Source organism: Pelodiscus sinensis, chromosome 22 (genome assembly GCF_052426305.1).
Source record: "Pelodiscus sinensis isolate ZL-2025 chromosome 22, ASM5242630v1, whole genome shotgun sequence".
Taxonomy (NCBI): domain Eukaryota; kingdom Metazoa; phylum Chordata; order Testudines; family Trionychidae; genus Pelodiscus; species Pelodiscus sinensis.
In genome coordinates this window covers 5,347,386-5,622,500 of record NC_143073.1, presented here as the reverse complement: position 1 = coordinate 5,622,500, position 275,115 = coordinate 5,347,386, and the positions used below count along the sequence as shown (strand labels likewise).

The 275,115-nt window shown below is 55.3% G+C and overlaps 5 protein-coding genes and 1 long non-coding RNA gene across 12 annotated transcripts in view; 2 read left to right on the top strand and 4 right to left on the bottom strand.

Moving 5' to 3' along the window:
* LOC149521805 (uncharacterized) overlaps nucleotides 1-23,961 on the top strand; it is a 25,997-nt gene extending 2,036 nt beyond the window's left edge. The window contains exons 2-3 of the long non-coding RNA XR_016347720.1: nucleotides 22,094-22,234; nucleotides 23,804-23,961. This is a non-coding gene — a long non-coding RNA (uncharacterized LOC149521805). The remainder of the gene's footprint in view (nucleotides 1-22,093; nucleotides 22,235-23,803) is intronic.
* A 13,531-nt stretch (nucleotides 23,962-37,492) lies between these two features.
* Nucleotides 37,493-81,756, bottom strand: LOC102455595 (nuclear receptor subfamily 2 group F member 5). 3 transcript variants are annotated; one of them, XM_075907032.2, is made up of 4 exons: nucleotides 81,412-81,755; nucleotides 79,557-80,557; nucleotides 50,546-51,070; nucleotides 37,493-37,913 (listed from the first exon to the last, which is right to left on the bottom strand). In XM_075907032.2, the coding sequence occupies exons 2-4, from the start codon at nucleotides 79,927-79,929 to the stop codon at nucleotides 37,639-37,641; spliced, it is 1,173 nt and encodes a 390-aa protein (XP_075763147.1). In that variant the 5' UTR covers nucleotides 79,930-80,557; nucleotides 81,412-81,755; the 3' UTR covers nucleotides 37,493-37,638. The 3 variants fall into 3 exon arrangements, with proteins under 3 accessions (XP_075763147.1, XP_075763149.1, XP_075763148.1); XM_075907034.2 differs by lacking the exon at nucleotides 79,557-80,557 and having other exon boundaries at nucleotides 81,407-81,756; XM_075907033.2 differs by lacking the exon at nucleotides 79,557-80,557 and having other exon boundaries at nucleotides 81,412-81,756.
* A 39,476-nt stretch (nucleotides 81,757-121,232) lies between these two features.
* Nucleotides 121,233-123,477, top strand: BOLA1 (bolA family member 1). The gene is made up of 2 exons (XM_075907035.2): nucleotides 121,233-121,362; nucleotides 122,259-123,477. Exons 1-2 carry the CDS (start codon nucleotides 121,294-121,296, stop codon nucleotides 122,715-122,717), a joined length of 528 nt encoding a protein of 175 aa, XP_075763150.1. The 5' UTR covers nucleotides 121,233-121,293; the 3' UTR covers nucleotides 122,718-123,477.
* Nucleotides 123,478-129,209: 5,732 nt separating this feature from the next.
* Nucleotides 129,210-190,234, bottom strand: SV2A (synaptic vesicle glycoprotein 2A). The gene is made up of 13 exons (XM_075907579.2): nucleotides 189,813-190,234; nucleotides 171,591-172,520; nucleotides 158,791-158,971; nucleotides 156,363-156,514; nucleotides 151,591-151,724; nucleotides 150,655-150,744; nucleotides 148,361-148,471; nucleotides 147,933-148,021; nucleotides 142,911-143,075; nucleotides 141,869-142,002; nucleotides 138,826-139,029; nucleotides 137,685-137,844; nucleotides 129,210-134,262 (listed from the first exon to the last, which is right to left on the bottom strand). Exons 2-13 carry the CDS (start codon nucleotides 172,177-172,179, stop codon nucleotides 134,079-134,081), a joined length of 2,193 nt encoding a protein of 730 aa, XP_075763694.2. The 5' UTR covers nucleotides 172,180-172,520; nucleotides 189,813-190,234; the 3' UTR covers nucleotides 129,210-134,078.
* A 15,503-nt stretch (nucleotides 190,235-205,737) lies between these two features.
* On the bottom strand, nucleotides 205,738-214,850 carry SF3B4 (splicing factor 3b subunit 4). Its single transcript, XM_075907129.2, has 6 exons — nucleotides 214,697-214,850; nucleotides 213,300-213,428; nucleotides 211,104-211,646; nucleotides 208,830-209,024; nucleotides 207,164-207,337; nucleotides 205,738-206,219 (listed from the first exon to the last, which is right to left on the bottom strand). Exons 1-6 carry the CDS (start codon nucleotides 214,728-214,730, stop codon nucleotides 206,038-206,040), a joined length of 1,257 nt encoding a protein of 418 aa, XP_075763244.1. The 5' UTR covers nucleotides 214,731-214,850; the 3' UTR covers nucleotides 205,738-206,037.
* Nucleotides 214,851-217,827: 2,977 nt separating this feature from the next.
* On the bottom strand, nucleotides 217,828-254,005 carry MTMR11 (myotubularin related protein 11). Of its 5 annotated transcripts, XM_075906986.2 has the most exons (18): nucleotides 248,338-248,677; nucleotides 246,383-246,470; nucleotides 242,097-242,169; nucleotides 237,163-237,305; nucleotides 236,465-236,537; nucleotides 235,830-235,972; nucleotides 234,687-234,759; nucleotides 234,425-234,560; nucleotides 232,712-232,799; nucleotides 232,132-232,220; nucleotides 231,158-231,282; nucleotides 228,964-229,036; nucleotides 228,737-228,807; nucleotides 227,081-227,253; nucleotides 224,675-224,845; nucleotides 223,884-224,123; nucleotides 223,177-223,455; nucleotides 217,828-220,879 (listed from the first exon to the last, which is right to left on the bottom strand). In XM_075906986.2, exons 2-18 carry the CDS (start codon nucleotides 246,386-246,388, stop codon nucleotides 220,805-220,807), a joined length of 2,031 nt encoding a protein of 676 aa, XP_075763101.2. In that variant the 5' UTR covers nucleotides 246,389-246,470; nucleotides 248,338-248,677; the 3' UTR covers nucleotides 217,828-220,804. The 5 variants fall into 5 exon arrangements, with proteins under 5 accessions (XP_075763101.2, XP_075763099.2, XP_075763103.2 ...); XM_075906984.2 differs by lacking the exons at nucleotides 246,383-246,470; nucleotides 248,338-248,677 and adding an exon at nucleotides 253,862-254,005; XM_075906988.2 differs by lacking the exon at nucleotides 236,465-236,537 and having other exon boundaries at nucleotides 248,338-248,676.
* Nucleotides 254,006-275,115: the final 21,110 nt, after the last annotated feature.

Below are 275,115 nucleotides of genomic sequence, written 5' to 3'. Positions count from 1 at the left end.
CAGTAGGGAAAAATGGGCGTGGATGAAAACCAGCACGTGGCAGCAGAGAATCAAAATGTCTCATGGGCCACATGTAGGACCCTGATGGGCTGCATTTGCCCCACTGATTACCCACCACGGCTCTCGGGCATGCACGGAGCCACTGGCGGATCCAGAGCCCCTGAGACGTTTCAATGTCTCCGAGCTATTTTTAAAGCAGCCCCTAACGTTCAGTCCCAGCTGGAGGGTCCTTGCTGCTGACTTAGGTAGCCCCCTCTTCCTTGTATGTAAGCATTACCAACCTTTTAATGTCAACCCACCCCCAGCCTCCTGCGAGTCCCACCCTTGCTCCCGGACTTTGCCAATTTCAGCAGGGCCTTTGATGCTCCGTTCCGTGGTGCACCTGCAAGCCGACCTCGGGGCCTTCCCCCTGCTGGGGGCCGGGCGAGGGTGTTGGAGGTGCAGGAGAGGAGGGGATTTCCTCGTGGGAAACATCAACAAAAGGGACAGGGCTTTGCTGTCCCATGGGGCCTTTGACAGACTCCAGGCCCCAGCCGGGAGCTCTCCAAGTCGGAAGGGAAGGGCCGAGGCACTGAGGCATGCTGTTGACTCAACAGGGAATTAAGCTTATTATAAATCCAAAGGGGAATCGGAGCGCCTGGCTGCTGGGGGTGGGAGGCGATTTTTCTTTTCTAACCCAGTGGTTCTTCCATAGCGGCTCCTTTCCTCCGGATTCCTCTCTGTAGTCACTTCGGGAGCCTGGGCAAGAGCTACCGTGAAATCCCGGGGGGTACAAGCCACTATGGTTGGGCTGGGGAGATTTCCGAACCTCTCCGCCCTTTCAGGCATGAGGCTGGCTGGTGTAGACCGGCGTGGCTTCGCCGAAGCTAGAGTTGCCAGGTGTCCGGTATTTGAGCCTTCTGTCCAGAAAAAATTTCATAAAATACCGGACACGTGAAATGTCCAGTATTTTCTGTTTTTCCTGGCTCAGGCGTCTGCCAGAACACGCGCAGCTCGGGCTGGCTGGGGCGGGGCGAGGATGGCGCATCCCACGCAGCGCTTAATGTAAAAGAATGCAACGTACTGCGACCTCCGAGAACAGACTTCAAATTGGCTGCCTTAAAAGGGCAATGCCTGCTCTGCTCTTAAAAGGGCAAACAGGGGTTGTTGGGTTTTTTTGGTTAGCTACTGTAAACTTTTTCAACTTTTCCTTTTTTTTTTTTTTTTTTTGGTCTTTTTCCCCCTCTGGAGTACACTAGTCCTGGAAATTTCAGTGAGTTCCTTTTTTTTCTTGTTCAACAGAATTTTCCCCCGATTTTTTGGGGGGAGGGAGTGTTCGGTAAGTTTTGTTAAACCATCTGGCAACCCTAACTGAAACCTGCAGAGTTGCCCCTGATTTATGCCAGTTGAGGCTCTGGCCCAGGGAGCACATGGGGCATAGTTGCTCCTGTGATACAACTAGTAAATAACAAGCTGCCTGAGCAATAGGGCCTAGTGGTGAAAGCACATCCGGTGACCCAGGAAAGCTGATTTTCCTGCAAGCCCATCTCCATGCCAGTGGAAGATTGCTGTTTACACTCCAGCTCATCAGTGTCATTTTAAATACCCCAGGCAAGGCGGTGGTGGCTCATTCCCCACTAGCCTGATCATGCCCCGCCTTACGGTTTCTCCAGCGCGTAGCTTTACGTTTTCATCCTCCACCACAGTTTGGCTGAGGGGGCGGAACACAGATTCTGAACTCAGGCCAGTTCCCGCGCAAGGGAAACTCCGGGTCTCTCCCAGGTCTGCTCCTGAGTCTCTGATGGGCATTCGAAACGGCTTTCACTTTCCTTCCAGTCCTCCTTTCCCTGTCATGTGCTTCCTCTCTCCCAGGCCCTACCTTCCTCGCTCTCTGATTCTCTTCCGCTTGATTTTCCCCTTCGCCATCTCTCTATCCTCGCGCGCTCTTATTCAGTCTCGCCCTCTCGCTCGTCCTTTTCTGTATTCAACTTAAGTTCAGCCTTATTGTACTTTACGTGGGTAAAATGTTGGAGGGTGATTGTTTCCTTCTTTTGTACCTCAGTCTCCCCCACCGAAGAATCCTGGAGTCTAATTCTCCCCTCTCGAATAGCTTGGCATTGAACCCTTATTATTCTCCTTGTCAATTAGATTTTACAAAGTCTTCATATTTTCAGGAGGCGTGCTCGCTGCTTGAATGGAAATACCTACTATACAATTATGCCAGACAGAATGGCATTTTAAAGAACTCCGCCAATGGCGCAGCGGATCACAAAAAATTTGCTGCTAATTTGTAGTCTTCGCATTAGCTCTTCAAGTGTTTTTTATGCTGGCGATAATTTATAGCTGCAAGACAACGGCTAGTCATATGTGAATAAATAATGCTGCATTGCTGCTCCTTGGATAATGAACAACTTCACCTTTCCTGGGGAGTTCAGGAGAGAAGATCTGCCTACAGTCTGCTCCCCTCTCCTCTACCCTGTTTTTCCTCCCCACCCCATTTTGTTCTGGCCTTCAGCCATTCTACACCCTAAAGCCCCTTCCAAAGTTTCTTCCAAGGGCCCAAATTGCAGGATCGGGAAATAGATCGGTGCCCAGCGTGCTTTGGTAAGGGAGCATGCGCTGCACAGTCAGGAAATCTGTTCTCGGCCACTGTTCCCTCTAGTTTTTTCCATCGATGTGCAGAATAAATGTATTATGTGCCGAGAGGCCTGTGTGCATGTGCACCACCCGTAAAAATAAAACCTAGCGGTGGGCGCTCTGTTACTCAGCGGGGTGGCATCTAAATCTCGCGGCACAAGCTGTTCTCATCCCAGCTCTGTGTGACACAGCAGAAGTGCCTTGTATTGGTACCAAAAAAAAAAAGAAAAAGAAAAAGAAAAACCTGCTATGTGTGCCTCAGTTTCCCGCTGCACTTTGCATTGTAAAAAAAACCCCAAAAAATGCAGTCTGGGAGTATCCCCTGAGTGGAATGAATAGGGCCATTAAACAGCTGCCTGAAACCAACCCCAAATCAACAGCCAGCACAGTGGAGAGATGATGAAGCACATGGACCTCCCAGTAGAAAACCCCAGGAAGACAGACAAGAGGGAGAGAGAGAGAGAGAGCGAGGGGTTAGGACATCACAGCTGGGTTGGCTCATCACAGCCAGGCTGGACTGTCCTTCACTGCAGTGCTAACCTGGGGACTAACGAACAGCTTCCTCGGTTTGCATTGCCAAGATACCTGTGTCTCTGAAAATATCCCCCACTGCATCTCGCCCAGGGCGATTGCCAGATTGGATTGCCAGAAGGATCTCAGTACAAGCCTCCTGCAGGTGTAAGAAAGAAAGAAAAATAAGAAGAGCCAGGCTGGGTCAGACCAAAGCTCCATCTAGGCCTGTCTTCTGTCTTCTGACAGTGGCCAATGCCAGGTGCCCTGGGGGAATGAACACAACAGGGAATCATCCAGTGATCTGTCACCCGTTCCCAGCCTTTGATGAACAGAGGGTAAGACACCATCTCTACCCATCCTGGCTAATAGCCAGTGCTGGATGTATCCTCCATGAATTTACCTAGCTCTTTTTTGAACCCTGTTAAAGTCCTGGTGATCACAACATCCTCTGGCAAGGAGTTCCACAGGTTGGCTGTGTGCTGTGTGAAGAAATGCTTCCTTTTGTTTCATTTAAACCTGCTACTTATTCATTTCATTTGGTGCCCCCTAGTTCTTGTGTTATGGGAACAAGTCAATATTTTTCCCTTACTCACTTCCTCCATACCTGTCATGATTTTATAGACCTCTCTCATATCCTCCCTTAGTTTCCTCTTTTCTAAGCTGAAAAGTCCCAGACTTTTTAATCTCTCTTCACATGGCAACCATCCAAACCCCCTAATCATTTTTGTTGTCCTTTTTTGAACTTTTGCCAATGCCAAGATATCCTTTTTGAGCTGAGGTGACCACATCTGTAAGACTGTATTCAAGATGTGGGTGGGGCATGGATTTATAGAGATGCGATATGATATTCTCTGTCTTATTCTCTTTCTCTTTTTAAATGATTTTAATGGCTCAGTGGGATCTGTTGCAGAGAGCAACGGAGAGAGACAGGGACCCAGGTTTGGAAACTACACGCCCAGCCCATTAAGAGATTACTCACGGGAAACTGGTCAGAGGTTGGGGCCTAGACCAGACCCCGTCCCTCCCTGACACTCTGCCACTGGCTGGCCATGTGACTACTGGCAAGTCCCTTTGCCTCTGTGTCCCTTCCTCTCCTTTCTCTGTTCAGATCATGAGCTCTTGGCACAGAGACCTTCTCTGGCTCTGAGTTTGTACAGTGCCTGGCACTCTGAGACTTTAAGCTCAGTTGAGGCCTGCGGTGAACAGCTGTAATACAAACAAGAGCCTGCCAGAGGGAGGATGGTCTTGAGGTGTGAGTCCCAGCTTGGCCCTAGATTCTTTAGCTGACGCTTTCCACTGGGGCGTGGATGAATGTGCGACATGGAGCGACGGGGAAAGAAGCTAGCTGCTCCGAGTGCACCTAAGGAGCCCAGCCGTGTAGACAGAATCATGCCCAAATGCCTGGTTTTGTCTCCAGAGCAGGGTGAGCGAAGGGGGCGGCACGCCGGACACAGGCTCACAAGAGCTGGATTTTACTCCCTGCTCTGCTGCTGGCTGGGCAAGTCACAGCCCCTCCCTGCCTCAGTTTCCCCAAGTGGGGCTCTTGGGCCTGACCTCCTTTGCACGGTGCGGGGGAAAAGTGATTTGCACCAGCGCCAACCCGTGGCGTGAGCCATGCGTGTGTGGACACACACAGGGACACACTCACCGCTCCAGCGAGGCTGCCGCACAGCCGTGCACCCCGCATTGAAGAAGCCCCGGCGCTGATGGCTGCTGTCAGCCTGTGGGGGACTGGAGGAGCCAGCCCCTGCTTTCTGAAACAGGAGTGTCTCCAATTCCCTCCAGCGAGGCCCTGCCCTCTCCGCCTCTCCCCCTCCCCTCAGATCCAGCACAAAGTGAAGGTCAAGGCAGGGTCATTGATCCATAGATCACCATGTCTCTCTGCTAGGGACAGTGATGGGAGCACGGCAGCCCCATTAACTCCTTCCCTGCCGAGGCTTGGCCAAGCTGCAGTTGCTGCCCACGGCGCCCAGCCAGGCTGATGGACGAAGGAGTCAGATGCAGAAGGGAGCATCCCTCCAGGGAGTGGCCCGGCCCGCCTGACCCTGAAAGGCGCCCGCCCCATGCTGGAGGTTCTGTCAGCTCACATACTTGCCTCGCCCTTAAAAGAGCCAGGTCTTCGGCTTAGCCACAGACTGGTCACGCCCTTGTGCGGTGCCTCGGTTTCCCCATGTGTAAAATGGAGCTGGCCACCCTTTGTCTGTCTTGTCCATGCAGCCTGTCGACGCGTCAGGGCGGGGACTGTCCGTTCCTCTGGGTCTGCGCAGCACAGTGGGCCCCTGATCTCGGCTGGACCAGGACACTAACGCATGTACATGGCAAGCCTTTTGGGGCAGGAGACTGCTTTTTGGTTCTGGGTTTGAACCGCACCGAGGGCGGGCTGCAGCATGAGTGGGGCCTCGATTGCGGCCAAAATACAAATAACAGATGATAAGACTCATTTCTTCCCGGCCCTCCTCTCCCAAAGCCCCCAGCTCTCGCCCTGAAGCCTGAGGGTAGGTCACCCTCGCCTCCGTATTTGCGATGATGGGGGCTGATAATTCCCAGCCGGGGTGTAAAACCCGGTGGCAGTGCCGCCTGTGGGTGTGTGTTCGATATTCCTTTGGCCTCCCCTCGTGCATTAAAGCCAGCCTTGAGCTTTAATCGGAGCGAGCGCACGAGTTCCTAAGTGCCACCGTGCAGGCCTGAGCGGGGCCGTGCCCACAATCGTGTCAGTGTGTGTGCGGGGGGGAGGGAGGAGAGCACCCAAGTGTGTGGGGGGATGGGGACGGCGGAGTGTGTGGGGGGCGTATGTGTCCGTGCACTGGTGGCAAGGAACAGCGGAGTGAGGAGCACGGCTTGGTGATACAATGCCACACGACAGGCCTGCAGCCTGCTGGGATGGTGCTGGCTTGGCTGGTTACCATGACAGCGACGCAATATGTCACCAACCACCTGGCACCTGCCAGGTACAGGCCACTTCTGGGGAAAACGCTTGTGACGTGAGCAGTGCCGGTGGCAGCAGGGGCGTGTGTCTGTGTGTGCATGTGTATATGTGTGTTTGCGTGCGTGCGTGTGCGTGTGCATGTCTGTGTGTGTGTGTGTGTGCGTGTGTATGTGTGTACGTGTGTGTGAATGTGTGTACCTGTGTGCGCGTGCGTGTGTGTTTGTGTGTATATGGGCCCACAGGAAACTTGGCCACACCCATGATCGATTACTAAAATCATGCTGCACCATGGATGTTGCCGGACCAGAGAGTGCCAGACTAGAGAGGTTCTACATGTACAATGTAGAGGTTCCCATCGTGCTTAGGAAAAGCAGCTTTCTGCTCAAACAAGGGGCAAAGGAATCAGGACTTCTGGGTTATAATTTCAGCCCTCCCACAGAGTCGCACGACTCTATTTTCCCATCCATAAAATGGGAACACAAATATGGCCCTATCCCTTTGGGGGAGGGGTGATGAATTCATACAATCAGCTGAGCTGGAATTGGACCGGACCACCCTGACTTGGGCAAAAAGTGCTGTGGGGGGCTTGAATGACCTTCAAGCACATCAGTGGCTTGGGCTTGTGTCTCCTCCAAAAGACAGCGCTGCTGGCTGACTCCCCCTGTTGAACCACCCTCGCTGCTCCCCGCAGCCACCGGGGAGTTGCAAACCATATGGCCTCCATCCTCTCCCGCTCTTGTTTTTCACTCCCCCGCCCTGCCACCACACAACAGCCCACCGCGCACCACCGGGAGCCCGTCGCCGTTCTGCGTCAGCCGTTCTCATGGCAATGCTCCCAGGGCCACCACCTCGGGGTGATGAATTCTGTGCCTGAAAGAGAAACATAGCAGATGGACTTTGAAGGGGTTCCAGTGAGCCCTACGTATGCTCAGCAATTAGTCCCAATGGCAGGGGAAATTCAAAAGCCCCACAGTGACAGATGGATTTATTGGGGGGGGGGGTTGATCATGGGCGGTGGGTGAAAGTGGGTGCCCTCCCCTTCTGCCCAGCCCCCGTCCCCCTGGGAGCCAAGCTATCCTCCCTCCCACCCCGCACCCAACACCATGGGGAGGAAAGTCGGCTTGCGGCCCCAGCACCATGGGGAAGGCAGAGGGCGCATGACCCCAGACACCCCGTCCCCGGAGCACAAGGAGGGGTGGGCAGTAGGGATGGAAGAGTGTAATCGATTAACTGATTAACCAATGAGCAAAAGCGTATAGCTTAAGACTGCATGCATCCCCCACCTACCCATACGTGTTTTAGCAGGCTGGCCAACAGCCCGGCTCAGTCCTGGCTTGCACTGAGTCCGGAACCTACCCCCTGCTGTGGCTCTGCATTTAAAGTGTAATTAGGAGCCAGGTGGGCAGGCAGCCAGGCTCAGTTCCAGCTCGTGCCAGACAGGAGCTGCTCCACCCCGTGCTGCTAGCTCTGTAGCAGAGGCAGCAGCGCAGGGCGACAGGTAGCCGGGCTGTGAGGGGAGCTAGTTTTTAAACTGGCTTCCCTCGCGGACCAGCTCCCACCTGGCACCCCATGCTGCTGCCTCTGATACAGAGGCAGCAGCACGGAGCAGCAGGGGGCTCCACTAGCTGCTGGCCTCACTCCCGGGGACTATAGAATAGTCGAGAAACCAATAAGAATTCATGAGGTTAATTGACTATCCAATTAGCCGATAGTTAACATCCCTAGTGGCGGCAGCAACTCTCTGTCCCCAGTATGCAGGAGACCTTCTGGGGGCGGGGGGAGTCTGGGCGGGACCAGGCTGGTGGTTTGGGAAGGCAACGCCTCCCCCTGCCTTTGATACCCACCACCCCTGGTTTTGATCCCATTTGGGGGCTGGTTTCCTGGATGCCGTGCCCGTGAGCTGCATTCTCCCAGAGCTGAAGGGTCAGTGTCTGTATTGCTCTTTGGAGGGGGGGCGGGGCCGTGATCTTAGCTCCGGACCTTAGCTGGGGGAGACCAGGTGAGCTGTCCCAGCAGGACTGGGTGGTGAGACGCCCCAGAGAGCAAGGAGGCGAGTGTCACTGGCTTTATCAGCACCCCGGGGGGGGGGGGTTCTGTGACCGCCCCCCGTCACACCCCTAAGCTCGACACAGAACCCAAGTGTCCTCACGCTCTGTCTCTTCTTCTAACCACAACACAGCTCCCATGCCAGGCCTACCCGGTGGATTTTAACCCAGCCCAGTTATTGGGGGGCTTTCCAGTTGGTCGGTGGGATTTGGCAAACAATCCCTGTGCTAGACGATCTTATGTCAGAAATAGTTGGACAACAAAGTTAATGGGGAGGTCGGAGAAGTCACCCTCTCTCCGCACAGCCCCTCCTCCGCTCCCCCCGCCTTAATGTAGGACATGACATGGTGTAATTTATAAACTGCATTATGGAGTCACTAATCTGCTAATGGAGAAGAGCCTCCCCCCAGCTAATCTTTTGCTCACACATTAAGAGAGCTAATACCATCACAGGTCATAAATATGAGACCCTCCTATCCCATCGCTCTTTGCTTTCCTTAGAAAGCTGGACCCAAAACTGAGCTGGTTGCAACATTTCCATCCAAACCTCCCCCTCCCGCACCATTGGAAAATGCCATTTTGACAAAAAACTCCAATGTTTTCGGGGAGCGGATGGCAGCTGAAATGGTATGGATTGAACATAACGTCCTAGTGGAAAAGAAGAGGTTTGGCCACATCCCATTTCAGTGCTCTTGGAAGGGGAATTGCGGGTTTTTCACTTGCAGATGGCTTTCACCATGGACTTCATCAAGAGAGGGATCAACATCAAAAAGAAAGAGCGGGAGTGGATCGAAAAGGCGATGTTTTGACTGACCTGCAACAAATTATTTGGCAAAAGATGGCCAATGTTTGGCTTCTGGCAAGGGTGGCCAGATGGTTTAGCAAAAAATACTGAACACCCCCCTCCTCCCTCCAAAAAGAAAACTGGGAAAAAATTCTGTTGAGAAAAAAAAAGGGAGGGATACTAAAGTTGTTGAGCAAAAAAAAAAAAAAAAAAAAAGCACGGCAGGGGAAAATTGTCCCTGTTTCCCTCAGCTTCTGTCCAAGGAAAACAGGAAATACCAGACATTTCATATGTCCGGTATTTTCTGTTATTTTTACCGGACGGGGGACCCAAATAACAGACAGTCCGGGCGAAAACCAGACACCTGGCAACCCTACTTCTTGCCTTAACGAGGGATTAAAAAAAAACAGCCTTTGAAAACTCAATATTTTGGAGGGAATGGAAGAGCCATTTTCCAGCCAGCTCGAAGCCAGACCTTAAAAGGGCCCACTCCTGTTGGAGTGCAGCCTACGGCGAGTTGCAGATACTGAGTAGCAAACAGCCTCCAGTGTAAAGTTACAGCAGCCCCGTGGCTGCTCTAGCTTGCTCCAGCCTCCCTTTGGCTGTGTATGGGCCCAGAACAAACCCAACCCAGCGTGCTGCACCTGCTACAGGTACGTCTACACGGCAGCGAAATAACAGAGTCACTCCGAAATAACAGAGTGCGGGTCTACACTACAAGCCGTGATTTCGAAATAATGGCGAGCAGGAGGACGTCTTACTCCGAGTCCGGTACCCCTCATTTCACGAGGAGTAAGGGAAGAGTGCGTTTTCTCGGACTTCCTGCCGTGTGGACAGCGCCAAAAGCTGCATTAAGCTATTTTGACTCCAGCTACGCAATTGACGTAGCTGGACTTGCATCGCTTAATTTGAATTCAGCCCTGCTATGTAGACATGCCCTGCATCAGCCCTACACTGCAAATTCTCCTACACAGGGCCGGCCTGAGCCGTTTTAGCGCCCCGGGCCCTGGTGTGCGGCATCACCCCCGGGCGCACGTCACATGCGCGGGCCCACACCTGGGGTGTGAGCCCATCCCCCAGGGTGCATGGGCCTGCCCTGGGGTGCAAGGGGCATGTGTGGGCCTGCCCCCGGGACGCACAGCACATGCACTGCCCAGCCACAGCCGCTGGCGTGCAACCTGGGGCCCGCCCCCGGGGCACACGGCGCATGCGCTGCCCAGCCCGGCCTGGCCACCGCTGCTGGCGCACAGCCCATGGTGGGCTGCACCTGGCCCTGCAGGGCTCCGTGGCCATGGGGGGAAGGGCACTGCTGGCTGGTGCCCCAGGGATGGGGAGGGCGGCGCTGCGGGAGCCGGGTGCGCAGTGCCTGATGGCAGCTATAAGGGACGCAGCGTCCCCCTTACAGCTGCCATCAGGCGCCCCCCATCGGTTGGCGCCCCGGGCAGCTGCCTGGCTCACCCCCCCTTAGTCTGGCCCTGCTGCTGCAGCCCCTTGCAACTTTATAAGCTTTAGGTAACATAGGTCAAGAGGGGCCAGAAATCCCCCTCCCCGCCATGGGATGTCCTTATAGAGCCAAGATCTTCGACTCAGTTTGCATCAGCACTTACGGCTCAGCTGCCTCTTTGAACCCCTGCTCTTGGATCTACCAGAACCAGCTGAGAATCCTGCAGGCTTCTTTCCAGATTTTCTCCCTTGTGGGTCCCAGCAGCTGCAAGGAAGAAGAAAAAAACGAGGCCAGAAAACAAACGTTTCCGAGTCATTTTCAGACTTTTTTAAACCTCACGAGAACTTTCGGGGGCTTTTTGTTGCAGGGTGAAGATTTGCCGGCCAGATCTTGATGGATTTGGCCAGGTCGACTCAGTCTGACGGTACAGTCTGTGCTGTGGCAATGGGGAGACTCCAGCTTTTTCTTCCCCTTCCCCCCTCCCCGAACCCTCAGCCAGAGTGAAACTGATGTGGCTGGCTTCCTCATGGATGGGACGATAAATTCTAGTGTAATCTATGAGCCGCCTGGCACACAATTGCCAGAGTTTGTCGGTTCTTTAATGTCAGGAGTGTAAATTAGCGCCTAGCACCGAGGCGACCTTGGAGAATTCTCAGCGGGCCGGGTTTTAGTTTAGACTGAAGAGCTGGCTGCTGTTCCCTCTCCGGTGACAACTACAGAGGAGCACAAGTACTTAATATAAGGCAGTGTGGCCTGCTAGACTGGGCTCCAGGAGGGGTGGATTCTTGCTACAGCTCTGCCAGCCTCCTCCTGTGCCTCAGTTTCCCCAGCTGTAGGGCAGGGCAGGTGATGCTTGGGTAGCATGCAACAGATACAAAACAAACAAACAACAAAAACCCCATCTACTGCTAACCTACATTCACAAAAGAGGAGGTGGTCACAGCATCTCCATGAAGTTATATTGGAATTGAAAAAGGTTCAGAAAAGCACATCAGAAATGAGGAGAGGCTTGGAACGGCTGCCATATGAGGAGCAGTGAATAAGACTGGGGCCTCTAAAACACCTTGGAAACAAGACGACGGAGGAGGGAGATGGTAGTGTCTATAAAGTCACGGCTGGTGTGAAGAAAGCAAACAAAGACGACGTATTTACTCCTTCCATGGGCGTGAATGGTAAAAGAAGGTGGGCACATAACAGCGCTTAGCCCATCCATGGATTATGCTTTCCAGGGTTGAGGGGTGTGAGGAAGTGGGGAGTTTTGGAGGGTCAAAGGGGGTTACATACCATGGGGCACTCAGTGCCTGGAGGTTACTGGTTTAATGCGACAGTGGTGGGGAGTTTGTTGTTTCAGAGAACAGCTCAGAACTGGAGCCTCGGTGTCTGGTACCCTGGTGTCCCCAGCTCTGCTCAGAGGACACACATATGTCCACTATTCTCTGATTTTTTTTACCGGACAAAGAGCGCAAATACCGGACTGTCCGGTAGAATACCGGACATCTGGCAACCCTGTTCTCTAGACCAGAGCTACTATCAGCCAGCACAAAATAGGAGGGTTTAGTGAGCTTTGAAGACAGCAAAGGATCTCTCAGGCCAGTCGGCCTGGGCCCTGAGCCCCGCAAGTCAGTCTCTCTTACAGCCACTGAGTCCTGCCTGCTCTGCTCTCAGTCCCCAAAAGCAGCCCCCTCTCCCAGCGGAGCCTCCAATAACCCCAGGAACAGCCCCTCCCCTGTCCATTGTCTTCTCTCCAGGTAAGAGGGTCCCCTGGCCCCTCTTCACCTCCCTCCTCCGTCCAATGTTCTCCCCGCACTGGGACCAGCTGGGCCGGTCGCTGTGGTCTCCCCTCTGCAGCCCTGAGAGGCGCCGTCTTGGAGGTGGAGGGGCGGATCCCCCAGGTGAGAGCGGGCCCCCCAAGAGTGGGCCGCTGCACGGGAGTGGACTCCCTGAGAAAGGGCGGTCTTACTGTCGCTGGAGTGGAGTGGGCTCCCCGAGAAGGGGCTGCCGCACTGGAGGGGGAGGGAAGTCTCACCAAGGGAGCCGAGGGGCCAAGCGTGGCCACAGCCTGTGAGCCGTGACAAGGGGTAAACATCCTCTCTGTAAAAAGACAAAAAGCTGGGGGGGGATGTAGGAGAAAGAAACAGCTTGATACGCGGGGTTGGTGTCAGGCCTGAGGCCTGAACCAAAGTCAGCAAGCGTTAAAAACTCGGAGGGACAGGCAGGCCCTGTCAAAAGCAAAGGTCTTTCTGCAAGCCGGCGTCTGGGACACGAACTCGGCACTAGTTCTGCTAAGGCACATGGAACATGGAAATCCATCCCGCCAGGACAGCACGAGGACACCCCAACCCAGCACGCGCTCACATAGTGTGACGAAAGCGAGGATTAGTGATAGGCACCGATCCTAGGCAACATGGTCATCAATGATCTGGAGAAAGGAATAAACAGAGAGGTGGCAACATCTGCAGATGGTACCAAACTGCTCAGGAGAGTTAAGTCCAAAGCAGACTGTGAAGAGCTTCAAAAGGATCTCAGCAAACTAGGTGACAGGGCAACAAAATGGCCAATGAAAGCTAATGCCAAGAATTGCAAAGTAACACACATGGGTAAAAGTAATCCCAATTATACATGCGGAATGATGGGGACTCAGTTAGTGTTACACTCAAGAGAGAGCTCTTGGAGTCGTAGGATCATAGAACCATAGAGCTGGAAGAGACCTCAGGAGGTCAAGTTCAGCCCCCTGCTCTAGGCAGGACCAATCCCAACTAAATCAACCCAGCCAGGGCTTTGTCAAGCTTGAAAAGACTTAAAAATTGCTAGGGATGGAGACTCCACTACTTCCCCTAGGAAACCCATCCCAGTGCTTCACCACCCTCCTAGGGAAACAGTTTTTCCTCATATCCAACCTGGACCTCTCCCACCACAACTTGAGACCATTGCTCCTTGTTCTGCCATCATCCACCACTGAGAACAGCCTCTCTCCATCCTCTTTGGAACCTCCCTTCAGGAAGTTGAAGGCTGCTCTCAAATCCCCCCTCACTCTTCTCTTCTGCAGACTGAACAGACCCAAATCCCTCAGTCACTCCTCATAGGTCATATGCTCCAGCCCCCTAATCATTTTGGTTGCCCCCTTCTGGACCCTCTCCAATGCGTCCACATCCTTTTTGTCGTGGGGGGCCCAGAACTGGACACAATACTACAGATGTGGCCTCACAAGAGTCGAATAAAGGGGGATCATGACATCTCTGGATCTGCTGGCAACACTCCTCCTAATGCAACCTAATATGCCATTCGCCTTCTTGGCTACAAGGGCACACTGTTGACTCATCTCCAGCTTCTCATCCACTGGAATCCCCAGGTCCTTTTCTGCAGAACTACTACTTAGCTCAGTGGTCCCCAACTGTTTGGGGTTGCCAGGCGCCAGGGGGCGTGACCGTTCGCCCGCCGGGTGCCCGGGGGGCGGGGCCCCCCATAGCCACATTCCGGGGCTGGCGCTCTCCCCTCAAGTGCCGCGCGCCCGAGGCCGGCGCTCTCCCCCCCCTCCCCCAAGCGCCGCGCGCCCGGGGCCGGCGCTCTCTCCCCCCCTCTCCCAAGCGCCGCGCGCCCGGGGTCGGCGTTCTCTCCCCCCCCCCAAGCGCCGCGCGCCCGGGGTCGGCGCTTTCTCCCCCCCCCCATGCACCGCGGGGGATGAATCCGCGGCACCCCCGGGGCCGGCGCTCACCGTGCGCCACGCGCCCAGGGCCGGCTCCATCACCGCGCATGCGCCACGTGCCTGGGGCCAGGCCAGCCCTGAGCACTTGGCGGGCGCCAGGAAATGCCCCGTGTTGGGCACCATGTTGGGGACCACGGACTTAGCTGGTTGGTCCCCAGCCTGTAACAATGTAACATTGTAGATAGTTCTCTGAAAACATCCACATAGTGTGCAGCCGCAGTCAAAAAAGCAAACAGAATGTTGGGAATCATTTAAAAATGGATAGAGAATAAGACAGAGAATATCTAATTGCCTCTAAATCCATGGTATGCCCACATTTTGAATAGTATGTACAGATGTGGTTGCCCCATCTCAAAAAAGCTATCTTGGCATTGGAAAAAGTTCAGAAAAGGGCCACAAAATGATGCGGGGTTTGGAACAGCTGCCATATGAGGAGAGATTAATAAGAGTGGGACTTTTCAGCTTGGAAAAGAGACAACTAAGAGGTGGTCATGATAGAGGTTGATAAAATCATGACTATTGTGGAGAAAGTCAGTAAGGAGCAGTTATTTACTTGTTCCCATAACACAAAAATTACAGGTCACCAAATGAAATGAATAGGGAGCAGGTTTAAAACAAACAAAAGGAAGTTTTTCTTCACACACCACACAGTCAACCTGTGGAACTCCCTGGAGAGAGACCTGTTAGGACACTATACTGGTGACTTCTGATCCCCACGCATGGTAACTGAGCACCTCAATATCTTTAATACAGTTGTTCTCACAACTGCTCCCTCCCCTAGTAGGGGCAGGGTTATCATGGGAAAATTGAGGTTAAGTGAGTTGACCAAGGTCACACGGAGATCGTCTGACTTCAGGCTGGTATGTCCTAGATTGGTACCTAACCAGTAGGCCATTCTTCCTCACCAGAACACCCTCATTTTGCTCCCAAAGCATGTGCTCTAGTGGTTAGCTCAGTCAAAACTCCTGGTCCCTCATTCCTTCTTGGGAAGTCACTTAGGGTGAACTTTTGAGAATCAGCAGGCAAGCCAGAGGGCATCTGAAACCCCAGTGTAAGCCCCAAAAGCCCTGATGTTCCAGCCTCTATGGACTTCAGGAGATGGCTGCGTGGAGCATCTCCAAGGTCAGCCTGCTTTTCCATGCCTTGCTTTAGGCAGATTTTCCACAGCATAGAAGTAGGACCCCCCCCCCCCCCCGAGCAGGCAGTGGGTCAGATTTTGCATGGGCTTTTGGAGATCTCCCCGGAGGGACGGACATGGCAGCCTCAGCCTGTAAGGTGGGGGAGTAAATAGCGACCCCTTCACTGGGGCAGGGCTCTGGGATCAATGCATAAAGAGTGCTAGAGGTCTTGGCAGCAGGCCTGGAGCCTGGAGGCTCCATCAGACTCTTCCTGCAGGGAGCCAAGCGTTAGAGGAATTGACAGGGGTTCCATGGCTGGCTCCATTAGTTACAGCAGATTTAGCTGAGCTGGAACGCACCAGACTGCACCTCTGACGCCTCTGGCCTCCGGGGATAGATTTCCTCACTCCTCACGGCGGCAGGTAAACACAGCGGCTGGCACAGGCTCTGGAGTGTAGCAGGGCAACAATTGCCTGGCTCGCAGCATCCTCCAGATTAACCGGTGAACAGCATGGTCTCCAATTAAAGTCTCTCGGGTACACAGCTGCTGCACAGGCCGGCAATGGAGGGCTGCAGTTATTGCGGGATGGCTGGGATTTTGGGGGAATAGGAAATGGAGAGTGAGAGGGGGCCTGGCTGGGAAGTTCACATCAAGGTTAGGATCCAGGTTTTGATCCAGATCAAAGTTTGTAAATAAAGCCAGATCCAGATTTATACCTGGATTCAGGTAGAGATCAAGGCTTGGATCCAGGTTAAGATCCAGATCGAGGCTTGGATCCAGATAAAGATCCAGATTGAAGCTTGGCCCCAGATCCAGATCAAGGCTTGGATCCAGATAAAAATCCAGATAGATTGATTGATCCAGATAAAGGCTTGGATCCAGATAAAAATCCAGATAGATTGATTGATCCAGATAAAGGCTTGGATCCAGATAAAAATCCAGATAGATTGATTGATCCAGATAAAGATCCAAATCAAGGCTTGGCTCTGGATCAAGATCAAGGCATGGATCCAGGTCCAAATCCAGATCAAGCGTAGGATCCTCATATAGTCTGAGATTTGGATCTACCTTGAGGTCCACAGTTCACAGATTCTGGTTCTGTCCATCTCTCAGCAGGTAAAACCGGAGGACGGTTAGTTTTGTGGAGTCAGAGCATGGTGCTGCAGTTAGCTGTAAAACACTAATACCTTTTGGCTGAGACTGTCAAAGCCGTCTGCGAGATGTGAAAACCTGGCCGCTTATTTAGGGCCCTAATGGGATCCGAGGCCTTTTGAAAACCTGGCTCTAAAAGAAAAGATCTAGCAAGTGCCTGAGAATAACCTTAAGCTGGTATCCAAGATGATGACTCAGGATAAAGATGTGGTCCAAGAGAAATTACCTACTTTCTTAGGCTGGGTCTACACTGGTCCTTGATTGACAAAACTTTTGTCGTTGGCGGGTGCTTAACACTCTTCTCCCCCAAACAATAATGTTTTGCGGCAGCCAATGAAAGTGTGGACACTGCTTTGTCAGCAGCAGTGCTCTGCTGCTCACCAAGCAAACCCCGCTTGTTTCGAAAGAGGATATGCAAATTCCGCATCTCGCTTTCGAAAGAGGATCTTTCAAAAGTGAATGTAGTCTGGACGTGGGGTTTTTTTTGGAAAAAAACCCTTTTATGGAGGGTTTTTCTTTTTGGTGAAAAAGGGCTTCCCCCCCCCAAAAAAGTGTCCAGACTACTTTCACTTTTGAAAGATCCTCTTTAGAAAGTGAGATCATAAGATATGCAAATTCCCACTGAATTTGCATATCCTTTCAGGAAAAAAATGTAGTTTAGCCGTATCCAGAATGATCACACGCGCCGACTTATAGCGACAGGACTGTGTCGACAGAGCCTGGTCGCTAAAAGCTGCGTAATCTCAGCTGGTGCCAGAGGATTGCAGGTAATCAAAAATGGTTTTTGCTGCAAATTTGTTAAAATCCATGGGTGAGAAAAATCCGCGTTTGACAAATTTTCCAACTTGGAAAATTATGTTGGAAAAAAAAGTGTTTTGGAATCATCCAAAGGTCCCGGTTTGACATTTTCAACAGGAAACATTTTGCTCTTTGGGGTCAAACCGACTTTTGGTTTGGAAATGTAACAAAGTTTGTACAAAGAAAAAGAGGAAGAAAAGAATCCAAAGTCAAAAGTGGAACAAAAGGTTTCACCTGACCCAAACTAGACTTTTTTTTTTTTTTAAGGATTTTATCATCTGTCCTGATTTAGGATGGGATTTAAAAAAAAAAATCTCAAAAATTCTCACCATATGGGAAAAACATTCCCCACCCATCCCTTCTAAGGCAAGCTGTCCCGACTGTGAATGGAACATGTTTCCCTCTGTTGCTTCTCTCGGCCCTGGCTCAGAAAGAGTTAAGGATCTTAGCTTTGGCTCCCTGGTGGTAGAACAACCTTTCACATAGCATCTAGCTACTGACCGCAAACTTACCCCCAAATTATCGATTGACCTTCAACACCCCGTGAAGCAACACCCCCACTCACATTGCAACTGGCTCATTAAGACACAGAATGCTGTTACCCAGTCTTTGCCGACACACAGGAACCTTTGCATGGAGCTTATTTGACTTGTGTGTGTTCTGTTTGGTGGGGCCGTTGTGTGTTGTGCCTGTGTGTGGTGTCAGTGGCAGTGTTGTGTGAATGAGTGTGGAGGGCTGTTGCAGGTGGGAGAGTTGTGTGTGTCTGTGTGTGAAGAATGGGTGTGTTGCGTTCACAAGGGTGGAGGTGTGTTGTGTTTGCGTTGTGTGTGGATGTGATGCGTGCACAAGTATGGGGGGGTTGTTGTAGGTGGAGGTGTCTTGTGTCCCCGAGGGTAGAGGGGTGTTTTGTGTGCATGTGTTGTGTGCATGGGTACTGCTGTGGTGGCAGGGGGTTGTGTGTCTGTGTGTATTAAGAACGGCTATTTTATATGCCTGAGTGTGGAGAAGGTATGGGGACTATGTTGTGCGTTTGTGTCCTGTCCGTGAATATGTTCTGCAGAGGAGTGAGATGTTTTGTGTGGGCACGTGAGGAATACTAGGCGCCCCCGCAAGTCTGTGTTGTGCAGAGGTGTGGGGGGTCTCTGACACTTTATCCAGTCAACACGAGGTCTGTCTTCTCCTCCCTCTACCCCCCGGCGCACCCTCCTCTAAAATGCCACCATCTCGTCTTCCTGGGGGCTGCTTTCCACTTGCCATCTGACAGATGGCACTGCTAATTATCCGCCCAAGCACTCCAGGACTCCCAAAATAAACCAAGAGGCCAGCATTTAAAGGGCTGCGTGGACCAGCAAGAGAGCGACTCAAGCGGTGAGGAAATCCACCGACCGTGGGCCACAGCCAATTCGCTTTGGCTCACGAAACAAGCGAAAGAGAACATCCCTTTGCTGGGTTGCCACACATGGAACCCACCAAGTGGCAAGGTGTTCTCTTCCACAGCTCGGGGGACGTGGCACTTTGCTGCGGATATCATTGTCTTTATGTATTCCCTTTCGCACATCTAGAGGAAGGGGCCGGGAGCCAGGAGAAGATAACAATCTCATTATGGAATCTTGCCATTTTCTTTTCTTTCTTTCTTTTTTTTTTTTTTACTGACATATACATTTATTTTTAACAGATTTTACTGACAGGCAATTTTCACTCCCCCCCCCCCCACCCCACTTAATTCCACTGACAGTAAACTTGCTGACAGATGGAGACGACTCGTCATGCCCAAATCAGGGATGGGAAAAAATCAATGAGGGCTGGCACTGGGCAGAGCTCTCTCATGTAATCTCATGATCTAGCTAATCGACCGATCTAGATACTTTTCTGTCCTCCGCCCCATCAGCACATGTTCAGAGCGATTCTAAAGTATCTAAAATTAGAAGGATCAAGAATATGCTTCCTGCATCTCTTGCTTCCTTGTCTGTTGGAGAAAACGCTCTATGAGTTTAGGAGCTGTTTGTTTATGTTGGCATTGGTGAGTGGGTGTTTTATATGTCTGGGGTTGTTTTGTGCGTGGGATTCTTATGGGTGGGTGTGGATGTCTGGGTGTGGGTGTTTGGGGAGTGGGATTGTGGAGGGTGGGTGTCTGGGTGAGAGGGCGTGGTGTGGGGGAGTGCGGTGTGACTATGCTGAACGGGTTTTGCGAAGAGGAAGTTGGCGCGGGCTTGTGAGTGTGTTTTGTGAGTGGGCAAGTCTCTGTGTGAGTGTCTGGGGTGTGTCTGTGGGTCCGTCTACACCAGGGCTAATTTGGAAGCCCCGGGGGCCACAATGATACTCACAGCACATACCGAGGGCCGCAACTTAAGTGTGGTTGCATATACATGCAAATATATACACAAATAATTTCTTTCACACAATGCACCCGTGCTCCCGGCACTTCCTCCCTAGGGGCTAAGAACGCCGAAACCCTGCACCCGTCTCTTCCAGCCAGCCCGTCTGCTTGCGTCTTTCAGTGCTCACCCTGCCTGGGAGATGCCTCGCCGTTGTGGAGCGTATTCCCAGTGGAGGCCGTGTTCACAGGATCCCACCCATGGGCTGTGTGTTGAGCCCTGCGTAAACCCAAACCGCACCATGAGCCACGTGTGAAGTAGCCCTGATCTATCCTGTGGAGCTGTTTCAGAATACTGGAAGTATCCCAAAATAGTTATTCCGTGTCTATTGAAGCAGCCCATCATTTTGTAATAGATTTCGAAATAGGGTTGCCAGATGGTTTAACAAAAAATACTGAACCCTCACCCCCCAAAAATGGAAAACAATTCTGTTGAGCAAAAAAATTAATTCCCGGCCCGCTCCATCCTCCTCCCCACCCTAGTCAACCCGAGCTATGCTGCGTATCCCAAATGCCCTTCCCTTGGATGCCCGAGCTGGGAAAAACAAAAAATACTGGACATTTTACATGTCTGGTATTTTCTGCATTTTTTTTTCCGGACGGAAGGCGCAAATACCTGGCTGTCCGGTTCAATACCGGACACCTGGCAACCCTATTTCGAAATAACGGGCGGCTTATTCTGACATCCCTGTCATCCTCGTTCCACAAGGGTTAGGGGGAATTCCGGAGTAGCGCGTTATTTTGAAATGATGAAATAAGCTATTTCGAAATAGCATTGAAAGAAGCTTCGCCACCCTGACAGTCAGGAAGTTTTTCCTAATGTCCAACCTAAACCTCCCTTGCTGCAATTTAAACCTATTGCTTCTCGTGCTATCATCAGAGGTTAAGGGGAAGAATTTTTCTCCCTCCGCCTTAGACACCCTTTTAAGTATTTGAAAGCTGCTCTCATGTTCCCAGTTAGTCTCCTCTTTTCCAAATTAAACAAACCCAATTCTTTCAATCTTCCCTCACAGATCCTGTTTTCTAGACCTCTAGTCACTTTTGTTGCTCTTTTCTGGACTCCAGTTGAGGCCTAATTCATGCAGAGTAGAGCGGAAGAATAATTTTTCATGTCTTGCTTATGACACTGCTGCTAATACATTTTAGGATGATGCTTCTCCCCCCCCCCCTTTTTCTGTTGACTCCTATTTAGCTTGTGGGCCACTATGACCCCTAGATCTCTTTCCTCAGCACTCCTTCCTAGACAGTCATTTCTCATGTAGTATTTGTGCAATTGTGGGTTTTTTTCCTTCTTGGAGTACCTTGCATTTGTCCTTATTGAATTGTAGCCTATTTACTTCAGCACAGGCCTCCAGTTTGTTGGGATCACATACTAGGCAGGATACTAACCACAGGTGTTAAGTCAAGACTATGGGCTTGGACTATGTATGCCTTTATGCAGGATGGTCTGCCTTCTTGCACATGGGAGGTGGTGCCACCTGGACAGTGTTGGTCACAGTGCATTGTGGGAGATGTAGTTTGCCCCCCCTGCCAGACATGAGGCAACTGAACTACTATTCCCATGGGGCAGTGCAGCTGTATTTCCAAACTAAATTGTGTGGCTTTTAAGGCATTCAGTAGCTGAAGAAAAATCAGAGTGTTCCATGGAAGCTGACACTGTTCCATGCACAGTTTTGTTTGATCCAAACCCCAATGCTCCAGCAAAAAGCATTTTCTGTGGAAAATGTCCAGTCCACTTTCATTTTAAAAAACAGAGGAGCCCAGTTCTAGCCCTTGTGTTTGCAGGGAAAAGCTTGATAATGCAGCCCTAAAGCAGGGGTGGGGACTCTAAGGCCCAGGGGCTGGATTCGGCCCCTGGCTTGCCCGGATCTGGCCCCCAAGGCTCCGGACACCCCTCTCTCCCAGCATTAGGGAGCCGGCGCTGGCACTCCAGCCAGAATCACAGTCAATGGAAGCAGTGGGGGGCAGTGCCTGGGAGTGGCAGGAGGCACAGAGCCAGGTAAGCACTCCCCCATTCCCTCATGCACCCTCTGTCCCACCAAGACCCCAGAGATCCTCACCCTGCTCCTGCGCCCAGCCTCCCACCCTGAGCTTGCTTCTGCACCCAACCAGACCCCCCCACCCTCAGCCCGCTCCTGCACCCAACCCCCCAACCAGACCTCCCACCGTCAGCCTGCTCCTGCAACCAGCCCCCCAACCAGACCTCCCACCCTCAGCCCGCTCCTGCACCCAAGCTCCTGGCCAGACGCCCCACCCTCAGCCTGCTCCTGCACCCAACCTCCTGGCCAGACGCCCCACCCTCAGCCTGCTCCTGCACCCAACCTCCTGGCCAGACGCCCCACCCTCAGCCTGCTCCTGCACCCAACCTCCTGGCCAGATGCCCCACCCTCAGCCCATTACCTGGAAAGGTCTGCGTTGAGCGGGGTGGGCCGCAGGGCAAAACGTTTGAGAAACGCTGGTCTATAGAGAGGGGGCTGCAAAGTTCTGGCAGCCCTGAATCTTGGGGGTGGGGGGGTGTTATGGGATGCTTGTGTGCTGCCCCTGTGCCAGTGCCCAGTAGGGGGCAGTCAGTGCCTACCCCCAGGAAACCCCACCTGTGTCCTTTCTCATTGTTGCAGAGCTAGGTCTAGACTGCACCTTCTTCTGCAAATACAGAGGGGCTAAGTGCAGCTGGATTTGCAACACCCATGGCCAGGAACGTGGCAGACCGGTGGCTTGGAGCATCCGTAGGAACAGTGTGACTGACCATGCCACAGCCAGTAAGTGAAAGCCTCATGGCTGGGGGCCACTGTAAGAGGGGTGGGAACGGCCGTACAGGAGCGGTTCTGCATTTCCCTCTCGCTCTGGGCTCTGTGAAACGTGACTGGCCCATGTGGGCTGCACCAAAGAGGTGGGGGTTGTGAGTTTGCGGGTGCCGCCCCACGCTGGTTTGTTATTGTCGGGTTGCTCGTGTGCACTGGGCTGCTGCGCTCTGGATTGCTGTGGACAGGCTGCGTGTGCGGGTTTCGTGTGGCAGAGCTGCCCAGATGGGTGTGGGGTTGTGCAGCTCATGTGGAGGCTAAGTTCTCTGACTTGGTTTGTGATGGCATGGTACAGGGTTCCAGGCCTTGGTTTGTTCTAGTAGGTTTGCTCGCAGATGCTGGGGCTGCTCATTCCTTTTTCTTGTTTTACTTTTGCCTCAGGGTGTTGAGTTTGTTGACCTAGTTTGTTGTTGTGGGTTTGCCTGTAGGTGCTACGGCTCCATGCACTGGTTTGTTGTACTGCCCCATGAGCATTGGGGGCAGCTCGTGGTTTCTAACCTTTTTTGTGGCCCACTGCAAATCTTTTCTCTGCCCCGTGCCTCAGTTTCCCCTTTCCCTTTTGTTTATCTTACCTGTTTGGCTGTTCAGCTCTTTGGGGATAGTCTCCCTGCGCAACAGCTGGCTGCGTGGACTTCTTGACCTTCTGGTGAGAAATTGGAGCAGGTTCAAAGAAGAGTCAGGAGAACGATGACAGGGTTAAAATGAGAAAATCCAGACCTCAGTCTATTCAGCTTATCAAAGCGGAGGTTGAAAGGTGGCTTGATCACAGTCTATAAGTACATCCATGGGGAAGAGAAGGATGATGAGAGGGCCTAGCAGACAAAGGTCTAACAATACCGTATGAAAGGTTAGCTAGACAGGCTCAGACTTAGAAATAAGATGCAATTTTTTAACAGTGATAGTAGTTAACCATTGGAACAGCTTACCCAGGGCTGTGGCAGAGTGTGGAGTTTTTAAATCAAGACTGGATGTTTTTCTAAGAACTCGGCTGTAGCGCAGTCCTAGCTATTGGCCACGGAGCAGGAATTGATACAGAGAAATGCAAAAGCTGTGTTCTGCAAAAGATCCAATGTGTGACCAGAATGATCCCTCCTGATTTTAGCACCTATGAATAACTGATGTTACTCTTAACTAACAGTGTGCGTGTCAACACTACAAGCCTTTATTTCGAAGCAAGGGTGAGCTGGAGGGATTCTTACTCCATCTCATGGTAACCCTGATGTCACGAGGCGTGAAGGAAGTCGAAGGAAGAGTGCTCTTCCTTCGCCTTCCTGCTGTGTAGACGGCACCAAAAGCCAAAGGAAGCTATTTCGACTTCAGCTACGCAATTGACGTAGCTGAAGTTGCAGCGCTTAATTCAACGTTCACCCTGCTGTGTAGACGTGCCCTGTGACAATAAAAATCCCAGCTCTTATCTTAGGGTGCATCTACACTGAACGTAGCCTAATTGAGTAACTCAGGAAACTTTGATTTCTCTTTGATTTCTCCCCCAATCTGATTGCCTTTTTCCTCTTGCCGGCATCCCAGGTGTGCAAGCGATCCGGATCCAGGAAGAAATTGATGGCAAAATGTACGGTGTTAAATAACATGTGGCAACATTATGAGAATAAAATGGTTGCTCCTGATTACGATTCAGTTAAAATAAAAGATGCGCTAATGGATTTAAAGCTGCCGCAAATAGATGTTGGAAATATTGTCACGTCTGTATTTACTGGATAAAGCGTTGCTTTAAAACCCGCTGCATTCCCGACTTAATGACTCGAATAAAACCTTAAGTAACTTGGGAGGTTCGAGGGCTTTTACGGAATTGCATGCTCCCCTCGCTGTAAACAGCCCACGGGCGGAACAAGCGACAAAAGGCAGCGAGATGATCGAATCGCTCCCAGAGTGAGGTTGATATGTTTGTAAGGCCTCAACTACACTTGAAAATTAATTTGGATTAGTTCGTCTGTGAATTTAAAGCGCTTTAGCTATACTGGAACAACACAGTGTATGTGCTGCCTAATTGTGCGGTACACGGTTAGCTTAATCCGCTGTCCAGTAGTAACCTACCGTGAGTGTGTGAGAGAGAGTCCTCCATGATAATCTAAAGAGGGCATGAATTATACACCTTAGCTACAGAGGTTTGGCTCTTTGACTCAAGCTACAACAACTCAGGCTTTTGGGTCTTCAATACTAGTCCTCCAAGGTTCACAGATTTTCCTATTTGTTCTAGTTCTTTGTCTCCGTGTTTCTCTTGGCCTCCAATTGCTGTAATTTTTTTGTCTTCTCCGTGCTAATCTCCATGCTGATTTTCCGCTTTCCTGGTCTACCCAGTCAGTTATTCTCTGTACAACCTTCTTGCTCAGTGCAGTGAGCCCAATATGGTGTGCAAATCTAAAGTCAGACTCTGTCCTACCACGTCACGCGACTCCTCCCATTTAATCTCTCATGGCTATATCCATGAGAGAAGGTCCAGGGAAGAGCCACAGACATGATGAAAGATCTAGAAGACATGACCAATGTGGGAAAACTGAAAGAACTGAGTTTGTTTAGTTTGGAAAAGACAAGACTGAGAGGGGACATGAGAGCGGTTTTCAAGTACCTAAAAAGGTGTTGCAAGAAGGAGGGAGAAAAATGATTCCCCTTGACCTTTGATGATCGAACAAGAAGCACTGGGCTTAAATAACAGCAAGGGAGGTTGAGGTTGGACATTAGGAAAAGCTTCCTAACTGTCAGGATGGTTACACATGGGAATAAATTGCCTAGGGAGGTTGTGGAGCTTTTGAAGAGCAGGATAGACATAAGGATGTTAAGGGGCGGGTATTTTGCTAATCGTGTCATTGATACAAATTGTATCAACAACACGACTGGTAGATAAAGGGAGGCTCATTCTGGGACTGCTGTGTCTCTGCATTTAACCCCACCGGGCTCTTCCTACATTTAAAATCCAGAGGTGCAGCAGTCCTGGACCCGCATAAACCAGGACTGCTCGGTCCTGGCTTGCACCGGGTCCAGCAGCCCCTGTCCACGGTGGCCCGGCTGCCCACGGCCAGCTCAGGCTGCCATGCACAGGGGCCGCTTTGCAGCAGCCTCCCCGACCAATACTGATAGAGGCAGTGGGGGAGGTGGCACTGCGGAGACGGTGCTGAGGGAACCGACTTTTAAGCCGGCTCCCCCCCACACTTGCAGGGAGGGGAAGCGAGTAGTCGAGTACTCCTTTCAACTACTCACTTCCATCCCTAGTTAGACAGACTTCTATCAAGGACGGTCTAGATCAGCGTTTCTCAGTTGGTGCGCCGTGGAACCTTGGGGTTTCGCCAAGCGAAAGTAAGGGTTCCGCGAGAACCCAGCACGCCCCCGCTCCCTCTTAAAGAGACAGAGACAAATTGCGGCGGGTTTTTTGTATTTGTTTTGCTCGGAACCTAGGGGTTCCTTGAAATTCTTTCAAGCCAAAAAGGGTTCCATGCCCAAATCAAATTGGGAAACAATGGTCTAGAAGATGGTGCTTCTGAATGCAGACAGGTGGAACCCAACCTGGTACCTGTGGAACTCAGTGCATGAGCCTCTACAACTTGAGCTAAAAGCCAGCTGGCTCTCAGCTAAGGCTGTAGCATGACCTCTTTCTCTCTCTCTGTAAGTGGTCTGAGTGCCACTCCATGGGACAGTGCCCCCCATGCAGTAGGTGTGTGGGTTACACTTGGCCCTGCTGGGAGGTCAGTAGACTGGACTTGATGACCTCTTGAATTCCCTTCCAGTTCTGCTATTCTACGATTCTTGCTCCCAGGACCGAGTTGTGATAGCGCACAGCTTGTCTCGCTCCCGCCATCATCCTGAATCATCTTGTCAGCTTATTCACTTTGACGGCACTCATGAAGATACTTTCTACGAGCTTGATCCGTTTTTCGGGCCTGCCACACTGCCCTGTAGCTTGCCACAGTCCTTCCTGCCAAATGCTATCAAAAGCCTGTTTGACGTCCATAAAGTTGTTGTGACAGGGTCAGGTATGTTCTGTGTACGTCTCCGACATCTGTCATATCGCAAATAGCAAGATTTAGCGTCCTTTGTCCTCATCTAGATCTGGCCTGTTCCTCTGCGGATCCTGCTTCCCCGGCTCGCTTCATTTTCCTCTTCGACGTCTTGGCAAATGCTTTCCCCAGCACGCTCAATCAGCCGCAGCCTCTGGAGTCCTTTTCTTATCACTTTTTCCCTAGCGCGGCACGATTATGGCTTCCCCGCATTTGCTCGGCACTTGCTCTTGTTCGTACATGTGGCCGAAGAGCTTGTGTGTCACCTTGGCCGTGTGTGCGTCACTGTTTCGCAGCAGCTCCGCAGTTACGTTGTTCCTCCCCAGGGCCTTATCCCTTTTGAAATGTTCTATTGGGACGCTGACTTCTTCTGCTCCGAATGCAGGCATCGCGTCTCGCTCATGTGTGCCGGCAAGCTTCTCTGGAAGCGTTTCGTCTGCCCGTCGTACAGCCCTTCCAAATAGTCTCTCCTCTGGGTGTTCTTTCTTCTTCCCCTCCAATCATCGGTACATGCTTGTCTTCCACCACTGACATCTGCAGCTCACCTGTGCTGCTCCGTTTTATTGTCTGGTGCTGCAACCCCCGTGTCGCATTGTGCGGCTTCTTTTCATTATTCACTTATTCAGCTCTTGCTGTCTCGCTTCTCTGTGGGTTTTCTCTGTCTGGTCAGCCTCTCCCCCTGCTTGTAGACTTACGCCTTCCTTTTTTTCCCCCTTTCTCCTTCAGCGTCCACGCTTGTCATTCAGCGACAATTAGCCACCTTGACTTCTTCGTTTTTGGCCTTGTAGCCCGCCACGTGTTCCACCACTTGCATAATCCCCTTTTTTTTAAATCTGCGTCTCCTCCACGTTCATTTCTTCTTGCACCAGAGACGTGATACTTTCCCCGCATGGCTTCTTTGTATTCTTTGCCGATAGTTGGCTCTTTCGGTTTGTCCATGTCATAGATCTTAGGTCTCGCTCCCCTCCCCCTCTTTTTTTAATTGCTCTCTGGCTCAACTTCATTGATGGCCGCACTAATTTATGATCTGCATGACAACATGCTTGATTCCCACCTGTGATTCACAAGCACAGAGTCCGTCATAATTTCTCTCCCTTTGTCTATTAAGTTATTTCTACGCCCACTTCTCTTTAGGGTGTTTCTGATCACCAAGTTGTTGCTTAGGCTGCTACATTTCTGCCTTTCCCCTATTTGGTCTAGATAAAGAAAACAAAATCTACTTATTATTCCAGCCCAGGAATTCCAGTCTTAATCCTGCTTTTGCATTACAATCACCCACGTCTTGTGAAACATCTCATAGGATATGTCTGCACAGCAAAGTTATTTCGAAATAACTTTCCTAGCATCTATACAAGCCAATTGCTATTTCGAAATTAATTCGACATAGCAGAGGGCTTATTTCGAAATTGGCAAACCTCATTCCACAAGGAATTGCGCCAATTTCAAAATTGCTATTTCGAGATAAGCGCTGTGTAGATGCTTATTTCGAAATAGGGGGCCTCCAGCCCTTCCCAGGGTGCCCTGCTGGCTGCCCTGGCCACAAGGTAACTTTTGACCTGATGCCCTGCCGGCAGGGGCGGATATAGGGCTGGGCGAGCGGGGCGGCCGTCCAGAGCCCCACGCTTCAAGAAGCCCCGCGCATGCGCATGGCGCCACCGCATGTGCATGTGCCGTGGCAAAGGAGGACCCTGCGAAATTGGGCTGCCTTGGGCCCCGCAAAATGGTCATTTGCCCCTGCCTGCCGGAACAAGTTCCAGCTGGCCTTAAATGCGATTCAGCGTCCAATCAGCGTGAACGTGATATTTCAAATTAGCAAAAAGCTATTTCAAAATGCGTTTTGTGTGTAAAAGCGTTATTTCGAAATAACTATTTCGAAATTAGATATGTCAAAATACTGCTGTAGTGTAGACTTACCCATATTGTTCTCTGTAGAGAGTTATACAATTCATCCATTTCTTCCTTGGGCATCACTGAGGTGGGTGCATATGCTGTTGTAACGTCACTGGATTTGGGTTAAGCTCGGACCCACCCTCCAGGTGGATTTTAAGATCTGGGTCCTAAGTACTTGCAGACCAGCGTTGGACAAATTTCCGTGAACCTGGGGTGGGATTCAGTGTTCCTGCTAATCTTATCCATCCATGTGCAGATTTTTTTTCCATCCATGTGTGGAACAAATTTTGTTATGTGCACCGAGGTGTGTTTGAAGGTGCGCTACTGAAAAAAACACAAACCTCGCAGTGAGCACTCTTCTCTTCAGCTGGATGGCATTAGAATCTCTCTTGAGTGGCCACACAAACACCCAGCTTACAGGGAACCCTGATGGGGGTGTGTGAAGCAGGTTGAATACAAACCTGAGTCTGAGCCTGGGTTGACAATGCAGTAAATATACCCTTGCTGGCCTGCTGGGGGACTTTGTCACGTCACGCCCCACTCTGTGCCTCAGTTTTCCCATCTGTAAAATGGGGGTGCTGATACCGACTTTCATGGGAAAGCACTTTCAGGTTGACTGGTAAAAGGGCTCTGTGAGAGCTAGGGATTATTACTAGTATTGCAGTAGCACTTAGAAACTGCCACGGACCCTATTGCATGGAGCACACACTATAGGGCGGCTGAATATTCTGATTGTTTTCAGGGTCATCATAATTTTCGGAGCTTTGCCTTAAATATGCAACTGCAAACTTTGCCCCCCATCCCCAAGAAAAATGTCCTGATCTTTCACACTTGCTATTCGGGCACCCTAACTAGATAGGCTCTTATTTTAAGGCTTGGTCTTATATTCCAAGTTGCATTGGTTTAACTTTATTATTATGAGTTATTATTCATTTGCACTGTGGTACCATCTAGGAACCCTAGTTGTGGCCTTGCACTCCATTATCTTAGGGGCAAACCATAATACCATGGCTCCTGCTTGGGAAAAACATGCACACGCCAAGCATGTGCCTCTAGACTGACACTGCTAAATGAGGCAAAACTCCGTATGGGCCCCTTGAATTCAGTGTAAAAGCCGCATCTGTCAATTTCACTGAACTGGATAGCGATGCATGTTAAGTGGCTCCTTTGGATCTGAAAGCGGAGTGCTCTTCAGGGCCTGGTCCCACTCCCTAATTCCCAACAGGACGAGGCCACTACTGAAAAGATCCCCTCCCCGTAAATTACACAACTTTGCGGCTGAGGGAGAGGGATAATGCAGCTTTAACACACACGTATTTGTCACCTAAGCGACTGGGGAAATCAAATCAAGGCTTTTTAAGCTCCTTCAAATTGCACACATTTATTAGTGTGTGTGTGTCTCTCTCTCTCCCTCCCCCCTCCCCCCCCCCCGCTTCCTTTCTGATGTCCTGAAGATGTGCTAATTATGAGCTCAGGTTAGTCTATTATCATTTGGCGCTGTGAGCCGGCTGAGTAAAAGCATGACAGCGAACATTAGAACTAAGGGATGCAAAGTTTTGCTTGAGCTGACAACACCACGGGGAGAGTTTCGTTGCTTTTAGACAAGGCACCAGGGACCTGACAATTCTAACTAGCCCCAGGTGGATAGCGAAAGACGGCAATTTCATATTTCTCTGGACATATTATCAACTATTAAGAAAAAAAGTGTATTTTTATGCGCACTAAATGGGGGTGGGGAGGGATCGGTTCTTTACTAATCGGTGCGTGAATATTTAAAAGGGGCTTTCTTTTTATTTATTTTTATTAATTTCTTTTCTGCTCCATTCCCCATTTTGTTTTGAAGACCATCTCTCTGTTCCACTGACATTGATTGATTGACAGCCTTACTGATCATTTTAAATGATGCATTCGTTGCAGTAACTTTTTTATATTTTATACTATATATATATAAAATTATTATAAAGACTCTTTATGCACAGCCTTTGATGGGAAGAAAATTCTGATTTTAAACAGATAAATTCCAGGAACAGGTAAGTACGCAAATGGAAAACTCAGGAATAAAGGGGGTTTTCAACTATCCCCATATTGACTGGGAACATGGCCCCTCTGGATGGGATGCAGAGATAACATTTTTAAACACCATTAATGACTTCTTGGGGCAGGCAGTCGTGGAAACCTCATGGGGAGAGACAGTTCTTGATTCAGCTCGAAGCGGTGCACAGGATCTAATCCAAGAGGTGAACAGAGAGGAACCGCTTGGTAACGGTGACCATAACGTAATTAAATTTAACATACTTGTAGGGGACGAAAATACCAAATAAACCCACCGCTGTAGCATTTAATTTAGAAATGGGAGTGCCTTTAGAAATGAAAATGAGGAGGCTAGTTAAATGGAAATGAAAAGGAACAGTATCAAGAATGAAATGCCTGCAAACTGCAGGGAAACTAAAAAAAAAACCAGTATTCGAGGCTGAAGCTATATGTGTATCCCAAATTAAAAACAAAACAGTAAAAAGACCAAAAAATGCCACCGTGGCTCCACAGCAGAGTAAAAGAGGCAGCTGAAGGTCAAAAGACATCTTTTAAAAATTGGAAGTCAGATCCTGCTGAGGTAAATAGAGCAGAACAGAAGCTCTGGCAAGTCGAGTGCAAAAGTATAATGAGGCTGGACAAAAAGGAATTTGAAAAGCAACTAACAAAAGGCAGAAAACCTAATGGCAAATTTTTTTAGAAGCCCTAGGAGCAGGAAACCTGCCCGTCAGGGGAGCCATGGGAGGATGGAGATGCTAAAGGAGCATGAGGCTGTTGCGGAGACGCGAAATGGATTCTTTGCGTTTGTCTGCAGTGCAGGAGGGGGGAGGTAGATTTCCAGACCTGAGCCCTTGGGGGGTTTTTTTGTGACCAGGCTGAGGAACTGCCCTAGACTGAGGTCCATAGAGAAGGTTGAGGAACAAACTGGTAAATTAAACCGTGATAAGACACCAGGGCCAGAGGGAATTCACCCCCGAATTCTGAAGGCATTCAGATACGAGATGGCGGGACGACTAGCTGCAGCATGTTTTATCTCCTCTTGAAGTCGGCCTCAGTCGCAGGATGGCTGGTATAGGGCTGACGTCTTAAGGCTCCAGCTGTGATCCCGGCAGTTACCGGCCAGTAAGTCTAACCAGGCAAACTGGTTAAAACCAGAGGTGATGTGTGTGTGAGGGGGGCATGAAGACTTATTCCCCCCCCCCCCCATGCCACGGGAGGGAGGAGCAAGGGGCTGCATCGGGCGAGCAGAGCTGTTCCACCCTATGGAGAAATCACCAGCTGCCCTGCCCCCCCCCCCCCCCAGGGGATTAGCAGAGGCCTGGTGCCAGCAGTAGGGGCTCCCCCATCTCACACTCACTAGCAGTGGGGGGAAGTGGAGTGACCCGGCTCCAGCCTGCTCCACCACCCCCTGCCTCCCAGATGCATCACTTCAATACCTGCTGACAGTGTGGGGGGGGGGAGAATTTCACCCCTTCCTCCAATCCCCCCACCCCCAGAAACAGCCTGGGGGATTAGCGGGGAGGCTGGTGCCATCTGCCAGGGTTGGGGACCCCCACTCACTGGCAGTGGGAAGCAAAGCGACCCCCCCCAGTCCCCTCTGCTCCCCCCCCAGCTCCCAGTCACATCCCTCACGGGGGTGGAATTGGGATGAAGCAGGGACGGGAAGAGGTGGGGAGGGAGTGGAGCGGGGACGGGGCATAGGGGCAAGAAAAAGTGGCGTCCTCCCCCAGGCTATGGGTGGCACGTGGAGGAGTCGCATGGGTGGGCACTCCCGTGACTAGTGGCCCTGTCTGGCAGTCGCCACTGGTTAAAACTACAGGAAAGACCAGAATGATCAGACACCCAGACGAGCATGATACGCCGGGGAGGAGTCAACATGGCTTTTGTGAAGGGGACTCATGCCGCCCCAGTGGCTTAGATTTCTTTGGGGGTGTCCGCACAGGTGAGAGAGGGCACATGGACGTCCAGAAAGCCTTTCCCAAGGCCCCTGGCTGAAGGCTCGTAAGCAAAGTAAAACAGTCCCGGGATGAGAGAGAAGGTCCTCTCATGGATCAGTAACTGGTGAAAAGACAGGAAGTAAAGATAGGCTGAAAGAGTCCGTTTTCACAGTGGAGGGAGATAACTAGGGTGCCCCCCAGGGAACTATACCGGGACGAGTGCTGTTCCACATATCCCTAAACGATCTGGGAAAAGTGGCAAACAGTGAAGGGGTAACGTCTGCAAATGACCGAAAAATGGCTCACGGCCGAGGCAGACTGCACAGAGTTACAGCGGCGCCTTCCAAAACCGGGCGACTAGGCCACAAAATGGCAGATGAAATTCAGTGCCGGCAAATGCAAAGTAAGGCACGTTGTGTGTATTGTCCAACAGGCTGGCGTCTAATTATCGCTCAGGAGAGAGGTCGTCGAGTCCTCGCTGGTCGTTCTCTGCAATCATCTGCGCAGCGGCAGTCAGAAAAGCGAACAGGGTGTCCGGAACCGTTAAGAAAGGGGCCGATAACAAGCCAGAAAATACCTTACTGCCTCCATATGAAGCCCAGGTACACCCACGCCTGGAACACTGCAGGGAGCCCTGGCAAAAATATACTGATAAGAATTTGAAAAAAACCACGGAGAAGGGCACCACAAATTAATTAGGGATGTGGAACGGCTTTCATCTGAGGAGAGAGCCGAGGGACAGGGACTGGTTAGCAGAGAAAAGGGACAATGCAGGGGGGATACGATCGAGACTCTAATACCTTGGCGGGTGTGGAGAAAGTGAATCGGGAAGCATTGCTTACGTCTTCCCCGCACACACAAACCAGGGTCGCCCAACGGAATGACTAGGCAGCCTGCTGAAAACAAAAAACAGGACAATATATCACTTTAAAGACTAACAAGATGGTTTATTAGATGATGAGCTTTCGTGGGCCAGACCCACTTCCTCAGATCAAATAGTGGAAGAAAATAGTCACAACCATATGTACCAAAGGATACAGTTAAAAAAATGAACACATATGTTCACTTTCAGTCCTTTGGGTACGATGTCCATCTTCTTGCACTTGGATAGAAAGATGATGTCTGTCTGTATCTGTGCAAGTTTCTTCGTATGGTTGATGGATTTCCATTCCAAACGGCTAAATGTAGTGCCTTGCATGTAGAATACAGGCAGTCCCCGGGTTACGTACAAGATAGGGACTGTAGGTTTGTTCTTAAGTTGAATTTGTATGTAAGTCGGAACTGGTACATATTGTAGGGGAAACATTTCTCCAGAGCTCAGTTTTATTCTCCCACACCTCACTTCCCTCAGTCCTTTATTCTCAAGCTGAGGTGTCTGCTGAGAAAAGCTGCTCCCTGGTCTGCTGGGGGGGGTGCTAGCTTCGCGTCTCCCTGGTCTGCTGGGGGGGGGGGCGCTAGCTTCGCATCACCCTGGTCTGCTGGGGGGGGGGGCGCTAGCTTCGCATCACCCTGGTCTGCTGGGGGGGGGGGCGCTAGCTTCGCGTCTCCCTGGTCTGCTGGGGGGGGGGGCGCTAGCTTCGCGTCTCCCTGGTCTGCTGGGGGGGGGGCGCTAGCTTCGCGTCTCCCTGGTCTGCTGGGGGGGGGGCGCTAGCTTCGCATCTCCCTGGTCTGCTGGGGGGGGGCGCTAGCTTCGCGTCTCCCTGGTTTGCTGGGGGGGGGGCGCTAGCTTCGTGTCTCCCTGGTCTGCTGGGGGGGGCGCTAGCTTCGTGTCTCCCTGGTCTGCTGGGGGGAAGCAGCTAGTGCAGGGTTGCCTCACCCCGTTTGTAAGTAGGGATCCGATGTAAGTCGGATCCATGTAACCCGGGGACTGCCTGTAGTGATAGTGATTTCTATCACTATTCTACATGCAAGGCTGAAAACAAGTAGAAGGAAGTACTCTTTCGCACCACACACAGTCACCTCTTGATCAGAGGCTGGTTAAACTTTTGTACAGCCCTGGGCCAGAGCAAGTGGGGGTCCCTCTCTATCTTCTCTGCCCTCAGTCCCCCCACCTTGACCCGGCCCCGAGTGCCCATTTTTCCACGGTGCCCCAAATGGCCGTTGGCTGCTGCTTGTGAAATTCTTTGCCAGGGATGCTGGGCGAGCCAAATCTAAAACTGGGTTCAAAACAGCATTAGGGACGTTTGCGGAGAACAGATCCCGCCGGGGTGATTAGCCAAGATGGCCAAGGACACAACCCCATGGGCCGGGTGTTTCTAAGCCTCTGATTGCCAGAAGCCGGGCATGGGGCAGCAGGGGATAACTTGCCCTGCTCTTATTATTCCTTTCGAAGCTGCTGGGCTTGACGGACCATTGGTTTCGCCCCACAAAGCCATTTTTGTGTCTTACAGTCTTAGGTGATTACTGGAACGAGGTAAAAGCTTTCTAGCCCTCGATTCTTTGGGTCTGATCTCGTGCACGAAAGGCTCTTCTGTGCTGCTCTGGTATCATAAAGGGCCTATAGCCGGAGAGGCGTCCGATCTCGAACGTGCCACCTTTTTTCTTTCTTCTACCATGCAGACAGGCTTGATCATTGAACAGCATCTCCCCCCGGAGGGATAACTTCTCCAGGGGCCTGTCCTTGGATGAATTCCAGAGGACACACTCCCGGTGATTCATGTAACGTCCGCAATCCAACCTCTCGCGTGTTTGCTTCAAATATTTCCCCCCGCCATTATTTAGTGAGGGGTCAGATGAAGCCGCGCGGCTGTCCTTTGGTTTGAAAAGGCCATTTTTGACTTTTCTCTAATGGGCTTTTCAAAATGCCTCATAATAAAACACCTCCGCCTTCAGTGTGGCGAGTCCTCTCCCCCCCACTTCTGATTTCTAAGGCGGCTGTTACGCTATACAGGGCTACGCTCGGGACAGAGAGGAGTGTTTGCAATCCCCCACATTGTTCCCGTATTAAGAACCCAGAATGTGGGCCCTGCGCTGTCAATTTTGCAGCCCCAAGAGGCAATGGAGCCATCCTGAGCATCCATGCCAGCTTGAGGACTCAGCTGTGCCTCTCTTGTCGCAGGGGTAGTGTGACCTTGTGGTTACAGCACTTGACTGGGATTGTGGGGACTTGGGTTCCCGGCTGGGCGATGGTGTCTGAAACCGTATGGCTCTTCAAAGCAGGCTTGGGAAGGTATGAATGTGATCTGTCTTAATTGTTCTTGATTTTGTTCAGTGGCGTTAAATGTGCACGGAAGACAGCATGGGCTAATGAGTCAGTGACCCAGGACAGCTGGGGTCTATTCGTGACCTGTCTGGTGATCTTGGGCAAAGCCCAGGGCTATTCCGTGCCTCAGTTTCCCCTCCCACCCTTTGTCTACTTAGCTTGGGAGCTTTTCTGGGCAGGATCTGGCTCTCCCTTTCTGCCTAGGCCAGTGGTGGTTGGCCACCGCCACTATATTTACCTGCAACTCTGCAGGTACCAGCAATTGCCGTTCCCATTGGCCGTGGATCGCCATTCCCAGCCAATGGGAGCTGCGGGGAGTGGCACAGACTGGGACATCGCTTCCTGCAGCTCCCATTGGCTGGCTACAGGGATCTGCGGCCCATGGGAGCTGCGATCGCCCGTAGCTGCGGAGCTGCAGGTAAAGAGCGCAGCGGGGGGCTAACCTTGGTGGACTGGATCTGGCCTGCGGGCCGGTATTTGCCCACCGTTGGCCTATGCCGTGACTAGCACAGTGGGGCCTTGATCTCAGATGGGCTTTCTAGATGCTATGATAATATTTATTGGCTTAGTCTTTATATCACGGTCCCACTCCGTGGGGCTGGCTAACAGAGATCTGTCATCTGCGAAATGAGACACCTGGCCCAGGTATTGACAACAGCTCTGCACGGAAACCTGCAACTGGCCCATTGAGCCCAATCGAATTCCTTGGTCCCCGAATCAGAGATGGGCGCGAGCCACAGCCCAGCCAGACCTAGGGTCCTAATTCGGGCGGCTCTCAAGAAACGATCCAGCAACGAAGTTGAAGCTCAAATCTCGAGGGTCGGGGGCATTCGGAGCCAGGAGTTTAGGGAAAGCCCATCTCGGCCATCGCTACGGTCCAGATTCAGCACAACAGCCGCATGCGAGAAGGGCACTTCGGTGCCTGCTGAAAGTGAAGTGCGGGCGTCAGAACCGGGGGCGCTTAAAGTGACGTGGTTGCTTATGTGCTTGCCAACAGCGAGTCTCCCGCCCCGAGTGCTCACCACCAGCCCCGCGTCCTTTATATTCTTTCCACCAAGGTACCACCGAACAGCTGCGGTTGGGCTCGACTTCCCGAGACATCTGCCCCATCCCACTAGGCAGGACCATCTGTCTCCGCCGCCGATGGCTGGCGAACAGACAGCTCGGCTTCCCAAATGCAGAGAGCCCCAGGGCACTCCAGCAAGAAGAAGAAAACCTGGAACAAATTCAGCGAGCATCAGTTTTAATTATAATGCCAGCGCCACCAAAAAAAAAAGGTTGGTTTTTTTTGTTTCCAAAGAGAAATCCACAATCCACAGCAAAATATCGTTACAAACAAGAAGGGGGGAATGAAAAACGAAAGGAGACGGGATGGGGGAATATACACTTTCATTTTCAAGGGGAGAACAGAAGAATTTAGGATATAATATAGGTTTATTTTATTTATAAATAGTCCGTGCCTCCTTTTAGTCCAAAGGGAATGATACATTTTAACCACCCCCCATCCCATCCCATCCCATCCCACCACACACATACCCACACACACACACACAGGCAATGAAATTGCAACTCGACGTTGTGTGTGTGTTACCAAGCAGGAACCACCCCCCCCCCCCCCCGCTTTGACAACTCTGTCCACCCAGAAAAGGAAGAAAGCAATCTGTCACATGATCAAGGCCACTCCGGTAATGAGTCCTCCGTTCTCAGCGGCCAGGTACCAAATGCTGATAGAGTCAAAAGCCAGAGGTGGGCTCCATCTGCCCGGCCCTTGAGTTCAGTCCATACAGGGGCTGCCGGGAAGCGGCAGCTTGCTGGGCACTTGGAAGCCGAGCTCAACCCCCCCCCGAGTAGGGTGCGTACGTGTGGTCCCTGTGTGGCAGAGTCCACGCACAGGCCGGGGCAGGTACAGAGTTTTCCGTGCATACAGGTCAAACAGAAGCAAACGGGTACAGGTGGCTTGCAAGGTTACAGGTGGTTTTGTCTGTCAGGCTGGTGGAAGGACGGGCAGCTCGGGGCCGGGAGGGGGGAATTCCTGCCCCCATGGAAGCGGAACAAGAAGGGCCCGTGGAGAATTGAACCCCTCCAGAGTCAGCTCCGTGCCCCTTTGTTCTCCAGAGTCCAGGCGCTAGGCCTGGCACCCCCGTGCCATGGAACCGTCAACGCCCGCCCTCCGGCGGGAAGCCCTGCCCATTCCTCCAAAGCAGGGAGGAGTCGCCGTGACCCTGCCTGCTCCGGACAGAATCCAGGGGTGCGTCTCTGCCACCCCACAAACCCCAGCTCCTCCTGCCTCCCTCCTCACTGCATGGGGATGTAGGGCCAGTTGAAGCTGGAGCCCGACAGCAGCATATCCCGGATTAAGGTCTCGATGGGCGTCTTGCCCACCAGGCGGACAAAGAAGAGCTGCTCGATGACGGGCGCGGAGACGATGCGCAGGGAGGGCATGCGGAGCAGCAGCCGGCCAAAGCGGCTGGGCTGGTTGGGGTACTGATTCCGGACGTACTCCTCCAGGGCACACTGCGATTTCTCCTGGACGCTCTCCACGTGGCCCAGGTCCGAGAGGCCCACTGCGTCTGCAAGGAGAGTGAGGGAGGGAATATTAGTAATGACCTGAACAGGGGAGTTCTGCAGGGCACAATCAAGGTTAACCTATGGGAGTCTCTGGCACAAGCCATGTTTGGAGTTAATCTGTGGCACTCCCTGGTGCAGGTCACAGTGGGGGATTCATCTGTGGAACTCCTGGGTGCAGGTCAGAATTGGGGCTAACTCGTAGGACTTTTTGGCACAGGAAAGTTTAACCTGTGGGCCTCCTTGGCATAGTCATGGTTAACCTGTGGGACTCCCTGGTAGTGGGGATCAAAGTGATGACCATACGCTTGTTAGGCCCATTACAGTGCCTGTCTCCAAGCAGTTCCCAACCCTGTTATGAATGTGATAGAGCAGTGTTTCTTAAACTGTGTTCCCTGGCACACCAGTGTGCCGCAAGGCAGTCGTGGAGAACAACAGAGTTCAAAATAGCCACCCTTTTCCCGCCCCCCTCTCCTCAATAACTTCCCTCCTATTTTTCTTTTTGCTCAATAACTTTTCCTCATCCTCTTTTTTTGTTTGTTTTTTTGGTGTTTCTCTGTCTTAAAACGTTTACGAAACACTGTAACAGAACACGGGCATAGCAAACAAGAGAGAGGTACTAGCTGTGAAAAGATGGGAGCGCCTAGGGAAACGGAGGTACCAATAAGTCAATTGATTCATCCAAGATGGGACTAGAACCCAGACTCTCACTTGCTCTAACCACTTGGCAGGCCTCCCTCCCAGAGCCAAGCACAGAAACTAAGAGTCCTTCCTGGACTCCCCAATTTTAGCTGCATGCTTGCTTAGGTAAATGAGTAGGCTTTACATGATGCATAATTTGTATAATTCCTGAACCAAACCGCTAATCACCGGGGCTCGTTAGAGTCCCGTGACCTTTGGCTGAGAAGGCAGTTCACTTTGGAGTCCTGCTTAAATTGCAATATGCACCACTGCACTCTGCCACCAGTCTCACCCTCCAGCATCGGCTGGGTGCCAGCACTAAATTCTTGGTGAATACTCTTTTGGGCGTAACAGTGGCCATTTTTGCAAGAAGGAAATCCGGGGCCAGAGAGTCTTAGCTTTTCTTTTTCCATGGCACAGTTTTACCAAACTCATTCTCAAAAGCCGGATTTTTTCCCCCATCATCAAAAATCTTCAGTCCCCATTTCAACTGTTAAACTGTCGTGGGAAAAAATCGCTTTCCAGGAGAGGCACAGGTCCGCTTCGAAACGGGCCGAAAGGAAAACAGGGAACTTCGCCCAGAAGTTTTCAACAAGCTACCTATGCTCCTTTTCCCTTCCTGCCCTAAATTTGCGCAGTGGTTTTGGGCGCTGTTACAAGGCTGGCGTGTCCCACCCCAGCAGCGGTCGCACTGCAGGCACAAGAACGGCAATTTCCCAGGGCCTTCTAGAGATCCTTTGGGATGGACGGTGCCGATTAACATCTCCGTGATCAAAGAGAACGGAGAGCTCCGTTCCTCGCCCTTCCGAGCCCCTTTCGCCTAGTGCGGCCTCACCTCCCACTCCCCAAGAGGCTCGACCCTACCTTGCCCTCTCTGTCTCCCAGCGGCCTATTCTCAGAGCAACGCTCACCCCCGGGCTCCTTCCAAACACATCTCCCAAGCCCCAGCCATTCATCCGAGGAGGGGTTCTCTTCGGGCCCCGGGTTTCCCAGCGTGCAATAAAGGACGCCCCCCGGCCTGGCCAAGTTTGCTCAATTCACGGCCTGAATTGAGGCAAAGGAGAAGGGGTTCCTTTCACAGCCCTGAATGAGCTCTGGCCATTCAGACAGAGCAGTCATCACCACTGACAGCTCTGAAAGGGGGCTCGGCGCTAATACATTCACCCCTGCAGCCTTTCAAAGGCGGCCCGGCTATTCCACAGACATTTCGCCCCGGCGGAAAGAATGCCTCCCCCGCGGCCGACAATAGCTGGCTCCGAACAGCTCTCCTCCTGCCCACCTTCCTCCACAGGCCATCGAGCGGCTGGGAGGGCGGGGTGCCTGGGAGGCCCTGTTTGTGCCTCGGGCCTTAGGCTGCCCGAGGGGCGTCTTGCCAAAACCTCCCCGGCGTTGTGGCTTTGTTATTATTCCAGCCGCTCCTAGAAAGCCCAGCTGAGACCGGGGCCCTGTGGTGCCAGGCGCTGCTCATGCAGCCTCTGCTCTGCAGAGCTTCCTCCCAGGAGACAAGACTGACTCACGGTGGGAATGGGGCCGAGGCCCAGAGCGCAGCCCTGCCCCCCTCTCCGGCTGAGCTCAGGGCCCCATTTCGTCAGGTGCTGTATAGACACACAATAGGAGACAGATCCTGCCTCCAAGCACTTGGAATCAAAAGAGACCGGACAAAGAACGGGTGGGGAAACTGAGGCAGAGAGCGGATGAAGGGATTTGCCCAAGATCACACTGCAAGTCAGTGGCAGAGCCAGGAATGAAACCAGGTGTGCAAGTGCCCCACCAGACCTTAGCCACTAGTCCAGCATTTCTTTGAGGCAGTCGGAGGTGTGCCGCAGAGAGAACAGAATGCTGCCCTTAAAGGGACAAGCCTCCTTTTTCTTTCTTTTTTTTTTTTGCTCAACAATTTTTCTCTGGGGGCTTTTTTTTCCCGCAACAAAAAAAATCCTTGGTGTTCCCCATAAAAAAAAATTGTTTGGTGTTCCTCTGTCTTAAAAAGTTTAAGAAGCCCTGCACTAGTCTGACCTGCTGCCCTCTTAGGTGTAGGACCTAGCCTAGAGGAGCCACCCTCTCAGAGCCGGTTTGAGGCAGGGGTCAGCAACCTTTTCCCACCGAAGAGCCAAATGACATCAGCATTCAGAACAAGGGGTCAACAAAGCGCTGCAGCAGAATGCCCATTTGCATGGCTGAAAACGCACCGCTTAATAGTCGTGATAATCGACACGCTGCTTAATAACAGCACAAATGAGCCATTCAGTGTGGCCTGTGGCGCTTCACTCCCTTTGTGAACCTTGTTCTGTCTCCACCTGTGTCTGTCGGGTACCTCCAACCCGGGAAGGCATTCAGAATCACAATAGATGTTGAAGCAAAATACGAGGACATCCCACCAAGAAGCCCGAGCATTCACCAGCCAGGGGCTCCCTGCAGTCCGGGGTGAGGGGGGGTGGGAAGCGACTCCCCGCGGTACCCCGAGGAGGCAGGAGCTGAGAGGTCGGAGCCATCCGGCCTCTCCCCAGGGCTGGAGCTGGGACCAGGGCTGCGTGATAGCTGCCCAGCTCCTCCTGGGGCGGGCCCCGCCTCCCCGCCAGCAGCAGCAGCATCTTACCTTCCACATCCAAGGGTTACAATTCTTTGGGCGCGCCCGCGCAGGCGCACACCCTGGAGGGAGCGCCCAGCGGCTGCCGGCAGAGCCGGACGTGCTCCCCTCGCAAGCCATATTTGGCTCGTGAGCCTTAGGTTGCTGAGCCCTAGTTTAAGGTGTGGGGGGTACCATGTCGACACTAAAGTTTAAGGTGTGGAGGGTACCAAGTCTACACTAGCGTGGGGGGGGTACCACATCTATACTAGAGTTTAAGGAGTGGGGGGTACCATGTTGACACTACAGTTGTGGGGGATACCACGTCTATACTAGAGTTTAAGGTGTGGAGGGTGCCAAGTCTACACTAGCGTGGGGGGGTGTACCACGTCTATACTAGAGTTTAAGGTGTGGGGGATACCAGGTCTACACTAGCGTGGGGGGGTGTACCATGTCTATACTAGAGTTTAAGGTGTGGGGGGTACCAGGTCTACACTAGCATGGGGGGGTACCACGTCTATACTAGAATTTAAGGTGGGGGGGTACCAGGTCTACACTAGAGTTGTGGGAGGTACCATGTCTACACTAGAGTTTAAGGTGTTGGGGTTACCATGTCGACACTAGAGTTGTGGGAGGTACCACGTCTATACTAGAATTTAAGGTGTGGGGGGTACCATGTCGACACTAGAGTTGTGGGAGGTACCACGTCTATACTAGAATTTAAGGTGTGGGGGGTACCATGTCGACACTAGAGTTGGGGGGTACAACGTCTATACTAGAGTTTAAGGAGTGGGGGGTACCATGTTGACGCTACTGTTGTGGGGGGTACCATGTCTATATTAGAATTTAAGGTGTGGGGGGTGCCATGTTGACACTAGAGTTCCCAGTGACTGGCTGGAGCTGATGTTAGCCGGGGTGGGAAATGCCTGTTCCGTTTCCCTTCTGGTGGGGGCTGTTGGGATCGGAGTTAACGGGAAGAGGAATTGTTTTGACAGTCCAGACTAGCAACCTGATATTCCAGCCCTCCCCCCCCCCCAGTTCCGCCCATGCGTCTCCCTCCTAATCCACACCCCATTTTGCTGTAGCAGCCCCCCTGCTATTCCAGCCCTGGTGTCAAAGGATGGCAGATCACCCCCTCACTCCCCCGCCTCTGTCCCTGCCAGTTCTGTCAATGTCCCTCAATCCTGATCTGCTTGCACTGCTATTCCAGACCAGTGTTTCTCCATCTTTTTTTATAAAGTATCCCTTAAAAAGAACGATAAGTACCCCCTTTTAAAAAAATGTTTAAGTCCCCCCAATACCTACAGTTTTCAGACACACACAATGTTTTTCTACCATCGCAACACGTTTGTTTAAACAACTTAATCGTAGCCGGGCGGGTGATGAAATTCTTGGGTGTAAAAAGTACACAAATAATAAAGCGCTGAAAAACTTCAAACAAAAATTCAGTTTTCTCCAAAGTTTAGTTGTGTGGACGTACCCCCCCGACTTCTCTCCAGTCCCCCTGAGGGTACTCGTACCGCTGGTTGAGAAACGCTGTTCTAGACTGGGCCTGTCCAGCACAGACACTGCTAGCCTGGCAGGGCCGCAGCAGCAGGGATTTTATAAAGGGGAGGGGAGCAAGAACTCAGCTGTGATCGTTGTCTTCCGAGGTGACAAGATGTGTTCAAACCACTTCCCTAATCATTCCTTCCCGGGCTCCTGCCACCTTCCAGAATCGCTGACGGCCACAGCATCAGCCTTCCTGCTCTCCGCTCCAGCCGACTTTCCACCTGGCTTCTCTCTGACGCTGTGTCACTAAAGCATTGAACCAAAGTCTCGCGCTTGCCTTGCCCATCAGGATGTGTAAAACAAAGTAAATCGGAGGGGTTGTTTTTTTTAATTTCCCTTCTGCTTTCCCTCCTGGGGCAGAAGGAGGCAGAGATCCTGTTTTCAAGTTTTTTCTGGGCTCCCACCAGGGCCGGTCCTAAGCAATTGGTGGCTCCAGTCAAGGCAAAAAAAAAAAAAAAAAAAAAAGGAGGGGGTGGGGGGGAATTTGTCAAGCAAAAAAAAAAAAACAAAACAAAACCCGAGGAGATCTGGGGGGAGGATTCGGGAGGCTGAGCTGAAAAGCAGTCGCAGCCCACCCCTGAGACTGGCTCGGTCAGCGGCCCCTTGAAAATGGCCCCCACAAAGGCTGGACAATTTTGGATTTGGGGAACCAAAAGCCAAGAGTCACACCTGGTCCCGTGACTGCGGGAGCTGGGGCTTTCACCCCCCGATGAAATAGAGGAGATGCGCAGTAAGGCGATGTCTACGGAATAACATAGCGTGTGTCTACACTGCAAGCCCGCTGTTCCGAAACAAACTCGAAACTAACGGGCTCCTTACTCCGAATCCTGCAACCCCTCGCTGTACGAGGAGGAAAGGAGGTCGTGCTCTGCCTTGAAATAACTGCTGCGTGGACAGCGCCAAAAGCTGAGTTAAGCTATTTCGATGTCAGCTGCACACAGGGCCGGACGGAGGCATAGGTGAGCCAGGCAGCTGCCCAGGGCGCCAACCGATGGAGGGTGCCTGATGGCAGCTGTCAGGGGCGCACGGCGTCCCTTATAGCTGCCATCAGGCACCGCGCGCCCGGCGCCCGCAGCGCCGGCCTCCCACCCATCCCTACGGCGCCGGCCAGCAACGCCCTTCCCCCCACGGCTGCGGGGCCCTACACGGCCCGGTGCGCGTGCCAGCAGCGACAGCCGGGCTGGATTGGGCCGCGCTTGCACCGTACGCCCTAGGGGCGGGCCCCAGGCTGCGCGCCAGCGGCTGTAGCCAGGCCGCGCATGCGCCGTGCTCCCCGGGGGCGGGCCTGTCCACCGTAGGGGGGCGGGCCTGCTCATGTTCCATGCACCCAGGGGCGGCACCACACGCCCGTGCCCGGGGTGCCAGAATACCTTGGGCCGGCCCTGGCTGCACAGTTAGCGTCGCTCACGTTGCACAGCTTATTTCGAGGTTAGCCCTGCTGTGTAGACGGGCCCTAAAAGACCAAAACCTGGCAGCACCGGCAAGGCCTCACTGTGTGGGGGCGAAGGGTAGCGTGCCACAAGAAGAATCCCACGCTTGGAATTGCTTGGCAGTGACGTTTCTTGGAGGGGAACGTGGGGAGGAAGGAACGCTGGGGAATTCCAATTCTAATCGGGCCCTGCCACGGCCGGGTCGAGACAGAATGTCCCTGGCCAATGGCCTGGAAACGGATCTGTTTCCTCGGCGCGCCTGCCGGTCAGAGAGCAGCGCACGGGTGCTGCGGCAGCTTGCCCTGAAAATGGGTTGATTCTCCGTGCACCCTGGGAGGCCCTGGTGTGATTGACTGTGCCTGGCGCAGGACAAATGGCGAATCGGACCGGGTTCTGTGTCCCCGGGCTGGGTTCTGGGGCTGCCTCGGGAGGGGCTACAGCAGCAAAACAGCCACTCAGGCTGGCAGGCAGAGAGTAGTAAGGGCAGCGTGGGCTAGTGGGAAGGGAGGTGCTCTTGCAGACCTAGGTTCTATAGCTGGGTGACCTTGAGCAAATCATTTCTCCATCCTGCCCTGGGCCTACTGGGGTTGTAAGCTCTTTGGGGCAGGACCTGTTCCGAGGGGCAGGACGACACGTAGCCTAGGCCAGAGGTTTTCAAATGATGGATCACTACCCAGTTCTGGGGGGGGGCGTGTCAGGTACTGGGGCTCGTGGCTGCAGGGGGATCAGGTGAGCAGTGAGGGGGCTAAGGCAGCTTCCTGCCTGTCCTGGCACTGCAGACTGCGCTGTGCCCCAGAAGTGGCTGCAACAGGCCCGGCTCCTAGGTGTGGGGGGGAGCGCACAGGGCTCTGCGCACTGCCCCTGCCCCCAGCACTAGCTCCGCACTTCCATTCGCTGGGAACCTGCTGCTGGGGGCAGCCTGGTCTGCGATGCCAGGAGAGGCAGGAAGTTGGGTCACAGCATCAACTGAGTCGTGAGAAGTTTGCAACCCGCTGGCCTATGAGAGCCCCTCGGGCCCCTCCTGTGCCCCTGGGAAGTTGGCATCAAAGGATGGCAGGGCCCCTACTGATTGAACCTGCCCCTACTTCACACTGAGCTCAGCCTGATCTAGGACATTGGAGGCAGGTGCCCCTCCCCAGCTGGCTTCCCGGGCGCTCCGCCTGGGGGCCTGGCAGGCAAGGTTCGCCCGCGAGCACAGAGGGCTAGTCCCGTATGGAGGAGTCACCCCGCCAGCCCCGAGCTGCAGCCCACCAGTGTCTCTCGTGGCTTTGCCACGGCCTCTAGTGGTCGCGGCAGATTTTCCTCAAAGCTCCGGCTCCTGGCGCCAGGGCGTGATGGGAGAAGCGCAGCTTTAAGTCTTTCAGGCTTTTTAATTTGGTTTTTAGTACCATTCTCTCCCCGCCGGTTGCGGCGAGAAGCTCGAAAATGTGACCTCCCCAGACAAGCCCTAATTTGCTGTTGAGAACGAAATTGCCTCTGGGAAGGAGAAAAGTCGGGGGGGCAGGGAGGGAGGAAAGATTCATTTCTGTTTTTCTTTGCCGCGGTTTTTACTTCGCTGATGAAATTAACCTCCTTAGTGGCACGGTCTGTTTTGCACCAGCTTGGCTGTCCCCTGCACTAGCAAAACGCTGACGCTCTTTAGGGGTCCCAGCGCTGCCAGAGAGCTGTATGAAAGCCCCACGGGTCTTTTTAGGAACGTAAGCAACTAGTTGACTAGCCGACAAGCAAAAGCTTATGGAATAATCGACTAGTCCCTCGACTAGTCGCTTCCCCCCATTGCTGCCTCTATCAGAGGCACCGTGGGGCGGGAGCAGGAGCCGGTGCCGGGGGGAGCCTGTTTAAAAGCCAGCACCATCTCCGCAGGGGGTAGCGGGACCAGGCGTGAGCCATTCCCGTCTCGCCCCAAATCCCAGATGCTTCACCTCTGCTTTTTAAATGTATTAAGAACCCGGTGGCTCTTAATACATTTAAAAGACAGCCGCAGCAGGGTTAGCTCCTGGGCAGGAGCGGCTCCAGGATGGCTGCAGCAGCTGGCGCCCCAGGCGGAAGGCGCGATCGGCGCCCCCGCCTGCACGGCCGTCAATGGCTGTGACGTCATCATCGGGTGCCCGGGGCGCCCCGTAACTTCATCATCGGGCACCCTGGGCTGGTGGCGCCTTAGGCGACTGCCTCGTCTGCCTAGGCTCACGGGCCGCCCCTGCTCCTGGGGCAGGGAGTTAACTCCACTGCGCCTCCCCACTTATCGACTAATCGACTAGTCGATGGAAAATCCATCGGTGAGTTGATTAAAAGATATTTAACATCCCTATGTCTTTTAGCCACTCTTGTCATTTAGGCTGGATTCAAGATTTTCAAAGACACCTTCCTGTGAGTGCCAGACAGGTCAGTACCATCCAGGCATCCCTGGCCAGTCAAATAGCATCCTTCCTGACTAGGATCAGATGCGGGCTTTGAACCTTGATTGAGAAGGGCTGGTTCTTCACCTGCTTTCCACTCCAAACCCCCTCAGTAAGTGATCTGTGTAACTCTTGGCAATGCAGGCCCGCCCCGAGTGCAGATGTCCGGACCTCTTTAGGGACATCTGCTCTCAGAGGACGTCCCCGGAGGGGTTAGGAAGCCCAGACGTGCCAGGAGAATAGACTATTGATTCATCGATCCTGCGTCTTGCCAGACCAGAACAAATGTCTGGGCCATCCCGCCTGTCGCGTCCCTGTAGACGTCTGGTCCTGCCCTGTTCTGGGGGAATAGACCAGCGGTTTTCAAGCTTTTTTTCTCATGCCCCTGTTGAAGGAAATCGTTGGTGCTGCCACCCAATAGAATGTGACTGGAGCGTGGGCTCCGGGGTGGGGCAGAGGATGGGAGCTTTGGGCTGTAGGAGGGGGCTCCGGCTTTGGGGGGAGAGGACGGTTTCAGGGCTGGGGGAGGAAGGGCTTAGCTTGAGCAGCTCCCGGGCAGCGGTGGATCTAAGGCAGCTTCCTGCCTCTCCTGGCACCGCAGACCAGGCTGCCCCCAGAAGCTGCCGGCAACAGGTTCCCAGCCAGTGGGAGTGCAGAGCCAGTGTTTGGGGCAGGGGCAGTGCGCAGATCTCTGTGCACTCCCCCCCCAGGAGCTGGGCCTGTTGCGGCCACTTCTGGGGCGCAGCACAGTCTGTGGTGCCGGCCAGGCAGGAAGCTGCCTTACCCCCCAGCCATGCTCACCTGATCCCCCTGCAGCCACAAGACCCATCGCCCGACATCCCCCCACCCAGTGCTGGGGTGCGACCTCTTGTGCTGCTGTGGGTAGAGGCTTTTTTTAACGGTGTCTCCTCTTTCCACCCCACGGTGCACTCTTGCGTCTCCCATGCGGAGCTACAGTGAAGTCAGACCCTCCAGCCCTTGTGACATCACAGCCTACTGCCCTGGCAACGGCTGACATCACACGTGCAGCACAACGACTTCTCTGCAGCAAAGCTCTGATTTCAAGAAGACCTGCGTTGCCAAGGTGAAAGCAGAGCGAAGCCCAGGATGTCGGGGTGGACTGAGGCACCTGAGATAACATTCAGCAGTGCAAAGGGAGCATCAAAGGCTCCCAGATCAGAACCGCTGTGGGCTGCATTCACTGTACATCCGCATAAGTAACGGCACAATTTGCAGGGGAGTGGAGAATCCGGCCCCCAAAGTCTCCGTTTTTATTATCTCTAAAGCGTCCTCTTCTCCCTGCCAAGCCAGGAGGCATTTTTCTGACCCAGCGACATTTTTGAAATATCAAAAAATGCCCCTGCCCCGAAGCGAGAGGAACATCTCAGCAATTTTTGGCAAACCAAACCTCTGGTTCAAAAAACCAAATTGGGTTTGGAGGATGGAAAAATGTGCTTGGATCCTTTTGAAAATGGGTTATTTCAACGTCAATCATTTCATGAACCCTCCTCCCCACCTCGGGGTTTAGTCTACATTGACCAACATTTCAAAATCAACAAGCGTTTTGTGGTGGAAAACGTCCGAAATGTTGACAATCTCAGAACTTTTCTTCTGCAATAATTGTTCGAGTTGGCAGGATCCCGTTTTGTGAACAATTTGGATTTTGCCATTTTTTCAGCCAAAAAAGTGTTGGAACATTCTCAACCCACTCCACCTGGTGTAAGTTAATTAAGCCAGGAACTTCTGACAGACAGCTTTTCAAACAGACTCAGCAACCTACTACTGAGAATCTCCCAGAAGTTTCCTTAAAGAACAATGCAAGCTACTGGGTGCATATCCGTCTTGGAAATCTGGCCAATTTATGGGTGTTTAGTTGTCTAAATGAAAGCTGCTAGAGGTTACATTCTTCTGAAAATCTGGAGGAAGGGTTGAGAAAAATGAACTAAATCTGATTTCACTGCTGATTGACGCTCATGGCGTAATCGGTGGAGATTGGACATTGAAATCAGAATTTAACTCTTTTGTGCTGTGAAGTTCACTGTTACAAAGACCTTTAGGACCCTATGGATATGTCTACGCTGCACGCTTATTTCACAATAAACTATTCTGAAAAAAAATTCCAAAATAGGTTATTTCGAAATAACACATCCTGGCTACGTCTACACTGGCATGATTTTCCGGAAATGCTTAAAACGGAACAGTTTTCCGTTATAAGTATTTCCGGAAAAAGCGCGTCTACATTGGCAGGATGCTTTTCCGGAAAAGCACTTTTTCCAGAAAAGCGTCTGTGCCAATGTAGATGCACTTTTCCGCAAAAAAGCCCGATCGTCATTTTCGCGATCGGGGCTTTTTTGCGGAAAACACTACTGTGCTGTCTACACTGGCCCTTTTCCAGAACAGTTTTCCGGAAAAAGGACTTTTCCCCGAACGGGAGCAGCATAGTATTTCTGGAAAAGCGGCTGATTTCTTACATTAGATCGTCAGTGCTTTTCCAGAAATTCAAGGGGCCAGTGTAGACAGCTGGCGAGTTATTCCGGAAAAGCGGCTGATTTTCTGGAATAAATGGCCAGTGTAGACACAGCCTAGCTAGACTACAGGGAAGCCTCAAAATTAATCCAAGGAAGGCTTCCTCAATGTAGACGTGCTATCTCGGTTTAGAGACCAAGGTGGCACTAGGGAGGAATTACTTTGAATGGCCCTGGGGAAGAGCTATTTCAAAATAGCAAAAGTGGAACATCCACACGACTACTATTCCAAAATAGCTATTTTGGAAGAGGCATTATTCCTCATGGAATGAGGTTTACAGAAGTCGGAATAAGCTGTCCGTTATTTCAAATTTATTTCAAAATAATGGAATTGCCGTGTTGACATTTGCATTGTTATTCCGAAATAACGCTGCTGTATAGACGCACCCCAAGTGTCCAAAATTCAGAGTTGGATCCGTCCCCCAAAATGATGAAATGGGCTTAAGAATTATAGGAATTTTTTAAAGAGAAATTAATTGGGGTTTCCTTGCATTTGCTATCAGTGCTTTGGATTTTGGGTTTTGGGGCTTTTTACCCACGAGGGATCATGTTTACAAGATTTTTTTTTCTGCTACGACAAAAGAAAGACTGAGAAAGAATGGAAGCAGAGAGTCTTTCATAGTTACATGATTCTGGGAGCTGCGACTTTAAGAAAAATAGAAACATTGTGAGACCCAGAATAAAATATTGGCAACACCATGCGATCAATGTAGTTCCGACTTCCCAAAATTAGGATTTTGTTTTAAAAAGGAGGCCATTTAACAAAGCCTGATATTAATGGAAACATTTCGTAACTTTTTATGCAATTCTCTTATGAGGCTGAAAACCCGACCAATCACAGTCATTTGACTGTGAAAATGGCAATAAGAAAAAAAGCTGAACGTGAAACAAATGAGGTAAATGTCACCAGCCGAGTTCCCTGGAAACTGTGTACTTTTGCGGCCGCTCAGGAGAGATTCAAATGCTGCCCAGTTGATTAACAGAGCACCCACAGCAATGTTTTGTTTCCACTGGGTGGTGCACATGCTTTGGTGCACACTAAAAAATTATTCTGCACATGGACGGGGCAAAAAAATTAGAGGGTGCATTGGTCATCAGCCAAGTAAAAAAACTGGCAAATAAAACCGAAAGTGACGCTTTTTCCACCTCCCCGGCCCTCTTTCTCTCCCTGGAGGCAAAGGGATTGGGGGTGGGGCACCGCTCAAGGCTAAAAAGCTTTGGATCCCATTGAGCAAAACATCAAACGAGGTGGAAAACTTGGGCCGAAAGCCCAACAAAACCAGCCCTAAGGATGGAGAAGAGGCAGGAGCCAGAACAACTCACTGGGCATGCCCAAGGCAACGGCTTTCAAAGACACCAGTCACCTCCTCCTGCCCCGCCCCTGCCACACCCCTTGGCGCAACTCATCAGGTGTGAACAAGTGGAAGGGGACAGGCATCACCAATGGGAGGAGAGGACCTGCCTTAGCCCCGCCCCCTCGGCCCAACCCACCTGGCGTGAAGAGCGCGATGGCCTTGAGGCAGGAGTACTCCGCCGAGTCGACGTGCAGGGCCTTGAGCTTCTCCACCTGCTCCTGGAAGACCCGGATGTGGTCCATGAAGGCCACCACCCGGTCGGCCGACATGGGCGAGGCGTGGAGCCCGGCGGCCGCCAGCAGCGGGGCCACGTGCAGCGGCATGGAGCACTGGGCGGCGTTGAGGACAAAGAGCTCGCTCCAGGTCATGCGCAGCAGGGACACCTGGTCCGAGAGCTGGAAGTCGGGGAAGAAGGGGATGTTCTTGGCCCACTCGATGGCACTGAAGAGCAGGCGGGCCGCCAGCTCGCAGATGTTCTCGATGCCCATGATGTTGGACTGCAGGCACTGGGCCCCGTAGCGGGAGGTCGGATACGGCTCCGCCCGCAGCAGCAGGGAGATGAAGCCGGTCAGGTAGGAGTGGCCGTTGTACGGGTCCCCGTTGTTCAGCAGGTACTGGCCTGGGCTGGTCTGCGTGTGGGCCATGCGGCCCCGTTGCACGGCTGCAGGGGGGGAGGGGAGAGAAGAGACGGGGTGACTAGAGGAACTGCTGCCGGGAAAGCAGGGGGTTAGCGGAGAGGTTGTGGGTAGCCACCTGGCCTCTGGAATCCCTCCTATTCCTGGTTCTGATCCGAGCCCAATCACTTCCCTTTGCCGGGAGGAGGGCGACAAAGTGGGGACCCGGATTGGCTCTGTTCGCTTTGCACATGATTCCTACTGTCCTGCAGTAACCCCCGGGGGGGGGGGGGCGGGCCTCAGTTTCCCATCCGTGACGAGGTGGCCATGGGGATTTTGGTGGGAGTCTCCCTCACACACACAACTATGGCTGTTGCTTTCTGTAAACCTGAGCCTGGGAGGGGATAGGACTAAGTGACACCTTTTGCCCAGGATGCTGGACAAAGGCCAGAGTCAGGGAGGGGCTGGTTGCAGGGCTGGCTTGGGGTGTAGAGAGGGGGGTTGGGTGGGGCCCTTGGCTCTGGGCCCCCTCTGGTACTGGCTGCTCCCGGGTGCTGTGCTCACAAGTCTGTGCTACGCTGTATCTCTGCGGACCAATAAACCTTCTGCTCTAGCTGCTGTCTGGGAGTTGGATCTGGCTGCAGGTGGAGGGTGCGGCGCCCGGTAACTCCCCCACACCCAGGGCCGGACCGAGCCATTCTGGCGTCCTGGGCAGACAGTTTAATTGCACCCCGGGTTGGAGGAGGTCACGTGGTGCTGGTGGCAGCAGGACGTCGCTGGCCGGTGCTGCAGGGGTTAACGCGGCCCCCGCCCCGGGCGGCCGCTGCAGAGTGGCAGCTGGGAGCTGCTGCAGCCCGCGATCTGGGAGCCAGGCGCTCCCCATAGGTTGGCGCCCAGGGCAGCTGCCCGGCTAGCCCATGCCTTAATCCGGCCCTGCCCACACCTTGGAAGACACGGAGACTTGCAATGCAGAGTCTCCGCATCAATAACAATCAAAATGGGGCTGCCCTAGGAGAGGGGGCAAATTGCTTCTCCGCACTCTGCCGCTGTTTTCCTTGCTCACCCTTTGACCCTCTTGCCTATTTAGATTATTATCTCTTTCGGGTACAGGCGTCTAGTGGGGACTCCCATCCTGGCTGAGGCCTCTACTCTAATACGAATAAATAAAGAAGAATCACGCGGTTGCGGGGGAATTAAGTGGGCTTGAATGATAACAGCGACTAGGGGAGGGAGATGAGAAACCAATGACATTTAGACCAGAGCTGGCTGGAAAACAAGGCCAGGGACTCGGACCTTGGTCTCCCACATCTCCGATGAGCGTACTTCTCACCAGGCCAACTACGGAATTTTCCGTCTGTTTCCCCTCCCTGTCCACCAACATAAGAACACAGGGGAAAGGCCAAAAAAGAGCAAAGTAAAGGAACAGGCTGGGCAGAGAAGGGGGCAGGGAGAAGGAAGACTTCCACACAGTGTGCAGTGGTGGCAGGGAGAAGGAAAACTTCCACACAGTGTGCAGCGGTGGTCAAAAAGGCAAATAGGATGTTAGGAATTATTAGGAAAGGGATAGAAAATAAGACACAGAGTATCTTACTGCCCCTGTATAAAACTATGGTACGCCCACATCTTTTCCACTGTGTACAGATGTGGTCTGCTCACCTCAAAAAAGATATTTTGGCCTTGGAAAGGGTTCAGAAAAGGGCAACTAAAATGATTAGGGGTTTGGAACGGGTCCCATATGAAGAGAGGCTAATGCGACTGGGACTTTTCAGTTTAGAAAAGAGGAGACTGAGAGGGGATATGAGAGAGGTCTATAAAATCATGAGTGGTGTGGAGAGGGTGAATCAAGAAAAGTTATTTATTAGTTCCCATAATAGAAGAACTAGAGGACACCAAATGAAGTTAATGGGTAGCAGGTTTAAAACTAATATAAGAAAGTTCTTCTTCACACAGCGAATAGTCAACCTGTGGAACTCCTTGCCAGAGGAGACTGTGAAGGCTAGGGCTATAAGGCTATGTCTACACTGGCACGATCTTGTGCCAGACCTATGCAAATGAGTCTAAGCGTGGAATATCGCCGAGCCTCATTTGCATATCTAATGAGCCGCCATTTTTGCAGAAGAGGCTCTTCGGCAAGAAGGAGCTGTCTACACTGCCCCTTCTTGCGCAAAAAAACCCCTCTCGCACAGTGCTGTTACGCTGATTATTTTCAGGCGTAGCGGCGTTGCGCAAGAGGGCTTTTCTTGCGCAAGAAGGGGCAGTGTAGACAGCTCCTTCTTGCGCAAGAGCCTCTTCCGCAAAATGGCGGCTCATTAGATATGCAAATGAGGCTCGGCGATATTCCACGCTTAGCCTCATTTGCATAGCTCTGGCGCAAGATCGCGCCAGTGTAGACATAGCCTAACAGAGTTTAAAGAGAAGCTAGATAATTTCATGGAGGTTAGGTCCATAAAAGGCTATTAGCCAGGGGATAGAAATGGTGTCCCTGGCCTCTGTTTGTCAGAGGCTGGAGAGGGATGGCAGGAGACAAATCGCTTGATCATTGTCTTCGGTCCATCCCCGTGGGGCACCTGGCGCTGGCCACTGTTGGCAGACAGGATACTGGGCTAGATGGACCTTTGGTCTGACCCAGTGCGACCATTCTTATGTTCTTATGAAGGAGAATGATATTTTGGTTTCCATCTACAAGGGACCAACCAAAGCTTCCTAAAAAGTGAGACTAAATCGTCTCAGATGCATCCAGAGTCTCTGTTCTCCAAAATGTTCCCTGCTTTGTAGCTGCTGGGTTGGTCAAGGCACTGTGCCGAGTTTCCGTCCCTCCTCCCTTGGTGATTCCCGGTGCAAATCGTTCCCACCAACTCGCTTTAGTTTAGGAGTCGGGTCGGACGCCAAGCTGGGAGTTCGGTTCGGGCGGGCAGCCTGTAGCTTGCAGGGCAGGCAGTACCCAGATGGCTGAAACCCTGTAAACTCTGACTCCGGGTCCTACAAGCTTCGCAATGCCTCTGGCGTACGTGGCGTGAGATTTCTGCTACTTCTAAAACCCTGGTGCCCTGGAAGGGAGAAGATTTCACCAGGCCAGGCCTCCAATCAAAAGAGAACAGAGAGGAGGAGGAATCGGCCCATTAAAAGCAACGAATCAATTGTATGAGTCTGGAGGGAACAAAGAAAGGAAGGTCACAGAGATGGTGAGAACCACTGTGGGGGGGAGGGGAGGAAAGACGGAGGAGGTGGATGGATTTATATCTGGTTTAGATGGTGTTAAATTGATAAGGGCCGTAACCTCTCCTGCTTCAGGGCATGAGCTAGCTACTCCCTGATGGGGTCAGGAAGGAATTTCCTCCAGGAGTAGGTTATTCCACTGATATCCACTAGGGGGTGTCCTCGGAGGCGTCTGGCCCTAGACTTTCCAGACAGGACACCAGACCAGAGGGACCCTGGAATTCGGAGTTTTTCAAGACTATGGAGCATGCGCCGCCCCCGCTGCGGGGATCTGCAGGTGCCGTTGTCATAAATGTGGCCATTGATCTGAGTTTCGGGCCCCCCCCCGTAATCTAGCATTCCCTGCAGCTGCCCTGAGGAAAATAGAAAGGGCCGAGTCTACTCACAGCAGTGTGACCTGCATGGACTTCCATGGAGTCTCTCTAGACCGGCCTCAGCCTATGGGGAGAGCCGGGGCCAGACTGGATGTGAATTAGAAAAGCAAAACTTGTCTGATTAGGGACATGGGCGCTGCCAGACTGCATCAGACCCGAGGTCCATCTAACCTGGAGCCGCCGTGCCCAGCACCAGCTCCTTTCGAGGAAGATATGGGACCATGGAGAAGTGGAAATATTTCTCCCCATGAAGTTCTCATCCGGATTCTTACTAGAGCTTGGTTTAAAGCCTGGGGTTTAGTCATTATCATCTCTAGGAAGCTGTTTAGAAAGTACTTTTTCATGCATGGGTCTCAAAACGCGTTACAAAGGAGGGCCTATAGCATTATTCCCATTTGACAGCTGGGGAAACAGAGGCACAGAGCAAGGCAGTGACTTGCCCAAGGTCAGCCACCAGGCCGGTTTCAGGGCTAGGAACAGAGCCCGGTCTTGTGGAGGGCCCTGTCTCCCCATTTCACATTTCAACCTCGGGTTCTCCACTGCCGTGCACCGTGGGTGGTTTCACACTGGCATTGCGCTAGTGTAAATGAATGCACAAAGGGTAGGGCAAATGACGAATCAGGCTCCTTCTCCAGGCGGAGGAAAAAATCTAAGAACTAAGCTGATTCAGACTGAAAGAACTTTTGCAATTAAATTTTCACCATTGATCCTGTTTTATTCTCTGGCATGTCTCCCAGCTCCCTATACCATGATGGGAGGCAGCGGGGTGGGGGGAGACAGAGACAGACAGAGACAGAAATCTGGCTAATGGAACAAATTTCCTGGGGAGATCAATCAAATCCAGAGACTGTCTTAGCACTGCCTCTTCACACTTCTAACACAAATACCTGCTCTGTTCCAGAACCCCCCTGCAGACACCCATCTACCCCCTAATACAGACACCTAGTCTGTCCCTGAATCCCAATGCAGACCAGCCTGAACCCTGTCTACACTCAGACACCTGCAAACCAAAACAAAAAGAGGACATTTATTCATGTTATTACATCTAAAAACCCCCCAACATTCTAAAAGCAACCTGTCTTAAACAGTTTTAACTACCCCCCCGCCCCCAAAAAGCACCAGAAACTCCATGGAATCCAGTAGGGGATTTTGCTGTTTCTCTAGATTTTAAACGGAAGATTCCCAAAAACTGCAGTGATGGATGGCACAGTATAAAACCCTAAGCAAGATAGAGTGACCCTGGTCAATTTATCTTTCTTTGTGTATGTCTATACAGCAGGGCAAAAGTCAAATTTAGCTACGCAACTTCAGCTACGTCAGTCGTGTAGCTGAAGTCGAAATAGTTTAACGCGACTTTTGGTGCTGTCTGCCCAGGAGGAAGTCGAAGGAAAAACGCTCTTCCTCCGACTTCCCTTACTCCTCGTGAAATGAGGGTTACAGGAATGGGAGTAAGAAGTCCTCCCGTTCAACATTATTTTGAAATAACGGCGTGCTGTGTTGACGCGCTCTTTGTTATTTCAAAATAATGGCTTGTTGTGTAAACACACTCTTCGTTATTTCGAAATAACGTCAACTATTCCAAAATAATTTTGTAGTGTAGACGGACCCTGTTACCAGTCAGTTTCACTCCCAGCTACACTCTGCAGTGGAGAAAGGGTCTTGGCTTTGAGATTTCAACTAGAGCTGTGTGTAAAAGGTTGTTTGTTTTGATGACAATTCTGAAAAGGTGGGAGAGGAGAATTGTTTTGGGTTGACGCGAGGAGGAAAATTTTCAGCATCTTCAGCAAATCGAAATGTCCAAAAAAAAAAAATTCTTTTCAGATCAAACAAAATGTTTAGTTTGACCCGTTTCATTTTCTACCTTTAAAAAAAATTGCATTTGTAAATCAATCTCAAAGGACAATCTCAGAGAAAGTTGTTTGGATCTGAAAAAGGGAAAACGTTTCATTAGCAAAATGTCCAAGGGAAACATTTCCACATTTTCACAATTTTGTTTTTATCTGAAACAATTCGACCAGATCAACACCAATTCGTGAGCAGGATCGGTGGACCAAAAGCTGCTTTGTGCAGTCAAAAAAAAAAAAATGTTTCAGCTGAATTGTCTCACCCAGTTCTATTCCCAGCACTGCAGGGGAAGGGTCTAAATTAAACCTGTTTGGACTGAAATGAAAACACAGCCAATGCACTAATTGCGTAAGCAGATCAGGTTTTGTAAAATCGTTCCCCTCTTCTCCTACGCACCGGGCCTGATTCCCTGTCCAGAGCCCCTTCTGAATCACAGCTTTGGTGGGGAAAGGAGGCGTTGGCACTGTTAAGAAATGAGACACAAGAACCCAAGGCCAGAGCTGGTGACGTTAAATGGATTGCATCCTTGGATTTATGCCTAATTCAAGATTCCGCTCATTTCAGGAAGTTGCGGGTGGGAGGGGGCTGTTATTTGCTTGCGATTTTCATCCTCACAATTGGGAGTTGCTGGCTAGGATCTGAGTTGGGAAGCCCTGATTCTCCAGTGCCTGGCGCCCTGTGCAGAGGTGTACACCAGTGTTTGCAAAACAGTGTTCCCTGTAAGCTGGGCGGTTGGGCGACTGCTCAAGAGAGATCCAGAGGCTGCTCACCGGACTTGCAGAGCACCCACAGCGAGGGCTTTTTTGTTTGTTTGTTTGTTTGTTTACACCGGTGGTGCACATCCGCACGTGCTGCCAGGCACATAAAATTTATTCCGCACAGGGTGGGGAAAAATCCGCACATGGATGGAAAAGATTAGAGGGAACATTGATGGAGAGTATTTCACATGGGGCCTCAGCCACTGCCCTAGCTGGATGGCACAGTTGTAATGCCAGGGCTCCTCTGCTTCCCCACCCCCCCATCCCTGTAACTCAGTGGAAGGCAGGAGGTTGGCCGGGAGGTGATCTTAAGTGAACCCTCCTTGGGCATCTCATATTAAGTCCCTGCTAGGCAAGCCACGCTCTGAATGGGGCTGCCCTCTTTCCCGGTGTGCTGTGCGTATGCGATTCCTTTGTCGATGAGCAGCGCAGGGCGAGGAGGGGACTAGAAAGGAAGAAGGAAGCCGTGGGCTTGATTGTTTCCCTGGAAGAGGTGAAAAAGGACCAGGCCGAGGGGGAGGAAGAAAACGTGCCCAAGTCCATTCTCATTTACACCGGCTCGAATCAGGAGCGGCGCCGCCAAAGTAAGGGCGGTGGCATGGGGGAGGGGGCGAGCGAAGGTGGTTTATGTGGGTGCGGGGCAGCACACGGCGCAGGGTTTAAAGGAGGCAGGGTGTGGGGCAGCACACGGCGCAGGGTTAAAGGAGGCAGGGTGCGGGGCAGCACACGGCGCAGGGTTTAAAGGAGGCAGGGTGTGGGGCAGCACACGGCGCAGGGTTTAAAGGAGGCAGGGTGTGGGGCAGCACACGGCGCAGGGTTTAAAGGAGGCAGGCTGTGTGGGGCAGCACACGGCGCAGGGTTTAAAGGAGGCAGGGTGCGGGGCAGCACACGGCGCAGGGTTTAAAGGAGGCAGGGTGCGGGGCAGCACACGGCGCAGGGCTTAAAGGAGGCAGGGTGCGGGGCAGCACACGGCGCAGGGTTTAAAGGAGGCAGGGTGCGGGGCAGCACACGGCGCAGGGTTTAAAGGAGGCTGGGTGCGGGGCAGCATCCGGCGCAGGGTTTAAAGGAGGCAGGGTGCGGGGCAGCACCCGGCGCAGGGTTTAAAGGAGGCAGAGTGTGCGGGGCAGCACACGGCGCAGGGTTTAAAGGAGGCAGGGTGCGGGGCAGCACACGGCGCAGGGTTTAAAGGAGGCAGGGTGCGGGGCAGCACACGGCGCAGGGTTTAAAGGAGGCAGGGTGCGGGGCAGCACACGGCGCAGGGTTTAAAGGAGGCAGGGTGCGGGGCAGCACACGGCGCAGGGTTTAAAGGAGGCAGGGTGCAGGGCAGCACACGGCGCAGGGTTTAAAGGAGGCAGGGTGCGGGGCAGCACACGGCGCAGGGTTTAAAGGAGGCAGGATGTGGGGCAGCAGGTCAGGCACAGGTGGGGGCGGCGGGGGGGCTCATGAAATCCAGGTTTGCTTCTGATTCTCCTTCCATCCTTTGCCTAGTGCCATCACCGGGTCTGCGCCGCACCTGGCCTGCTGGGGCCCCTGATCTCAGGGCCCGCAGGAACCACTTCAGCCAACCTCCCCCTCCCCTGCAGGAATCTGACCATTTGCAGCACTAAAAGGAGGGGAGGGGGCAAGGAGGCCATGATCCCACGTGGGGCGGATGGTTTCCTCCTAAGAGAGGCATGAATGTTCGGAGTTTGGGGTTAAGGGCCTCGGGGGGGGGGGGGGGGGGGGGGAGGGGACTGCAGCGAAGAGGCTTGTGACTGAAAACGGTTCCTCCTGCATGAGGGTTCCTTGATCCTAGGACAGTGACAATATTTGGGAGAATCCTCGGCCTTTCGATCCAAGGGCCTGAGGCCCCCGACGCCAGTGGGTGTGGGACCCAGCCTACGTAACGTGCCAGTATGAACCCGCACCACGGCCTCCATCCGCAGGGTGGGTATGCCGGCCAGCGACCCCAAGGCGCAGCAGCCGCATGTTCTAATCCGGGGGAGGGGAAGCTACGGCCCGTGGGCCGGATCCGGCCCCTGTTTGCCTGACTGCAGCCCGTGAGGCACAGAGCTCCCCCCTCTCACCCCTCAGCATTGGGGAGCCCTCAGAACCCCCCGCAGGACTGGAGCACCAGCACTGGCTCCCCAATGCCCTGAGTCTCATAAGCCAGAGTCAGGCGTACCAGGGCCGGATGCGACCCACGGGCTCTGCCTGGCAGAAGGAAGAAGCGGCCCCTCACCTTCTCTCTCTTCCCCAGGCTGGAGAAACGGCTTTTCCCCCACCGCTCCGATTGGCCTGCACCCTCCCTCCCATCCGGACCCCACACCTGCTCCCTGGCAGCCATATTCCAAACACTGAACCCCTCACACCAGTGAGACTGGTGTGGGGGGGGGGTGCGCGTCTCGCTTCTGTGCAGCCCCGACTGATTGTTTGTGGGTCAGCAGCCCCCGAGGCAAAAAAGGTTCTGATCGGAGGGACGGGGGAGGGAAGCTCGGCTTAGCTGCTCGCTTTTACCTCCTTCCCCCCCCCCCCCCGAAACGGGACTCGATGCGAAGTGTCCTGGCTCCTGCTCAGCTTCCTAGGCTGTGTCTAGACAGCAGGGTGTTTTCGAAAAAACTTCACCTGCGTCTAGACTGCAGCTACGTTCTATCGAAATTAAATCGAAAGAACGTGGCTTTTCTTTCGACGGTGGTACTCCTCATTTCACGAGGAAGAACGCCTTGTTTCGAAAGTGCTCTTTCGACGAAACGAGTTCTTGAATGCAAACAGGGCTTTTTCGAAAGAGGGCATCCGGACTGCCTGGGTGCTCTCTTTCGAAAAAGCGGCTTGCTTTTTCGAAAGTACTGCTTGCAGTCTAGATGCTCTTTTTCGAAAGAGGCTTTTTGGAAAGTAGCTTTCCAAAAGGCCTCTTTCGAAAGAGGCTTGCAGTCTAGACGTCGCCCTAGACATCAGCCTGTCCATCCTGTTGGCGCTGAAGAAAATCTCTCCTGCCACCTCGAAGCTCTGCAAATCACCGATTATGCTTTGACTAAGGAGACCATATGGGCACAGGTCACAAACCTGCAGCTGCAGACTATTGCTGTAGGAGCGGTTTGCTAGAGAGATCCAGGGCTGACAAGCTGTTTATAAATGGCTGCTCTCATTAGGCATTGTTACTATTGTTATTAGCATTTAATGGTTAAGTGGAGATGGGTGGGAAGTAAGAACGGCCAGTGATCCATGTAGCCCAGGAGCCTGTCGTCCGAACCTGGCTGAAATCAGGTGTTTCAGAGGGAATGAACAGAACTGGGCATCAGCAAACGAGGCTCATTCCCAGTTTCTGGCAAATTACTTTTCCCTCTTGGAAAAATTACTGAGATTTTTGGAAATTTTTCCCACCCCAAATCAGGAGGAAAAGTTAAAATTGAAAAAAAGAAATGAAAATGGACGACTGGAAAGCCAAACTCCGCCAACAAAACTGTCAGTTCAGGGCAGGAGAAACATGTTGGTTTGATCCGTTAGACACGTTTCCTTTTGATTTCACCCGTCTTTAATTTCTTTTTCACTGCGGTATAGTTGGTTTCAATTTCAAACCAGAAAAAACAGTTTCCTTTGGAAAATATCAAAAGGTCTCATTTTGACCAAAAAAAAATCAAGTCAAAATCCTGATCCAAACCCACCTTTTGTTGCAAAAAAATTCCAGCTTTTCCCCAACAATAAACACGGCCTCGAAAAATTCCCTGCTAGCTCTAGGGCCTGTTGGGCCTAATCCCTGCCCCGTTCCTCCGATAAACTCTCCCTTTCGGTTGGCCAGAAACGTGTTCTGAACGATCTGGGAGTCAGAGCAGCCGATGGACCCCTGGGCAAGTTGGGAGGGGCCAGCTCCATGCCCTTGGAAGGGGCGGGGCCTCAGGCAGATGGGGCGGGGCTGAAGGCAGCCTGTCTTGCCAGCCCTTCAGTGCCACCCAGGGCTCCGGTGGCGATTTAAAGTGGGTACAGCTCTAGCCACCATCACAGTACTGACAGCAGCGGCTGTTTGCCCTGGGCCCTTTTAAATTGTTAAATTGTTGCCCTTTGCCTTCCCTCCCCCAGCAGGTCTGCTTGGAGTGATGTAATTTAGCTAGCCATGGCGGGTAAGGCTCTGATGGGTGAGAGATTTGAGCTTTCTAGCTTACACAGAGCCCTTCTTCAGGTCAGCGAAAGGTACCCAAAGAGGGGCCCAGCGCCATGTGACGTGGGACCGGTATTTAAACATAAGGAGTTAACACACGTTGCAAGAGAGCGTTCACGTAGCGAGTCGGAAGCAAATCAGCCAAGCCGACACGACACGAGATGGGGAAAGGGGCCGATTTTCAAAAGATCTCCCCGCCCGACACGTCCATTGTTCGCATCCTCTGGGCTGATCGCTCTTGGAAATCTTATCTGGCCGCTTGGTGTGGGTGCCTACGGGGAGCAAAGATGTTAGCCAGGTCACCTCCCTAACTATCCGGCTGGAAGGCGATTGGGCCCATCTGGTGAGGAAGGCAGGATTAGACTCAATGGATGGAGCTTATTAAAAAAATCAGTCTGCAGTTGTCGGTGTGTGAGCCGTTGGAATTCTGGCCTCATAGGAGAGGAGATTTGATTGATTTTGAATGACTCTCCTTCATCCTGCCTCCTGGTTTTTAAGAGGCAGGTCGAATGAGAGCTAGCGCTGCCCTGATCTCTCTCGCTGCACAGGTGTTCACAAAGAGATTTTCCCTGCCTCCTACTCAGATAAGTTCTCCCTGCACGCCCACCGATGTTCCCTCTAACCTTTTCCATCCATGTGCAAAATAAATTTTGTTATGTGCACGAAGGCATGTGTGGCTGTGCACCTCCAGTGGAAACACTTGCTGCCATTCTGTTCATCAGCAGGGTGGCATCTGAATCGCTCCCGGGTAGCCACCCAAGTGCTCAGCTTTTCAGGGAACACTGTTCCTCACTATGAAATCTGGGTTCAAATGAACTCTGAATTGCCACGCAACAACCCAGCATCAGCCGGGTTGGTGCATGAGTCACAGGGTGATGGCACGTCTCCCGTGGGCTAAAGGAAAAGCTGTAGCTAGGCCCAAAGGCAGCTGAGTCTGGACTTTAGAGTGGAACAGTGGACTAGTGCTAACTAGGAAAGCTGCCTTTAGGTCCTGTCTCTGCTACAGGTATTCCTGTGTGACCTTGGGAGGGTCACTTAATCTTCCTATCAGGGATAATAGCTCTTCCCTGCCTCACACAGGGTTGTTAGGGCAAATGCAAAATGCTCAGCTATGATGAAAACAGAGCCCAGGGAAGCTCCACAGACAGGCTGTAAAGCAAGAGAAGAATAAAGTCTTTGCTCAGAGGCTGTAATGCGGATTTGGGGCCTTATTTTGCTGGATGCTGTATAAACACAGATCCACAGAGATGAAGGCCAGAAGGGACCACGGTGATCCCCTAGTCTGGCCTCCCGCATAGTAGCATGGCCCATAGGCCTTCCCCAAATTAATTCCTGCTTCAAGTCCAATCACTGTGCTCGAAGTAGAGCATGTCTTTCAGGAAAGCCTAGAGAACATCGTCCGTGGATCTCAAAGCACTTTATAAAGGAGGTCAGGAGCATTGTCCCCATTATACAGATGGGGAAACTGAGGCAAAGAGCAGGAGCAGAGCTTGACCATGGCCATCTAGTAGGCCAATGGCAAAGCTCAGCAGGGTCATTCACAACCTAGTCCAGTGGCGAATCCACAAAGCTTCCTTTCCTACCTCCTAGGTACTCTCTAAAAGACGGAGCAGGTGGCGCCAAGGGGCCGAGGTACATAACACGCACAAACCGTCCTCGCTTTGTTAGTGACGGGCTTTGGTTGAGTCAGTGGAGGGAGGGTGGCGAACAGCCTCTCGCGACGGAAACGGAAGGTGCATGCTCTTTATTTGCCGAGCCCCCGCGCCGGCAATCATGGGGGAGTGTGATCTCAGCTTTCAGTGTAAACAAGCCAGCCCTCCCACCCCCAACTATCTGACTCCGGTGACTGCAGAGAAAGAGCTGGAAAACTGACCTCTGATGGCTCCAAAACCAGTAGGCAAACGAAAAGAACCTCAAGGCGGATTGGCTTAAAAATCACGACATTTGATCAAATCATCACTCGTTTTCAGATGGGCCCTGATTTCAGCGATGCTAAATTAGCGAGCGGTTTGTGCAGTCCAAGATACCGTAATACACCTAGTAGCAATAAGAATCTACTGCCCATAGCACAATGCAGTCCTGGTCCATGGCGTAGGGTAGTGTTTCTTAACCAGTGGTACGCGTACCCTTAGGGGTACTCGAGAGACGTCCGGGAAGTACGTCAACACAACTGAAATTTGGAGAAAACTGAATTTTTGTGGTAAGCGTTACAGCGTTTTATTATTTTTGTACTTTTTACACCCACAAATTTCATCACTCACCCGGCGACAATTAAGTTGTTTAAACAAATGTGTTGCAATGGTAGAAACAAAAATGGTGTGTGTCTGAAAACTGTAGGTACTGGGGGTATATATCATTTTTTTAAAGGGGTATTTTATAGAAAAAAAGGTTGAGAAACAGTGGCGTAGGGCACCTAGGCAGTACAGTAATTCACCTAATAGCAATAAAAATGTAAATCTCCTGGTACAATGAATTTTTGGTTCCCTGACTCGGGCTCCTAAGTGCTACCAGGAAACAGTGGCCACAGAATCTTCGCAGAGCAACGACAAGCCCTAGATTTTTGGCCATCGATCCAAAGCTGAAGGGCGTTTTGGATTCAGGATGCTCTGTGCCTTGTGGTTTCTCTTGCCTATAGATGGTGCCCCGTGAGTCCAGCAGCCACACAGGGGCTAAAACAGCCCGTGACGGCAAACGCTGCAGTCGTGTCTCATTGTCTCACCCGGTAGCTAGCTGGGTGGGCCGACGTACCCCAGCGGATCCAAGAGTCATAGATTCCAAGGCCGTGTGATCATCTAAGGCATGTCAGGGTGGTCAAATATTGGAATACATTGCCAAGGGAGGTGGTGGAATCTCCCTCTCTGGAGATATTTAAGAACAGGTTAGATAGACATCTGTCAGGGATGGTGTAGACGGAGCTTGATCCTGCCTTGAGGGCGGGGGGCTGGACTCGATGACCTCTCGAGGTCCCTTCCAGTCCTATGATTCTATGATTCTATGATTTCACGGCCTTCTCAATCGGCTGGCAGGCGGGAGTTTCAGCTGCCCACCACCGCCACCCTCTCTAAAAGGGCATCTGTTGTGGGAGGAGGCGCAGGGCTGGGGCAGTCCTGTACGGGGGGAGGTGGGGCAGGGTGCCACCAGCCAGTCCCTTCCCCCTGCCTGGTGAGTCCGTCTCTTTTCTGTAGGGTTTTCTGAGAAGCAATCCCATTCCAAGTACATCCCATTGTCCTGCCCAACCAAACCCCGAGCTTGCTGTAAGTTAGGGTAAGAGGAAGCTGCATGCTGAATTGGGTGGTCTTGGCTCTTTCCGTTTAGGAGGCGTTCTTGCACAAACACACAGGCAGACAGACAGACACACTCACAAACATATCGTTAGATTTTGTTTGCCCAGAAAGAAAAAAACCTGTTTTGTTTTCTGGGGAGGTCTTTGTAATTCTCGTTTGCTTGCCTGTTTAAAATAGACCTCGCTGAATGTGTAGCCGAAACGTCATTTTGAAATGAAAAGGCCGTTTTCTGTGTTTTGTTTTTTTGTTTGGTCCTTGCCTGACACTAGTCGCTGAATTTGACCCAGATTTGCAATCACTTCAGTTGCATTTTTGTGGTGAATCACCTGTTTGACTGAAAAATGTGACCCGGCTCTCGTGACAGAAGCTGATCTACTGGGGATCGGAGCTGTTGTCACTGCCTGCCGAGTGGCTCCTGGTTTTCACGGTGGGGGAGGCTCCCACTTTGATCCCCTCTGGATTGGCCAGGAGGGCAGCTGTCCCACATGCCTGACTGTCCAATGACCCTCACGCAATGGATAGCAGGGCAGGTGGCTACCACAGTGCCTGCATGGCTGATGTGTGCATCCTCCCTTCTTATTCACAGGTGGGGGCAGAGTGACAGATTCAAAGAATAACAGAATCCTAGAACACTAGAACTGGAAGGAACCTTGAGTGGTCGTCGAGTCCAGCCCCCTGCCATCACAGCAGGACCCAGTACTGTCTTGACCAATGGTTCTCAATCTTCTTTTTATAAAGTACCCCTTTTTAAAAAAAAAGTACCCCCAGTACCTACAGTTTTCAGACACACAACATTTTTTCTACCATTGCAACACATTTGTTTGAACAACTTACTCGTAGATGGGTGGGTGATGAAATTTTTGGATGTAAAAAGTACAATAATAATAAAGCACTGTAAAACTTAAAACAAATATTCAGTTTTCTCCAAATTTCAGTTGTGTTGACGTACCCCCCAGACTTCTCTCCAGTCCCTACCACTGGTTGAGAAACACTAGACCATCCTTGATAGATGTCTGTCCAACCTGCTCTTAAATATCTCCAGGTCATGTTCTCTAGACCTTTAATCATTCTTGTTGCTCTTCTCTGGACCTTCTCCAGTTTCTGCACATTTTTCTTGAAATGTGGTGCCCAGAACTGGACACAATACTCCAAGGGTATGTCTAGACTGGCAAGATTTTGCGCAAAAACTTGCCAGCTTCCTACACTGGCCGCTTGAATTTGCGCAAGAGCACTGACTTTGTAATATACAAAATCAGTGCTTCTTGCGCAAATACTTTCACGCTCCCGCTCAGGGATAAGCCCTCTTGCTCAAGAATACTTGCGCAAGAGGGCCAGTGTAGACAGGCACCTTAATTTTTTGCGCAAGAAAGCCCGATGGCTAAAATGACAATCGGAGCTTTCTTGCGCAAAAGCGCGTCTATACTGGGCACGGATGCTCTTTTGCGAAAATACTTTTAATGGAAAAACATTTCCATTAAAAGTATTTTCGCAAAATCAGGCCAGTCTAGACGCAGCCCAACTGAGGCCTAATCAGCGCAGCGTAGAGCGGAAGAATGACTCCTCGTGTCTTGCTCACCACACTCCTGTTAAAGAGCTCAAGTTTGCAAAAAAAAAAAAACAACCCCCAAAACAAACAAACAAAATCCACATACCAGCCTAGGATCTACGCATCCACCTTCCTACCAGTGGTGGAAAAATTAGAGTGACTTCGCTAACTTGTCAAAAAAAAAATCGCTCCACATCCCCTGCCTAGGTGAGTAGGCGCAGAGAGTATTGTGCCAACCTGGGTTAGCTAATCTAGCCTGCCAGAAGGGACTCAGGGGAGCTGAGAGCGCATACAGCTGGGATTTGGAAAGTCCCCCCCTAAACAATGAGTATGTGTCGCCTACCCTGAGATTTTATCCTTCCCTCTTGCACTGAACAATCGCAGCTTGTGCTGTGATTCACAGGCCTCCGACGGCCCCAATATCCAAATGCAGCCTTCCTGCCCCATGCCAGAGAGCTGTCCGCCCGTTGCACAAACAGGTCAACTGAGGCACAGAGAGAGGCAATAACTCACCGCCGGTTGCATAACACATCTGTGGCAGTACTGGGAATAGAACCCAGGAGTCTTGACACTAACCACTAGCCCGCACTCTCAGAGATGCTCGGTGGCTTGTCCCTCCCTTGAAGTAACCCTAAGCCCATGCATTTTCCCGAAGGCCCGTAGCTCAGGCCAGGTTTATGCTAGAGCTGGAAGCTCGGCTTAAGCTACGCAACTCTCGCCACGTAAATAACGTAGCTGGGGTTGACATACCTTAAGCCACCACGGGAGGCCAACGGGAGGAGACACTCCCGTCAACTTCCCTCACTCCTGGTGGCTGCCAGGAATACGAGCGCCGACCACGGGCACCCTCAGCTTTCCATTTCACACATCTTTACAAAAGGCCTCCCCGCCTATTTAGGCAACTCAGTAAGGGCCCGATTTTCCCCAGGATGCAGCATTTGACATGCTGGGCTCGATGGATTGTTACGGTGGCTACTTGGGAGCTAAGCATTTATGAACAGCTGGTCCTTAGGCAGCACAGGACAACCACGGAGCCCCCTCCGGAAGCATCGCCAATGTCACGGCCCATCATAACGAGCGGGGCTGCTGCAGCCCAGTCGCACAGACTGAGGATGCCCAGCCGTGTCATACCTTTGGGAACAGCCAGGCGGTTTCCCTCTCACTTAGCCACACTGCAGTCTCGTCATCACGAAACAAATTTGTGTGCTTCCTCCGAGCGTCAAATAACCCCAGTTTGAAGGACAAGGACCAGATCCTGGCATAGCTTAAAGCAGGGGTGTCCAAACTTTTTTCAAAGAGGGCCAGATTTGATGAAGTGAACATGCGTGTAGGGCCGACCATTTTGCCTGACATTCTTTGAACCATTAAAATTAAATGCAAATTAACTATTTTATGCAAAGTTTATTGCACACGGCATACTTTTCATTTCGTCACATGGACGACAAATCTAAACAGGTGTTAAATCACTCTGCCTTTCATATCTGAAGGCCAGATGAAAAAAAAAATCCAGGAAGCTGAAATATATGTCAGGAACATTGTAAAGTACATTACATATTATTGGTAATAAAGGTTGTCTGTCAACTTTTAAGTTCAAAAAATATGAACAGGAACATAACACCAAGTATACATGTTGTGTCCAAATATATTTATAACTGATTTAGACCAACTGACATTAACTGAGATTTTACAATGTATTCATCTCAATACATATGGATTCGTTGGGGGCCATAAAAGATAGATATTGCCAAATTACCTGGGGGGCCGTATTAAACCGGAACACGGGCCACAATTGGCCCGCGGGCCGGACTTTGGACATGCCTGGCTTAAAGGATCTCCATTAAACTAGCAGAGACCCGGTCACTTTTATCCTCTGGTCTGGACCAAATTGATTCATTTTGCTCATGTCTTGTTTGGAATGAGGTCTGAAAGCCAAGCCCTGCTCTATTTTTAACTCCATCACTAGAAATATTTGAAAGGTGGGTTTAACGGAGCCTTCCATTTTTTAGTGCACTAATTAGAGGGATGAGAATAACTGAGGCTGTGTTCAGACTCAGGGGTTTTTTCGAAAAAAGTAGCCTTTTTTCGAAAAAACTTCACCTGCGTCTAGACTGCAGCCGCGTTCTTTCGAAATTAAATCAAAAGAATGCGGCTTTTCTTTCGACGGTGGTAAACCTAATTCCACGAGGAAGAACGCCTTCTTTCGAAAGTGCTCTTTCGAAAGAAGGCGTTCTGGAAAGCAAACAGGCTTTTTAGAAAGAGAGCATCCAGACTCACTGGGTGCTTTCTTTCGAAAAAGCGGCTTGCTTTTTCGAAATTCCGCGTGCAGTCTAGACGCTCTCTTTCGAAAGAGGCTTGCAGTCTAGACATAGCCTGAGTGTTTAGTTCATTGGCTACTCTGCAAGGAAATGTTGGGCAAATTGAAAAAGGGGGAGAAAAATAATTCAGGGTTAAATGGCACATTTCTTTGCGTCCTTTTGATTTTTTTTTAAATAAAGCAGCAGTAAACTTCCAATCAGACATCCCATTTCAGATCAAAACCTTGAAATATTTCATTTCAAAAGCATCAAAGCCAAGCTTTTCCATTTTTTCTTTGTTGTTTTTTTGGCCAAAACAAGTTGAGAAAACGGAGACAAATTCACAAAAGGTTTTGTGAACCTGCATCTGTATTTTTTGGGGGGTAGCGGGGAGGAATCAGCCAAGATTCAAGCGCATGGATCATGGAAAAATGTTGGTGGTACAGTCAGCTCTCACAGGTTGATTCTCACGCCCCCTTTGCTTTGGAGGCGTACAGCTGCACAAGGTGCGGCAAAATGAGTCTCCGTGGGACTGGGAGTTGGATTGGAGGTAATCATGTGTGAAATTCAGAGAGGGAGGTGTTTATCTATGTGTGAGCGGGGAGGGGGGGGAATATGGGACAAAGCCTATGGTGCTGCTCACCGAGGAACACCTCCGATTGTGATGTATTTAGCAAATGATCGTGCAAACCATCCGAAAAAAAGTGGGTGGGGGAAGGGAATTTGCTTCCATGACCCGGGATGGGAGAGGTGACGTTTAGAACTACGGAGGAGTTTGGAGAGGGCCCTCTAACTTTAGTGGCTGTTGCTTAGATTTCTGCATTCAAAATAAATCAATGTTGTCATGCATCTCTATGACAAGGAGAAGAGAGAGGGATTTTTCTTTTTCTACGCTAGCCGGCTCAGCATCCCAAAAACCAGGAAAGGCAGGAAAAGCTGGAAGCTGCTTTGATACTGGTGGGAAACACAAGAAAGTAGGTGCTTGCTTGTCTGTTAAATGGGTAGAAAACTCACCCGGGGAAGAATGGGTGGACTCAGCTTTCAGTTCCTCTAAAGCCATGTTTACCTGGGCAAGTTGTAGCCTAAGACCGGGTCAGATGTAAGCTACAGACTTCTGTCTGCCAAAGAGATGTGATCCCTGACCAACAGATCGGAGCTGGCACAAACTGCAACACCAGGGCACCAGCAACTCTGTGTTTTCACCAGAATCGCTCGTTTTGCTCAGACTAAAAGAAACAGTTTCGCTGGCATAACTGCATCCACACTAGGTGGGCATTGCTGCTCTCATATACGCAGTGTTCCCAGAGTAGCCCTGGCCTAACTATGCCTGAAGCAAGGTTTTCTTTAATCTTTTCCAGCCCCGTGCGGAATAAATTTTGTTATGTGCACCGAACCGTGTGTAGATGTGCACCACCAGCAGAGTCAAAGCCTAGCAGTGGGTGATCTGCTAATCACCTGGGTGACCTTAAATCTCTTCTGAGTGGCTGCAGAAGTGCCCAGCTTACAGGGACCACTGGTCTGAAGGCTTTGTGTTGGTTTAGCTCTCGTCACTTGCGAAAGGAAAAACATCCCACTCTCATACCAGATCATGGGATTATCTGTGCACGGTATAGCTAACCCCGTAGCATGGACACGTCATACCGGGAGATGGGGCAGAGGAGATGGGGCATAGACCACACAGAGTGTTATATTGGTATATACGGCCTCACAGGCCTGATTCAGCCAAGTCTCTCCTGACAAGCCACTGGCACTATGTCCTCCTACGGAAGGCAGGGGCAGGCCTTCGCTCTGTCGAGGCTGGGCCTCTCTGAGCATGTGTGAGTTTTAAACCGCAGCTCGTTCCTTCAGACGGCGAGAGGGAATCATCACAGAAAGACATGCTATCTGGCCTATGCTAGAGCCCGCATGGTCCAGAGTGACCCAGCAAGGGCTCGAATCCCAGCTCTAGCGCCAACGTGCTGCCTGATGGGAATCAAGACACGTCCTTGCTCTGTGTCCCATTTTCCCTGCCAAGTCTTTGCCTGTCTGGTCTACTTAGACTTCAGATCCTTTGCAGCAAGGACTCATCTCCGTTGCGTGCATGTAACAGCACCCAGCGCCATGGGGCCCCCATCTGACTTCAGGACAGTAGGTCCTACCATAATACACGGCATAACAACTCTTCTCCAAGTGACCACCTTCCATGTGAGGAGCTCAACGCCCCTTACAAACACTAAACCCCCTGCGGCTGGGATGGATAAAAACCGAAGCCTGGAGAGGGTTAGTGACCCATCTGCATTCACAGGAAGCAAAACCTTTTCCCTAGCTCAATCCTCGGGATGGCAAGTGAACAAACTAACTTGACTGACTCTGCATTTGAACCCTTTTCAGGTCAAAGCCGAAAGCGCCCTTCAGTGACCAGCCCAAGCCATGGTGCCTGTTAGCTGTCGCACATCATGTGGTGAAGTTAGCTAGAAAAAATTAGAAAGGCCTTACTCCTTTTTTACGTACCAAAAATGTCTGTATACCCACCAGAAAACTCTTCTGTAGTTGAGATTTCTGCTGGGAACAACTACAGCTCGGTAGCTACTCGTTCCCAAGACCAGGGCTATCTTAGACATTGGGCCGGATGCGGGTTTCACAAGCCAGACAAGAGCCAAATGTGGGGATGGGGCGACAACATGGAATTGGAACTGACTTCAAACCACCAGCTGCCCGGTAAAGAGATTTTTGCTTTAGCCACATGCGGTCCAGTTGGGTTGCGCCAGGCATGTTGCCTGGAAAGCCAGGAGAGTCATGCAAGAGGGTCGAGGCGGGGAGGGCTTTGTTGCATGGCTTTCCCCCACTGCCCTGCAACCTCAAACACCAGGAGCCTGATCTCCCCACCCTCACGTCCACGAGCAGCCCTAGTTGCTCGCATGGAGACGAATGACGGGATTACGCATGGCCTTGGTGGGGGGGGGGGAAGCACAATGCCCTTAGGCATTCGCTGCCTTTGCCTAGTGAAAGGACTCCAGCGCGGGGTTTTTCCAACCAGCTAACAGGCGACGAGGGACGGTGAGGTACAACGGGAGCGGCCCGATCCTCAGCTGGTGTACATTGTCAATAGAGAACATCCGAAAGAGAGGCAACGGAGCCATGACGATATACACCGGCTGAAAAGCTGCCCCTCCGTTTAGAAGGCTGCTTTCCCTTCCCAAAGTCTGACTCTCTGGGGACTTCCAATAATAATAATAAAATAATAATAATAAATAATAATACGTAATAATAATGATAATTAATACACGTCGCCCAATATCAGTTGTCAGAGCTTAATGGAGCAATGACATCTTAGGCAGCTGAAGAGCTGTCTAAAATTACTATAAAACCTTGCCTCTAAAAGGAGGACATCACCGATATGAGCATATTAAGCCTAACAACATTCCTGGGAGGTAGGGGACATGCCGTGCAGTCCCATAAGAGTTCTTGTTACAGTCGATTAACCGTCTACCTTCCACGAGTCTGGAAGAGTCTCATCATTCATTTGTTTGCAGCTTTTGTAGTCACACTTTAAAAACCCACCCAGGTCTCGATAGTGAGGGTAAGTCCCGTGAGCAGCACGCTGGGGCTGTGTCTACAGTAGGCCACTTATTCCGGAAAAGCAGCCGCTTTTCCGGAATAACTTGCCAGCTGTCTACACTGGCCGCTTGCTTTTCCGGAAAAGCAATGACGATCTACTGTAAAATTGTAAGTTTTTCCGGAAAAACTATGCTGCTCCCGTTCGGGCAAGAGTCCTTTTCCGGAAAAACTGTTCCAGAAAAGGGCCAGTGTAGACAGCACAGTAGTCTTTTCCGCAAAATAGCCCCGATCGTAATTTTCACGATCGGGGCTTTTTTGCAGAAAAGCACGTCTACATTGGCCACGGACGCTTTTCCCTTGAAAACTGCTTTTCCGGAAAAGCATCCTGCCAGTGTAGACGCGCTTTTTCCGGAAATACTTATAACGGAAAACTGTTCCGTTTTAAGCATTTCTGGAAAAGGGTGCCAGTTTAGACGTAGCCTGGCTGAGAAAATACAGGTCTTTAAAATCAACACCGAGAGCAATGTTTTGCGGACAGCGTCTTCCACACCAAAAAGGGCAGATTCTGCTCCAAATGACACCAGAAGTAATTCTGTTTGAGTTCAATGGATTTACATCAGGTGGAACATTAGACTCTAAGCAGAATCTCTACATAAGTAGATTGAGGGGGAAGACTGTGCAGAAAACAAAACATTGCTCTGGGTCTATTAATCAGAAACTCTTTAAAACAAGGAAGGCACCTTTCTCTTTGTCATGAAATGCCACATAAATGTAGGGGGATATAGTCCTTAGCAATAGTAATAATACAACGAAGAAACATCTAAGAACTGAAAAAAAAAGTAATTTCAATAAAAACTCTACCATGTATTTAGGGGAATTGTTTCTAATCTCTGGTGATTGATAACAAAATGCTAGCTACCACCTTTAAAAAAAACCAGTGGTTTTTGTATGTGTAAAAGAATTCCTTTGTTATTAAAAAAAAAAAGTCAAATAGCTTTGAAAAAAATCAAAGGGCTAAATGGACACTGTCAAATAAAAAAAATCAAACTTTTTTTTAAAAATTAATGCCTCTCTCTCTCTTTTTTCTACCCAATATTACTAACTATGCTGTAGGGAACAACTTTTCATAGCTTATTTCCCATGGAGCCATCCAGATTTCCACCAGTGCTTTTCAATAGATGCCAGCACTTTTCAAAATTCTCATTTCTTGGTTATTTGTAAAGCAGAGAGAATTGTGATCATCTAATTAACTTTGGAGGGGGTAGGGGTAGTGACAATATCCAGACCTGCCCCGTCCCTTGGTTCTAGTCAATTTCACTTTCAGACCCTGATGCACCATGCGGCAGAGGGGAAGCCAGCAAGCCAAGGGAAAGTTCGCTTGGTTAAAAAGAAAAAAAATCCTATTCTCTCTTGGAATCAAATCAACAAATAAATCACAGAAATATTTCCATTGGTCTTGGGTTTTGTAAAAAGCTGCTTCTTGCAACTCCCTGTTTTTTCCGTGCAAAACCTAAATTTGGGGCCAGATTTGGCAGATTAGCACTGCAGTAGATAAATGCGGCGTAACTAGTGAATATGTAAAATCAGCCAGAAACTGTGAGGGCAGATGCTTTAGAAATACATTTAATAACAACAATGTGGACTGAGAATGAACCTTCGTTATGACCCCAGGGGCAAATTGGGCAGTTAAACTTCAGTGAGATGGCTTGTAGATTGCTAGCCGTCTGCCCACCGAAAGCGACAAAGGTGTTTCAGTGGTGAATGGGGATTTCTCCTAATCATTATAAGAATTAACAAAAGACCTCATCTGCAGGGAATGAAACGTGACCCATTTCCAATGCCAAGTGCGAGGTGCAGAAAGCAAAAATTCAGACTAATCTATTAGTGGAAAATGGGTTGGGGAATAGAGCTATTGAAAATTCACTCAGTGCCATTAAGACTCGGAGTGAATTCACCCAAATAAAATAATATTGATGAAACTAAAAAAAAACCAACCCCACTGTTGTAACAGTCTATAAATCAGCTCATATAATGGACCATTCCCATGCTTTTGTTCAATCTATTTGTTTCCATGTCCCTTTTAAATAGCTAAATTACTCTCCAGATGAAGTAATCACTCATAACCAAACCTTAATGCAAGTCCCTTTGTAATTAAACTTCCTTTAAATATTCTTGATCTGAGGAAATGGGCAGCAACTAGAAACACCCCTTGTAAGATACAATTTGAATTTTACATTTGTAACTCATTGAGACACTCTAGAATTTCTCCTTAGAGTCCAATTTTTGTAAATTGCATAAGGGGATTTGCACAGAAATTTTATTTTTTAGTGGATTTTTGTGGGATTTCTCCAGCTATCATTCCCAGCCTGTAATAAGTGGCAAAGAATTAAAATATCATATCTGAACTTACACTCAATAATTTCAATGTGTGTGTGTGAGCTCTGCACAGAAGCAAGGGAACCATTCAAGCAACTCTTGAAATCCTTTGAATCAAAAAAAGTATCCCACGTATAAACTGGTATGGAAGAAAAAATATAATGTGTCATTACATAATCAGAAAAAGGTAGATAGCTATATCTTACCAGATAATGTCTTTTGCTTTTTTTCACCTACTAGTTGAAGCTTACTTACCAATGTAAATATTGACCTGGAATAAAATTCCAAGTCAAATGAATATTAAAAAAAAATCAAAAGCAATACAAGGAAATGAGCTGTTTAAAACTGCTCTTGAATCTCTCAGCATAGATGTTTCAGATGTTGAGTAACCGCTAAAAAATGTAGCATCCACTCAACCAGAATTACAGTGATCTAAGCTCACCTTGGGCAATGAAGACATGTGTTTGTCAATGAATAGAGGCCAACAATTTTCTTGATTATACTACCCAGTGCTGCATAGGCATATGATAGATATGACTTTGTAGCTAGGACATCATGTTAGCTCAGCAGTTCAATAAGGTATTTACAGGGGGTTTCCTGACCTGGCTTCTCCCTCTCTCTATTTACAAAAGAAAAAAAATACATCGGCTCCTATTGAGTTTACTTCAGCTAAGATTCCGGCCACCGCATGCGCCATGCATTTAGACTGCAGACAGTTTTTGCATTTGCCTGGGGTTCCCTACCTACCCACAGCTTGAACCTCAATTTTATTTTAAAGCGTTGACTTTTAGGGCAGAGATTTGCAGGTGTGACTATGGCTCCAGACTACAAAAACTTTTGCCCTGTGAAGCTTCCTAACGTAGCATTTTGCCAGATCCCCTTCACCCTGGCATTGAAATGAGCTATAGGAGGCTCCGTAAAGAGGATAACAGAACAACTTTCTCACTTCCTTTTCTCAAAGCCATGCCCATGATCTGAGAAGGACTAATCACCTGATTTGACACAGGGCTTAATACAGAAATTCACAGAAGTAACTGACAAGAAAATAAGGAGTGAAGGAAATAAATTGAGGTATCCCAGCCTGCTGGTTGATCAGGTACACATCAGAAGGGTTTTATGCTGCTGATTCACATGATCATTTGTGAAGAATACATTTATTAGCAGCAGTCTCATATATGTATAAGTATATCTAAATAAACTAGAGTAACAAGAGTTGCTAAGATCTGCTGTTCATATTCACTGGAGATTTGCAGGAATCATCTCACCAAAAGATTAAATGCCATGAATTCATTATTACAGCCGAATTACTGGGCATATTCATATAAAGGGAGGAGGAAAGCGTTTAAAAAAAATCTCTTCTCTGGGGAGTAGGGAAGGATTTGCCTTAATGTTTTCTTAAATATGTCCCCAAAAGAGAAATCCTGGCAGAGAAACTTTGCCACTTTTTCCAGCCCACTCCTGAACTGAGAAAAATCAGATGTACAAGAGAAGTTTTGAACAGTCTAGTTGACATGCTGGTCATCTGTGAAAAGGCTCAAAGAGAATGCAATTCCGAGGATGGATTCTTCCTGATTGTTACTAAAGACAGTATTTTGCATTACGAAGTACCATACCCACCGTGTATTATTATTAATTGTACACGTTATGTGCATAGTATCCTAAGAGATACCCATGATATTGTGTGCATATTGCGGTCCCACATTTGCACAAATGTAACAATAAAAAAATGTCTCCAGGGCTTTGAGATCTGATGAAAGGTGTTATCCAAATGCCAGGTGAGTTGTTGTTTCCACTCAATAGATTCATGTAAGAAAACTGCACATATTACATCACTTCTTAAATTCTAGCTTAATTTTAAATCTCAGCAGTGGCTAACTTTAGGATGGCGAATTCAGCGTAATCAACTGTGGCCTTTCTTTTGTATTGCTATCATACGCATGCTGATGAATTTTAAAAAAAAATATTTATATTTCTACTGATTTTCAGTGCCTACTTTGTTCTAAATAAAATGCATATAGGCACAGTGAAAATTCCTACCTCTGCAGAGAAATTACCTCTAAATCAAGCCCTGTTTAAAAGCCCAAGAGAAACTAAAGGTTTGCTAGTTCAAAGGATTAATTTTACTGATCAGATAGTCAAGTGAAATATGAATAAGGGTTCTTTCCCATGATCCTTTTTGTAGTAATATACAAGTACAGGGACTTGGGGGAAATTTAGTCTTTTAAGGATCCTGCCCATCTCTTGCTAAAAAAACAACCACAGTATTGGCAGGTTTTACTTTCTTAGGCCCAAATGGGAAAACCAGTAGACAACACTGGGAAATCAGGATGCAGGACTGTTAAAGGGGAAATGCTGGTGAATTTGGGACTGGCTAACAGGACAAACCATCTGATTTGGTGTAGCGCAGAAATTTCAGTCTAGGATTCAGTGGATCCTGATCGTTGCCCTACATCATGTAGTGAAGTTTGCCTTTCATTTAAAACACAAGATACCTACACGGAACGGGAAAGGAAAACCAGCCCTAAAGGAAGCGGATCAGCAAAGAAACAGAGATGGGTCAAAACCATGCCGCAAAACCACACCCGGACACATTTCTAGCTGGCGGACTTCCAGTTTACCCCGTTAAGAAAAAGAATCCGAAACTTCCAGGTGCCAGGGAGTATATGGTGTGGGAATGATAAAGAGCCAACAGAGATAAAGAGCTCTAAGACAGCAGCGTAGCAAGTGCAAACTCAGTTCGAGAGGGCGAGACCCTGGCTTGGACTTTGGGAGACAGCAGGTAGCAAGCAGTGTAGGAAAAGAATACATTAAAAGGGACCCCAGGGAAGATGCAGGGTGATGCCTGGTACACATGACCCTATTGCCTTCAGTAAGAGAGGGAGCTGAGCAGCGCAGAGGTGAGCATGCAGGCTAGAGAGCAGAGACTCTGGATGGGAAAGGAGAGAGTGAGAAAGCAGAGGGCAAGAAAAAGGAGGGAGAACCTGGGAAGGGAAAAAAAGAGAAGGGGATGGACAGAAGGAGAAAAAGACGTAGAGAAGAAAAGTACTGGGAAAAGAGAAAGTGGGTGAATGAGGAAATGGAAATGATGTAGAAAAGAAAGAAGAAATTCCAGAGAGAGAGAATTATACCAAGATTTCCTTTTCCTTTTCTCTGTGGTTTTGGAATGAGACAGAGGCATGTCAGTTTTTTCATCCCCCGCCTCCTCCTCACATTGCTTTTTCCTCCCTCATGCCTCTCTCTTCCTCTCTCTTTTGGGAAAAGGAAGAAAAAACAGAAAGAAAAACAAGAGAGAGAGAAGGGGGATCACCCTGAGAAGACAGAAAGCTAGAACCAGAAAGTAAAAAGACAGGCAGATTAGAGAAAGAACCCCCATAGAAAGAAAAGAAAAGAAAAAAAACAGAGTGAAGAGAGAAAAAAAGAACAGAAAAGGGAAAAAGAAGGGAGAGGAGAGGGAGCCCAGGAAGGGACAGGAGGAGAGGAGAGGAGACAGAGCCCAGGAGGAGAGGAGAGGAGAGGGGACATGAGGAGGGAGAGGAGAGAGGGGACAGGAGAGGAGAGGGACCCCAGGAGGGGACAGGAGAGGAGAAGGGACAGGAGGAGAGGAGAGGAGAAGGGACAGAGAGGAGAGGGGAGAGGGGACAGAGAGGAGAGGGGAGGAGGGAGGGGACAGGAGAGGAGAGGGGACAAGAGGAGGGTACAGGAGAGGAGAGGGACCCCGGGAGGGGACAGGAGGAGGGAGAGGAGAAGGGACAGGAGAGGATAGGGGAGGAGGGAGAGGAGACAGGAGGAGAGGAGAGGGACCCCAGGAGGGGACAGGAGGAGGGGAGAGGAGAGAGGGGACAGGAGGAGAGGAGAGGGACCCCAGGAGGGGACAGGAGAGGATAGGGGAGGAGGGAGAGGGGACAGGAGGAGAGGAGAGGGACCCCAGGAGGGCACAGGAGGAGGGGAGAAGAGAGGGGACAGGAGGAGAGGAGAGGGACCCCAGGAGGGCACAGGAGAGGAGAGGGACCCCAGGAGGGGACAGGAGGAGAGGAGAGGGACCCCAGGAGGGCACAGGAGGGGGGAGAAGGGGACAGGAGAGGAGAGGGACCCCAGGAGGGGACAGGAGGAGGGAGAGGAGGAGGAGGGAGAGGAGAGGGGAGGAGAGGAGAGGGACCCCAGGAGGGGACAGGAGGAGGGGAGAGGAGAGGGGACAGGAGGAGAGGAGAGGGACCCCAGGAGGGCACAGGAGGAGGGGAGAAGAGAGGGGACAGGAGGAGAGGAGAGGGACCCCAGGAGGGCACAGGAGGAGGAGGAGAAGAGAGGGGACAGGAGGAGAGGAGAGGGACCCCAGGAGGGCACAGGAGGAGGGGAGAAGAGAGGGGACAGGAGGAGAGGAGAGGGACCCCAGGAGGGCACAGGAGGAGAGGGGGAGAAGGAGGAGGGGGGAGAGGGGAGGAGAGGAGAGGGACCCCAGGAGGGCACAGGAGAGGAGAGGGACCCCAGGAGGGGACAGGAGGAGAGGAGAGGGACCCCAGGAGGGCACAGGAGAGGAGAGGGACCCCAGGAGGGGACAGGAGGAGAGGAGAGGGACCCCAGGAGGGGACAGGGGAGGAGAGGGACCCCAGGAGGGGACAGGAGAGGAGGGGAGGGGACAGGGGAGAGGGGACAGGAGGGGAGGAGAGGGACCCCAGGAGGGCACAGGAGAGGAGAGGGACCCCAGGAGGGGACAGGAGGAGAGGAGAGGGACCCCAGGAGGGGACAGGAGAGGAGAGGGACCCCAGGAGGGCACAGGAGAGGAGAGGGACCCCAGGAGGGGACAGGAGGAGGGGAGAAGAGAGGGAACAGGAGGAGAGGAGAGGGACCCCAGGAGGGCACAGGAGAGGAGAGGGACCCCAGGAGGGCACAGGGGAGGAGAGGGACCCCAGGAGGGGACAGGAGGAGAGGAGAGGGACCCCAGGAGGGCACAGGAGAGGAGAGGGATCCCAGGAGGGCACAGGAGAGGAGAGGGACCCCAGGAGGGGACAGGAGGGGAGGAGAGGGACCCCAGGAGGGGACAGATAGGAAGAGAGAGGGAAAGCGAAAAGGGGGAAGAGCAGCGGGAGGGACTCCAGCCGGGGCAGGGAGCGCCCAGGGCCTGCGAGGAGGAACAGGAGCGGGGGCCGCGGGCGGGACGCGCGGGGGGCGCTCACCTTCCCGGCGCATGCCGACCTTGAGGCACTTCTTGAGGCGGCAGTACTGGCACTGGTTGCGGTGGTGCTGGTCGATGGGACACTCGCGGTTGCTGCGGCAGGTGTAGCTCAGGTTGCGGCGCACCGAGCGCTTGAAGAAGCTCTTGCAGCCCTCGCAGGTGAACTGGCCGTAGTGCTTCCCGCTCGACTTGTCCCCGCACACCATGCAGTCCACGCTCGGCGCGCCCCCCTTCTCCGCCGCCTCCGGCGCCCCCGCGCCCTTCGGGGGGCCCGGCGGCGGGGGGGCGAGCCCCGGCTCCGGGGCGCACGGCAAGCCCGGCGGGGGCGGGCCCCCGGGGATCTCCTCCTGCCAGGGGTTCACCACCATGGCCATAATCCCGGGGGGGAGGGGAGGGGGCAGGAGGAGGCGGGGAGGAGAGGAGTCAGGGTGGGGGGCAGGGGGCTCGGAATAGGAGGGGGAGAGCAGGGAGAGGGTAGGAAGAAGAGAAGGGGGAAATCGATAGCTCGAGGGAGGAGGAGAGAAAAAAGTTAATCCGCCCAGCAAGGAAAGGAATACATAAGAAACGGGGGGGGGGGGGGGGGGAGGGGGGAGATCTCTCCCCTAGGATCGAAATGGATTTCGTTCACTTTCTTCCAGATCCTCCAGCAACCGAGAGATAGAGACACGTCCTTAAAACATTCCTCTTTGCCCCTGCTGGCGCGGCTCGGGGGGAGGGAGGAGAGCAGAAATAAGTTTTGGTTTAGATGCAGTTCTCTCCCCGGGCGTATAACACAAATAATTAAGAGGTGCCGTGTCGGTTGGGTCTTGGCAAAGATCGGAATGATAATGGGGGAGAGAAAGGAGCTAAAATGACGAAGCCAGATTCCTGGAGGTTTTGAGTGTCATTTCAGCTCCCCCCGCAAAAATCCATCGCTCTCCTCTTCCCCACCCCATTCAAAGAACCCCAACAAAACTTGGCTGGACGCAGTACTTCTCAAGGGACATCCAATTCCTTACGGATCTGGTACGGGGCAGAGGGAGGAGGGAGAAGGAGACAGAGAAAGAGAGGGAAAAAAGAGAGAAAAAATCCATCAAAATGCTACCAAGCGTTAAGTGTCCACAATAAACTCTCGGCCGATTTGAACCGGGGCTTCTCTTCTCACCCCATTGAATAAAACACCCGACGCCAAACACACCGCGCAGGTTGGCAACAAATCTTTTCAAATATTAGTCTCCCCTCACGTGCACCCACATTTAAAAGAGATTCATTCCTAACCCACCCCAGAGAGCACTAATTGCAAACACACCCGGGTCGCTCACATGCAACTCTGAATCCCGATCGCCTATCCAATTCGCTTTTAAAGGCAGAGACCCACTCGGGTCCGCGCTCTGTTTCTTTCGTCAATTTCCCTGCGGCTGATCCGGCGGAAAAGTTGAGCATAAAAAGGTAAGGGGGGGATTTAAAAAAAATACAATCAAATCAAGGCAGCGTTTAAATCCTCCAGGGTTTTGCGGAGTTTAGCCGCCTGCCTTTAGAGAAGAAACCATCGCCGCGTCTCTCTCTCACGGGCGATTATCTGCCAATACTTTTCTATGAAGTCTTTGGGGGTGTGAGATTCGGATTTTTTTCCCTTCGTTTGCTCTGCTCGCTTCGGTTTGCTCGCAGACGGGAGCGGAGAGGGAGATGTTCTTTTTTTCTGTGCCTTCCTCTAACAAAAATATTTTAAAAAATGGATTTTACGTTAGGGGTGCCAAAAAGGTCCTTTGGAAAATAAACGCGACCCAAAGAGGCAAAAAGGAGGGGAGAGGGTAGGGAAAACAATAGGCGCACCGCTAAGTAGATAAGAGATATCGTTTAAAAGAAACGTACCGTACCTTGTGAAAGGCAATTTCTTTTCTCTTCTGTCTCAGCCTTGGGGAGTGATGCTCCGGCGGAGCTCAGATTATTAATCACACGCACATTTCACAAGATTCCCCCCCCCCCTTTCCTTTTTGTGTGTGTCTGCCTATGACTTGCAGGCTCATAAAAGTCAAGATCTGAAATGAGATGGAGACAGATTCCACCTTTTGAATTTTCCAGTCGCCTCTTCCCCCTCCTTGGATGGAGTAACTGGGGTGGAGGGGGGGGGGAGAAGAGGTGGGGCTGGAGAGGAGAGGGGGGGGAATCGCAACACACACAAACTTTTAAAGTGGAAGAATGGCTCTTTGGCTTGTCAATTTCCCCCCCGGCCCCTCCCCCCCCGAAGATGTTCCTGGGGAGGATCACGTGGAAGGCGGCTGAACTCTGACAGTGGAATTCATTGACAATGTGGCCATGGAGACACTTCCCTTATAAGGCCCAACATTCCAAATAGGGGCGGGGGCTGGCGCTGGAGCCACGCTGGGAGCCCCCCCTCCTCTAGGGCGCTGATTGGTGCGGGAGGTGGGAGGGCGTGGCTCGCCCTGGTCAATGGGTGGAAAGCCACCGAGGGAGCGATTGAAAAGGGGTGGAGACGGCCGTACAAAGGGGCTCATTGGCTAGGACCACTCCCCCTGCTGTCACTTGCTCCGGCTTGTGAAGGGGGCTGGGAGGTCTGGCACATGGTGGGGGAGAAAGTGACAAAGTGGTGACTTCAGACATGCCCCTGGAGGAAATGCCACCGTGGAGCGCTCCTGTCTCTCCCGGGCCACTGGGATGACTGAGCACGGGGCTGGCTTTGCTCCCGGTGAAGGCAGAAAGCTCTGCTTTGAATGTGGCAGGGGAAGAAGTGAGAGGCGAGAGAGAGCTGTAGGGGAATGCAAATGCCAGGTCTGTAGCACAGATCGGTTTCTAGAGCGAGTGATAGAAATGGAGCCGTGTTAGTCTGGGGTAGTTGAAGCAAAATGCAGGACAATGTAGCACTTTAAAGACTAACAAGATGGTTTATTAGATGATGAGCTTTCGTGGGTCAGACCCACTTCCTCAGATCAAATAGTGGAGTGTCTGAAGAGGGAAAGCACTGGATTTTATTATGCTGCTTCCATCGATATCAGCCTGCTCTAGATAGTCCTGAAAATATATAGCTTAGTGCAGGTATTATGAGGATTTATTTTAATATGGGTGCAGCATAAATGGCGCTACTTTTTTTTTAAGGCCACATAAAATAAACACCATCCTTTCACTGAGTATACAATCTAGCATGGTGCTTTTTAATCTCTTTTTCATTTGCTGACCACTTACAAATTTTGAACAGAGGTGCAGATCCCTTTGGAAATCTTAGTGGATGACAGTTGTCCCATGGTTTTCAACCTGTGGTCCATGATCTAGCACAGTTTCTCAACCAGTGGTAGGAATACCCTTAGGGATTCTTGAGAGAAGTCTGCGGGGTACATTAACACAACTGACATTGGGAGAAAATTGAATTTTTGTTTTAAGTTTTACTGCGCTTTATTATTATTGTACTTTTGACACCAAAAAATTTCATCGCCCACCCGGCTACGATTAAGTTGTTTAAACAAATCTGTTGCAATGGTAGAAAAAAAATGTTGTGTCTGAAAACTGTAGGTACTGGGGGTACTTGTTGTTGTTGTTTTGTTTTTTGAAAAAGGGGTACTTTATAAAAAAAAGATTGAGAAACACTAATCTAGCACAATACTGATTATTCTACAAGTAATACCAGTTTACCCTGAGTTAGAACGGGATTGTTTCAAAGCTTTAAAAGAAAAAACTTCTGATGGAATTGCTTACATTAGTATTTCTAGCAAGCATGTATCTATGTTTAGAAAGATCAGCCTAAATATGTAACGTATTAGAAATTATTTTAATATTTTTAATCTAATACAAAAATAGTTTAGATAGGGTCATCATAAAACTCCTGCTCTTGCAGATTTGATTTATAATATATAATAGAAATTTCAATTATGCCTGATAATTGTGTTTATACTTTTAGATTTCTGACAAATTAAATTAAAAGAGAGATCTGAAAAGGACCAAAAATTCAAAGTCAGGATGAGCTTAAAAAAGCAGATCAATTGGAGGGAAAATGCATTTTCACAATTGTACTCATAGTAGGTAATGGCACATACCGGCACCATTTGTTATCTCGATTTAAAACAAAGATTTGACACTTGAAAAAGAGAATAATTGGCAAGATTAAACAGCTGAATGAAAAACATCTAATGTCGGCGCCACATTCTGAAAAGGTAACAAGCTATGTAAGAGAAAAATATTTTTAAGTAAGGAAACGGACTCACATTAATTAATCATAAAGTTCCGAAAAAGGCTGACCACATCCTGAAAAAATATAATAAAATAATATAACCTATTGTTAAGGTGATGGGAATACATCTGCACAGGGCTGTCAAGAAGTGACAACTTGAATGAGTGAAAAAAAAATCCAAGTGAGATTTTTCAGTGTCTAATTGAAGCTACACAGTACGTGCACGCACGCACAACCTTCTTTCTTGGATGAGCCTTAAAAAATGTGTTTTAAAAGTGAAGTCTGGGGGGGGGAGGTCTCTGTTCCTAAATGGGCTGTGGGGAGAAAAAAATCAGGGTTACTTGGACAGAAAAAAATGAGACTTCGTTAATAGAGCTATCTCAGATACCACTGCCAAAATCACATTTTCGCGCCGCCTAACTTGGCCTATCTCTCACCCAGAAAATGAGCAGGGCTTAAAAAGAAAGATTGCCGGGCCGAATGATTGACTGCAAGTCGACCAAGTATTAGTCTCATCAGCATGCAGCTCCAGCACTGTGCCATGAAAGGTAGAACAGCGTGGGGAGGGGGGAGGTTGCAAAATTAAAACTCTGCTGAAACAAGAGACTCAAAGGAAGATAAAAGAAGAGAGGGAAAGAAACAGACTAATTCTCAACCAAAGCTGGGAGGATGGCGAAGGCCTGGTGACGACGTAAACCCGCACAACTCTTTGTCTGCCAGAGCCGAGAACCTCCTTCCTACACGCTCTGTCTGCCACGGTGCCTCTCCTTACAGAGTTCCGACATTCCAGATCACCCCACCACAAAGGAATGGACAAACGTGGTAGCATCCTGTTCCCTTTGCCACTGGTGCTGAATTGGTCCCATTCTCCGTGCTGTGTGAGGCCGCACATTCGATGGATTTCCCTTCCCACCCAGAAGAAAAGAGACTGTCATGAATGGTGAATTGAACTGGGGCACCTATAGCTAGACTGTGAATACAGTATACAGCATGGCTCACCCTCGTCCTTTATCTTGCGCCTCGCTTTTTGGATCTGCTTTTTGTCACTTGGTTTGCATTGTTACGACAGGCATCACCAGGTGGTGCTGTTACACAGAGTCTTTATGCAAACAGCCTACTATCATACAAGAAATGCTGCATCCTTCTTAGAGTTGTGATGTAGGTTCTTGGTAGAGGAGCTTCAGCAAGCAACAAGAGTTTGCTCTTTGTGTCTCTCTCTCTTACTTTCTCTTCTAATGTATTTAACCGGCATAAATTCTAGGGACAGAATTCTGAGCCTGCTATTTAGGCTGAGATTCCTATAAGGGAGTGGTCTGCATGCCGTTGTGACCACCTCTGTTCCAGGACTGTTTCAAATAAAACAAATCACACCAAGACAACACCTAGAGACTAGACTTTGCATCACTAATTTCTTCTCCAGTGAGAAACCAACCTACCAGCCCTGACATCTGCTTCCCTTGGATAGAAGAGGGACATTATTTTAGATCATAGCACGCATGGCAAAACTCCTGCTGACTTCATTGGGGCACTAAGCACATTCTGATTGGTTAATAATTAAATCACACAATATCCCATGGGGCAAAGTTCCACGAGAGATGCCTTAAAGAGCCACTTGTGGCTCCTATGACTCTGTCTGAGTATCACTGATCTAACTTGCGGACAAGCCATTTCCTGCACCTTGCTTTGCCATGGGTGCTGGCTGCTGTCAGAGACAGGCTACTGGGCTAGATGGCCTGATGCAGTTTCATGTTTATAATGCTGATCCCAGATGCCGTGGTGATGGGCACATTAGAGGACTGGGGTTTTTTAAATGGAAGCAGACGGCAGTTCTGGTGTGGCTACATTGTAACCGTGCCACCTTGTAGCACGTTTACATACATCCCCCGGCTCAGGCTGGCTTTCTTAGGAGATTGCTGTTAAGTCAGCGGAAGAAGCTGCAAACAATTGACCCATCTTGTGAAGATGTATCTGCTCTCGGACTCTCCTGTGCACCGGAGTCTTCCAATTCCAGGCTGACCCTAGACACCTCTTCCCTTTCCTGCCTGTCAGCAAAGGTAGCTGCAGGCTCCTCACAGCGCAGGTAGGATAAACTAGTCAAACCGGCATAGCCTGTGACACTGGGGGCTTGGAGAACGCACCCCGGAGCCTGTGCTACATATAAGACAGATTATATTATGCAGTTCAGAAATGGGCTGGAAATCCCTGCTGGAGCCGTTCTTGGCCCTACAGGGAGCCTTTCATCCGAGGATCTCAAAGCACTGGTGTTGAGCAGCCAACATCCCCAATGCCCTTTGGAGTTTTGCAGACTGGGAAACTGAGGCACGGAAATAAAGTGTCTTCCCTAAGGCTGTGCAGCATGCACAAGCCTGGGAATATGCCCTAGGAATTTCCACTGCCAGCCCTTTGCTTTCGGCGCTAGACCACCTGCCCTCACTAGAAGCAGGCATGGAAGCCAGAGGAGGCCAGGCAGTAGATCCATGCTCTGTGCCACATGCAAGAAGAGACCCCCCCCCCCCAGAGTCCTGACTCTTTGTCCCCCTCCCCCCACGGCTCCAATCACCAGTCCACACTCTCTGACCCATTCTGCATAGTTTGGTTTTTGTATTTTTCACACACCCCCTGAAAATAGGGAGATTCCACTTCCCCTTGCCTATTCCATGTGAAGTCATAATCCTCTGACATCATTTCTGTCTTCATGGCAACCGAGTGATGTATCGGGGCCGGGGGGGGGGGGGAGGAGATGAGTGTGATTCCTACAGCAATGAAGAGAGGCCCTGCTTTGGAGTGTCTGTGGGAAAAAGCGGGAGGAAAAGCAAACGACGAACGGGCCTGGTTCCCCACCTTCTGCTGCCATTTACACTCGTGCCGCATGGGTGCAAACGATTATCCTCCCAGAATGCAGTGAGGCCAATGGCTACACTGGAGAGTCAGAATGAACCGGGGAGCCAATGGAATCGGCGCTGATCTCAACCATTCAAAACCCCACCCGTCGGGCTCCAGAAATCAGTGTATAAAAATCCAGAGATGGGCGTGAAAAATCACAAGAGTTTTATGAAATAATAATCCATATTGTGCGGGGAAGCGGTGGCCCTTTAGAAAAAACACACAATTTGAATCGCACCCGCTGCACATTTTCAGGCAAGTGCTAGACACTCCCTTTAAAACATGAGTCCTGTGTAATCACATGACTCCAGGAGCTGGGGCTTTACAAAAAGGACTGAATCTTGCCAGGCTTGTGAAAAGATCTGGAGAGCTGGCAGCAGCAGGCTAGATTCCCAAGAGCATCTGCCAGCATCCGCGCTTTGGACTAGTCTGGCCTTACTGAACTGGAAATGCTCTCACTATAACGGAGAGCTGGACTGGAGCTTTCTCGAGCGCTCGCTTCTCACCTTATGTTTTTCGCCTGTAAATCACCCTCTGGGGCTCTAATTTTGTAAGCACCAGGATGCAATGCGGCTGTATCCTAGGTCACAGGAAAGCCAAAGGGCTCACCTATTAAACTAGCCACATTCCATGCAGCGGGAAAAGGAACTCTGCTTTTGCAGTCCAGCAAACAGATCTATATATCATACCCACATGTGTCTAACTAGATATATTTAGCTTTGCTCACGATTGCTTAAATGTCTTGATTGCGTCGTCAAGTGGCCGATAATTATACTTGTTGTGTCCATAGTTACCAGAAACCCTTTCAATCAAGGCACTGAGCGCTTGATTCATCATTGCCTGGCACCTCGCACCAGGCAACAGCCGTAGGAAGCGAGGGCAAATAAGAAAGGCAGCATTTTAAACTAGTGGCCTGGCACTGGTGTAAATAAGCGGGCAAAGGGCAGGCACTGGAGGATTGGGCTCAAGCGACCCAGGAATGAGAGGCGTAATTCTTAGCTTTGTCTGCACGGTGCCAGCATCTACGCTGATGACGTTGCAAAGTCTGCTGCAGTGCAGAATAAAAACGGAACCGATGGATTCTGTGGGTATCAGTGTTCTGTGTAAGCTGGGTACTCGTGCGGCCGCTCAGGAGAAATTCAGATGCCACCTGCTGTTTAGCAGAGTGCCCACCGCTAGGTTTTTGTGTTCCTGGTGGTGCACATTTGCAAATGCATTGGTGCACATACCAAAATTTATTCTGCACACCGATGAAAAAATCCGCACATGGATGGAAAAGATTAGAGGGCACTATGTGGGGATCATTTCAAAGGTTTGGTTTGAAATTAAGAGGCGGGTTTCCTCATGACATGAGGTTAGAAGGATTAAATTTGCAAACTGGCCAGTTTCTTTCTTTTCTCTCTGTCTTTCTCCCCTTTGCTTCTGGTCAGTTTCCCTTTCTGGCGTGCCTCGCATGCTCCCAGGCTCCTGATGAGTTTGGATTCTCAGGAAGGCACAAATCTAAGTGATGGTCCCAATTCTGTGTTTGGATCCATGCCTTCCTACACTTAAGAGGCACTTTCCGCCTGAATCTGATTGCAGTGTCGGGTCCTGAACCATTTCTGATTCCTTTTTTCCCCTCGTTTCCGAAAAAATGTCAGGAAAGCATTTTTATTCCCATTTGTTTCTTTCAAAACTTAAACACAAACATACTCAACTTCAGAGGCTTAATTTTCTTGGGCCAGATCCTTATGTGCTGTAAATCAGCAAAGCTCTCCACTGGCGTTAAACTAATTTACACCAGCGGAGAAGCTGGCCCCGGAGTGTGCTTTGAAGAATGGAAGGGCCTCTTTCGAACTCAGTAGTCAGTTGTCTCTAAGCGACACACACAACTCCAGGATCCTTTTAAGCTCTGCGGTTGGTCAAAGGAGACTGTAAATAAGCTGTTTCCTATAATTGCTCATAAAACCGTTGACTTGAAATTTCATTATTCATTCCCAGCAGGGCCAGGGGGCCATCCGCTCCATAAATTTGCTTTGGGTTCCCGTTTAGGAAAAATTCATTACCTTTTACCTCAAGATGGAGTGAAATTCTTGTACTGAGGTTAGTGAGTCCTAGAGCCGCTGGGTGATTTATAAAGTGGAGGGGGGAGGGTGGTCTTAGCTTTCAGGATGTTCCACTCCCCCAGGTGTGACTTCAGCTTTGAATTAAGTTGCAGCAAGGAGGAACTTACTTCAAGATTTGCAAATCTGATTTTTTTTCCAGCCAGCCTTTTAACTTCTCTTGGTTATTTGTGTTTTCCTCCATCCCGCCTGTCTAAGAACTAGAGTTTTCTAAAAAGCCCAGAGCTTTTTCAAGCATAAGTCATAAGAATGGCCAAACTGGGTCAGACCAAAGGCCCATTTAGCCCAGTGTCCTGTCTTCTGACAGTGGCCAATGCCAGGTGCCCCAGAAGGAATGAACAGAGCAGGGGATCAGCTAGTGATGCTGCCCCTGACAAACAGAGGCTAGGAACTTCATTCCTACCCAGTCTGGCTAATAAATATTGATGGACCTAACTTCCATGAATTTATCTAATAATTTTTTGAACTCATTTAAAGTCCTGGTCTAAACAACATCCTTTGGCAAGGAGTTCCACAGGTTGACTTTGTGCTGCATGAAGAAAAACTTCCTTTTGTTTGTTTGAAACCTGCTACCTATTAATTTTCATTTGGTGACCCCTAGTCCTTATGTTATGGGAACAAATAAATGACTTTTCCTTACTCACTTTCTCCACGCCGGTCATGATTTTATAGACCTCTGTCGAATCCAACCTTTGACTCCTCTTCTCTAAACCAAAAAGTCCCAGTCTTTTTAATCTCTGTTTGTATGGGACCTGTTCCAAACACCTCATCATTTTTATTGCCCTTTTCGGAACTTTTTCCCGTGCCAATGTATCTTTTTTGAGATGAGGCAGCCACCAGACAGTCCAAAAAACTAAGCACCCAAGGGGCTGAAAATCACTTAGTCTCAGGCCTGAGCTCTTTAGAAAACCTAGCCCCGATTTTCAGTGCGGCTCCTGTTTGCGAATTTGGCCTCCTAGGCTGTGTCTAGACTACATGCCTCTGTCAGCAGAGGCATGTAGATTAGACACATAGGCAAAGGCAAATGAAGCCGCGATTTAAATGATCGCAGCTTCATTTACATTTACATGGCTGCCGCGCTGAGCCGACAAACAGCTGATCAGCTGTTTGTCGGCTCGCACGCTAGTCTGGACGCTCCCCTGCCGACATCAAAGCCCTTTGTCGGCAGCCCCGTTATTCCTCGTGGAATGAGGTTTCCTGGGGCTGCCGACAAAGGGCTTTGATGTCGACAGGGGGAACGTCCAGACTAGCGTGCGAGCCGACAAACAGCTGATCAGCTGTTTGTCGGCTCAGCGCAGCAGCCATGTAAATGTAAATGAAGCCGCGATCATTTAAATCGCGGCTTCATTTGCCTTTGCCAAAAAAACAAATCTGCATGCCTCTGCCGACAGAGGCATGTAGTTTAGACGTACCCCTATTGTCCTGACCTAGGACAGCTCCTAACCATGTGCTTAAGCCTATCCCAGTTTAGGTCAGTAGTTAATAGGCACCCTGCAGGCTGGAGAGACCATGGCTATGCACCCCCGAAGAATGTACTGACTTGGTTTTATGGTAGCAATGGATGAAGGGACCCATTAGAGAGACAATCTCATCAGCATCGGTTACAAGCTGCTGTTTTCATCCCCCGGGGCTCTGCCTTCTGCAAGCTCTGTTCTCTGCTAAGCTGGACTGCTTCCTCCTGGCCCATGAATGGGGAGGACCCGGGGGGGAGGGGAACTCCCCCAGGGTCTTGCAATCCAAAAGGGCTCAGGGCTCCAGGCTGTGGCTGCCACCGGTACTAGGGCAACTCTGGCAGTCAGAGACTTGGGTCCTTTAAATCTCCGCCGGAGCCCCATGCAGTACGCTCCGGGCAGCTCTGAGAGCTGGTTGGGAGGAGGGGGGATGGCGTGGTATGGTCGGAGCTGCCTTAGCCCCACCCCTTCCCTCTGAGGCCCCACCCCTTCCGTGGAGCCAGCCTTGGCCCCCTGCGTTGCCCAGGGGCCTGGCAAATGTGTCGGACTCTCTGGCTTCCTCTCCAAACGCTGGAGACCTTTGTGAAGCTGTTGTTTCCAAAGGCAGACGTCTCGCTCTGAGGCGCATTTGCCTGCTGGGCAGGCTGGCCGGCTTGCAGTTACGCACGGGACTTCAGAGGGGTTTCGGAAGGTGCTGAAAGCCGCTGAAATGTCCCAAAGAGGGATGCTCTCCAGAACTGGGGCCCTGTGTTTTCAAAGTTCCAGCAGTCAGGGGCACCGACAGCTTCTGTGGGCCCCGGGCCAGGTGTGTGTGTGCGTGTGGGGGGACAGCTCCGTGCTTCTGAAAGGGGCGGAGCCTCAGGCAGAAGAGGCGGGGCCAGGTTGGTGAGTTCTCAGAGCTGCCTGGAGAGCACCGCCACACCCCTCCCAGCCCTGAGTGCTGCAGGGAGCATGCCATGCAGGGCTCTGGCGGCGATTTAAACGGCCGCGGCACTGGCCACCACCACTGCACTGCCCCCTTTGGTCACCCCGTCGGCAGCTACTGGGCAGGATTTCTCAAGAACGCTCTTTGGAAAACCTCCCTGCCTATTTAGGTGCCAAAAAGGGAGCTGGGTCTTGAAACGCTTGGGTCTAGTTGTAAGAAAAATTGGCCTGATTTTTACACACACATACACACACCCCTTTGCTTGCTTGCTCGCTCATGCTTTTGGGGCATGCTTTACACACATGGAAGCCACCGGGTGCGAAGTTCAACACATGCTTGTGGGATCTGAGCCCACGAGTAGTGTTCCTTCTAATTGTGCTCCAGCCATGAGTGGAGTAAATTTTGTTCTGTGCCCCGAGGCATGGGTGGATGTGCACCACCACTAGAAGCACAGGCTGCCGGCTGTGGGCGCTCTGCACTTCACCTGAGCAGCAATTGAATCTCTCCTGGGTGGCCGCCCAAGCCCTCAGCTTACAGGGAACTCTGCCTACGAGGCACATGGAAAATACCCAGAATCCTGGTTTGGAGAATTTGCAATAAACAGTTGCCCTGTTATTTACGTGGCAATGCTTAGATCCGGGCTACTCAACACGCAGCCCGTGGGTGGGAGCTAAAACCAAAAAATCATCAATATAATGATCTCCTGCTGCTATGCATTTTAGTAGTTAAATTCCTGGACTGCCATTGCTCATTAAAAGCACTGACATATGGGTGGAAATTGGGTGAATGTTGCATTTCATTAATATCAGCAAGACTGAGTTAAATGGGGGCTGTGTGTTGTGTCGTCTTGCCTTAATCTTTGTATTCATGCCCATCAGTGTGAAAGATGCTATTTGCATATATTTGCATATATATTTGCATGTCTATACAACCACACTTAAGTTGCGGCCCTCGGCATGTGCTGTGAGTAGCATGGTGGCCCCCGGGGCTTCCAAAGTGGAGTAGCCGTGGCCTAGAGGTTCCAGCTGAGCCTGTGGGCTCCATTGTGCTAGGGGATGTACAGGCATAAAATAATCATAATGACTCAATATCTAGTTCTTATCCAGCGCTGGCCCTAAGTCGATTTCGAAGCTGTCCCTGTCCTAAAGAGTAAACAGCCAAGACAAAGGAATTCTCCCCATTGCCCGTAGCACGTTCAAGTGACTTCCCCACATCAGTGGAAAAGAACAGGTCCCATATGAGGAGAGATTAAAGAGACGAGGACTTTCAGCTTGGCAAAGAGGAGACTAAGGGGGGATAAGATAGAGGTCTATAAAATCATGAGTGGTGTGGAGAAAGTGAATAAGGAAAAGTTATTTACTTGTTCCCGTAATATAAGAACTAGGGGCACCAAATGAAATGAATGGGTAGCAGGTTTAAAACAAATAAAAGGAAGTTCTTCTTCACACTGCGCACAGTCAACCTGTGGAACTCCTTGCCTCAGGAGGCTGTGAAGGCTAGGACTAGAACAGGGTTTAAAAGAGAACTAGATACATTCATGGAGGTTAAGTCCATTAATGGCTGTTAGCCAGGATGGGTAAGGAAGGTGTCCGTAGCCTCTGTTTGTCAGAGGGTGGAGATGGATGGTAGGAGAGAGATCGCTTGATCATTACCTGTTCGGTTCGCTTCCTCTGGGGTACCTAGTATTGGCCACTGTCGGCAGACGGGATACTGGGCTGGGCAGACCTTTGGTCTGACCCAGTGTGGCCATTCTTATGTTCTTATGACTAGACTGTTGATTCTCACTCTGGTGTATTATGGACACTTCAGCCCCAGTTGGTCTCCTGAAGATTTTAATCAGAAGGAAATGGCTCCTCCTGGCAGGTGGAAATCTGTTATTTTCTCTTTTCACTCCTAAGGCATCTGGCACTATGGTTTTAGGTGCCAAGCGTCTCTGCATCTTCCCGAAGAAAAGAGGATTTTATGTTCTGCCTTCCTGAATTTCCTCCCATTGATGTTTCAAATGGCCCTAGTAGGTTTCACCCCTTTACCCTAAGATGTTGCCGCGCGCTGTTAGAAATCTTTAGCTCCCCGCCCCAGAGCTAGCTGCATTTTCAGCAGCAGCGGAAAAGATCCCATGGCTGTGTTGTCGTAGGCCCCCTACGCAATGGCCACATTCCCCCCCATTTCGGCCACAGGCTGAAGGAGCCCGGCTCAGCATGGCGGTGTGCTAATACGCAACTGCGGCGTCCCACACCAGAGCTGGCTGCATCTCTGCAGCAAGCAAAGGGCTCACCATGCCTCGTTGCTGTGTGCAGTTCGGCGGCTACTCCGCTGCATTTCCATAACAGGCACAGGGATCCCTAGGTGCCTATGAGATTAGCGATGCAAACTGGGTTCCCCCCGCCCAGTATTTAAAAGGGACTCATGAGAGCTGCCATGCTCATGGATTATACATCTGTTTGTCAAGGGGGTGGGGGATAAACACTGCCGGGAGGGCAGACGGACGGAGCAGCAGGTATGTGGGACTGGAGGCTGCTAGACCCGTGGACCTGTCTCAGGGAGGCGGTGCCGGCGGGTGCTGCTAGTGGGAACGGGAGCCGTCTGTCAGAGGCACGTTCATTGCAGTAGGGGCATGGGCAGAATGGGGCACTTGGGTGGATGGGCAGGGATAAGAGAGCAGGGCAGGAACCATCATGGCCACCTCTCCCCACCTCCAGTGCCTTGGACGGTGAAAGGAGGATGTCCCCCTACCTGCACTGTCCCCCCACCCAGCCTACAGCCGGGGAGTGGGATTGGGGGCTTGCCCCAATCTGCCGGGCACTCCCTCTGGGGAGCAGGGTCGGGCCACGGGGGCCTGCAGTGCTCCGGTGCTCCACCTGCGGAACGGGTTAAAGTTCTCTGCCAGCTGTGCATTTGGGCGGCCACCCAGGAGAGATTCAAATGCCTCCCCGCTGATTAGCAGGGTGCCCACAGCAGCCAGCAGCCTGTGTTTACATGGGTGGTGCACATCTGCCATGTCTTGGTGCACAGAACAAAATTTATTCCTCACATGGATGGGAACAAATTTTGAGGGAACATTGGTTACAAACTCCCATACTGCAAACCTGCTCCCGGTCAAGAGCTCCCGGGGGAGGAGCAGAACAAGTCCCCAACCAGGCTCCACAGGTGGAGCGCTGGATGGGCAGAGCAAGGCAAGCCCTGCACCCTGACCCTGGATCTCGGCAGGAGCACCAGGTGGGCAGAGCAGGGCAAGTGCACATGGCCCAACTCAGGCCCCGCCACGGCTATGAGAACATAGGAACGGCCAAGCTGTGTCAGACCAAAGGTCCATCTAGCCCAGTGTCCTGTCTTCCAACAGTGGCCAGCACCAAGTGCCCCAGAGGGAATGAACAGGGACTCACCAAGTGATCGCTCCCCTGTTGCCCATTCCCAGCCCTGACAAACAGAGGCCTCTCTGCTCACCCTGGCTAATACCCCTTGATAGCCCTATCCTCCAGGAATTTATCTAGCTTTTTTTTTAACCCTGTTAAAGTCTTGGCCTTCATGACATCCTCCGGCAAGGAGTTCCACAGGTTGGCTGTGCCACTGCCTCACAGCATTTCCTACGCGCCGGTTCCAGTGTGAGCCCATTCTCTGACCATCGCTTGCATGTGCTTTTCTAGCCCAGCGTCCCAGGTTGGATCCCTGCAGACTGCCTCGCCGGGGGCTGCTCCATGTGAGGTCTGGGCTATGCTTAAAACGTATACTGGCATAGCTGGGTCAGTCAGGGGTGTGGAAAAAACACCCCCCCCCCCCAGTGATACAGCTGACAAAACCCATTCCCACCCGAGGGCGATGCGGCTAGGACCACAGAAGAATCTAGCGGCCTAGCTGCTTGGGGAGGGGGTGGTTCTGTGCCAGCAGGCTGTCGGTGGAGGCTGTGTCTACGCTCACGGGCTCCAGTGTTCCTGCAAAGGGGTGTGCCTGCGCAGCCGCACACAAAAAATTCTTCCCCCGCCCACCTCCTCTGGAGAGCCGCGTGGCAGGTGGCGGTTCCGGTGTGCGGGGCTGGCTGACACAGCATGATGGAGGGGGTGGCCTGGGAGGAGGGAGGGGCCTGGACCTGCCACAGCCACTTGGTGGGTGGGGGAAGGCCTGCTCTGGTGGCCAGGGCTGCCACGTGGCAGGAGCAGCCGGGGGCCTATTCTGGCAGCTGGGGCCGGGAACGGGACCTGCCTCGTGAGTGAGGGGGAACGGTCTGATCTGGTGGCTGGGAACATGTGTGTTAATCAATTAGGTGCCACGAGGACACGCATCTGAACCAGCACCCGTGACCTCAATAGTGGCGCACAAGCCAAACCTCACTCTGCTCCCGGTTGGAAAATCTTAGCGGAGACACGGGTGGTCTCTACCGGCGTAGGCTCCGGAGTGCAAGCATCACCGGCTGGTTCCAATGCAGATTTGCACGGCCGTGGCCCCCGGCTCTTCCAGCTTTCGAGGCCACACCAAAAATTGAAAAAAGACGACACATGAAAACAAAACAAGGCACCAAAAGGAGTAGGGCCTAATTGGAATTTTTCCATTCACAAGTGTCTACATTTGAGGCCCCGGACAAAAGGCCGTCCTGGCTTCCCCCCGCTTGGCCCTCTGAAGTCTGGGGCCAGATTTGGGGGTGATCGGACAGCAAGCGTGAAAACTCGGGAGGCGGGGTTCGGGGCTGATTGATGTCTCTGTAAGACAAAGCCCTATTAAAACAGGACATGGGGTCACTGGGTCGCCCCCTAGGTTAGACCCGGTGTAGAGGGAGCTGCGTGTCACTGTGCGGCTGGTAGCGTAGTGGTCCTAGAGCTCAGGCAGACCCATTGGCTACAAGTCCCCTGGTGGTCTTGCCCCCTGCAGGAGGGCTCTTTGTGACCCTGAGTTGCATGAAATGTGAATGGCTCTTGGTATTATCCTCACCCACGTAGGGGCTGCAGCTCAGATCCGGGGCATGTCGTATCAGGAATTCCCCTGCTGCCTAGCAAGACAGAGTCCCTGCCTGGAAGAGCTCACGGTGGGCACAGACAAGATGGAAAGGAAAATGTTATTGTAGATGGGGAAACTGAGGCACGACACTCGCAATACAGCAGGCAGCAAACCCAGGTCCCCACAGCCAAGAGGAGCACCTGTAACCATTGGACCACCCTGCCTCTCAGTGCCGCTGAAAGTCACTGCGAGAGGCTACTGCACTGGTTGGCCCTTGGGTTGGATGCAGGCTGACGAGGCCTGTGAAAAATATCACCGAGCTTTGCCAAATTCCCCACCCTGCTCTGAAATGAGGGACCCTCCAGAGCCAAAGGTTCAAAGCTGCCGAGCGCCTTGTTCTTTATGGCCTTAGCCTGGCTCCGTGGTTTTCTGCCCAGGCCTCCTATAAAATGCCCCCTGTCGTCGGTGCTGGGCTGGCGCCGTGCCCTTTCTTCCATCCTGCCAACCAGGCAACCCTGGCACACAGATGGGCCCCAGGGTTCAGTAGCCCCTCCCCTTAGGCAGGAGGCGGAGCCTTCGGATGTGGGCGGGGCTCAATCCGCAGATACAGCATTCTGCTCCACTTCCTGTCCTAAACTCTTGCCTGCCCAGGCAGGTATGTCTGCTCTTGGAGGGGTGATGGCAGGTCGGCGAGGCATTCCTAGGCTACCTGTCATCTAGATGGCAAGGCAGACAATAGCAGCCAAGGTCTGGCAGCCCGGAGCCCAGCACGCGCTAGCAAGTGTGACGATACACCCCGGGTTCAGGGATGTCCGCGCGGCCGCCACGCTGCTGCGGTTTTCAGCGGGGGCCCTGCCTGGTCAGGCTGCAGTCATGCCTCTTGTGGCAGAGTAGATGTTCCCTGCCACATTTGAGTTCAGAGGTGGCTGCCTGGCTCACAGGATGGTGGCTGAGTGCGTGCTGGGAGGCCAAGGCATTAAAAATACCGCCCCCCCAAAGAAACAGAATGTCAGCCCCTTTTCTTCAGGGCTGAGTTTTAGTTCGCTAAATCGGACGGCTAGAGAGGTATGGAGACTCTGTGACTGGCGGTGGGGTTGGCTGATCAATAGCTCTACCTCCCTCCTGCTACCTGAATGCAGGCTGCCTGTTGTACCTCTCGGCAGGCCTGGGGCTGAGTCATATACTGTCCTCACATGACCCCTGAACTCATTCCTGTCACCTGGGGAGGGGGGCTACAGCTGGCAAAGGTGAAGCCGAGCCCCAATCCTCTTAATGGAGCTGAGGGACATTGAGTCTTCAGATCACCCAGAACAATAACTCGAAGAGAGGGATGAACCGCCAGGTTTGTCTTTAGTTGCACTGTTCACTCGGAAACCTACTGATGTCAACAACCGCTGCAGCAGTGAGCATTTCAGCCACAGCCTCCGGTAATTGTACATAACCTGCAACTCCATAAATGCCCCCAGATGCCCGGTCAGTTTCAGTGGCAATAGGAGACCCAGAGGCCTGTCCCCGTAGGAGCTGGCTTGGGACTTCCCAAACTCCTCTCACCCAAGGCATCCTGATAGGAGCAGCTCACAGATTTACGTGGAGAGGCGGAGGGATTTGGGCTTATTTCGTCTGCGGAAGAGTGAGGGGGGATTTGGTAGCAGCCTTCAACACCCTGAAGGGAGGAGCCACAGAGGATGGAGAGAGGCTGGTCTCAGTGGTGGCAGATGGCAGAACGAGGACGTTGCAGTGGGGGAGGTCTAGGTTGGATGTTAGGACAAACTATTTCCCTAGGAGGGTGGGGAAGCCCTGGGATGGGTTTCCTAGGGAGGGGGTGGAATCTCCATCCTTAGAGGTGTGAGGTCCCGGCTTGACCAAGCCCTGGCCGGGTTGATTGAGTTGGGATTGATCCTGCTTTGGGCAGGGGGTTGGACTCGGTGACCTCCTGAGGTCTCTTCTATGACAGTCCCAGACCAACGCAGGCCCCTGGTGCTAGTCCTGAGTGTCTGCATGCCCCGAGCCCGTCCCTTCCTTTCTCCTCCCCATTACAATTCCTCCACCTCCTCCATCGCCACCTGACCACGATGCCGTCGAACGTTTCCCAGCCTCCCTAGGGATGGAACCTATCCTCCGCCGGAACCAGCTATCAATAACGCCCCCCCCCCCATATCCCCACCTGAGCTGGCTGCTGGACAGGGTGGGTGATGGATGGTGGATTTCATGCTGCGTTGTTAAAGGCCGGAAGAGCGTTGGTGGGCGATCGGGGGCGGGGGGCTGACCTGCAGAAGGACCCAGCCCCCATGGAATGAAAACAATCCCTTGGCTCTCTCCCGATAAAGGGGGCCCGTGCGTGACAGCAGCAACTGCCGCAGCCCTGAGCAATGGGAGACGGGGTCGGTGTCACGGCTGGGTCAGGCCCAGGCAGAAGAATGGGATCCAGCTGTAATTTACAACCCGGGCTGACACCTCGAGTTCACACTTGGCCGGAGCTGTGGGAGGGAAGGAAAGTTTTCAGGAATCCCAAGGAGCCAGCTGAGCCCAGGGGACAGACCTAGCACAGCCTGCGCAGGCACAGGGAGAGGCGTTAAAGAGACAGGAGCGTCTTCAATTGTGCCTGTTTAATGAGCCCACCCTTCTTCTCCAAAGCTCAGATCCAACCCTCCCATCCCCCAGGAGTTCAGGATGGTTGGGATCTGGGATTGGCAAGGCAGCCTGTTATAGGAAGCTGCAAGGGTTTGATGGAGGAAACTGAGGCACAGGGAAAAGCAGCATGCCCTGGTCAGAGTCAGCGGCAGAGCTAAGACGGAAACCCAGATCGCTTCACTCCCAGTCCTGTGCCCTATCCACTCCACCACCTAAAGGCTTTTCAAACACCCTGTAGCAATGTCTTAATGAGCAGAGAATGGTCACAATCAGACAGGGAGGGGCACTGGAATCCTGGTCTGCCCATGACAGGAGGGGGTTAGTAAAAAAACCAACCGCAAATAGGCTTCCACACAGCTCATGTCCCACCTTTGGTCTCTGTTGTTAACCAGGGACCGCACCTTGTCTGGAACCCTCTACCACCCACAGAGACATGCAGAGGCCGAACAGCATCCTGCACGTACACAGCTCAGGAGCCAAGGGACAGTTTGAGCTCACAGTTTGCCCCATGGGAGGGGCTGTCCCACGGAAAATGAGAGGGTGGGATCCATGGATCAAAGCGCCTGTGGGAACTGCTTGACAGCCTGCCCTGAGTCTTACTCCTTGGGCTGCCCTGGAAGATCAAGCATGGGGAAGCAGGAGGGAGAGGAGGAGACGGTGCCCAGTCAACTCGGCTCGTGCGGTGGAACTAAAAAAAGCAGCGGAGCCATTTGGGCGCCAGGCTCCAAGCCTTGCTGGCCCGGAGAGTGGGGGGTGCTCGCAGTGTCGACGTGGGCTGTGTGTCTTGGATCCTCACCTGTGAAATGGGGTGGGAATGGAACCTCGTGGGGCACATTTACGTGGCACACATTGGGGCTCTTGAAGCACAGGGAGGCTTGAATCCACGATTCCAGGAGCAGCGTAGACGTGGGAGCACTCCTCAGCAGCCCGAGCGTGTATCCAGGATCTCCGGCTTGGCTAGCCCATGCCACGGGGTCCACGCTGCTCTTGGAAAGCGACCCCTGCGCTCCCTCAAATGTTGCTATCCCTGTGTGGAATAAGTTTTGTTCTGTGCACCAAATCAAGCCCAGATGTGCACCACTTGCACATGCGCTGGGGGCACTCTGCTAATCAGCTGGGCGGCCTTTGACTCTGTCCGGGGCGGCCGCCCAAGCGCTCAGCTTGCAGGGAACGCTGCCGGGGATACCGTCCCATGCAACAATCACCGTCCCTGGCGGAACAGGCAGCCCCGGGCCGTGAGGGGGTGTTGTCTCCCGCTCTGTGGAAATGCAGCCCCCGGCACACAAGGGCCCCGCGCTCCGCTCTCTCCCGCCAAGGGGAATGTTAGTCCTGGGACCCTGATGTTTCGGGAGAGTCAAGCCCCGTTTAGCCTTCACTTCACCCCCAGCCCGGTGGCCTCTCCCGCTCTGGATGGCGCCCGGCGCAGGGCAGTGACTCAGACTTCCCAGGGCTCGGAGTCCCGCTGGCCTAACCTTTCCAGGCCCCTCTCCGTGGGGGCAGCGGGAGGGAGGGGTTGTGGATCCCAGAAAAGCGCCAAAACAAACAGGAGGCGGAGAGGGGCCGGTAGGGGCAGGGCCGCGAGGACACAAGGTCAGCCCAGGAAGCGATCAATCCCACCCAGTGACGCCGGCCCGGGCGCTATTTTTAACCTCGCCGTTCAGACCCCGGCTGAGAAGGAAACAGGAGGGTCGTGTGTCAGCTCCAGCGTCGCGAGCGGCCTTCCCCCGGCCTCGCTGCTGCCACGGCGACGGCCAAGAGAAACTCGCCTGCCTCCCGCCTCGGGCCTGGCCTGAGCCGCAAGCCGTGCGCCAGGCCGGCCGCGCTGCGGGAAAGGGAGCTCGGCTCAGCGAGCGGAGAGGCCGGCGTTACCGGCGAAGCGGCTCGGGACACTGGGCCGAGAGCATCCTCCAGCCCCGAGCTTCCCTTCCTTGCAGCCGCGCTAGATCCCGGCTTGCTGCTCGCCTCTCTGCATCCCCCAGACCAAGGCCGCATCAGCCCTGCAGCTCTGCTCCACCCTCTGCTTAGGCCCGGGAGTTTCAAACTTTGTTTTCTCGTGACCCAGTGGAAGAAAATCGTTGGTGCTGCGACCCGGCAGAATGTGACTGGAGTGCGGGCCCCGGGGTGGGGCTGTAGGAAAGGGGGGTCTGGCTTTGTGGGGGGGCAAGGCCGGGGCAGGAGGGGCTTCCCTGGAGAGGCCCCTGGTTAGTGGTGCAGCGGGGGGGGGGGCGAAGGCGGCTTCCTGCCTCTCCTGGCACTGCAGACCAGGCTGCCCCCAGAAGCAGCCGGCAACAGGTTCCCAGCCAGTGGGAGTGCAGAGCTAGTGCTCGGGGCGGGGACAATGCACGGAGCCCTGGGCGCTCCCCACCTAGGAGCCGGGCCTTTTGCAACCACTTCTGGGGTGCAGCGCAGTCTGCGGTGCCAGGACAGACAGGGAGCTGCCTTAGCCCCCCACTGCTCACCTGATCCCCCTGCAGCCATGAGACCCAGTGCCCGACACCCCCCCAGCCAGTGCTGGGGCGCAACCCCTAGTCTGAACCCCGTTGGCTTAGGACCCAAAGCCCATCATCACCTGCTGGCTGGCCCCAGCCTTTCCCTCATCTCTGTCTCTCCCGGTGTTCCTGCACGGCAGGCAGGCGGTGTGATGGCAACGCGCAGCACAGCTCCCCGAACTAGCTGGCAGCAGAGTGGCCGCCGGCAGCTGCTGCAGTGAGTACCAAAGTCCTGGGTACCACGCCGCAGTGGCCACGCCGTGGTGCCGTGGCTTCGCTGCAGCCTTGATCTGCCATCGGGTGAGCTGCAGCCACACCTCCCACCTGTGTGGCTAGCCCCGGCCATCTAGCCTCTCTCTGCCGTCGCCTTGGGGGTCTCTCTGATGCCCAGCCTGGCTACCCCCATCATGGAAAAAGCTGTTGGCTACCCCTAGCACTGCAAGCGATTGTCATTTCACAGCCAACACTACAATGTCGAGCTGGCCCTTTAGAAATGGCGCGGTTCAGGCATGGGGACGCTCTCAGGGAGATCACAGGAAGGAGTTGCTAGGGGGAGGTTAAGTCCCGGAATAGGTTTACCAGTGAGTTTGTGCCATTGGAGGTTTTCAAGAACAAGTTAGTCCAGGGATGGGGAACCGAAGGCCTGGAGGCCGGATGCAGCCCCCGACTTGCCTGGATCCAGCCCCCGGTATTGCCTAGACTGGTGCACCATCCCCCTCCCCGCCCCTCTGGGGCACACAAAATCTACAAGGCTGGGCCCCCCTAGGCTCTGGTGTGTGAAGAGGATGTGGGGAGTGTCTGTCTTCTCCGTTGGGGGCCATGTCAGGGAGGGTTTGCTTTTCTTTTCTGTCTCTTTTCTTTCTTTGCTTCTCACTTGTGATTTTTCTGTGGGTCAGCGGCCCTCGACCCAAGAAAAGTTCCACCCCGGAGTCTGGCAAACACCTGTTGGGGTAATCTAGGTGTTGTTGGTCTGACCTCAGCCCAAGGGGTGGAGCAAACACCCCGTTGAGGTTCCTTTCTGTCCTGAAAATTAAAAAAAAAAAATTGAAATTACCCAGGAGACGCCATGCCAAGAGAAACTGCGGGGTAGGTTCCAATTCCGGCCTCTTAAAACGTTTTTTTTTTTTTTTTAAATGGGCTGCATTTTTCTTGTTTTTTAATAAGAATTGATGAGTTTCATTTCCCAGGGAAAATCGCGAGGTGTCGATACGATCACAAGGTTTGATTTGGGCGGGGGAGGGAGGGAGTTCAAGATGAATCTTTGCCGCCACGGATGCTTTTCCCAAAGGTTTGGGGTTCAGCAACGGTGTGGACTTTGGAAAAAAATGTCCCCGGCGGAAAACATCTGATCAGATACACTGGAAAAGGGGAAACATCGTCTGATCAAATTATTCACCTCACCTCCCTGCCCTTCCATGCCACTGGAAACCATTGCGGGGGGGGGGTCTCTTGATTCCCCCTCCCAGAACAGGTGAAGCCAGACCCATACTGAGCGGCTGGATTTCAGAGTTGAGTTATTCACTACCAGGTGGTTTGGTAATTTGCAGAGCTTGGGAAAATTCCCAGGGCCTCCCCCTCCTCCCACCCCTGCCCTGTTGCTTTGATTTCTGCACCCAAGGGACCAGGAGAGTGTGTCTGGTGAGGCCCAAGGAGATAACAAAGGCTTAAGGGGGTGACTGAAAGAAAAAGAGACCCTGAATTTTGGGCAGAAATGGCTGGGGATGAGAGACCCTGTGACGGCGCATTGGGGGTCCCCCGTCTCCTGCACCCCGAAATGGCACAAACAGACTGCACCAGACGGTGGAATAGAGGAAGTTTATTGCCTCTCCAGGATACAGCACAGCACAGATGGAATCTGGTCACAGAGCTGGGCTAGGATGCCTCAGGCCCCCTTGAGATGGGGGGAGACTGGACCCCTAAACTCCAGCCCCTTTCCCTAGGCTGTCTCCTCCATGCTCCCAGACAGCAACTCACTAATCCTCTTCCAGCCCTGCCCCCCAGCCAGGGCAGCATTCCACCTTCCTTTGTTCCTCTCCATGGGGGGTGTCTGGCCATACCGGTTGAGAGGTCCCTTTGCATAGTGACTCATCCTGTTTTGCTGGGTCGTGGTACCCACGGCAGCCAGTGGGGGTTACCCCAGAGCCAGCAGCATAGAAACCAGCCAGGTACCCCCACTACGTCACAGACCCACACAGGCAGGGGTAGGACTTTTAAAACAGATCCCTGAGAACTGGGCTCTACGGAAACAGACTAGACAGGGCTCAGTCTGAGATGCTGTTTCCCTTTAAACTCAGTGGGGCCTGACCCCATCCGGCATAAATCGGTGTCACTCCGTTGGAGTCACAAGAGACCCCTCTCTCCTGTGTTCCAGATTGGGCTGCCAGATACCGTCACAAAAAATCCCAAACATGGCAGGGGAAAAAATTGATTGAGCAAAAAAAAAAAAAAAAAGTGTGTGTGTGGGGGGGGGGGGAGAGAGGAACCAAACTTGTTGAGCAAAAAAAAAAGTTGCACTCCTTCCCCCCACACACACACCTCTGCCAGATGCAGAAGGGGGAAAATGTCCCCACCGACCTTCCAGCCAAGAAAAACAGAAAATACTGGACATTTTACACGTCCGGTATTTTCTGGGGTTTTTTTACCGGACAGAAGCTGCAATTATTGGACTGTCCGGGTGAAAACCGGACACCTGGTAACCCTAGTTCCAGATGGGATGCCTGTCCGTGGGGAACGGGTGCTCCCATCTGCCTCCCTGCTAGCCACCCCCCAAACGGGGCTCCGCCTGGATGCAGCAGGCTTGAGTCCTGGCTCCGAGTCGCTCCAGCTCCCTGCTTCTCTTGAATTGGATTTCTCGGCCCGGCAAGCGTCCGTCTGCCCTGCAGCGGGGGGCGCCTCCCAGCCCGAGTAGACGGACGAGCGCCGGTGCTAGCCACGGGTCCTGACCTAGGCCTGTGCTGCAAACGTCGGGCTCCTCTGCAGTGTGGATTCGGGCTCTGACCCGTGTCCAAACCCGAGTCCCCTCCCACGCACACACACAAAAGCCCTCGGCGACGTGGCCTCCCGTGGGCGGGCTGGCTGGTCCCCGTGGCACAGGTACGAGCCCAGGCTGCTCACTTGGCAGCGGGGACGTCGCTGCCGCTCCTGGCTGGCTAGTCCTCCCAGGCTGTCCCACAATTCCCAGGGCTTGTGCCTTCCAGCCCTTCTGCCTCCCGACGCCCCCCGGGCCTCACGGAACTCGGCAGTTTCCCGGGCTCCCCCCTGGGAGCCGTGAGTGCCGGGGGGTTCCTGGTGGCTCTGCCACCTCCCCCACCCCGCCCAGCGCATGATCCCGTCCCCCGGCAGCATCGCCCTCTTTGTTGTCAGATGCGAGACAAGGGGCTCCCTTGTCTTTCCCGCGCGCCTCCCCCCGCCCTCCCCACAAAGGTCACAACCTCCGGTGCCCTTTGCTTGACATGCTCGGTCATGCCTTGTGCGCATTCCTCAGCTCTGCATTCCAGCGGCCCCAGGGAAGCCGAGCCCCCTCGGCTGGGATTTTTTGTTTTCCCTGAGCTCAGCCACACCTGGTGAAACCCGAGGAAGAGAAACACCCGCCCTGCCTCCCACATGGCAGCGCATGCCAGCGTCCTTGTCCAGCCCTGAGGAGCGCTGAGCTGCCTACCAACACGCTCCGGTCGCCCTAGCAAAGTCTGTACAGCTCGAACCTCTCTGGTCCGGCAACACCCGTAGTCCGGCATGATGGGAGTTCACCGGCTGTCCGCTTGTCATGGATGTGACCAAGTTTCCTGCAGTCCCACAAAGTTTGTTTCCAGCCGCCAGTTCTGGCTCGCAGGGTTCTGTGTTGTGTTTTAGCTCTGATGTACCCCTCCGTGTCTTCTCAGAGCCCAGCAAGCAGTGGACGTGTTGGTCATGTTACTACACGAGTGTTTCTCAACCTTTTTTTATAAAGTAACCCTTTAAAAAATATATAAGAACCCCCAGTACAGTAGACTTCCGATAATCCGGAATCTATGGGACCTAGGTGGTGCCGGATTATCAGATACGCCGGACTATCAGGAGGTACTATAAGATGGTTTTATATATATACTGTATACATTAGATACTGTATATAAAGTGTTCTTAACCCTTTTTATTGTACATACTGCATACAGTATACTGTAATGTTTTAGTTTTTTTAAGACTTTTTTACCCTTTTTGTTCAGTCCAGCTGCTGCCGCTGTTACCTTGTGACTCATTTTTTGCTGAAGTTCACTCACTAGGCTCTTGCCATTTTGATGCTGGACTATCAGAATTGCCGGATTATTGGATGCTGGAGTATTGGAGTTTTACTGGACTTACAATTTTCAGACACACTTTTTTTTTTTTTTTTGCAACACATTGGTTTAAACAATTTAATCACAGCTGGGCGGGCGATGAAATTTTTGGGTGTAGAAAGTACAAAAATAATATAGCGCTGTAAAACTTAAAAGAAAAATTCGGTTTTCTCCAAATTTCAGTTGTGTTGACTAACCTCCCGGACTTCTCTCGAGTACCCCTATGGGTACTAGTTCCACTGGTTGAGAAGCACTGGGCTAGACAATATGGATCACGCATGATCCGGCAACTCCTCTGGTTTGGCACCAGAGGGGGCCGGACTAGAGAGGATCAACCTGTATTTAAAAGTTGAAACCCTGCAACGGAACTGAGTTGCGAGGCAGCGCGGTCTAGTGAGTAGTGCATGCGCTTGGGAACCAGGAAGTTGGGTTTCAGACTGTCCTCTCTGCGGCTCTGCCTCTGGGCGTGTCTGTTTCTTCGCCCCATCCATGGTGCGCAGGAGCCAGATGGTGTCTGGTCGCATCGCTTGTGAGCCGTCTAGGGGGGCTTCTGTAACCTGTGCACCTGCTGGGCGGGGGCGCCATCCCATGGAGTGGCATCTGTCGGGCATGATGCTTGCTGTGCTGTGTCCTTTGAGAAGTGGCCAGAAAGTCACGTGGACCCATGCCCTGCTCTGTCTGTGGACCTACGCCTTGCGCTGTCCGTGGACCTACACCTTGCGCTGTCCATGGACCTACGCCCTGCTGTCTGTGGACCTACACCTTGCGCTGTCCGTGGACCTACACCTTGCGCTGTCCGTGGACCTACGCCCTGCTGTCCGTGGACCTACACCTTGCGCTGTCCGTGGACCTACGCCCTGCTGTCTGTGGACCTACGCCCTGCTGTCCGTGGACCTACGCCTTGCGCTGTCCATGGACCTACGCCCTGCTGTCCGTAGACCTACACCTTGCGCTGTCCGTGGACCTACGCCTTGCGCTGTCCGTGGACCTACGCCCTGCTCTGTCTGTGGACCTACACCTTGCGCTGTCCGTGGACCTACGCCCTGCTGTCCGTGGACCTACGTCTTGCACTGTCCGTGGACCTACGCCCTGCTCTGTCTGTGGACCTACGCCTTGCGCTGTCCGTGGACCTACGCCCTGCTGTCCGTGGACCTACGCCTTGCGCTGTCCGTGGACCTACGCCCTGCTGTCCGTGGACCTACGCCTTGCGCTGTCCGTGGACCTATGCCCTGGTGTCCGTGGACCTACACCTTGCGCTCTCCGTGGCCCTATGCCTTGCGCTGTCCGTGGCCCTATGCCTTGCGCTGTTCACATGCGCTTGGTAAGCCCAGCTCTTTGCAACCCGTCGCGTGAGTTTCTTTGTCCTGCTTTGGTTGCATAAAGGGCACAAGGCAAGCCTGGTCTGGTTTAGGCTGGCAAGGTCCAAGGGAAACCTACGGAACTGGTGGCCGAACGCCCTTTGATTCCTTTAACAAGCCGGGCATTTGATCCGGAGGCACTAACTCTGACTATGCACGTGCAGCGCCGAGCGCGGTGAGGGCTTAGGAACAAGAGGAATACAGACCAATACGAATGAATTGCCATGAATCCGCATGGTGCTAGCAACGCACCCTCCCCATCCCCTGCCAAGGCCGATTCTTACTGCAGACAGAACGGGCACCTGCTGAAAACTAGGAATCAGGAAAGAGAAGGAGTAGAGCCTTAGACGGCACAAAGATCAGGGCAGTGAAAATGGGTATACTTTGGAGAAAAAGGGAAGAGACAGCAGAGAGAGGCAAGGAGGAAGCCACTGGTTGTAGGTTATGGGTGCTCTGTAGCAAAGCAGGCAAGCGGCGTCTGTGGTGGAAAGAGCCAGCCTTCGAACAAGTGTGGGACGAGGTGACTCAGTGTTTGAGAGGAAGCAGCCTGTTTTTTTCTCTCTGCTGTGAGGCTTTTGTGTATTATCATTCTGAATTCCCAGGTACACACTGGCTGCATCTAGACTGGCAAGTTTTTCTGCAGAAGCGGCCACTTTTGTGCAAAAACTTGCCAACTGTCTACACTGGCCGCTTGATTTTGCACAAAAGCGCTGATGTTCTACTGCCCGAAATCAGTGCTTCTTGCGCAAATGCTTTGACATTCCCGTTCGGGCAAAAGCCCTTTTCCAGAAATGTTTTTGCGCACGAGGGCCAGTGTAGACAGCTGAAAACTGTTTTGCACAAAAAAGCCCTGATGGCGAAAATGGCGATCGGGGCTTTCTTGCGCAAAACCGCGTCTAGATTGGCACGGACGCTTTTCCTCAAAAAGTCCTTTTGCGGAAAAGCGTCCGTGCCAATCTAGACGCTCTTTTCCGCAAACGCTTTTAACAGAAAAACTTTTCCGTTAAAAGCATTTGCGGAAAATCATGCCAGTCTAGACGTAGCCACTGAGTTACTCATTCCTGCAGTCGAAAAAGGGTTTTATCTAACGTCTGCGTGCGTGTGGTGTGACTATTACCCGATGTTGCCACCTGGCATGATTTTATCACAGGTCCTGAGATTTTGAAGGCCCCGTCTGCTGGCTGGAGTCTTGTTATTATGTGGGCATTTCCGCCGTCTCATCTTTAAAAAAAAGTCTAGGTCTGCCTCCTGGGGCTGCAGAGAAGCTTGAAAACATGACTCATAAAACCTCCAGGAGCTGAGGACAAATATAAAGGACTCTGTATTTGCTTAATGTTTGTGCGTTTGGGGGCTGCTTGTGATAGTTATGAAAACATCCTGCCATACCCTGGACAAACCTCGGAGAATTAAATTAGATCTTGAATTAAGAGTCCCCTGGATTCATCATTTGGGAACTTGCAGGGTTGGCAGATCAACCCGCTGAGTTCCTCTTGTTGGGAGTCACCGGGTCGTATTCAGGCAGCTGGCAGGCAGGCAGCGGGGAGAATACTGAGGGCTCCCAAAGCGTTCATTAATCTTAGCCACCTACTGTTCTTCCGGAAAAAGCTACGCAAATTGCAAACCACAATTTGCGTAGATTTGTCTGCTTCTTTTTTCAGACGAGGCTTTTCCGACATTTGCCCCGTCTCCACTGGGCCAAATGTCGGGGAAAAACCCTTTTTCGGAACATCCCGTCTTCCTCATAAAACGAAGTCTACAGGGATGCCAAAAAAGCACATCTGCTCTTCTGAAATTTTTTTTGGAAGAGCAGACCCTTTCCCTGGATGCGACAGAGTTTTTCCGGGATACCTCCGGTCGCCCGGAAAAACTCTGTAGTGTAGACATAGCGTAGTACAGAAAGGGCCAGTTTAATTGCTGCTCGGAGTTGCCCAATTTTAAAAGGGTTCAGTCATCCAACGAGGGAGTAGAAACAGCACCATGGAATTTTGGTGACCAATTGAGCAAATAATGACTAGCTTTGGGAGCATAGACTAAGTATGATTGGGTCAGCTTACTCAGAAATATTTATGAATAACAAGGTACCCTTCCTATCTATCTATCTATCTATCTATCTATCTATCTAATCTATCTATCTATCTATCTCCATACACACCCACTATCTATCTATCTATCCCCATATACCCATCTATGGGTACGTCTAAACTACATGGCTCCGTCGACGGAGCCATGTAGATTTGTTTGTTTGGCAAAGGGAAATGAAGCCGCGATTTAAATACTCGTGGCTTCATTTAAATTTACATGGCTGCCGCGCTGAGCCGACAAACAGCTGATCAGCTGTTTGTCGGCTCAGCGTGCTAGTCTGGACGCTCCCGCGCCGACCTGAAAGCCTTTTATCGACCTCCCCGGTAAACCTCATCCTATGAGGCATAAGGGGGATGTCGATAAAAGGCTCTCAGGTCGGCGCGGAGCGTCCAGACTAGCGCGCTGAGCCGACAAACAGCTGATCAGCTGTTTGTCGGCTCAGCGTGGCAGCCATGTAAATTTAAATGAAGCCGCGATTATTTAAATCGCGGCTTCATTTCCCTTTGCCTATCTGTCTAATCTACATGCCACCATCGGTGGAGGCATGTAGTCTAGACACACCCTATCTGTCTATCTATCCCCATATACCCATCTATCTATCTGTCTATCTATCCCCATACACTCTATGGCTACGTCTAGACTGGCATGATTTTCCGGAAATGCTTTTAACGGAAAAGTTTTCTGTTAAAAGCATTTTCGGAACAGAGCGTCTAGATTGGCACAGACGCTTTTCCGCAAAAGCACTTTTTGCGGAAAAGCGTCTGTGGCCAATCTAGACGCGCTTTTCTGCAAAAAAGCCCCGATGGCCATTTTCGCGATCGGGGCTTTTTTGCGCAAAACAAATCTGAGCTGTCTACACTGGCCCTTTTGCGCAAAAGTTTTGCGCAAAAGGACTTTTGCCCGAACGGGAGCAGCATCGTATTTCCGCAAGAAGCACTGATTTCTTTACAGTAGGAAGTCAGTGCTTTTGCGGAAATTCAAGCGGCCAGTGTAGACAGCTGGCAAGTTTTTCCAGAAAAGCGGCTGATTTTCCGGAAAAACTGGCTAGTCTAGACACAGCCTTTCTATCTATCTATCTAGGGCTCTGTTTTACCCTCAGAGCCCATGGTGCCGGATGGGCCATAGGAAGCAGAGAGGAAAGGCCGTATGTATACTGTAGCCCACCTGATGCCCCAGGCCTGCCCTCCATGCAGGTGGAAAAAAGACCCTTGTGCCAGCTCCACTCCAGCGGGGACGGGTCTGTGTGGGGAAGCCGTTTCTGACCCCTCGAAGGCCTGTCGGTGCTGGCAGGGTGCAAGTGTGACTGATAACCTGGCCCAGGCTTTTTATGATTTTTTGGTAGGGAAAGTTTGTCCGGCTGCCTGGGGCGGGGAGGCAGTGGAAGCCAGCCAGTTGCAACGGGAAGGTGGGCACGTGTGAGTGTATGCGTATGACTGTGTGTGCGTACAGGGGGGAGTGTGGTTGCAAACATGGGGGGTGTATACATGTGCTACATACATGCTTGTGTGCATTTGTGCTTGCATGTGGTTATGTATGGTGTCTGCACATACATGTGTGTATACACGTCTATAGATTTATGTGCCAATACGTGCGTGTACACACCCATGCATGTATGTGTGTACACACATGCATGTGGGAATGAATGTCTTTGCTTATTCTGTGGGTAAGTATGTGCATGCGCCTATGTACATCTCTGTGTGTGCTGACGAGAGGCGGGGTGTACGTGTGTGCACGCATGGGAGTGTGTGTTCACATGAGTGTGTAATAGGTGTACGTGGATGTGTGTCCACAAGTGATCTCCCAGATGTCTCCCCTGCAGTCCGGGCACCGGGGGAGCCGGCCAATTATCAATCATTCTGGTCAGGCAGCACTAAAAAAATCCAGTCAAGCAGGTCAAGCGTTAGGGGCCGGCTAGGCGGGGCCCTGGCTAATCGCCTGGAGGTGCTTTGCAAGGCGGGAGCGGACAGGACGTGTTTGCTTGACCTCTCCACCCGGAGCAGCGCTTGCGTTGCTCACCGCCTTCGGGCCCGTGGGCTCCTGGCCCTGCTAACTTTGCATGGACAGCAAACCTCCCATCCTCCACCCTGCTGCAGCACCACATGGGGCTTAAACCTGCAGACGTGAACCTGGGTGGGGCCGTGGCAGGAGGGGAGACCTGCAGGGTCGGGCCCGTCTCTGCCACATCAAGGAGCAGGCCCCTGCCTGGGACTGTGGGAGACCATGGGTCTAGCCCTAGCTTTGCTCCTGGCCTTCTGGGTGACTGTGTGCCTCGGTTTCCCCATCTGTACAATGGGGATAATGCCGTTACTCTGCTGGGAAAAGTGCTTTGAGATTTGCTTATAAACAACAGTAGCTAAGAACTAGGGATTATTATTGTCTCCACTTTCAAGACCCTCCCCGGCCTGGCCTGTCATCTCCCATTCACTAGCGAGCCCGCAACGCCAGCCCCCAACGCCCGATTGTTGCATTTCCAAAGGAAGCCCCTCTGTGCTTTCCCCTGAACTCCCCTCCTGCTTGGGAGGAGCCCCCCAAAACCGCCACCAAACAGCTGGGCTTTTGCCATGATGCCTGCAAACACACTGCCGGGGGTTGGGCGGCGGGTGAGCCGTGGGGTGCTGCCTGTCAATATAATCTCCCTTCCCCGTCTGTCTCCGCTGCCCACGGCTGTCTGCTCATTCGGGCACGGACTGTCACTGTGTGTGCAGCGCCTAGCACGGGGGGGTGGGAGTCCTACAATAATAAATAACGCCGGATCTGCAGAACGCAGTGTGGCTGAGTCAATAGGGGGCGCTCATCCCTCTGAGCTGGATTACAGGGAGCAGAGTGGATGGCCCAGTAGGGGGCACTTTGCCCTCAGAGTCACCCCCCCCCCGCCAACCCCCCCCTCAAATCCTGACAATTTGTGGGATGGCAAAAGATCCCTCCCCCAGTTTCACAGCAGCACCCCCGAGTCAAGGGGACCCACCCACGGGCACCCAGCCCCTCTGCCAAGCTGAGCCTGGGTGTCTCACGTTGGCTCCCTCCCCAATAATGGAGACATCTTGCAAAAATCAGATGCCTCTTTGGAAAAATTGAGCCTTGAAGGATCTGGTGGATCCAACCCCCCCGGCCACGCTCTGGAGGCAGGGACAGGACTCGGGGCATCTGCTAACGGCCCTGCAGTGGCTTTTTGGTGGGGACACAAAAGAGGGGGTCCCTCTAACCCTCCCCATTTGCCCCCCTCTCCTCTGGATGCCCCCTTTCCCCGGCGGAGCAGCTGTTTCATCTGAGGCGGTGGCTAAGTGCCCGACCTGATCCCGGCTCGAGGGGGAAAAAAACAACAACCCACCCTGCTTCTTTTCCAGTTGGTTAAGTACTTAATGAACATTTGTAGCCCATATGGCAAGACTATATTAACCCCGCGCCGCCCGCCCCCGCCTCAGGAGAGCAAACACTGCAGCTATTCAGCCGCCCGGCACCCCCCCCACCCCGGCCTCGCTCCTGGGGTCGCCGGGCCCTGTCGCTTTGATACTTTCGGGCAGGCGGAATGATTTCGGAGGCCGGTTTTAGCAGCCGCGTGACCCCGCTGACCCCTCGCTGGTTTCTCCTCCGCGGGCGGGAGGGGTTTCAAAAGAAGGGGTCAGCAAGTGGTCAGAGGGAGCCTGAAAACCAGGTGGGGAGCTGGGCCCTGGAAGAGTGGGGGCAGCAGGATTGGGGGAGGGGCAGCAGGATTGGGGGGGGGGCAGCAGGATTGGGGGGGCAGCGGGATGGAGGAGGTGCTGGAAGGAAACTTGAAAGCACAAGCAGGGGATGGGTGTAGCTCAGCGTTGGGGATCAGCTGGGATGGGGGAACAATTAACTGAGGGTGCGATTCTGCAATAATTGCATCACACACACACACACACACACACACACACACACACACGAAAAGCCCCAGTAGCTCCATCCCAAGGCACTGGGAGAATTAGCACCCACTTGCGTACCTGGGGGCTTGGCTCCCACCTCCATCCCCAGCAAGGTCACAGGCCAGCCTGACACTGGCTCTTACAAGGCGCGCGCACACACACGCACGCACACGCACACGCACACACACACGCACACACACACACACGCACGCACACACGCACACACGCACGCACACACACGCACACACACACGCACACACACACGCACGCACACACACACACATGCACACACACACACGCACGCACACACACACACACACACGCACACACACACACACACGCACGCACACACGCACACACACACACACACGCACACACACACACGCACACACACGCGCGCACACACGCACGCACACACACGCACGCACACACGCACACACACACGCACACACACACGCACACAGTGCCCCCTGCCCTGCGAACACCTGGCGGTACAGCCCGGGAAAAGTTCACACACTTTCCAGAGCTGGGGGGTCTATGAGGTCAGGCTGCAGGGTCAGCAGAAGCCTGCCTCCCCCACAACACGCACACCCTGCTCTGGGCGGCTGGTGGGGGCGCTAGTCCTCAGTGAGGAACGGTTTCAGGGCTGGAACTAGGATGAGGGGATTAAACAGGCTGAGCAGTTTTATAGTCAGACCAGCCAGCAGGCTCCTCGGGATACATGTCCGCACACAGGCATGTGCACCCACCGACACACTCCTGCACACGTGCACACACCTCCGTGCATGTGTCACCACCAGGCAGATTTGAACCTCTGGAGCTTTGTGAAGGGGCCTGTACAGCTTGAGCGATGCAGCCAGCTGGCGCTCGGCTTAGGCTGCAGAGCTCCCGTGTTCTTATCCCAGGCTGTAAGTGGTCTAAGTGCCACCCCATGGGACACTGACTCACACTAGGGGTGTGGGTCACACATGCAGCTGCACACCCAGCTCTGCAAACACACATTCACAGAGCTGTGCGTGCACACGCTTATTCCCAAACCTGCAGTGCACGTATGCCTACCCGTGCGCTGCACCCATGCCCACACTTGTGCACTCGCACGAGCACGTGCGCATATACAGCAACCCAGCCCCACTACGCATGTACCCTGCCAAGACCACACATGTCCCACCGGGGTAAGGAGCTTCCTGGACTCCGGCTGCATTTGTTTGGATTTCGTTTCCAGCCCTTTGGCGGTGCGGCTTGTCACTCCCCCAGGATACAGGTCGACTGTGCGAGGCCACCGTCTCAGCAGAAAGGGGGGGCGAGAGGCCGGCAGAAGAAGGGGGAAATATTTGCTGTTCCCCACTCTGGTGCCTGTTTCGGGACACGCATCCACGAAGGAAGCAACCCAACTCCCGAGCCACTTTCCCCCTCACCAGCGGTTTCTGGCGGCCAGTGGAGACGGATTTACAGCTCCGAGAAGGAGCTGAGAGGAATCCCCTGCACCAGCCCCAGGACAGTCACCCCCACCGTGGTCATTGCTGTTCTGTGGCGCCCCTTGCGTGGCAACCCCCGTGTGACTGGGTGTGTCGGCTCACGTGGTACGGGTGGATTACAGCCCCAGCAAGGGAACCCTGGGCAGGAAGCTCAGGAAATTCCCAGGGCTAATAACCCGTCCAGGCAGTGCTCTGTTTACCACAGCGGCGAGCTAACGGGACATTTTCTGGGCCGGAGTCTCGTGTGCAGCGGAGCACCGCTCCAGCTGGGTAAAAGGGGCGTTAAAGCAGGCGTCTGCCTCCTCCAGACCCTCTTCTTCCCCCCAGAACGGCTGTGGCTGGAGGTGGAAGGCCGGGGCTCGGCGGCAGATTCTCTGCTCCTAGTCTTGCTCAGGGTATAAGTAATCACCATGTCTGGGGTCAGGAAGGAATTCTCCCCAGGGACTTTAGGGGGCGTTTTCACCTCTTTTACAGCACAGGGTGCAAGTTCCTTGTCAGGATTATTGGCGTGCACCTCACTTAATCATTTCCCCACCGCTATGGCAAGCTCATGCCTAGTGCGGCCTCGGTCCCACACATTCTCTGCCTGCCACGCAAGTCCCCTGTGGGCTGCGGGTCTGATTTTAGTGGCTGGATTAAGCGGGAAGGTGCTGGTGGCCGGTGACCTACAGGAGGTCAGACTAGAGTAGATGATATTGTGGCCCCCATCCACTCCGTGGCGTGGCTCGCGCCGTCATAGGCTCTGAGGGCGTGAGCCACAGAAAGGCCAAGTGACTTGACCAAGGCCGCGAAGGGTAACGCGGTAGCAGAGTCAGGAATGGCACCCAGGTCCCCTGCGCCCCATGCGTGTGCCCGTCCCCTAGTGCCAGCTGTAATCGACATGGGCCTGGGTGCACATAAGTGACACACACTTACCGCAAGGTGGAGGCCAGAGTGGAGTGAAAAGGCCCTCGTGTGACGAGAGGGACGACATTATTTCGTAGCCGCGTGATGTTCGTGCTGGGGAGCCCAGGCCCTGGGCCAGGAGCCTGTGGTGCTAGGGGCTGGACACACACAGAACAGAGAGACAACTCACGTCCTGGCTTCTTTCCTCCTTCCTTGGCAGGACCTGAAACGGGAAGGGAAACAGAAGAGCGAGAAAATGAACCAAGAATGAACTTTCCCTGCAGAGAAGGCTGGGGAGCAGGGATGCTGGCCCAAGGGATGGGCAGTTCACTGGGTCGTGGGGACTCACTGGTCCTGTCCAGTGCACTGCGTTGGGGGGAGGGCTCATTGTTATGATCCAGTGCAGTGCACTAGTGAAGGGGCTCTTTGGTCCAGTCTAACTCACTGGCTTGCAGGGGATTGTTGGCCCCCACCACTGCAGTGGAAGGGTGGGGCTCACTGGAATGATCCAATGCATTAGACAGGGTGGGGGGTACATTAGTCCAGTCCAGTGCAGTGGGTTACAGGGGCTTGTTGGTCCGACCCACTGCAGTGGAAGGGCAGGGCTCACCGGAATGATCCAATTCATTAGACTGGGAGGGGGTACATTAATCCAGGGCAGTACGTTACAGGGGCTTGTTGGTCTGACCCACTGCAGTGGAAGGGCAGGGCTCACTGGAATGATCCAATGCATTAGATTGGGAGGGGGTACATTAGTCCAGTGCAGTGCGTTACAGGGGCTTGTTGGTCTGACCCACTGCAGTGGAAGGGCAGGGCTCACTGGAATGATCCAATGCATTAGACTGGGAGGGGGTACATTAGTCCAGTGCAGTGCGTTACAGGGGCTTGTTGGTCCGACCCACTGCAGGAGAAGGGCAGGGCGCACTGGACTGATCCAATGCATTAGACTGGGAGGGGGTACATTAGTCCAGTGCAGTGCGTTACAGGGGCTTGTTGGTCCGACCCACTGCAGTGGAAGGGCAGGGCGCACTGGACTGATCCAATGCATTAGATTGGGAGGGGGTACATTAATCCAGTGCAGTGTGTTACAGGGGATTGTTGGTCCGACCCACTGCAGTGGAAGGGCAGGGCGCACTGGACTGATCCAATGCATTAGATTGGGAGGGGGTACATTAGTCCAGTGCAGTGCGTTACAGGGGCTTGTTGGTCCGACCCACTGCAGTGGAAGGGCAGGGCGCACTGGACTGATCCAATGCATTAGATTGGGAGGGGGTACATTAATCCAGTGCAGTGCGTTACAGGGGCTTGTTGGTCCGACCCACTGCAGTGAAAGGGCAGGGCGCACTGGACTGATCCAATGCATTAGATTGGGAGGGGGTACATTAATCCAGTGCAGTGCGTTACAGGGGCTTGTTGGTCCGACCCACTGCAGTGGAAGGGCAGGGCGCACTGGACTGATCCAATGCATTAGATTGGGAGGGGGTACATTAGTCCAGTGCAGTGCAGTGGGAGTGGAAGGGTGGGGGGTTGGCCAGCTGGTTCCATCTGATGCATCAGGTTGGGGAGGGCTCAGGGATCCAATACAGGGCGCAGGGTCGAGGGAGGGGGCGGGGAGGCCCAGCGGCTGCAGCCGCCTGAGCAGGGAGAGCAGCGAGCTGACTGGCCTGGTCCGTGCCCGATCCAGCGCGGGAAGCCGCCTGCCCCGCCAGACGCTCCCCAGAGCCCGTTGTTTGCCCACAGGGCAGCCTGGGCTGCTCTCTCCCCACGGGGTGCTTTAACTCCCCCCTTAATCCCAAAGTCGCTTGGCAAAAGACCCGGCCCCTGTCCTGCTGGGGCTTTGTGCTCCCGGCTGGTGGCCACGCAGCCCAGACAAGAGCCGCCCGGGCCCCCGCGCCGAACGGGATCGCACGCCGCTGCCTGCTAATACTGGCCCTTAATCCAGGGGAAGAATGGGCCTGTTTGAGGCTGCCGGGACCCTGCCAGGGGCATTGAATGGAGGGAGCCCAGGTCGCCACAATGGGAGTGTGGAAAAGGCCTCTCCATTTAGGGGCTCGGATGAAAAGGCCTCGCTCCTATCAGAGGCCAGGGGGGTTTCAGAGGCAATGGAGTTCCGGGGGGAAGTGGGGCCTGACACACACTCAGCCTCTCCCACCCCCAGACATACATGTGCGCCCAGCCGCTGGCACACACACAGCCCGAAAACCACGCCCCTGCAAGCAGAGGGCTGATGTGTGCATGCAGACCAGCATGCGCCGTGCCCAGACCCGTGCCGGTGCACAAGCGTGTGCGAAGGGCACATTCGCACACTCACGTGCTCCAGGATGGCCAGGCTGAACGCTCATGCACACTCGTGCACAGGCGTATGTACTCTGGCACCCACGTGCACACGCTTCCCCGTACACAACCCTCACCGGTGTGCAAAAGTGCCCGGAGGGTGGAGCTGGGCACATACGTGTGTGTAAATACGCCTAAACCCCTTTGTGCCAGGAGCCGCGGAGTGACACGCATGCACAAACGCTGCCATCCCCTTGCACTCCCATCCTCCCTTCCCTCTTCCTTTTCTCTCCTTCCCTCACCAGTTTGTCTTGACTCGGTTGACCAGAAAATGCCCGGCCGCGGCTGAGCTCTGGCGGTCCTGCAGCCACAGTCCTTCCCGCAGGAGCTTCCAGCCAGGGAGCCGCGAACACTCTCTGGACCCTGCTGCAGGGACAGGGGACCACTGATCAGCCCGCCAGCCAAACGCCCTCAGCCAGCCCGCCTGGGCCTCGTTAGCAGCTCACTGAACGAGGCTGCTCATGACACCCAACAGGGCTCACGCTGTGCAGGAAGGACAGAAGACTGCACCCTGCCACCTTCCCATCCCTGGCTTAGGGAACAGCGCACTGGCCCGCAGTCCAGGAGACCGGGGTGCCCTTCCCAGCTCTGACACTGACTTGCTGCTTGACCTCGGGCAAGTCACGTCACCACCCCCGCGCCTCAGTTTCCCTACTTGTAAAACAGGGATCACGACATGGCTCTCCGCGTTCTCCAGATGAAAAGCGCCATGAAAGAGCTAGGTGCTATTGAGGAAACAAAACCAAAATGAATCGTCCCGTAGCATCGTAGGGACTAACAAATCTCTCTAGCTATAGTATCGTGAGCTTTCGTGGGCAAAACCCACCTCCTTGGATGAGCAGAGTCATGGGGCGGTCCCCACAGAGCAGGAGAGGGGGTAGGAAGGAATTAAAATCAGAAAGCCTGACAAAGGCATTAGTGGGACAGACCATAGGGAAGGCACCTGGGCTGATACCTGATTGCGGGGGGAGGGAGGGAGGTAGATCGGATCTCACCGCACAGCCGTCCCTAACCCGGATGATCCCCGGAGCACGCCTGATTTTCCACTGTGCTATCTGGAATGCTGTGTGAGTGACAGCTGCCTATTTCCGCCTTGCTGGACAAGGCCCCTTTATTGGGGGGGAGGGGGGGATCACAGCTGTAGCCAGCACACAGCGAATTGGGGGTGGAGGGGTCAAGAGGCAAAGGGCAGCAAGCAGCAGGCAGTGAAAGAGGCCGGCTCTGCATCCAGGCTGCCGTTCCCTTCTGGTCCGTGTCCTGTCTCGGCTCTCTTCCTGCGGCAGGGACTGACCGGGGACTCCCCCCAGCACTAGGGGCTGGAGGGCACAGGCAGCGACAGGGCTCACGCCAGCTGCAAGTGAGGCCCAGAGGGGGCCCTGTAACACGCACTCCCCGGCGGGCGGAGGAGGGAGAACTGATGAATTCATCACAAGGAATGAAGAACAAGGGGGAGGGAGCTGGGGTGGAAAAGTTCTCACCCCTCTGGCACACACCTGGGATGGGGCTCACCTTACTTATCCCTCCGGCCCCTGGGTCAGGGCATGGACCTGCCCACGGGGCCCAGTGAGATGGGAAGAGGCTGGCTGCCCCGGATCTGAGCTAGCTCATAATTAAAGGTGATTCGAGTGAGAGGTGGGGGATGGGGAGAGGGTGTTGCATTCCTGGTCTTTGCTTCCCATCGGTCAATTCCCCCACGACTGAGCCCAAAGGGGCCTGATCCAGGAGGCACACGGTTCTCGTCCCTTGCCACCCGGCCTGGGAGTGTCAAGGGCTGGTGGGTGGTAGCCGGGTGAAGAGAGTCGGTGGGCGCAGGGAACGCTCACAGGCGATGGGCAGTCTCCCCTGATCTGCCTCCCGTCACCTGCCCAGCGCTGACAGACCGTTCAATGCAGGGTTGGATTGGCTTGCCCGGCTCTGAAATGGGCCTGAGATGCAGAGCTAGGATCCAGGATTCGGGGGGACGGAGCCGTTTGAGTCACCCTCTTACCACGGCAGGAGATCAGGGTCGAGCTGCAGAACTGTCAGCCGAACTGGAAGTTCCTTCGAATTTGTGGGTCTGGATTACCTGGGCCAGATCCTGAGCGGGTGTAAACAGACACAGCTTCACCCTCGGTTACACACAGGGAGCTTTAAAGCGGCCTGGGGCCCATGGCTTTCAGCGGGAGCGAGGCACCGAAATGTCTTTGGATGGTAAATCAGAATCAGTCCTATTGGCTTTGATGCCCTCAGAACTTAGCAGAAATCTGGCAGATTCTTTAGCAGCAAAAATCAAATAGCCTTTAATTTCAGCCAGATGCCTTGCTCGGTGTGTCCCGGGAGCAGGGCTGCAAAGCAGCAGCGCATGGCCTGGTTCTGATCCATTTGGCTTTACCCTCCCTCACTCTTCAGTCCTGGCTTGTGACAGAACTGCTGGGCTATGGCTCCTCCCAGTGGAGAGAGGTTAGACTACAGCTCAGACTGGCTACCACACATTTTTAGGTCACTGGTAATTTCTGAAAAATAAGAAAGAAAGAAAGAAAGAAAGAAAGAAAGAAAGAAAGAAAGAAAGAAAGAAAGAAAGAAAGAAAGAAAGAAAGAAAGAAAGAAAGAAAGAAAGAAAGAAAGAAAGAAAGAAAACTGATTTTTTGCGGGACAATTTTCAGTGAATCAAAATGTCTAAAAAAGTCCTGTGAGATTCCTTTGACATGAGGGCTACGTCTACACTGGCAGTTTCTTGCCCAAGACCTCTTTTGTGGAAGAGTTCTTGTGCAAAAACTCTTCCAGAAGAGAGCATCTACACTGGCATGTGCCTTTGCGCAAGAGCATCCGTGCCAGTGTAGATGCTCTCTTGCGCAAGAAAGCTCTGATGGCCATTTTAACCATCGGGCTTTCTTGTGCAAGAAAATCATGTTGCCTGTCTACACTGGCCTCTTGCGCAAGAACAGTTACGCAAAAGGGCTTATACCTGAGCGGAAGCGTCAGAGTTCTGGCACAAGAAGCCCTGATTTCATACATTAGACCGTCAGTTTTGCGTGTTCTTGCGCAAGAACACGTGGCTAGTGTAAACAGGCAGCAAGTTTTTGCGCAAGAGCGGCCGCTTTTGCACAAGATCACACCAGTGTAGACACAGCCGAGATGTGAAGCTTAGATTTCAAGCATTTTTAAAAGTCTCTGCTTGAGAAATACAATTCAAGGAAATTTCCAGGCCAAAAGTTCAACACCCTCCGCAAAACACCTGACACTTTGTTCAGAAAACACCAAAATGAAACATTTTGTTTTGTTCCTGGATTTTTGGGGGTCCTCCCCATCATAAAGAATTCGGCGAAGCTGGCCCCGAGGTATGAAATGTTCTGGTGTTGCTGGAACCACATTCCCCCACTCCCACTCCAATACAGGAACAAATTGAACCCGAGTTCAGACAAAGGATCCAGCTCATCCTCACACGGTGCCCTCAAGGAGGCGGATGCCATGAATCACGTTGATTCCCTGTTCTGTTCGCTCCCTCTGGGGTATCTGGCATTGGCCGCTGTCGGCAGACAGGATACTGGGCTAGACGGACCTTTGGTCTCCCCCCGTCTGGCCATTCTGATGGGGTCAGCCACCAGGCACTCCATCTATTCCCCAGGGGATACACCATGGTGCAGGGGGTGAGCCAGAGTACTGGGCAGGGGTGGATTGCTCCAGCTATGATGTGGGTGCGGGTGTGGGTGTGCACTGAGCAGGTTGCTGACAGAACTACAATTCCCAGAGTGCACCAGGGGAATAGGTGGGGGAGACGTACACGCGGGCTGGCGAAAGGCCTCCTGGGACTTGTAGTTCTCTCGCTGGCCCAGGTTTTGGCGGGGAGGGAACTACGTTTCCCAGGATGCAATGCAAGCTCTGCCTGGAAGTACGTTGCACGGAGGCTGGTGAAACAGACCGAGGGGAGGCACAGGTAGGGGCCGGCTGTTTGCAGGAGAGGTTGCTTGGGAGGGGGATTGGATCCAAAGCAAAAGTGTTAAGGGTTAGCCAAGCTAACCGCCATGCAAAGCCCAGGCTGTCCCTGCCCTGCATAGACCCCCCCCCCCCCCCGCCATGCAAACCCCAGGCTGTCCCTGCCCTGCATGCCCCCCCCATGCAAACCCCAGGCTGTCCCTGCCCTGCATAGACCCCCCCATGCAAACCCCAGGCTGTCCCTGCCCTGCATAGACCCCCCCCCCGCCATGCAAAGCCCAGGCTGTCCCTGCCCTGCATAGACCCCCCCCCCCCGCCATGCAAAGCCCAGGCTGTCCCTGCCCTGCATGGACCCCCCCCCCCGGCCATGCAAAGCCCAGGCTGTCCCTGCCCTGCATGGACCCCCCCCCCCCCCCCGCCATGCAAACCCTAGGCTGTCCCTGCCCTGCATAGACCCCCCCCCCCCCCGCCATGCAAACCCCAGGCTGTCCCTGCCCTGCATAGACCCCCCCCCCCCCCGCCATGCAAAGCCCAGGCTGTCTCTGCCCTGCATGGACCCCCCCCCCCCGCCATGCAAACCCCAGGCTGTCCCTGCCCTGCATGGACCCCCCACCCGCCATGCAAACCCCAGGCTGTCCCTGCCCTGCATGGACCCCCCACCCGCCATGCAAACCCCAGGCTGTCCCTGCCCTGCATGGACCCCCCTCTCCCGCCATGCAAAGCCCAGGCTGTCTCCATGCTCACCCTTCTCTCCCCCGCCACATTTCCGTGCCCCAGTGCTCCTCCTCCTGCTAGCAGGCTCTCCCCTCCTGCTCCTTCGCGTCCAAAGCAGCAGGCAGATGATGCCGTACAGGGGATGTTGTCTCAGCCTGTCTCTCTCCACTCTCTGTGGTGCAGCCTTGGGACCCTGTCCCCCTCCGGATGCTCCCCGCTCGCCTCCTTCGCCAAGCCCTCCCTCGGCCGGCCGCCAGCTTTGGGTCTGCGGCATCGGGCCCCGCCATGGAGGAGAAGCCGGTGGAGTCGTCCATCCGCGCCAAGCTCCGGCAGGCCCTGCAGCCGGTGCACCTGGAGGTGCACAACGAGAGTTCCATGCACGCCGTGCCTCCTGGCGCCGAGACCCACTTCAAGGTGGTGATCGCCAGCCAGCGCTTCGCCGGCCTGCCCCTGCTGCAGCGCCACCGGCTGGTGAACGAGATCCTCCAGGCCGAGCTGGCCGGACCCGTCCATGCCCTCTCCATCCAAGCCAAGACCCCCCAGCAGTGGGAAGAGAACCCAAGCGTGAGCCGGAGTCCGGCGTGCCTCGGGGGATCCAAGCACGACCCTCACATGGTCACCAAACTGGGCAGCCAGGGGTGACGCGGAGGGGCAGCCGTGGAAAGGGCAGGGCGGCGGATCGGGTTACATTAGCTCACGCTCTGGGGCGACATTGTGACCCCATCCGGAGCCCTGGTGTGGTGCATCGCTGCCTAGCACTGCAAGAGGGACCCTTTGCAGTCTGGGGACGCCAGGAGTCCACCAGGGTCAGCTCTGGACTCTGCACTTGGCCGCCAGTTACTGGTTTTTTGGTTGCTTGTGTGAAATATTCCTGGTTCCCATGGGCAGAGGTCCAGCTGGGAAAGGCAGCTGAAGCCCCGCCCCTTCTGCCCAAAGCCCCGCCCCTTCCCAGAGACATGCCCCTTCACAATCTCCCCACCAGCCAAGCCCCGCTCAGCCCCAGCTGCACAGTGGGACCCCAACCTTCCCTGGCCTCCAGGGATCTTGCCTGCCACGCGGCGTGGCCCCAGCCTTTCCCATGTGGCTGGGCAGTGTAGGCAGTTTGGGGATGGCAGTGTCTTCCCTTGTCTGTTATCCGCTGCCCGTGCTGTTTCCTTTGCTGCCGAGGCAGCAGGAGGGTCGGGTTGGCAGACTAGGCTCTGGACAGCTGCCGAAACTTGCCTTTGCGGTGATTGTTTCTGCAGAGCTGGGGGAGATTTGCAAGGCCCGGTTTCTAATGGACAGTGGATACTCTTCCCTCCCCCCCCCCCCCAAAAAAAAATTCTTGGTGTTGTGCATTTACAGTTGGGTGGGGGAAACGTGTGTTGTTAATAAAGCCAAACAAAGAATGGGTTCACAGTGACATGCCTCTGGTTGTGGTTGTGTGTGCAGCTCTGGGGTGGGCAAAATCGCCTTTATTTCACTGGGGAAACTGAGTCACGCTGGTTTGGTGTTTCCCTTGGTGCACCATCCGCAGCGAGGAGATTCCGCCAGGGTGGCTGGGAGTGCCGTTTGGGCCTTTCCGAGTTCATAATTCGGTGGAGGATGCTCAACCCAGAATAAACTCCCCCTTCCCCCTGCTGTGTGTGGGCTGGCCCTGCAAGGCAAACGGAAAACCCCCTTGGGGTCTGGCTTTGCAGAGGGAGGCTCTGATGCCTTCTCCCATGGAGGTCAGGCCAACGAGAGGCACGTCATTTCAGCTGTGAGCCCCGCAGCCAAACGGGCAACAGATACAGCAGGACTTTTACCTGTTCGCTGACGGAAGATCAGCCGTTCGCAGGCCCTCATTTCCACTTCATTTCAGCAGGACTGTTCCTTATTTCTGCTGGCTGTGTCTACACTGGTGCAGTCTTGCGCCAAAGCGGCCGCTCTGGCGCAAAAACGTGCTGCCTGTCTACACTGGCTGCAAGTTCTTGCACAAGAACGCTGACGTTCTGCTGTATGAAATCAGGGCTTCTTGCGCAAGAACTATGATGCTCCCGCTCTGGAATAAGCCCTTTTGCGCGACTGTTCTTGCGCAAGAGGCCAGTGTAGACAGGCAACGTGAATTTCTTGCGCAAGAAAACCCTATGCTTAAAATGGCCATCAGAGCTTTCTTGCAGAAGAGGGTGTCTACACTGGCATGGATGCTCTTGTGCAAAAGCACATACCAGTATAGACGCTCTCTTCTGGAAGAGTTTTTGCACAAGAAGCTGCCAGTGTAGACGTAGCCGCTTTGTTTTGCAAGGCGTTCAGTTTGGGGCAATGGAAAAACAACCGGTCAATATTCTGTCTGTCTGTCCACCCCCTATGCTGGAGGGTGTCACTTCTGCACGCTGGCCCGGAGGGGTAAGAACATAAGAACGGCCGTACTGGGTCAGACCAAAGGTCCATCTAGCCCAGTATCCTGTCTACTGACAGTGGCCAGCACCAGGTGCCCCAGAGAGGGTGGACCGAAGACAATGATCAAGCGATTTGTCTCCTGCCATCCCTCTCCAGCCTCTGACAGACAGAGGCCAAGGACACCATTTTATCCCCTGGCTAATAGCCTTTTATGGACCTAACCTTCATGAAATTATCTAGCTTCTCTTTAAACTCTGTTCTAGTCCTAGCCTTCACAGCCTCCTCTGGCAAGGAGTTCCACAGGTTGACTACACGCTGTGTGAAGAACTTTCTTTTATTAGTAGAAAACAACACAGGGAACCATTCAAAACACTCTTAGGGCAGAGCCTTTTGGCCCCCACTCCCAATTTCTTGTTTGTTTGTTCAGTTTGTCTCAGGGTTGTTCTAATCTTGTGTCTTTGTTGAGTTTACACTTTCCCCAATACAAACTAAATGTGGAGCTTAAAACTCCAGAGGGAATACAGAGCGCGGCTGCAGCCTGATTTGGATTTCCCGATGGCTGTCAGGGCAAGAGTGAGCGTAAGCAGGCACGTATGACGACGGAATGATTGAGGCCCGGCCTGTGGGTGTGGGGTTTGGAATGGACAGACCTCGTCGATTGTATCAGAGGCATAGCTGGAAGGCCCCCGAATCTTACAGGGCCAGGGAAACTCCCACGAGCTTTCTCCTTTGGGACTGCCGGAGCTGTTTTTCCTGGCCGGGTCGGAAGCTGAATCCGATTAGGAAATAAAAACCTGAAGAGTCTGCTCTCTGAAGCACAGGTGGGGAGAAGTTTCTCCAACATCTGGCTTTATATTTTGATGCTGGCCATTTTTGATGCTCTGTCCTCCTCTCCCCACTTCCATACACATCGGGTGTGCAAACATAAAGAGGTCACACATCTCTTTATTTCCCAGCACCCCAAAACCCTCCCTCCACCTCCACCTCCACCGGGCATCACAGACTTCAGGACGGCTGTGGAATTTTTTTTAAATTTTTGAATCTTTTAATATTTTTTTCTTTTTACATTGATTTTTATGGAATATAGTTCATAGCGCTGGCAAAAATAGTCACTGAGCCAGCAGGGGGCGTAATGCCTTCTCCAGTCACACCGACTCACACACCGCCTTTTTTTTTTAAATTCACAGCACCTTATTTTTTTTATTTGATTTTTTTCCCCAGCATGACATTTAAAATCATTGTCATATCTAATCACTCTGTTTTATACAAAATGGATAACTCAAAGACCACAGCTGACGTATTCGTTTGCTTGATATTTTGGGGGGCAGGAGAGGGGTTTTTGTACATTGTTGTTGTTCTTTACAAACATCTAAAAACTACTCCACGGCACAGGTTTGCATACGGACAGTACTACGAATGTTTTCTTTAAAAGACCAGCTACACCAAAGAATGGGAAGAGCGAGAGCGCGCGACGGTTACTTAGAAAAAACAGGATGGGTTGTGCTGTTTGATTGCTTAGGGCTGGTGCAGGTCGTGGGGAACCAGTTTTGGATCTGTGAGGAAGGATCCCTTCTGCATGGGCTTGGGGGTTCTCTTGTGGGGTGTTGGATTTTGGGGGTCGGGGATGCAGATGTACATTGGAGGGGCCAATAGCACCGGCTCGCACGCTCTTCACTGCCCAAAACAGGTGTGGTTTTATTTATGTATTTATTGCATCACGATGCCAAACCCACGCAGAGATGAGGCACTGTCATTTTTAGCAGCTACTCTAGGGAAATCGCCCAGGTGAAGGTCACAGGGGTGACCTGGATTTGCTAAATCAGGGTCAAGCCAGCAAACCCGGGCCTTCTACCCCCAGGACTTCCCCCGGAGATGTAAAACCACACCTGTTTTTACAGCTTCTCCAACAAGGCAGATTGGCTGTCCCCACGCGATCCCCGCCCAATGCCCTTGTGCAAATGTAACCCACCTGCTGTCCCATCTAGTGTCATTGAGACCACTTACAGAGAGAAGGAGCTTGCCTGACAGCCGTAGCTGCCAGCCAGCTGGCTTTTCGCTCCAGGGGGAAAGGCTCACATGCTAATCTCCAGCGGTCCTCGCTTCGGTTCCACCTGCCGGTGTTCCACAAGGTGCAATGCAAGGTCTGTAAGTCTCTCCCGCCTTCCTGCATGCCCTGGGCAGGCAAATCCAGTTGGCACAAGGCTGAGCAGCCTTACAGCTCGGGCAGAGTGGCTCGGCGCTGGCTGTTTCATCCAAAGATCTGCCCAGCTCAGCCTCATGTCCTTGAACAAAATACAAGACTATGTAGCACTTTAAAGACTTGAAAGTGCTACATAGTCCTGTATTTTGTTTCAGCTACACCAGACTAAGACGGCTACATTTCTATCACTATTCTTCATGTCCTTGAGAATCCCTGGCGGATTTTTTGCCTTGTGCTATGCAGGAAGTGAGACAATACGAGCAAACTGGTTCCTTCTGGCCTCGGCCATCAAGGGTCATCCGGGCGTTGGCACTGGAAGGGGTTTTCTGTGCTGAGCCGTCCATGCGACGGCATTTCTGAAGATTGTGCTCATCTCTCGCTCCCCACCACCTGGCGCTGAGAGAGTCAGAGCCTCGCAGGTGGCGGGGGGCGTGTTTTACTGCATGGGCTGGGGGAGGATGATTAAGCCGACTGTGGCGAAGATAACCTGGCCTGTTCCTGGGGGCAGTCCTGTGCATCCAGACATGAGACCGCCGGGGTCCGCAGCACCCCTCGGTGCACGTTATGGCTTATGTCTCGGAGAGCTGGGCTTGTGCGTGGAATTTGCAATCCTTTTTTTGCCTCCGCACACCGATCTGGCGGAGCCGAAAGGAGATTGGGGTTGGCCAGTCTGCCAACTCAGAAAGGGGGGAGGGAAGCATTTAACCCCCACCAAAACACGTCACTCGACGCTTTGTCAACAAAACAGTCCCATTTGCCACGCCTCTCGGGGGTTGGTCGGTTCATCGCGTTGAAAACAGGATTTGGGAGGCGAGACGCAACCATTTCGGTTGGCCCCAAAGGCAAACGGCCCCAGGCTTCTGCTTTGCAAACCTCTGCAAGTTTGGCTTCTCGTTCCCACGCGAGAGGGAAGGGGCCAAAACTCGACATCATCTGCAGGGTGGGAAGAGCGTTCTCAGCGCAGCGATACGTCTGACTCGGGGGGGGGGGGGGGGGACAAGTGCGGCAGGAGAGTCCCAAACTAAGGATGTAAAATCCCGCTTCATTGGTGAACCGGTTACATGCCGTGCGGTGACGCACCCGAGTAAATGGCCTAGAGGTTGTGGAACCTCCATCACTGGAGATATTTAAGAGCAGGATGGACAGATACGGGACAGGGATGGTCTAGATGGGGCTTGGTCCTACCGTGAGGGCAGGGGACTGGACTAGAGGACCTCGCGAGGTCCCTTCCAGGCCTACGAGTCTATGATTGTGCTTTTAGTCTCGCTCGCCTCTTATACAGAGCCACCCTCCCGTGGTCCTGATGATTGGTCTCTTCACCAAGGTGCATCAGTCTTGTCAAAGGCAGCAGGAGCCTCGTGGCGGGGACCCCGCCGCCCGTTCTTTCCAGGCGTTGGAGGGGAGGAGAGTGGGGATTTGGGCGCCTGTGTCAGAGGGAGCCCGGCGGGTTGGGCGCGTCTCAGGTTGCCGCAGGTACCGTTGTGCTTTCCTGACCGTTGCTGGCGGGAAGGTTTTAGCTGCTTGTTTAAAATGCGCTGCGCTCCGCCCCATGGGGGAAACCCAACTGTGCAGAGCCGGCCCTCCAGGGGGGTCTGAGAAAACCTCCCTCTGCCCGCCCCTGCCCTCCGCCTTTGCAAACACAGCACTGGGGCTGTCGCGGGGCGGCTGGATCGTAGCCCCCCCCCCCCCCCCCCGCCAGCCTCCCCTCCGGGCTGCTCTGTGATGGAGAAGGGGCTCTGGTAGCCGATCGCCGTGGCAACGTCTCCTGGAGTCGTGGCTCCTTTCCCCTGGCGGGATGAGGATCCAGGCCTGGGGTGGAGCTGCCGGGCCTGCTGCCGGTTTAATGCGCATGGAGCGCAGGCTCAGTGGAGAGGAGAATTAGGCTGCTGGGGGCCCTGTGCTGTGCTTGGTGACTGCAGCGTCACCCTGGTGCGGGGGTGGCGATGCCCGCGGGGTCCCTGGGATCGATGCGGGCGCGGTGGAGAAGAGACCCGTCGAGGCGCTTGGCCCTGCGGCATCCTGACCCTTCAGGGAGCAGGCCAGGCCTAGCCCCACACTCGGCGGTGCCTCGGTTCCGGGGTTTAGCTGGGGATGAGGGATCCTGGGGGGCAGGTGAGATCTGAGTGGCAGTGGGGTGCCGGGGAGACTCTGCCCGGCCTTGTGCTTTTTCCGGCTCATGCAGAGTGGCCAACGCTCCTGCTCCCATGAGGCGCCTGCCGGGCGTGGCTGCGTGTGAGCCCTGGCAACACGGCGTGGGGGGGCGGGAGAGCGTAAGGCCGGGGTGCTGGTTACTTCTAGGGGGCCCAGGCCTAGTAGGCTGGCCCTGCAGAAGATGGGGGCCCAGCTGCAGCAGGGCCTAAATTTGGTCCTGTTTTTTTGGAGGGGAAGAGCACACATTGGAGGGGAAAAAAGTGACAACTTTCAAACGGTGAGACACAATTTCTCCCCTCCCTTTTCAAGCAGCAGGTTAACATTTTCCAACGCCCCCCGTAGTTAAACTCTTTTACATTCTAAAATCAATTTCAAAGCAATCGGGGGGAGGGGGAGGCTAGGGCAGACACCCCCCACCATCCTCCTCTGATCAGTTTGCTCCAATAAGAAAAAGCCTTCTTGCCTAGGACGTTTGCACCTCCTGACCCCCTGTCTTTGGCTCAAGTTGGCAACAAGATTTTTACACTAAAAGCCTGATCCAACAAGCCCTGACGTTTTTTTAAAAGGAAACGCGGGGGAATATTTTCATAAGCACCTACGTCCGCTTTCCAAAAGTGACATAAACCCTTAGGCGCCTACATCCTCTTGGCTTTCAACAAGATTTAGGAGACATTGGTAAAAGGGACTAATGATTTTGGCTGTGTGTGTGTGTGTGTGTGTGTGTGTGTGTGTGTGTGTGTGTGTGTGTGTGTGTGTGTGTGTGTGTGTGTGTGTGTGTGTGTGTGTGTGTGTGTGTGTGTGTGTGTGTACACCCAAATTGCGACATCTTAGCCCGGCTCGCAACACTGCCTGCAAATCAGATCTCTTATGCACACCAAGCTATGTGCACAAAACTCAACTGGTCCGACTCATGAGGCCCTTTTGACAAGGGGACTTTGGAGCCTGGGGGGGGGGGTAACATTTTCCAAAGCAACTGAGTGATGGAAGAGCCCAATGTCTATAAAATGCAGGCTCTCAAGGTACAGTCAAAACTGAGACATCTGTGCCCAAGTGATTTAGGTGCCTTGGAAGATTCCAAGGAGTCTGTTGTAAATGACTGTGCAAGACCATCCACGCCAGCTGTGCCATCCTGTCTGAGATCCGCGCGCGCGTTTGGCGCTGAGGGGTGGGGCTCTACGGCGAGACGTGCGTGGCCCACAAGAGGCACAAGCTCCACCCAGGGGCTTGAGTTAAAGCTTTCTAAAAAATCAGCCCCCTTCGTCACCAAGGCAGCCACGAAGCCCGCAGGCCAGCCAGGCCGATGGGAAAACGGCACAGACAGCCGGGTTAAAATCGGGAAGCACTAACAGCCTTGGCTCGCGGATGCCGATTGTCCTGGTGTCAGCTAGGCTGGCATCCGGCGCAGGTTTGCTCACCCCCGCTACAGCGGCCTTTTAAAACCAGCTTTTATGGGCAACCCCAGGTTCCGTTCTGGTGCCCGTCACAATGTGGCCTTCATCCAGTCTAGCCCCATGCACAGTGGGGCAGCCAAACCAGCGTAGCTGGGGCCAGTACAGCTTCTCGAGGTGCGTCGCCTGCGAGGTGGGACCGTTGTCCTACCATGGTCTTTTGGGGCCCTTCTTGAAGGGCCAGGCTACCCAGGAATAGCCTGTGGGGTTGGCTGCTAAAATAGCGTCTAGCAGCTGTCATGCTTCAGGACTTCCACTCTCTGTCGTGTCACACGCCGGTGCTTGCGACGTGGCCTTTTGCTGATTCCCCCTGCTCCCCCTGCCCCAGCTACCAGCTGCCATGGGAAGCCCGGGGCTGATTCGCTCCTTGTCTTGCACCTTGCACGGCCACATCTCAGTGCAAGTCACCACCGTTCTGAAAACGGTGCACACCTGCTGTGCAAGTGACCGAACGGGTGTGCAGGGCCACCCCGGTACATCAACGGCGCTGTGCGGGCGCGTCACCTCGCTGTAAATGACGCACGGCGCCGACAAATTGGGCCCGGCGGCTCCTGACTTTTGTCTGCACACAGGAGATGAACAAGACCTAGCGCTTCCAGCGCAGCTAGACTGGGTTAATGCAGAGCCAGGCTTGAAGGGCTGCAAACCCTTGTGTGGTTGCTGCTAGCTCAGTTTACCGACCCTCCTCCCGCCCCCGTTCTCAGTTTCGGGTCAGCCAAACCACGGTAAGTCTGGTTTAAATGGAACCAGGTCCACACGCCCCACTGCACAAGATTAAAAACCACCGCACATTGGTGGATCGTCGGGGCACATCGCTGGCTTGTAATATGTGACGACGCTTTTGTGTAATGAAGCTTTGTTATGGCAAAAGCACCAGGCCCTTTCTTTCTGCCAGCGATGTCCAGGGAGGATGGCTCAGTGGTTAGTGAGGAGGGAGCCGGAGCCAGGTTTGAGTGCCGGCTCTGCCACAGATTCTCTGTATGACCATGGTCAAGTCACTTAAAGGTGTCTCCATTCCATGCCGTGGTGTGACGGCAGCATGTGTAGCCAGAGCCAGGCTGGCTCTAATCTAGCTAAGTGGAGTGTCGATACCAGTGAGGAAGAAACAATCAGTTCCATACATACAAGATGGGAAGCAACTGTCTAGGAAGGAGCATGGCGGAAAGGGATCTAGGGGTCATAGTGGACCACAAGTTGAATATGAGTCAACAGTGTGATGCTGTTGCAAAAAAAGCAAATATGATTCTAGGTTGTATCAACAGGTGTGTTGTAAGCAAAACTCGTGAAGTCATTCTGCCGCTCTACTCTGCACTAGTTAGGCCTCAGCTGGAGTACTGTGTCCAGTTCTGGGCCCCACATTTCAAGAAAGATGTGGAGAAATTGGAAAGGGTACAGAGAAGAGCGACAAGAATGATTAAAGGTTTAGAGAACATGACCTATGAAGCCAGGCTTCATGAACTGGGCTTGTTGAGTTTGGAAAAAAGAAGATTAAGGGGGGACATGATAGCGGTTTTCAAATATCTAAAAGGGTGTCACAAGGAGGAAGGAGAAAATTTGTTCCTCTTGGTTTCTGAGGACAGGACAAGGAGTAATGGGCTTAAAGTGCAGCAGGGGAGGTTTAGATTAGACATTAGGAAAAAATTCCTAACTGTCAGGGTGGTCAAATATTGGAATAAATTGCCAAGGGAGGTGGTGGAATCTCCCTCTCTGGAGATATTTAAGAACAGGTTGGATAGACATCTGTCAGGGATGGTGTAGACGGAGCTTGGTCCTGCCTTGAGGGTGGGGGGCTGGACTCGATGACCTCTCGAGGTCCCTTCCAGTCCTATTATTCTATGATTCTATGATTCTAACCCGCCGCCTGCGCCCCGTGCCGGACATGACGCAGGGGGCAAGGCTTGAGGGGCACACAGGGGTGACGTCACAGGGCGGGCTGGTCTCAACCCATTTCTCAGGCCTGTTTTGATTGCCAGTCCGCTTCTGGATGCAGGCGGGTTTATAAGCCTGGACCCGACCTTTGTGCCAGCTGAGGAGCTAGGGGAGGGCAGAGAGACAGACCGCTACAGAGTCGAAGAGGCGCCATGCCTAGTCAGAACGAGCAGCAAGCAATGTGGATCCCAAGCAACGTGCCCGCTAATCTTTCTGCTCGTGTGCAGATTTTTTCCCACCCGTGTGCGGAATAATTTTTGTGCACCCAGGCATGTGCGACTGTGCACCGCCACTAGGGACAAGACAGAGGTTAGCCAGCTGGGCTGCCGGATGACTGTGCTGGAGCCATGAGCTCCGTTTGGGTCTTGTAGGTGCTACCATCACCCCTCCCCCAAACAGCTGTTCTTGGGGAGAATTAAAAAACCCGCAAAACCCAACCCCTTGGCCTCAAAGTCCAATTTTCTCCCCCCTTCAAATGGAAGAAACAGCGTTTAAAATCCTGACAAAAACGATCATCGAGGACCCGAGCGGCACGGTGCTGTTCATCTGAAACGCACACTGGGATGGGAGGAGACTGCCCGGGGAAGTGGGCTAAGCTCTGTCCGCGTACAGCGGGATGTCAGAGCTGCTGTGGATCCCAAGCAATGTGCCCGCTAATCTTTCTGCTCATGTGCAGATTTTTTTCCCCACCCGTGTGCGGAATAATTTTGTGCACCCAGGCCTGTGCGAATGTGCACCGCCAGTAGAGACACAAACCCAGCTGTGGGCGCTCTGCTGATTGGCGGGGCGGGGCGGCACCAGAATCTCTCCTGAGTGGTTGCCCAAACGCACGGCTTCCAGGGACCACTGGGCCAAAGGAGGGAAAAAATGACTTCTGCTTTGCCCTTACAGACAGCCCCTTTCCCCTTTCACTCCACAGAAGGGGGCACGTATCAGGACCCCTGTATTACAGATGGGGAAACTGAGGCATGGAGCCTCAGGATGATCCTCCTACCAGCACAAAGGAGGGAACTGCTGCTCTGACGCAGACGCTGCCTGTGCCAACGAGATCCTGGACCTGCTGCCTGCCAAGTGTATGAATGTCTGATATCACTAGACTCTACAGGGCGAATGCACGGATTTACCAGCCATGTGCGAGACCGACGAGACACGATGCAAGGACACGCGCCGCCCAGGATTTCAAACTCGGCTCACGTGACACAGAGACACGCCGTCACTCGGGCCGATTGGCTGCTGCAAACCTGGCTTGGTTCACGCACGACTCAGTGGGCCACGAAAGCAATGGTAGGAAGGGAGGGCGACGGGGGTTGCGTTGCTCTCGACACACCGCAGGTGCCCGATGAAACAAATCAATGAGGCGTCGGAGAATATTATACAGCCAAGAGCCGTGAGCACACGTTGCACATACCACTAGTTCACACCCACACGTGTAAAATTAAATGGAGCACGTGGTCGCCCGCGCACACCCTAGGGCAAGCTCCGCAAAGGGATTCTGGGTTGCTGCTCCGTGGCAGGGCGCCTAGACGTTAGAAACCGCCTTTGAGGATCTGGCCCTAGCCCCTCGCGATGTCCGGCTCTGATCAGGAGCCAGGCCAATCGGCCGCCGGCCCAGTGAATCGATTCACGCTGCCAGGGCCGGGCTATTCCCAGGCTGAATTTAGTGCACAGAGGTTTTTTTCCCCCCTCTCCTTCTCAGTGAAGTTTTCAAACCTCCCCAACTCCCGCAACGAATGAGCTGATCCTCACACATGTTATGACACCGGAAAAAGGGGGGGAGTGGAGGGGAAAGAAGGAGATGGGGGAGGGGAGCAAAAAAATAAAATCATCAATATGAGAAAATAAGACATTTCACAGTGTCTAACAATTCTAATCTCCCTGGGGGGGGTGGGGGAAACCTGGGGGCGCACCCCCCACTCACTGCAACACCTGCCCGCGCGTCTCCGGCAGCTTCAACGCTAGCGAGCTGCCCACCGCCAGTGCCGTTGAGGCCAGCAGAATGGGCACGGCTTTCGTGATGCCGACGAAGGAGGTGAAGATGCTGATGCCCAGGACGGCCGCCAATTTGCAGAGGGCATTGAGGAAGCCGAAGGCTGTCGTCCTAGCAAAGAGGAGAGAGGGGATGAAGATATGGGGGAAGGGAGGATGGGGATGAAGAAACTGGACAGGCTGTTCCTGGCTCTGCCACTGATCTACTGCATGGCCTCGGTCAAGTCACTTTTCCTTGCTCCGGTTCTAGTGTGAGCTCTTTGTCGCAGGGCCTGCTTCTCTTTCGCTATACGCACAGTGCCTGGCACAATGGGGCCCCAAGCTCGGGTGTGCTCATAACCCCCAATGCTGGAGAGAGGAAAGGATTTTTATTTGAGAGAGAGAGAGAGAGAGAGAGAAAGCCACACACTAGGGCTGTTTAACACTCTGCTGTTTTGCAGATATTTTTTTCAGCAGGAAATCAGTAACTCCGCTGCATTTAACACTGATTTCGGCAAAGCTACGCTGGCTGGTCTAAAGCTTTGTCTACACTGGGAAGGTTTGGCAATGAAAGTGTTGTTAGAATGCAAATGTCGCCAAAAGTGAAAACTGCTCAAACCCGTTTTTCTGCCTCCCATTGTTGACATTTCATGGCCGTGTTGCTAGGTCTCCCGTGGACAGACAGAGCAAAGCATTGTGGGTAAGCATCCCATAGTGCAGTGTGAAGGGAAGGCAGAGCTGAACCCTGTGCTTCTTGGGATTCCCTGGGAGCTCTCTGTGCTGAGGAAAGCAGCACCGCCGTCTCTCCAGCCTGCCTGCCGCTGTGCTCCTAGCAGGGCAGAACAGGAGCACACCAATGATTTGCTTTTTGTATGTTCCCCCTAGGGAGCAGCTCCCTCCGCTGTCAGACACTTCCTGGAGCTTTGAAAGGGGGGGGGGGTGGCATGTGCCTTCAGGGCAGCAGAGATCACAAGTCACTGAGCAGAGCCATCAGGCCAGGCATTGTGAGATACTGGTGGAAGCTTGTTCTCGCGACAAAAAAAAAAGAGTCCACCCTGGCTCTTTGCAGACAATAAAGGGAGGGGAAAAGACAAAAGTCTCTGGCAGGACTGGAAGTTTTTTGTCGCCAAAACCAGGTGTTTTTCCCAACAAAAGTTGCATTGCAGTGTAAACGCTCACGCTGCTTTGTCCCCAAAAGGTCGGGGTTGGCGACAAAATGTGCCAATGTAGACAAGGCCTCAGCACCCAAGAAACTCTCCCGAGACAGTGCCTGTGTTCTAATGTGGAATGAGGGCTGCAGCTTCCCCACCCCTCCTACAGTCAGCACAAGGGCCCCACTTCCGGTGCCCTGCTTCCCACCCACCTGCTTTCAGATGGGGGCTCCTCCTTCCAGGGTCCCCCAAATCCCCTGCTAAATCCAAGGCTAGTCCATTGAATCCCATCCTGCACCCTTTTGCTGGGGGGGGAGACTGCAGAGAGCAGAGCACAAATGCACCATCCAGAAGGGCAGCCCAGGCTGCCACCGGGTGCCGGTGTATCAGGGCCCTTCACGCTTAGCTTTTTTCATTTGTTCCCCAAAAGAAGCAGCTCCCTTAGCTGTCAGACACTTCCCAGAGCTTTGAAAGGGGAGGAGGCATCTGCCTGCAGGGCAGCAGAGATCACAAGACACTGAGCAGAGCCTCAGTTGTGCCAGTATCCACAGGGGGCAGCTGCAGGGACTCCCAGGCCTAGGCGAAAGGAGTGTGATTCGCGGCTTGGCCTGGAGGTGGCGCCCTTGAGCTGCAGCCACTGATTTCAGTGACAATTCCTTGTCCTGGACATGGCCCTCGAACCCGCAGCCTCCCTCACTGGTGCAAAAGTCGCTGCGCTCCCAGAATCCTTTGCAGGCCTCCCTCACGCACAAAAGATTTACAGGGTGCCCCTGGCACCTCAGGAACAGGGTTAGGAGCTGATTGCTCAGGGAACTGGCACAGGCATGGTCCAGCTCCACGGTGGGTGCCGGTGCTTGGGGCTGTGGCGTAAGATCTCAATGGCTCCGCTCTCAGAGTCGAATTCTCCCAGGCCAGGGCTCACTCTGCAGCAGGGGTGGGCAACGTGCGGCTCATCGGGGCTCCACCTGCAGCCCGCTGGGCCCCTGGCTGCCCCCCTTTCCTCCCGCGCCTCTCGTGCACTGTGGCGCCAGAGCCCTGCACTCCCTCCGCCTTCCCTTCCAGTCCTTTCGGACCTGCTGCAAATCGCCCGAATCGCACTGTGCCTGTGCGGCTCCCCCCCTCCCTCCCAGAGCTGAAATGCCACGAAACAGCTGTCCGCCACATTCCAGCTGGGTGGGAGGGGGAGGCGCAGGGAGGGAGCGCGGCTCAGGCGAGTCACGTGCTCCGAATGTGGGAGGGAGGAGCCGGTGAGTGTGGGGCTCTGGTGTCCCCGTGCACGAGAGGCGCGTGGGAAGGGCAGACGGGGGGGGGAGGCCAGGGCCATAGGTGGAACCCCTGTGAGCCACCAGCTGCTGCAGCCCACTGAGGTGAAGGAGGGCCAGACATGCGCCCCCCACCCCTTTGATTGGTGGTCGCCCATCGCTGCTCTACAGCCAATAGATTCACAGGGTGCAGGGAGAGGAAGAGGCAGCCAGTCAGCGGCAGAGGTGAGAAGAGGACGACCAGGCGCCCCAGTGCTCAGCCCAGCGGAGGCAGCTCCATGCCCAGAGTAGGGACTGGAACTGGCTGGGGGGGGAGGGGGAGGGACTCCCGTTCTGTGAAAAGTGGAGCCGTTTTGAGAAAAGCGCCCTCCCGGAGCGGGGTGATGGAAAGCGGGTTTCAGGCAACATCGGGGAGAACGGAGATGGAACTTTTTGGCTTTCCAGCACCGGCCAGGGCAGGTTCTTGTTAATTTCATATGAAATTGACAAGTGCCTTCTTGCTCTGCTGCTGGAGAGGCCCAGAAGCCCCCCAGCAGGGCTTCCCCAGCTCCAGGGGACCCGCCAGCCAGTGCGACGAGTCAGGAGCGGGCATGGGGGTAATAGGTGCCTTAAGACAAAGGCCCCAGTATCCAGGCTGTCGCTGTAAAATTGTGACCCCTGGCATCAGGGAGGTGCTACTTGTCCCACGGAGCTAGGGAGCCCTGCTCTTTGCTTCTCCAGCCGACATTTGGTCAAGTCTGTGCCTGGTTCAGCTCAAGTTTTCCTTCTGCTAAACCCAGCTGGGATAGTAACACTCGGCTTTCCATGGAAAGTTTCTGATGCACTCTGCCCAGGAGGCCTGCCTCCTGCTCTAACCACTAGGCATTGCTTTTGGGGCTGGCTAGGCCTAGAACCTGGGAGCCTTAAGGGCTAGTCACTAAGCCACCTGCCCTCCCGCAACAGGCTGGCCCAGCAAGCCCTCTGGGCCTCACCAGATATTGATCACTAATCCATCAGGGCCCCAAAGATCCCAGATTTTGACGGTTAACGCAGGATTCCTCCTTTTCAGCCACTTGGAGGGGGCTTCACGGAACCTGGCCACGGGGCATCCAGGGTCCGGACTCGCCCTGCCTTGGGTGGATAAAGGGGGCAGGGGCGTGTACCTTTTGTCCGAAGGGTACAGCTCCACCGTCAGCACGTCCAGGGCGTTCCAGGAGGCGATGCTCACCCCCCCGAAAAGGCAGAGCAGGGCGATCATGGCCGACTCGCTGTTCCCGAACGACAAGAAGAAGCAGCTGATGCACGACATCACGCTGGAGCCGGCTGTGCCAAGACGAGGAGAGGTGAGTTAGGATGGGGATGGGGGGGCGGGGAGGGTGTATTGGCCTCCCAAAAACCTGAGCAGAGCCAGCATCCTCCGCCTCCTCCCCGGTGTGAGAATATCTCCCCTGCATCAACCTCCATCGCCTCCTAACCATGCCCAACCCCCTGCCACCTCCCTGCCCTCCCCACCATCGCTCGCTGGCTTCCTCTTTGCTCCTCCACAATTCTGCCAGGTCCTGACTTCAGCAGGGTTCCCGGCTACAAAAGGCAGCAGGGGCACGGGGCTATGGAGGTTTCCCCTATGTGCTGGCTGGGGCGGAGAAGGCTGGATACAACTGCTCCCCCTGGACCAAGAGGATCTATTCAAGCATCAGCCAAGGAACGACAGAGCCGGTTGGGAGTTTCAACTCAACATTTTGGGGGGGAGGGAGGTTGGAAAATGGATTCATTGAACCTGCTTGTGGGAAAGGATCAAGTCTGGCGCACGGCCCATTTCGAGCCATTGTGGGTGGGGCGGGGGTTCAGTTTTTCCATTTAAAACAACTTTTTTTCCCTTTCGAAAGGTTGGTGATTTAGGATCAAAAGAACCCCGCTATTCTCCAAAGAGGTAGAAATTGAAATGAAACGCTTCGAAATAATGGAGACACAATGGATATGGAAAGAAAATATTCAGATGCGCAGGTCAGGACAAGTTTTGAGATTTCAAATTTTCATCCTGATGCTGGATGAGGGAAAACTTTGACATCTCAAAAATTTTCACAGGCTGGAGAAATCTTTCCTTCCCAGCTCTACCAAAGAGGGGTGAGACCCTTTCTGGCCAGCAGGGGAGAGCTTCAAGCCATAGGGGAGCTGGATTTAAGAGGGGAGGGAGTGTGTCAGTTTTTGCTCCTGCAGGGTCTATGTGCCAAAGGAACAGACTATCCCCACGCTGCCACCATCACTAACCCCCAGCAGCCTACAGGCAACATCCGCGCCCCTCACCCAGCATCCGGAGGCGCCCGATCTTGTCCATGAGCAGGGCCGAGACGATGTTCCCCGGCAGCACGGCGAGGGTGCCCAGGAAGCTGACGAAGTAGATCATGTAGGCATTGTTGTCATCGCTGAAGTCCAGCTGGCAGCCTTCTTTGTTGTGCAGGAAAGTGCTGTTGATGATTTTGCTGTTGATGAATTTGTACTCGAACAGGTCTGTGGAGAGGGAGAAGAGACGCCAGGCGTGGCCTTGCATTGAGCTACAGAGCGATTTGCAGGCCCTTTGCCCTTCCCGCTATGCGATTCGGAGGGCAGGTGGGACAGTTTTGTATATTTTTTGGTGGTGCCCAGAATGGGTCCAACTCATCCCCCCCCCCCACACCTGCCTTGTAAGCCGATACATATTTTTTTAAATAATGTACACATGGATTAGAAACAGTAAACATTTTACAGTTTCCCTATATTGTACAACGTCACTATCACAAGAAAAAAATAATTTACCTACGAATATCAACTTGGAATATCAAAAGTGAATAAGGAGAAGTTATTTACTTGTTCCCATAACATGAGAACGAGGGGGTCCCCAAATGAAATTAATAGGTAGCAGGTTTAAAATAAACAAAAGGAAGTTTCTTCTTGCAGTGCACAGTCAACCTGTGGAACTCCTTGCCAGAGGATGCTGGGAAGGCCAGAACTTTAACAGAGTTCAAACAAGAGCTGGAAAAATTCATGGAGGTTAGGTCCATCAATGGCTATTAGCCAGGATGGGCAGGGATGGTGACCCGAGTCTCTGTTTGTCAGAAGCTGGGAATGGGTTACGGGACAGATCACTTGATGATTCCCTGTTTCTGTTCACTCCCTCTGGGGCACCTGGCATTGGCTGCTGTCGGCAGACAGGGCACTGGGATAGCTGGACCTTTGGTCTCACCCAGTCTGGACATGTTTATGTTCTTAACCTGTGTGGAATGAACCTTGTTATGCGCACCGATACGGAGGTGAGGTGTGGCCCATCGCCTCTGCACTGGTGCACATTGCAACATGAATGGGGCGGGGCCGAGGGGTTCGGGCTGTGGGAGGGGTTCAGGCCTGGGTTAAGAGGGGTGGGCTCCGGGGTGGGGTGAGGCCGGGGATGAGGAGTTTGGCATGCCAGCATACCCTGGGGCTGGGGACAGAGGAGCAACAAGACAGCCCCCCGGCAGCAACAAGACAGTGGCTTGCCTGTCATAGACAGAGATGCTGCAGGGTGGGAGGTGTATGGGGGAGAGACCCAGCTCTGTACTAGGGGGCAGCTAGCCCTCCAGGCCCTGAATACAGTCAGAGCACGGGCACCATGGCACTCAGCACCCCTAAATAGGCAGATGCGGCTACCTCTGAAGTGGAACGTGGCTGCAGTTTAACGACCACACCGCAGCACTGCGCAGGGCTGCTCTCCCAGCTCTGCCATGCAGCCACCTCTAGGGTGGGGGCGCAGCTGCCGCTCAGTGGATGGACAGCCCCACGGCGTGGGCTGTGCTCTCCCAGCAGCCAAAAGCAAACCCCTTCTGCTGTGGGACATGGCTGCTGTCTCTCACTGCCCCACCGCTGTCACCCACCACTGAAAAGCAGCCACCTCTGGGCCAAAGCGCGGCAGCTGTCTAGTGGCTACACAGCAATGTGTTTGCTCACTTCCCCCCGCCTCCCCCCGAAATGCAGCCACCTCTGAAGTGGAACACAGCCGCTGTGTAACAGCATGCAGTGGAGGTAATTAACCAAGGGGGAACTTGATGAGGACTAGCCCCTTTGCATCTTGCAGGCAGCCCAGGGATTCTGAATCCACGTGGACAGATGAGCCCCTTGGGTCTCTAGGTCCAACTCCACCAAAGGGCGGGCAGGGCAGAGGTCCCCAGGGGTCCTATGCGAGATCGCATACCAGGCCAGCGCTGGAGCGGCATCTGTCCCAGCTGAAGATGGCTTTTGAGGGGGGTGGGGTGGGGTAAATTGATCGGCTGTTTGTTTCCCCTTCCACAGCATTTGTGGATGCTTTTCCGAAAATATGTGGGTTGGCAGCACCAGCTGCCTCATCTCTCATTGTCTGCGGCTCCCCTCCCATTGCCCATCCGCATCTATTCAGTGCTGAGTCACCATGAGGCAGCTAATTAGCACGGCGCAGAGGATCTTTAGCAGCTGCCTCGCCGCTAGAGCAGCAATTTTGAGGGCAGGGTGAGGGAAAGAAGGCCCTAAAACAGCCCTGGCTCAATCCTGCAGGGCACCGGCAAACCGGAGCCTGTTTGTTCCCCCGACTCTCTGGTCGAGATGCTTCCCTCCACCAGAAGATCAACTTCATGCCACTTGTGCTCCCTTCAAGGGACCCCCAATGCAGCATGTGTAGCTGCACTGGTTAGGCTAGTGAACACAATTAATCATCCTCATGCTCCATGGCCCAAGCGGACCACCAGCAGAATGGTCAGGAAGGAACCTCCCCTGTGAACTATTAGGGAGGAAGCGCTAGTGCTGGGGAGTTCAGCCTGTCCCGAAGGGCGTGTGTCCGCACCGCAAAACATGGGGTCTTCTTCACACGGGTGAGCTCGCCTGGGTTCCAACTGCAGTGAAGACATGGCAATTTGGCTCCACACTGGGCTTAGCAAGCCTAGACGTTTGAATATGAGCTGCTGGCCCAAACGGCCAGCCTGACGCAGCCTACCCGGGTTTGGAACGCACCTTTGCAGTGCAGACATACCCGAAAGCCGGAGAGGCAGTGTGGCCCAATGGCCAGGGTACTGGCTTAGGACCAATGAGCACAGGATTCTGTTCTACATTGCTGCGCTTATCCATTGTCTAGTTCATCTCTTCAGAGCAGGGAGAGTCTCTCGTGACATAGACACCCAGCACTGGGCCCCCGACCGGGGTTGGCTGCTACGGTAATGGTGTTACAACAACTACACCGCCAGCGGAGATGAGACAGGATTGCCTAATGTGTGGCAAGGTGCTGGGGCCACTTATTCGCTCTCGGCTGTAGCCAGACTACACAGGCCTTACGGGTCCAGACTGACCTGTGGCCGGGGCAGCAGGACGGTACCTGTGTTGTAGAAGACGGTGGAGATGAAGGAGCAGTTCCGGAAGAAGGTGTTGCTGGAAGTGATGTCTTCAAAGTAGCACTCCTCAAAGAGGGAGTCCTCAAAGGAGACCGATTTCAGCTTGAGGCCGATGAACCTGCCGGTTATGGAGACTGGGACTGAGTGACCCAACAGGGACTGGGTGGCCCTCCATCCCAGGGGGAAACAGATGGTTGCTGGACCTGCTAAGCCAGACACGGGGTGTTCGGAGACCCCTCAGTGCCCGGAGTTGGGTGGGTCTCGGGTCAGTCCCTGTCGGATGAGGTGCCATGGCGGGGAGTTAAATAAGGCCCTGCAATTGGCCCAGCAGGGAACTCAAGGCTTACGTGGAGGATGGAGGTCCTAGGGCATCAGTGTGTGACGGGGTGAAGGTCACGCTTGCCCTGTTGACATTGTGCTCTGGATGCACCATGGATCCCAACCTCAAGGCCACATTCCTGATGAGGTTCTGGCTGCCCTTCCCCCAGCACCTATTTATTTATGCAGACGCATGCACACACATGTGCACGGACACATGTGTGCACACATGCACACGTGCATGCACACACAAGTGCATGTGTGCACGCACATACACGTGTGTGCGCACACATGTGAGCACACGTGTGCACACACATGCATGAATGCACACATGCGTGCACACAAACACACGTGCACGTGCATGCAGGCGCATGCGTACACACACATGAACACACACATTCATGCACACACACATGCATGCAGGCACACACGCGTGCACACGCACCCCACAAGCTGACAGACCTCCTCTCACTCTGGCCAGGCCAGCCATTCCCCAGCACAGAAAATGGCAACAACCTTCCCCCCTTTCTTTGCACCCACGGGGCCATGTAAGAGCAGCCCCACCCCGGTGTCTTTCCCCTGCTCAGTACAGGGATGCCCGGTTGCTTTCCACGAGCACAGCCCCGCAGCAGCTCGGCCCATCTCCCAAAGCTCAAGGAGGGCGCGTGCTGCGTGCCCCCGGGTGGGGAGGGACGGCCCGCCACTCACTTGTCGTTGAAGTATTGCCCATCGCGGTGGATCTGGTTCTCCAGGGTGAAGTTGAAGGTGAAGTGCTCCACCTTCTCCCGGGTGAAGAGCTTGGTGCGGGAGGCGTATTCGATGTTCTGCAAATGCTTGATCATGTCTGGGAACCAGACGGTCAAGCCGTAGTAACTATCAGAGACAGCAAGCGAGAGATCAGTACTGACTGTCTGTAGTGCCAAGTCACGAACCAGGACCCCCCTTGAACTAGGAGCTGTTCATTGTCTAGCTATTAGGTGTATTACGGTAGCACTAGGACCTTAAATCATGAGGCAGGAGCCCATTGTGCTAGGAGCTGCACATAGTTATTGCTACTAGGTGCATTACGGTAGCACTAGGACACTAAGTGATGGGGCAGGAGCCCATTGTGCTTGGAGCTTTACATAATAATTGCTACTAGGTGCATTACGGTAGCACTAGGTCCCTAAGTCATAAGGCAGGAGCCCATTGTGCTTGGAGCTGTACATAGTTATTGCTACTAGGGGCATTATGGTAGCACTAGGACCCTAAGTCATGGGACGGGATCCCATTGTGCTAGGAGCTGTACGTAGTTCTTCCTATTAGGTGCAAGGGGCTGCCTGGGACTGGGGAATCCCCCCCCTAAATCTAGGCTCAGGCCCAGCAAGCCTTTTCCCCAAACACTGGCGGTTGTCTGCCATCCAAGGCTGAATGCAAACCAGCCACCCAGAAGCTCCATAGTCATCCCCTAGCATGGGATGCGCCTGGCTCCGTGTCCAGGAAGTTGGGCTCCGTTGAGTATCCAGAGCATGGGCCCCCCGGGGCATGCCGGGCCTCCACACACCAGCTCCTGAGCCTCCAGCTGATGGTAGTGTTGGCTAAACCACTGCAGGAAGATGGATGTTGGGTGGTCAGAGAAAAAGAGGGGAAGGAAGAGGAGAAAGAAATGGTCTCTCCTGCAGGGATTATTCTCTGCTATCGGGAAAGGCAGAGTCTCTGCCCTGAGATCCCTGAAACCAACAGCCGTCCTGTGGCAACTTAGAGACTAACACAAATGTAGATAGAGTGCCAGGAGCTTTCGTGGGCACAGCCCACAGCTCATCATCTGCGGAAGTGGGTCGTGCCTCCTCGTTTTTAAAATAACAAACAAACACGGGCACCCCTCTGAGATGGCGAGCCACGGTTTCAGGACCAAGGACAGCGACTAGGTTCAGAAAACAGCAACAGAAATGAGGAGGGGTTTGGAACGGGTCCCATATGAAGAGAGATTAAAAAGACTTGGACTTTTCAGCTTAGAAAAGAGGCGACTAAGGGGGGATAGGAGAGAGGTCTATCCAATCATGACTGGTGCGGAGAAAGTGAATAAGGAAAAGTGACTTACTTATAATATAAGAACTAGAGTCACCAAATGAAATGAATAGGCAGCAGGTTTAAAACAAATAAATGCAAGTTTTTCTTCACTCAGCGCACAGGCAACCTGTGGAACTCCTCGCCAGAGGATGTGGTGAAGACTAGGACTTGAACAGGGTTCAAAAAAGAGCTAGATAGATTCACGGAGGAGAGGTCCCTCAATGGCTATTAGCCAGGATGGGTAGGAATGGTGCCCCTGGCCTCTGTTTCTCTGGAAGTGGGTGACAGGAGAGGGATCACGTGAGGATTACCTGTTGTCTTCCCTCCCTCTGGGGCATCTGGCATTGGCCATTGTTGGCAGACAGGACACTGGGTCAGATGGACTTTTCGTCTGCCCCTGTGCCCATTTTTATGTTCTCATGACTAGGAGCCAGCATCTTCCTTGATGTCCTTCCCAAGGATGCGGGTCAATAAAAATGCCAGGAATACAACCCAGGAGCGGCCAGGCTGGGTCAGACCAAAGGCCCATCTAGCCCAGTGTCCTGTCTGCCGATGGCGGCCAGCACCAGGCACCCCAGGGGGAATGAACAGAGCAGGGAATCGTTGAGTGATCCCTCCTGTCGCCCATTCCCAAACAGCGGCCAGGGACACCATCGCTGCCCGTCCTGGCTAGTAGCTATTGATTCCTGGCTCCTAGCCCTGCACTCTAGTCCCTGGAGCTGTTTCCCAGAACCCAGGAGTCCTGCTCCTCCCCCAGTCTCCAAACGGAGTCCCTGACAGCCGGTCCCTCCCTCGGCCGACGTGTGAGCAGTCCGCATGCTCTCCTCTTCGCTGTCACAGACAGACACACGAGGCTGGGCATCCTGGCCAACCCGGCTGACGGGGGTGGGGTTTGACGTGCTGTGACCCGCCCCTGTCTGCTTTGGGCTGGGATCCCAGCACCCTCTGACCCAAGAGAACCCGGTGGAACCGAGCTGCCCTGGAGCTCAATTCTGGGTGCTAAACTCCGGGAGGCTACTCGGGCGCGGATGGCGATCCCTCACGTGATGGGCAAGCCCCCGTCTCTCTGCTGGCGACGGTGCCGCAGTCCAGCACAAAAGGTTTTGCGTTGTCTGCCCAGGCTTCCCTTTGCACGGGTCCTTCCTAGCAGAGCCATGCCCGGCGGTGGGTGGAGCGGCCGGGCGCGGGGACACCCAGAAAGTCAAGGAGTGCAGCAAACAGCCCTGCCCCCCCTTCCTCCCCCCCACACCTCCGCCCAGCCTCTCTGACTGCAGCTAAACCCAGCGTGAAACCCAGCTCGGGAAATCGCAGCTGTCGCAGGGGAGGGGGGCGGAGTCTATGAACGAGACAGATCTCACACTGCGTGAATAGCATCTGGCAAGGAAGCGCGGTATTGATTAGCCCCGAGCTGGGGGCTGGGGGGCAGGGCTCAGTGCTGCACTGAGCGGGGGGAGTGGCAGACTGGGTGGGGGGCAGGGGAACACGGTGGGAGTCTGGATTTTTTAGCGGGGGACTGGGGAACACAAGAGTCACAGCCTGGGGGGGATCCTGGCTCGTGGGGAGGGGGTCAGCTCATTGGTTTGAAGTCAGCCGGAACAAGGGACATGCGGTGCCGGAGCGTGCTGTGTGCCGTGGTGGAGAGGGGGAGCTACCGCCAAGCAAAGCTGTCCGGCACAGGGCAGAGAAACAGGGCCAGCAAGGCCTTTGTGGGCAGCAATAGTCCAGGGAAAAGTTCAATTGGGGGCCGCCTGGTGGATCGGATCTTCCGAAAACAAGGAGGCTGGAGGGTCGTGGTGGGGACTGTCTCAGAGTCCTGCCCTCTCTCTCTGCCCCACCAGGAGATTTTTCCGGGGTAGTCAAAGCCAGAGTGCCAGATGCTTTGGAGAAGATCCAGAGAAGAGCCACACAAATGATTAACGGTCTAGAAAACATGAGCTAGGAGGGAAGCCCGAGGGCAGGGCCACACTAGGAAACTCTCAAAATAACTAAATTCGACTTAATAACTCCCCATTTTACAAAATCGAACTAGCGTGTCCCCACGACGGGGAAGCCTCAAGAAGAGTCCGAGGCAGGCTCCCTTAATGTGGATGCGCTACCTCGACTCAGAGCCGCAGGAAGGCCTGGGGAGTAAATCGTTCAACTTACTCTGGGGAGTAGTAATTTCAAAATTGCGGCACCAGCCCGTCCACCCTCCCACTATTTTGAAATAACTATTTCGAAATTAGCGTTATTCCCCAAGGAAAGCAGGAGTACAGATTTCAAAATAACCAGCCCGTTATTTTGAAATAACGGGCATGGTAGTGTAGACACTCCATTTATAAATTTGACCTAACGGGGGGTTATTTCAAAATAGACCAGGCCTGAAAGAAAAGAGGAGACAGAGGGTGTGGCTACACTTCCCTGCTCTTCCAGAAAAAGCTACACAAATTCTTTTTTCGGAAGAGGTTTTTCCGACATTTGGCCCGTCTACACTGGGCCGAATGTCGGGAAAAAACCCTTTTTCGGAACATCCCGTCTTCTTCATAAATCGAGGTTTACAGGGATGCAGAAAAAGCGCGTCTGCTCTTCGGAAAAAAATTTCGGAAGAGAGACCCGTTCCCTGGATGCGGCAGAGTTTTTCCAAATTTGGAAATAATGCGCTATTTCGAGACATCCCTTAACCCTCGGGTTACTGAAATAGCGTGCCCGTTATTTCAAAAAATATTTTGAAAGAACAGGCGGCTTGTGAAGACACAGGGAAACTATTTCAGGATACCTCCAGTATCTCCTGCACTGTAGATATGTCCTTGGAGACTAACCAATACATTAGATCACGAGCTTTCGTGGGCAAAACTCACTTCATCAGATGAGTAGGAGTGGAAATTACAGAATCCAAGATATATATATAACAGCAAAAGCAGGCAGCATGGGTAGTGGTTGGGACAGAGACTCAGGATTACTGGGTTCTCTTCTCAGTTATACATGGAGGCTACGTCTACATTGGCATCCCTTTCCGGAAAAGGGATGCTAATGAGACGAGTCGGAATTGCAAGTCCGCGGGGGATTTAAATATCAAGTACTTGAAAGTAGGAATAAGAAATCCTCCGGAAAAGGGCTTATTTTCCGAAGAATCGCGTCTAGACTGGCGCTTTTCTCCGGCTTATCCCCAAGCCGGAAAAAAGCGGCAGCCATGTAAATGCAAATGCCACGGGGGATATTTAAATCCCCCGCGGATTTGCAATTCCGATGCGTCTCATTAGCATCCCTTTTCCGGAAAGAAATGCCAATGTAGACACAGCCGGAGCGTGGGGCCTACGGGTTAGAGCATGATTGAAGTTGGGAGCCAGGGACTCCTGAGGTGCACTCATGTCTCTGCCACTGACACCGGCTTGGCCTTTGGCACATCATTTTCCCCTCTGTGCCTCAGTTTCCCTGGCTGTAGAGTGGGAATAACAGGATTCCTCCACCTTTTGCAAAGCACCCTGAGGCCTTTGTGTTTTGCCAAGACAACGTATCGTCGAGCCTGGGCTACTTACCGGCTCAGAGGACCCTTGCCCATCCCCCTCCTGGACTAGGAGCCAGGGAGCAGGGCCAGGAAGGAACGGACCCAGCAAGCCACACCGAGCGGGCAATGCCACAGGCTGAAATCACCTCTCCAGCCCCTCCCCACCGCTGCCCCTGGGGTCCCTGCGCCCATCCCACCTGAAGGACATGGTGAACCACACGGCCATCATCATGAGAGTGACGCGCCGGTACTCGGGGGCAAAGCACTGCACGAAGTTGTTCCGGACCTGAAAGAGGGAAAGATGGAAGCATGAAGGGCCCCTCTGTGTGCCACGCCAGCTCTGCCGGGGGACGGGCACAGACGCAGAGGCAGCCGGGGACAAGGTGGGCATGGGGGGAAAGAGCCAAGAAGAGAGAAGGGAGACACGTCGGTCCTTCACTGGGGTGTCGTGCCAGCTCCCGGCCAGGCCGGGGAAAGATTCTGGCTGGGAGGAGCCGTTCTCTGCCCAGAACCCAGCCCGACATAAGCTCATGCAGCTCCCAGGCCAGCTCAGGCCAGGGTGGGGTCGGCCCCTGTGCTCCTGGGTTTGTGGCACGGCCCCAGTCACCCAGCGGCCGCCCCCTACCTGCTGCGAGAGGTTCAGGATCCGAACCATCCAGCGTCGGTACCAGGTGCCAGTGTCCGACTGGATCTCAATCAGCTCGTCCTCCTGCTTGATGGTTTTGATGTGGGTCACCTGGGAGGCGGGAGAGGCGGCGCGGTTACGGGAGCGTGGGGCAGAAGGGGGAGGGGATCACGCATGGGCACAGGGAGTAGGAGACTCAGTTGGCACAGATGTCAGCGGGGCAGCCCCTCCAGCCTGCAGCCTCAGACCCACCAAAGTCCCCTCGTCGGGGGCCTCAGGGCCCGGGAACACCCTCCTCTCTGCCCCCGAGGGCAGGTTGCCCCAGCAGTGCTGACCAGAGAGCCAGGGCCCCACTGTTGCTGGGAGGTGACCTCTCCTGGGTTCGGGCAGTACTTCTCCTGTCCCCAAATATCTCCCCTCAGCCCCCGCCCCCTCTCCCGTTGCCCACCCCCCATCCCGGGCTGGCTCATTGGAGAAACTAATCACACCAATCTGAACATCATGCCTTGGGTCTTTGCCTCCCCAGATCCGCTCCTCTTCCCCACCGCATAAGAACACAGGAACAGCCAGCCTGGGTCGGACCAGAGGTCCATCTCGCTCCGTATCCTATCGGGCCAATATCAGATGCCCCCGAGGGAGGGAACAGAACAGGGAATCTTCCAGCAATCCCTCAACCCGTCATCCATTCCCAGCCTCTGACAGGCTAGGGACACCATTTCTACCCATCCTGGCTAATAGCCATTGATGGAACTAACCTCCATGAACGCATCTAGTTCTTTTTTGAACCCTGTGTAAGTTCTGGTCTTCACAACCTCCTCCGGCAAGGAGTTCCACAGGTTGACTGTGCTCTGCCTTGACCATGCTCTGCTTTGTGCCTCGCATTGGGAATGAATTCCCCCCTCAATTCCCTCTCCCCACCCTCCTCCACCCTAACACTGCAGGCTCTCCCAGCCTCCCCTTCACAGCCCAGGGCCACCCTGGCCTAAGCTGCTGTCCCCTGCTTTGCCCCGTCCACTGCAGCTGGGCAACTCTAGCAGTGGGTGTCATATAAGAACCCATTCGCTGGGCCTGCAGGCCAGAGGGCTGGGATGGAAGTTTCCATCCTTGGCGTACACAGCCTAATACAGCCTTGAACCCTGCAAACACAAACCCCAGATGGCCCTTATCAGCCACTGGGAATGTAGTGAGGAATGAATCACGTCGACCTCAATTTCAGCTTCACGAGAATGCTAAGGGTGGCGTGGGGCAGTACGCGCACACGGTAAACAACTGTGATATAACTCGTGTGGGGAGTCCCGTCCCGGGTGAGTTTCACCAGGGACCTAGACCTGGGAGGGTGCCCTGGATTCCCCCAGCTGGAGCCATGTCGGCCGTAGCCCTTAAAGCGAGGATCAGGGACGGGACTCTCCGTGGTAGAAGGGACGTAAGCGTTCCAAGTGCCTTTTACTCTTATACACATTGCTCTGTAGCGCGTGCTGGTGTGCATGCTGTAATGGCTGTATAGCCACCATTCAGCACCATTAACTCTGCAGTAACGTAGTGAGACTAATAAACCAAACTATCCCCAATCGACTCTGTGTCGAAGTGAATCCACAATCCCATTTGTCCATGGCCCTGTGAGTGGAGAGCGGGGAGCGCACCCCGTCCTACGACTTAGACGCTCTCCATTCAAGCCAATCCCATCCTAGATGTTGAGCACTGGCCGAGTGTGCCATGTCGCCCTCTAGCAACTGTCCCATATAGAGGATAATAGCCTATTACTGCGACCCAGTAAGGGAGTTACCCCTTTAGCTCAGGGGACAGGGGGCCGGGGCTGTGCTTTGGTGTGGAGGACGCCAGGTTCTCTTCCTACAGCTGGACTATGGTGCTGGGCTCGTTATACGCATGGGGCGACAGCAATTATTTCAAACAAAACTATCCCACCAAGGGTAGCTGCCACCCTCGGCAGCCATGAGTGGATGTTAGACTCTCGACCACTCCCCGCCCCAGGGGAAGGGCAGCGGCCTAGCACAGAGAGCACCAGGCTGGGATGCAGGAGGCGCACGTTCTCTTCCTGCTGGGTGACCTGGGGCAAGTCGCTCCCTTGCGCCGTGCCTCAGTTTCCCCAGCTGTAAAATGGGGATAGTGATATGGCGGGAACAAGCTAGGGATCACTGGCATGAGGGACAGGTGGGAAACTGAGGCACAAGCAGGAATAAAGCCCGGTCTCCTGACCCCCAGCACTTAGCCTTTGCCCGCCCCTCTAGCCTCGTGGTCCGGTCTCCCCCTGCCCTGGGCGGCCGCGCGACGCTTACCGAGAAGACCCTCTCGGGGTGGCCCTTGGCTCTCATGTTGGTGTCGTGAACCTGCTTCAGCACCATCCAGGCCTCGTCGTGCTTCCCGTTCTGCAAGACAAACATCCCAGGCCGCTACGGACTGCGCCCCGGCCGCTGCTTCCCAGCTTGAGGGGCGCTCAGCCAAGAACGAGAGACCCACCCCGGCACCCTGCGCCCCATGCATGGGTGGTGGGTGAAGGGACGGCTGGGGGAAGCAAGCCCCCAACCCCGCCCCAAGCCCAGCCCCTTCTGCCCAGGCCTCGCCCCCACCTATTATACCCGCCACCCCTGGCCTTATGCCCACTGCTCTACCTCTTAGACCAGGCCCTGAGCCAGGGGTCGCCGCCTTCTGGATTATCATGGCCAGAGTGCCCCTCCCCCCCCACCCCCGGCATCCCCGCCTGTGCACGGGGGCATCGCCACGCGTCACCCACGGCCCACTTCCAGCAAACGGCAGAGCCACGGGGCACCTCATGCCACCAGGGGGCTCCGGGCTGCGGGCTGAGAATTGGCGACAGGTGCTGCCGGACGGATAGGTCCCAGATGCGGGAGGTGTCTCTCCATCCCCCGAGGCTGTGCCCTGGCCTTTTGGACCTCCCCCATTCAGGGCCAGCAGTGGGGCGGAGTGGGGGAGGGGACGATTCAGTCCTGGCACCCCCTGTGGGGTTCGTGGCTAGGCCCAGGGCTGGGACCCCCAAAGCCCCGTCGCAGATAGTCCCAAGGCCCAGCTCTCGTTTCTGCCCCCACGGGGCTGGCGCGGAGTTGGGAGCCAGCGCCACGTTTGGGCTCTCTACCCCAGAGCCAACCAGTGCCCCCTTCATGCCGTGGGGCCTGCTGCAGCCCAGCCCAGGGCCCTGGGCGCGCATGGCCCCCTCCTGCCTGGCGCCCTCCCGCCCCGAGCCGCGCAGCCGGTACCTCCAGGAAGAAGCGGGGGCTCTCAGGCATGGTGGTGAGCGCGCCGATGGCAAAGACGGAGGGGAAGGCGCAGACCAAGACGAAGACCCTCCAGCTGTGGAACTGGTACGCGGAGCCCATCTGGAAACTCCAGCCTGCGGCACAGAGAGGAGGCGCGAGAAACAGGGGAAGGGGGAGGGGTGAGACGTGGCGGCACCTGGCCCTAGCGCCACCAAAGCTGCCTGCCACGGGATCGCCTTGACCCGGGGGGGGCGGGGCCACGGCAGGGCGGGCAAAACGCCCCGCGGACACTGCAAGGCCCGTGGGGAAACACATCCCAAGGGCACAGACCATATGACGGGGTCGAGAGCGGGGGGACGGACGGTGCCGAGTTCACTGGAAACACCCGCTCCCTGCGGGGCAGAGTCAGAAAAGGCCTAATTCAGAACAACATCCGTCCGTCCGTCTGGGGCCTGTTCTTGCGCGAAGGCTTTGGGCACATTCGTGCGCACTGCGGACGACACAGCCTGACAATTTGGGGCTGTTCTCCAGGGGTTCCCAACCTTGTGTCTACCGGGGACTGGCAAACCCCTTCCCAACCGTTTGGCGGCCGGGTAACATTTTATCTGCATATTTGCATATTCATTATGCAAATAATAAATAGGCAAGTATTCAAATGAGATGTTACCAGTCCACCAAAAGCCCCAGCCGCCAGAGCCCCCCAGTGCTAGCTCTAACCCATAGAGCCCCCCACCCCTCCACTACCCTCCAGCGCCAGCCACTGACCCGAGTCCCCTGCACCCAACCCCCCATGCCAGCCAAGTGCCAGCCCCATATCTCAAATACCTCAGGGCCAACCCCCTGCCCCTTAAGGCCCACCACCACCAGACCCCCAGTGCCAGCCTCCTGTTCCAGAGCCCCACTGCACCCAGCCTCCTCAGAGCCTCCCCAGAGTCTTCCCCAGTGCCAGCCCCCAATATTAGCCCCATCCCCAGAACCTCCCAATGCCAGCACTGCCCCCATGGCTCCCCTACCCCCAGTGCCAGCTCCCGACCCGGGTCACCCCAGAGCCCCCCAGTATCAGCTTCTCCCCCAGAACCCCCCAGCACTAGCCCACCCCTGGAGCCCCAGTGCCTCCCAGTGTCAGCCCCTGCCTCCTAGAGCTCCCTAGTACTAGCCCCGACCCCAGAGCCCCCCAGTATCAGCTTCTCCCCCAGAACCCCCCCTGGAGCCCCAGTGCCTGCCCCGCCCCCCTCACCTAGCCCTGCGCTGCCTCCCAGCTGAGCGCTGCTGCCCAGGTCGCGGCTGCTCTAAGGCTGCCGTGCCAGGCTCTGCGCGGCCCTCCCGCCGCGCAGCGCACCGCTCTTCCGGAGGAGGCCCCGCCCCTGCCCGGCGCTGGTTGGCTGAGAGGCGGGGCAGGACACGCCTCTCCCAGCAGCCGCGGCGGCAGCGGCGTACCCCAGCCCCCAGAACCGCCACAGCCCGGCAGCCAGAGGTCCGCGGACCGGCACCATGGTTGGGAACCGCTGGCCTCCAGATAAAGGGAAGAACGGAGAAACATGCCCATAGCGTTCAGTCTGGCAGGGGCCAACGCCCCGTCTCGCTAGTGTCTGTGTCTGGTTCTTTGATTGTTTCTGTCTCCTGTATAATAATTGTCCCTGGGTGCCAACCAATCAAGAAGGTGGGAGATGCTTGGTTGGAGAATCACGGTCCAGCGCGTGAGGATTGGTGCGTGACATTTTCAGTAGGATGGTTGGCTAAGGCAGGGGTTCTCAAACTTGCGATACTGCGACCCCCCTCTCAGTGGCTCGCCACCCCCCTCAAATTTGTTTGCGGCCCCCCTCTAAGTGGCTCGCGACCCCCCGGGGGGTTGGGACCCACAGTTTGAGAAACGCTGGGTGAAGGAATACCTGGAAATACTGCTCTACGAAGGGGGTGGGGAAAAGGAAGGACGGGGGAAGAAAGGAACTTGGATTCCTGCTTGCTGGGAGCTAGCCCCAATTGTTGCCTCTCCGGGTTCGGGGCACAGCTGTTCTGTTCTGTTCACGAGAAGGACCAGGGAGGTGAAGGGGTGAAGGGTTAAGTGAGACGGGGAAGTGAGACGGTGAAGGGTTAAGGGAACAGGACAGACAACATCCTCCTGCCGCTCTGGACAGCCATAGGATGCCCACGCCTTGTAGACGCGGGACCGTTCTAGTCACCCCATCTCAAAAAGACATGCACTTCAACCTCGGGAATCCAGCAAGCCGGGAAACCAGGGGATGCCGGATTAAGGAAGTTTTGTGGACTATGGAGGGGGCGGGGTCTGGGAGGGAGGGCACCCCTGGGACACACAGCTATGGAAGCGGCAGAAGCGCTTTGCGGTCCGGCTGGTCCCCCCGCTGAGGGAGAGAAGGAGCAGGAACGCCCACAGCCGCTTCCTCCTCGGCCAGGGGCCGAGCCCGGGGTGTTCCCGGATGCCCGGAGGCTGGAGCGTGTTGGAATTGGAAAAGGGGCGGAGAAGGGCAACAAAATGGATGAGGGGGAAGGAAGATTTTCCATAAGAGGAGAGATTGAAAAGCCTGGGGTTGTTTCTCGCTACGCTTGCCTACTCCCCTCTTGGCCAGGGAGGGCCAGGGCTCCCCCCCAGCTGCTGGGGAAGGCCGGAGCAGCCCTGGCTCTTCACCCCCTTGCCCTGGTCACCAGGGAGAGTCTGAGGCCGGCCCAGCCCTGCCTCTTCCTCCTTCCCCTGGCCACCAGGGAGGGCCTGGGGCGGCCCCGGCTCTTCTCTCCCTCTCCAGCCACTGGAGAGGGTCCAAGGCCACCCTGGATGCCCAAGTTCTTGGGCCCCCAGTCCCTTGCCCCCAGGCTCCGTGGGGGGGGGGGGCTGGGCTGAAGCCACGCCATACCCAGCTCTCCCCCCAGCGGCTGGGAAGGGCTGGGCCAGGGCCACGCCAGAGCAAAGGCCACACCAGCCCCGGTCTCTTCTCCCCCACTATCCCGCCACCAGGGAGGGCTGGGCCGAGGCCGGGGCAGCTATGGCTCTTCCCCTGGCCACTGGGAATGGGGTAGGGAGGACCGAGGCCGCAGGCAGCCCCCACTCTCCGTGTGGGCCCTGGGAAGGGCCAGGCTGGGAGTGGGTGGGACTTGGCACCTGTGGGCGCAGAGTGACGTGATGGTGTCACTCTGTTGTCCTGCAGGAAAAACGTTTTTTATATCTAGAGAGAGACACGGGAGAAAGGGACCGGAGAAGAGTTATTTACCCCTTCGCGGGACACAAGAACGAGGGGTCCCCAGGGGAAATGAACAGGCAGCGGGTTGCACACCAACCCAAGGAGGGACGTCACACCACACACAGGCAAGCAGTGGGACCTGTTGCCGGGGATGCTGTGAAGCCCAAACTAGGTTCATAGACGAATGAGAAAAGTTCCTGGAGGCAGGGTCCAGCGGTAGCGGTGAGCCAGGGTGGTCGGGGACACAATCGTATGCTGCGGGTGGGTGTCCCTAAACGGCTAGTTGCCAGAAGCACTGGTGCTAGCCATGGCCAGAGACAGGACCCCAGGCTGGACCGACCACTGGTCTAGCCCAGCAGGGCCATTCTTAGTTTCTTTGATTCTTGCGTGGGGGGAGATTTCTACCCCATCAGCAGCTACTGCATCTTCCTCTCCATTCATGCCCCCTGCTATCCTCTCCTACCTCCTTCGGGCTTCCCTGACTGCCCCCATGCAGCATCAGCCCCCCCCTTCCTGCACAGCATCCTCCCCACTCCAGCTCGTCCCGATGCGTCCCCACCCGCCCACACCTCATCGGCAAGGGTGTTTCTCTCCCATCTCCAGATCTTGATGTCAGTTCAGCCTCGTGCACATGACCTGGCCCCACGCTCAGGAGCCCTAGATGCGGGGAGCATCCACATCCTAGCGGGGGCCCGACTCCGAGCCGGCTTCAGGGCCAGCGTTCCCCTACACACACGTCCTCTGCTCCTGTACAAGCTGAGCGGCATGGCCCGGGACAGGCACAAGCAGGAAGGGCGGCCCGACCGACTGTCTCTTCTGAGGCTGCCAGCCCGGGGTCCAAATGGCAAAGACGGTTTGGTATCCTCCACCGATTGGACGGGGACCCACCAAATCCAGTCCCCACAGCCTGCCAGACTGGTGTAAATTGGAGTGACGGGCTACAGAGCGAAGAGCTGGTCAAAAAATACGAGGTTTTCCCCCCCCCCCCCCGCCACCCCCGCAATTTTTTTTTTACTTTTGAGCAGAAATTTGACCACCGAAAGGTTTCTATTCGGAAATGCCGCTGTGGTCATAGAAGCTGTAGTTGGGGGAGGAGGAAGGGGTTGTCATTCTCTATAGGCCAGGCTGCCTGGCTGGACTACATATCCCATGATGCATCACAGCCTCCCCCACTCAGCTTGGAAAGGGGAGGCAGTGCATCCTCAGAAGCCCCAGCCCTGGTGCATCATGGGAGATGGAGTCCAGCCAGGGAGCCCAAACCACAGAAGAAAATGGCAGACAGGAGACCCCCCCCAAACTTAAATTCCCATGCAACAGTTGCATTTGCAAATCAAAATAGTTCAGCTTGGAGGTGCTACGGGATTTTCGCAGGGAAGCAGACTTGTTTGCATCATAATAACAAGAACAATAACAATTAATTATTATTTAAAAAAAAGTTTGGATGGAAATTTTCCACCATCCCATGTCACAGCCCCTCCCCTCCCCCCGCCACCCGTTCTTTGACACCGTTTTCCCAGAGCAAGCAGGGAGAGATCCCGGGGGAGAGGAACAGGAGCCCCAGCGGGCTGCCTTTTCTCTTACCGTAGTGAGGGATGATGGCCCAGGCCATGGCGGACGCGTAGATGCCCCCGATCATCCAGAACATGCAGAGCCAGCTGAGGTGCTCACCGCGCTTCTCCTGGGCGAGGAACTCCGAGAAGTAGGAAAAGACAATGGGGATCGAGCCCCCGATGCTGGGAAAGGGAGGAAGAAACCATAGATCAGAACAGTAGGCGAAAGCCTGCAAAGGCAGGTGATCCTCACGCTTCAGGACGTGAGCTCCTGGCCAGCTGCGGGTTAGGGGGTCAGGAAGGCCGTCTCCCCACCCCGCCCCATGATGCTGAGGTTTTACACCTTCCTCGGAAGCCAGGAAGGCAGACCTGAAACACACACACACCCCCGAGCCAATGCAGCAGCAGGTGGCGGTGGAGACCAAGAGAAATGAACGGCAGGTGGAGCGGGTCAGATACCTGGGCTAGATGAATCGGGTGTTTGCTGGGGAAGAGGGACGGGGGAAGAGATCCCAGACTGGAGGGAGTCTCTGTTGCAGGCGCTTCCATTGCACAGACACCAGCTTTTCCTGGGGGCTCCCCCCGGCCTGATGCCGGCGTTGGGTCGGCACTGTTCCTTCCCACCAGCGCTCGTTTTCTCAGCCACAGTGAAGCCTGCTCCGAAGCACCAGCAGGTTTCCGCGGGCAGCTGCCGGGCAGGGCTCCCAGAGAAGGGGAAGTCAGAGGTGCATGTTGCCCGCACATCCCAGTTCATTACGGCACCTGCTTTCCTGCCCAGATGTGGGAGCCAGTTTGACCAGGCAAAGCGGCAACTTAGCTAATAAACCCACTGGGAGAACCCACGAGGGGCTAGAGGAGGGAGACAAACTTCCTGTTTCTGGATCTGCGTCTGCTTTGCTGGGTGACCTCGGCCCAGGCACAGCTTCCATATTCGCGGCCGCGTTTCATCTCCAGCAGCATGAGCAGTGGGGATGTAGAGGGATCCGAACTGGGGATGGAGTCCCTGGTTGAGCTGTACCAAGTTTGTCAGGCAAAGAGAAGGGGGTGGGAATCTGGCCAGGGTGTCCAAGGCAGAAGGGGGCAGATGGAGACGTGGTACAGGATTTCCCAGGACATTTCCATTCCAAATCAAACCACTGGTCCATCTAAGCAGGTATCTCCACCTTCCGCCATCCTGGATCCGACTGTTATTCCATCTAAGCTGGTATCTCCACCTCCCACCATCCTGGATCCGACTGTTATTCCATCTAAGCTGGTATCTCCACCTCCCGCCATCCTGGATCTGACTGTTATTCCATCTAAGCTGGTATCTCCACCTCCTGCCATGCTATATCCGACTGTTATTCCATCTAAGCTGGTATCCACACTTCCCGCCATCCTGGATCCGACTGTTGTTCCATCTAAGCTGGTATCTCCACCTCCCACCATCCTGGATCCGACTGTTATTCCATCTAAGCTGGTATCCACACTTCCTGCCATCCTGGATCCGACTGTTATTCCATCTAAGCTGGTATCTCCACCTCCTGCCATGTTGGATCCGACTGTTATTCCATCTAAGCTGGTATCTCCACCTCCTGCCATGCTGGATCCGACTGTTATTCCATCTAAGCTGGTATCCACACTTCCTGCCATGCTGGATCCGACTGTTATTCCGTCTAAGCTGGTATCCACACTTCCTGCCATCCTGGATCCGACTGTTATTCCATCTAAGCTGGTATCTCCACCTCCCGCCATCCTGGATCCGACTATTATTCCATCTAAGCTGGTATCTCCACCTCCCGCCATCCTGGATCCGACTGTTATTCCATCTAAGCTGGTATCTCCACCTCCCGCCATCCTGGATCCGACTGTTATTCTATCTAAGCTGGTATCTCCACCTCCCGCCATCCTGGATCCGACTGTTATTCCGTCTAAGCTGGTATCCACACTTCCTGCCATCCTGGATCCGACTGTTATTCCATCTAAGCTGGTATCCACACTTTCTGCCATTCCTGATCAACCTCACTGGCATCCTGCCAGCTGCCATCTTTGCCAGTTTCCCAGTCTCTGCCATAATGTATGCAGCCACTGGCCCATCTGCTGTGGCCTCCCGACCTCCTCTAGTGCAACAGCTCTGGCCACCGGTCTCCCTAGCTCCATCTCTTTGGACACCCACTCACCCAGCACCCCATCGCCGGTCCAACCTGACCAGCTGACCAGCTGAGTTCCGGCCTGGCCCAGATGAGACCTCAGTGGTTCTAATAGCTCCAGGTAACATCCCACCTCTAAATATGGTGCACGGAGCCCGGAAAAGGCTGAGGGTCAGTCTCAGTCCCCCAGCCATGGGGCGGCCACAGGTGGACCTTCCCATGAGGCCCCTTGCCCCTGGGGAACTGGGACCCCTGCAAGGGGACGAACGCGCCACCCTGCTGGCAGAGCGTTGGAGAGGAGCGGGCTGGCTCCCGGGGGGCTTCTCTTACCCCACGCCGGAGAGCAGCCTGCAGAAGAGGAAGGTGCCGTAGCCTTGCACGAAGGAGGAGAAGAAGGCGAAGACGCTGTTGACCGAGAGGGAGATGAGGAGGCACTGTCTCCGGCCGATCCGATCCGCCAGGCCGCCCCACAGGAACGCTCCCACCATCATGCCCAGGTAGACGATGAGGCCTGGAAGGACACAGGAAACAGAGCTGCACCCCTCAGCAGTAGCGCCCGGCCCTGGAGTACATCACTCCCCATGGCTGCAGCAGTCCCTCGGGGCTTGGCAGAGCACATCTGGGCGGGGACCATGAGGATGCCAAAGCCAGGCAGCTGGTGCTGGGGTGGAGCATGGCAGACAGACAGCACAAGTGTCTAGAAGGCAGGAAGTTAGACCAAGGGGAAGAAAAGCCACGGCTCCTGGCTTCCACACGCTGCCCCGTGCTCTAAGCACTAGGCCACACATTCCTCCCACTAGAGACTGCTCCCAGCCCTGAGGTAGGGTGGGAACCCAGCAGTCCTGACACCTAGCGTCTCCCCGCTGCTCTAACCACTAGACCCTACGCACCTCTCAGAGCTGGGGCTAGAACCCAACAGTCGCGCTGCGTCTCTGAACCCCAAATTAGGCGCTCGCAGGAGATGAAAATCCCTCCCTCCTATAACAGCCCAGCCCTCTGCCAGCTGGTGGCTCTGGGCGGCTCGCCCCACCCCTAGCCTGCCCTGCCAGCAGGGACAGTGTCACCCTGCAGGGCTGAGTTGGGGGGCAGGGCATGGAGGAGGCAGAGGTGTGAGGAGTGTCTCTGTGATATGGCAGGGGGAGGGGTGTGAGCAGAGGAAATGGAGCTACAGGGGGTGTCCCAGTGATGCTGCAGGAGTGGGGTGAGTGGGAGAGATGGGGGCGCAGGGGGGGGGGAGCAGGGAAGGATGAGGGGGCATGGAGGGATGGGGCGCAGGGGGTTGGGGATTCAGGGGGAATGGGGGTGCAGGGAGGCGGGGGAACAGGAGGTGTCCCTGTGATGCTCTGGGGGAGGGTTGAGCGGGGGGGATGGGGGAACAGAGGAGATGGGGGCACCGGGGGCCAATCATGCCGCAGTGCAGCTCTGAGCAGCGGATCAGCTGGCTGCGGCAGGGAGAGGAAATGACTAATCCCTTCACCCCGAGCCTCTGCTCTTGACGTGGCGGCCAAGGGAGGGGGAGACTCCAAATCGGGCCGTTCACACCCCAGCTGTCGCCCTGCGTGATTAGCAGGAGCCTGATCTCTGGCCTGGAGATTACACGGCCGTTGGGCAGGGCTCACGCAGCCCAGCCCAGCCTAGCCCGGGGAGAGAACCGTCCTGCCACCCACGCAGGGCCAGATCCTCCTCCGCGGCCCCGCGAGCAGCCTGCCACGAGGGCGGAGCCCCCTCCCTCCATGAGTCACCCCTCCCCGCAGGCTGGCGGGCTCTCCCGGGCCAGGCGCCCGCCGCCGGGCCCTTCACGACGCTCTCAGGAGGTGCCGCGGCTGCGCCCCGGCAGGGCAGCTGGGTAGAAAGCTCCCGCCGGAGTCCTCAGCGTTCGTCCAGGCGGACGCGGGGCCGGAGCTCAAGGCTGCTTTTGGCCAGGCCGCTGCCCGGGGCGCGCCAGAGCCCAGATCGTCCTCCCTGAACGTGCCCGAATCCTCACGGCTTGGAACCATTCGCAGCCCCACCGGCTCCGGGCAGCGGCGCCAGTTTCTAACTTGTAAAGGAAGAGGGGCCGGGGCTCAAGCAATTCTCTTATGTTCCGAACAGAGGCAGCCACCCCAGAGGTGTCGGGCTCTGAGCTGCCGGGCCCAGAGGTGCCAGACGCTGAGCTGCCGGGCCCAGAGGTGTCGGGCTCTGAGCTGCCGGGCCCAGAGGTGCCGGGCTCTGAGCTGCCGGGCCCAGAGGTGCCAGACTATGAGCTACCGGGCCCAGAGGTGCCGGGCCCAGAGGTGCTGGGTTCTGAGCTTCCGGGCCCAGAGGTGTCGGGCTCTGAGCTGCCGGGCCCAGAGGTGCCGGGCTCTGAGCTGCCGGGCCCAGAGGTGCTGGGCTCTGAGCTGCCAGGCCCAGAGGTGCCAGACTATGAGCTACCGGGCCCAGAGGTGCCGGGCCCAGAGGTGCTGGGTTCTGAGCTTCCGGGCCCAGAGGTGCTGGGTTCTGAGCTACCGGGCCCAGAGGTGTTGGGTTCTGAGCTGCCGGGCCCAGAGGTGCCGGGCTCTGAGCTACCGGGCCCAGAGGTGCCGGGCTCTGAGCTACCGGGCCCAGAGGTGTTGGGTTCTGAGCTGCCAGGCCCAGAGGTGCCGGGCTGTGAGCTGCCGGGCACAGAGGTGCCAGGCTCTGAGTTGCCGGGCCCAGAGGTGCCGGGCTCTGAGCTGCCGGGCCCAGAGGTGCCGGGCTCTGAGCTGCCGGGCCCAGAGGTGTCGGGCTCTGAGCTGCCGGGCCCAGAGGTGCTGGGCTCTGAGCTGCCGGGCCCAGAGGTGTCGGGCTCTGAGCTGCCGGGCCCAGAGGTGCCGGGCTCTGAGCTGCCGGGCCCAGAGGTGCCGGGCTCTGAGTTGCTGGGCCCAGAGGTGCCGGGCTCTGAGCTGCCGGGCCCAGAGGTGCCGGGCTCTGAGCTGCTGGGCCCAGAGGTGCTGGGCTCTGAGCTGCTGGGCTCTGAGCTGCCGGGCTCTGAACTGCCGGGCCCAGAGGTGCCGGGCCCAGAGGTGCTGGGCTCTGAGCTGCTGGGCTCTGAACTGCCGGGCCCAGAGGTGCCGGGCTCTGAGCTGCCGGGCCTAGAGGTGCCGGGCTCTGAGCTGCCGGACCCAGAGGTACCAGGGCTCAGCCTCAGCAAGCCCTGACACAAATTACGCACTAGCTGCTCTTGTGCAGCAAGCCCCCTCCCCAGATAGGTGGCCGAAGGCGACCTACGAACCTGCATGGGTGCCTGGGGAGAGCTCCGGCCCGTGTCCTATTCCCAGCTCTGCTGCGGACCTGCTGGGCCCCTTTCCCCAAGCCTCGCCAAACAGTTACAAGTGCAAACCCAATTTCCCAGCTGCCGAATTCACTCGCCAAGCCCCGCAGGTGATTGGCTTTAACGGGTTTTTACTGGGGCTGCCCCGGGAGCCTCCATCATGGGCTACGCCCCTACGGTGCTAGGTGCTGCACAGACCGAGAAAAAAGGCAGTCCCTGCCCCAAAGAGCTGGCAATCTAAGTAGAAGGCACAAGGCACCAGATGGCGGACGCAACACAAGAAGGGAACATGGGTCAGCAGCTGACTACGGTTAGCAATAAATCGCTCAGTATCTGGATTCCAGGCGGCTGTAACAAAACCACACGCAACACGCCCAGAGAGCACCCCCAGTGTCGGCGGCGCTCGGAGCTCCCCAGGATCAGGCGGTGGTAGGAAGGACTCAGTCAGTAACATAGGAACCATAGTGGAGAACAGTTATGAAAGCAAATGAAAACCCGGGACAGACACACTGGACAAGGTCCTGCAGACGCAGAGACGTGTTACCCCCCTGGTGGACCAGTGAGAGCATCAGCAAATACTAGCCCGGGGTGACGTTTTCCATCTGAAATAGCGTCCGGATGAAAAATGCAGAGTTGTTGCCACCCAAAATATTTTGCAAATGTGTATCAAATTCATTGCATTGTTTCCACTGAACCCTGCCCTGGAAAATCCCTCCCCTATTTGGAAATGTTTCACGTCTCCTTTTTGGAGGCCAAACCTTTCGATTTTTCCATTCCAGACAATTTTCCGATGCACGTTTTACTGCAACTGGCTTTTTTAAAACTGAAACCCAGCCCAAAACGAGTCACACGGACCTTTGTGTTCCAAAACCCAAGCCCACCCGAAAAACGTGCGTTCGGGGGCAACCTGACGTTACTTCCCCTTCCCCCATTTTTTCAAAACTGCTTTCCGTTTCCTGTTCCTCGGTTACAAGGCTAGACGGGACCACCGTGATCCCCGAGTCTGCCCTGGCGAGCAGAAGGCCCGAGAACTTCCTCCAAAGAATTCCCAGAGCAGAGCTGGTCAAAAACCATCCCGTCAGGATTGAAAAAATGCCAGCGATGGAGACGCGACTAGGACCCTCGACAAGTTGTTCCAAGGGCCGATTGCTCTTCCTGAGAAAAAGAGACCCTCTATTCCCTGTCTGAACTTGTCTAGCATCCCCCTTCCAGCCACTGGCTGCTGGCCAGTCTTCCTCTGTGGGTATGAAGAGCCCGCTATCAAGTATTTGTTCCCTGTGTCGGAATTTACTGACTGATCAAGTCACCCTTAACCTGCTCCTTGTTAAGCTAAATAGCATCAGCTCCTTGCGTCTCTCACGCGCCAAGGCAGGTTTTCTAACTCACCTTTGGGACTCTTCTCTGAACCTCCTCCGAGCTACCCACATCGGTCCAGACTGGCCCGGGAAGGGAAGCCAACGCAGGCTGTGACCCCGACACGGCAATCGATCCATGCAGGGCATGGGGCTGTGCGGGCGCAGTGCCCATGTGCGTGGATTGGCTTGCAGGACCGATCACTCTCGCCATAGAGCAGTGATGGGAAGACCCCTGAAAGACTGCGAACCCCCGGTCCCTGTTTTACCCCCGTGCATTCAGGGGTTGCTGCTCTTCGCACCGAGCGGCTGCCGGGATGCGGGGCGGGCGCTCTCGATAAGCACTCGCTCGCGCCGTCTGTGCCGCAGCGCTCTCCGCACTAATCCTGCTCCCGAGAATCACCGGGGAACCTGAGCAGAGCGCCTTGCAAAGCCCGGCAATTCCATGCCCTACGCCAGGAGTGGGGAACCTATGGCCCATGGGCCGGATCTGGCCCCTGGCTTACCTGCATGCAGCCCCCTAGGATAAGAGCTCCCTCCAGCATCTTCCCTGTGGCTTCCCACCCAGACCCCGAACTCCTACTCCGCTCCAGCACCCTCCCAGACCCCCAACCCCTTCCTGCACCCTCTCAGACCCCAATCCCGCTTCCCGGAAGCCCCCTCCCACACACTGAACTCCTCCTTTTTTGGCCCCATCCCAGAATGTAGGGGAGGCCCACAGAAATCTACTAGCCTGGGCACCTCCCCAGGCTCTGACGTGTGAGGGAGATGTGGGGGGTCTGTTTTAGTTTCTCACTTGTGTGCAGCCCCCGACTGATTTTTTTCTGTGGCTCAGCGGCCCCCGACCCAAAAAAGGCTCCTCAGCCCTGCCCAACGCTAGCGATCGTGCCTTAAAACAGAGCCCTGCGTTGCTTGACCCTTCTCTAGCCCACGCGGCAGCTGGGAGCTCCAGCCGGAATCCTGTTCCCCAAGGGGCTTTGATCAGCAGGCCAAGGTTGGAGCATGGTGGGCCGCACCCCGAGGCCTGTGCTAGCTGGGTGCACAGGAGGCCCTGGTCTGTGGGGCGGCCAATCCTGCCCTTTTGCCTGCGCTGGATCCACCTCCCACACTCGGGAGAAATTGCCCGGCGAGAAATCCTAACCCAGCCGTGACTGGCAAAGCGAAGAGACAACATGCAGACGGGGTCCGGGCTGGAAGCACTGGCTGGCTGGCGGGGTGGGCAGCCTGCCGCCCCAGCGAAGCCATGGAGAGTCGGGAGGCAGAGCGCGGGCGGAGGAGACGCGGCTATTTTTATCCTGCCTTTCATTGCGATGGGAGCTGCAGTCACAGGGCCGCGCGTCAGCGTGATGCAAGGTGACAGGCCGCACGGAAGAGCGGCGCGCCCCAGCGCTGCTCTTCCGGACACTCCGGGGAGATTCGGGGCTGGGGACGTCCCTAACAAGGGGGCACTGCCGTGGGCACAGCGCCAGGAAGCAGCGTGTCCCTCGGGCGGCCATGGTTTTGGAAGTGGAGGCAGCGGGTGGAGAGCGCTCGTAAGCCCCCATTGCACACACGTGGCCCTGTCCTCTGGGGCTGTGCAGGCCTCGGTCACATCAAAGCTCGCGCCTCGGCAGTGTAGACGTCGCCCGGGTCACAGTCCGGCAGCACAAAGCAGCTGCAAACGCACCTCTGAGACGCCTCTCCCCATGCAGAGCCCTCCCGCGCTGCCCTACGGGCCCTGTACCCCCCCCGGCGTGGCAGTGGATTAGGGGCGTGGCCACAGGGCGCCGCACTATGGGTAGCCATTGGCTTCCTCTGGGGAACCGAATGTGTGGCCCGCCCCGCCACTGGCCAACTGTGTCACTAGGGTTGCCAGCTGCCTTATCACAGCTTCTCAGAGGTTGTTGCAGGGGTGTGGTGTTGGGGAAAGGGGTGTGGTCTCAAGGAAAGGGGTGTGGTCTCAAGGAAAGGGGTGTGGTCTCAAGGAAAGGGGTGTGGCTTCAGACAGAAGGGGCGGGACTCGGGCTTGCCTTCCTGGTGCCCTAAGCAGCTGCCTGCTCCATCCCGTGGTGGCCCCCTGCTTTGGGCTGCACCCAGCAGGGCCATCCCAAGTGGGGCTGGCAATATTCCACCCCCCTCCCCCGAGCTCCTCCCTCCCCACGGGCGGCAGGGGAAGGCCCAACTGAGGGAGGCGAGTCCAAGCCCCGCCCCTTCCATCTGAAGCCACACCCCTTCAACGACTGCCCACCCAACCTCAGCTCTCAAAAAGATCTTTCTGGCCAGCTGGGGCTGGGGCCCTCTCCCTCCCCGGCGGCTGGGCAGATTTGGCGAGGCTGTGCCTTCCCGTGTCCCCAGCCCCCCAGCGACGGAGCAGAGGGGCTCTGGTCTGCCTGCCCCCACACAGCTCCCCCCTCCACGGCTCTGCAGCCCTTAAGCGCAGCCCCCCCTTCCCCCACCCACACAGAGGGGGTGGCCCAGACCGGGGTGAGCCCCCTGGGCCTTCTCGGGCACGTGGCCACGGCGCTGCAGCGCTCTTCGGTACCCACACCGGCCTCATTTTCAGAGGTGTCCCCCCGAAATTGGGAGGGCTCGGCTGGGCGGGAGAACCAACCGCTAGCTGCTTTTTTCATCTGCACGGCCCCCAGCCACCTCAGCCAGGGGACAAGCCTGGGCAACGGGCGTTAGACACAGAGCGGTTCCCACAGTGAATGCAGCCACCTACACTCCCCCAGTGTGCTCTGCTGAGCTGTCAGCCAGCGCCCCGAGAGCCAGGCTCAGGGATCTGACCCCCCGTCTCTCCCCAAACCCCCGCGCCCATGCTCAGAAGACAGGGAGCACCCTGAGCGGGCCGCCGCCACGTTCCCCCACAGCTTCCGAGAGGCGGCAGGACAAGCAGAGGCCTGTTCCAGGAAGCCTGCGGAGTCAGGCTGAGGAGGAAGCCGGCTTCCCCCGCTATCAGCTGTGCAAAGCTCGGGAAGGAGGTGCTCAGAGGAGAGGCTGCTGCTCAGGAGGCTGGAGAGAACAGGAGCCAATGAGGGGAAATGCCGGAGCTGGGCAGGCTCCGGTTCGGGGCGGAAGAGCCCTGAAGTCTAAGAGGCATTATCCCTCCAGAGCCGCAGGCAGCCAGGCGGGGGCCACAATCAGCCAGTTCAGACGTGTCCACGGGCAGGGAGGGAGCTGGAGTTGTGAGCCCTCGGGTGAGCTGCACCGAGAGACGGGGGTAGAGCTGGGAGATTGGACTCCCGGGTTCTACTCCCGGCTACAGGAGCGGTGTCTAGGGGCTAGAGCCAGGGGCCGGGCGTCAGGACTCCTGGGTTCTCCTCCCAGCTATGGGAGGGGAGGGGGGTTCAGGGAGAGAGGCCCCGGCCAATCCAAGCCCTGACCAGGCAGCAGACGGTCCTGGCAGCTGCTGCCTGGCAGGGTTCCTGCTGGGCCAGGCCAGCGTGGGTGGGTTTAGCAAAAGGGCCAGAGACCTGTGGGGCTGGGGAGTGCAGGGCAGAGCGGGGAGGACCCGTCCCTGACGAACGCCGCGCAGCCTGGCTCCTGCCAGTCCCGGTTCCTGTCCCCCTAACGCGCCGCGAGGGGCTGGCCAGGCCACTAAGCGAACCAACCTCCTGACCAGCACTTTGTGTGCATCCCAGCCCCGGCCTGTGTGATCGTGTGGGACGCACACCCCTGCCCCCCGCCCCGCACCCGTGGCCAGCGACAGCTCTCGCAGCCCGGATCCCCCCCAAGGACAGTGGCAGGCCGCGTGACGACCCAGCAGCCCCCAGGGGCTAGGCCAGGCGAAGGGGGGTGAAGGCGCCTTGCACACGCCGGCCTGGGACAGGCATGGGCGAGTGTCAGTCCTGCTGTGAGACGGTGCAGCCTCTATGCAGCGAGTTTGCCGGGGCTCAGCCTCGTTCGTAGCCGGGCAGGGGGTCCCCCGCTCACAGCCCATGGAGACCGAGTGCCCCCCCAGGGGGAAATGGGGGGGTTCCTCCCACTCCAGGCTCCTCCCCCATCTCCATGGCTCTTTCAAAGGGGCTGTGGCGGGCAGCGCTCAGGGTGGGAGGGGGAGCGAGCGCTGCCGCAGTGCGGCCTGCACCTGCTCAAATCACCGTGCGCCGGGGGTGTCAATCCGGTGTCTTCCTCCCGCGCAAATCTCGCTGGAAAGCCAGGATGCGCCGGGGCCTTCCCCGGCTTCCCGCCCCACCCCCTCCCCCCAATTATAGCAGCCCCACCCCCACCCCTTCACTCCCCAGCAGCTGTGGGCTGGGGGGGGGGGGTGGATTTCTTCCTGCTTCCTTTCATTTGGATGTAATTCCAGCTAAGCCCTTTGCAGCAGTGCGGCGGCCGGAGGGGCTGTCAGTGGCGCAGGGAGATAAGCCGGGGACCCATTCAGATTGGCTAAATTAGGCCGGTATTGGAGGACGGCGGGGGGGGAAGGCGCCGCAGGCGGTGAGTCACGGACCGGCTGGGCACGCTCGCCCGATGCAGCATCTAACGAGATGGCAGCGCACGTGCTACAAAGCCGCCCCGCGCTTCCGGCGCCCTTCTACCGTCTCACCTGGGCCCCTCGCTCTCCTTCGCCTCACAATTACCCAGCCGGGGGGCAGAGCTGGGTTAGGAAAGCAGCATGGCCTAGTGGTGAGCGCCTGCCAAGCGAGCCGGGTGCTGATCCCGCCTAGGCTACAGGCCCGTGGGGTGACAGGAGACAGCTGGTCTCTGTCCCAGCCGAATCCCACAGGGAAATCAACCTCTGACATTGCTGCTCTTGTGCCTCAGTTTCCCCCATTGCGGCTGAGTGCCTGAATATCACAGGCCAGGGAACCGCCTGCCAGTCGTTCCAAGAGCAGATCGTGCAAAGAAAACCGTAGCACAGCCAGGAACGGGAGCCCCGACTCCCCGAATCCTGCTCGCCCGACTAGCCCTCCCAGAATACAACCCTGCAGGCCTCGCTTCCAGACACAGCCCTGGATCACATGTAAGGTTTGCTCTTTCAATATCACGCATCGCACAGCCCCCGCGCCTCCCCCAGCAGGCGCAGCTGACCCCATGGGCGGAGCACAGAATTTAAAAAAAAAGTAAACCGGGGGCAGCAGCCTGCAGGGGCCGTGGGTCAGGCAACCTCCAGCGGCCTGGGTAGGAATCCTAGTTAAGGGCATCAGGAAAGAATAAAACCAGGCCCTTCAATAGCAATTTCACCCCTGGGAGGATCCCAGGGCTAGAATAGCAGGGCATTGCAGGCTGGGACTGAGGGCCATTGGCAGAGCTATGGAGGGCGGGACCCCACGCTGGAAATAGCAGAGCTGGGATTGATGGCTGCCTCCTGACGCTACCCACTAGACCCCACTGCTCCCCGAAAGCTCAGACTAGAACCCAGAAGTCCTGGGATTCCTGCTCTCAGCACTAGACAACGCTGCCTCTCGCAGCCCGCCCTCAAAGGAAACAAGGGGAATGAATCCTTCCCCTGGTATTGAACCTAGACTTCAAGGAAGGAGCACGCCCGCGCCCGGCGCTCCCTGGGATGCGGCCCACGCTCTCCAGCGCCGGCTGTAACCTCCAGGGAGAAGCAGCACTTTATTTAAAGCTGTGCTGTCTGGCTACTCCCCGGCCATCACACCCGCCCCCAGCGTTTCCTCCTTCGGCGGGCGCTCTGCCACTCGCTAGGGAGAAGCGGCTACCGACTTCCCCCACCTCCCGAGCCAGCCCGGAGCCTTCCTTACCGCCAGGGCCAGGGCAAAGGAGTTGGGGTGGGAGACACAGCAAAGGAGAGCAAGTCACAGATGACAGCACGGCAGAACTGCTTGCCTACTGGTTAGGGCACCAGCTGGAGGCTCGCATTGAAGTCCTGATGTGCCAGCAACCCCTGGCGTCACCTTGGGCAAGTCACTTGCTGCTCTGTGCCTCAGTTTCCCCACCTGCAAATGTGGGGCTAACAGCCCTGCCTGAGCTCACAGGGGGGCGGAGAGGAGCAGTCCTTTCCTGGCAGGGGTTCTGCGATACTGTGGTGGTGACGGGGGTCAGACTGAACCCTACCCGCACAGTTCTCGCTGCTCCTTCGATGCTTGTGTCTCTGGGGTCCTGCTCCAAGCTCTGGAAGGGGAGTAGAGGTGTGGGCTTGCCACCAAGGCCTGGGCATCAGGACTCCTGGCTTGGACTCCCAGCTCCGTCACCAATTTGCGGGGCGACGTGAGGGCAAGGCACCAGCCCAGTCCCTGCCTCAGTTTCCCCACGTGTGCAGCAGGGCTAACAATATGGATCCCCCTCCTGGGGAGGCTCAGTTCATTGACTCGGCGTTTGAGGCTCTGGGGGGACAGCAGCCCCTGGCACTGTGCCGTTTGGTTCCCCATCCCGTGGGTGTGCGGTGCTTCCCCTCTCCATCCTTGGATACAGCAGCCTTGTCTGTTGCAGGCCGGGAAGGTGATGCAGAGGGGGCAGCGACCCGAGTGCAGCTCTGACTGCCCCAAGGGTGGCTCGGCTAACTGGGGACAGGCTCCTCACCCCACAGAGGAACGGATGCAGAGGGGTCTCAGCTCGGAGTGAAGTCCAGGCAGGCCGCCTGCACGACCAGCTCAGAGGGAGGGGCATCAGTAGCTGCCCCCCACCTTGTGGAGCAATCTATCTCTACCCACTAGGAGACACTGCCTCTAAGGCAGGCCAATGCGTCCTTCCTGGCCTGTGCCCTTTGCTCTTGGAGCTGGGAGCTGCTAGTCAAGGATCTTGCAGTGGGTCCCACTCTGGACCAGCGTTCCACCGCTGAAATGTACAAGAGTCCCTGCTGGGGCTCTTGTCCGTTTCAAAGTGGGAGCGCCGCACGGAGCCTGGGACCAGCGGGGAACTCTGAGTCCCGTGCTGCTCCCGGGCTCTCAGCGGCATTTCAGTCTTTGAATTGGGCACGAGCCGGGGCTCTTGTCCGTCCCCAAGGCGGAGACGGCGCTGGTCCTTCTCGCCGACGCGAATGGTCCACGGAAACCCCATCGACTGTGTGATTCGTTCATTAACTGAACTGTAACATCCCCAGTTTGCGCTGTCTGGGCGGGGCTGCTCACGCCTCCCTGCCTGGGGAGCAAGGCCAAGCCAGAGCCGCCTGGCGCGGAGGAAAGGGACGAGTTCACCCAGCAAATCCTGTAGCTGGAGAAGGGCCGGTTTCGGTTCCTCCCAAGCGGGATCAAATCCTCAAGCCCCCGATATTCATCCTTGACCCAGGCGGCCTGAGGCGCGAAGGGGAGCTCCCTGTGTCTCCCGGCTGCGACAGCCAGTCCCGCCGGGCGCTGGGCATTGATTCGGCAGGAATCAGAGCCACAGGATGGAGCCGGGCACCAGCTCCAGAGAGCCCCAGGGCTGCCGGCCTCTAGCCGCTGGGCCAGACAGTCAGGGAGACGAAGAGCACACGTTAAAGAGCCCTTGGGCATTCTCAAAGCAGGGGGTGGGGTCTAGTGGTTAGAGCAAGGGGCGGGGCTGAGAGTTGGGACGCCTGGGTTCCCATCCCAGTCCTGAGAGGGGTGTGGGACCTAGTGGTTACAGCAGCCACCTGTGGGAATCAGGAGCCCTGGATTCTATTCCCAGCTCTTTAATTCATTAACCGAACTGTTAATGACCCAGGCCATGTCACGCCTCTGCTGCCCCCGGGGAGGATATCGACCAGCCTGAGGGGACTGAACCCGCAAGACACCAAGAGCTGCTGAAGAATTGCGACAAGCCAAAGCCAGCTCTGCCAAGGATTTCAGCCGGGTGCACGCGCCACATTGCAGCGCAGACAGAACTCGGACCCCTGCCCTGAAAACCCAAGTCCAGGCCGCTTGGGAATCCCCATCAGCCATTAGCAGTACAGGAGCTATGACACGGAGATGGGGAGCCGTCCGCCAGAGCGCAGCAGCAGGCCTCAGGCAATACACACAGCAACTTCGGGAAACACGAGCCAAAACCGAAAATCCCCATTGGACAGGCGGGGAGAGGGCAGAGGGCACCCCCCCTTCACCCTGCTCCCCCGGACGAGCGAGGCTGGGCCAGTTGCCCTGCTCTGTCCATGGCCAGGACGTCTGTGGGTGCCCGCCCAAAATGATACAAGCCTAGCGCCCGGGCCCACAGCAGAGCAATTCCAGGTGCACGGGAGGCAGATGGGGACGTCTAGGTCCACTGATGGGGGGAGCAAAGGGGGCAGCTGCTCCAGGACCCAGCGATCCAGCGGGGCCCGTGGCTCCCAGCCACGGTGACAGCCAGAGCCCTGAGCCCTTGCAGAGCCCCACACCGCGCACTTGGGTGCCAGACGCAGTCCAGGGGGTGCTGGGCACGGAGCTGCCCCCTTCCCCGTTTTGCCCACGGGCCTGTCGGCTCACCGGGGACGTCAGATTAACGATCCGCGCCCGAGGACCCTACGCCGCCCTGAGCTCCAGGCCCCCCTGCCGCCATCCCAGCATGCATTGCTTTGAGCCTACCCTTCCCGCTGGGGACCACACCCCCCGAAAACGCCTCTTTCCCTCCCAGCGGGCCCCAGTCGGAGAGGCACCCAGCCTGCCCTCCCCCGTGGTGTCCCCCGGACTTACCCAGCATGCCTTTGTTGGAGTCCGACAGGCACATGTCCTTCTCGGCGCTGGGGAGGACAAAGCCCACCACGAAGATCTCCACGCCGTCGGCCATGAGGGCCAGCCCCAGCACGAAGTAGAGCGTCCACTGGAAGCGCCCGTGGCCGCACTCCTGCAGGATCAGCTCGTACTGCTGGGCCAGCTCCTCCTTGTCCTTCCTCTTGTCCCCTTCCAGCGCCTCGAAGTCCCTGAACTCGCTCACCACCTGCTGGCTGTCGGCCAGGGAGTCGCCGGCCTTGAGGGAGTCGTTGCGGGGGATGCCCTGGTACTCGCCCTCGTAGATCTCGTCGTCCTCGTCGTGCCCCTCGGTGGCGTCGCTGGAGGCCCCGTCCTCGTCGTTGGCCGGCTCGCCGCGGTAGTAGCCGTCCGGGGGCTGGAAGTCGTCATCGTCCTCGTCCTCCTCGAAGCGGGTGTAGGCGCGCTTGGTGTATTCGTCCTGCACGCGGTCCACGCCCTTGCCCACCCTCTTCGTGGCATGCTTCTTCACCTCCTTGGCGATGTCCTTCGCCCCCCGGATGAAGGCCGTCCGGTCCCGGAACCCCTCATCCATGGCTCCGCCCGCGCCGGCGCCCGGCCTTCAGAGCTCGCTGGCGGGAGGCAGGAGAGGCTTGGACTCGCCTGGGGCTGAGCGGCGAGGAGGGGGTGGTCTTCCCGCGTCAGCACCCGGCGAGGCGGGCGGTTGGGTGAGCACACAGGGCCCCTCCCCGTCTCCTCAGGCCTGGGGGCAGCGGTGGGCGTCTTCGGCGGGCGAGGAGGACGCGGTTTTCCAACGGCGGCCGACCGACGGCGCGGGGGCGTGACCCATTCGCTTAATCCAGGCTTGGGAAGCCGGAGAGGCCAGGCAGGTTGATGGGGCGAGTCTCCCGTGGGTGGCGGTAGACGGAGACGGTCCTGGGGGGGGAAGCAAACACAGAGGGGGCGTTATCAGGTAGGAAAGGGCCTCAGGAGCCACTAGGCCCTGGAACCCAGTGAAGTACCTCCGAATTGCAGAGCCGGCTTCGTGCTTTGCCACGCAGGGCGCTCGATGGCACGCAAAGGCCCCCCACAAACCCGCGTCTGGGAAAGAGAAAACCACCCTGGCTCCCACGGCGCGGCTCCCCACAGACGCCGAGCCCCCCCGGCGCCTCGGTTACTCCGCCTTCGCGAGAGGGGCAGACACGCGGGGCTGGCCACACGGCAGGGGTGGGCGAGTCGCACCCTGAGCGCCAGGGGGACTGTCAAAGCAAAACTTCCCCCTTGCTCTGCCCCCACCCCTCCCGCCTCTTCCCCCCTTGCATTGCCCCCTCCCTCCTCTTCCCCCTCTGCTCTGCCCCTCCCCTCCTGCCTCTTCCCCCCTTGCATTGCCCCCTCCCTCCTCTTCCCCCTCTGCTCTGCCCACACCCCTCCTGCCTCTTCCCCCCTTGCATTGCCCCTCCCCTCCTCTTCCCCCTTGCTCTGCCCCCACCCCTCCCGCCTCCCCCTTGCACTGCCCCCTCCCTCCTCTTCCCCCTCTGCTCTGCCCCCACCCCTCCCGCCTCTTCCCCCCTTGCATTGCCCCCTCCCTCCTCTTCCCCCTCTGCTCTGCCCCTCCCCTCCTCTTCCCCCCTTGCTCTGCCCCTATCCCTCCTCTTCCCCCAACTGCTGCAGTCCGGGGGGGACTAGCGAAGTCTGGGGGCTGGCATCAGCAGCAGGGGGCTCCCCCCCACACTCCCTGGCCGTGGTGGGGGAAGCAGAGCAACACAGCCCCAGCTCACTCTGCCTCCCCCCCCCCCCCCGGCCACACCACTCTGCTTCCCCCTGGGGAATGCGAGGCGGTCCCGCCCCTCCCCCATGCGACGTGCTCCCCTTGCTCCCCTTCCCCCACCGATCCTAAGGCGGGTGCGTTGTGTCTCTGTGACTTAGGCAGCAGCCTGTTTCGTCTCGCTTGGGTTTGGAGCCCTCGGGTGTCACCGCTCTGGAGTTGATGTGCTCCGTGACCACCTTCCCGCAAGAGAATTCGTGGCTTTTATCTAACGTTGCGGGGTTCGTGCCTGAACATATCAGGGACCTTCTCCAGGCCTGGGGCTTCTAAGTTCTGCCATAACACACCTAGGAGCAATGACCGTGTACAGCGCCTGGCACCATGCCGCCTGGCCCACGGCTCCGACTCTTGCTATAGCTCGGCCATGTTAAAGAGACCCCCAGGCCTCCACGCCAGGATTCCAAGTCATCAGTCAATCTGGAGGTCCGATTTGGGACGCCATGGGAGACACTGATTTTCAGACAGCGCTGAGCTTTTCCCTCTGAAAACAAGGCCCCCTCGTAGGTGTTTCAAGTGTGTTTGGGTGCTTTGGAGAAGCCCAGGGTTGGCATTTTGCCCTCACCCAGCACCGTCTTCCTACAAAACAGGAGGAGCTTGGGCAATCGTAACTCCGCCCTGTTGCTTCGCTATGAACTGTCTGCCTCAGAAATGCAGCCACCTCTGGGGTGGAACACTGGAGCTGTGTAACAGCCGCGTAGCGCACGTTTGAGACGGGACTTGAGGAACGCGATTGCACAGCCAAAGGCAAAAGGCCCTGCATCCCGGCCACAAACACTAACGTCCCACAAGGTCTTTAACCACCCACAAGCCTTCAGGATCTTTATCTCCTGCGTCTGACAGGTGGCACCTCCAGCCCCGCAGCACCCTAGCCATGCGGCCACTACCAGGGCCTTTTCTTGTGGCCACAGCCTCCTGGGCAGTGATGAGAGGGGGCGGGGCACAGCAGCCCCTCCCTGGGGGAGGCCACGCCCCATCCTTTCTGGCTCCCACTGCCTCCCCCTGGCCTCTCTCCCCCATCCCTGCTGCGTCCCTATCTACCACCCTACCCAGGGCTTAATTTCCCGTCCCACTTGCCAGGCCTGAGTACATTTGCAGGGAGAAGTGCTATTGGGCTGTGTCTACACTGGCACCCTTTTCCGGAAATGCTTAAAACGGAACAGTTTTCCGTTATAAGTATTTCCGGAAAAAGCGCGTCTACATTGGCAGGATGCTTTTCCGGAAAAGCACTTTTCCCGGAAAAGCGTCCGTGGCCAATGTAGACGCGCTTTTCCGCAAAAAAGCCCCGATCGTCATTTTCGCGATCGGGGCTTTTTTCCTGAAAAGACTACTGTGCTGTCTACACTGGCCCTTTTCCGGAACAGTTTTTCCGGAAAAGGACTTTTGCCCGAACGGGAGCAGCATAGTTTTTCCAGAAAAGCACTGACAATTTTACAGTAGACCATCATTACTTTTCCGGAAAAGCAAGCGGCCAGTGTAGACAGCTGGCAAGTTATTCCGGAAAAGACACAGCCTTGGTGTGTTGGCTCATATCACTGTTCCCTGCCTCCCAGCTTGCTAGCTCGTCTGCTTCTGTGCGCAAGGATATCAACCCACCTGGAAATACCACTTTTCACAGCAGCAGACGGACTCACAAGCAAGTCTAAAATGAAAAACAAATACATTCGAATAAATTGCCTAGGGAGCTTGTGGAATCTCTATTCTGGGAGCTTTTAAGAGCAGGTTGGAGAGACATCTGTCAGGGATGGTCTAGACGGTGCTTGGTCCTGCCGTGAGGGCAGGGGACTGGACTCGATGACCTCTCGAGGTCCCTTCCCGTTCTAGGATTCATTGAAAAAAAGCAAAAGAAACAATAACAACAAAAACTTGCAAAGGGCCTTGTTCTTGATTCGATTCTGGTTAGGTCCCAGTAAAGAACAGAGACAACTGCACGTTATTTTGATTATTCAGTCCGGGGCGGGGGGGGGGGGAGGCACTGTACATAAATAAATTACCATGAGTTGGAATGTGGGTATGAGCCTGTTTTGCCTACGGTGAGTTTAGTATTGAAGGCAAACCCGTCCAAGTGGCCACCAGCAAGAATTAGCGGTCACGCTTGAAGGCCGCTCCCAAAAATGTGTCACGTGAACCCCTGCCCTGGCACCACGCTGGGCCGCTGACTCACGGGAAAGCGCGTCTCCCACCGAATCCCCCGGTCACTTCCTGCGCTGCCAAGCTCCTGCTTGGAGATCTCCCATCCAAAGTCCGATGGAGCTGGTGATGGAGTGGGGATTGTGTTCGCTGTTTGCTGTGCTGGATGGAATTCCTACTGCCCTGTTGGAACCCTGTGTGGGTGTGTGCACGTGCCTCAGTTTCCCTGGGCACTGCACAGGAACCCAACTGGGGATGGGAATGTGCGGGTGGCTCTCACAGAAGGGAGGCTGCCCCAGGCTGTTCCATCTTGGCATATACCAACAATAACTCAGTAAGGGTATGTCTACACTAGAAAGTTAGTTCGAACTAACGGACGTTAGTTCGAACTAACTTTCCTATGCGCTACACTAGCGCTCCGCTAGTTCGAATTTGAATCGAACTAGCGGAGCGCTTAGTTCGAACTAGGTAAACCTCATTTTACGAGGACTAACGCCTAGTTCGAACTAGCTAGTTCGAACTAAGGGCTGTGTAGCCCTTTAGTTCGAACTAGTGGGAGGCTAGCCCTCCCCAGGTTTCCCTGGTGGCCACTCTGGCCAACACCAGGGAAACTCTATGCCCCCCTCCCGGCCCCGGACCCCTTAAAGGGGCACGGGCTGGCTACGGTGCCCGTGCCAGGTGCAAGCCTGCCAGCACCCAGCTAGCAGACCCTGCACCTGGCACGGCACAGAGCCACCCACCCGATGCCCCCCAGCCCACCCCCTCTTGCCGGGACCAGGCTGGCGGCTCCCAGGAGCTTGCCCTGGACCGCAAGAGGCGGGCACCTTCCTGGGCTAGTGCGGACATCGTGGACCTCGTCCACGATCTCCGCACTAGGCACAGGAAAGTGGCCGTCTAGGGCAGGAGAGCTGCCAGCCTGGCCACCCAGGACCAGGTGTGCATGAAAATCAAGGGGGTCCACTGAGACCCCCGACACTGAGCCCTGAGCTTACAATGGCCGTCCTGGGTCAGACCAAAGGTCCATCTAGCCCAGTAGCCTGTCTGCCCACAGCGGCCAACCCTAGGGACCCTGGAGGGGATGGACCGAAGACAATGACCAAGCCATTTGTCTCGTGCCATCCCTCTCCAGCCTTCCACAAACTTTGGGCAGGGACACCACTCCTACCCTCTGGCTAATAGGACTCCATGGACCCAACCTCCATGACTTGATCTCACTTCCCTTTAAACTCTGTTCTAGTTGTAGCCTTCACAGCCTCCTGCAGCAAGGAGTTCCACAGGTTAACTATTTGCTTTCTGAAGAAGAACAACTTTCTCTTACTAGTTTCAAGCCTGCTACCCATTCCTTTCCTTTGGTGTCCTCTAGTCCTTCTTTATGGGAACTCAGGAAGAACTTTTCTGAATGCACCCTCTCCACCCAACCCCTGCTTTTACAGACCTCTATCCTGTCCCCCCTCCGTCTCCTCTTTTCTAAGCTGAACAGTCCCAGTCTCTGTAGCCTCTCTTCATCTGGGACCTGTTCCCAACCCCTGATCATGTTAGTTGCCCTCCCCTCTCCCAGCCTTTCTCTTCCCCTCTCCCACCTCCTTTTCCCAGTCTCCCCCAGTTTTTTTCAATAAAGACAGAGTCAATGTTGGAAGAAACGTTATCTTTATTTTGTACATCAAGAAGAAGGGGGGCTAGGGAAGGGCAAGTGGAAGGAGGTGAGGGAGGAATGGGGTACGAGCCCCCGATGGGGAGGACTGGGCTGGCTCTGCGGGCTTCTGGGGGTGGAAGCTCTCCTGCAGCCCCCCAATTACTCCCTCTCCCCAGATGGCAGCCTGCGGCAAGTGCAGCCGGGCTGATGGCCGAGTGGTGTGATGTGCCCAGTGTGGGCACTCAGGGCACTCCAAGCCAGAACTTCTTTGCAAGCGGGGCACCCCTTAGAACTGTGTGTCCGGGGTGGGGGTCGGGACCCTTTAAGCGCAGCCCTCGGCTAGCCTGAGACAGTATCTCCATGCTCTAAGTCCTCCTTTTATGCCCTGCCGGCACTGCTTCCGGCCATCATTAAGCCCTGTTCAGAGTCCACTCAATGTGGACTTACTAGTTCGAACTAGCAAAACGCTAGTTCGAACTAGTTTTTAGTTCTAGATGCGTTAGTTCGAACTAGCTTAGTTCGAATTAACTAATTCGAACTAAGTTAGTTCGAACTAGCGCTGTAGTGTAGACGTACCCTAATAGAGATGTGGCCGTGTTAGTCTGATCTAGCTGAAACAAAATACAGGACTATGTAGCACTTTAAAGACTAACAAGATGGTTTATTAGGTGATGTCTCACGAAAGCTCATCACCTAATAAACCATCTTTGTTAGTCTTGAAAGTGCTACATAGTCCTGTATTTTGTTTGGCTGTTTTGTACCCTGAGCCTGGGTGGGGGAAGCAACCAGGGGATGCCTTACCCAGGAATCTGAACAAAAGAGGGGGCAGAGCTGCCCCAGGCTGGGGGGGGGGGTTAGTTTTCAGCTAGCTTGGGGAGAAAGGAGTCTAGCTGGTTTGGGGGTCCCCCTATCCCCAAGTTGGACTGTGCTGACGGCTCCTGGTTCCTGTGTTAACAAGTCTGTGCTACGCTGTGTCCCTGGGAACCAATAAACCTTCTGTTCTACCTGCTGCCTGACTACGGGTGGGGGGGGCAGGGCTACGGTGACTCTCCCCCACGCCATGACAGAGCCCAACTGTGGGAGAGCTGAGCCATAGCAGGAGATGACCCTCGAGCAGCATGGAAATCGATTATTAGTAATTAGAGAGAGGAATCCCCAAACCTGGCTCAGGTCACTGTTACCTACCAGCCCCGTGCTCTGGGGGAGCCAGGGAGAGACACTCATGGAAAACCATCCCCCTCTCCCAGGCCTCTGCTAGAATCAAAGCCAAAGCAATGAAAGTGCTTTTCCGGAAAAGCATCCTGTCAATGTAGACGCGCTTTTTCCAGAAATACTTATAACGGAAAACTGGTCCGTTTTAAGCATTTCCGGAAAAGGGTGCCAGTATAGAGGTAGCCTGGGAGTTTATGAGGATGTCAGTTGAAAGTGCTGTTTAACCCAGCCCATGGAGTCCAAAGGCACATGAGGGTGCAGTGTGGCATTGCTGTGAAACCCAGCCTGCTGAGTCCAGGGACATACGAAAGGTCAGCTTGGGGGTGCTGAATACTCAGGCCTCTCAGACGTGCTCTGTTAGTGGGTGAGTGTCTGTGTGTGTTGCTAAGGTGGGAAGCACCCCATCCTGAGGACCCTAGTTCCTGCAGGAGAGCTCCAGTGGGAGGGGGAATTGGCAGCAGAAAGAATTCAGCTCCATATGAGAGCACAAGGAAGCAAAAGCAGCACACGGATAGAATTGTTAACCTCCCCCCACTCTCATAAGAATAACCCTCATAAATGAGCATACCCCAGGCTATGTCTACACTGGCACCCTTTTCCGGAAATGCTTAAAACCGAACAGTTTTCTGTTATAAGTATTTCCGGAAAAAGCACGTCTACATTGGCAGGATGCTTTTCTGGAAAAGCACTTTTTCCAGAAAAGCATCCGTGGCCAATCTAGACGCGCTTTTCCGCAAAAAAGCCCCGATCGTCATTTTTGTGATCGGGGCTTTTTTGCGGAAAACACTACTGGGCTGTCTACACTGGCCCTTTTCCGGAACAGTTTTCCGGAAAAAGGACTTTTGCCCGAACGGGAGCAGCGTAGTATTTCTGGAAAAGCGGCTGATTTCTTAAAGTAGACTGTCAGTGCTTTTCCGGAAATTCAAGGAGCCAGTGTAGACAGCTGGCAAGTTATTCCGGAAAAGCGGCTGATTTTCCGGAATAAGTGGCCATTGTAGACACAACCCCAGAGTATTGGGCAAATCTGGTAACATCACCCCCAAACTATCCACCGACTCTCCCAGGCCAATCATGATTCATCCAAGTCGATATTTGGATGAGAGATCGCTGTATTTTATGTATAATTCCTCTCAAAGCTGCCATCAGCTGACTCTTTGGCAACGACAGGCATGGGTCGAGTCAATGGCTGTGCCTAGCCCTCTCTTTCGGAATCGATGGAGGAAGCAATGCAGCCCTTAGACAGAGTTGAGAGAGCTACAAACAATGGTGGGACCGTCCAAGGCAGGTCGAAACTAAGCTGCGTGAGCTTGGGAGCAGGGTGGGGGAGAGCGTTCCCAGCTGGCCCAGGCAAAGGGCTAAGGTATCCGTTTTGAAAGCCCCGGGTTTGAAATCCGTGTGGGTTGGGCACACAGATGGAAGCGTGACCACAAGAGGGACGCTTGGACGTAATGCTCTCTAGAGGGGCAGACACGAGAAGGAATCTCTGAGCAAGGAAACCGCCCGCTGCTCGTTGTGCCGGTGTTCAGAGACCCAAGGCTCTGAGGACATGGAAATAAACGAGGTTACCCCCACACAATACCCTGGCTCAGATCAAGGTTTTACAGAGAAATTTCCCCCAAGCAGCTGTTCCAGAGGGCCAGCCTACCAGGGCTGGGGCCAACCATTGGGCTCTCAGATTTCCAGTTCAGTCCCTAAATAAGGATCCTGATTGTAAGAAGTGCTGAGGATCTACGAGCTCCTTATTGGACTCCCATGGGTGCTGCCAGGTGGCGCCATACGTGGAAACCATCCGGGTGCTTATTCAGCAGCTTATATAAGGATTTGCGGGTGGGTTTTCCAGGGTCCAGAGCCTCGATGGTATTTAGGCCCCTAATTCCCTTTGACTCAAGTTCCACCCTAGGTGTTTGCAAGAACCTTGGCCAATCATTTGGGGGAACTTCCGGACGGTCTCCATAGATACGCAAGTGCCTCTTGAACCAGATTCCGGGCCTTGCAATAAGTTAGGCAAAAGGACACTAGCATCCCAGCGAGGCGCAAGGAGCCTGTTCCACACAAATCACAGGCCAATTGGCCATAATAAAGCGATGCCAGCAACTCCGTGCCAGCCAAAGCCAGTGGGAAATAAACCCGCCGCTCTTTCTACTTGCGTATGCTGATTACAAAATGATCTAGCGGGCAGACCAGAGAGATCCAGGCGTACTTGTTTCTAGGCTGGCCTGAAGACCCTTCTTTCCCAGCAGCTGTAAGGGAAGGTGTCTGGGATAGCGCATGAACGGCCAGCAGGTGAGTGAGGATCAACCAACATGCTGGGTTTACACACGAGCCAAGTAAACTACAGTTTAGGGCCTCAGATTATGAGGGGCCTCTAAATACAAAACAATGACTAGTTTTTAGTTGCATCCTCACCTCTGTACTGGTATATATGCAAATCTAAATCTTTATTATTTCTATTTTCATTGTCCTTTCTGTTACAATAATGCACAATTGTTTGGCAATCTTATGGGGCCTCTGAAACTCGACCTATTTTAGGGCCTCAGTGTGTCTCAATCCGGCCACAAATAGGCACCCCTGATCCAGCCCCTGTAGAGAAACTCTAGCAAGCTATTGCTGGAGCATTCTGAAATGCCTACAGGGGAAAGTGACCCAGGCCATGTCTTCACTAGGCAGAAGAGGACACTGCTGCAATCTATCTTCCAGAGTTTGATTTAGCGGGTCTAGTAAAGACTCACTAAATCAAACTCAGAGGGCGCCCCATCAGTGCCGGTACTCCTGGTCCTTGCGAGGAGTAAGGGAAGCCGATGGGAGCAAACTGCTGTGGAGACCATGCGAAAACTCAAATTAAGGTATATCGACGCTAGCTACATAATTAACGTAGTTGTAGCTGCGTATCTTAATTTGACCTTCTCCTGTAGTGCAGACCTGGCCCCAGTCACTGCTTTGCCCATGGCTGGATCAAGAGTTGCCAGACTCCTGGGTTCGACTCACAGCTCTGCCGCCTCACGGGGTGGGGAAGGAATTGTACAGAGGGGAAACCAAGAGGCAGGGAGATGAAGAGACTTGCCCAGTGCCAAGCAAGCCATCGGTGGCGGAACCTGATCTTGGACCCGGATTTCCCTCCTATCAAGCCTTTGCTGCCAAGCTGCCCTCACTCCCTGCTGCGCTTCCAGGGTGAAAGCAGAGGAAACCTGTGACAAGTGAGGCAATCGGCATTGGGGACCTGGTCTCAGGAGATTTATACTCGATACTCGGAGATAACGGAGCTGTCAACAGCGAAGAGCTCCCAAGCAACCCACTTCCTGCCTGTGGATTCCTGCTCCCTCCCCGTGCTCCCTCACAGCCTCAGTCCGGGCCTAGCCGAGTGGGGTCCGGGTGCTGTCCAGGCCAGTAAACTGCCACTGGGAAGCCGTCACCTCAGAACTGGATGTTTCCAGGCCAGAGAAAGCTGCCCCAGCGCGGCTGGTGGAGGAAGATCATAGAATCCCAGGGCTGGAAGAGACCTCAGGAGTCATCGAGTCCAGCCCCCTGCCCAAGGCAGGACAAACCCAACTCAATCATCCCAGCCAGGCAACCCACAGCCCGCCCCATAGATGTCAACGCCAGCTAGCCAGGAAGGGAAAGGGCTTTTCTCACCGAGACAGGGCCAGTCTGAGCCCCGGGCCGTCCAGAACTAGGGATGTTAAATATCGGTTCACTGAATAGTCGATTAACCTCACGAATTCTTATCGGTTACTCCACTATTCTATAGCACCCGGGGGCGGGGCCGGCAGCCAGTGCGCTCCGGCCTCACTCCCAAGGAGCCTCTGCCACCTGCACTGCTGCCTCTGTATCAGGGGAGCCAGTCTAAAAACCAGCTGCCCTCATGGACTGGCTGGCTGTCTCCCTGCGCTGCTGCCTCTGATAAAGAGGCAGCAGCACGGGATGGCAGCAGCCCCTGGCCTGGGGGTGGGTCTGAGCCCCCAGACCTGGTGCAAGCCAGGACTGAGCCGGGCTGCTGGCCAGCCTGCTAAAAAAATTACTGGCAAGCGTGTTGTCTATAGCATTGACCGATACGCTTGTGTCTATAGCATTGACCGATACGCTTGTGTCTATAGCATTGACCGATACACTTTTGTCTATAGCATTGACCGATACGCTTGTGTCTATAGCAGTGTTTCCCAATTTTATTTGGCCACGGAACCCATTTAAACTCAAAAGAGTTTTGTGGAACCCCTAATAACCGTATTATATATGGAGCTGAAAAAGTAGACCACAAATAAGTAAGGATAATAATAAACAAATGCTAAACAAGGTCATGAGATCGACACAAATGAAAATTGTTTTCAATAACATTCATAAATGCTTAATTAGAATTATTTTTTTTTTTAATAATAACGTTATTGTAATGGAATTTTCTCATGGAACCCGTATTTTCACTTTGCGGAACCCCGGGGTTCCCCCGAACACCATTTGGGAAACACTGGTCTATAGCATTAACGGATACGCTTTTGTCTATAGATTAACGGATACGCTTTTGTCTATAGCATTAACCGATGCGCTTTTGCTTATTGGTTAATGGATTCATTGGCTACACTGTTACATCCCTCTCCAGAACCAGAGCCTGCCCTGGAGGTAGGAGCGGCACTCCTAGAGGGTCTCCACCCCCTGGGACCAAGGCCCTGTTGTGGTGGACGGATCCATCGGGGGTCAGGCACTTCAGGGCTGAGCCCACTGCAGCCTCGTCCAGATGGGGGTGAGGCCCATGGGTGGGGAGGGGCGATGATTAACCTCCCCGTGGCAGAGGTGGCTCGCCCGTTCCTCTGCCAGAGCCGGGACACCAGGCGAGGGGGACCCAGGGTCGGCGCCGGCGTGGGGCTCTGCGGCAGGAGATCAGCCCCACGGGACCCACGCTGACAGGGCAGTTGGTAGCACCAGGACATCTCCGCTACGCCGATCGGGTGCTGATCTCACACGTGGGGGCGAGACGCCAGTGGGGGGTTGGCGTCGGCACCGCCCACCCGCACCCGGCCGGGCCCGGCTTTGCAGCAGCTCCTGGCACTGCAGGGTCGCAGGCCCAGCTGCAGCCTAGCGGGGGAGAGAGGGCGGAGGTTGGGGGGAAGGGAAGCAGCTAGGGGTCCCTCCCCAGCAGCAAAGCCCTGCAACGCCAAGCTGCAGCCCCTCTAATGCACCTGGCCGCCTCCCTGCCCCGATCTCCTTGTGTCCCTCCATCCCAACCCACAAGCCCTCAGCCAGGCCAGTTCTGGGCCCCCCCTCCCGCTCCCCAGCTCTGCGCATACCCCTCAATCCCAACCTATAGCTCCCCCCCCCCGGTATCCCAACCGTGGGGCTCCCACCCGCCCAGCTCCGCTAATGCCCGGTGGTCCCGGCCCCTGGCTCCCACCAGCCATCCCTGCCCTGCAAACAGCTCTGCCCCTCGATCCCATCCTGCCGGCCCCCACCCCCAGCTGTGTCCTCCCGCCCAGCCACGCCACTCCGACGCTTCCTCGAGGAAGCTGCCGACCGTGCCACGGGAGCAGGGTCCACGGACGTGTCCAGGAAGGGGCATCGGCCGCTGGCCGGTTCCAAACCTGAGTCTCCGGGACAGAGGCCGGAGCAGGGCCCCAGTCGGAGCAGAGGACGCCTGGCGTTTTGCCATCACCACCAAGCCCATTTCCCGGACTCCGGGGACCCGCTGTCGGCTACCCACGTACGGGTGCCGAATGGCGCCGGGAGCCCCGGGGGGCCAAGCCGGGCGCCGTGTCACGGAGCTAATCCAAACCCCGCAGCTGCATCGACCCTTCCCAGATGGGGGCTTTCTACACGGCCGCCTTGCTTCGCCCGACTGGCCAGCGAGTCTGCGGCCTGATGGGGGATCCGTGCCCCCCAGCCCGCAGTCGGCGTGGCTCAGGCGCAGGAGGAAACCCCGGCTCCGAGGCACATAGCGGAGGCACGTGCGAAAGAGCAGCCGCGTGCAGAGCTGTGGGGGAGGGGGCCTACGACACCCCCACGCTGGGAGAACCTAGTAACCTAGCGCTTCCCTCCAGGCGGGGTGGCTTTCTCCTCGCCAGGCACCCATCCATCCCCCCCTGGCGACACGGTGGGGTGAGCCCGGCCTCCCAACGGGTTCTGGGTCGCAGCCGCTCTCGGGTTACCCTGCACCATCAATGGGTGGGGGAGCGGGTGGGCATCCCCGTGTGGGGTCAGACTGGGAGGGACCAGACTGACCAGCCCCACGAGACGTGGTCTTGGGAGCCCCTGTATCCATAAGCCCACCCCCCTGCCCTTACCCAGTCCCATGCCCCATAGACCTCCCTGCCCTCGTGGCAGAGAAAACCACCTCCCCTCACACAGCCCCCTCCCACGGGGCAGTCCCGCCGGCCTAGGGAAGGGGCTGCCCCACAGGGCTCAGCAGCCCCTGGGCTGGCAGGAGGGCGAGGCCTTTTCTGTCAGAGACGGGATGACGTGAGCAAGCCGTTGTGACACGGCCCTTTCCGCCCGCCTCCGCCAGGGGACCAGCCCACCACAGAGCCACCGAGCCCGGCAGCCCCACGACAGCCGGCCTGGCCTGGCGTCGTTCTGTGACCGCGGCGTGGGTCAGCCAGCCGGCCGGAGGGGGCACCTTCTGGCGGGTACCTGAGGCACACAAAGGGCCGGCTACCGCCAGGAGACACTGGAGACGGGCCTGTTCTCGCAGGTCGGCAGCCGGGCCACGGAGAGCTCCCCACCCACCGGGGTTGCCGGGTTCGGCTGGGTGTATTCCTGGTGGTTTCACCCCATGACACAATCCTGGAGGGCTGGCAACCCCTCCCCCCAGCTCTCAGCCTCTCCACCTCGGGGTACCTGGGCCTGTCCCCTGCCCCGCCACCATGGTGATGGGGTAACACCTAGGTCGGATCAGCTCTGCCCCCAAACGTGGCGGAAAAAGAGGGGCGGCCGCTCCAGGAGCTTTCTCCCAAGCAGCCCACGGCAAGGCGAGGCTGCCCTCAGGCGTGGGCCGAAACCCGGTCTCAGTGGCTTCTGAGCCAGGTGCAGAGAAGGAACCAAACTGCATACGAACGGGGGAGAGGAGACGTCTTTAAAAAGCTGGCCCTTGCTGCCCAGAGCCCTGCACATCGGCAGCTCTCCGCAGACCTGTTTGCAGAGCGGGGGCAGGAGGTGAGACTTTTGCAACCAGGCCAGGTTCTGCTGACGCAGCCAAAAGCATCCCAGCCCGGCTACCGGCCTTCCTGGCCTTTTGCCCTGAGCGGCAATCAGACTTGCGCTCAGCCAAGCACAAGGACAGGCCATTCACCAGGTGGGTAAGAGCGGCAGCCGGGGGAGCTGGCTTGGCAAGGCTTAGAGGGGTAGCGGCTTCATCTGGTTCTTGCAGCCCAGCAGCCTGCCTGGCAGCCCAGCCAGGACCCCGGCTCGGGATCTGAAATGCAGCAGGGCTCCCTCTGCCTTGCCAGGCCTGAAAACACTGCAGCAGGCTGGGAATTGTTCCGTGAAATGTTTCTGGTCATCGGGAAAATGCCCCCATGGAAAAGCTTTGGGTTGGGAAGGGCCGGCTTGGATGAATTTTCAGCTGGAAAAACGGGGCGGGGAGGGGCATTTCAACGGTTTCTAAGTGCACAATTCGTTTCCCGGACAATCGGCGGGGTTGGTTTGAAATTAAAGCTAATTATAGGACGCCAGGGGGAGGTCACATGGTCAAAATCAAAACGAAATGTTGCAGGCGCCCCAAGCCAGACGTAGGGGGGGAGGGTTGCAAGCCGGCAGCGTGCGTCACTTTTCGAGATGGGCGTTGCATCCCGAGGCCTCTCCAAAAATGTCGGCAGGACGGGGAAACCCGAGCCCGCCCTGCTGCGCTGAAAAGCCGCCCGGGAGGACAGGCAAACGTGGCCACTTTCAGGGAGATCTTTCCAGGCGGGAGCCATGAATTTCGACGCGAGCTGGGCTGCGGGCGAGGAGCGAGGCGCGAGGAGGCGGTGGGGGCAGGGCCCGGCTGGAAGAGAGGCCAATGCCCAGAGCCGCGCAAAACGTCCGCTCGTTCGCCGGCAAGGAGGCTGTGCTGGCAGGCCAGATGGGGGAGAGGGTGCAGAGAAGAGAGCCAAGCTCAGGCTGCATTTTCCTCCCCAAGGTCTGGAGCTGAGCCGGCTGGTACTGGATCAGCACAGCCTGTGGCAGAGGCTACTGGGAAAAGAGGGGTGCAGAAGGACTCCTACGCGAGGGGGGGGGCACCATGCAGGGATGCATCTGGCAGGGGAGACGACAAATGGATTTCATGGAGGATCCCTCTTGCAGCCAAAGAAACACTTGGATTCCCTCTGCCCTCGCCGTGACGAAAGAGCAGGGATCGGAGGGAATACGGGATTCGGGGGCAGTGGAGGGGGCATGAGACAGAAATGGACACAGCAGTTCTTTGTCCCTCCCCTCTGAGGGGCATACGAGATGGTACAAATCACCAGTCCATTCAACCCTCATTGGCCTCATTTTACAGAAGGGGAAACTGAGGCAGTCCATTCAACCCTCATTTTACAGAAGGGGAAACTGAGGCAGTCCATTCAACCCTCATTTTACAGAAGAGGAAACTGAGGCAGTCCATTCAACCCTCATTGGCCTCATTTTACAGAAGGGGAAACTGAGGCAGTCCATTCAACCCTCATTGGCCTCATTTTACAGCAGGGGAAACTGAGGCATCGCAGGGCAGGGCTCACCCAGCATCATGGCCAAGCTGGAAAGAGGACCCAGGAGTCCTGACTCCTGCCCTCTCTGGTCTGCCCAACTCCCCTTGAGCCGTGGGGCCTGAGCGACCCTTCGGTTCAGCGCTTCAGGCTCCCTCTTTGCTGATGCCAACGGGAGCCAAGGCAGGATGGTCAAACCTGCCTGGGGCTGCTCAGCAAGAGCGGGTGCAGCTCCGTGGGCTGGAACGGCTCTGCAGCCCTTCCCACCTGGCCCGGGGGGCGGGAGGGGCCGAGTGCCGGCTGTGAGGCCAGGGCAGATCCTTCCAGCCCCCACCTGCGAAGGCAGAGGCTCCTGGGGTGGCGTGGGGGAGGTGGGACACGATCGAGGGCAAGATAGCAGGAACAAATCAGGAAAATATGTTCAGGCGCCCATCCCGCAGCCAGCCACTCCCTCCGAAAGTCTGGTTTTATCACTGGCAGCACAAACATGCCTGAGAGCTGTGTGTGTGTGTGTGTGTGTGTGTGTGTGTACGAGTATGTGCACACATGTGTACATATGTATGCATGTGTGAGCATGTGCATGTGAGTGTGCATGCATATGCATGTGCAAGTGTGTGTGTGTGTGTGTGCATGTGCATGTGTGAGCATGTGCGTGTGTGAGAGAGTGCGCACATGAGTGTCAGTGTGTGTGTGTGTGCTTGAGTGTGTGTGTGTGCATGTGTGTGTGCGTGCGTGATGGTGTGTGCAAGTGTGTGAGAATGTGTGCGCGCAAATGTGTGAGTGTGTGGGAGTATGAGTGTGAGAATGTGTGTGTGTGCATGCATGAGTGTGAGTGTGCGTGTGCATGTGTGTGCATACATGTGCTTGTGAGTGTGTAAGTGTGTGTATGAGTGTGTGTGCACGTGACTGTGCGAATGTGAGTGTAAGAGTGTGTGCGTGAGAGAGAGAGAGAGAGATGGGGTGCAAGAGGAAAGAAATGCATGAATAAACTGTAAGCCAAGCAACATGAAACCGACCTGTGTGTTGAGGGAAGGGGACATAACTTCAAGTCAAAATTAGCCCTGCTAAAACAATAATGGCAGCACTTCCTGCCACCCCTCGATGGGGGAGCAGGTGGTGAGGCCCAGCAACGTGAGCTGCAGGCCCAGCCATGCCGACAGCTCGCCCGCCCGTACAAGGCGCCGGAGAACCCACGGGAACTCGCTCACCCCAAGGGCAGGGACGGAATTGTCACCTCCTGTGGCATTTCGCAGCGCGGGGCCAGTGCGGCCGTGGGCCAGGCATTTACGAAGCAGCCAGCCAGGGTGGGATCGTGCCTCTTCCGAGAGTGCGTGAGAGAGAGAGAGGAGCCTGATTGAAATGCAGACTGGGGATTCGGAAATCACTAGCGCTGACTCTGCATCCTCGGCGTGCGAGCGACAGGCACATCAGAGATCGCCACGCGCCCCCCCATGTTGCTCCCATTTGCGCACACACACACATACACACCCTCACAAGAGCAATTAAAAAAATTGCAGCGCCGGGGCCCGCGGAGGGCAGCGTGAACGCCGCGCTGCACTTTTAACGAACGCAAATTGCCTCTTCCGCCCACTCCCCTCGCTGAACAACCCCACCGAAGTTCCTTTATGCAGGATCAACTGGCTCTCCTCACGTTAAGTTTCACAGACACGAGCGCCCTTGCCGAAAACAATGTGACCTGTTTCTTTATGACAAGGTCATTCCTAGCCAGCCGGCAGCTGCTCAGGTCTCCTCACCAGTCCTTTTGCCTTTCGCGAGTCAATAAAGCCATGTCAAGACAGTGCTATTTACTGTGACGTAGCTATCCACCCAGCAGGGGAGAAGGGGAAATAATGTAATTAGATCTATCGGAACAAGGTCATAGGTTCTCTTCTCTAGGGAAAAAAAATAATGGTTTCTCATCCAGAATCTTAGCAGCTGTAGGAAGGACCAAAACTGTTTAAACCCAGAGCTAGTTTTGATTTTAAGAGTGTCTCCAAGCGATTTCATTGTCCCAGTTGGTGTTCCCGAAAATACCCTCATCTGCACATAAATGCCTTGCTGCTCTTTCAAATCCGTACCAAGATTCAGGCTGAGCGTCTAAGCAAGGAAACCCTATCGTCCGTTTCCAGGCAAGGTTCTTTATGTTTGAACCCATTTCTTCTTGCCAGTTCTTCCAGCCAAGCAATACAGTACTTAACTCCTTCGTTTAAAATAGGGGCTTAGATCAACATGCACTGATCAGTCCCAAATGTGCCAGACAGGAGTTGTTTGGTTTGATTGAAAAGGGTTTGGGCTCGGGTTACCAAGCGATTTGGCTTCCTTTGAAACCCACGTTCTTCTAGAGACCTCCTCAGAGAGCAATAAAAACATGGCGACAACAGATCAGGAGAGTTTTTAAATTTACAGTCTCCAAGGTCATTTTCCAACACACACAAGAACCTTCTCCCAAATCCAGTAAAGATTTCCACCCCACTTCAAGATGCACTGGTTTCCTCGATATAAATCACCAACCCTCCAAGGAGATTCCCAGCACCCAATCTACAAAAGATCTGTCTGCATAGATCCAAACTGCAGGATAAGCAGAGCAAGTGAGAAGTCCGGACGTTATTAACACTCATGCACAAATAACAAGAGAGATAAAACCTGGAGGCAAGGTTTTTCAGGACAAAATGGCCACACCATAGAGAGAGGGGAGGAAAAACCCCAAAAACCTTTCCACGCCAATAACTATGTATCCGATTACACTCATTAAAGCATCTTGGTTTTACAAAGACATTCATTTTCCTCCTTACCTGGGCTCAGCTCTGATCTCCCACCGTTCTCCTGTATGTGTCTGTCTTGCGTGCTATTATGAAGGATGCTCCGGCAGGGATACAGGAAGAAAACAGCTCCTGGGTACCAGAATGAGCGTTAGCATCCCAGCCTTCTACACACACACTGCGTGTGTGTGGGAGAGTCCATTATAACAGCCAAAGGAAGGGTGGTGACAGGACTGGCTGCTGTAGAAAACAAAACAGAGAGGGAGGCGGGATTTTTTTTTTAATGAACCAGAAAAAAAATGAAAAAAGCCTTCCCCAGCTGATTACCCATCCATGTGGGAATCTTCTGCAAGATCAGATTGCCTGTGTCAGGGATGAGATTTCTGGTTAATCTGCTTCACGGAAATGCACCGAAGGAGGTGAGACTGACTAATGGTGTATTATTAGTCAGTTTCAGCTGAGAGTCTACACAGCTTTGCAGGGAGGGATGGCAGCAGAAAAGAGATACTCTTTTTTTTTTTGCTCTGAGATACTCGCAGTCATCTATTGCAATTTTTCTCCCCCCTTCTCAAGCACAACCGCAGAGACACGGCATTTAAATGCAGCTTTTCCAACCGGAATCCAAGGCTTTTGGGAGGAAAAAAATCCCCCAAATGCTTGAGGTGGGCTCTTTGAATTTCACAGCTCAATACAGCAAAGTTAAACTAGCTAGAAGAGCTGGCCTCCCCTCCCTGGGAGAGCTGAGCAGCTCCGTCTTGGAGGTATTTAGCCAAATCACCCTCCGGCGAGGCAGGATGGGGATGGGAGACATGGGAAGACTAATTGACTTGGCCAAGGTCATTCGGAGAGTCTATAGTGAAGAAGAGGGATGGAAGCACGTTTTTGGCGAGCCTAGATTAGCATCCTAACCCCAAGAGCTTCCTGCCTCTCTGCATGAGTGTCATGCAGCCTCAGTCTAAGGCCTGGTCCATGCAGACCATTTAGACTGAGGTCGCTCCATTGCTCTGTTGTGCACAAAATTTACACCCGAGCGCTGGAGCTAGGCCAACCCAGCCTCTGGCAAAGACACGGCCAAGTCAACGGACGAATGCTTCTGTTGACCCTAGTAGCACCCCTGGGGAAGGGGCAGTTCCTACAGCGATGGGAAAACCACGTCTGTTGCTGTAGGAGGCAGATGACTAGAACCCAGTGTGGATACAAGGTTAGACAGCCCTCTGGCCAGGCCGGCTCCTTAGTACAGCCTTAAAGAAACAAAATCATTTCTCAAAGTGCTCTTAAGAGCCGCATTCTCTGTGGAGCTTCTAAGCTGACACATCTCGTTTAGGTGGATCTATAAACCAGTCCTCGAGTTTCCTTTAAATACATCTGGGGTTTGTATGATGCTAGTGCCTCCCACCCCCACACTCCAAAAACGGGGTCTCAGTGTGCCGGGTGCAGCACACAGTCAAGGAGGGAAGGGCTAGTCCAGCAGAGCTAACAGCCACCACGGACCTGGGGGCAAGGTGTGTGTGTGTGGGGGGGAACACACCCAACTCCATGCCACCAGAAGGGCGGAGCCTCAGTTGGAAGGGGCGGGGCCAAGGGCAATCGGCCTGGAGCATGGCACTGGGCCTCACCCACCAAGATAATCAGACAAGCAACAATGAACTCACTGCTCCACTAGGAAACGCCTCTTTCCCCGGCCTCCGCACGATCCTCCGCCAGCCCAGCTCGACACCTCATCCCGAGGGCTGAGCGGGGCCTTTGAATAGCCCCGACGCAGTGGGCCTGGTCTTCCCCTGCCCCCGCCCAGTGCCGTTACTCACCTCTGCGCAAAGGGCATCAGCCGGGGAATGGTCCCCTCACATTTTCGGGGGGGGGGGGTGTTTAACTAAGGTCCTTCTCCGGCCCCCGTTGCCATGGTACCAGTCCCTCTTTGTCCTGGCTTCCTCCTTGCGAGTTACAGCTGTGCTGTGATCCCCAGTGGGCAGATGGGGGAAACTGAGGCACAGAGCGTGACTTGCCCAAAGTCATAGTAGTAAAGCAGGGAACTGAGCTATGTCTCCTAAGCCCAGGCGAGCCCTAACCACTGAGCCATCCTCCCTCACAAAACCGTCTCGATTCTGGACAGCACCCCGGGCTCTGCAGGTCCCTTTGCAGCCTGCGGCGCTTAAGCAAATGCCTCCAGATTAGCCCACACGTCACGGCCTCCCTGAGACAGGGCCCCGGCCCAGGATACAAAGCCAGGAGGGACTTTGTGTCTGGTCCCCCAGCAAAGCCTAGTAGTGCCCGCAGCACCGGCGAACCAGCTGCACATACACCAGACTCTCTTGTGGTGCCTGTGGGCAGGAAGATGTTTGCTTGATCTGCAGGGAAAAGGGGGCCCCCATCAGCCAGGGGCGCCCTTTGGCATATGCAGAATATGCCGCTGCGTAGGACATCACTACATCTGGGGCACCGCCGTGTGCCCCCCATGGAGTAACTTTCTATGTTGCTAGCTCCTGATCCTCCAGTCCCTGTTCTGACCTCCCCCCGGCCCCACTAGACCCAATCCCCTAGCGCCTTGGCCCATGCTCTGCCTCCACCAACCCCTGACCCCCTGCTCCACCTGCGGCCCCACTTTCCCGCGCCCTGCTCAGCCTCCCAGCCCACCGCTCTGGTGGGCTGCACCCCTCCCCCTTCCACCTGCTCCCTCACCAATTTCCCTGCCCTGTTCCTGCTCCCCACCGTCCTGAGCACAGCCCCTCCCACACCGCTCGTGCACAGCTGTTGCCCTCTCCCCTCGCCCCCTGCAGCAGGGAATGGGTAGTGCGGGTGCCTGGGCTGTGTGGGGCACCAGAATTCATAAGGACAGCGCTGCCATCAGGAGCGGAGCGAGGGCGTCGTCCCGGAGCTAGGCAGGCGGTAAAATCCCCCTCCCCGGGCGGAGGAGCCGTGGTTCTCCTGCAGGGCTGAACCCTGACTGACTTCCTATTGAACTGAGCAATTTTCCCAGGATCCCAGGGAAACGGGGCTGATGAAACTGACCAGCAAGGCAAATGCCTCAGCCGCTCGGTCCCATCCACCCAGGCCAGTTTGGGAGGCTCCGTCACCCCCGACCGGGCAGGCGGCTGCAGCCTTAGCAAGTCAGCTCTGCAGTGCCTGGCGGATGATTGACAGCTCTGAGCTGGCCTTTGCAGAGCCACGGCTGTCCGTCAGCACGACAGCTGGGCACACGCCGTGGCCTGCGGTGAAGCAGGTGGGCTGTCGGAGGTAGCCAGCTGATGCAATGGGCTTCCTCGGCCTGGGTTCAAATCCAGCCTCTGACCACAAGTGACATGGGTTTGGGGATCCTCCGCTGAGTTCCCTCCCAGGACCTGCCCCCCTTCTTGCCTTGGGACCATGGGCGATTGCCCACCTGTAAAGCCAGCCCTGCAGGAGGTGAGAACACCTGGTCTTAAAAATCTGTCCGTGTATTAAATCTACCAAACAAGCCATCTGCTGAATTTTCCCACGAGGCACGGCCGCCCTCTGCAACCCCTTGCCTCTGTCCGGACATCTGTCCGGCCAGCATCCCACAGGAGGCACCTGCTCCACCTAATGGACGCAGCACGCACCCGAGCAATTAATAGTCCCTGATCCGGTCAAACCCTGGGTAACGCACGGAATCCACTCGGTTCACAGGGCTCCGCATCCGACCTCGCCTACCCCCGGGGGATAAAGGAGCATCCCCTTGCGTGGGGTGGGGCTGGTTTAAGTGAGCGGAGAGCCAGACAGCCATGGGTCGGATTAGGCCGTGAGGCCTTTAAAGAGTTGGGGACCCTTCAACAGCACCCCAGTCCTGCAGCCCAGCGCGGCTGGTGGTGACTTCCCAGCCCAGGGAACATAGGCTGGTGCTGCCCTCGGTCTCTGGAACAGCAGCCCGGGGAAGAGACGGCGAGGAAAGGGACAGGCCCGGGAAACTGAGTTTTGAAGGAATAGTCGCTCCCCCCTCTCCTGCCACATCAGCGCCTTGCTACTGCTCACTGAAAGGGGGTGCAGTCGAATGGTTCGACCCACAGATGGGGAGACAGGGTTCCTGGGTTCTATTCCTGACTGAAAGGGGGTGCAGTCGAATGGTTCGATCCACGGTTGCGGAGACAGGGTTCCTGGGTTCTATTCCTGACTGAAAGGGGGTGCAGTCGAATGGTTCGATCCACGGTTGCGGAGACAGGGTTCCTGGGTTCTATTCCCGACTGAAAGGGGGTGCAGTCAAATGGTTCGATCCACGGTTGCGGAGACAGGGTTCCTGGGTTCTATTCCCGACTGAAAGGGGGTGCAGTCGAATGGTTCGATCCACGGTTGCGGAGACAGGGTTCCTGGGTTCTATTCCCGACTGAAAGGGGGTGCAGTCGAATGGTTCGATCCACGGTTGCGGAGACAGGGTTCCTGGGTTCTATTCCTGAGCAAAAGGGGGTGCAGTCGAATGGTTTGATCCACGGTTGCGGAGACAGGGTTCCTGGGTTCTATTCCCGACTGAAAGGGGGTGCAGTTGAATGGTTCGATCCACGGTTGCGGAGACAGGGTTCCTGGGTTCTATTCCTGACTGAAAGGGGGTGCAGTCAAATGGTTCGATCTGCGGAGACAGGGTTCCTGGGTTCTATTCCTGACTGAAAGAACGTGAGGTTTGAGTGATGGGGAATTAATTCCACGGTGGTGCTATCAGAACCCCTTCTTCCCACACAACCATCTTGCTCCCTGCCCCTTGAAGTCCACAGAAACGGCACCCCCTGGTGTCAGACAATCAAACAATCCCTTTTTGCCACCCCTGAAAAAGGCTGTAAGTGTGTGGGGGAGGAACACCCTGGCCAGACCCCGCTAGCCCTGCCTCTGGCTTCCCTTCGTCTGGGCTCCTCTCCAGCACATCAAGCGAAGACACAGCAAGCCCTCTCTCCGACGACCCATTGTTAAGATGCACCTAAGCAGCGCAGACGGCTATTAAATGCAGAACCATTGCCCCAGCACGAACCAGGCGCTGTTTATTACCCATCCTGGTATTCCCCTAAGAAGCTTTTATCATCAGAAACTGAAGGAGCATTTTATTGTTCTTCTTGCCGTTATTATTTATGGCCGTGTAAACACCAAGCCGCCGCATCCAGCGGCCCTGCAGGAGATTAAACAAGGATCGCAGGCTGTTTGCAACTGTCTGTTGCCATTAAAGGATGCGGAGAGGCTGGAATGGGACTCGGGAGTTTATTAAGGGTTGTGTTGTGCCGTAGCATCTAGGAGTGTGAGGCAGGGATCAGGTCCCAGTTGTGCTATATATTTGTATTGCTATTAGGTGTATTACAGTAACGCCTAGACGCCCCAGTTGTGGAACAGGTCCCAGTTGTGCCAGCCACTGTATATTTCTATTTCTACTAGGAGCATTACGGTAGCACTGCCTAGGAGCGTATCATAACTGAAGATCCCATGCTGCTAGAGGCTGTACAAAGAAATGGTCCCTATCCCCCTGAGCAAGTGCTCTAAGAAGAGCTGGGTTCAATTCATGGCTCTGCCACAGGCTTGCTGCATGGCCCAGGGAAAATCACTTAGCCCAAGGTTTCAATAAGGGACTGGTAACTTGCAGTGGGCCTGAACCCCAGATGCCTTAAAGGAGCCCCACGTTCCAGATGCTGGGTCTGCTGTGCTTCCAGAGCATCAGATCCTTCAAAGGCACCTCAAGGGGTCCTTGCTCCCCACCCCCAACTCACCCCACTGCGACCCCTTGGAATGGATGGCCGTTTCAGAGACGTGTGCGGGGTGGGGATAAAAGGGGGAAATAAACCTTTTTTCAGCCAGGCTCTGTTGGAAAAGTCTCCTTTTCCACCCATTTTGCCAAGCCTGTTTGTAGCCTTAACAACCACCACGCTGAGTGACAGGCTGTGAAATTAAATCCAACTGTACAGTAAATGGCACCAAATTACAGGCTGTAATTGTCCTCCTGCCAGGGCCCCTTCAGAGATTTTGTTGTGTGCTATTTCGGCTTCTCAGAACTGAGGAACACAGAGGACGCCGACGTGTGTATGGGCCACCTGACAGCAGACACGGCTGCAAGGAGCAGGGCTGTTGGGGGGGGGGGTGCAGGATGATCAGAGCCCGGCATGGCAGCGAGATCTAAGAGACACCAGACGCTTGACCCGGCATCCTAAATTCACTTAATTTTTGTGTTTTGAAAAATAAAATGACACTGTCCAGGCGTCGTTTGAATTGTTGCTCTGGGGTGGGCTTGGGGGGGGGGGGTTCAGGATGCAAGCTGCCCTGGGAAGAGAGGACAACCCCAGCCCTCTCTCACCGCTGCAGCTTGGGGGTAGGTGAGAAGCGCCTCTCCACGGCCATGGCAGCTCCAGCGGGTACAGCCAGGGGAGGGGTGCATGTCCCCCAGCTGGGCAGCTCCCCCTTGCACTCCCCAGTGAGAGTGAGGAATGCAGCAAGCTGTGCACTTTCCCCTCGCTCCCCGACAAAGGGAAAGAGCCAGCGACAACAGCAGCAGCAGGGGGAAGGGAGGCAGCTTCAGCCTCCCCCCCCCCCCCAAGGGCATCTTGGGGGTAGGAGGTTCAGGGCTGGGGCAGTTCCAGACAGAGGGGAGCCAGCCCCTTTCACCGCCCTGATGACTCTGTCTCTTTTCCGTAGGGTTCGATGAGAAGCAATCCCATTCCAGGCGTGGCCCATTGTCCTGGCCTAACCAAACCCCGGCCTTGCTTTCAGTGACGACAAGAGGAAGCTGTTTACCAAACTGGGGGGGCTTAGCTCTGACTGTTCCGGAGGAGTTCTTAGACAGACAGACAGACTCTCTCAGATAAGTAGCCGATTAAATATTCAGGCGGCACAGCTTGGTGCTGTGAATTATGAAGGACGGGTGGAATGGAGGGGAGCCCTATCAAAGGGAGATGGAGCCTGTATAGGCCGCACATCTAGCCTATGTTTATTGTGACTGAAATTTACTAGCTGGCAGGTGGTGAGTTGCTGGGACCAGACTGTTGTATAGAATCCCAGGGCCGAAAGAGACCTCAGGAGGTCAAGTCCAGCCCCCTGCCCAAGGCAGGACCAACCCCAACTAAATCAACCCAGCCAGGGCTTTGTCAAGCCAAGGCTTAAAAACCTCTAGGGATGGAGATTCCACCCCCTCCCTAGGGAACCCAGCCCAGGGCTTCCCCACTCTCCTAGTGAAATAGTTTTTCCTAATATCCAACCTAGACCTCCCCCACTGTAACTTGAGCCCATTGCTCCTTGTTCTGCCATCGGCCACTACTGTGAACAGCCTCTCTCCAGCCTCTTTGGAACCCCCTTCAGGGAGTTGAAGGCTGCTCTCAAATCCCCCCTCGCTCTTCGCTTCTGCAGACTAAACAAACCCAAATCCCTCAGTCTCCCCTCGTAGGTCGTGTGCTCCAGCCCCCAAATCATTTTAGTCGTCCTCCACTGGACCCTCTCCAATCCGTCCACATCCTTTCTATAGTGGGGGGCCCAGAACTGGGCACAACTCTCCCGGCGTGGCCTCACCAGAGCCGAGTAAAGGGGAACAATCACATCTCTGGATCTGCTGGTATGAGGAGAGCCTTCTCTTCTGGGCTCCGCGGTGCATTGACACCAGGGAGGATACTGACTGCATTGCTGGCGCGCGCTGCCTTTGGAAGAAAAGCCTGTGCACCGGCAGCGACATGCGGCAGATAGGATTAAAGGGTGGCCAGTCCAGACCCGATAAAGGGACCTGTACCATAGAGTCCTGAATTCTAAATCGAGATGGGACCATTCATCTAGCCTGACCTGCAGGCCAGAGAATTTCACTAGCTACTCTTGCACAAAGTCCAACAAGAGCGGCCCGCCCAAAGGTCTGTCTAGCCCAGTACCCTCTCTGCCGACAGAGGCCGATACCCCAGAGGGAGTGAACAGAACAGGGAATCATCAAGCGATCCCACCCCTGTCACCCATTCCCAGCCCCGGACAGACGGAGGCTAGAGCCGGAGTCGGCAACCTGCGACTCTGGAGCCAAACGTGGCTCAGTACGGGACCAAGTCTGGCTCTTCGGTCACGCCCCAAACAGGCAACTTTTTCAATGAAAATGAGCAATTGATTCCCTGTTTGAAGAAGGCGCCGTTACTCGTGGAGGGGGCCTTTTTTGTCTATTTCACCCACAGGTGGAGGGGAGGCGGTGCGCCCGGTACGGACAGGCTGCGCTGCGGCAGGAGCCGGCTGGGGGACTCTGCTCGTTTCCGGGCCGGCTGAGAGCGCGCTGTAGGGGACGGCGTGTGCGCCAAGCTGGGGTAGGGAGAGGGGCTGTCGGCAGCAGATACCTCCATCTGGCCACAGTGGCCCGGCTCCAGCCCCCGTCTGACGGCCGTGGTCTGTCCCCAGCTGCCCTGCTCCTGGGGCAAACCCTGCTGCCTGGCCCTGCAACTGCTGTAACAGCCAAGTCTGCAGGACAGTGGAACAGACAGGATTATAACCCAGGTCCCCAGAGCCCAAGCCAGCCTGCTAACCACTAGGCCCCACTGCCCTTTTCAGTAAACCGCAGCATTGCAAAGCACAGCCACAGTCCTGCTGAGGCAGGGCCCAGGGGGCTCTCCTAGGAGCGGGGGGGGGCTCGCACCCTTCGCCCCTGCGCCAGGTACATGGAGCCAGGCGGCTAGCCCCGTGCCCGCGCTCAAGGCCGCTCTGCGAGAGGGAGCAGTGTTGGTCTGACACCTCGGCCCTGCGCCGACATGACGTTTCGGGGCCCTTGTTTCCCACCCTCTTCTCCAAACCTTCTCGGATGCGTTCTACTGCGGGCAGTGATGCCTAGCGGTCAGAGGGGCGAGCGAGTCCTGCTGCTGGTGAGTTCCGTGTCTAGGGAGGCAAACCAAATGCTTCCCCTCCCCCCGAGACCGCAAAACTCAGCCCACTCGCTGCTACCGCGGGCCGGGGGAGACCTTCGCCCTGCCCCAGGCCTCTCCTGCTGGGCTCAGCCCTTGCCTCGGGCGGGCGGTTTTCCACATTCCTTTGCCTTCCCAGGGAGCAGGGCCGCAGCAGCGGTTCCGTCAGGCCGAGGCCCCTTCCTCCGGGCCCCCGGGCAGAAACCCCTCCGGCACAGCGACCCAGCTGGCTCCGGGGCCAGGCACTTCTCATCTGCTTCGTTGCGGACGGGGCCCCACCTCAGACCCTCTTGGCTGGGTGCCCCTTCCTCTCCCCCGGGGGTCTGGCACAGCAGAGAGGCATGGGAGCCCTGGTGAGGGGGCCCAGCCCCCAAGCTCCCAACCCTGGGCCCAAAGGGCTGTTACAGCCCCTGGCCCTTTCCTCATCCCCTTACACGTTTCCTTCCTGCCAGGCTCTGCTCCTTCTGCCGGGGGCATGGGAACGGCTTTGTAGTACCAGCTTCGGCTGCCTGAGGGCATATCCCATTCTTAGGGGCTTCCAGCTCACAAGGGGGGTTTGGAGGTTGGGGGAGGGCGAAGAACATGGATCAATGCGGCAGCACCAACAGCCTCTCGTCCAGGGGTCGGCAACCTTTTCAAACCAGAGCCAAACGGCATCAAAATTCAGAACAAGGGGTCAACAAGGAGCTGTAGCAGAATGCCCATTTGCACGTCAGAAAACACACGACTTAAGAGCAGTGATAACTGACATGATTACGAACAGCCCCGACTTTCTTTAATGGGACTCCTGCTGCTGTTGGGGGTGCAGTTTGCAGATGGGGGGTGCAGGAGTCAGGGTTGGGTTGCATGAGGGGCTCAGGGCAGGGGGAGGTGCAGGAGGCAGGGCAGGGTGCTGGGGGTGGGAAGTAGAGTATGGAGGGGCGGGGGAAACTGGGGCTGGATTAACCTTACCTGGCTGCGGCTGGGCTGCTGCACCCGGGCAGCAGTGCCTGGACGAGGGGCCGGGCCAGGATCCCCGCAGCCGGATCGTGGCCTCCCCTCCTACCCATGCTGCAGCAGGTGAGGGGGGGGGGACCACCAGCCCTTCCTGCGGCCGGACCATGGGGCCTGCCCCAGGATCAGGGCCGGAGACAGGACGCTGCGGCCAGATGGGGACTGGGCCTTGTTGGTCAGGCTGCTGCGGCCGGAGGCCAAGCCGGGCTATTGCAGCAGTTGCTGGGCCACAGGAGCCAGTGGCTGGGACAGACCGAGGCCGTCAGACGGGAGCTGGAGCCGGGCCACTGTAGCCAGGTGGAGGCATCTGCTGCTGCCAGCCCCTCTCCCTACCCCAGCTTGGCACGCCGTCCCCTACAGCGCGCCCTCAGCCAGCCAGGAAACAAGCAGAGTCCCCCAGCCGGCCCCTGCTGCAGCACAGCCGGTCCGTACCGGGCGCACCGCCTCCCCTCCACCTGTGGGCAAAGGTGAAATAGACCAAAAAAGGCCCCTCGCCACGAGTAACGGCACCTTCTTAAAATTGTGAATTAATTGCTCATTTTCACTGAAAACGTGGCCTGTTTGGGGCGTGACCGAAGAGCCAGACTTGGTTCCGTCCTGAGCCACGTTTGGCTCCAGAGCTGCAGGTTGCCGACCCGGCTCTAGCCCCCTTTTGAAACATCCCTGCTTCCGGAGCACACACTGCAGCTGCTGTGGGGCGGGCACAGGACACCCCTGTTCTTGCTCGGGCTTGGTCACTTAGCCCGACAGCTACCAGGCAGGAGAGTGTCCCAGCGTGGCCCTTTGGCCACGTCTCTGCCCCCTCAGACCCCAACATCTGGTCTTCCCTTGCACAGCCCCTTGGGGCCAGTTCCCTGCCCCACGTCCCAGCCATCTCTCACTGGTGCTGAGCCCTTGCGCCGCAGATAATAAAGACCAGTCGTGGCTGTTACAGCCAAGCCAGCTGGACTGTCTCCTGCTTTGTGCCTCAACAAAACCATCAGGTTCTACCTGCAGAATCTGGGCACGCGGAGAAGGGGAGAAGCAGAACCGGTGGGGGCCTTTTCTCAGGGGCAGGCTAGCAGTTATGAGAATCTTTCGTTTTGTGACAGGGGGGCGCTGGGCGTGTGGTGAGAACCCGCCCTGCTGCAAACACCAGCTCCCGTCTCTGGCTCTAATTGGATCCTCAAGGGGAGGTCAACTTGGTAAGACTTCCATCTGGATTTGATTTGCAGCGGCATTGGCGTGCTAATTAACTCCTGCGAGCCCCATAAACGAACCAGCTGCACGATAAAACTGCTCTGGTTTCCTGCTTCTCGTGCGCTGTCACTGCGACCACCAGTCTCCGCACTTTGTGCACGTCCCCTCTCCTGAGCAAACAGGAGAGGAATATTCTTATTGACAGGGAAACAGGATGATAAAGCCATAAAAGCTGGCAGGAGGGGAATCCGGAAGGACTTTGAGAGGTCTTTTTTTAGAATGGACTAGATTTCAAGCTAGGAGGGAATCTCTTTTATGGGGCCAACTTCTATTGGTGAGACAGACTGAAGCCCCCCCAAAGCCCTGCTTCAAGTTGGGGGTTTTGAAATGACAGCGGCACTTGAAAGCCTCCGGCACATCAGCTCTCTTCCCATCTTCAAACCGAGCCTTTTTGGTCTTTCTTCAGCAGAGAGAAGGCTCTGGCTGCCATCAACCCTTCCCCCCCCCCCCCACCCCTTTCGAGCTGTCAAGGGAGGTGTGAAACTTTCCACCCAGCGACTCCACTTTTATACTTTCCCAATTAACAGCTTGGCGCATGCGATCGCGGTGAATGTGTCAGAAGAGCGGGGAAGATTCTAAAGATACAGCCGTGCCCGTCTCTGCCTAACCTCACAGACGTCCAGAGATTGCAGAGTGGCTTCCTTCCTCCCTGCGTCTCCAGCGGGGGATTAGCACGACCGCATTGCCAGAAAGTGCTTCTAAAAAAGAGGCCCGGTTTAGGGTCATCTGGTGCCGCCGCTCTGGGATTGAGAGCGTCAGATCCTGTTCCTGGCTCTGCCACTGACCGCCTGAGACACTGGGCAAGTCACTTCGTAGCGTGGGAGCATTTACAGCCAGCCTGGACCATTCGATCATTCAGTCAGACCTGGGGCATAAGGTTGCTCAATTTCAGCCCTCTCTTGGACCCAAGTGTCACTTCCTGAAGGCCTCCAGGCTGGAGTGGAAGATGATGCAAGAGGAAAACCACCACGACCCCTGGCAGAGCGTTTCAGTGGTAAATCGTTCCCCTAGTGCCTTATTCTGACTGGGAATCGTGTTCCCTGTAAGCTGAGCGCTTGGACGGCCAACCAGGAGAGATTTAAATACCACCCCGCTGATTAGCAGAGCAACCACAGCCTGTGTGTCTAGTGGTGGTGCACAGTCACATGCCTTGGCGCATACAATTTATTCTGCACATGGATGGAAAATCGCTAGGAACACGTCTGGTTTCTGCTTCCAGATCTTGGTTCTCATTCTGATTTTCTCCACCAGGCAGGGGTCTTTTAGTGGCCAGTGTTTTCTCCCCAGGTAGATACTTAGTCACTAGAACCAAGGCTCTGCTGTTTTGTGATCAGCGAAACCTAGGGATGTAAGCGCCAGGTCGACTATCCGATAGGCATATGCTTATTGGATAGTCGATTAGTGACTCGACTAGTTGCTTCCCCGCCCCCTTGCTGCTTCTGTCTGAGAGAGGCCACAAGGGGGGAGCTAGCTTAAAAGTCGGTTCCCACCAGCACCATGTCTGGGGGGGGTGGGGCTGGGGCCCAGCAGGGAACTGGTGGTGCTTTCACCTTTGATATATAGCAAGAGCAGGGCTCTTGCTACATTTCAGAAGCGCCGTAGGAGCAGGGGGCGAGCAAGTCGAGCAGTCCTCCGCTGGCCCCATGCTCCCTGCTTTTGAAACGTACAAGAGCCCTAGAAGAGGTTCTTACACATTTCAAAAGCAAAGTGCACGCAGGGAGCACGGGGCCGGCGGGGGACTGCTCGAGCCCCCTGCTGGCTCCATGCTCCCTCAGCGCTTCCGCCTTTGAAAGGGCCCTTGCTACGTTTCCAAGGCGGAGGTGCCCTTATCGACTATTCGATTCATTGATTCATCTAAATGTAACACCCTTAGTGAAACCATGAGAGCTCTTTAGATTTCTCACCGTTAGGCATGATCTACAGCCCTGAAATTGTTTGGGGGGGCCCTTTCTGGCCCCCCTTGGCAATTTCCCAACAGCTTTTTTTTTTTTTTAAATCTGGACACCCAATCTGGATGCAATGTTCCAGTATCCACCTCACCAGTGCCGCATGCACAGGCAACATGCCTTCCTCCTCCCACTTATACATCCAAGGATCAGCTCAGTCCATTTTGCCGCAGCGTGGTACTGAGAGCTGCTGGTGAGTTGGTTTTCCACGCTGGCTTCTCCCTCCTTCCCCGCCTCCTTCCCCCCAAGCTTGTCCATTTACATTGCAAGTTCCTCGGTGCTGGGCCTGTCTCTCGCTCTGTGTCAATGCGGGCCCAGCCCGGCTCAGCCTTGATCTCCGTTTGGGGTTTCGCTACATGGCGAGCAGTACTAAACCCATTTGCGATAAATGTCCCTGGTTTACAAAACAGCACCTGCCGTGGCTGCAGAGCAGGTGTGAGGCAGGAGAGCCGGAGAGGGAAATCGATCAGACGCGGACCAGAAGCAAGAGGGAAGCAGACCAGTCTACCTCTGTGGCTAAGTGCAAAATGACAAGAGCAAAAAGGGGATTTCTGAGGGTCTAGGACCCAGATGCAGCTGAGCGAGGCCAATCAGAGAATCCAGTCTTTGGAAGGCCTCAATTAGCCCACCTGCTAGCATCATCATGCAAGCGCTCAATGCGATGCCGGATGCTAAGACACGAGCTGTGCGGGGAGAAGGGAGAAGCGGCTCTCTGGGCGTGTTTTGGATTGACGCACACGCTTAGTTGGGGTATGAGATTACAGGCTGGAGGTTCACAAAGGAGCGCAGTCGCAGGCCTGCCCCCAAGTGCTCTGCTCAGCAGAGCTCTGAGCCCCCCTAATGCCAGAAACACACAGCACATCCCAGCTGGCTCAGGGTCCATCCCAAAAATGGAGCGAAAACCGATCCCCGCAGCACAATCACTCAGGTACCGTGTACACGCTAGTGTTGAGCAGGGCTAGCATCTTAACCCTCAGCCTACATTTTCCTGGCTGGTTAGAGTGGGCCAAAAATGGGGAAGGAACAGCTTTCCTTTGGGAAAAACACCAGTGTTTCCTAATGGTCTCGGGGGGACATACGGATTTCAACTAGGGATGTCAACGTGTATCGACTACACAATTAACTGATAAGCCTGGGCACATCCTGTCCACTAGATGCATTTCCCCCCTCCCCCTTGGTGCCTCTGTATCAGAGGCAGTAAGCGAGGGGAAGCAGGAGCTGGTGTCCGCAAGGAGCCTGCTTTAAGCTGGCTCCCCACAAGCTCCGGATCCCGCCTGCCTTCCCCCACCCTCCTGAGGCAGCAGCACCGAGAACGAGGGGAGCGTTTTTTAAGCCAGCTCCATGGACCTGCCTTCCCACCTCCACAGGGGGGAGGTAGGAGTAGGTGCCACCTTCCTCCCCACACCTCCCACATACACTGCTGCCTCTATCAGGACCCCCCACGGACAGGGGCTGCTGCCACCTCACGCTGCTGCCTCTGTATCAGAGGCAGCAGAGCCACGCAGCAGGCAGGAGCCAGTTTGCACAGTGAGCCAGTTTTTAAGCCGGCTCCCTCCGTGGACCAGCTTCCGGCTGCCAGCCCGCTGTGCTGCCCCGCTCTCTGAGGCAGCAGCGTGGGGAGTCAGGGGGCTCCCTGGGATGGGGCTGCTCTCTAACATCCCTAATTTCGACCACGATTTTTTGATGCGGAAAAAGGGAGCGGGTTCTTTTGGACGGTACTTTGCCTAATTCTGGTTGGAAGTTTTCTGTTGCCTGAACTCTTTAATCTATCTCAGAGTAGGATACTGAAATGTTTTACTAGAACAGACCAAGCCAGCACACTTCCCCCTAGCAAGAGATTTTCATGGGCCCAAATGATATTTTTTGGGGGGGGAGGGGGATTTCATTTCTGTGGAATTTGGGCTTTTCCTTCCCAACCGGATTGATTTGTTTCAAAAAGTCAGAATCGACCATGGAACAGCAACTCCAGCTCCCAACCAGCTCTCGTGACCACCCTCAATTTCTCTCCTCCTTTGCCTGTACTCAACCAAGCCGGAGTTGCTTAAGGGAGAAGAAACGCTCTGGGTGTGCGAGCCTCCGCCAGGCAGAAGCGGGGCCTGGCCGACGAGCCAGTGCTCTGTTCAACTCTGACAGGTCTGGCCCAGCCTCCGTGCAAGGAGCAGACACTGGGCAAGACGGACCGTTGGCCTCGCTCCCCCAAGGGAAGAGGCAGCTCGGCGCAGGGAAAGTTCTCTCAGGAACGTGCACCAACCACATTTGCCTTTGGTGCCAGCTTGGCTCCCCTCAGCTGCGAGAATATTCAACTCTTTAGCCCAGGGTGGAGAACTCTCTTCAGCCAGAGGCCCCGGACCCAAAGGAAAATCAGCCAGGGGCCACACAAACAAAACCCAAACCCCTCGCTCCTCCCAAGGGGAGAAGAACCCTGCCCCTGCCACCACTCAAACTTAACTCAGCACGCACCTCTGAGGAAACGAGGCTCAGGGCCTCCCCCTCAGCGGAGAAGCAGGCGCTCACACTCCAGCCCCACCTTGGGAGGGGACGGGGGGCTCGTGCATTTGTGGGCTCTGCCCCAACTCTTACACTCACCAGAGGGTCCAATGAGACCGTGGTAGGGACTGAAGCCATCACCCGCTCGGCTCGGGAGGAGCCCGGGCCAGCCCAGGCAGCCGGCCGGCTGAGGAACGCTTGCAGAGCCGCACCTGACAGCCAAACATGGGCACCGCTTTGAGCTGCCTTGGCCAAGCAGCACGGAGGACGCCGGCGGGCCCACGGCTGCCAGCCCTTTAACTTCCCTTCAGGGATGCCGCAGAGGCAGGATTCTCAACATGCCTGAGGCTCAAGGGCACAAGCTGCCGGGAGCCAAAGAACGCCAGCCCGGTCGACTCCCCCGGGGGTGGGGCAGGGGCTGGCAGGCCGCACGGTGTCTGGAGAAAAAAGCCATTCCCGCCGCAGAGAGCGATGCCCGAGAGGTTTATTTGGAAACGGTCAATCTCGGTCGAGTTCACATAGAAAATAAATCTCATTAAAACCACGTTGGTCTGCTTGAAACGGAGACAAGCGTGGGGAGAGGGAACATAAAAGTAACACTGCGAAGGGAACGGGGGGGCGGTCACATGGGCAGCGAGGCGGGGGTGGCTCTGATCTGCTTCCTGTTGTCAGGAATGTTAGTCCCAAAAGAAACCAAAATCCAAGGTAGGAGAGAGGAATGCGCAGCAGGAAGGTGTTTCTTCTGGCCGGGTCCTGGTGCGGCTGCATTTAGGGGAGGGGTCCCCTCAGGGGGCCACGAGGCGGCACCGGGGGTCTCTGGGCAGGACGAGGCGGCAGAGGCACGCGCTGGTAGCCGTAGGGCGGCGGGCGGGGCGGGCCGCTGTAGCCGTGGGGAGGCATCAGTGGAGGCGGCCCGCGCATGCCGTGGTGGGGCATGGGGCCCGGGTGACCTGCAGGGACAGACGTAGCGACATGAGGCCCCCGCTGAAGAGGGGCTCTTGCGGGAGAGATTTCAGGCCCCGTGGGCCCCAAAGGGATTTTCAAGCCAAGAGGCTGCTCAGAGCCAGGATCCTCGGCCAGTGAGTCTGGCGGGGCAGCAACTGGGGCCCTCCCCTCCCCCAGAGCAGGGCGCAGGTGTCGGGGGAGCCAACTGGTCATGGAAAGGAGGCGGCTCGGGGCAAAGCAGGCGCCATGCCAGCCTGGACAAACTGGACAGCCGCCCCCGACAGCCAGCAGGCCGGTCAACCCGACAGACTGTAACCGGTTAACGTTTTGAGGGAGAATCGCCAAGGAAACGTGTGTCCCCCGACCGCGAGGGAAGGCAGGCAGACGACGCGTCCCCCGACCGCGAGGGAAGGCAGGCAGACGACGCGTCCCCCGACCGCGAGGGAAGGCAGGCAGACGACGCGTCCCCCGACCGCGAGGGAAGGCAGGCAGACGACGCGTCCCCCGACCGCGAGGGAAGGCAGGCAGACGACGCGTCCCCCGACCGCGAGGGAAGGCAGGCAGACGACGCGTCCCCCGACCGCGAGGGAAGGCAGGCAGACGACGCGTCCCCCGACCGCGAGGGAAGGCAGGCAGACGACGCGTCCCCCGACCGCGAGGGAAGGCAGGCAGAAGACGTGTCCCCCGACCGCGAGGGAAGGCAGGCAGACGACGTGAGCGGCTGCCAAGGACACACGAGGCAGCAGCAGAGCCAGGAGTCCTGACCCCCAGCCCCTGATCCTGCCCCAAGGCTGTGACATCACCAGGCACCATTTCAGGCCTCAGTACCACCCCCTCCCCCGCCCCCTATAGCTCAAAGCTGCCCCAGGCCTGCGCTGGCATTAGCCCCTTGACTGCAGACGGTGCCCGCTCTGGCACACGACACTCCATCTCGCAGGCTTCCACTTACCCATGGGGGACCCAAAATGGGGCCCTCTGGGCGGCATGCCCAAGGGGGGTGGTCCGGGGTGGGGCATGCCATGGGGCGGGCGGGGCGGGGGCGGGCCTCCTGCCCCTGGTGGCCCCGGGTGATGATGCTGGCCCATCCCGGGCGGTCCGTGATGCACCTGCATGGGTGACATCCCTAGGGAAAAGCACAAGACGTTTTTTAGACCCGCTCCCACTTTCACAGCAACAGATTAGGAGCCAAGTTGTGACACACGAGCAGGATCTCAGTGACCTGGGGGCAGCCAGGGCTTGGACAACAGAACTAGGGCTCACCCAATGAAATGAAGAGGAAGCAGGTTTAAAACAAACCAAAGGAAGATTTTCTCCATGCAATGCATAGTCAACCTGTGGAACTCCTCGCCAGAGGATGGTGCGAAGGCCAGGACTTTCACAGGGTTCAAAAAAGAACAGGGTTATTCATGGAGGCTAGGTCTATCCATGGCTATTAGCCAGGGTGGGCAAGGGCGGTGTCCCGAGCCTCTACCACAAGCTGGGAATGGGTGACCGGGGACGGATCACTCAATTCCCTGATCTGTTCACTCCCTCTGGGGGTATGTGGCACTGGCCACTGCTGGAAGACAGGGCTAGATGGACCTTTGGCTCCGCTCCGGGCTCTGTCATGGAGAGGAGGGAGGCTTTCCACGCTGCCTTTGCCCCCTGCAAAATTTCTCCGGTCCTATTGGCTGGAAACTAGCTAAGGAGAGCTCAGAGATTTTGCTGGCGGGGGTCAGAGGGAAGCATGCAAAGACTCCTGCCACTCTCCCCAGCCGTCCAGAGCAGAGAGCAGCTGGCTTTTTAAAACGTGAGCTGCTTTCTACCTAAGGGTTCCGACAAGGCAGCCGTGGGCCGGATCCCTGCTCTATACACTAGCGGCTGTGCCGGAACGGGCCAGGGTCGCTTTTCAGTCTGAACACCGAAGCCGTTTTCCTTTGACGGGACAAAGATTTTACGCCAGGTTTGGTCTTTTGGTTTTTTTTTTTTAATTAAAAATTCCATGTTAGCCCCAATCCTGCAAACACTTGAGCGTGCGCGTAGGTTTAAAGCGGCCCCAATGGAGTCAACAGAACTATTCCAGGGAGGAAGTTAGGCGCCTGCTTAAACGCTTGCAGAACCAGAGCCTTCATTTTTAACATCTGGGCGGGTCATTTTGTAAACCCCCTTCTACCAGTGCTGGTGATGGCATAACAAAGAGCATTTCTAATTCAGGCCATAGGTTTGAATGTAAAGTTGCAATTGCATAAACTGATAACGCCTCGGCTTGGTTTAAGTCACTGATTTCACTCTGTCACTTTCAAGTGATCTAGAAACAACGATCTATGATAAATCACGCTGGTTTAAATCGCTTCCCCCGGGTTTCGATATCTGTCTGGTCCCCACTCTAGAACAAGGCAGGGCGGCATTCAGAAGAACAGACCGCAGAGAGCGCATAAGCATCTTTAGTACTTACCTGGTACATAGCATTAGAGCTCACAGCAGAGATCAGCCCATTTTACGGAGAGAGAAACTGAGGCACTGAGTAGGGCCATTACAAGATCACCCAACAGGAGAGCCAGGAATAGCCCTCCCCGTTTGCCCAAATCCCAGGCCAGTGCTCCGGGCACTAGGCCACATGACTCTCCAATGCTTACCTGGATGATGCATCCCGCCAGGTGCGAAAGGATGTGGGTGAGGAGGGTGCCCGCCACTGGGACTGCCCCCTGTAGGGGGACCCGGGGCACCTGCACCGGGTGGCATGGGCGGAGGTGGCATGGCAGGCGGCATTCCTGGGGGCATTGCTCCAGGCGGCGGCACCGGCGGAGGAAACGACCCTGGGGGCGGGAGGCCTGAAAACGAAAAGTCAGCGAGGAAGAGGTCAGCACCAACAAGCCACGGGGGCGGGGGGACTAGAACGCACTAGCGGCCCTAACGAGGAGCCACACGGTCCCCCGGCACATGAAGCCAAGGTTCTCCACAGCTTTCTGCCCCGAGGTCTCTAAATAACCCGGCCACGCCCTGCGTGGACAGTCACGCCCCTCACGTCAGACAGGGAAGCTGCAGCCAGACGGGGCCAGGCAGCCAGTCAGGGAGATAAGACCAGGGAGTCCCCACGCTCCTCCCCGCTCCAGCTGGCACGCCTGCTCCCTGCAGACCGCCTGAGTAGGTCAGAGAGCGGAAGCCCCCGGGACTCATGGCCGCCTTTCCTCTCGCCCGTGGCGGGGAGAGCTGCCACCAGCCGGCAGGCGCCCCACGGAAACAGTTCACGGGGTGGCAGCAGTTTGCAGCTGTGCAGATCAGTCATGAATGCAGACTAGAGCGCCCCCTGCCAGTCGCCCGCACACTCTGCAGCACAGCGCCCCCTAGATGTCAGATGAAGGATCCCTCTAGTCCAGCGGTGGGGAATCTACGGAGCTGGCCCACCGTTTGCCTTGATCTAGCCCGCGAGGCTGGATTCCTCCAGCCGCTCCGAGCCAGAGCTGGTGTTCCAGACACGTGGGCGGAGGGCGGCCGGCGGCCGTGGGTGTCAAGCTGCTCCAGGGATCAATCAAAGCAAGCCTTGGGCTCTGCCTGGCAGGGGAGGAAGCGGCTCCGCTCTCTGAAGGAAAATGCTCCCTGCAGGCACCAGCCCCCGTCGCTTCTACAGGCGGGAATCGCGGCCAATGGGAGCAGCCGGGAATCGCGGCCAATGGGAGCAGCCGGGAATCGCGGCCAATGGGAGCAGCCGGGAATCGCGGCCAATGGGAGCAGCCGGGGGAGGATGGATGGTGCCTGCAGGGAGCGCTTCCCTGCAAAGCGCACACAGCACACACACTCCTGTGCCCCTCCCCCAGAAGCTGCGCCAATTAGGTGCCAGGGACAGGACCGCGTAAAGGTGTGGGCGGTTAACGGCTGAGCCTGGGCTCCTCAGGAAACCTGCAGAGTTACCCGCAAACCCCTTCCCCCGCTGTGGGTAAACTGCTGAACATTGCAGCGGTTACACGTTTACCTCAACAAACCCATTTTCATCCCTGGGGCAGGAGCATCCCGTGCCTGTAGGAAGCGGAAAACTGCTCCAGGCCCCACCAGGGAACCAGGACCAGTAAGTGTCACCTGTTGAGAGTGATACTTAGGCTACGGCTACACTGCTGGGTTGGTTTGTTTTTTCAGAAGAAGACACGCAAATCACACTCGCATTTGCATATCTTCTTCCAGCTCTTTTCGCGGAAGAGGTTTTGCTGATGTAGCCCCGTGTAGACGGAGCCAAATGTTGGAAAAAACCCTCTTTTGCAAGACCCCTTGTTCCTCACAAATCAAGGTTTACAGGGTCTTGCGAAGGGGGGGGGGGATTTCTGACATTTGGCCGTGTCTACACGGGGCCAAATATCAGCAAAGCCTCTTCCACAAAAAGAACCGGGAGAAGATATGCAAATGCAAGCGCGATTTCCTATCTTCTACCTTACTGGCTAACCGGCTAACCTTCCACATCCCTAACCCTACCTCTCACCCCAGCCCCCTTCTGCACCTTCCTCCCATCCATACGCTACACCCCACTGCTACACTCTTCCTCCTGCCCAGGCTCTGCATCCTCATTCCCAGCCTGCTCCCGCCTCCACACTGAACCCCTCATTTTTGGCCCCAACCCCGAGCTTCGAAATCCACTTGTCTCACTCCCCCATGGGGCTGGGGAGTACCCACCCCCCCCGCTTCTAAGTTGAGGGCCACATCTGAGAAGGCTTTTCTCTCCTTCTCACTTGGGGGCCAGGTCGCTGAAGGTCTCGGTTTGCTTGGTTTTTTTGCTTCTCATTTGTGTGCTGCCCCTCGACTGATTTTTCTATGGGTCCGTGGCCCCCGACCCAAAAAGGGTTCCCCAGCCCTGCTCTTGCCTTTGGAAACCTGCAGCCAGAGCTCCCTACAAGCACCAAGAGCGCTGCCCAGAAGGTGCTCACCTGCAGGGTTCACTCCGGGCCCCAAGGACGTGACGACAGGAGTCGGCACCGACGGAGGAGGAGGGGCATCTGCAAACAGCTGATGGGGCCGGTCTGCCTGCGAGAGGGGGTTCTGGGCGGCTAGCAGCCGCTCCGCAGCGGAGCCGTGCCGCTCGCCTTTGGAATCCTTCTTGAAGGCGTAAGAAACGGTGATGGGCCTGTTGCACAGGTACTGTCCGTTCATGGCCTCGATGGCTGCGTCGGAGGCATCAAAGCTGGCGAAATTGATGAACGCGTAGCCCTTGGAGTTGCCCGTGTCGGGGTCCCGCATGATCTTGGGGGTCTGCAGGATGACCCCGAAGGCGCTGAAGGTGTCGTACAGCAGCTTCTCGTCGATCTCCGGGTCCAGGTTGCCGATGAAGATGTTGGCCCCCACGTCCAGGTTCTTGTTGTGGGCGGAGGCTTTGTTCACGCGGATTGGCTTCCCATACAGCTTGATCATGTTCATGATTTTAATGGCGTAATCGGCATCTTCCTCGCTGAGGAATTCCACGAACCCATAGCCTGAAACACACCCCCCCACAACAGAGCCCTTTACTGCCAGGCACACTCCAGCCTCCCACTCCATCCCCTTGCTTGATCTCAGGCCTCCTTTGTTTCTTCACTGTGGACGCAAGAGTCTTCTCCTCTACAGCTCTCCCTGAAATAATCTCTCTCCTCAATCATCTACAACTGGCTGGAATGACGGAGGAGGCCAACTGTCCCCCTGCAGACAGAACTCTCACTGCGTCATCTAGTGTCCGGAACCACCTCGGTCTACGTCTCCACTCCGTTGCAATTCAGATCATCTTTCTCCCTCACCTGCATCTATTGATTTCTCGTGCCCTTGGCCTCTGAAGCCTGATCTAGCCATGAAGTAGCACCGATCTAAAGGTGCCATTTTGCAACTGATTTATTTAAACTAGTGCAGCTGCACGCGTGAACACTCATCAAGTTCAATTGATGAACCGGGTTTAACACCCATAGCTCACAGCTGCAAGCTAAAGATTTAAACGGCTCTGAGTCTCCAAAGAGGGATCTGTACCAGTTTCACTACTGGCTGGCCTACACTTCGGAAGTTTTTCTAGCATTGCTATGTTGCCTGGGAGTGTGAAATAATCACATGCCGACATGGCAAAGCTGGGTCAGCAAAGATCTACATGTACATATGATACCAGCAAGTCCTTTAGTTGCTATAACTTATTCTATGTAGGGAACTACAAAATTCTGTTATATGCAGTCTCTCCCACTGGGAGAGTTTGCCAGCAAAGCTGCTCCAGCCTCTTTCAATTGTAGACAAGCCTCAAGTCTCCACTGAAACTGGGTTAAAAAGTAACGGAGCCCAGAACACGCGTCTACTCTTCAAAGTAACGCAACCGATTAGGAGGGCAACAAGAATGTGAGTAGGGATTTGGAAAAGGTCCGATATGAAGAGAGATTAAAAAGACTTGGACTTTTCATCTTAGAAGAGAGGAGACTAAGGGGGGATATGAGAGAGTTCTATAAAATTATGACTGGCCATGGAAAAAGTGAATAAGGAAAAGTTATTTACTTATTCCCACAATATAAGAACTAGGGATCACCAAATGAAATGAATAGGCAGCAGGTTTAAAACAAACAAAAGGAAGTTTTTCTTCACTCGGCACACAGTTAACCTGTGGAACTCCTTGCCAGAGGATGTGGTGAAAGCTAGGACTTTAACAGGGCTCAAAAAAGAGCTAGATGGATTCATGGAGGTTAGGTTCATCAATGGCTATTAGCCAGGAAGGGTAGAAATGGTATCCCTACCCTCTGTTTCTCTGGAGGTGGGTGACAGGGGAGGTATCACATGAAGATTACCTGTTGTAATCCCTTCCTCTGAGGCATCTGGTAGTGGCCACTGTCAGCAGACAGGACACTGGGCTAGATGGACCTTTGGGGTCTGACCCAGTATGGCCGTTCATATGTTTTTAACTGGAGTGAGACAATATGAAAATGAGATGTGGTCCGTGCTGTGTCCTAGAACCAGTGGCAACATACGCATGGAGTAAACTGAAACCCAGAAGAATGATTTAAATTATAAGCTCAGGCCTGGGGACGGGCTGGTCAGTGTTTGTACAGCACCAGGCACCACGAGGATTCGGATCTATGCGTTATTTTGCAGACACACATCTTTGAAAGGCCCCGACAGCGCCTTACCTTGATGTTGACCTGTGACTCGATCTTTGGGCATGTGAGTATTGACCACTGGTCCCGCCTGCAGGAAGAGTTCCCATAGCAGCGGCTCGCTGACCTTCTCGTCCAGGCCACCAACGTACACGGTAGCATCTTGAGAGGGGGAAGAGGAGACGGTTCTGGGTTACATGGCTCTGAAGAGGAATCTCGTTGCTATTTCAGAGGAGTTAGGAACTCCCCCCTCAGAAGAGAGGAGCTCTGTATCAAGCTTGAGCCCACTAAGTCAAAAGCAAAACTTGCCTCCACTTCAACAGCACAAGATTTGACCCCTAATGAAACACACTCCTCTGGAGTATTATACACCCAATAAGCCAGAGGATTAAAACCCGTGCTTGAAGTGCAGACATGCACCAAAGAGGTGCTAATCCCTAACTTTTAGCTAGTCCTTCAGTAGCTCTCACAGCACTTTGCAAAGGAGGTCAGCATCATCAGCCCCATAATACAGATGGGGAGACTGAGGCAGTGAGAAGAAGCAGCTCAAGATCACCCAACAGAGCCAAGAATAGAACTCAGGTGTCTCAAGGGCCAGGCCAGTGCTCTAGCCAGTAGGCTACACTGCCTCCCCTTGTTGCGTGCAAGGAAGCAACTCCCCTTAAATCACGTTTGTACAGTAACACCCTCAAACCATACCTAATGACACTGCTGACCATGATCCCCTCCCATTGCCAAGGCAACACAAAGTCGATACTTCAGATCAAACTAAAATCTCACCCCCCCCTCCCGCCCAGGTATTTATTTTATGGAGGAAACTGAGGCAGAGAGGAGGAGGGAAGATCTGCCCAGGGTTGCAGAGTGAGAACCCACAGCTCCCGCCACCCCCCACAAAAAACGAACTGACAGAAATCACATGCAAAGCAGAGGAACCGAATCTAGCGCCCCCACCCCTCTCACTTTTAGTGGGATGCGTGGCCCCCCCAAGCTAGGACACGCCCCATTCCCTCTGGCTTTTGGGGGGGGAGGTCGCCTCCCCCCAGCTGGGGCACAGCCCCATCCCCGCTCATTTTTGAGGAGAGGATCGAGACCCCCCCCCCCCCCGAGCTGGGACTCAGCCCCACCCCGCCCAGCTTTTCTGGTGGGGGGGGAGGGGCGGATCGGGCTCCCCTGCAGGCTCAGACCCAGCCCCCCCCCCCGCTTTTGGGGGGAGGTCCCAGCCCCCCCTCCAGCTGGGAGGGGAAGATTGGCCCCCCCCACTGGAACCCAGCCAGCACCAGGGGCAGGATCAGCCCCCCCCCGGGCTGTGGGAGCAGGACCCGCCCCCCCGGCTGGAACCCACCCCCCCCTTCTGGCTGTGGGGGCAGGATCGAGCCCAGCCCCTCGTGACGGGGGGGGGGGCGAGGGGGTCGGAAGCCGCCGCCATTTACCTTGGTTCCTCTCGGAGATGGGCCCCGCCGCCATCTCGAACGCGCTCCCGCCTCCCCCGCCGACTTCCGCCCTTTCACCCTCCCACTTCCGGCCACCGCGGCTGAAACGGGGCGGTGAACGTGGCGGCCATCTTGGACGAGGCCGGAAGTGGCCGGGGAGCCATGACGGCTAAGGGCGGAAGTCGGCCGGCAGGCCCCTAGGGGGGGCCATGTTCCCTTTGGGCGGAAGTGGCTCGCTGGGTCCCTTCTTCTTCATCCCAACCCTGCTCCCCCAGGGCTAGGACCCTTGTGGTGACGTGTCATGACGTAAAGTGCCACTAGCCGCTCCACGGCCCTCTGCACCCGTTGTAGGGGATGCCCCCTCCCCGCAGAGCACCCCCCTTGCTGGGGGGGGGCGCCTGCTGCTTGACCCCGCCCCCTGTTCCCAATGCAGGCACAGGGGGCGGGGCCTAGGGGTGCCAGATGATTTAACAAATACCCCCCCCCCCCCCCCAAAAAAAAAACCACCAGGAAAAAAATCTCTTGACCAAAGTTGAAAAAAAAAGGGGGTACTGCGCCTTTAAATGGCCCCACACTGCACCCCCACCCTCGCCCCCGCCCCACTTCCATCCAAAGGAAGCACCAGACATTTCACACGTCCGGTGCTGTCTGCTGCTTTTACTGAACAGGGGGCCCGAATAGCAGACAGTCCGGGCAAAAGCCGGACACCTGGCAACGCTGGGGGCCTGTGGGCACTGGGGCAGTTGTCTGGACTTCCCAAGGCCTCTAGTCCCAGCTGAGACGCATGAGAGAAAAACTAAACACCCAGCGGTAGAAGATCTGTGCCCCTCGCAGGGCCGGCCCGAGCCATTTTGGCACCCCAGGCCCGGGTGCGTGGCACCGCCCCAGAGCGCATGGCGCCTGTGTGGGCCCGCCCCAGTGCGCACGGTGCATGCGCTGTCCGGCCATGGCCACTGGCGCGCAGCCAGGGGCCCACGGCGTATGCGCTGCCTGGCCGTGCAGGGCCCCGTGGCCGTGGGGGGAAGGGCGCTGCTGGCCAGCGCCACGGGGATGTGGGGGGGAGCTGGGTGCACGGTGCCTGATGGCAGCTATAAGGGACGCTACACGCCCTGTACAACTGCCGTCAAGCGCCCTCCATCAGTTGGCGCCCGAGCAGCTGCCCGGCTCGCCCACCCCTTAGTCCGGCTCTGGCCCCTCGGCCCAGGCTCTGGGAGAGAGACGCACAGACCCAGCCTCCTTGGCTATGTCTACACTGGCACGATCTTACGCCAGAGCTATGCAAATGAGGCTAAGCATGGACTATCGCCAAGCCTCATTTGCCTATCTAATAAGCTGCCATTTTTGCAGAAGAGGCTCTTGCGCCAGAAGGAGCTGTCTACACTGCCCCTTCTTGCGCAAAAAAGCACTGCACAAGAGGGTTTTTCTTGCGCAAGAAGGGGCAGTGTAGACAGCTCCTTCTGGCGCAAGAGCCTCTTCCGCAAAATGGCAGCTCATTAGATAGGCAAATGAGGCTCGGCGATATTCCACGCTTAGCCTCATTTGCATTTCTCCGGTGCAAGATCGCACCAGTGTAGACATAGCCTTTGAGTGTGGGCTGGAGTCAGCTACGCCATGATGCTTTATTGTCCTGCAGAGCCCAACACAGCCGGTTATGTACTTCCTGCACTTTGATGGCGTGATTCCTTACACCTGTGGGGTGTCTGGCTTTTTAGGGGAAGGATCTGACTGCTTTTGGGGATGTAATGGCTTCCCCTGTTTTACCTAAGAAGGTCACTATCATTATTCCCATTGTGCATATGGGGAAACCGAGGCACACAGCAATGTGATTGGTAGAGGTGCAAATAGCCCCCCCGCCTCAGCCCAGCTGGACCACCCTGCTTTGGGTAAAGTGAGAGAGCCTCGAACAATGATTCGAGAAAATTAGATTCTATTCCTGGCTCAACAATCGGCTTGCAGGGTGACCGTAGGCAAGTCCCTGCCTCAATAGTGCCTCAGTTTCCTCATCTGTAAAATGGGGATCGTCGTCACCTCCTTTGTGAAATGCTTGGCGATCTACTGCTACAAAGCACCTTATAAGGGCTGATTAATTTGCAGTAGATGATCTGAACTCTTAAGTTACTAGATTTTAAAAGCACAAAAGGCCATTAGCTTAATCTAATCTGGCCTCCTTCAGAAGACAGAGAAGAGAATGTCACCCCATGATTCTGGTATCTGAGTTTAATTAGAGCATACAATTCAATGCACAGACCGCCACTCTGCATTTAAAAAATACTGAACTTTAATGAATCCTTAAATAGAAACATCACTACAAAAATATACAAAATAGAAAAAAAATGCCCTTATTTGGATTTCCACTTAACTCATGCCTCATGTCACAGGGAATGTGTGATCTGCTGAGTTATCCTAATTTTCTTCTGAAAATAGTACTATGTATATGTGCTGTTAGTGCTAAGATATACATATAAAAAATGAGCAAAACCCCCAAATTCTTAGAAAGGAATAACCAGCAGGAAAAGGAGCCACACAGGAGTGTGCAAAGGAAATCTCATCATCTTGAAAAGAAATGAGCCTGCTCTGAAGGAAGTGCTCTCTTTATGCTCCTCAGATAGGGGTGACAGTTCTTCCCCAGGCACTTGAAAGGTCTGAAGTTCTAGGATTCTCATGCCAACAATTCCAAACTTTGCAGACAACTGTACCAATTTCCTTTACCACAGCTGGACTGGACTCTCTGCATGCATGGGTGATGTCTATACTGCAATTCTAGGCGTGATTACTGCATGGCTCTGTCTAGACTGCATCCCTTTTCCGTAAAAGGGATGCAAATTAGACACATGGTAATTGCAAATGAAGCGGGGATTTAAATCCCCCCTTCATTTGCATAAACATGGCTGCTGCTTTTTTCCGGCTCGGAGCTTTGCGGGGAAAAAAGCGCCAGTCTAGACGGGGATCTTTCGGAAAATAAAGCCTTTTCTAAAAGATCCCTTATTTTAAGAGGGATAAGGGATCTTTTGGAAAAGGCTTTATTTTCCAAAAGATCCCTGTCTAGACTGGCGCTTTTTTCCAGCAAAGCTCCGAGCTGGAAAAAAGCAGCAGCCATGTTTATGCAAATGAAGTGGGGGGGATTTAAATCCCTGCTTCATTTGCAATTGCGATGTCTAATTTGCATCCCTTTTCCGGAAAAGGGATGCAGTCTAGACACAGCCCATGGGTTAGACATACCTGCACTTGCATGGCTAAATATTTCCGAGGTCATGTGGTGGCATGAGCTAGCAATGCAAGTACTTACCCAGATCTTGTGCAGCTTGCTCTGAAGCCAGTGTGCCTGTCCACTGCTACTTTTAGCAATGCCAGCACACCTCCCCATGCTATCTTGGATAACAGCGCAGCCCTACGCCTGTTCTAATCCACTCAGGAACTTGGCGGCTTCCAGTCCCTCTGGGTGTGGGTGTGAGAGAGAAACACACACAGGCTCCCACATAGACGTATCAGCCGGTTTTGTCATAAAACACTTGAGCTTAGACACTAAACCCATTTCCTGTGGGTTCCTAATTTGATAGCCAGGGCTTTTAAAAAAATATATAAAAAATTTAAACAAAACCATACATATGTACCCATAAGTCCAATATTGCCCCAAGAGAGTATATAATAAACGCCAATAAAAATAATCTGTTATGCCACATTGGACAGATATACAAAGCAGGCACTTGGCTCTCGGGGCAGAAAAGAAGTAGCATACAAGAACTGTGTAAACACCACCCATCTCCAGATACGCCGCTAATAAGCGGCATGAGGCCATCGGGCTACTGCCGTCGGGCATCTGTAGGTTCCTTAACGATGATTAAAGTCTCCCATCAAAGGGTTTCCTTCACTACCCTTGGCATGGGCCTGAATGCAATGCCTGCTGGAGCCAGGGGAAAAGTCTCCGATTGATGCTAATACTTGTGCCCAGCTGGTGAAATTGACTAATTGGATACGACTTCTGCAGCCTGGGGAGGGAGACGATTGGGTTCTGAATCCTGCTTTCCCCCTCCTCCCCTCAAGAAGGCTGCAGTATATGGAAGGCGTAGCGGATGACAAAGCTGTGATTCAGGCCTGGAGTTCCGCTTGCAAGCGCGGGTCCCTGAAAGGCGCAGCATTCAAGTTGCGATGCAGATTTAACGTACAAAGGGAACGGCAGCCCCAGTTTAAGGCCAGCAGCAGCCTGGGACGGGGCTGGCCGGCCTTTAGCTTTCGCTCCCCACCAAGCTCAAGAGAGATGCTAGCGGGATAGCTATGGACACTGAAGGCCTCCAGGATGGGTGCAACCCAAGCAAGCTGCTCCACACCCCCAAAACATCCACAGCGCCTCAGCCCTGGGCTAGAAGGAGCACGGGGAAAGGTGGGAATGAAATTCAGTCTCCCAGACCTGTTCATCCTTCACTGCACCAACCAAGAGGGGAGCCACGAAGCAGGAAAGGTGATGGTAGCTGGGGCACCCGGATGCTCATGTAACGGGGGTTTGTCTCTGAGGGAAGGATGGGTCAGTTGCAGCCAGTGGGTGGTAACAATTTAGGGGGACAACCGGACCTCGGTCTAACAGGATGGCAGCTATTAAAGGTTCCCTCCCCTCCACCCGTCACCCCCTCAGCTTGTGTCAGAAACTGGGAGACGCGGAGTGGTTTGGCCCAAAGGGCCGAGAGGAAATTTGCCTTCGCTCGGGGCAGGACAGAAGCTCCTGGGACCACACTTGGGAAATGCTTGTTCACAAGCGAAGTGCAACTACCGCCCGCCGGCACACCCGCAACTTCCCCGCTGCCTGGAGGACTGGTGGAGAGGGGCCTGGCTCCAGATCCCCCCCGCTCTCGTTCTCCGGGGGCTCTCCAGTGGAGACCGGAAGGCCCAGGCTTAGAAAACACGTGCACGGAACGCCCCCATCGCCGGGACGTGCCTCGCCACGTCAAAGACCAGCCCCATTCCACGTGCAGCCGACGGACTGGCCCTTACCCCGCCATGCAGACAGCGCTGTGCTGGCAGAAGAGCCTCTCCCTGCGGCACGGCCGTCACCTCCCGTGGAAACGGCCTTGCTAAGCCGACGGGACGGCTCTCCCCCGTCGGCTCGGAGCGTCAGAGAGCACTACAGACCGGCCCGGAGAAAGGAGCTCGTGCTGGGGGACCCTGGCTGCTCCCAGCAACCCACTGAGGAGGGGGTCCCCCCCTGCTCCCCCTTTTCCCTCCCCCCTTCTGAAAGAGATCCAGTTTTTTCCCCCTCATTTAAAAGGGTTGCTTGGAAAAGCCAGGCAGGGTGTTTATAGCTTTGCAGAGCTGCAACTGCATGACTGGAGATGGGAGGCCAGCAATAATCCAGAGGATGGGGCGGGAGCATGGAGAGTGGTCTCTTGAACCTCTCCGACCCACATGCTGCCCCTCTGACATGGCAGGATCTGCTTCCGGAGGTGGGAGGGGTCCCCGCCGCGTCAGTATTTGGCTGAAAGAGCATAGAGGAGCCGGGACCGCTGGACGGTGTTGCATCAGGGAAGCAAGGCGGGTGAAGGGGCGCGGAAGATCAGAGAGCAGAGACGCGACTCCAAACGCGCAGCAGTGCACACCCACGGCCCGGCACGTCCGCCCCCTCCTTACGGCTGGAGACAAACGTGCCCGCCCCCCGCCCGGCCGTAGCAAAACCCGACGTGATTGGCTTTGCCGAGCAGCACGCTGGATCGTTGGGTTCCCACCCAGAGCTGAGCCGCACCCCGGCCAAACACCCAGCATGAGCAGGCTGCGTGGGGGCTCTGGGCCCGGGAGCAGTGCGACAGGTAGCCCTTGGGAGTGAGCTGAGCATGCAGCACGCCTCGCTGGGTGCAAGCCCGGGAGGTGAACGGGGCTGCCCGGTTCCCTCTCTTGCTGCTGCAGAAGAAGAGGCAGCTTCGGTATCAGGGGAGACAGCAGGGTCCCGTTGAAGCTGTTCGCACCAGTCCCAGGCTGCCCATCCGCTGGCCCGGCGGACAGATCTCGTTCTGCCCGGGGTTCCCTCCCAGCTCCGCATGATGCTGCAGCAGGACAGGGAAGGGAGGGTCTGCACGTCCACCAGCGCCCCGGTCTGTCGCCGCGATGAGTCGCCCCGGGGGTGTGCTAGTCGCCCAGCCGCTGACGTAGCCGGCCCAGCTCCTCCGTGAGTTCAGCGAGCGTGGAGGCAAAGAGGCCGTGCTGCGGGGGAGAGGCGGAGACAGTCAGGGTGGCTCGGCGCTGGGGAAGGTCTGGCCGAGTCCTCACCGGGGGCCTGGCGTTAGCCGACACGCAGGCTCTGTGCACGAGCGGCGCACGCTGGCACCGGCGACCAGGCGGGGGAGAGACTCGGCGCCCCAGTGAAACACAAGTCGAGCACAAGGGTGTGGGAGACACGACTAACTTCCCTTCCCCCACAGCTCTGCGTCCTGACCCAACAGCCCCGGCTGTAACAACCCGGGCGGGTAACACAGCTCTGCTCGCGGCCCTGGCCTGTGTATACGTACGAACGGCCACACTGGCTCAGACCAAAGTCCATCTAGCCCAGTGTCCTGTCTGCTGACAGCGGCCCATGCCAGGTACCCCAGGAGGAGTGAACAGAACAGGGAATCGTGATCCGCCCCATCACCCATTCCTACCCAGCCTGGCTAATAAGCATCGATGGACCAAACCTCCATACAGTTATCGAATTCTTTTTTGGACTCCCATCAAGTCCTGGGCTTTACCATATCCTCTGGCGAGGAGTTCCACAGGTTGACTGTGCACTGGATGAAGAAAAACTTCCTTTTGTTTGTTTGCAACCTGCTCCCTATTCATTTCATTTGGTGATCCCTAGCTCATTATGGGGACAGGTAAATAACTTTTCCTTATTCACTGTTTCCACACCAGTCATGATTGTATAGACCTCTCTCCTATCCCCCCTTAGTTTCCTCTCTTCTAAGATGAAAAGTCCAAGTCTCTTTAATCTCTCTTCATATCGGACCAGTTCCAAATCCCTAATCACATTTTTGTTGCCCTTCTAATCCCCCCTCCCCTTAGTTTCCTCTTTTCTAAACTGAAAAGTCCAAGTCTTTTTAATCTCTCTTCATATGGGGCCTCGTCCGTACTTGGTGAAGATCCACCAACACCCCACTATCCCCACATACTCCCAGCTCAGCCAATGCCCCTCCAGCTGCAGGCCTTTCCCAAACAGACTAAAACCTACAGCTACCCTCTAACACCTGTGGCTGGGGAAAATTTTGCGGCTCGGAGTGAACGAGGCAGGACGAGCTGGAAGAGGGAGCAACTCAGCCGTTCGCTAATGGCCAGCGCATGCTTCCCGGAGGCTGAGTGGGGGAAGTCTGCTTCTAATCACAGTCTGGGGAAGGAAACTAAGGCTGTGTCTACACTACATGCCTCTGTCGGCAGAGGCATGTAGATTAGGGTTGTAGGCAAAGGTAAATGAAGCCGCAATTTAAATGATCGCGGCTTCATTTACATTTACATGGCTGCCGCGCTGAGCCGACAAACAGCTGATCAGCTGTTTGTTGGCTCGCCGCTAGTCTGGACGTTCCCCCTGTCGACATCAAAGCCCTTTGTTGGCAGCCCCGTTATTCCTCGTGGAATGAGGTTTACTGGGGCTGCCGACAAAGGGCTTTGATGTCGACAGGGGGAACGTCCAGACTAGCGGCGAGACTGATCAGCTGTTTGTCAGCTCAGCGTGGCAGCCACGTAAATGTAAATGAAGCCGCAATCATTTAAATCGCGGCTTCATTTACCTTTGCTGAATAAACAAATCTACATGCCTCTGCCGACAGAGGCATGTAGTGTAGACATACCCTCAGTGACAGGGCATCAGCAGAAGCTCATTAATGGGTCCCTCCTGCCAGGGGTTTCCACACAGGGCTCCTTACAGGGAGAGATGTTTGGGTAGTTTCGCCCCCATCCTCTCTGGAGCTTAAGCACCAGCCTTTACCCCGGGCCTAGCTCTGTTCTACAGGGACTCTCTCTATTATGTTTGTACAGCACCTACCAGGTACTAAATATGAGAATGTGATCTCCTGGGATCTATTGCCGCTGACTCACTTTACCCCGCTGCACCCGGCGGGGGGGGGGGGGGGGGTTAATACTGGCACCTACAAGGGATACAGTCTCTGCCTTACTATCCTAGGCCCGTCCCACTGCCCAGAATCGACAGAGAGGTCTTTTGCTATGAATCTATAGATTTAACCAGCACCGAAGTGTCTAACCCCACAGAACCACTAACGGATTCATCCTCACAACCTCCTGTGAAGCAAGGCAAAACGATCTCCATTTCCACGAGAGAGACACAGAAACTAGATGACTTGCCCAAGGTCACCCAGAGAGTCAGTGGCAGAGCTAGGACCAAAACCCAGGCTTCCCGAGTTGCAGGCCAGTGGTCTAGCCATTAGACTATCCCCCGCCCTACAGAGAATTATGAGGCACACAAAGACTCAGCTCAGAGCCTTCACCCCACAGCCCCGGTCTGCCAGCATTACCTGCACTTCCTGGCTCCCGCGCAGGTAGCACCTCCTCCAGAGCCGGATCAGGGGCCCCGCAGACGCAGGGAGCAGGAGCCCTTCAGGCTGAAAGGGGCAGCTGCTGGATTTGCGCCTCAAGGGCCGCTCCTGCTCGCCGAGGCTCTCTGAGGACTGAGCCCGTCGCCAGCCCTTTTTGGAAAGCGAGCCGTTCTTCCAGGGGAAGAGGTGGGTCTGCGGCGAGAGGGCCCCCTTGGTCCACAGGTACACGGCCCCATTCCTGGACAAAGCAGGTTCCAGCTGGAGAGAGAGAGGAGGGGGATGGGAGGGCCGGCAAGGGGGCGGGAGGGACCGAGGACAGTAAGACCCAGCTGTGAGATGGAGAACGTGCCTTAGCCACTGCAGGGTACTGGACGGCCTAGGAGGGGAGAGTGTGGACTGGGGGCTAGAGGGGAGGACTGGGCTTCCGGAGTCCTGGATCCTACTGCCAGCTCTGGGAGGGGAGCGCAGTCTAGCAGTCAGAGCCAGGGCAGAGCGGGGCGGGGCAGGGCACAGGACTCCTGGGTTCTATCACCAGCTCCACTAGTGACACAGAAAGAGTCAACTGAGGCTCTGAAAGGCGATGACCCAGCTGGGCTGACTCTTGCGGCACCATGGCGTGACCACTAGGCGACGCTCCCCGCTCACTCCTAGCGGGCCCCCCGGTGTTTGCAGCCTGGCGCACTCACCTTGTCGCCCCCTAGTGGGGCAGAGCTGCCGTTGGGAACGCTGGTGCTGTGCCCGGCATAGGCGGGATTCCTGAACCGCGCCCTCTGCTGGGGGGTGTAGCGCAGTGCCCAGTCCCAGAGGGTGGGCAAGCGGCAGCCCCCACCCTCCTTCGCCAGGCGGTCACCCTCCTGCAGGATCTCCAGGGATGGGGGTTCCCGCCAGCCGTTGACGGGCGCGTAGATCTGGTTGGAGGCCTGGTGCTGGGGGGCAGACGGAGAGCGTGAGGGGTGTCTCCAAAAGACGCAACGAGTGCACATCCATGTGCCTTCACCCGTCCCCCGCAGAGAAGCTGCGCCCCCTACCCCGCCGAGGCTGGGCCGGGGACAGGCCCCTTAAAGAGAATTTTATGCATGGAGGATCTCAAAGTGCTTCACAGAAGAGGGAGAGAATTGTAAGCCCTGTCCTATGGGGGGAGGGGGGGGGGAAACTGAGGCACAAACACACGCGTTGACTTGCCCGAGGTCAGGCAGTGAGCCAGGAATGGCAGGAATCTGCTTGCCCAGCCATCTGCTCTAACCACTAGGGTGTGCTTCCTCCCAGAGCTGGGAACAGAACCTAGGAGTCCTTCCCCCGCAGCTACTCTTGTAGGCCAGGCTTTGCTCTTCCAGCTAGGAACAGAGCCAAGGAGTGCTCACGCCCAGGCTTTGCACTAACCACTGTGCCAGACTGCCCCCTCCTCCGCCCACTGCAGGACAGTGCTAGGAGCAGTCTCACATTTCACTGTAGCTGGGAGGTTCCATGCTAGACTCACCCGATTCCTCCGATCTCTCTCCCACTGGCAGTTAAATAGGAAAGTGCTGAAGAAGGGGATGTAGCTACTGTCGTGAAGGGCCACCAGGTACGTCTCTGTGAACTCAAAGGCTGCTGGGAACTGTTGCAACAGCTGCCACGTGCAATCCAGAAAAAGCAGAAACACTGGCGACTAAGAGAGAGAGAGGAAAAAAAAAAATCACACCTCCCTGGGGGACAGCAAAATGCAGCCAACTCTGGGGTGGGACAGAGCAGATCCTGAAACAACCCACAGTAACGCTGCCGAGATTTACCCAGAAAGGAAATAATGTCAACACTGCGAGGGACCGGGGCAGCTTGAACAACCTGCCTGGAGATCTGAGCTCAGGCTCTGCCCCCACATGGGAGACACCATCTGGGCCCCCCATGTCTATAGCATCCAGGCACCTTGTCTCTCCAACGCGTTTTTCCTCTGGGATCTCCGTGAAGCAGGGTAGGTCCTTTATCGCACGAGGAACCGCGGTAGAGGAGGAGCCGATGGCAGAGTGGGAAAATGGACCCAGCTACCCAGAGCCCATCTCCCCCGAACGTTACCCAGCGATTCCTCCACCCAGCCCGTTGTCTGGCTGCTGATCTAATGCGTCTTTCAGCAAGAAGCCAAACAATCCGATTTAAAGGCTCCAAACAGCTGCTCCAACAGCTGTAACACAGGCAGGTCAGGACCAGTGTCATGCACAGACTGTCCAGCAGAGGCCCCTCCCCGAGCAATAGAACCAGAGTCCGGGGACTGTTCTAACACTGGTCCTGTTCCCAGCAAATAAGAACATAAGAACGGCCACACTGGGTCAGACCAAAGGTCCATCTAGCCCAGTATCCCGTCTGCCAACAGTGGCCAGCGCCAGGTGCCCTAGAAAGGGTGGATCGAAGACAATGATCAAGCGATTTGTCTCCTGCCATCCATCTCCAGCTTTTGATAAACAGAGGCCAGGGGCACCGTTCTGACCCCCTGGCTAATAGTTTTTTATGGACCTAACCTCCATGAATTTCTCTAGCTCTTTTTAAGCTCTGTTCTAGTCCTAGCCTTCACAGCCTCCTCTGGCAAGGAGTTCCACAGGTTGACTGTGCGCTCTGTGAAGAAGAACTTTCTTTTATTAGTTGTAAACCTGCTACCCATTCATTTCATTTGGTGCCCTCTAGTTCTTCTATTATGAGAACGAATACAGAACTTTTCTTTATTCGCCCTCTCCACACCACTCATGATTTTAAATACCTCTATCATATCCCTCCCTCAGTCTCCTCTTTTCTAAGGTGGAAAGTCTCTTTAGGGACCCGTTCCAAACCCCTAATCATTTTAGTTGCCCTTTTCTGAACCTTTTCTAATGCCAAGAGATCTTTTTTGAGGTGAGGAGACCACATCTGTACACAGTATTCGAGATGTGGGCGTACCCATTGCACAAAGCCCAGAGGGGTCACTTGGGTTTGGGCTTCTTTGGTTCTGACTCCGATCCCCACCGAGCCACCCGCGAACCTTCCCAGCTACTGGGCCGCCCACTAATTGCTCCCCCTTTGCCTCTCCCCACACCCAGCCAGAGCCGTCCTTACCCATACGCAGAACATGCTGCTGCGTAGGGTGCCTGAAAATTTGGGGCACCGCTGGGTCTTAATGTCCACCCTCCTGCCTCTTCCTAATGAATCTGGTGGACTAAGGTGCCAAAGGACGACTCCTCGTTTTTGCAGGTACAGACTAACAGGGCTCCTTCTTTGCTTCCGCCGGAGAAGGTCGAGTTAACCGACAAGTGACAAAGCCTGCCAGAGCGAACGGCAGCACATCCGACCTGCCAACCCAGGGACGTGAAAGAGCCACTCAGCTGCCTTTTCCCAACCCCCGGAATGCAGGGTCTGTTTCGGAACCGAGTGCGAGAGTCGCCAGAGCCTCAGTTTACAATTGGCATTCAAAAATCTCTCGCTAGCGTGTTGCTGGAGATTACGCAATCACGGCTCTAAAAACCATCGTCCTTCCCCCGGCTGCTGTGGGGCATTGGGGCAGTGATTTAACAGCACTGCCTACGGTCCCATCAACCCCAAGGACGGCCCTGCCTCACCCCGTAATCCCAGCTCTGCCCCCATAACTGCTTTCCACAGGAGTGGCAGCAAAGTGCAGTCCGGAGCCCAGGGTGCTGAGGGTGTGGGTCGGAGCAGGGCCCGGGCAGCTTGGATCCAAGCCTCTTTCTGTGCCTGGAGCCCCACTGCAGCCTTGGGAAAGTGACTGTCCGTTCAGGAAATCCTCTTGGCTTCCAATCAGCCATGCTCAGAGGCAGCTGACATCACATAGGCCAGGCTGGTGGAACTCCCCCCTCGTACTCAAGCGCCTCTCTCTGGCCAACGCAGCCCAGCATCACGCCGGAGCCACGTGTGCACCGAGCCTCACCTCCTCGCGGTCGCTGTCCCGGAAGAGATTGAGGCGTTGGAGGAAGGGGTGTCCTGCCACCACCCACTCCTTCTGCAGCAGGCTCTGGAAGCCAGCCTGGGTGCGGGCATGCGGATCCGACAGGATCTGGACCAGGGAGGCCAGCAGGCAGTTCAGATCCCGGTCTTCGGACTCTGGAAGGATACAGACACTGAGGGACTAGAGCAGCGTTGCGTAAACTTTTTAAGACCAAGGAACACCAAGCAATAATTTGTTTTTATGAGGAACACCAAGGGTTTTTTGCTGAGCCCAAAAAAGGTCGGGATGGGGGGAGGTTATTGAGAAAAAGGGTCAGGGGAAAGTTATTGAGGGGGAAAAAAAAAAAAAAGTTGCTTGCCCTTTTAAGGGCGGCCATTTTGAACTGTTGTTCTCCGCAGCACACCGGTGTGCCGTGGAACACAGTTTAAGAAACACCAGACTAGAGCAAGGGGAGGGCTGGGTCTCCGCTGGCCGCAGACCTCTGCAGCGGTCAGGGAAGAGGCTGAATGACCATAGCTCTTGGGATAGACCTGGAGGCCCCAACGTCGGAGCCAGCCGGCCAGCCTGCCGGCCAGCACGGACCTTGGGACTCAGGCATCCCAAAGTGCCCGTAGGCAGCGGGAACCAGGGGTACATAGGGTTTCCCGGGGATCTCCTGGGTCAGATATATGCCCAATAATTCACCCAAGGTGACGTGTCTACCAAGAGCCAGCAGCTCGCTGGTCTTGGCCGCCGTGGCAAAATGGATGGAGAATATTTAGGGAGTGAAGAACATACGTTTTCAGACTCCTAAGTCTTGGATTAAAGGTGGGTCACCAGGAGGTAACAGACCTACCCCCTGCCAGGCCGTTTGGCTATTGTGCGTTGTAGGCCTCCCCCTCTAGAGCGATTTGCATATCGAGCTAGCAGAGAAGGGAGCGGCTGAAACGTACAAGAAAGGAAATTTACCAGAGAAGCAAACGGCAGGGGGAGGGGAAGCGTCCTGCTTTGAATAAAGACAAAGGGTGCGACTGGCATATTTAGGGGTAGGGGGGCAAAGAAACAGCGCGGGATCCTTCACCTGGGCGCCAAGCTGAGCTCACCCTGGGGTGAGCCCGGCACCAGGAAACAGGAGAGACCCCTGGTCAGTCAGGCGAGCGCTAGAACGGGGGCGGGGAACCTCTTTTGGCTCAGGGGCTGCAACCCCCCCAAACTAAACCCTCACTGAGGTGGCCCCCGACTGAGAAGGAGAAAGGCCCGCCCCACATTCCCCTCCCACACCGGAGCCAACGGGAGGGCAGCGTGTGGAGCCCTGTGACACCTCGGAGCCGGGCCGGCTGCTTCTGGGGCGCAGCGCAGTCCGGGGGCCAGGCCAGGCAGGGAGCTGCCTTAGCCCCCCACTGCTCACCTGATCCCCCTGCAGCCAGAGCCTCAGGGCCCGACATCCCACCCCTCGGTGCTGGGGCGTGGCTCGTGCTTGGCAGCCCACTGAGCGAGGGGAGGGACGTGCCTGCGTTGCCCGGGGGTGGCGGAGTGGGGAAGCCGACCCCGACCCCTGGCAGGGGACAAGTGATTCCCCCAGGACGGTACCAGAGCCAGCTCACCCCAGCTCCTGGGCTCAGCCCACGCCGGGCCCAGGGAGGGTGCCACTTACTCTACCTTGCAGGACAACGGAGCAGGACCTCTCTGCGAGCAGGACGGCCACCTCGCTCGCTTTCCTCACGCAAGCCCTGCAAGGAGGGGGGGGGAGGGCGTTACCGGAGATGAAGCCCCTGCAGCCCAAGTGACATGCAATTCATCCAGCCAGATACGCCCCTCGTCCCCGAGAAAGGGCGGCGGGCCAGCCCCGTCCACAGGCACCGGTGTCTCCGGGGGGTGGCTCTCACCTGACGTGATCCAGCCAGCGTGTCCCCTCCAGGGCAGAGAGCCACTTCTCGTCGGCCACGGCCACGGCGGAGTCTGGAAGGAAGCCGCAATGGCTGCGGTGAGGTTAATCTGGCCTCCGTCGGCGCCGCCCGCCGGGGAGGGAGCGAACTGTCACGCCCAGACGGGGGACCCGAAGCCCAAGGGAGACCGAGTGGCTTGACCCAGGTCAGACAGGGAGTCTGTGGCAGAGAGGCGACCAGAACCCAGATCTCCCAAGGCCCAGCAAGAGCCTGAACGTCCTTCCTTCGGGGCTGCCCTTCCTGCGGCAGGTCAGGAAGCGTCCCAGAGGGCGAGGAAGGAAGAGACCGTCCAGGCCCAGCAGTCCCATAGCCAATGCAGAACGGTGCTGGCTTTAGCCAGGCCTGTTTCATGCAGCATGGGCTTGCTTGGATCAAACAGCCAGCTGCTTCTGGGAGGAGAGAGCTGGCCTGGGTTTACGGCCCCAGCCTAGGGCGCAGAAGGGCTAGGCCAGTGGTCACCAATCCATTGATCGGGCTCTACTGGGAGATCTTGGAGCCTCTGACGGGGGATCCTGACTGATTTGGCCAAGAGGTTGTCGAGTGCCGGCACGTCAGCCGCCCCTTCCCCCTACTGCCCTCTGCCTTGGAGCTGTCTCCCCCCCACCCCTGGGAGCTGCCCGCTTGCTGTGCAGGGCAGGGAGGGAGAAGAGGGACACGGATGTCAAGGTGCCCCCCTTCCCACCTTGTAGCCTATCCCCATAGAGCAGAGAGGGGACACAGCAGGACTTGGGATGGAGTTTGCTGGCTGCTTTGGGGAGTGGTGCAGGGCTGAGCCTGCCTGAGCCCCACTGCCCTGCCACCCAGGGGCCACCTGAGATAAGCAGTGCCCGGCGAGAGCTAGCGCTGCATCCCTGCCCCAGTCACGAACCCCCCTGCTGCGCCTCAAGCGCCTGTCCTCGACCCGAGCCCCCTAGTCCCAAACTCCCTTCCAGAACTTATGCCCAGAACCCCCTCCGGCACCCCAACTCCCTGCCACAGGCTCAGCTCAGAGCCCCACTCACACTCCAAATCCCCTAACCCAAGAGCAGAGCCTGTGCCCCCCAACCTTCTTGCCCTGCTTGGTGAAAGGGAGGGAGGATGGAGTGAGCAGGGGCGGGGCCTCGGAGGAGGGGCACAAAGGAGGCGGGGCCAGGGTGTTTGGGTTTGAGATAGATCTTGGATTGCACTTAAATTCAAGTGGTGTGGAGAGGGCGAATAAAGACTTTTTTTTATTAGTTCCCATAATAGAAGAACTAGAGGACAGCAAATGACGTTAATGGGTAGCAGGTTTAAAACTAATAAAAGAAAGTTCTTCACACAGTGCGCAGTCAACCTGTGGAACTCCTTGCCAGAGGAGGCTGTGAAGGCTAGGACTAGAACAGAGTTTAAAGAGAAGCTAGATAATTTCATGGAGGTTAGGCCCATAAAAGGCTATTAGCCAGGGGATAGAAATGGTGTCCCTGGCCTCTGTTTGTCAGAGGCTGAAGAAGGATGGCAGGAGACAAATCGCTTGATTTGTGCTGGCCGCTGTCGGCAGACAGGATACTGGGCTACATGGACCTTTGGTCTGACCCAGTACGGCCGTTCTTATGTTCTATTCAAAAAGCCATCTCTCACTTCGAAAGGTCCCTTGTCCTATTTATTTCGAGTTTTCTTATCCTCGAGTCATAACTCCAGCTATCTGAAGAAGCGGGCTGCGCCCACGAAAGCTTGTGATCCCAGCTACACGTTTTGTTAGTCTATACAGTGCTACCAGACCATTTGTTTGCTGTTTTTTCCAAAAGGTTGGAGACCAAGCCTGGGCTGAGACGCAGACTCCCTCAGGCAAAGCCTGTAAAGGTCTTGTGCCTCAGTTTCCCCCATAAAAGGGGGAATAATAGCTCCCCACCCCGGGGTTGTGAAGAGACAACTCACAGCACCGAGACACCAGCATGATACTGAGGCTAGACGAGCAGCAAGACGGACAGAGGCGGGACTGGAAATGCAGCACGGGCGCACCGGATACAAACTAGTAATCCCACATGGGAGCCGATCCCCAATAACCCAGGCTCCCCCCGCTGCAGGGCTGGGCAGTTACTCTCAGGGATCCCCAGACCCCGGCGCAGACGAGCGACTCCCTGCGGGATCTCTGCTCCGGGGGGAGGCCAGCGCTCACCAGGAAGGCAGAGGGCCCGAAGCTTGAGGGCAGAGAGCTGGATCTCGGCAGGGCTGGGCAGGTCGGCGGCCGTCTCCACGATCACGCACTGCGCGTGGCCGGCCAGCATCAGCGCTTCCATGGACCTGCGGAGAGACGCAGCCGCCCCAGGGACGTGCAATCGCTGCTTCGGTCTGGCATGTGGGGCCCCACAGCATGGTGCCCCCTAGTGCCACCCTGGGGCAGCGCCAGCTGTGAGGGGCCAGCATCTCCCAATACATCACCCCCACTCCCTGCAGCACAGCGCCCCCTAGTGCCACCCGGGGGACACGGAGGCCAGCGCCCCCTCACACATCAGGCCAGCACCTCTTCACACATCACCCCCACTCCCTGCAGCACAGCGCCCCCTACTGCCATCCGGGGGACACGGAGGCCAGCGCCCCCTCACACATTGGGCCAGCACCTCTTCACACATCACCCCCACTCCCTGCAGCAAAGCGCCCCCTAGTGCCATCTGGGGGGCACTGGGGCCAGCACCCCCTCACACATCACCCCTACTTCCTGCAGCACAGCGCCCCCTAGTGCCACCCGGGGGACACGGGGGCCAGCCCCCCCTCACACATCACCCCCACTCCCTGCAGCAGAGCACCCCCTAGTGCCATCTGGGGGGCACTGGGACCAGCACCCCCTCACACATCACCCCTACTTCCTGCAGCACAGCACCCCCTAGTGCCACCCAGGGGGCACTGGGGCCAGCCCCCCCTCACACATCACCCCCACTCCCTGCAGCACAGCGGCCCCTGGGGTATTGGGGCCAGCACTGACTGCCAGGGGAGAGCGGCCCCCCCACTCAGCCCCACACCCCACTCCCTACAGCCGCCGGGTTTTCCTCGAGAACCTCCCACCCAGCCCGGCTCTGCGTAACTCCTGTCAGATCCCAGGAGCTCTCAGCCTGGCGCAGCAGAGCCGCCCGCCCAGGCCTTCGAGGCCCGTACCTCATGTCTTCCTTCTCGGGGTCTGAGTCGGCGTGAAACCCGGCGGCTCTCAGCAGGTCGCTGCCCCCCGGGTGATGCCAGCACAGCCTCTGGGGAGACAAAGGGGAACGAAACAAAATGAGAGTCCATGGACTGCAGGCTCTCCACTGGGCACACCAGGGCCTTGCCTCCCCCCTTCCCCGCAGCCCTGCCTCCCCCTAACTAACTATGACACCCCCTCCTCAGCCTCTGCCTTCCGCCCCAGCTGGTTCAGGGGTGCTGGGCTCACCCGTCTGGAGGCTGGCCAGCTTTACAGGGTGCAGGAGGCACCGACTGCAGGGAGCACGGCTTTGTGTGTGTGTGTGTGTGTGGGGGGGGGTGTCTCACACCTGGAGGCCAAATACACCCTGACTTGGTCAAAAACAACCCTTTCACAGCGCCCCCTGGTGTTCCCCACCCCCCACTGCAACACAGCCCTGGGATGTTATTCTAGGAGGGGTGGGTGAGATTTTGTGGCCTGCACTGTGCAGGGGGTCAGACTAGATGATCATAATGGTCCCTTCTGACCTTAAAGTCTATGAGTCTATGAGGAGACACTCACCGGGACACGCCTGGCGTTGAAGTGGGCGAAGGCCCGTTTGAGCTCGTTGTCCAGGAGCCTGCTGGGGACCCAGAGGTACTTGGGGAGGCTGCGGGAGGAAGCGGAGTTGGAGGAGAACTGGTTCCGAGCGGGCCTGGAGGGCAGCCAGTCCCCCCAGCCGGTTCGGACGCTGCGCACACATTTCGCAACCTCGTTGTGGGGGACCCCTGAGGCCTCTCCGGAGGCACCTGCCCTCTTCCCACAGCTCCCCTTTTGACTGAGCATGCCCAGGTCTTTACAGGAACCATCTTCCTCTTCCCCACCAGGTCTGATGGCCCCTGGCCCTTCAAGGAGGCAGATCGCCACTCCGAAATCCTGGATGGGAGTCAGGATGCCCACTGCCCCCACCACCCACATGACACCCCCGGATCCATCCCACACAGAGAACTCAGAGTCTGTGAGCCCCCCCTGCCAGCGTCCCTCCCACATGTGTAAGACGAGAACCCTGCCAGATCCCCCCCGAAAGGCGCTAAAGGGTTTTTTGCCCTCGGAAATTCGACAGCTAAGGGGGTTTTTCGCCAGAAAGCAGCCGAGTGTTGAAACCCAAAGCTTCCGGTGCAAAAGGGGGCTGGTTTGGGCTCATTTTCACGAATCAAAATCATTCCAGGGGAAAACGCCAAAGCTGTGGAAAGGTTTCGTTCTGACATTCGCAAGCCGAGGAATTCCCGTTTTCCGGTTCCCAGGCCCTTTGGGTTTAGAAACTCTCACGCAGGCGCAAAACAAACACCTAAAAGGGTCAACGTCAAAACAGAACAAGGCGGCTTTTTCCGGGTCACGGAAGCGCTGGAGAGTTCGACGTCTCCTCCCCGCCCGCCCTCCGTGGGGACCGAAACACGGTTCGAAATCTGGAAATTTGTCCCCGCGTTTCTCCGGCCACTAGAGGCAGTCGTGTGACCAGGGAGGTGACATTCCATCCCGCTGGGGAGCCAGGGGTACAGAAACGAGACTGCGCCCCTAGCACCGCATAGCATTGCCAACTTGCCAATCACACGGCACCGAACACCCTTGCCCCGCCCCCTGCCCCGCCCTTTCCTTAAGGCTTTGTCTTTGCTCCCCCCACCTCCCCCCCCCCACCATCACTCGCTCTCCCACTCCCGCTCGCTCACTTTCACCCCGCTAGGACTGGGCTGCAGACTTCGGCGTGTGGCCCAAAACGAGGGGTTCACGGCGCAGGAGGGGGTTCCAGGCTGGGGCAGACGGGTTGGGGCACTGAACGGAGTGAGGGCTCCAGCTGGGGCAGAAGCTCTGGGGTGGGGCTGGGGAGGAGGGGTTTGAGGTTCAGGAGGCGGGTCCCTTTTCCACCAGGTGTCCCAGATGAACACTGGACATCCCTAGCCCCGCCCCCCACCCCCCATGGAAAGGGGTCTGACGGAGACTGGCAGCACAGAGTCCCAATTACTGGAATGCACCTTGAGGAGCAGGGAGGTGGGGCGGTAAGGGGCTAGGACCCTCCTACTTTTTCCTGGCTGTCAGGGGAGCAAGAAGGGGTGGGATATTGGGGAAACAGGTGGGACAACGCTGAGGGCAGGGTTATGGTTCGGGCACCTGTGCTCCCCCCACACTTTTAGGGCACCTCCATTCCCAGGCCATAGGCCAGGCGGTCCAAGACGGCCGAACTCCCCCACCCCCCGCCTCCCCACCCCAGTGGGCGCCAGCAGCCGAGCCGCCCGTCACCTGGTGGCCATGTCGAAGCGCTCGTTGACCGGGCTGACCCTCCAGCCGGCAGCCCCGAGGCGCCTCAGCTCCTTCTCCCAGTCGCGTGGCCCCTCGAAGAGCAGCGTCGGCTCCTCGGCACGCAGCCCGGCGTTCTCTGCAGCCGCACAAGAAGGAGGCCAGTCAGGGGCCCGCAGGGCCTTGTGGGTCCAACCCCCTGCCCCCCCAACTCCCCACCCCCCCGAGCAGCCAGGGCCCCGTGCCGCAGGGAGGCACCACTTACCCATGTTCCTGACGGCGGCGCTGGCACCCCACGTCCCCGCGCACGCCTGAGCCTGCGCGATGGCCTGCGTCACCTAGGAAACAGCAGCAAACCGGTGGCACCGGGGCCAGGGGAATCGTCCCGCCGTCTGCCCAGGTCGCACACGCGGGATGGCCCCCGGGCAGCGCAGGGGGCTTGGCGCTGTGGCCGGCGTGAGTCACGGCAGCGGCAGGGTGGCTGGAACCAGACAGCTCCATGGAAGGGTCGGGGCAGGACCCCGGCCAACCCCGCTGGAGGGGAACCCGCCCCCTGAGCCCTGAATCTGAACGACACCGCGCCAGGCTTCCCTCTGGGGCCGGGTTTCCAAAGGCGCGGAGCCCACAACCCCCGGCGACGCCCAGGGGAGCTGGAGACGCTCAGCCCCGCCAAAGAGCAGCTGAGAAGAGCAGCTGGAGGCACAGCCGGGCATCCTGGGTGTTCCTGGGCGCCAGAGTATCGCTTGCCGGGGCTCAGGATGGGGCAGAGGGGAGGGCAGGGGTTGCCATGCCGGGGCTCTTCCCTGCCGAGATTCCTGCCAAGAGGCCCCTCGGCAAACAGGGAAGAAACTGAGGCACAGAAAGAGGCGTTTTGCTCCAGGTCTGGGCAGCCCAGGGAGACAAACTCGAGGGTGCGGCCAGGAGCAACGTGGCCCGGGCTAGCTGCCTGAACCCAAGGCCCCTGGGCTGACCGGCAGCTCGGAGCCCCCCGTGCCAGCCAGCCACCAGCTCAGAGCCCCCCCTCAGAGCCCCGCCCCGGCCAGCCGGCCTTCCTTGCTATCTTTAGCACGTGCGCTCCAGCATGGCTCGCACAAGTCTCTACTCGCATGGAGCTGCATGGACACCCCTGCCAGGAGTCCGGGGCGGAGCCCAGATAGGACCTCGCCTCCCCTCACCCCAGTCCCCTCCGGGAGCTAGGGATTGAGCAACCGGTCCCCGTGTTACTCTGCTAGCCCCCACTGCCTGAGGGGGAACACGACCCCACCCTCCCACGCTGGGGACACACAGAACCACCCGCCCTGGGAGGGGGCCTAGGCTCAGCCGTAGCCCAGGGTCCCCACGCCCTGGGGCCGCCAGCCGGGGAGGGCCTGCGGGGCACATGCCCCTGGCTGCCATGGCAGACGCTCACCTGAAAGGCCCCGGGCTCCACGCCGCTGTCGGGGAAGCGGAACCGCAGCACCCGGAAGTCCCGGCAGTAGAGGACCAGCTGCTCCGGGATGAACTTGAGGGTGGAGCTGGCCGTCAGCACCTTGGCCTTGGTGAAGCCGCTCACTGCAGGCGGGGGGAGGGGGGTGGGTGGAAACCAGGCCGGGAGAGGGGATTAGACCCAGGAGACCAGGCAACAAGCAGAGCCTGGGGGTAGCAGGCAGCGAGCAGCCTTCAGCATGGGGGTGACCGGGGCAGGCCCGGCCCCCAGGCCAGCGGCTCCGAGGTCACTTCTGGTGGGGGGGAGGGGTAGCTGGCCACGGGGCACACTGAGGACCTGTGGCTCACCCCGAGAGCAGCCCAGCGAACTGCAGCAAGGGCCCTGCCGCCTCCCGCCGATTGCCTCAGCCCCGAACAGGGGGCAGTCAGGACCCCACGGCTCCTGCCGTCCGTGGCCCCTCTGCCCCGGGAAGGTCAGCGAAGGGATCCTGGCACCTGCCACGGGGTTGGGTGCTGGGCTGTAGGCGATGAGCCACAGGGGCTGAGAGCTGCCAAACTCATCACAGGAGTGGAGGGGATGCAGTTTGGTTAGGTGCCCTGCCTCCCCCCCCCCTTTACCTGCCACCAGCCTCCCGATGCAGGGCAGGGCCACGTCGTGCTCACTGTGCAGGCCCGTGGAACAGTGAGAGGCCTGCGGCAGGAAAGGAGCAATCAGGCTCATTCCCGCTCCCCCAGCGGGAGGAAGGAACATCCCCATTCACCCACCCCATGCACAGACCCTTCCTCCGTGGCTGGCACCAGGGGCCCACCCGGGACCACAACCCAGGGCTCTGCCAAGCCAGGAGGATGGTGTCCACCAAACAGCGGCAGGGCTGCATCTCAGATGGCCACCACCAGCACCTGGCAGGCCCTCCCCTGCAGCGGGCCACCGGCTCCCAGCTCCCGCCAGGCCCCTCCCAGCACCGGGCCACCGCTGGCTCCCGGCCCCCATCAGGCCTCCCTGCACCGGCTCCCAGCTCCCGCCAGGCCCCTCCCAGCACCGGGCCACCGGCTCCCAGCTCCCGCCAGGTCCCCCCAGCATCGGGCCACCGCTGGCTCCCGGCTCCCATCAGGCCTCCCTGCACCGGCTCCCAGCTCCCGCCAGGCCCCTCCCAGCACCAGACCACCGCCGGCTCCCACCAGGTCCCCCCTGCACCAGGCCACCGGCTCCCAGCTCCCACCAGGCCCTGCCCTGCACTGGGCTACCGCCGGCTCCCAGCTCCCATCAGGCCTCCCTGCACCGGTACCCAGCTCCTGCCAGGCCTCCTGCAACTCACCCCCGCCGCGTCCCCTGGGGCCGGCTCCGGTACGAAGGCGACCCTCAGGTTGGTGCAGTACAGGGTGCCCAGGACGGATCCTTTGCCACCCCTGGATGGGACGATCTTCCTCACGCGAGCTGCCTCTGCCAGGACGTGCTCCCCTGCAGGTGGGCGGCAAGGGGAAGACAGCCGGGTGAGCCGCGTCTGCAACGACCCGCAGAACCAGCTCCTCGTCCCACCAGCAAAGGAGGAGCCCCGGGCTGGCTGGGGAGCGACGCGGCGCCATGACAACGCCTGGGCGAGGGGCAGGAAACACCACCGGGGCCAGCACACCGCCCGGACGGGGCCGAGAACGCTGCGGGGCCAGATCCTCGCCTGGCACCATTAGCCAGAGCTCCGGGGCTGCCAAGGAGCCAGGCGGATTCCCCCCGTGGGGTGTTCGGGGCTAGGCAGGGAGCCGGGACGTAGCCTGGCTGGCAGGGCTTTGCGCCCACAGCTACGAGCCGGGGTACGGTTCCGTGTCTAGATCTACAGGCCCCATCCTCGGGGGCCGCCGCTGGTTTGTGTCGCCAAGCGCTCGCCCCGGGGGAAACCAGAGGCGGAGCTGAGAGCAGCTGGCTCTCTGGGGGCGGGGGTTCGCAATGGAGGAGGGGGGCTGTTTTCTCTCCAACGAGGGTCCTTTCAGATCATTCAACAGCCCCTGGTGTATGGGCAAGGTGGGCACGCAGGGCTCTGCCATGGGGCCAGGAATGGGTGTGTGTGTAGTGGGGGGGCGTAGACTCCATGCATGGCCCCCAGCATGGGGCCGGGAACACCTCCCCTATGCATGGCCCCACGACAGGAGGGTGGGGGTTGCAGTAAGTCCCCGAAATAGTGGGGGAAGAGAGGGTTCACACCAGGAGCGGGGGAGGGAGTGACACTGGGTGTGCATAATGAGGCCAGCCTGCCGAAGCTGTGACGGGCGTGGCCCTTGAGTAGAAACAACCTAGGCATCTTGACTCCCATTTTCCTGCTGTAACCACTGAGTCTCACTCTCATCCCGAGCTGGGAGCAGAAGCCAGGAGTCCCGGCGCCCAGTTCTTGGCTACACCCCTAGGTCACACTGCCTCCCCCTCAGCATCGACACAGCCGAGCACCCCGGAGCAGCTGGGCAGCCCAAAGGAGCCTTGCTAGGAAAACCCAGCAACACCCAGCTCAGCCCGAGCTTCCCAGCCTGGGCAGCGTGGCCTGCAGAAGGGGGACTGCCCCCCACACTAGCCACAAAGGGAATCGTCCTGGGAGCAGGTGCTTTGTACCAGCTGTTCTTTGCTAGTCATGAATTCAGCACAGCGCCTGCTCCCGCCCCTGCCTACAGCTCATCATCCTCGCCAGAAAATGCCTCCAGACAGCTGCTGCTCGCAGCCCAGATTTTACCCTGCATGCCTCTAAACGGGGAGCGAGAGTAAAAGGCTCTTAAGGAGGAAGGGGGTCAGGGCTCAACTTAGTGAGGGGGGGGGGAAAGGGAGGGTTAAAGCATTAAAACTCAGCTAGACTGAAAGATCCAGGCAAGTTCTTTACTTCCCGTCCCAAACGGCTGTAGTGTTTCTAGGAGTTAACCGCTGCTGTGCCCCACCCCAGAGGTGGCTGCATTTCCCTGCTAAGGGATCAATCTATGTACAGTACTGCATGCAATGTCGAATGGCTGCTGCCTATTGGGGTACGTGCAGGGATCCCCGCAGATAGAGCCTGCAAAGGATGAAACTTATCACATCAGAACCACCACCCTCTGCGTCTAGACCAGGGGTGTCCAAACTTTTTTCAAAGAGGGCCAGATTTGATGAAGTGAACATGCGTGAGGGCCGACCATTTTGCCTGACATTCTTTGAACCATTAAAATTAAATGCAAATTAACTATTTTATGCAAAGTTTATTGCAAACGGCATACTTTTCATTTCGTCACATGGATGACAAATCTAAACAGGTGTTAAATCACTCTGCCTTTCATATCTGAAGGCCAGATGGAAAAAAATCCAGGAAGCTGAAATATACGTCAGGAACATTGTAAAGTACATTACATATTATTGGTAATAAAGGTTGTCTGTCAACTTTTAAGTTCAAAAAACATGAACAGGAACATAACACCAAGTATACATGTTGTGTCCAAATATATTTATAACTGATTTAGACCAACTGACATTAACTGAGATTTTACAATGTATTCATCTCAATACATATGGATTCGTTGGGGGCCATAAAAGATAGATATTGCCAAATTACCTGCGGGGCTGTATTAAACCGGAACATGGGCCACAATTGGCCCGCGGGCCGGACTTTGGACATGCCTGGTCTAGACGGTGGTTCTCAGCAGGATCGCAAAGCGCTTTGCAAATATCTATTAACTAGGATGAAGTTTAATAAGGACAAATGCAAAGTGCTCCACTTTGGAAGGAACAATCTGTTTCACACGTACAGAATGGGAAGCGACGGTCAAGGAAGGAGCACTGCAGGAAGGGATCTAGGGGTCAGAGTGGACCACAAACTAAATAGGAGTCAACAGTAGGACGCTGTTGCAAAACAAGCAAAAGTGATTCTGGGAGGCATTCACAGGCGTGTGGTGAGCAAGACACGAGAAGTCGTTCTTCCGCTCTACTCTGCGCTGATTAGGCCTCAGCTGGAGTATTGTGTCCAGTTCTGGGCACCACATTTCAGGAAAGAGGTGGAGAAATTGGAGAGAGTCCAGAGAAGAGCAACAAAAATGATGAAAGGTCTGGAGAACATGAGCTAGGAGGGAAGGCTGAAAGAACTGGGCTTGTTTAGTTTAGAACAAGAGAAGACTGAGAGGGGACATGAGAGCGGTTTTCAAGTATCTGAAAGGGTGTTACAAGGAGGAGGGAGAAAAATTGTTCTTCTTGGCCTCTGAGGACAGGACAAGAAGCAATGGGCTTAAATTGCAGCAAGGGAGGTTTAGGTTGGACATTAGGAAAAACTTCCTAACTGTCAGGGTGGTTAAACACTGGAATCAATTGCCTAGGGGGGTTGTGGAATCCCCATCTCTGGAGATATTTAAGAGCAGGTTGGACAAACACCTGTCAGGGATGGTCTAAACAGTGCTTGGTCCCACCATGAGGGCAGGGGACTGGACTCGGTGACCTCTCGAGGTCCCTTCCGGTTCTAGGATTCTAGGCTTTGCACACGCAGTATATTAGCTCTACGTCACTGAAGCTTGGGAAAAAATAACTTGCATCCTAAGAAGGCAAGAATTGAGGCAAGGAGTCGTGCAAGTCCACGACTCACCAAGCCCCATCTCCCCAACATCAGACCACTTAGCCTCCAATGCATTTGCCCTCACCCCCGGGAGACAGAGCAGTGTTGTTATGCCCAATGTCACAGGGGGAAACTGAGGCAGGGAAAGGTTAAGGGCTTCACCCAAGGTCACACAGGGCATCTGTGGCAGCGCGGTGATTTGAACCCATTTCTCGGTTAGCATCCAAGCCCCTGGAACATCCGTCTCGATATTCCGGGAGTCCTGCCTCCCTCCCAGACCCAGGGATACAGCGCAAGCGTCCTGGCTCTGAGCAGACTCTCCTCAATGTCGTTTTACTCACTGCTGTTTTTACACTCTTCTAGGGCCGGGCTTTACACCCGCTGAGGATGACGCCCCCGGAGCCCTGAGGATGACGCCCCCGGAGCCCTGAGGTCCTCGGGGCTCTCAGACTTCCCCACATTGCACCAGCCTCCCTTTGGGGTGGGGGAAGGAGAAATCAACAGAAGGGGGGCAGGCCAGCGGCCGACATGCCGGGCGGGTACCCAGACACTCTTCTGGGCCTTCCCAGATCTTAACCCACCGCCAGCTGAGCCACGCTGAGAAAGCGATTCTTCTGGGAAAGAAGCCAGGTTCTGGCTCACCAGGTGTACCTGACCCCAGAGGGCAGCAGGGGAGGGGAACGTCCCATGGGCTGGGCCGGCAGGACGCTGGAGACCCCAGTGGCGCACCCTCCCTTCCCCATCACACGGCCGGGGCCAGCCCACTCCCCTCCAAGCGTCTCCAGAGAGGGAAAGGCCCCATATCAGGAGAGTGGAGGTTTCTAGCCCTCCTCCAGCCTGCCGCGTACGGGCCCTGGGCTCCAGAAGCCGACCCCCCGGCCCTCTCCAGCGCCCAGCACAGAAGTGAGAGTGACTCTCCCGGCAACGATCTCTGAATGCCCACCTCAGCCCCCGGCCCCGGCCCTTCTCTGGGAAACGGAGCGGCGGGGCCGCAAGGAGCAGGAGACGCAGCGTGAATCCGCTGCACAGATCGGGGAGGGCAGGGCGTGGGGATCCCCTGCAGAGGAGTTGGGGGAGCCCAGGGCGACAGCAGATCCAGCAGCCGTTGGACCCTGCAGAACCAGGGGCCTGGCCCGTAGCAGCAGCTGCCAAAGGGCTGCACCAGGGAGGGTTCCTCCGTGGGCTGTGAACAGGGCGGGGTTAGAGTCCGGATCCCAGAGACTAGGTCGAGTTTGCTCCGGTCTAGGCCCAGCCGGTCCTGCCCCAGAGCAGGGGGCTGCGCTCGATCCCTTCAGCCGGACAGTCCTGTGATTCTGTGGTGACACCCTAGCACAGGCCTCCCCTCTGTCCAAGGCCAAGGGCACCGAGTGCCACGTGCATGGGCAAGTAGGGAGTTTTGCCCTGCCCAGCTAAGCAGCGGGGAAGAGGCACCCCTACCGATGGCCCCCTCCGGTGCTCGGCGGCAGGGCGGTCTAGTGGCTAGAACACTGCGGGACGACTCAGGACACTGGGGGTCTGTACCCAGCTCTGCTGCGCGACCTTAGCAAGTCCGTGCCTCAGTTTCCCCACGGGTAGAATAGGAATTGTGATACCGCGCGGTGAGGCCTCTGGCTGGAAAGTGCTCCATTAGCCCAAGGGAGTCTCAGAACCAGAGCGAAAGCCTCAAGCAAACCCAACCGGCGGTTAAAAAACAAAACACCAGCCAATACCTGGGATACATGGAAAAGCTTGGCAGTTTCCGTTTCTCCTGTCCTTCACATCAGAGGACTTCGGACCTCTCAGCTGCAAAGAAAGAGAACAGATCAAGCTGGATTTAACCCTTTCCTTGCTAATACTCCAGGGCTAACGCACAGAACCAGCTGGCAACTTTCACTGTCTCTAGGGTAGAGGCTGCCTCTTTACCCTATGTCCATATAATGGGATCCTAACTAGTGCACTGCAAGGCAGATAATATTTAACCCTATCCTCTAGTTAATGATTTATTCCCACCTGCATTCCTGACTTCTGCCCCCATCCCCTCCACCCAGTCCTGACCATCTGAGAGCAGCTGGTCTCTGGGATTCTACGCAGGGTGTTTCCTTCAAGCCTCAACTCCTGGAGTCCTGAGATGACAGGAACATCCCAGTTTTCATATTTTTTTTTAACTGAAAGGAAGCACCTGGGTCTGGTGGTTGCAGAAGAAAAAAAAAAGCCACAAACCGTGGATTTGAAATGAGGAGGCGAAGAACAAGAAACCCAAACGGTTGTTTAGACGCGCCCGATTTTTACACTAACCTTGTGATTATTTCGGGATAGGGCTTGTGATTTTTTTCAATGCTTGGGGTTAGTTACAGGGGGATCTACAGCTGTGGCTCTTAACTGGAACCGGAGAGCCCTTCCATTTACATTAATAAGGCAGGATGATGACCACTCCCCCCCATGAGAGGCAGTGTGGTCTAGTGGAGAGTGCAGCGAACGATGGCTCAGGAAAGCTGAGTTTTCTAGTCCCTGCCCTGTGTAGCGATCTTGCCTGCCCTGTGCCTCAGATCTTAAGGCTGTTGTGTGGCGGTTGTTTAAACGGGATAAGGCAATAATATTTTTAAAACTGGATACTTTTGGGTGGAGAGGTGATCAAAGCACAGGACTGGGAGCCAGGATACCTGGGTTCCCATCTCCAATCCAGACTCCCATCGTCTTTCTGGTTCAGTTTACCAGTTAAGGCAAACTGAGGCACAATGAAGTTAAAACGATTTTGCCCACGGCCCCGCAGCAATGTAGCGGTAGAGCTGGGAACAGATCAACAGACCCCCCAATCTACCTCTCTCCCAGAGCCGGGAACAGAACTCAGGAGTCCTGACACCACCACAGCAAGGGCGAGATATTTTTCTAACAGAGCGAGCCGAGGAATTACTAGGGGCAAATTCTCTGGCCAGAAGCTGGATTAGATGGTTCCAGTGGTCCCTAGGAATCTGTGATTCTTGGCTAACCACGCTGCTATGCTGCCTTGGCTACGCCCCAGCTCCTCCGCAAGCCAGCCTCCTGACCACTTGAGCAAACAGAGCTAACGCCAGCCAAGAGCACAGGGTAAGATCGGAGTGCCACGCTACCAGTGAACGACATAGATTAGCCGGATCACAGCCTAAACGGCAACCAAAGGTTATCTAGCATTCTCGTTAAGCAGAGAAATAGCAAACAAAGTGGAGCTGTGGCAGCATACCTCCCTCTGTCCCCATCAGATAGCAAGCAGGAAACCTCCTTGAAGCTGTAAACAATCTCGAAGGGCCCCAAACGGTACAAATCAAACTGCAAATGTATAATCCAGAAACGTATAAACCCAGGCCCCAGGGATTTAGAGCTGGTGAAGAGGGCAACACTATAACTTGTCGTCTTGTTTCCTCAAAGATTGCCAAGTTTTGTGGGCACACAAACACCTCCCCCTCCCCCTCCCCCCCCCACACACCCTTCATCTCAGCCCTGTCCTCAAAAGATCCCGCATGGGACTTTGCCGAACAACACTCCTTTTTGCAATGTCCTGGGGCCATATGAGAGAGAGAGAGAGGGAGAGAGTGTATGTCCCCACATACGCTCATCGCTGCTGTGTGTTGGCTACCATCCTCCACCCCAGAAGTGGCTGCATTTCACCAATGCAGCGTGTTATTATTTACATTAAATACCTGTTGTCAGTTATCTAGCATATATCTTAGAAACCTCAGAGGGTAGCCGAGTTAGTCTGTAACTTTAAAAACAAGGAGTAGCCCTGTATCACCTTGGAGAGGAACAAATATATATATACACACACACACACACACACACACACACACACACACACACACACACACAGTGTCATGAGAATTAGTGTGCAAAACCCGCTTCGTCAGATGAGAAGAGCCCAAGAAAACTCAAGATCCTATATTTGTTAAGTCTCTAAAGTGACACAAGACTGCTCGTTATATTTCACAGAGTTTGTCTGTCTGATCAAAAACTCTCCTAAACAGTAAAAGCTAGAACCACCAAATTCAGCATACAGCTTCCTGTTATAACTGAAAGCAATATAAGGGTTTGGTTGTGCCAGGAACATGGGACGTGCCTGGAATGGGATTGCTTGTCACAGAACCAAACAGAAAGAGTCAGAATCACCAAAGCAGGCAGAGTCCTCAAAGTGGTCAGCACTGAACGAATGTTGAAAGAGGCTGAATCAAGATGAGCCAGAAACACAGGCTAAAATCTCAAAGAGGATGGCTTCTTAATAAGCCTTACAGAAAAGAGAGAAACCGGAGACATGTGGAGTAGTGCTCTGTTTTGGCACAGCTATGTTAAAGCTTATGGTTTGAAAAGCAGAAGAAAATGTTATCGGAAGCCAAATTGACTACAGCCCTTTTTGGTTAAAACATAGCGAATGATAAGAGTTTATAGGGATGAAGGGGAAAAAATGCACTCAATGGAATTCCCATTTTTAAAAAAAAAAACCTCTCCCCGCCAAAAAAAAAAGAGATAAATGTAACAATCCCTTTTTTTAAAAAACATTTGAACTAAAAGTGAACTGCATGAGAAGAACACTATTTTTGAAAAATACAATCGTTTCAAAAAAGCATGCACACTTTCCTTTTATTTCCCCCGGCCCCTCCAAAAAAGGTTTTTATTTAAGGACCCAAGGAAAGCTGGGTAAACCTGCTAGTCCTTGTATTAGCTAGTGCTAGTACCAGTAGGGTAAAACAAAAGGAAAAACTACGGAGCACTCTAAAGACTAACAAGATGGTTTGATCACCTGTTAAAGCATCTTGTTAGTCTTTAAAGTGCTACGTAGTTTTTCCTTTTGTTTTAGCAAACACTAACACGGCTACCTCTCTATTACTATACCAGTAGGCGACACTTTTACAGTAGAACTGCATCCTTATAGGGGTTGTACTGTGTTAACTATACCCTCTGAAAATAGCTCCAGCTAAAGCTAAGAATTAGACACATTTGTGGAAGACAGGCCCCTCAGTAGCTATTAGCCAGGATAGACACTCAGTGTGTTCCTAAACCTCTGATGGCCACAAACTGGAACTAAAGAGCAGGAGATGGATCCCTCAGTAATTGCCCTGTTCTGTTCAGTCCCTCCGGGGCACCTGGCACTGGCCACTGTTGGAATACAGGACACTGGACTAGATGGACTTTGGCCTGCCCAGCATGGCAGGTCTTATGTAAAGTGCTTCAAATTCCTGCGTGTAAGAGCAGCCCTCAGCTTTGCCAGGACAGCAGGCTGAGACACACCCAAGCATGGACCTAACTGTTCAGGGTCAGCAAGCTGATCATTCCTTGCAAGGTTTCCCCGGGGGTGGAGAGAACAGCCGGCAGCAAAGAGCTAAACATCCTAACCACGAGGCCTAAGGGCAGCGAGTCCAAAGAGGTGGGGCAGAAAAAAAAATCCTTTAAAGCACCAAGCGTCAGAGGAAGCATGGCCCAGCCGTCACTGGGCAAGTCACTTGGCCTCTCTGTGCCTCAGTGTCCCCAGCTGTACCACTGGGATAATTGCCCTGCATTACAGGGCGGCTGGGACGCTAATATAGTTAAGCATTCCCATACCGCCACAATGGATAGTAAAGCTTTAGTCCTCACTGACAGGTACCTATACAGATTTCATAATCCCTAGCTCTGCCCAGGAGTAGATCTCAAAGCCCTTAGGAAGGACATCAGTATCATTATCCCCATTTAACCTATGGGGAAACTGAGGCACGGAGCAAGAAAGCGACTTGAAGGTCGCCCAGCAGAGCCAGCATCAGCACCTGGGTCTCTGGCAGCCCAATCCCGTGCATTGCCTAATACAGCAGATTGCTTCCCATTGGCACTTTGAACTCTGATTTAACTCAGCTGTTCTCCAAGCAAAATTTTGTCCAATATCTGTGCGCCCCCCTCCCAGCGCTCTGCTTTCATCGAGTGACTCTGCCCACAAAACAGATATTAGACAGGATCACAAAGAAAAAACAGTTTCTTGCCATTTCAACTAGAAAGGACTCTGTCTCAACGACTTGATTACCTGCATCCTGCTTCAAAGGCCTTTTAAGACTGCACTTGAAAGAGAATCCTCTGAACTGTCATTCATGCTCAAATTCGACACTTTACACCTAAGTTTGAATAAAGACTCTAATTATCTTACCCATTACAAAGATAGCTTCCCCAATTATCACCTCTAATATCATTAGCTCACAGACATTTACCTCCTCCCCCTCCCCCTTCTGTTCTGAAATTTGATTTGTCCTTTTCATATGTGTTCATTTTTTAAAATTGTATCCTTTGGGATATATAGTGATAGAAATGGAGCCGTGTTAGTGTGGTGTAGCTGAGACAAAATACAGGACTATGTAGCACTTTAAAGACTAACAAGCTGGTTTATTAGAAAAAAACCATCTTGTTAGTCTTTAAAGTGCTACATAGTCCTGTTTCTTGTTCCTCCTCCATGTCATCCTTCATTATTTCCTTGCGCCTCCCCCACGTGTCTGTCTCCACCCGTGGTCACTTGTCTGCTCCTTAAGGGGTCCCCTGTTGGCGGGCAGGGGCTGTCTGTGCAGCGCCGAGCACGGAATGGGGAGAGCCGGGCCTGCGCCCGGACTACAAGCAACAAGAGAGGTCTGTTCGAGTGCCTGAGTCTGCTGGCTCTCCTGCCAGGGCGCTTTCTTGGCTCCTCCGCGCATATTTTCGCTTGGCGGTGGAAAACAATCGTCTTATTATGCGAGGAATGCGGGGAGCCGCAGGCGTCCAAGGCAAACTTTCTCTGCCGTGCGCGCCCCGCCAGCTGGCCCTTTCTAGCCCCAAGGAAATCCCCAAGCAAGCCCAGGGGAGGGGGGAGCCGCTGGAGGGTTCAGGTCTCTGGGGAGGGCGCAAGAACAAAGCCCCTTTGCGCACCAGGCTCCAGTCGCCTGGTTACCAGCGCGGCGGACAGCGAGAACCAGGCTCCAAAACACAAGGGGGGCCGGGCGGTGACTCATGAGCGGGGAAAGCGGCCCGGCCCCGGCTCCCGAGCCCAGGACAGAATGTACCGAGCAGCGCAGCTCAGTGCTCCCGCGGCGGAGGCTGGGCTCGCCGGCCAATAGCGCCCCCGCGACCCCCCAGCGAGCTTTACGCGTCCGAAAGCGCCGAGCCCGGCCAGGCGGGGGCGCATAGGGCGCGGGGTGGCACATCCAGAGCGCGCACCAAACACCCCCCGGGGCGCAAAGCCGGGGCTCCCCCTGCAGTGTGAACACCCCCCCCGACAGAACAGGAGGGGGCGCCGTCTCCTCCCCATCCTCCCCCCCCCCACACGTCTTGGGGGGCATTTCTAGAGGACAAGGAAGCCAGCAGCAAACTTATTCCTCCCCGCCCCGTGCCACCGTAGACGCTGGGAGGACCTGGGGTGCAGGGACCCCCCCCGTGCCGCCATAGACGCTGGGAGGACCTGGGGTGCAGGGACCCCCCCCCGTGCCGCCATAGACGCTGGGAGGACCTGGGGTGCAGGGACCCCCCCCCGTGCCGCCATAGACGCTGGGAGGACCTGGGGTGCAGGGACCCCCCCGTGCCGCCATAGACGCTGGGAGGACCTAGGGTGCAGGGACCCCCCCGTGCCGCCATAGACGCTGGGAGGACCTGGGGTGCAGGGACCCCCCCGTGCCGCCATAGACGCTGGGAGGACCTGGGGTGCAGGGACCCCCCCGTGCCGCCATAGACGCTGGGAGGACCTGGGGTGCAGGGACCCCCCCGTGCCGCCATAGACGCTGGGAGGACCTGGGGTGCAGGGACCCCCCCGTGCCGCCATAGACGCTGGGAGGACCTAGGGTGCAGGGACACCCCCCCCCCCGTGCCGCCATAGACGCTGGGAGGACCTGGGGTGCAGGGACCCCCCCCCGTGCCGCCATAGACGCTGGGAGGACCTGGGGTGCAGGGACCCCCCCGTGGCTTGAAGAGGTTTCCAGTCGGCTCAGGGGCTCTCCGCACCCCCGCCCCCGCTTCCCCACTCACCGCCAGGCCCTCGGGGTGCTGCGGGATGGCGAAGGAGTGCTTGGAGCCCGGCAACATGGTAAAGTCTCTTCGCGCTCCATGAAACAGACCGCGGGGAGGGGGCGGTGGAAACCCCCCGGGGAAAGGGGGCCGCGGGTGGGGCAGGCGGGGGCTCAGTCCATGGGCAGGCAGGGGGCAGCCCCCCGGGGCCCGGGTCTCCGCCGCTGCTCAGCCCCGCTGCAGGGGGCCCGGCACGGCGAGCCGGCATGGGAGGGACGCGCCGCAGCAGGGGGCGGAGGCAGGTGGGAGCTGGGTGCTTCCCGGGGGCGGGTCCCCCCTGGCCCAGCGCCCCGGGGAAAGTGACAAGCGGAACCTGCCGCAACCTTAAAGGAGCCCGGGCCCATTTCTGGCTGCCCCGCCAGCCGCAGGTTTAATTTCATCCCGACTTCGTGGGCTGGCTCCGCAGCTGGCCCAAGCTGCGCTATGCAGGCTAGAGGCCCGGCCGGGGTAGAGGTCTAGTGGTTAGAGCAAAGGAGAGGGAGCCAGGAGTCCTGAGTTCTCTTCCCAGCTCTGGGGAGGGAGCAATGTCTAGTGGTTAGAGCACAGGAGAGGGAGCCAGGAGTCCTGAGTTCTCTTCCCAGCTCTGGGGAAGGAGCAATGTCTAGTGGTTAGAGCAAAGGAGAGGGAGCCAGGAGTCCTGAGTTCTCTTCCCAGCTCTGGGGAGGGAGCAATGTCTAGTGGTTAGAGCAAAGGAGAGGGAGCCAGGAGTCCTGAGTTCTCTTTCCAGCTCTGGGGAGGGAGCAATGTCTAGTGGTTAGAGCAAAGGAGAGGGAGCCAGGAGTCCTGAGTTCTCTTCCCAGCTCTGGGGAGGGAGCAATGTCTAGTGGTTAGAGCAAAGGAGAGGGAGCCAGGAGTCCTGAGTTCTCTTCCCAGCTCTGGGGAGGGAGCAATGTCTAGTGGTTAGAGCAAAGGAGAGGGAGCCAGGAGTCCTGAGTTCTCTTCCCAGCTCTGGGGAGGGAGCAATGTCTAGTGGTTAGAGCAAAGGAGAGGGAGCCAGGAGTCCTGAGTTCTCTTCCCAGCTCTGGGGAGGGAGCAATGTCTAGTGGTTAGAGCAAAGGAGAGGGAGCCAGGAGTCCTGAGTTCTCTTTCCAGCTCTGGGGAGGGAGCAATGTCTAGTGGTTAGAGCAAAGGAGAGGGAGCCAGGAGTCCTGAGTTCTCTTCCCAGCTCTGGGGAGGGAGCAATGTCTAGTGGTTAGAGCAAAGGAGAGGGAGCCAGGAGTCCTGAGTTCTCTTCCCAGCTCTGGGGAGGGAGCAATGTCTAGTGGTTAGAGCAAAGGAGAGGGAGCCAGGAGTCCTGAGTTCTCTTCCCAGCTCTGGGGAGGGAGCAATGTCTAGTGGTTAGAGCAAAGGAGAGGGAGCCAGGAGTCCTGAGTTCTCTTCCCAGCTCTGGGGAGGGAGCAATGTCTAGTGGTTAGAGCAAAGGAGAGGGAGCCAGAAGTCCTGAGTTCTCTTCCCAGCTCTGGGGAGGGAGCAATGTCTAGTGGTTAGAGCAAAGGAGAGGGAGCCAGGACTCTGGGTTCTCTTCCCTCGTGGAGTCTAGTGGTTAGAGAGGGAGGGGAATGGGTTTAGGAGTCCCCAGTCTGTTCCCAGCTCAGGAGAATGAGTGTGATCTAGAAGTTACATATGAGACCTATGACTCAGGGTTCCTGGAAGGAAGTGTGGGCTAGTGGCTAGAGCAGAGGATGGGGGTCAGGGCTCCTGGTTCTATCGGTAGCTTGGCAGCAGACTCACTCTGTTAGCTCTGGCAAGTCACTTAACCCTCCCCCATCCTATATTTCTAGGCAAAATCACTTACAATATTTGTAAAGTACAAAACCACCTTACACAGGACGGATTTTTTAAAGTACAGTTTTGATTCTTTTCATTTGTCTTCTGGGCTCAGTGCATTCGGGGTCACGTTTTTCACGCTTTTCTGTATCACCACAACCACTAGCTACGTCCTGTTCCTTTTCACCGAGCGCAGGGGCTCCCTTAGCGAATGTGTCTCAAGCGCTCCAGCAGCAAAGGGCAGTTAGCCGGGGGGGCGGGGGGGGTGAGGGGGGGCGCTGCCAATGCCAAGTGCATCCTGCATCGCTCAGCGCTCTCTGCACCACTCTCCTCATCTCCCACCTCTGAGACCTGTGTCCCCACCTTGCACCCCACCTCTGAACCTTGGCGGCTGTTTGGGTGAGGTTGGGAGCAGGCTGGGGGAAGGGCCGGGCCAAGAGGGGGAAGGAAGGGGCTGGCTTGGGGGGAAGGGCCGGGCCAAGAGCGGGGAGGGAAGGGCTGGCTTGGGGGGAAGGGCCGGGCCAAGATGGGGAAGGAGGGGCTGGCTTGGGGGGAATGGCTGGGCCAAGAGGGGGGAGGGAGGGGCTGGCTTGGGGGGAAGGGCCGGGTCAAGAGGGGGGAGGGAGGGGCTGGCTTGGGGGGAAGGGCCGGGTCAAGAGGGGGGAGGGAGGGGCTGGCTTGGGGGGAAGGGCCAAGCCAAGAGGGGGGAGGGAGGGGCTGGCTTGCGGGGAAGGGCCGGGCCAAGAGGGGGGAGGGAGGGCCTGGCTTGGGGGGAAGGGCCGGACCAAGAGGGGGAAGGGAGGGGCTGGCTTGGGGGGAAGGGACGGGTCAAGAGGGGGGAGGGAGGGGCTGGCTTGGGGGGAAGGGCCAGGCCAAGAGGGGGGAGGGAAGGGCTGGCTTGGGGGGAAGGGCCAGGCCAAGAGGGGGGAGGGAAGGGCTGGCTTGGGGGGAAGGGCCGGGCCAAGAGGGGGGAGGGAGGGGCTGGCTTGGGGGGAAGGGCCAGGCCAAGAGGGGGGAGGGAAGGGCTGGCTTGGGGGGAAGGGCCGGGCCAAGAGGGGGGAGGGAGGGGCTGGCTTGGGGGGAAGGGCCAGGCCAAGAGGGGGGAGGGAAGGGCTGGCTTGGGGGGAAGGGCCGGGCCAAGAGGGGGAAGGGCCGGGCCAAGAGGGGGGAGGGAGGGGCTGGCTTGGGGGGAAGGGCCGGGCCAAGAGGGGGGAGGGAGGGGCTGGCTTGGGGGGAAGGGACGGGTCAAGAGGGGGGAGGGAGGGGCTGGCTTGGGGGGAAGGGACGGGTCAAGAGGGGGGAGGGAGGGGCTGGCTTGGGGGGAAGGGCCGGGCCAAGAGGGGGGAAGGGAGGGGCTGGCTTGGGGGGAAGGGACGGGTCAAGAGGGGGGAGGGAGGGGCTGGCTTGGGGGGAAGGACCGGGCCAAGAGGGGGGAGGGAGGGGCTGGCTTGGGGGGAAGGCCCAGGCCAAGAGGGGGGAGGGAAGGGCTGGCTTGGGGGGAAGGCCCAGGCCAAGAGGGGGGAGGGAAGGGCTGGCTTGGGGGGAAGGGCCGGGCCAAGAGGGGGGAGGGAGGGGCTGGCTTGGGGGCTCAGTAGCAGAACATGAGTAAACCAGAACCGTTGCCCATGAGGCCCTGGGGCGTCTCTTGGGTTCCTGCTGTTTCTTGACCCCCAGGCGGCTCGCAGAGAGGAAGGGCGGCTTGGAGGTGAGGACTCTGCCCTGGGGCTCAAGCCACCTGAGCAAAATTCCCAGCTCCGTGGCCGACGCCCTGGGGCAGGGCCCTCTCCAGTGCTGGTGCCGCAGTTCCACACCCGCCCCGTGGGGCTGACGTGTCGCCATCTGCCCCAGGATCAAAATCCATTTGTGATTGCGAGGTGCTGAGATCCCACGGGGCCCGGGGCTGGATAAGGACTCAGGGCCTGTCTTCACTGTGCAATTAGCTCATGGTTGCTCCTAACCTGCTTCCTCCTCCCCTGCCCCCCGAGATCTCTAGCGGGAGTTAAGTCAGGGCTAGGCAAGATGCGTGGTCCAGGGGCCGGATCTGCCCCGCGCTGCATCCAGCTGCTTTCGATTTATAGCCGGCTGCCCATGCCACCGAATTTCCAGGCAGCAGGATCCTGTTTAAATGGCTCCTGGTTGCTGCGCTACCCCGACAAGGGCTGGAGGCATCAGCCCTTTAAATAGCTGCAGCAGCCCCAGGCTGCCAGGCAACGCCGTAGCGGCGGGGCTGGGAGCCGTGAGCCCTTTGCTGAGTTTTTCATTCAAAGCCTTTGGCCCCAGACAGCTCTGGGCGGAGGCCAGTCTCCAGCCCTGCCCCCTCTGCCCCAGCCCCGCCCCTTCTGGGGGGGGGGGTGGAGCCGGCCAGTGACCAAGTACCAAAATTCTCTGAATGGCCCCCCTGCGAAAATTTCCCCACCCCTGCGTTCAGTGGGGCTGTACGCTAGTGCTGCGGCAGCTCCGGGGACAACCCCATAGCTGGCGGGGTGCTGGTGCTGTGCCGTGGGGTGCGACTTACCGCGCGGGGGCACGAAGACGCTTCGTGGGGTTCTCCCAAGCCTTCCCGATCCAGCGCTTCCCTTGGGGGGGGGTGGAGTCACCAATTCCCAGGCGAGCCGCTCCCCGGGAGACAGGCGGAGGAGCAGCTGGGAATCGCGCTCACGTGCCGAGCCCCCGGGCGCCCGGCTCGGCAGGACCTGGAACCCGGCGTCTGCTCCCCAAACCGGGCCGGAGGGCCACAGGGTGCAGACGCCAGGATGTGCTGGGCCCCGGGAACGCCTGGACCCCACTCCAGGTGGATAGGGATGGTGAATGGGCCCTGCCTGCAAGACCACCAGGGTTAAGTGCACAGTTGCGTCGCCCGGGGCGAGGTTGACCCCTGTGGCGGGGCAGAGAACGCAGCAGCTGGCCTCTGCCCTAGCCCGAGACTGGCTTGCCCCCCCCTTCCCTCGACTGGCATCCCTGCTGCCACGCCCCTGTAGAAGCCTCAAAGCAGCCAGAGCAAGGGGCTATCCCAGCCACCTCCCTGCCCCTGCCTCCCACTGGAGGGTGGATTGTGGCAATAAAGCTGCACCTGCTCCTGGCTGCGTTCCCTTCCTGCACCAATGCCCAATGTGGCATGGCAGGGGCCGGCCCCCAGCCCCAGAGGAGAGCCCATCACGCCCGTGAAACTGGCCGCCGCTTTGCAGCTCCGGGGCGTACGAGGGGAGGGGGCTTGGGCTGGGCTGTTAGTGCCGATGGCGGGGCAGGGCAGGGCAGGGCAGCTGATGGCGGGGCAGGGCAGCCGATGGCGGGGCAGGACAGCCGATGGCAGGGCTGGGCACTGTGGGGCAGCCGCCAGCTGCAGAGAGCTGCGAGGGGAAGGCACCGGCCCGGTGAGCGAAATGGAACGAGCTGAGGCTATTGCGGCTGCCCGAAATCAGAGCATCTTTGCAGCCCCTTGTAGGGTTGAGGGGGGCAGAACGGATGGATGAAACCATCTCCTGGGTTGGGGGGGGGGTGCCAGAGGGGATGGTCCAATGGCTCCACCACTCAGCGCTCCCCGCCATCTCAGTGAGCACCCTGCAGAGATGCCAAGGAAGAAAACAGGCTGTAAGGACTGAACAGCCGTGGGGCAGGGCACAGGGAGCAGCAGAGGCCTCATGCAGACACCCGCCAGTTCCTGGGCATGTGGGGGGGGGGCAGGATCTTGGGCTCCCACATGGCTTGGCCTGGTGCTAACCTGGATTTGCAGGACGTTGTCCGTTGCATACACACGAGCATTACCCGTCCCGTTGTGACAGCAGAGGGACAGGTGGCCTCCTCCCTTCCTGCTGCTCCCAGGCCGGAGAGGCTCCGGGCCATGCATCCTCTTCCCTTCCCTGCTGCCCTGAGGGGGGGCGGGGCCTCAACAGAGGAGGCGGGGCTAAAGACCTGCCTCCCCCTGGAAACTTCTCAAATGTTCTCTGACAGACGGCGTGACGGACGCCTCTCCTTTTAGAAGAGTATCGATTTTCCGTCACGTCGGTGACAGAGCAGGGATGCGAACCCACGGCCCTCGGGTTCCCTCCCGCCTGGGCCCCAAAGCCGCTGCGGCTTTAGCTCAGTGGTCCAGCTCCCACTCCGAAGCCCCTCCAGCCGGCTAGCAGCTACCCCCATGGCGGGACTGGGTCCGGGGAAGACCTGGGCCTGCCCTCGCACAGCAGAACCAGTAGCGACAGGTGCAGCGGCCAAAAAATAAATGAATTGGCTGCTGCCGCCGGGCGGGGCTGGCATCAGAACTCAGCCAAGCAGGAAGCTTGAGGGCAGGGAGAAATGCAGGCTGGCAGGAGCCGAGTGGCCGTATCAAATAATGCGGCCGGGTTCTTGTCCGTGCTCATGCAATATAGATCAACCGGCTCCAGGGGAAGCAGAGCATGGCGCCCATTCCATTGTAAAGCAAAAGGCAGGTTCCCCGCCTCGTGTGCTCTCCCCGTCTGTTCCCAACAGTCCCTTATGGCAGGAGTGGGAAACTTAAGGCCTGGGGGCTGGATGCAGCCCCTGGCTTGCCTGAGGCTCAGGGCTCTGCCCCCCCAACATTGGGGTTCCCACTCTGGTGCTCCAGCCCCCATTCCCCCCTGTGGGGCTGGAGCACACAAAAATCTGCCCCCCCCCCCAGGCTCTGGTGTGCGAGGGGGAGGTGGGGAGAGTTTTTTTCCTCACGCGGAGGCCACATCAGTGAGGGTTTGTTTGACTCCTCACTTGTGTGCGCCCCCCTGACTGATTTTTATGTAGGTCCATGGCCCCTGGCCCCTCCTTTATGGTCCCTTAGGAGACGCTGCTGCCCCGCTGAGCCGGAAAGCCAAAGGGCCTGACGGCCCATGAAGATGAAACGGCCGCTGGTACGCATGGCGAGGGGAGGGGTGCAGGCTGAACGCCCAGGCAGCAAAACGCACGTGCTGCAGGCATCCCCGGTCTGTTCCATTCCCAGGCGCGATCCCCTGCTCTGTGAGCGTGCAGCGCCTAGCGCCACGGGGCCCTGGGTTAGGTTGCTCCCCCTGCGCTACCACACTGAGCCTGACTGATAAGGGGCATCACCCTCTAGGCCTGGTCCCGGGGGGACTGCATTCCAGGGCTGGGCGAGACAGGAGCTGGCATTGCAGCTGGCTAAGCAGGTCGCTCTGGGATGCTCCTCTGGAAAGGAGCAATACAACCAGGGCATGACTGGCCCGGGCAATTCATAGGGTTGCCAGGTGTCCGGTTTCGGCCTAGACTGTCCATTATTGGGGTCCCCCGTCCGGTAAAAAAAAAACAGAAGATACCGGACATGTGAAATGTCCAGTATTTCCTGTTTCACTAGGGGACAATTTTCCCCCAGTGCATCTGGCCGGGGTAGGGGAGAGAGGACTGAAGGGCTATTTAAAGGCACAGCACCCTTTTTTTTTCCCTCAAGAACTTTGGTCTCCCCTCCCCCTTTTTTTTGCTCAACAGAATTTTTTCCCGGTGTTTTTGTTTTTTGGAGGGGGCGGGGGACTCGGTATTTTTTGTTAAACCATCTGGCAACCCTAGCAATTCGCTCTGCAGTCAGGGCCTGCCTTTCGCCATTGCTTGGGCCCCAGTTCTGCTCCAGCTGGGTACCGTGTTACGGCCTGACAGCAGCTCCAGCGCGGCCAGAGCAGCACAGTACAGCCGCTGCAGAGACCTTCGCGCAATAGCTCCCGTGAGAACCATTCCCTTTCTTCTCACTGGGAGGCTGAACCCTTCCCACGTCCCCAGTAGCTATTTCATGCTCCAGTCCACTCTTGCCCCCAAAGGAGTCAATTCCAGCAACGCCTCTTGCTCATTTCAGGAGCTACTGCCCAGAAACCAGCCCGCGCACGAAGGCCACCCCCCAGAAAGGCTGACGGAGGAAACTGCTTGCACGGAAGCAGCAGCATCCTTGTCAAGTTCATTTGCGCAGGCTGCAGGGAGGGAATCAGCCTAGAGGTTAGTCCTCGAATCACGGAGTAGCTGTGGTTCAAAGCTCCAGTGCATGAGTCAACAGTGTGATACTGCTGCTGCAAAAAAAAAAGCAAGCACGATTCTGGGCTGCATTCACAGGGGCGTTGCGAGCAAGACACGAGAAGTCACTCTTCCGCTCCGCTGAGCTGATTAGGCCCCAGCCGGGGGATTGTGTCCAGTTCTGGGCACCACATTTCCCCCTGCAATGGAACGGGGCTATTTCGTACCACGTCTGGCTGGCTTTAGCCCAGTAGGGCTCATGCACTTTCCATCCCCTGGCAAAGGCAGCATCCACCTCCTCCAGGCTCACTGGGCTGGTTAATGCCCAGAGAGGTCGTCCAAGGCTCTTGTAAGCCAGTATGGATCCATGGCCATGCAGTGTTCCCTATAAACTGGGTGCTTGTGCGCCCACTCAGGAGAGCTTCCAATGCTGCCCAGCAGATTATCAGAGCACCCACGGCTAGGTTTTGTGTTTCTATGGGTGGTGCCCATTCACACATGCCCGGGTGCACATAAAATTATTCCACACGTGGATGGGGAAAAAAAATCTACCCCATATGGAAAAGATGAGAGGGAACATTGTGAGCCATGGACTATGCCAATTCTCACACACACACCCCTGCTAAGGGGCGAGGGCCATGGTTTCTGTAAATAGAGAAGTTCTAAAGCTTAGTTCATTAGCCAAGGGGAGCAAGCAAAATGGTAAAGATTTTGTTTGGCAGTCAGACTCACACAGAGCGTACTGCACGGCTAGCAGGGACCCAAGCGGAAGGCACCACAAGGTATAGAGCGTTTGTACCCTCATTTTACAGCTAGAGCGTTCAAGGGACTTGCCCATGTCCAAAGAACAAGGCAGTGGCATGGCCAAGACTAGAACCCACAGCTCCCGCCGCCCAGCCCTGCCACTCACGCACCAGAGCACGTAGCATGCGAGCTCCCTTTACGTAGCACGATGTGGCTGTTACCATCCCTAGCCGCTGTGCCTAGATGGATTTCACTTTTTTCCCCCAAAGGGCCAGTATTGTCTTCAAGTCATCATTGTCAAGTCCAAGTCGAGTCTCAAGTCACTACAGTTCAAGTCTCAAGTCCCTAAAGACACTTTTGAGGCAAATCCCAAGTCGAGTCTCAAGTCTTCATTTAAAAAAACGTGAAGTCACTTTTGTACAAGCCATCAATCTCGGCATTTTCGGACAATTTTTTCACCAAGCCGATTTAACAAAATGAGCACATCTCAGGTTGAGTCTCAAGTCACAAACAATGAGCCCGAGTGAAATCCCAAGTCGAGTCCCGTAGGCGACGTAAGTCGGACTCGAGTTCAAGTCATGGGACTCAAGTCAACACCTCTGCGAAGGGCCGTCTCAGCCCTTGTCTATAGAAACACAGGCTACCAGCTGAGCACTTGGACTGCCTGGGAGGCCGCACACGTGCTCAGCTCACAAGAAACCCTGCTGCTAGTGCAGGGCAGCAGAGGGAAGCAAAGAGAATTCTGACAATGGTATCGGTCCATTACTAAATGGAACTGGTGGAATTATTGGTAATAATGCAGGAAAGGCAAATATTCCTGTTCTGGAAAAGATGTAACTATCTCGTGAGGACGCTAGCACTCCATTCCCTTCCAGCTCGGGAGACTTTCAACGGCAGCTACTAAAGTTAGCATAAAAAAGGGTTTAGCCAACCCTGCCCAACTCTGAGTCTTTCAAACTTACTGCCTACCCTGCCTGTCAGTGTATTAGTTCCTTACTAGATGCCTTCTTCCTCTTTGCTCTGTCTTGGCTATTTAAAAAACAACCCACCATGGTTAAAAAGGGAAATAGAGAACATTTCCAGCCACAAAAATGTCCCTGAGGGTGAGGTCAGGGCGGGGCAGAGTAAAGGGTAAAACAAGTTTCAGACAGCGCGTTTATTTAGCTCTGCATTTTGGAGAGGAACGTACCCACATTGTTTTCCCAGCTTACACAAATATGGCGCGCTCCAATTCCAGACAGAGCCGCTGCTGTGAAAAAGCCAGGCAGGCGCTTGCAATATGCAGCATCTGCTACCAATCAGCGTGCGACCGTAAATTCGAACGGCTCAGAGGGGCTCGTTTCCATCTGTGGCCAGAGGGAGACACGCCCCCGGCGGTGTCCTGCGTTCGCCTGAAAGACAAACTTGGCGCCAAACAAAACCCTGCGCCAGGAGCTGCTGCTCCTTCGTGTTCCCCTGTTGTGCCAGCCCCAGCAGGGAAATTTTAGACGCTGCTCAGTTATGGTGTGAAACCGGTTATTACGGCCGCAGGGCCGTGGGTGAGACCGACGACGCTTCGCAGGCTGCACTGCGGGTAGGGGAGAGGCAGGCTGCATCGGGGCAGGGTGGGAGTCTCACACAATGGGGGGGGAGTCACCCTTCCGGCCCCATGCATTCCAGACCACAGAAGAGCAGCCAGCGGGTTAAAACCAGCTCCTAGCGTCCCAACTCTCCAGCCGCAGCCCCTCTTGTGCGTTACGGTCGCGCGTCGCGGCTCCACCGGAGATCTAGGCGCTGCGCATCCACCGACTCGGAGCCCGTCCTTCGGGGCAGGGTTCCTAACCTACGCTGGCAGCAAAGCAGTGCTGCTGGCTGCGAGGTGGAGGAAAGAACGGCGAGGCCTGGGCTCAGGCGGTGGCTTAGACCTTATTTTTGCCCGGCCGTTGCAACGTCCCTTGCGCCAGGGCAGCCCTGGGACGGGTGGCGGCAGGTTTCAATTGGCAGCCAAGAGAGAAGGGTGAGGGGAGGGAGCCAGTGAAACTAGGCCCTTCACTAGCCCCCTGTAGCAGGAACGGTGGCAGCCCTGGGGGAGCTGGTAAGATGGAGGCGCAGGCTGCGGGATGGATGGGGTTTCAAAGAATCAATGAGCCTGATTTTCATACCAGCCTGTTCCTGCTGCTGGCTGGGCACAGCTGACTGCAGGAGCTCACCTGGGGCGCTCAACCCCTCTGTGGGGCCCCAGGGGGCGGGCATTAAGCGCCCCCTGCTGGCCCCGGGCAGCTGACTCAGGCTGGCAGGAGTGGGGCTGCAAAGGAGCCGTGGGGAGGAGGTTCAAGCTGGAGCCCCCAGGCTCTGGGACCCCTGGAGGGAGGAGGGCTTCAGACCCCAAGCTTCAGCCCAGCCCCCCAACCTCTAGCTAGCAATTTTTAGCCCTGCACCCATGTCAGGTGACCCAGGCCAGACCTGGGGTGCTAGTGTAGATCCCATCCCTTCCCCCCCCCACGCCCAGGGCATGAAAATCCTGGCCTGCGGGCAAAGGGGTTTGCAGGGCTTTCTGCAGCGAGCACAGAGCTACAAGTAGCAGCGCGCATGAGAGGCAGGTGCGTTTCCCCAAGGAGAGAGGGGGCCCTGGAGAAGGAAGGGGCTGCAGGGCGGTACAAGCCTTAGCGAGACACCGGCGCTATTTACCTTTTGCTCTAATGGGGCACGGCTGCAGCGTTCCTCGGCCAGGCTCGTGGAGCGAAGTGGTATTATGCCGAGAATAGAGACGGGGAAACTGAGGCACGGGCACCAAGGACTCCCCTGAGGTCACAGTGGGAGGCAGGGGCGGTGCTGAATCCCAGCCCACTCCGTTCCTCCCTCGCTCCAGCAGGGAACAAAATCCAGGAGTCCTAGAGGCCTGGCTCCACTTCCCGGAAGCCACGGGAATCGAGGCCACGTGCAGGTGTGATGGGAGGTACAGGAGGCTGCTTGTCCTCTGAGCTGCCATCAGAGAAGGGCCTTTAACTCGCTGGGGCGGGGCACCCACAGACCGGGCAAGGGCAGGACTGCGCTCCCGGAGCAACGCAGAAGGGCGGGGGCCGGGTTAGTCTGCCGCTTTAAAAAAATCACACGGTTTCCAGTTCGAGACTAACCGAAGTATCTCGAGGAGTGAGTTAGGCCCAGCTCTTACAGCAGCGGTGGGCACCCGGGGCTTGCTGTATCGCCCACGTGACATTTCGTTTGCTGTAGCTAACGTGCAGGGGTGCCGGATTCTGCTGGTTTCCGGCCACGTAGCTTTTCCCCCACCCGTGTTACTAATGTAACACACACGCAAAGCCAGGGCACATGCAGCGCTGACTGAGAGCCGTGCGGCCCGCTGCGATGAAAGAGGCCACTCCCTAGCCTCGGTGGCCCATCGCTGCCTGAAAGATAGGTTAAAACCAACGTTCCCGCTAAGCCTTTCCATCCATGTGCGGAATCAATTTTGTCACGTGCATCAAGGCATGTGCAGATGTGTACCATCAGGAGAAACACATGCTTCTGGCTCTGGGCACTGTGGGTGCTGTGCTAATCAGCTGGGAGGCATTTAAATCTCTCTTGGGCACCCACTCAAGCGCTCTGCTGTCAGGGAACATGGGTTAGAACCAAGACAGTCCAAGCAGAAAAAGTTCCCTCGGCTCCGGCCCCGGCTCCCGACACACGTTTCACTGTGTCGCGAACGCTGGGGAGGGGGTTTCAGTCCAGGCTTCCTTGTAAAACAAGAGCCAATGTTTGTATCCGCATCTGTAGCCGCAAAACCAATCTCCGCGTAGACCCCTGTGGCCGCAGATCCCCGTGGATACAAAGCGGATTTGCAGGGCTCTCTCCATGGCACAGGGACATCTCAGAACCAACCCCGAACTTCAGGGTTCTCTGCTCGTCCCTGCACTCCTGCCTGCTTAGGAGGGGGCATGGCACCAGACGGCCGGCAGGAGACCTGCCTTCTAGTCCTGCCACTGGCCTGAGGGCAGGGCGGTTTCCCCTCCCTCCTGTAGTCTAAGTGGGAAGTTTCTTGGCACCCGGCCTGACTCCTTGCTCGTGGTGCGAGCGCAGCACGAACGGAAAACCGAGCACGGACGGGACCTAGAGCCCGTTTTCAAGAGCATCTGCAATTTCACTGTTCATCGTTCAGCGGGGGAGGGACTGCGACTGGGATGGGACGGGGGGGATATTAGCTCACTGGATACTCTGGGGCTGGGGCATTCCCAGGGCAAAATAGGTGGGGGTGGAGCACTTGCTAGCAGACCCTTCCACCCCCCCTCGCTGCATTTCTGGAGCACTGTGGTCAGCACATTCGTGACCACTTCCTACGCTCCCAGCACCTCTAGAGCACTGCGAACAGCTGATTCGGGGTGTTGCAGAAGCTCCGGGAGGGAGGGAGAGGAGCCCCGGCAGGCACAGAGCACACTCAGGGGAAGAGGCAGTGGGGAGGCTTGGGGGAAAGGGTGGACTAGGAGCAGAGCTGAGGACCAGTGGGGCGGGGAGGGAGCCAAGCCCCTCCAGGCTAGAGGGGAAGTCAGTATCTCCACGGCCCATCTATGAAATGGGCATAATCGTACTCCCCGCCGTGGGAGAAAATGCATTAGAGATGCGGAGCTATTCCAGGCCGGTCTGCATTTAAAAAAGCAAAGGCTGCAGGACGATGTCGCGCCAGGGTCTGGAAAAGCCATGCCCGAGCGCCGCCGCCTACGTTTTAAGCGTAGAGGCAGCCAGGTGGACGGCGTCATCCCCGTTCCCCGAACACCCCACGCAAATGTGGTGACCCGAGCACCCAGTTTTTTGGAGAACAAACAGGCGGAAGGACAGGCAGGCTGGCTTGCTCGCAGCCAAACCCACTGCCACATGGAGAATTCTCACTGCGCAGGGACAGGCCGCGGATTGTTTTTAATCAGCGACACTTGGTTCCCACGCAGTGAAAGCAGCCGGATGGGTTAATAATTAAGCCCGGCCGTGTCTGATGCTGAGCGCCCCACGAGAGCTATTTATGGCTAGCAGGCCCCGGGCTGCACGTCTCGCTGAAGCCAGCACTAGCTACTGCACTGCCCAAAGCACAAGAACTGTGGGATTCACCCACTCCCTTGGGTGCCCGTCACACCCCAGCCCCACACCTCCTGCCCCACAGTCTTTAACACCAGCAATCCAGGGCCCAGGGAGATTCACCCGCACCTCGGCCATTCCCTCAGCCTCTCGCCATTGCATTAGCTGGTGGGACACCTCCAGTGCCCAGACACAAGCCTGGGGGGCGTGGAAGGAGGGCCAGAGGAGACAGGCCAACAAGAGGCCTGGAGTTTTCTCTTGCGACAGCTCTGCCCTGGGAAAGAGATGGGAGCTGGTGTGTTCGGGGAGATGCAGCCAGGGCGAGGGAAGTTAAAGAACGAGAGCAATTTGTTACAGTAGTGCCTAGCGGCTCCAGTGGAGACTGGTGCCAGGGGCTGTGCAGACAGCGGGATCAACCGTTCTCGCGATGAACTTACAATGTAAACAAGGGAAGAGAGAGGGGAAACTGAGGCACCAAGTTAGGCCGTAACCTACCCAAGGTGCCCCCGGCCAGCTGCACTAGCTCTCATTCTAAGCCCCTCCAACACCTCCAAGCAGCAGGTCCTCATGTGCCATTTTGGTCCTTCTGTTTTAGGGACCCAGCGAGGTTTCTTTTCCTAGCAAACAAGGCCATCTCAGGTGGCCTCCGGTCAGGGGTGGCCCTAGACTAGCTGCCAGCAACTGGCACCCTGGGCAAGCCATGCAATTGGGGCCCCCACCTCCAACCCCCTCAATGATATTGCGCCACCGTTTGGCGCCCCGTTTAACTTGGCGCCTTCGGCGACCGCCTAGTTTGCCTACGTGGCCGGGCCGCCCCTGCCTCCGGTCAGCTAGGGCAGCAGTGAGAACGGTGGCTCTGTCTACGCCGGCTAAGCCACCTAGTAAAGCACCCTGGTGGGTTAAAAATGCAGGCGGGTTAATAATTAAATCCCACCCCGGTTTACGACCAGGCTCTGCAAGGAGCCGCAGGAGATGCAGAGGCCTACGTGCAGCTCGCGAGCCTCGGCTGGAGTATCGCGGACCTAGAGGAACAGTCTTTGGGGGATGCGTCTACGCCCGGGCTGGGCAGCCTGCCGCCTCCTGGGGATCTGAGCGTTTCAGCCGCCCCCCCCCCCGGGGTCTCTGGGTGCCTGAACGCTGTTAGCAAAACCACCGCTCCCGGGAGACCAGCTGGGTCAGCGGGTTTGAAACTTTCTCTCTCATGACCCAGAACGTGACTGGAGTGTGGGCTCTGGGGTGGGGCTGAGAAGAAGCTTTGGGCTGTAGGAGGGGGCTCCAGCTTGGGGGGGGGGAGGGGCAGGGCTGGGGCAGGAGGGGCTTCCCTTAGCGGCTCCCGGTCGGCAGGGGCGCTAAGTAGGGTTGCCAGATATTTTCACAAAAAATACCAAACCTGGCAGGGAAAAAAATTGGTTGAGCAGGGGAAAAAAAAAAAAAAAAAAAAGAGTCACTACACCTTTAAATCCCCACGCTTCCCGCTTTCTCTTCCCGCCCAGGGTCAAAACCGGACACCAGGCAACCCTAGGGCTAAGGCAGCTTCCTGCCTCTCCTGGCTCCCCAGACCATGGGCAGCAGGTTCCCCGCCCATGGGAGGGCGCAGCTAGCACTCAGGGCGGGGGCAGCGTGCAGAGCTTTGCACGCTCCCTCTGCCCCATCTAAGAGCCGGGCCTGCTTTCGGCCATCTCTGAGGGGGCACGGCGTGGTCTGCGGTGTCATGACAGGCAGGGAGCTGCCTTAGCCCCCCCCACTGCTCACCTGACCCCCCTGCAGCGAGACCCAGTGCCTGACATCCCACCCCCAGTGCGGGGGCGCGACCCCTAGTCCGAAAACCCCTGCTCTGTTACAACCATCCTGCGGCCCACTGAGCTGGAGAGCAGCTCTTACAGAATCATAGAACACGAGAACGGGAAGGAACCTCGAGGGGTCATCGAGTCCAGCCCCCTGCCCTCACAGCAGGACCCAGCACTGTCTAGACCATCCCTGATAGACATTTATCTAACCTGCTCTGAAATATCTCCAGAGACGGAGATTCCACAACCTCCCTGGGCAACTTATTCCAACGTTCAACCACCCTGACAGAAAGTTTTTCCTACTGTCCAACCTAAACCTCCCTGGCTGCGGTTTAAGCCCATTGCTTCTAGTTCTATCCTCCGAGGACAAGGAGAACAATTTTTTCTCCCTCCTTCTTCTGACACCCCCCTTCATGTGGCCCACTCACTAGCCTCGGTTGCCCCTCACTGGCCTACAGCCTGAGGGCGGGGATAGAACCAGAGCCGCACCATCGCGGACGCGCCCTTGGGTGCAGAGTCGTAAGGAGGGGAGTCGAGTGAGGGGTTAGCGGAATCCCGCCCGGCCTGCCCCTCTCCACCTCAGCCGGAGTCCGAAGAGGCTTCCCTTGCCGACTCCCCAAGTGTGCACCCACCCAAGCGCCCGCCGGGCCCAGGGAAATCCCACACGTGGCTTCCGGGAAGGGGCTCGTTACGCAAGCCGCCATCTGTTTGACAGCGTCGGTACAGCCAGTTCTGAGGCCCGGCTCCCACAGCAAAGCCAGCTGCCAAGAGCCAGGGTGGAAGGAAAAGCTGAGTGTTGAGGGCGTCTCCGCTGAGGGGGGACGGCTCCCGGAGGGAGAGTCCATCCCGTCCTGTCTGGGGCCTCCCCGCAGCCCCTCGCGGCTCAAGAAGCTGGACTACAAGGAAGAAACCGTTCGGCGGGAACGGTTCTGCCGGGCGCCCCCCGGCGCTGAAGGGTAAAAGCAGGGTCTATTGTGGACAGCGTAGAAGAGAGCTGGGCCTTTCAGAGGAGGAAGGCTGGGAGGGCTGTTTGCCGCGCAGCCAACTGTGTGATTACAAGAATGCAAAAGGGATTAACCCTTTCAAGGCCAAATACAACAAAAAATAAAATAAAAGCAAAAACTTAGCAACACCCGTCTCGCCCCCAGGGAACATCACCAGGAGTTTCAACCCCAGTCCCCAGGTCTACCTGTCCCATTTCCTTCCCTGAGTTAGGAATAGAGCCCCCCAGCCTTGTTTGCAGCCCGCTCTAACCACTAGACCAGTGGGTCCCAACCTTTTCGAGCATACGGACCCCTTTTCAATCTATTAACATTTCATGCAGCCTCCCCCTTCCTAGGGGGGAAAAAAAAAGAAAAAAAAAAAAAAAAAGAGTAAGTGGTGGTCCTGATCCTTATTTTTAAACCTTCTACGGCCTCCTTGCAGTGCTGTCCGCAGACCACAGGTTGGGAACTGCTGCACTAGACTATGCACTTCCCCCCAAAATGGGGACTAGAACCCCAAATTCCTGGCAGCCCTTGCCCTAACCAGTACATAGCTCACACTCCTCCCCAAGACAGAAAGAGAACCCAGACGTCCAGATGGCCTCGAAGCTGCTCTAACCACTAGACCGCACTGCCTGGAAAGCAGTCCTCTTTTTGCAAAAAAGGACCGTGAGGCGCAGGCATGCACATGACAGCCCGCAGAGGGAACGGCAGCTGGCATCTCTCTGCACCTCTGGCTCCGATGGGCCTTGCTGGCAGGACAGTCCAGACTGTGCCCTGTTCAGTCACGACCCACGTAGCCAGTTAGACCATCACTGGATTGCAACTGCAGCCCACAATGCGGCAGGGCTGAGCGTCAAGGGGAGACTACAGCGGCCAGCAAGACCGGACTCTTCAGCAGGGTGAGGGCAAAGGATTTGCTCTGGCCGCATTCCCCTTCCCCAGCTGCCTGCAGGGGCCAGGGACAAGAGCTACGTTCTGGTTTACACAAGAACCCTTCCCTCGGGTGCTCAGATTGCGAGGTTCTGTGACCCTGAACTGGAAATTGAAGTATTGGCCCAGAGGGGAAGTGTGATCTGGTTTCTCTGCCACACACTCTCCTCAGGACCTTGGTCACATCCCATCAAGCTTCAGTCCAAGATTTTTCAAGAGCGATTTTGAGCTCCTGAATTTTTGGATACTCCATTTGACACGCTATCCGGGGCCCTCAAAGTCTGAGACCAGGTGCCGTGCCACAGGCAGGACACCTGGGAGTACTGGTCGCTATGGAAACCCTTGACCTGAGACGCCCATGTAAAACATGGGAATAGCCCTTCCTCGCGCTGCGCCCTTTGGCGTGTCTGTTTAGACTGGGAACGCCACAGGGCAGGGGTGGCCTCGCGCTAGGGGTTCCTCCTCCCCCCACCTCAAACCTTCTCCGCCACTGTGGATGGTGCTTTTAGCCCAGGCCAGCTGGAGCCGGTGGGGCTACGGGTCAGTCCCCCATCAACTTCCCAGTTCCCCCCTCTGCTAAGCCCAGGACGACAGAAATTCTCCTCCAATTCTCTGGGAGAGACTCAGAGCGTCTCATTCAGTTGAGCACTAAGAGCTGCAGCCCAGTGACACACATGGGGAAAGCGCCGTGCTAGTGAGAGGGTAGTAACTCAGCTGGGGTGGGAGGAGGGCAGGTGTAGTAAGATGAAGGCCTAAAACAGAAGCCCATGCAGCACAGGCCTGGTCTGAGGCCTAGCTAACAATGGACAAAACGTGGCGACCACAAAGCAAAGCTAAATTGTGAGCAAGAGGCAGGCCCCCGCCCACAGAACTTGGCATGAACAGGGCTGAGCGTGCAAAACACTAATTGGTGCTAGGTACCGATTGCAGAACAATAATTGGTTCCGGTCGTCAGTGGAAAGCACATGATAGCACTAGCTAATTAAAAAAAAGACCTCGTTATACACTCCCCACAGAGAGTCAGGTTCAGAAAAGGGTCTAGAATGGCAGCACGATGGATCGAGATGATCTAATCCAGTGGTCCCCAACGCGGTGGCCACGGGTGCCATGGCGGCCGCGGCCACCGCATGACCAGGGCTGGCCCAAGCTATTCTTGGGCGGCGCATGCGTGGCACCTGCCCCAGGCACGTGGCACAGGCACAGCCTCGCCCCCGGGCACACGGCAGCCCCAAAAGGTTGGGGATCACTGCTCTAATCAAACCGGGAGATATAGGGGATATATACGTAGTGTTAGTGGTAACCCGATACCTCAGCAGCGAGGTGTGACTTGTACATAAGGTGGTGTCTTGGGGGTCAGTCTCAGGATGACCTAGGGGGCAGAGGAAATTTGCCACTGATTGAGTCATTCCACTGTGGCACATACATGAGCACAATGACTCAGTCTATTGGCAACTATGACTGTACTTCGCTTAGCAATAAACCTGGCCTGCCACCTTCGAGCCTTATCTGGTGTGTGGTCTTTGGGGGCTCTCTCAGGTCTGCTGTGGAGACCAAGTGCACAAGTCGACACGGCCCACATCACTGAACACTCACACGCAAGCAGCCTGGCGGTTATCCTCATCTCACAGCTCTCTGGCTCCGTCGGACACCTCCGCAGTAAATCCCAGCCACTCCCTGAATAACGACACCAAGCCAGCTTGAGGTTGAGATGTGTCACTTCAGCCCAGACAGTGCCCAGAGTTCTAGGGAGAACCAGGTACTTCCAGAACTACAGGTTGCACCTCCATAAATCAGGATGCTCTGGACCACGGATGTTCCAGGATCGGAAAGTCCCAGCACAGGGGATGGGAGGGCGGGGGGGGAGAGCCCAGCATGCTGTCCAGCTGGGCTGTCGGGGATGGGAGGGGGGTGGGAAATCAGGGGAGATTGGGGGCCGGCTGCAGGAGAGACAGAAATGACCTCCCCTGGTCCTACAACATCCCTCAGCCAGGACCGGCCCAGTCTCCAGGGTGCCAGCCCAGGGAGGTTGGACCTGTATTGTTTTAATTTTAACGATCCTATTCTTTTCCCTCCCCCTTTTCAGTCAATGATGAGCAAGCTTTAAAAAGTTTAAAAACTTCTCTCACTGTGGGGAGGAAGAGTTCTATTTCAGACGGATTGGGTCTTGCCCCTGGAATTCCCTGCTGAAAATTTGAGCTTTATTTCCGAAATGTCCCCTCAGGCACGCCCGTATTTGGACAGGGGTCTGGGCTGGCTCCAGTCAGACAACGCCGCTGTCCACAGCAATGCGTTTTCAGCAAGAAGGAAAATGAAGGCAGCCTCAGTCCTGAACCCCTCCACCCCCATCATTTTATTTTCCAACACACGGAAAGAGAGGTAACTGGTGGGGTCCCTCAAGGGTCTGTCCTGGGACCAATGCTATTCAACTTATTTATAAATGATATAAAGAAAGGGGTAAACAGTGAGGTGGCAAATTTTACAGATGATACCAAACTGCTCAAGGCAGTTAAGACCAAAGCAGACTGTAAAGAGCTTCAATAAGATCTCACCAAACTAAGTGACTGGGCAACAAAATGGCAAATGAAATTTAATGAGGATAAATGTAAAGTCATGCACATGGGAAAAAATAATCCCAGCTATACATACAATACGATGGGGACTAATTTGTCTACAACTACTCAAGAGAGATCTTGGAGTCATTATGGACAGTTCTCTGAAAACATCCACTCACTGGGCAGCGGCAGTCAAAAAATCAAATAATGTTGGGAATCATTTAAAAAGGGATAGAGAATAAGACAGAGAATATCGTATTGCCTCTGTATAAAACCATGGTACTCCCATATCTTGAATACGGCGTACAGATGTGGTCACCTCATCTTAAAAAAAAGATATCTTGGCATTGGAAAAGGGCAACAAAATTATTAGAGGTTTGCAATGGGTCTCATATGAAGAGAGATTAAAAAGTCTTGGACTTTTCAGTTTAGAAAAGAGGAGACTAAGGGGGGATAGGAGAGAGGTCCATACAATCATGACTGGTGTGGAAAAAGTGAATAAGGCGAATAAGTTATTTACTTCTTCCCATAAGAACTAGGGGTCACTAAATGAAATTAAAAGGTAGCAGGTTTAAAAGAAACAAAAGGAAGTTTTTCTTCACTCAGCCCACAGTCAACTTCCGGAACTCCTTGCCAGAGGATGTGGTGAAGGGTAGAACAGTTCAAAAAAGAGCTAGATAGATTCATGGAGGTTGGGTCCATCGATGGCTATTAGCCAGGTGTGAGGTAGTGGGGGTATCTGGCTGGTTCTATGCTGGCTGTGTGGTAACCCCCACTGGCTGCTGTCAGTACCACGACCCAGTAGGGCAGGGGATGAGTCATTATGCAAAGGGATCTCTCAAGGTGTCTGACCAGCTACCCCCCATGGAGAGAAACAAAGGAAGGTGGAATGTGGCCCCTGGCTGGGGGGGCAGGGCTGGAAGGGAGTGAGTTAGTTTCTGTCTGGAAAGCAGGGGGGAAGGAGCTGGGGAGGGGGGCTGGGATTGTAGGGGCCAGTCACCCCCCACCTCAAGGGGGGGCACCGAGGCCTCTTAGCCCCAGTTCCTGTAACCAGATAACATCTGTGCTGTATCCTGGAGAAGCAATAAACTCCCTCTCTTCTACTGGCTGGTGGAGTCTGTTCGTGCCACAGCGGGGGTGCAGGAGACGGGGGAACCCCAACGCGTCATCACACCAGGATGGGTAGGAATGGTGTCCCTCGCCTCTTTCTCTGGAGATGGGAGATAGGGGGAGGGAGCACGTGAGGATTCCCTGTTGGGTTCCCTTCCTCTGGGGCATCTGGCATTGGCCACTGTCAGCAGACGGGATACTGGGCTGGGTGGACGGTTGGTCTGACCCAGTGTGGCCGTTCTTATGAAGGAGGCGGTTGTGACCTGGGGCACTGGACCAGGTTGCAGGGGGGTGGATTGTGACGTAGGGCAGGGAGGTGGTGCAAGGATTGTAAACTAGGGCAGGAGGAGACTGATCTGGGGCAAGGGAAAAGCTCCTAAGGGGGGGACGATTGGAGATCTTTGCCCCCTTTCCCCAGCTTTCTTTGGGATTGAAGGTTAGTTCACAAATGGCTTGTCCATTCCACATATTGGCTTTATTTCGGCTTGTGCTCCCAGCTGCCTTGCTTTGAATTGCATCCAAGCAGTAGATCATTAAGTCAAGGCACGGGACTGAAGCATAGTCCCGCTTAAAAAAAAGGAAACTGACAGTCCAATTACTGCAGCCAACTATGAAATCTTCGCTCCGTTCCAGTTTTTGCTACGGGAGAACTTGGCCGCTGGCTGAGCCCAGCTCTGCATCGACACCTCGCAGCAGAGAAATGTCCCCTGCAGGGTTTTACACAATCGTACTCTCTGCAACGCTAGCCGGAGAAATCCAGCCCCTCTTCCCGGCAAAGGTTCACGGCCACGAACGCCGCCCAACGTCCGGCTAATGGAGTTCGGGTTAGTGGCCGGTCAGACGAAATGATTCACTCAGTGACTCCCTTCCAGCCTTAGATCCTATTACTCTGACCGATCCCGAGGCTGCTGCCGGCCCAGATGAAGATCCCTGGAGCTGGGGCTCTGCAGCTGCTGCCGCCAGCTGGATGGGGGTACCCAGTACAGGGCTCCCCAGCTGCCACTGGACCCCTACCACCACTGGTCACCAGCGCCAGCTAGCTAGGGTCCTCTGAGCAGGTCCCCACCCGCCAGCCCACAGGTGGGCAATAACTTTTGACAAGGCTGCCCTGGAAAGGGCGGGGCCAGGACCCCTCCGTGCATCCCCACCCACAGCCCCTGATTGGCCTGGGGAGGGGGGAGGGTGCAAAGTCTTCCCCTCCCCCCATGAGAACCGCCAGTTCTGAATAGTGGGCAGGTCCCGCTAGGTACCCTTGCCCCCTGGCGGTAGGAGGCGGCTTCCTGTGTGTCTCCCTACTTCCCCCAGGCCAATCAGGGCTGGGGGGGGGGGGGGGGAGTGTGCAAAATCTCCTCCCGCCCTGCAAGGAGTGCACAGTGCTTCTAAGCGCCATGTGTTCCTTGCAGGGTGGGAAAAGATGTTGCACGCTTCCCAGCCCCTAAGTCCTGATTGGCCTGGGGGTGCGGGAGTGGCAGGATCTCCGCAGGCCAGATGGATTCATGTGGAGGGCTGGAGCCGACTCGTGGAGGCCTTTGTGCTCCTCTGCGGCTGGCCTGGCCGGGATCCCCAGACCGGGCTCTTTGGCCCAGCGAGATCCATTGTCAGACTAGGGCGTCCCAGAGTGGAGGGGTTGACCCTGGACAGTATTTATATTGGAATTGATTCATTTTACGATTACATGGCAATTTCTCAGTAATGACACGGGTGGGGCACTTCTGTATGGGTAACCTCTGATTTTGTAAGCAAGCCGTATTTAAGAGACGTGAAACTGCGCGGGGGGGGGGGGGGGGGTACACAAGGTAAATCAGACTCCTTCCAGGGGGACAGCTGTCTGGAATGGTTGAGACTCAAGAGCCACCGTTCTGCTGCATCACGTGTTTCATAGTAGCACCTACAGGCCCCATAGGAGATCAGGGCCCCATTGTGCCCAGATCCACCATTTCTGCCCCCAGCAGAGTTGAACTAGACAAGCTAGCCAAGGAGTGGGTCAATAAAGGGTGGGAGGAGACGAAGACAGAGAAAAGGGATGCCCCATCCATGGTGTCTCAGCTGCAGAATGGTAGGACCATGAACAGAACCTGTGTCCTGCTTGTCAAATCCAGTGCCCTAACCATTAGACCACACTGCCTCCTCTAGTGCAGTGGCACAGTCCAACAGTAGCTGCCTCCGAGGAACAGGGAAAACAGCTGCAGCCTGCAATTATAGGAGGACCTACCCCCAAGGAAAGCTTTTTCCTTGCCCCCCAATAGTTAGCCAGGGGCATACGGTCTAACAAAAGAGTTTATTATCCCTTCCAAATATACCCTTACTAGTATATTTACCTGTGTCAAATCTGAATATTCTTGTTAGCCATATTAATATCCAGGCTTCTTTTAAATCCAGCTAAGTTCTTGGCTTCAGTAGCATCTTGTGGGAAAGAGTTCCACTGTTCCCATGAATTGCCCACTGAGTAAAAAACTGGAATCTCACGATTGGGACTTAATTGTATCCTAAGTTCCGCTGCTGAAGTTTAAGTGTATTTTACACCCAGATCAGCACAGTGCAACGTGTAATGAAAAAGCAAGGTTGTATTTATACACCCGCCTCCCCCCACAAAACTTTTACAGACTCTGAATTTCTGTAACTATAACGGTATGATTGTGTGGGGGTGGTTTTTTTTAGGCATACGCCATTCCAGGCTATGGAAAGAAACCCACGCTGCATTCCAGAAAATTAAACCCTGTCCAATCCTCAGGAAAAAGGATCAGTTCAGAAGGTTATTTTTCCATCACAGGGCGGAGGAAGAGAAGTGGCTGTAAGATGTCTTCATGTGGCTCTTGGAAGCTGTTGAAATGCTGCGTTTCAGCATCGAGATGCAGAAGACTGTTTCAGCCTCTTTGCTTTCAGGCTCGGAAAACTCTGGTCTCTCCCAGTCACTAGCAGCCACGATACACGGGTGCAGCGAATCGGGGAGGATGACTCCGCACAGGCTAGAACTTTTGCCTGTCAAGACAGCAGGAAGGTAGCCCCCTGAGTCATAGAATGATAGAATACTAGGACTGGAAGGGACCTTGAGAGGTCATTGAGTCCAGTCCCCTGTCCCCATAGCAGGACCCAATACTGTCTAGACCATCCCTGATAGACATTTATCTAACCTACTCTTAAATATCTCCAGAGATGGGGATTCCACAACCTCCCTGGGAAGCAAGGACTAGTGAGAATCCAGATCCTCGGTCTGCAGGATTTCCTGCTTTTGGAGGTTAACAGGCAGAGCCGAGGGTATTTAGTGGCAGCAAGATTTAGCTGAAAGCTGTTATGCCATCAGAAATATCCACGCTAAGCAGCGCAGAGAAGAGTGCCAAGAGCTGGGTGGAGCAGTCCAGGGGACAGGCTGGGTGGAAAAAACATTGTGGGCCTTGAGCAATGGAGTCAAAAGTATACAACAGCCAGGAGTTATTGATGATCACACCAGGCTCTGTTCGGGCCAGACTCCTCTCCGGCCGCCTGACAACCACACGTGTACATAAGGTCTTCTGAAGCAGCAGCCAATCAGGACAGAGCAATTGACAGTACACGGCAGAGAGGATGCTGCTTTGATGCACGGCAGGTTGCGGGGACGAACTGAACGGAACGGAGAGGAAAAAACCCCACACAACTGGTTTTTGGAGAGTCTCAGGGTTTGTCTACACTAGAGAGTTCTGTTGGAAAAAAACAGACTCTGCTGCTTTTGGAGGCTAACAAGCAGACTCTGTGAGCAGAGGGTGTTCAGTTGGGGAAAGATTTAGCCGAAAGCTGTTATGCCAGCAGGAATATCCACACTATGCAGTACAGAGAGGAGTGCCAAGAGTTGGGTGGAGCCGTCACGTGGAGCTGAGTTATGTCCACATGGCAATTGCGTTTTTCCAAAAGTAAATCAAAAGAACACAGGGGGCTTTCCCAGCATTGGTAACCCTCATTCTACGAGGAAGAAGCCTTTTTGGGAAAGAATTCTTTTGCAAAAAGGCGTGTGTGGGCTGGGAAGAGGGAGTTTTCGGAAGAAGAGGAAAAAGCACAGGTGCCCTGGTGGCCATTCCGCCCATAGTAATCACAGCTGACATGCCATCCAGTGTGGACACCATCTTTTGAAAAAGCAGATGGCTTTTTCTATGCACTTGTGGGTGGATGCTCTTTCAGAAGCAGTTTTCCCGGAAGATCTCTTCCGAAAGAGGCCTGCAGTCTAGACGTAGCCTCAGAGACCAGGTCAACAAAATAGCAATGTCGACATTCCCACGTGGAGACCACAGTCTGAGACACTTCCCTCCCTCAGATCTCCGAACTTCCCTTCAGTTTTTAGCAGCGCAAGCCCAAACCAGCTGAGCTGGGCCCTGAGACTTGCTTCCACAGGGTTTGATTTGCAGCATCGCGTACCCTGTGGCGCGCTTAGGAAGTTTGCTCTCATGGTGGCCACAGGTAAGACCAGTCCCTCTCCTTTCTGAGAGGCAGGCGAGAAAGTGAGCATCTAGAGCAGCAGTCCCCAACCTTTTGAGTGGCTTGGGCCGGCCCTGGTCACTCAGCGGGTGCACATAAGTGCCCTGGCAGGCGCCATGGCACCCACGGGCACCGCATTGGGGACCACTGATCTAGAGATACACCTCAAGGGATAATCCCAAGGTGCTAATGCTGGGTGAGCGTTTAAGCGCACGTTGGAAAGCCAGGACTCCTTTGATGCACCAACTGGAAAGCCAATCTACTCCATTGATTTGCTAAATGGCTCATTCGAACAACATAAAAGCAATGGCAGGTAGGGAGGCAATTTGGAGACCCAGGCGAAGAGCAAGAGGTGCTGCTAAGCAAATGCATCTCAGCATGCTCTGTGCAAGCAACATCAGCATCCAAAAACGTCGGGAGGATTTGGGCAGGCCCTCTTGGCATTCCTTGAGGACATTCCATTACCCATGCTCTGGGTTTCTAATTTAATACAGCTAAGAAGAGCAGGTACCATTCCAGCTTGGTAGCCGATTCCAGCCCAATTGTCGACAATCCTCTGCAGTGAATAATAAAGCTAAAATAGGATCACGGGTGTACTTTTCAGACAGTTATCTGAAAGCATTTGCAAAAGGAACTCATGGAAAACCCAAGGCCTGACTCAAAGCCGGTTCAAATCCATTTGTTTTAGTGGGCTTTGGAACACACCGGGCAGAGCTTCAAGGAATTACTGTTGTGCCCAATTCAAAGCACATAACATCAAGCCTGTGCTTAAGGGCGTTTTTGACGCCTTAAATCTTTCTCTTGTGACCGACGCCATTCTGGGATCGTCAATGCGGGATCTTCAAACCAATCCACTCCTTTCCCAGATTTCTATGGTTTCCTTTCTGTATCCGTCTCTGCTTGGGCGGAGAAGTCTGTTTCTCCTACTTGTGCTTGTGTGTTGGGCCAGCGCTGGTGTGGTTACCTACACTTCAAGCGAGAGTTTACAGTCACAAAACCCCTTTCGTTCAAACCACGACACAAAAACGTTTCTGTTCTAGCAGACTTACCTGGTGTTGCTCTGGTCCTCAGGACAGAGGGATGGAAGTGTGGCACATGCAGGAATCAGGACAGGGGCATCAGAGCAGGGGGCAGGAGTCCAGGTTAGGCGATGAGGAGGGGCTCAGGGCCAGGAGTCAGGATGGAGGTAAGGAGAGGTTCAGGGCAGGGGTGCACAGGATAGGGGGTTTAGGTGGCCAGCAGCTATGCCCTGGGATGGCAGGTGCCATGAAGCCAGCCTGCTGGCTTCTGCCCAGGGTAGCTTTGGCACAGGAGGGGGGGACTGGGGGCTGCACACACCCTGGGTGGAGGTGCTTCTCTTCGGGGGCAGCGCAGGAGGACAGCTTCTCCCTGGAGCGGCAGGGACCCTGCGGCTGGTTTTTGGGCCGG

Excerpts from the sequence above, each read along its gene's own strand:
- BOLA1 (XM_075907035.2), top strand. The coding sequence starts at position 121,294 with ATGCAATGCAAGCTCTGCCTGGAAGTACGTTGCACGGAGGCTGGTGAA. Across the intron at positions 121,363-122,258 it reads CAGACCGAGGGGAGGCACAG|CCTTGGGACCCTGTCCCCCT; the intron begins GTAGGGGCCGGC and ends TCTGTGGTGCAG.
- LOC102455595 (XM_075907032.2), bottom strand. The coding sequence starts at position 79,929 with ATGGCCATGGTGGTGAACCCCTGGCAGGAGGAGATCCCCGGGGGCCCG. Across the intron at positions 51,071-79,556 it reads GGTCGGCATGCGCCGGGAAG|CCGTGCAACGGGGCCGCATG; the intron begins GTGAGCGCCCCC and ends CCCCCCCTGCAG. Across the intron at positions 37,914-50,545 it reads CATCGCGCTCTTCACGCCAG|ACGCAGTGGGCCTCTCGGAC; the intron begins GTGGGTTGGGCC and ends CTCTCCTTGCAG.
- MTMR11 (XM_075906984.2), bottom strand. The coding sequence starts at position 253,987 with ATGCATGGCCCGGAGCCTCTCCGGCCTGGGAGCAGCAGGAAGGGAGGA. Across the intron at positions 235,973-236,464 it reads CATCGGGAGGCTGGTGGCAG|TGAGCGGCTTCACCAAGGCC; the intron begins GTAAAGGGGGGG and ends CCCCGCCTGCAG. Across the intron at positions 223,456-223,883 it reads CCCCACTAGGGGGCGACAAG|CTGGAACCTGCTTTGTCCAG; the intron begins GTGAGTGCGCCA and ends CTCTCTCTCCAG.
- SF3B4 (XM_075907129.2), bottom strand. The coding sequence starts at position 214,730 with ATGGCGGCGGGGCCCATCTCCGAGAGGAACCAAG. Across the intron at positions 213,429-214,696 it reads CATCTCCGAGAGGAACCAAG|ATGCTACCGTGTACGTTGGT; the intron begins GTAAATGGCGGC and ends CCCCCTCTCAAG. Across the intron at positions 209,025-211,103 it reads GCCCGGAGTGAACCCTGCAG|GCCTCCCGCCCCCAGGGTCG; the intron begins GTGAGCACCTTC and ends TTTCGTTTTCAG.
- SV2A (XM_075907579.2), bottom strand. The coding sequence starts at position 172,179 with ATGGATGAGGGGTTCCGGGACCGGACGGCCTTCATCCGGGGGGCGAAG. Across the intron at positions 156,515-158,790 it reads AGGCTGCTCTCCGGCGTGGG|CATCGGGGGCTCGATCCCCA; the intron begins GTAAGAGAAGCC and ends TCCCTTTCCCAG. Across the intron at positions 139,030-141,868 it reads CACCGTCTTCTACAACACAG|ACCTGTTCGAGTACAAATTC; the intron begins GTACCGTCCTGC and ends CCCTCTCCACAG.